The following is a 288,358-nucleotide window of genomic DNA, read 5'->3' as shown; positions in this document are numbered from 1 at the left end:
CTTCGGTATTAGTGACGAACTGACTATACCCAGGCCAGTCGAATAATTAAATAGTTTATTTAGTATTACTTGTGTAGTAATGTTGGAAGTACACATAAAGGCTGAGAGGAGAGAATACATGAATATGTTGGAATGTAACATGAGGACCTGGCTGGTACACAATATAATTATGCATAAATGTATCAGTATGTGTCATGATAAGTGATATGTAGCGTAATGAAACACACATGAACGCTTGTCCTGTGAATAGGAACATAATGTAAGAAATGAACATTTCACAGAAGTTTAACATATGTAACTACCAGTAGATTGTGAAATGTTTAACCAAAATTACATTTTTTGCATTTTTACAATGCAGGTTTTAAGTTTCATGTATTAGAAATCGTGATATAAAGAAGAAGAACCAGAAAGATGAATAATCGTTGTTACAAGAATAATTGATAAAGAATAAATAAATGTAGCCATGTATGTCTCTATCCAAAAGATAGAATGAACCTTACAGTGAGAATCATACGGTCACATGTGTTGAAAATATTTATATTGAAAGTTGCAAACGATACCAGGAGTGGAAATTTTTTTTTTTTTTTTGACACAACGATGTGATTATATGAATGTGTTGTGTCTGTTTTTTCGGACATGTCCTAAGGAACAGAAACCACTGTGATACATATTATGTAAATTGAAGGTGGGGGGGGGATGGAAAGGCTAGGGTAGGGACTGATGATATCAGCTGCCTCAACACTTTATGCGGAATCATCGCTGATGACTGAAAATGTGTGGCAGACTGGGACTCAAACCAAGGATCTCCTGCTTACTAGGCAGCTGCATTAACCACTGCACCACCCAGTGTTAACTGTAAATATGTGGACTACCTCAAGATGCCCCTTGGCCAATCTACATTCCCACCTAGCGCCAACGTCCGAGGGCTTCTCCGCGCTAGGTACATACAGTCTGCGCCCGCGAGCCCGGCTCCAGTTCACCACCGGCAATAGAGGGTGAAGCTTTGACAATGCCAGCCACTCGTGCTGGCGAAACGTCAGAAAAATCATTAGATGAACGTCGGCCGAAGAACCCGAGACAGAAGCCAATAGGCACTTTCAAATGCTGTTTGAATTTCGACTGACCACTGGAAATTTACGTCATTCCTTAGCAATCAGTTCAGAAGTTCTGCAATCTATCCATAATTCTTTATCAATTTGTGATAATTATTGCATAAATCCAGCAACGACTGTAGTTGTTTCTTGGTCTGTGCTCTTACAAGGTTCCAGGTTGCCTCTGTTAGGCAAGGATCACTTTAAACACCCTTCCTACGAATCACTTTCTCAAGGCAGTTTACCCACATTTGTGCAAAATGGCATTTGTCTATGCTAGGCATCAGATGTCTAGATTGTTGCCTCCAAAATACGTATTACACGCATTTCACGCGCTCTGGCATATCGTTCGAATATGATGATGTCACCCAAATTACCATGCAAGTTGTTGGCTTGAAACCATGTAGGACCCCATCCATTTTTTTTTTTTTTTTTTTTTTTTGGTCATCAGTCTACTGACTTGATTGATGCGGCCCGCCACAAATTCCTTTCCTGTGGTGCTAACCTCTTCATCTCAGAGTAGCACTTGCAACCTACGTCCTCAATTACTTGCTTGACGTATTCCAGTCTCTGTCTTCCTCTACAGTTCTTGCCCTCTACAGCTCCCTCTAGTACCATGGAAGTCATTCCCTCATGTCTTAGCAGATGTCCTATCATCCTGTCCCTTCTCCTTATCAGTGTTTTCCACATATTCCTTTCCTCTCCGATTCTGCGTAGAACCTCCTCATTCCTTACCTCATCAGTCCACCTAATTTTCAACATTCGTCTATAGCACCACATCTCAAATGCTTCGATTCTCTTCTGTTCCGGTTTTCCCACAGTCCATGTTTCACTACCATACAATGCTGTACTCCAGACGTACATCCTCAGAAATTTCTTCCTCAAATTAAGGCCGGTATTTTATATTAGTAGGCTTCTCTTGGCCAGAAATGCCTTTTTTTGCCACAGCGAGTCTGCTTTTGATGTCCTCCTTGCTCCGTCCGTCATTGGTTATTTTACCGCCCAGGTAGCAGAATTCCTTAACTTCATTGACTTCGTGACCATCAGTCCTGATCTTAAGTTTCTCGCTGTTCTCATTTCTACTACTTCTCATTACCTTCGTCCTTCTCCGATTTACTCTCAAACCATACTGTGTACTCATTAGACTGTTCATTCCGTTCAGCAGATCGTTTAATTCTTCTTCACTTTCACTCAGGATAGCAATGTCATCAGCGAATCGTATCATTGATATCCTTTCACCTTGTATTTTAATTCCACTCCTGAACCTTTCTTTTATTTCCATCATTGCTTCCTCGATGTACAGATTGAAGAGTAGGGGCGAAAGGCTACAGCCCTGTCTTACACCCTTCTTAATACGAGCACTTCGTTCTTGATCGTCCACTCTTATTATTCCCTCTTGGTTGTTGTACATATTGTATATGACCCGTCTCTCCCTATAGCTTACTCCTACTTTTTTCAGAATCTCGAACAGTTTGTACCATTTTACATTGTCGAACGCTTTTTCCAGGTCGACAAATCCTATGAAAGTGTCTTGATTTTTCTTTAGCCTTGCTTCCATTATTAGCCGTAACGTCAGAATTGCCTCTCTCGTCCCTTTACTTTTCCTAAAGCCAAACTGATCGTCACCTAGCGCATTCTCAATTTTCTTTTCCATTCTTTTGTATATTATTCTTGTAAGCAGCTTCGATGCATGAGCTGTTAAGCTGATTGTGCGATAATTCTCGCACTTGTCAGCTCTTGCCGTCTTCGGAATTGTGTGGATGATGCTTTTCCGAAAGTCAGATGGTATATCGCCAGACTCATATATTCTACACACCAACGTGAATAGTCGTTTTGTTGCCACTTCCTCCAATGATTTTAGAAATTCTGATGGAATGTTATCTATCCCTTCTGCCTTATTTGACCGTAAGTCCTCCAAAGCTCATTTAAATTCCTATTCTAATACTGAATCCCCTATCTCTTCTAAATCGACTCCTGTTTCTTCTTCTATCACATCAGACAAATCTTCACCCTCATAGAGGCTTTCAATGTATTCTTTCCACCTATCTGCTCTCTCCATAGGTTACCATCCAATAACCTATGGAATGTGGCTGGCACGTTCTGCAGCTGGAATCGCATCCTTCGGCAATAGATGTGTCTGTACTTCTACATTATCCACAAAATTTACGACACGACTATCATCATCACTAGCTTTCTGTGCTTCCTTCATTGTATCAATCATAAAATCACAGTCTGCAGTTGCACTCTACACGACATGAAAATCAGTGGAGTATGTACTTCCCTACCCCCTGTCCCAGGCTCCACAACCTCAAAACAACAACCATTATCAGCAATTGTATACATATAACTGCACCTAAATCAATATCACCCACGCTGCTAATCGTACACTCATGTTCTTCCGAAAAGCACACACTTACTTCGTTTGGCACTTAAGATACTTCAGACGTCACATTTTCACTAGAGCTGCCACCTTTAATTACTCTCTGCTACTTCCCCAACGCTAATACTGTATCAAGAAAGTTATAAGAGTTTACACATACATTATTCCTGACACCTATTCAAAAATGGCTCTGAGCACTATGGGACTCAACTGCTGAGGTCATTAGTCCCCTAGAACTTAGAACTACTTAAATCTAACTAACCTAAGGACATCACACACATCCATGCCCGAGGCAGGATTCGATCCTGCGACCGTAGCGGTCACGCGGCTCCAAACTGACGCGCTTAGAACCGTACGGCCACACCGGCCGGCGTGGAATTTACAGCGACATATTCAACCTGCTAACAATTATACTAAACCTAATAAGAGAGAAAACCCAAAACATTGTTGCAGACATCTAAATACACTACCATCATGCACTTGTTACAATCTTTCAGAGAGAATGGCTGCTCATGAATATCACTACTCCACGCTTAAATACAACAAGCGAGCTAGGCTCTCAACAAAATACAGTACCCCTTGATAACCACAATCTTTGAGCATTCACTGCTCTCAACTTACACATAGCAAAATCACTAGACATAAGCGGCGCGGGGTAGCCGTGCGCTCTAAGGCGCATTGTCACGGTTTGCGTGGCTCCCCCCGTCGAAGGTTCGAGTCCTCCCTCGGACATGGGTGTGTGTGTTGTCTTTAGTGTAATTTAGCTTAAGTTAGATTAAATAGTGTGTAAGCTTATGGACCAATGACCTCAGCAGTTTGGTCCCATAGGATTTCACACACATTTAAAAATTTGAACTAGACAAAAAAAAAAACTCGTCGACTCCTTATGGAACTTGTAGTCAAACAAATACACAAAAGAAAATACTGCACTCAATATTCATCATGTTGACAAAACTGCAACCCTGCAGTACTCGAGCCATAATCCCAGGAATGGCGGCAGGCATGGTTCTACTGTCACTGAAGTTGAGGTGACAGCCAATTCTGACAGCAATGTTGCGACCCAGGAAGCTGGGTAGCGCTGTGTGCAGGAGACCAGGCACAGAGTGTAGGAGACTGGCCTAGCTTACACCCAGAGGCGTTAGCGAGAAAGAGATGTCTGTAATAACATTTCTCTTCCAAGATGAGTTTACAGAGTTAAAAAGTGTGTCAGTGCGTCAGTTGGTGGCCAGACATAAGCAACAGCCGTGAAGGTGCTCTGACATGCCCTGTCAGTGGGTCATGACACTGGAGCCGCAGATCAATGAGCTGCAACCGTCTACTGTAGCGGCGCCAGTGTGGTGACAGGCAGGCACAGTACGGCTCACATCTCAGTGCTCTCGTAGGTGAGGATAGCCGACTGTGTGGTCCAGGATCTCGGTTTTCATGAAGACTAGGCGCTTGTTGTCCACCATGGGTCGGACACTGCAGCAGATGTTCATGAGTCAGTCAGAGGGTTGCAAGTATGTGCCACACCTGGAAGGTGTGGAGTTGGCAGCTTGCATATCATGTATTACTCATCCTCACTGGAGAAGGACTGGCTGTATATCAGTCTTCTCCTCACCAACGATTTCCCAGAAGGCAGCAGTGGCAGAAAATGACTGTGATTTTCTGCGTCTCACTGTTGAAGTTAGCAAGGAGGTAGCAGGCTGACCATCACCGATCAGCTTGTCATGGTTTCACTGACGCTAAACAGACCGTCATTATGCCTGGCATGTACAACAAAAGTATTCTGCAGCATACAGTGCAGTATCCAGTCACCCTTATGCAATGCGGAAATATAGTTTGGATGACGTGAGAGGCGCAACTACCAGTATAAAAGGAGATGGGAAGTATTTTGTTGTTAGCAGAGAAGCAGTGACAGAAGAATGGGTCTGTCAGGAGAGCTCCATAGCTTTGAAAGTGGAAGTTATCGGAAAATTGGAAATTTGTGGGAAGGACTATGGAACCAAACTGCTGAGGTCATCCGTCCCTAGGCTTAAACACTACTTAATGTAACTTAACCTAACTTACGCTAAGGACAACATACACACCCATGCTCGAGGGAGGACTCGAACTTCCGACGGGGGAGCCGCGCGAAAAGTGACAAAGCACCTTAGACCGCACGGCTACCCCGCGCGGCTGAAGTTATTGGATGTCACCTGAGTAACAGATACATGAGGGACATTTCAACCTTTCTAATGTTGCTCAGGTCAACTGTTGGTGACTGAAGTGGAACCGTGAAGAGGCAACCATAGCTAAACCAAGGCACACTTAATGTACTGACAGACAGAGATTGTCGAGCACTGCATAAAGTGATTGTAATAAAAAATCTCATGCAATCAGCTGAATGTATTACTCGCAAGTTTTAAAAATCTGCCAGAAGTCCAGCTAGCACATTTACTGTGAGTACTGAGTTAAAAATGGTGGGTACAGCTTCTCATAAGTGAGTGCTAAGTGAGGCTTGAGGTGACGCAAACAGCGACGACACTGGACAGTGAATGACTCGAAATAAGTGATTTGGAGCGATAAATCACGGTATGCTCTGTGGAAGTCCGATGGAAGGGTCTGTGCTTTGCGAATGCCTTAAGAACATTTCCTGGCATCAGGTGTAGGGCCAGCAGTGAAGTAGGGAGAAGATGGTGTTATAGTATGGAGATGTTGGCCGGGCGCGGTGGCCGTGCGGTTCTAGGCGCTCCAGTCCGGAGCCGCGCTACTGCTACGGTCGCAGGTTCTAATCCTGCCTCGGGCATGGGTGTGTGTGATGTCCATAGGTTAGTTAGGTTGAAGTAGTTCTAAGTTCTAGGGGACTGATGACCGCAGCAGTTGAGTCCCATAGTGCTCAGAGCCATTTGAACCATTTTATGGAGATGTTATTCATTGTTAGGGTACAGTCCCTTATAAAGAAAACCATAATTGCAGAAGCAGATATGCGTATTTTACGGCAATGCGTGCTCCCTACAGTAGAGGAACAGTTCAGAGACCAAGGCTGTTTCTATCACCATGACAATGCATCCTGTCATGATGTAGCATCTGTGAGGCCAATGGTTTGTCGATAATACACTACTGGCCATTAAAATGCTACAGCAAGAAGAAATGCATGTGATAAACGGGTATTCATTGGACAAATATATTATACTAGAACTGACATGTGATTACATTTTCTCGAAATTTGGGTGCATAGATCCTGAGAAATTAGTACCGAGAACAACCACCTCTGGCTGTAATAACGGCCTTGATATGCCTGGGCATTTAGTCAAACAGAGCTTGGATGGCGTGTACAGGTACAGCTGCCCTTGCAACCTCAACACGATACCACAGTTCATCAGGAGTAGTGACTGGCGTATTGTGACGAGCCAGTTGCGCGGCCACCACTCACCAGACGTTTTCAATTGGTGAGAGATCTGGAAAATGTGCTGGCCAGGGCAGCAGTCGAATATTTTCTGTATCCAGAAAGGTCCGTACAGGAACTGCAACATGCGGTCGTGCATTATCCTGCTGAAATGTAGGGTTTCGCAGGGATCGAATCAAAGGTAGAGCCACGGGTCGTAACACATCTGAAATGTAACGTCCACTGTTCTCCAAAGTGCCGTCAATGCCAACAAGAGGTGACCGAGACGTGTAACCAGTGGCACCCCATACCATCACGCCGGGCGATGACAAATACACGCTTCCAATGTGCGTTCACCGCGATATCGCCAAACACGGATGCGACCATCATGATGCTGTAAACAGAACCTCGATTCATCCGAAAAAATGACGTTTTGCCATTCGTGCACCCAGGTTCGTCTTTGAGTACACCATCGCAGGCGCTCCTGTCTGTGATGCAGCGTCGAGGGTAACCGCAGCCATGGTCTCCGAGCTGATAGTCCATGCTGCTACAAACGTTGTCGAACTGTTCGTGCAGATGGTTGTTGTCTTGCAAACGTCCCCAACTGTTGACTCAGGGATCGAGACGTGGCTCCACGATCCGTTACAACCATGCGGATAAGATGCCTGCCATCGCGACTGCTAGTGATACGAGGCCGTTGGGATCCAGCACGGCGTTCCGTATTACCCTCCTGAATCCACCGATTCCATATTCTGCTAACAGTCATTGGATCTCGACCAACGCGAGCAGCAATGTCGCGATACGATAAGCCGCAATCGCGATAGGCTACAATCCGACCTTTAGCAGAGTCGAAAACTTGATGGTACGCATTTCTCCTCCTTACACGAGGCATCACAACAACGTTTCACCAGGCAATGCCGGTCAACTGCTGTTTGTGTATGAGAAATTGGTTGCAAACTTTCCTCATGCCCGCACGTTGTAGGTGCCGCCACCGGCGCCAAACTTGTGTGAATGCTCTGAAAAGCTAATCATTTGCATATCACAGCATCGTCTTCCTGTCGGTTAAATTTAGCGTCTGTAGCTCGTCATCTTCGTGGTGTAGCAATTTTAATGGCCAGTAGTGTAAGATCACTGGAATGGCTGCTCTGCCCATTGGAACAGCTTTCGAATGAGTTACAGCGTCGTCCGAGGTTCGAGTCCTCCTTTGGGCATGGGTGTGTGTGTTATCCTTAGGTATATTAAGTTGTGTGTAAGCCTAGTGACCGATGACCTCAGCAGTTTGATCTCAGAGAACTTACCACAGAGTTCCAATCTGAGTTACAGCGTCGACTTTGCTCCAGACCACAGGGTCCATGTTGTGTACATAGTTCCGCGTAGTCAGCGCGTACACAACTTTCCCACTAGAGCGCGACCCGCTAAGCACAACAGCGCAGGCGCAGCGCTCGTCCGTCTCCGCACTACGAGATGCCGCTGTCTTAGAGACAGACCAAATTCTGCTTCCGCCGATCCGCGTATTAATATGTAACGCAGCCAATGAGATTGCTGCTAACGTAGAACCTTTTCTAGTCGCGGATCACACTCGCGCAGTGATACCTGAACGCGCGAGGTATTATAACGAGTGTACAGACCTCCAATTACTTAGTCTGCACTAGTCTGCATTAGTCTGCACCTAATAAGATTACCATATTCCAGTACATAGCCATGAAGATAAATGAATAGACACACAGAGATATGTGAGAATAAGATTAACGTACCAAGACCAAAGGAATTTCAGATTGTCAATTGTAAATAGCATCCAGAGCCAAGTTAAGTTATTTTTATGCTTATTATTATTTTAATAAATGTGTGTGAAAATTAATCAAGTTCTGTTTAAAGTCGGTCACCGTCAATCTGCTACTCTAAGCGTGCAAGTGGTATTTCTATCGTCTGACCTAACGGCAGAAGATAAACACGCCACGATAAGACCACGAGACATATTGCTGACACTCGCCTACTTCGCTAGAGCGACAAGTCTAATAATCTGATGGTGTGTGTACCGAAGGTCTTACAGTACGCACACCACAGTCCATCATCACTTCCTTGTCTGTTTTCGGTTCTTGAGGAAGAATGGACTGTCATTGCTCGACATACATTCAGACACCCCACAGAAAGTATTTGCAGCTGGTTTCAAGCCGCCAAAAAGAAGGGTGCACACACCTCATATTATTGCCCACTCATGTATGTCCAGATACTATCGATCAGACAGTGTAGCTCAATTGTACCTGAAAACTTGGCATTAGCACTGATGATCAGTACGATAACTGGTTCTAGATTCGACCAGCACTAAGTGTACGAGTACTTGTTGTCGATCTTACTGGTACCATTACTTCCCCCCCTCCCCCCCCCCCTGAGATACGTTACTCCTACTTGCACGAGGTCTCCCTTCCTTGCAGCACATTTGTGGAGTCTCAGCTACGTTCACGTTCACGATCTGCTGTCGTATCAGTCTTCATTCCGCTGCTCCGCTAGGTGACTCCCTGGAGAAGCATTCCGCCCCACAGCCGCAGCGTGTTTACTCCGCTAGCAATGAGTTCTTACTCGCCCAGTTCAAGAAACCTACTTTTGTAGTACCAGGAGTCCACAACTTACACTAAGATGTCCCCGTTGCTATAACATCGAAGCCAAGCAGAGCATTTCATCTAAAGCAATGCTGTATGGCTGAACTGTCATGCCATAAGATATTGATAACGGTAATTACATAAAATATTTTACCACACTACTTTGTTTGTCTAGAAATCTATCAACGATGCGAAGTTTGAAATGTGGTGAATTTAGTTGTTTGCGGTTAATGTCGTGTTTGTTCTAATTGAAATCTGGTCTGTACAAACGTATCATGAAATGGAACATTGTGCCCTCTTCACTTATGTTCGTACACCACGTCCATCACTGATATTATTTTACTCTGTCTTCTCCGTGATTAAATGTGAGTTCATTTACACTAATCGAGTTAGTAATTCATTAAAAAAGATTATTGGCTGTTTCTTTGTTTGGAGCTGCCTGACAGTCTTAATCATAATCATAAGATCTACTATAGGTACTAACTCGTCCTATGACAAACTGAAGGTCATCCACTTTTGAAGGGATCGTAGTGAACCCAAGTTTGACCTCTGTGAAGTTCCATTTGTCATTTCGTACCAGTACCGAAACCTCTCCATCAAATCTGCATGTGGAGAATTATTTATTATTTTGCATTTTTCTTACTAAAATATTTTAAACGGTTGTTGTGGGGCCATTAAATCCATAACATTTAAGTTTTTCTAAACTAATTTCTTGATGTACCAAATCGAAACATTTTCTCATTCACATCAATATTTTTGGGTAATAAATGAAATTTTTAGGCAAGTGTACCTATTTCAACGCAAATTGTATTTACCAAATTCTAATTGACTAAAACGAATATATTTCTGCCTCAGAGACCCAAACGAAGACACGTTAATAAGACAACTGTGTACGAATTACTTACATCACTCATGTTGTCTTCCTTATAAAGAGATTTACGAACAGGAAATTTTAATACGTCTGGGAACACTGCCTTCATTAATGACGCATTTGCAACTACCCAAGGCACAATTTGTTTTCTGCATTATGTAGAATTCAATTACATTTTTGCCTTCAATTTATGTAATATAATCGTTGTAAAACGTCCTAGTAAAATTTTAACCATTACTCACGGCAAATGTTATCTTTGTTTATACAGGGATTTAATTGAAACTATAACAAAACTGAGATTGTACTAATACCTGTTTTTGGCTCGTTGTCGAATTTAGTCTGCTACTACTCTTTCAGGCACTAAAATCAGTATACTGTGACAAAAATTAGCTACAGTCCAATTAAAATTACTTCATAGCTGTTTTCTCCCAATCAGAGCACTCAGTCACGCCTGAACCGTCCACCATTGCCAACTGCCACAAGAATTAGTTACTGCCAGTTTCTTGACCGGCTTTCTTTCTTGATGTGTTTGTATCCCGAATTATGGGTCGGGTCCTTTTATTTCAAATTTCTTCACACATTATAACTACACCAGAAACAAAACACACACACACACAACGACCCAGAGAAATACGCACGTTTCTTACACAGTAGTAACCAAAGATTACTGGATACTTCCGCACAAGACGCAGTTCAGTATCATTTATGCAGTTATTATAATCACAGATATCGGCTTACATTAGATAATATTCGCAATGCACTGCGTGAAACCGAATTTTTAAAGACTGTCAGTTAATCGTTGTGACTGGACACAAGAGTCATAAATACAGGAATTTTTTGCAGGGTTCCGGCTTAGTGTATTGGTTGGCGCGTACACCTTACATGTATAAGACCGAAGGTTCAAATGCAATTATTTTTTATTTATTTAGATCTAATCAAAAGAGTTTGACTATCATTTTTTTCAGTTAGAAATTTAAAAGCTTTTTCCCAATTCCTTGCCATGACATTTCCGTCATTGTACTGTTCTGTTTTTTTCCTGTCATTCTTTTTTCGTTGGGAATGTACTTGTGTCGCCTATAATCTGCAATCAAGTTCCAGGCAGGACTTATTATCGGTTGATATCGCAGCATCCGGTGTAGTCAAATGAGGATAGTTTCAGGTAACCAATAATAGCGAGAAATTACAGCTCGCTTTTACCACTAGAACTGAACTTTTGCTGCTGAAGATGGCTATGCAAACAAACATATTATGAAAAATCTTTGTCTTGAGTTTGCTAGTAGCTTGCCTGAAATGCCGTGAATGAAGCGATCGTGATTTTAGTTCGGCAGCAGATTGCTGATCGCTGTTTTCTCCAATACACTGCACATCACAAGTTTGCGGTTAGGTTAACACACGAGTTTGAATTCAGTGCTACAAAACCCGTCGCCTCCCATAGTTCAGTCATTGTTCATTTGAAATTAGTTTTCGACAGAGCATCTCGTGTTCCCGTTATACCTTGTCCTGGGTGCTCTAAACATTCCTCCGCGTTGTATAGTGATTCGTCATGTATGTGTGTCACTTACAACCGAGAGGTAGCCGGCAACTCATGTGGCAACAGTGTAGCGGCAAGTGACAGACGCCAAGTGTCAAGTAACTTTGATCGGACTACAGAAGAAATGGACTCACTGATATGCGACTGTACTAAATAAATGTCGTGTGACGAGGGCCTCCCGTCGGGAAGACCGTGCGCCAGGTGCAAGTCTTTCGATTTGACGCCACTTTGGCGACTTGCGCGTCGATGGGGATGAAATGATGATGATTAGGACAACACCCAGTCCCTGAGCGGAGAAAATCTCCCACCCAGCCGGGAATCAAACCCGGGCCCTTAGGATCGACATTCTGTCGCGCTGACCACTCAGCTACAGGGGGCGGACACGACAGTACTGGTACTCTGTTAAAAAGTAGCTGCAATAATCCCAAAGATGAGGTTCACTCCAACGCTGAACGTGGCGCAGCTCATGCACTGACCCAAGAACTACGAGCAGCTAATATTTCTTGCGTGAATCCGTCGAGAGATTACTTACTTCTTGTTAATAATGTGAGTGCAGTGGTTCTGCATCTCTAAAAACGTAGTCCGTAAACCACCGTAGGGTGCGTGGCGGAGTGTACCCTGCACTAATACTAGTCATTTCCGATCCCGCTCCACTACCAAATAGGGCGAAGAAAAAACAACTGCTTACACGCTTTCGTCTCAGTCCTAATTTCTCGTACATTACCTTCGTTGGCCTTCGCGAAATATATGTTGGTGGCAACGGAATCGTTCTGCAATCAGCCTCCAACGCCGGTTCTCTAAATTTTCTGAATAGAGTTTCTCGAAAAGAACGTGACCTCCAGGAACTCCCATTTGAGATCACGAAGAGCTCCGTAACACTTGCGTGTTTTTCTGAAGTACCAGTAACAAATCTAGCAACCTGCCTATGAATGGCTTCGATGTCTTCCTTTTATCCGACCAAGCGCAGATCCCAAACACTCGAGCGGTACTCAAGAATATGTCTCACTAACGTCCTACAAGCAGACTCCTTTACAAATGAACACTACTTTCCCACAATTCTCCCAGTAAACTGAAATCGACTATGGGCCTTCCAACCCACAATCCTCACATGCTCGTTCTACACTCCTGCAAATGGAAAAAAGAACACATTGACACCGGTGTGTGAGACCCACCATACTTGCTCCGGACACTGCGAGAGGGCTGTACAAGCAATGATCACACGCACGGCACAGCGGACACACCAGGAACCGCGGTGTTGACCGTCGAATGGCGCTAGCTGCGCAGCATTTGTGCACCGCCGCCGTCAGTGTCAGCCAGTTTGCCGTGGCATACGGAGCTCCATCGCAGTCTTTAACACTGGTAGCATGCCGCGACAGCGTGGACGTGAACCGTATGTGCAGTTGACGGACTTTGAGCGAGGGCGTATAGTGGGCATGCGGGAGGCCGGGTGGACGTACCGCCGAATTGCTCAACACGTGGGGGGTGAGGTCTCCACAGTACATCGATGTTGTCGCCAGTGGTCGGCGGAAGGTGCACGTGCCCGTCGACCTGGGACCGGACCGCACGGACCGCAGCGACGCACGGATGCACGCCAAGACCGTAGGATCCTACGCAGTGCCGTAGGGGACCGCACCGCCACGTCCCAGCAAATTAGGGACACTGTTGCTCCTGGGGTATCGGCGAGGACCATTCGCAACCGTCTCCATGAAGCTGGGCTACGGTCCCGCACACCGTTAGGCCGTCTTCCGCTCACGCCCCAACATCGTGCAGCCCGCCTCCAGTGGTGTCGCGACAGGCGTGAATGGAGGGACGAATGGAGACGTGTCGTCTTCAGCGATGAGAGTCGCTTCTGCCTTGGTGCCAATGATGGTCGTATGCGTGTTTGGCGCCGTGAAGGTGAGCGCCACAATCAGGACTGCATACGACCGAGGCACACAGGGCCAACACTCGGCATCATGGTGTGGGGAGCGATCTCCTACACTGGCCGTACACCACTGGTGATCGTCGAGGGGACACTGAATAGTGCACGGTACATCCAAACCGTCATCGAACCCATCGTTCTACCATTCCTAGACCGGCAAGGGAACTTGCTGTTCCAACAGGACAATGCACGTCCGCATGTATCCCGTGCCACCCAACGTGCTCTAGAAGGTGTAAGTCAACTACCCTGGCCAGCAAGATCTCCGGATCTGTCCCCCATTGAGCATGTTTGGGACTGGATGAAGCGTCCTCTCACGCGGTCTGCACGTCCAGCACGAACGCTGGTCCAACTGAGGCGCCAGGTGGAAATGGCAAGGCAAGCCGTTCCACAGGACTACATCCAGCATCTCTACGATCGTCTCCATGGGAGAATAGCAGCCTGCATTGCTGCTTAAGGTGGATATACACTGTACTAGTGCCGACATTGTGCATGCTCTGTTGCCTGTGTCTATGTGCCTGTGATTCTGTCAGTGTGATCATGTGATGTATCTGACCCCAGGAATGTGTCAATAAAGTTTCCCCTTCCTGGGACAATGAATTCACGGTGTTCTTATTTCAATTTCCAGGAGTGTATTTCATATCGCTTTGCAACGCTACGCCTAGATACTTAAACGACGGGACCGTGTCAAGTAGTACACTACTAATGCTGTATTCGAACATTCCCTACTCACCTGCATTACCTTACATTATTCTATATTCAAAGCTAGCTGTCATTCATCACTCCATCTATGAATTTTGCCTAGTCATCTTGTATCCTCCTACAAGCACACAATGACGACACCTTCCCGTACACCACCGCATCATCAGCAAACAACCGCAGATGGCTGCCTATCCTGTCCGCCAGATTGTTTATGTATATAGAGAGTAGTAGTGGTTCTATCTCACTTCCCTGGGGCTTTTCTGAACATACGCTTCTCTCTGATGAACACTCGCCGTCGAGGACAGCGTACTGGATTCTATTACTTAAGAAGTATTCGAATCACTAACATCAGCTTATAAGATCTTCACAAGTATAGTAAACGAAAGGATACAGAAGTGTGCAGAAGGCATACTAGGGGAATATCAGTGTGGCTTTCGACCAGGCAGAGGAACAACTGATCAAATATTTGTGATAAGGCAAATGATGGAAAAGTTCTATGAATACGATATAGATCTGCATTTCTTATTCATCGATTTCAAACAAGCCTTTGACAGCATAAATCGGCAAGAACTATATAGAGTATTGAAAGAAGTTGGTATATGTGCTAAATTAATAAGACTAATCAGAATGACAATGACAGAGACAAGAGCAAAAGTAAAGGTCCTTAGCAGAACAAGTGATAGCTTTGACTTTAATAAAGGTGTGAAGCAAGGGGATAGTCTCTCCACTGTCCTATTCAACATAGCCTTGCATAGTGCAGTAAATAAAATCAACAAAAGAGGCACCATATTTATGAAAACTAGCCAGATATGTGCATACGCTGATGACATTGCTATAGTAGGAAGAAATACCAATACACTCCTAGAAACATACCGGGCAATGGAAACAGAAGCCTTAAAAATTGGCCTCATAGTAAATGAAAACAAAACAAAATATATGGTAATGTCATAATCTGAGGCCAGAAGAACCCCTAAAAACCTAAACATCAATGGGAAATGTTTCAATGGAGTGTCCTCTTTTAACTACTTGGGAGCCCTAATAACAAATGATAACACTATTGGAAAGGCTATAAAGGAAAGAATACAAGCAGGAAACAGAGCTTACTTTGCAAATATGCAGCTCTTCAAAAATAGCCTTGTTACAAGAAAAACTGAACTGCTAATATATAATTCCCTAGTCCGCCCAGTTATCACATACGGCTCAGAGGTATGGACGTTGACAGAACACGATAAAAATGCTCTAAGAAGCATTGAGCGGAAAATACTACGCAAAATCTATGGGCCAATAAGGGAGGAAGAAGGCTGGAGAATACGCTACAATGCCGAATTACAAGAGTTAATACAAGGCAGGGACATAGTAAAATTTGTGAAATCACAGCGAATACGATGGCTAGGACACTTGGAGAGAATGGCAGAGGATAGAATTCCAAAGAAAATGATGAAAGGTATGATCCATTCAGTTAGGCGAAAAGGGAGACCTAGAAGAAGATGGATCGATGAGGTAATAATGGATATCAGCAATATGGGAGTCCGGGGGTGGAAAAGAGCAGCAAATAACCGAGAAGTGTGGAGGAAGATTGTTGAAGAAGCCAAGGCTCACCAAGGGCTGTAGAGCTACTGAAGAAGAAGAAGAAGAATCACTAACATATCTGGGAACATATACCAGATGCTCGTACCTTCATTAACAGTCTGCAATTGGCCACCGTGTTAAATGCTTTTTGGCAATACCGAAATATGGAATCTGCCTAATACCCTTCCAAGATGCGACTCCAGGCAGGTGTATAAGAATGTGCGCAACGGAAAATAATAAAAGCTAAAATGATGATTTGGCCCTGTCTGACTACCCCCTGAAGCAGATCTTAGGCTCACTTAATTCTATAAATTACAATATAAACATAAATGGATGATTAAGGCAACTAATACTACTAAATGATAAACGTTCTTCCTGCTTATATATTTACTGTAGATTTTAAAAAATCTTTATATCACAATATTTACAGTTCCTAAGTAAAATTACTAATCGATTGCCCAATTGTGCCCCTTGCTATGACTGTGCGGTCTAATATCAATAACGCGAAATGACTGACATCATCTACGTACCAAACACTAGAAGACACTACTTTCAAAGAATATCTACGGTGGTTTGGAACCTCAGTGGAAATAAACTAACGTGATCACAGCTGTTTAGCTTTGATAGCCCTAATAAGCCGAAGCAATTTGCGGTATCGCCATATGTATTGCGTCTGATGCGTCGAAGTGATGGTTCTCGTCTGCGACGACGGAAGAACTCCAGCCACAAATAAACTCAAACACTAGGACGGCAGAATTCGGTCCTCTCACTAATATACTCTAATGCTGTTTTATCCTCTCTGTGTTCTACAGACGAGAAACGCGAACTCCCAGCAACAAGGACGGAGTTCAGGTAGCGTCTCAACATAAGTATAGGCAGAGGATGTGCTCTCAATTACTGACTGCTGTGTACTCAGTGATGACTTCCAACCTGGAGGTTATAACACTCCTAACTGCTACTACTATACCATAACCTCGAAACTGGAGGCAGTTTGCAAAACAGAATTATTTTGTTATAGCAATTATAGTATAAAGCAACAGAGCAGTGTTACCCTCTGAGAGGAATTTTGTTATGTTGACCGTGTTGTTCCTAACGGAGGTGGCTTATCGGAAATGAAAGTCAGAATTACGTAAATATTTGAACAGTAACAAACGGAATTTTGCTTATCTGCACTGTTTAATGGATAAAGAAAATGGTCGCCAGCCTAACTAGGCAAGAGAATGATTAACATTCTCGTTCAAGAAAATATTTATTAGTAATTTTAGTGGATAAACACAACCTAGACTTAGCCACACGCGAGTGCAATGAACTCTAACACACATATGTTTTAAGATTGAAGCTAACAACTGGAGCAGCACAAACTATTTGCAAAATTATAAGAGATACCGAAACACACTATTACTTTCAGGGCTTACACAAAGTGAATGGTCTTTATAACATTACTATTAATATACACACGAGAGACAAACACCTAGCAATCATGAACATATAGTTTTCTACTATTGCAGTTTCCCACTTTTACCACAGTGAAACACAATGTTGGCAAAATTGCAAGAAACTGACTCACCTTTTAGAATTTACCACAGACAACAATGTGATCATTTACTTTATAAGCCTCAGTCTTAAGAACTTTTAATTTTGAAGTTGGCGACAGCACTTTAATAAGCAGTTTTAATAGGAATATTTTCAGCAAACAGCATTTACTTTAACTCACTCTATTGCCACATTAACTTTAACTTTCTTTTTACTAAGTTCAAGAGGCATTAATTAGCAAAACTCTAGGCTTTAATTTCTTTTAGTAAGGACACTCGGATATCACTTTAGCTCAAACGGAGAGGAACCTGAGAGGTGTTATGATGAGGAGAAAAATCAAGGTAGGTACATGAATTCAGAAACAAATTACCTTATATTTCAGCACATTAGCACGTCCATTAAGCTGATCCTTCACTGTACATCATTATAGTATTATGTTACATTGATTGCGCAGTGTGGTGGCAACTGCATGTTGGTAGGTGGAATTGTAGGCAGAATTGCTGGACTCTGTCATTTCTTGGTGGCGATGATAGATACAAATACCAGAACAGTTCCAGCTATTTATCCATCCATCCGAGGCCTTGGAAAGAAGCAGGAAAAGCCTCTCTCGGAATCAGCACAATAGGCATCTTTTACGTGGCAGTGCACGGACTCCTAGCTCGTCCCTGACCGCTGGCTCGTTCCCGACTGACTATCAGTTCCACCTTTTCTACCTAGGCCAACCACAATTTGCGCGCGCTACACAGTTCCGTTCCCGAGGGGAACCACTACACCTTTTACATACAAATTAACTAAGAACCCTAAGTGAAGGTCAGCAGTTTACATAACAGAAAACAAATACATTAAATAAAACAGAACATTTTCACATATTGACACTTCTACAAAGAATTATTCACACAAAATTACAATTATATACAGTAAGTTTTGTTCCCTCCAAATGGGACAAAGAATTTTAAATTACAGATACACTGCTTTGCATAGAATCAAATCACGACATCAAAGGTTTGATAAAGAAAAGAGTACACAATTTTATGTTATCGATTCAAACACATTTACAGACGATCAATAATGTAACATTAAATAAAGCAAACAACAAAATAAATCCATACAGCATAAGAGTTGTGGTGTTACAAGGTGAAGTCCAGAATAGTATAGGTTCCCAACAGCACAGTGCCTAACTGTTCTAAATATAAACTCTCCTCAGAGCAAAGACAGTAAGTCCGTCTGTACCAACAAAGCTGATATCAGGCGGCCGTCACACACGGGCGCTCACAATGGAAGACCTCGTCTCTCCGCCACTGGCTTTTCAGCAAGGCTCGGCTCTTCAGCGTCGTAATTCCGAAAACGAATCATATTCGCGAAACTACAGAATATTCTCCCTCTCTACAGATTGTTCCGAACGCCGACCAACCATATTTTAGTCTTTTGTCGTCCAGCGCGGAAAGTTTTCGAGGAAAAACCTATACTCGTACAATGGTACGCTTCAGAGTAAAAATCCTTGCAAATAACCCAGCCTGCATAGTTTCCGAGGTGCCGCTTCCAGGTTCCTCTCACCTGCGTCCAAGATTTTCGTAGTTTCCGTAGTATAATCCCTCCAGTTCGGCTACAACACTGGCCGGTCGCAACTATATTGTGCTCCAGCACTTAGGTGCGACGACGTCCGTCTTGCTATTTCCTGTGTTTAAGCAGCGCAAACACACCTGTGTAGGCCTTCCACCCAGGGCTTGAGTTCTGTCTGCCATTTCATTTCCATTGTCGTTCCAACTTCTACTAGTATGATAACAAAGACACTCCACCACCTTCCATGCAATAAGCATTAACTATTATTTACAAGGCGTGTGTGGCAATGTCAGTCTCCTTTAAATATTCATATATGCGATGTACTACCTATCAAATAAAACCTAATGTGGTTGTAGATCACGGCAAAGTGCGTCGATGAGTGCTTGTAAGGTGCGAAATTATAGGCACCTTACACCCTACATCCATAGTTCGCAGAATATCGTATGAGAAAAGGGCAAGCTGAGTTTTGCACTAGCGATGCTTTCTAAAACCGTGATAATTCGTGAACCAAAGTTTTTCAGTCTCAAGAAAATTTATCATATTTGAACTGAGAATATGTTCGGAGTTCTGCAGCAAACAGATGTTAAGGATATTGGTCTGTAAGTTTTCGGGCCGGTTCTCTTACCTTCTGATATACAGGAGTCACTTGCGCTTTTGTCCAATCGCTTGGCACTTTGGGCTGGCAGAGAGATTCGCGATAAATGCAAGCTAAATAAGGGCCAATACCGTAGAGTACTCTTTGTAACACTGAACTGGGATTCCATCTGGATCTGACGACATTTGTTTTCAATTCTTTCAGCTGTCACTATAGACGACATAATCGTCAAGAGAGATTCAGCAACTGTTTAGGTAATTAAGATAATTCTTATTTACTGTTCCTTCTCAGTTCCACTTTTTAAAATTAGATTTCATGTTTTGATCACACTGGATCATCTTGAGCTTGAAATAGTTGCAACAGCTACCCGTTTCGTCTACTCAGAATCTACTCAGAACCACATATCAGATTATGTGGTTCTGAGTAGACAAGATGGGTTGCTGACACAACTACTTGGATCTCAAGATGATCCAAAATGATCGAAACATGTAATCTAATTCTTTTAAATGTGCAACTGAGTTGGAACAATAAATGAGAATTATCTTAATCTCTCAGCTGTTTCCCTACGCCAGGAAAGCGTAATTACTATGTTGTCCATTCGGGAGTCTATACGATAATCAAGCGGAGGTATGTTTGTTTGATTCTCTTGCGTGAACGATTTCTTATACGCGAACTATAAAACCTTGGCTTTCCTTTTCGTTTCGAAAGGTCTTACAACAATAAAGAAATTATTGGATGTTCGTTTGTTTTTCAATTAGTTTGAGTTTCTTAACGTTTTGTGATGAATTATGGGTGCCATTTTTAAAGCTTTCGTGTGGTTTTTGCTTGTTTATCAAGGTCTGTTAAACTCAGGCGAAATTTCATTCTTCCTATGTCCAGTTCTCGTTGCAAAAACTGCACATTACAGCTGTGTATTTAATTGGCACGAGTGCAGGATGGAGAACAAAAGTAATTTAAAGCACAAATTTTACAAATCATTTTATATGAGGAGACCGATTTTGCAGTACAGTTCCAGGCCAGACAGAAGCCGAAGACACTGTAATGCAAGACCATGGCTGTGCAAGACCTCGCGTAATCTCTGTTTGAGAATACTGAGGATCTACCCCTGACCTCTAATTCTACAGCCAAGTAATTCAAGCTTTGTAGGTACGAATTAGTGACATATTTCCAAGCTACTATCTGGCAATCACACTTTTATAGGTCGGTAAGAATGAATATTTTTATACCTGAATATAAAAGTACTAGGCTTTAATGACGTCATATTATGTACTAAAACTGCACAGTTAAGACATCATTATCTGCTGTCGGGAATCTGCAAATAATTCTTAAGAGGATTTACATAGCTAGCTGTCAAATAATTTGGTCAGACTCGCCTCGTGGAAGGCTTTTTGTCATTTCAGACTTAAACTCAATGTTCTACAGGCGGGTATCTTAGATTCAGTGTGGAATTTAGCACTTCCATGCGACTCATACTAAACAGTTAGCATCGTGCTTTAATCTATCGTTACAGCGCCGAGACGTACAGGAAGTAAAAAAAGATTTTTTTTCTAGAAGCAGGCTGGTTTTATTCAGGATTCCAATACATCCCATTACTCCCCATTGTTTCGGCTGTAAAACCTTACTTTTCAACATAATTTCCGTTCAGTGTGAAGGCCCTGTGCTGCCTTTTCTAGGAGAACCCGTATGCCCGCATGGTACCACTCTACTGGTCTTCCTCAGAGACAACGTTTCGCTGCATCAACAACCTCCCCATCATCTACATCTACATCTACATGGATACTCTGCAAATCACATTTAAGTGCCTGGCAGAGGGTTCATCGAACCACCTCAACAATTCTCTATTATTCCAATCTCGTACAGCGCGCGGAAAGAATGAACACGTATATCTTTCCGTACGAGCTCTGATTTCCCTTATTTTGTTGTGGTGATCGTTCCGTCCTACGTAGGTCGGTGTCAACAAAATATTTTCGCATTCGGAGGAGAAAGCTGGTGATTGTAATTGCGTGAGAAGGCTCCGTCGCAACGAAAAACGCCTTTCTTTTAATGATTTCCAGTCCAAATCCTGTATCATTTCTGTGACACTCTCTCCCATATTTCGCTATAATACAAAACGTGCTGCCTTTCTTTGAACTTTTCCGATGTACTCCGTCAGTCCTACCTGGTAAGGATCCCACACCGCGCAGCAGTATTCTAAAAGAGGACGGACAAGCGTAGTGTAGGTAGTCTCCTTAGTAGGTCTGTTACATTAGTTAAGTGTCCTGCCAATAAAACGTCGCCTTCCCCACAACATTTTCTATGTGTTCTTTCCAATTTAAGTTGTTCGTAATTGTAATACCTAGGTATTTAATTGAATGTACGGCTTTTAGATTAGACTGATTTATCGTGGAACCGAAGTTTAACGCGTTCTTTTTATCACTCATGTGGATGACCTCACACTTTTCTTTATTTAGGGTGAATTGCCACTTTTCGCACCATTCAGATATTTTTTTCTAAATCGCTTTGCAGTTTTTTTATCTTCTGATGACTTTATTAGTCGATAAACGACAGAGTCATCTGCAAACAACCGAAGACGGCTGCTCAGATTGTCTCCCAAATCGTTTATATAGATAAGGAACAGCAAAGGGCCTATAATACTACCTTGGGGAACGCCAGAAATCACTTCTGTTTCACTCGATGACTTTCCGTCAGTTACTACGAACTGTGACCTCTCTGACAGGAAATTGCAAATCCAGTCACATAACTGAGACGATATTCCATAAGCACGCAATTTTATTACGAGCCGCTTGTGTGGTATAGTGTCAAAAGCCTTCCGGAAATCATACATGTACTGCTTGCCGCGGAGTGCGTCCTTCATTGGGCCAAACGGGTGGAAGTCGGGAGGGGAGAGATCCGGGCTGTAGGGTGTATGACGAAGGACAGTCGAACGAAGTTTTGTGAGTTCCTGTCGGGTTCGCTGACTTGTGTGGGGCCTTGTGTCGTCGTAGAGAAGGAGAAGTTGGTTTGAATTTTTGTGGCGACGAACACGCTGAAGTAGTTACTTCCCATTGCCTGAGGGTAGCGCAGTACAGTTCAGAGTTGATCGTTGCATCGCGAGGGGGGACATCAAACAGAATAACCCCTTCAAAGTACTGAAGACCGTCACCACGACTACCGCCTGAGGGTGCTGCTTTGAACTTTTTCTTCGGCGGAGAGGTCGTGCGGCACCAGTCTATTGATTGCCGTTTTGTTTCCAGTTCGAAGTGGTGAAGCTACGTTCTATCGCGTGTGACGATGTTCGACAAAAAGTTGTCATAATTTTCCTCGTAACGCGCAAGCAATTCCGCACAGATGGCCGTTCGTTGTTCTGTAACGCCTTCTGTTGGGGCGGCGAGGAAGCCAGCAGGCACACGCCTTTGATAACTGGTGGACGAGTTGAGCAGCGAGGTGTCTCATTAGAGATCCGTTGATCACCGAGAGTCTCAACTCTCGCCAGGTCCTGATGGGATTCCAATTCGGTTTTACAGAGAGTACTCTACTGCATTGGCTCCTTACTTAGCTTGCATTTATCGCGAATCTCTTACCCAACGTAAAGTCCCGAGCGACTGGAAAAAAGCGCGGGTGATGCCTGTATATAAGAAGGGTAGAAGGACGGATCCTCAAAATTTCAGGCCAATATCCTTAACATCGGTTTGTCGCAGGATTCTCGAACATATTCTCAGTTCGAATATAATGAATTTCCTTGAGACAGAGAGGTTGCTGTCCATGCATCAGCACGGCTTTAGAAAGCATCGCTCCTGCGAAACGCAACTCGCCATTTTTTCACATGATATCTTGCGAACCATGGATGAAGGGCATCAGACGGATGCCATGACTTCCGGAAAGCGTTTGACTCGGTGCCCCACTGCAGACTCCTAACTAAGGTACGAGCATATGTGATTGGATCCCAAGTATGTGAGTCGCTCGTTCTTAAGTAATAGAACCCAGTACGTTGTCCTCGATGGTGAGTGTTCATCGGACGTGAGGGTATCATCTGGAGTGCCCCAGGGAAGTGTGGTAGGCCGCTGTTGTTTTCTATCTACATAAATGATCTTTTGGATAGGGTGGATAGCAATGTGCGGCTGTTTGCTGATGATGCTGTGGTGTACGGGAAGGTGTCGTCGTTGAGTGACTGTAGGAGGATACAAGATGACTTGGACAGGGTTTGTGATTGGTGTAAAGAATGGCAGCTAACTCTAAATATAGATAAATGTAAATTAATGCTGATGAATAGGAAAAAGAATCCCGTAATGTTTGAATGCTCCATTAGAAGTGTAGCGCTTGACACAGTCACGTCGATTAAATATTTGGGCGTAACGTTGCAGAGCGATATGAAGTGGGACAAGCATGTAATGGCAGTTGTTGGGAAGGCGGATAGTCGTCTTCGGTTCATTGGTAGAATTTTGGGAATATGTGGTTCATCTGTAAAGGAGACCACTTATAAAACGCTAATACGACCTATTCTTGAGTACTGCTCTAGCGTTTGGGATCCCTATCAGGTCGGATTGAGGGAAGACATAGAAGCAATTCAGAGGCGGGCTGCTAGATTTGTTACTGGTAGGTTTGATCATAACGCGAGTGTTACGGAAATGCTTCAGTAACTCGGGTGGAAGTCTCTTGAGGAAAGGAGGCGTCCTTTCGTGAATCGCTACTGCGGAAATTTAGAGAACCAGCATTTGAGGCTGACTGCAGTACAATTTTACTGCCACCAACTTATATTTCGCGGAAAGACCACAAAGATAAGATAAGAGAGATTAGGGCTCGTACAGAGGCATATAGGCAGTCATTTTTCCCTCGTTCTGTTTGGGAGTGGAACAGGGAGAGAAGATGCTAGTTGTGGTACAAGGTACCCTCCGCCACCACCGTATGGTGGATTGCGGAGTATGTATGTAGATGTAGATGTCTGCACGTTCCAACATTGCGGGAGTGACAGCTGTGTGCGGCCGGCAGGCAGGCGGGAGACTGAACAGATCTGCGCGAGTTTGTTGCGAAGATGATAGACGCCCCGCCCAACGACTCACCGTGCTTTTACGCACTTCCAGCTCTCCGTAGACATTCTGCAAGCGCCTATGAATATCTGTGAAGATCTGGTTTTCTTGCAAAAGAAACTCAATGACAGCTCTCTCTTCGGATCGCATCTGTGTTACAGATGCCATTTTGAAGACTACCTATAGCAATGCCACCTATCTGAACTTCATGGAAGTATAGGGTTTGAAGTGACAGTATTCCACGATGTCCCACGACAAATTCCGCATTTTTTCAACCGAAGCTGGCAGAGAAAAACATGTGTTACATTACTTACTGAAGCCCTGTCGTACGTATGAAAAGAGGAGGGGGATGGAGTGGGGTCTTGATGCTCGGTTCCTATTCGAGCTAGGGACATGGAGACATAAGTTTTTGGTTTACCCCGGACCCTCTACCATTTGTATAGCCTTTAGAATATCCGTATAACTGTAGTTATGTCACAGGTTGAACGACGAACGGCGTCCAGATACATAGTGCGAACTAATTAATTGCTTTTGAAATAAATTTTAATTCGGCTGAAATTAATGACCATAGCCTTTGTAGTGCACCGATCGGATTTTACGTCCAAAAGCAGCCACCCTCTTTGGGATTTTACGTGCGAAAACAGTCATCCTTAAATAACTCCAGACTGGAGCAAGACTGATGATTCACATCTGGTCCTATAGTGTATCGGACCTTGGTCTAAGATAAGTTTTAGCCATTGGAAAAAAAATCTTGCTTCGTTTGGATTTTACGTGCGAAAACACACTTTTGTGGGACGCTTTCGCCACCTCTATACTTTAAACTTGTACGAATCTGTTCAAACTTTGCACGAATATAGATAAATCGATAAAATCAAAATGAATTTTTTATCCAATAATCTTTATCCGTTGTCGAGATACGATAGTCTGAAGTCGAGTTAAATGTAACACGCAACATTCGTTCTTACGTGACTCGTATGCGCGGAAACGGTTTAAAGCGAATCAAATTAAGAAAAAAATGCATTCTTACGATAAATTGAAAACTTGCTTTCAGAAATCTAACTTCATTCGTATTTTACGTGCTAACAATACGTTTTTGTGAGCTTTTATACGCGCGTCGCTTCTGTATTTCACACTTATGCAAATATGTTTAAATTTTGTAAGAAGGTAGACAAATACAGGTAATTAATGGTCGACCTGTTATTTTGTGAAAGCTTCGTCCGTTGCCATGATATAACGGTCTAAAGTTATAATAAAATCCACATAAAAATACGGTTTCACGCGTATCGAACGTGCTGAGACGGTATAAACGGATATACATGATAATAAAAATATATATTCTTACGGTAATTATGAGAAGTGTTTGCAAAAATCTTTCAGCTTTTTTTGACACCGTACTGCTTTAGTGGATATGCCGTCTTCCAACCTTAGAACTGATTTGCCAGATAATTATAGGGAAGGCCACAGACTAACTCCGAGTATACAGTGGTTTGCTGAGCGCAGATGTAGATGTTATGTTTCGACGCTGGCTGGTAGCCCTGTACTGTAACTTTCTGGTGGCTATCTCGTCGGCGCAGTAGACTGTTCACACTTGTCCAGAATAAATTAGTCTTTGCTGTTCGGCACTCGGCCATCATGCCTGCGGCTGTTAGTATTCATTAACATCTCTGACAAATTGGAGTAGAAATACATTAACATTGCAGATTGTTTCCCTTTTGAAATTCAAAGTAGCAACCTGATAAGATCGTCGCCTACATGTAACGACAATGGCTTCACTTGCATTTATTTCAAAGGTGACTAGTTGATGCAGCGTATAAACTTTTATTGATGAAACACTGATAATAAAGTGATTGTGTCAACACATACGAGAGCTCGCAATCATCCTGCGTAATTGGTCTTGGAATTGTACGAGAGAAGGTACTACATATGTAATGCCTGACGTGTAAGAAGAACGTAAATCAGCCCTTTGTTACAGGACTCCTTACGAGAAAAACATAATCAGTTCGTCCGTCCAGCAAGTTACAAAATAGTAAACAAGACGGCAGATCAAGGGAAACCGTTTACGGATGGCAACTTCATCAAAGAGTATATCATGGAAGCAGATAATGACTTGTGTACGAAGAAAGCCGATTTATTTGGAAGTATCAGCCTTTCGCCAAGTTCAGTTGTGCATAGAACAGAAGAAATTGGAGAGGACATAGTGATACTGATAAGCGAGAGAGCTAAGAATTTCTTGTGGTTTTCTGTGGCATCTCTTGTTCACGCATGGTGTCAGTTTTTAGCTTCAGATAAAGAAAGAGTTGGTATCCGTTTGCAGCAGGCATGGAACAACAACTGAAAAACATATTTTCATGGAAATGAAAAAAAAATTGCAAGACTGCAGGCTTCATTCGAATTAGCCTCGAAGTGATACAATTGATGGAGGAAAAAACATGTCAGGAAATTGGAGAGAAAAGTCACTCAGTCTGTTCTGAACTGTTGGTGTGGAAAAACATAAGGTAGTTTATCTTATTTACTTTGGGTATTCTCATGTTGGAACATTTTCTTTATGTCACCACATTTGGGTCTATAATTTGTGTTAAATTCAAAATTTTGGACGCAAACGGAAATAGCAATTACTCTACAGGCTAGCTGTGTACCCAATTCGCAATATCACTTGAAATTCAAATTTTTGGCGGGAAAGACTCGTCTGTACCATAATTACAGGTCATATGATTCGATACACAGTACCACAACTGGATTTATCCCAACAGAAAATTCTTATTTTTTTTTCTTTGTGGATTTAGATTCCTCCCTCCCCCCCCCCCCCCCCCCCCCCCACACAGCGGCGGGCGGGCTTGCAGCACCACAATACGTCGCTCTGCAGCCTACAGAATAGTTAAAAAACAGAATTAGGAAATATAGCAATACAAGCAGGCGATAAAAATGGTGGCTGTTAAAAACTGAAACAAGGCGAAAAAATTGCGAAGAAAATACAGGGTGTTTCAAATATGACCGGTATATTTGAAACGGCAATAAAAACTAAACGAGCAGCGATAGAAATACACCGTTTGTTGCAATATGCTTGGGACAACAGTACATTTTCAGGCGGACAAACTTTCGAAATTACAGTAGTTACAATTTTCAACAACAGATGGCGCTGCAAGTGATGTGAAAGATGTAGAAGACAACGCAGTCTGTGGGTGCGCCATTCTGTACGTCGCCTTTCTGCTGTAAGCGTGTGCTGCTCACAACGTGCAAGTGTGCTGTAGACAACATGATTTATTCCTTAGAACAGAGGATTTTTCTGGTGTTGGAATTCCACCGCCTAGAACACAGTGTTGTTGCAACAAGACGAAGTTTTCAACGGAGGTTTAATGTAACCAAAGGACCGAAAAGCGATACAGTAAAGGATCTGTTTGAAAAATTTCAACGGACTGGGAACGTGACGGATGAACGTGCTGGAAAGGTAGGGCGACCGCGTACCGCAACCACAGAGGGCAACGCGCAGCTAGTGCAGCAGGTGATCCAACAGCGGCCTCGGGTTTCCGTTCGCCGTGTTGCAGCTGCGGTCCCAATGACGCCAACGTCCACGTATCGTCTCATGCGCCAGAGTTTACACCTCTATCCATACAAAATTCAAACGCGGCAACCCCTCAGCGCCGCTACCATTGCTGCACGAGAGACATTCGCTAACGATATAGTGCACAGGATTGATGACGGCGATATGCATGTGGGCAGCATTTGGTTTACTGATGAAGCTTATTTGTACCTGGACGGCTTCGTCAATAAACAGAACTGGCGCATATGGGGAACCGAAAAGCCCCATGTTGCAATCCCATCGTCCCTGCATCCTCAAAAAGTACTGGGCTGGGCCGCCATTTCTTCCAAAGGAATCATTGGCCCATTTTTCAGATCCGAAACGATTACTGCATCACGCTATCTGGACATTCTTCGTGAATTTGTGGCGGTACAAACTGCCTTAGACGACACTGCGAACACCTCGTGGTTTATGCAAGATGGTGGCCGGCCACATCGCACGGCCGACGTCTTTAATTTCCTGAATGAATATTTCGATGATCGTGTGATTGCTTTGGGCTATCCGAAACATACAGGAGGCGGCGTGGATTGGCCTCCCTATTCGCCAGACATGAACCCCTGTGACTTCTTTCTGTGGGGACACTTGAAAGACCAGGTGTACCGCCAGAATCCAGAAACAATTGAACAGCTGAAGCAGTACATCTCATCTGCATGTGAAACCATTCCGCCAGACACGTTGTCAAAGGTTTCGGGTAATTTCATTCAGAGACTACGCCATATTATTGCTACGCATGGTGGATATGTGGAAAATATCGTACTATAGAGTTTCCCAGTCCGCAGCGCCATCTATTGTTGAAAATTGTAACTACTGTAATTTCGAAAGTTCGTCTGCCTGAAAATGTACTGTTGTCCCAAGCATATTGCAACAAACGGTGTATTTCTATCGCTGCTCGTTTAGTTTTTATTGCCGTTTCAAATATACCGGTCATTTTTGAAACACCCTGTATAAAAACAAAAGGTGGGTCATGCTGATTAAAACACACAGTAAGTGGACAGGCACAATTAAAAATTTCCAGCCCGCATCTCGTGGGCGTGCGGTAGCGTTCTCGCTTCCCACGCCCGGGTTCCCGGGTTCGAATCCCGGCGGGGTCAGGGATTTTCTCTGCCTCGTGATGGCTTGGTGTTGTGTGCTGTCCTTAGGTTAGTTAGGTTTAAGTAGTTCTAAGTTCTAGGGGACTGATGACCATAGATGTTAAGTCCCATAGTGCTCAGAGCCATTTGAACCATTTGAAAAATTTCCAGATGATGTGTTCAACTCCACGAACTTTAGAGGTTCTAATGACGTTTCTTCGATGTTTCCCTTCATTTCTCCTCCTCTTGTTAGGAGCTGTTTCATGGTCACTTTCACTGTTTGTGGTACTCACAGACATATTGCACATAGAACAGGAAATGTTAAGCACGGACTTGGAACACGTTGAAAACAATCAACAAAACAAAGACTTCGATAAGAGCAGCTGCTTAGGCTGGTAAGCACATGGCACATGCTCGGTAAAAGGGGCATGCGATCTAGCGTTGCGAGCGGAAACAACGTCAGTCACTGACTCCTGTTATTTCTGCGCTCAGCGTTCGAAAAAACACCCTGTATCTACGGATCTACTCAACAGACTAACTTTTTTCTTGCACTCAATACGCGTCTTGCCTTTCTAAGCATCTTTTCATCGAAAATCATTTTTCGCGTTTTTGTGAGTGAAGCGGTTTCTGCACTCACCGATTCAATTGTTACATGGATTTTTTTTATGTTTAGCAGCTTTTTGCGACATGAGGTCTAGGTGTAGAAAGCTGGCAAATATGTTCCTTCTTTCTTGTCTGGCACTTTGTTGCCTTCTTCTTGTGTATCTGAGTGTCGCTTTTGTTCCGTTAAGAGCGACGTAGTGAGTTCTGTCGGCAAGGAAGTCTTCAGTCAGGTTGCAAATCTAGTCCGATACTCGGTAGGATAACTGGGGTGCCTTCAGGAGATGCAAGTAGCCGAAGTGACGTTTACCTGAATGATGTGCAATACACCATTTAGCCAAACGTAATTATTATTAGTACTGGATCGAGCAGAAGTTTGACAGTACACGCTGTTGTTACGAGAACTTACAAGGGAACCTCCCCATCGCACCCCCTTCAGATTTAGTTACAAGTTGGCACAGTGGATAGGCCTTGAAAAACTGAACACAGATCAATCGAGAAAACAGGAAGAAGTTGTGTGGAACTATGAAAAAAATAAGCAAAATATACAAGCTGAGTAGTCCATGCGCAAGATAGGCAACATTAAGGATAGTGAGAGCTCAGAAGCGCCGTGGTCCCGTGGTTAGCGTGAGCAGCTACGGGACGAGAGGTCCTTGCTTCAAGTCTCCCCTCGAGTGAAAAGTTTTCTTTCTTTATTTTCGCCAAGTTATGATGTGTCCGTTCGTTGATTGACGTCTCTGTTCACTGTAATAAGTTTAGTGTCTGCGTTTTGCGACCGCACCGCAAAACCGTGCGATTAGTAGACGTGCCTCTCCAATGGGAACCGAAAACATTTGATGGCAAGGTCATAGGTCAACCGATTCCCCCACAGGAAAACACGTCTGATATATTCTATACGACACTGGTGACGGCATGTGCGTCACATGACAGGAATATGTTGTCGACCCACCTAACTTCTACACTTGGCGAATGGGTGAAAAGATTATCCTGCCTTGCCCGATTTAGGTTTTCTTGTGGATGTGACAATCACTCCCAAAAAAGTGATGAAAACATAAGAGTTTGTCACATAAACTGCAACAAATGAATGCAACAGTTTCACAGTCGCACAGTGTTCCCTGTGCTCTGTCAAAACATATGTTTTTAACGTTTTCAAATTTTTCCGTGTGTTGTTGTTGTTGTTGTTGTGGTCTTCAGTCCTGAGACTGGTTTGATGCAGCTCTCCATGCTACTCTATCCTCTGCAAGCTTCTTTATCTCCCAGTACCTACTGCAGCTTACATCCTTCTGAATCTGCTTAGTGTATTCATTTCTTGGTCTCCCTCTACGATTTTTATCCTCCACGCTGCCCTCCAGTACCAAATTGGTGATCCCTTGATGCCTCAGAACATGTCCTACCAACCGATCCCTTCTTCTAGTCAAGTTGTCCCACAAACTCCTCTTCTCCCCAATTCTATTCAGTACCTCCTCATTAGTTATGTGATCTACCCATCTAATCTTCAGCATTCTTCTGTAGCACCACATTTCGAAAGCTTCTATTCTCTTCTTGTCTAAACTATTTATCGTCCATGTTTCACTTCAATACATGGCTACACTCCATACAAATACTTTGACAAACGACTTCCTGACACGTAAATCAATACTCGATGTTAACAAATTCCTCTTCTTCAGTGTGTAGACTATCAAATCCTGCATATGTCCAAGCATATCTGAACATGTCCTGGAATTTTGGAGAGCGAAGTTGATTATGTGTGAGTGCCTGAACTCTGATAATTGTCTGAAAATAAAAAATTAAACTTTACACTCGAGGGAAGACTTGAACCAAGGACCGCTCGTTCCGCAGCTGCTAACGCTAACCACGGGACCACGGCGCTCCTGAGTTTGCTTTGTCCTTGATGTTGCCTATCTTGCACATGGACTACTCAATTTGTATATTTTGTTTATTTTTTTCATAGTTCCACACATCTTCTTCCTGTTTTCTCGATTGATCTGTGTTCAGTTTATCAAGGCCACTGTGCCAACTTATAACTAAATCTGAGGGGGGTGCGATGGGGAGGTTCTTTTGTTAGTAGGGGAGTTGTGATAGACCAGCGGTCGATCCACAACCCTGCCGGCGCGGGGTCTGTCCGTCGAAGACGTGTCTACCGGGGCAGGGGTTGGAGGTGCCCATTGTGTCCGCCGCATCTCTATAATGCGGCTAATACAACTGACAGAACGCGCGCGGCCGTGATGTATGGCGACCGAAACACGCCTGCGCAGTAGAGCCGAATCCGCTGCGGGCATTGTCCTCACAGCATCTAGCACACAGCACTGGGCGCTGTCAACCTTCGTGTCCGGGTGCTCTCTGTCCGTTATATGGGTGTCGCAATAGAGACCCGTCGCAGGCAGCAAGCGGCACACACACACAGCTGCCGCTCCTCCACCAATAAATACGTCCCTCCTTCCCATGAGCTGCACGCTTACAGTCTCCTACTCTACTGGCCACGAAGATGACGTGATACACACACGAAATTTAACCGACAGGAAGAAGATGCTGTGATATGCAAATGATTAGCTTTTCACAGCATACACACAAGGTTGGCGCCGGTAGCGACACCTACAATGTGCTGACATGAGGAAAGTTTCCAACCGATTTCTCATACACAAACAGCAGTTGACCGGCGTTGCTTGGTGAAACGTTGTTGTGATGCCTCGCGGAAGGAGGAGAAATGCGTACCATCACGTTTCCGACTTTGATAAAGGTCGGATTGTAGCCTATCGCGATTGCGTTTTATCGTATCGCGACATTGCTGCTCGCGTTGGTCGAGATCCAATGACTGTTAGCAGAATATGGAATCGGTGAGTTCAGGAGGGTAATACGGAACGCCACACTGGATCCCAACGGCTTCGTATCACTAGCAATCGAGATGACAGGCATCTTATCCACATGGCTGTAACGTGCACCCACATCTGAGTCAAGAGATAGGAACGTTTGCAAGACAACAACCATCCGCACGAACAGTTCGGCGACGTTTGAAGCAGCGTGGACTATCAGCTCGGACACCACGGCTGCTGTTACCCTTGTCGTTGCATCACAGACAGGAGCGCCTGCGATGCTGTACTCAACGACGAACCTGGGTGCACGAATGGCAAAACGTCATTTTTTCGGATGAATCCAGATTCTGTTTACAGCTTCATGATGGTCGCATCCGTGTTTGGCGACATCGCGGTGATCGCACATTGGAAGCGCGTATTCGTCATCGCCATACTGGCGTATCACCCGGCGTGATGGTATGGGCTGCCATTGGTTACACGTCTCGGTCACAGTTTGTTCGCATTGACGGCACTTTGAACAGTGCACGTTACATTTCAAATGTGTTACGACCCGCGGCTCTACCCTTCATTCGATCCCTGCGAATCCCTACATTTCAGCAGGATAATGCACGACCGCATGTTGCAGGTCCTGTACGGGCCTTTCTGGATACAGAAAATGTTCGGCCGCTGCCCTGGCCAGCACATTTTCCACATCTCTCACCAACTGAAAACATCTGGTCAATGGTCGCCGAACAACTGGCTCGTCACAATACGCCAGTCACTACTCTTGATGAACTGTGGTATCGTGTTGAAGCTGCATGGGCAGTTGTGTCTGTACACGCCATCCAAGCTCTGTTTGACTCAATGCCCAGGCGTATCAAGGCCGCTATTACGGCCAGAGGTGGTACTGATTTCTCAGGATCTATGCACCCAAATTGCGTGAAAATGTAATCACATGTCAGTTCTACTATAATATATTTGTCTAATAAATACCCGTTTATCATCTGCATTTCTTCTTGGTGTAGCAATTTTAATGGCCAGTAGTGTACTTCTAGAAGATCTTACAATGGCACCACAAAGTACTGGCAGACATACAATTATACACTGAAGTGTCAAAGAAACTGGTACAGGCATCCATATTGAAATACAGAGATATGTAAACAGGCAGAAAAAGGCGCTGCGAGCGGCAACAACTATATAAGACAACAAGTGGTTAACTCAGTGTCAGTGTCATGGTATTTGTCTGGGAAAACTACTTCATTCGGAGGTAGCTGTGATGGGTAATTTGGAGTTCTATTTAATGTTGTTGTTGTGGTGTGTAAGTGTTATTGCAAAACATATGAAAATGTAGCAGCAAGGATAACAGTATTACTTGAAAGAACTAAACAAACCCTGATAATTCTTCTTTATGTGCTGCTGAGCCGGACTATAATGAGTTTTAATAATTCCATACTTGACATTAAACTGTATGCACCAAATAACTAATATATCACACCACCACCTCTACCCATAACAACACTGGTGTCGTAAATATTTCTATTTAAAGTCACTGATGAATTAGTTTTGGAAACAATGATCTTACGCACCAGCCATTATATTATTTCATTACGTTAAGTCTAAGATTGTTCTACTGAATGTTATCTTCACTTTTACAATAGAAAAATAATAAATTCCTGTGGGTTCTTGTCCATGGAGTTCAAATATTGTAATATCGATAGAAAGAATTACTGTCTGATTATTTCTGCAATTTAAAATTACCAGTCCATATGCTCACGTAATGGCGGTAGCAGTCTGAACTGCTGCGGACACAAAACTTGAAACATTCATAGTTGGTTATTTAGTTACAAATAAAAGTACATACACTAGAACTCCATTTAGTAAATTTTACTTATAATTTTCCTTTGACCACTGGTGAGAACCTTTTACAATACTTAAAAGAACAGATCTCAGCTTATCTTCGATCTCATCCGCTTCATATAACATAGAGAAGAAGAACACAAGAAGGAAGAATTTCACAGACAATACAAAGCCAATACACTCTTTAGTGGTATTACCTTTTGTTATGTGGTTATTCTTTGTAGGAAACTGGTTATAAAACAATAAAACATATTTTTGTTATTTCACAATATAATAATAATTCGCAATATAATAATAAGTCTTTTCTCAGCTAAAAGTCATTTCTGCAAAAACACTCGTTAATTTTCAAGTCCCGAGCACTGTTCCACACAATGGCGACGCAAGATATTCGCGTTGACATTACATAATGCCATACCTCGATTTATAAAGCCGGTATAGCTTTTAATATGGATACTTGTGTATACCTGCAGAACCAAGACCACTTGTGAAACATACAGTAGTTGTTGCGAATGTGTTTTTTAACATCTGGCAGTTTGTAAGACGTTTACGCTTCTCTTTCTAAGACGCAGTGCTATCGCTCGCAGGAAAAACCTATGAGACAAGTCCACCCATTGCCGAATTTCGGTCAGTATTATTTCTTAACTCAGGCAATCAGTTATTGGTGAAGTATTAGTAGTAGAGGGTGCGTGATAGGTTCGGCTCGAGCATCAGCCTTATAAAGTATGTGTGTGTGTGTGTGTGTGTGTGTGTGTGTGTGTGTGTGTGTGTGTGTGTGTGTGTGTGTTCCGACAAGTGCAAAGGAAATGACTATGTCCAGTTGTAAGGAAGGTATGGATCTGATGTGGAACACTGTTTCTAGGCGCTACAGTCTGGAAACGCGCGACAGCTACAGTCGCAGGTTCGAATCCTGCCTCGGGCATGGATGTGTGTGATGCCCTTAGGTTAGTTAGGTTTAAGCAGTTCTAAGTTCTAGGGGACTGATGACCTCAGAAGTTAAGTCCCATCGTGCAAACAGCCATTTGAACCCATTTTTTGAACTGTGGCAGCAAAGGGAAAAGTATGTCATGGATTAAGAATGGTTCAGATATTTCTATTTCCAAAGTCACTGCCATCAGCAGGGTGTATTTCCGATACTTCGCTTATTGTCGAATGACGTCCAACTGAGATCGCGATCGTAATATTTAATTGTAAGTACAGTGATAAAATATGTATATGGCCGGTTTACTAGGACGATTCTGTCTAGGAGTGCATGGTGGTGACCTGGGCATGGAATGAGTCACGTTTCCCGCTAACGGCAGTAGACGTCCGAATGGAGAGTCCTGTTGGGATGCAGGAATGTAGATGACTTAACCATGTCGTCCCCTAGACGGCCGATTAGCGAACTAATACTTAGTGTGTGTTCGATAGCTCTCGTGATCGTGTGGAAATTTGGGAAGATTCAATATGGATGTGTATTTGCGCTGGACCATTATTCCCTCCCATGTAAATTGTCTGTTGACTGCTTCTGCACATTTTACGCCCTTATTTAATTGAGGGAATATCGATTGTGGTGTCCGCATCAAGCAGGTGAAAAACGGGTGGAAAACACATCTGCTGGTTCTCTAGACATGAGAAACACCTTAGTTGGCTTTGTTAATTATAAGGATGATTCCGAATCTGTTACATCACCGACACCGTTATTCGAAAGTGGAGATATCAGTTTCCTCTATTTTTTTTCGAGGTTTTACGTAAAATTCTTCGCAGACGAGATCAGTTTCTAGGTACTCAGTGGTTTATAGCAAGCTCCACCTCGCTGAAGTTTAGAGTTTCCAGGAAAATAATTTCGAGTCTATATCTTCGGGATTATACTGTGCAAGCGATACTGCTACGCAAGTGATATCGCTTTGTGCTTGATATCGAGAAGTATCGTGTAAATCGTATAATATTCCGGCAAACCATGTGAAAATATATGTGTTTTTGTAATCGTAGAGTCTGGAGATGGATGCAAAAAGCAAGCAAGCAAGCAGGTCGAGGCCAGAAACAGTAATGTCTTTATACCATGGGAAATGAGCCAGAGTTTGTAAAACAGTTTGGATAGTGACTTCAGTCCACTGATGGCACTGTGGTCATGCGTCAGGAGTGGATGACTTGTGACCGTCGGCTGCGGTGGATGACCGTCCATCATCGCAGGAAACGTCTAGTGCTATGAGGCTTATATATGGTGCATCTACTTATGCTGTCTGTCCAGTATATGTACGAGTGTCTGGCGGTGGATAGCTATATGCATGGTGCAAAAGGAGCGATTTTGTTTGGCGCAGGATACGAACTGTGTTTACTACATCGACACAGTAGGCAGTGATATATTGCAAGGTTGAAGATCGGTTTCACGCTGTAATATTCAAGCTTCTGTCCTCAGTGGCAGAGCAGTGTAATTGGACAAGTGTCTTTCCATATCTAATGATATACAGGAAACTTCTGCAGGGCTTAACTGTCAGTGCAATATGGCAACCTTTACAAAATAGTTTGTCACTAAGTGCTTCCACACGGGGACCGTGAGTAATTTGGTGGGTAAATTCAGTAAGAGCCGATCAGAATGCTCTATTCATTCGCCAGACATCCTTTGTGCTGGGACATAGGGACCTCTACATAGTGGTGAGAGCGTTGGCGTTTCAGAGATGTTTGTTGAAAGCAGGACTTAACGATTTCCAGGAAGGGTAACACATTATGGACGGGGTGCTACGTTAGGACCATCAGGAGGAATGCATTGGGTGTTATTTTGGGCTATTTTCATAAACAGGTTCTGCGAGGACAAGAATCCATCCAGACAAGTTGGGACTTCACAAGAGCTCCTGTAAAAGCGACGGTTAACTATTTATGCAGCACTTTACTATTTCTGAGAGGTAGACTTGGCTCTTATTTACATAGACACTTACTATTTCTGAGAGGTAGACTTGGCTCTTATTTACATAGACATGTGATGTCAGTATAACATTGAGAGGCTTTTAGCTGCACCTGCGCAGGTGAGCCACTATGCAAACATCTCATGCTTGGCAATTAGGCCTGTGCTGGACCAGCAGGTCCGCATGGTGGCTGAGTAAAAATGTCTGTGGTCGGAGGCATCTCGCATGTCCCATTAGGATCGCTAGAGAGAATGCACTCTGTGCTATTCTGGGAAGCATTGCAACACATTTCTATAGCTCGTTCAGAGGGGAGACTTAGTTCTCATTTACATAGACCTGTGGCATCAGTATATCATTGAGAATCCTTTAGCTGTGTCTGAGAAGGTGAGCCACTAAGCAAACATCTCTCTCAGCACTGGACCAGCAGATATGCCTCAGCCACGGTGGTTATGTGAACACATGCAAGTCCAAAGGGTGACCTGGCTCTTATTTACATAGGCATGTGACATCAGTGTAACACTAGAAAAACTCTAACTGTATACCCGAAAATAGATGCGACTTCCACCTGCTGGCTGCAGGCTGTAGTGGTATGAGTGCGATGGCTCGCACCCCGGTGTTCGTCTCTCCAGGGCTGGCTTGCGTGCAGCTGGCCCAGCAAAGCACCTGTGAAGTATTGGCGGCAGGTGTGCGCATGGGAACAGTTTGCTGGTACATCGCGGTTGACGATAGTTTCAAAGCGTTTGTTATGTGCACTGAGTGTTTGTGTACTGCTTTATTTTCGGCTGTTCAAGCGTTGCAAGCGTGCTTGCAGAGCCTTTTACATGCATTATTTTGATAATTTATGAGTGGTTTGCAACTCTGTCTGCTGTGTACTACATTATTTCGACAGTTTATAATTAGTGAGCGTGTCTGCAGAGCGTATTACATGCATTATTTCGGTGATTTACGAGTAGTTTGCAGATCTGTAGGCTATGCAATGTGACTCCAAGCATGTTAGAGCGAGTGTTTTGTATTAGTGTAATAAATGAACTACGTGGTATCCGTCCCTGAATAAATTGTTCTAAAATAAATAAAGTACACTCCATCCTCTCTCCAGCAGCCCATAACAGCCAGAGTCCTTTACCCGCCATTTTTCCCATACCGCCATCTTGGATTAACTCACGAGATGGATGACAGCACTCTCTGGTGCCAGTACTATGTACTAGGTCAGTTGGACCTCGTAGTGAATGCACTGGATGGAGCTACTGCCTGTGACAACTCAAATGTTTAAGTAAATACTTTCTGCAAAATAAAGACTAACATCCATCCCATACAGCACAGGCTGAGTCCTTTTCCCGCCAATTCCAAGGAAGAGGCGGCGGTTGCACAACTTAGGTTAGTGCAGGTTGCCCAAGTGAGCTATTTTCCCACCATTTTCTTAGTTTAGTGGAGGTAGCCCAGGTGACCTTTATCCACAAAAAATTGAACTTCCCGCCACTTTCTGGGGGGCCGGCCGCGGCAGTCTTGCGGTTAAGGCGCTCAGTCTGGAACCGCACGACTGCTACGGTCGCAGGTTCGAATCCTGCCTCGGGCATGAATGTGTGTGATGTTCTTAGGTTAGTTAGGTTTAAGTAGTTCTAAGTTCTAGGGGACTGATGACCACAGATGTTAAGTCCCATAGTGCTCAGAGCCATTTGAACCATTTGAATCTTTCTGGGGGAGGGGGAAGGGAGGAGAGGGGAAGAGTTAGTTCTGTGAAGGTAGCCCAACTAAAGTTTTTTTCTGCCAAAATTTGACCTTCACTCCATGACATCATTGTAATGTTGCCACATCTATCGTCACCATCTTTGATCCGCCATCTCGAATACATTTGGCAACAATGCAGAGTGGGGCAGAACTAACTTTGTCCAACTACTATCAGTTACTGCAACTGCAATGGCAGGGTATCGAGGCTTAAGTGAGTTTGAACGTGTTGTTACAGTTGCTGCACAAGCTATGAGACACAGTATATCTGAGGCAATGATGAAATGGGGATTTGCCATATGAACATTTCACGAGTGTACCATGAATATCAGGAATCCGATTAAACATCAAATCTCGACATTGCTGCAGCCGGAGAAAGATCCTGCTAGAACGAGACCAACGACGACGGATGAGAATCATGCAAAGTGACAGAAGTGGAACAGTTCTGCATATTACAATGCTGGATCATCAGCAAGTGTCAGCATGTGAACCATTCAATGAAACATCATCAATATGGGCATTTGGAGGCGAAGACCCACTAGCGTACCCTTGATGACTGCATGACACAAAGATTTACACATTGGCTGGGAACGTCAATACTGACATTCGACTGTTTATGACTGGAAACTTGTTGCATGGTCGGCCGAGTCTCGTTTCTGATAGTATCAAGCAGATAGACGTGTATGAGAATGTAGACAACCTCATGAATCCATGGACCCTGCATGTCAGCAGGGGACTGTTCAAACTGGTGGAGGCGCTGTAATGGTGTGGGGCGTGTGCAGATGGAGTGATACGGGACTCCTGATACGTCTATATACGGCTCTGACAGGTGACTCGTACGTAAGCATCCTGTCTGATCACCTGCATCCATTCATGTCCATTGTGCGCTTGGACAATTCCGGCAGGACAATGCGACACCCCACACGTCCAGAGTTGCTATAGAGCGGCTCCAGGAACACTCTTCTGAGTTTAAATACTTCAGCTCGCCACCAACTCCCTAGACATGAACGTTATTCAGCATATTTTGGATGCCTTGCAACGTACTATTCAGAAGAGACCTCCACCCTTTCGTACTCTTACGGATTTATGGACAGCCCTGGAGGATTCATGTTGTCAATTCCCTCCAGCACTACTTCGGACATTAGTCGAGTCCATGGCACGTCGTGCTGCGGCACTTCTGTGTGCTCCCGTGGACCCTACATAGTACTAGGCAGGTGAAGCACTTTCTTTGGCTGTTCAGTGTATATACAAGGTCTACTCAAAAAATTCCGGAACTTTGTCCACAAAATTTTTCTATGATTACCTTTTACTTATTGTGTATCGTCTCCTTCGAAATACTCTCCTCCACAATCGATACATCGTTCGCAACGCCACTTTCGGAAGCGTCTCTTGCTGGATAGCGCGAATCGCCGCCTGCGAATTTTCTTTTATCTCGCCTATCCTTGCAAATCTTCGTCCTTTCAACATTTTCAACTTTTGAAATAAAAAGAAGTCCACACTGGCCAGGTCTGGAGAACATGGAGGATGAAGTAGCACTGTGATTTCGACTTTTGTGCAATGATCACACAACTCAGGGATGATGTGTAGCTGCACATAGTGATGCAAAAGCCATGAATTGTCTCGCCACATTTCAGGCCGTTTCCTTCCCGCATTTTCTCACAGGCGCCTCAACACGTCCCGGTTGTACAGTGGATTGTCCCTAGGCCACGAATTCATGATGAACTAATCCTTCAAAGTCAAAGAAAAGTATGAGCATGGCTGACATTTGACCTGACCTGACGAGCTTTTTTTGTCTTCGAGAACCTTTCCCGAGCCATTGTAAAGACGGAACCTTGGTCTCAGCATCGTAACTGTAGACCCATGTCTCATCATCAGTCACGAGTATCTTAAGGAACATCTCGTTCTCATATCCCCAATCCAAAAGCTCTGCACAAATTGCGAGGCGAAGGTCCTTCTAGTCTTGATCCACGAGCTGGGGACAAACTTGCGGGCAACACGTTTCATTCCAAATGCAGTGTCAGGATTTCATAACATGATCCAACTGCAATGTTGCATTCTTCGCAATCTCTTGGAGAGTCAGTCTTCGACTGGCACGAACAAATTCGTTGACTTGCTGACGTGAGCGTCGTCGGTAGACGTCGAAGGGCGTCATCTTTTAACATCCGCCTGGCCATTTTTAAACCGTGTGAACCATTCGTAACACCGAGTACGGCTTAAGCACTCATCGCCGTAGACTTCCTCCTTTATTTGGTGTGTCTCCCTAAAGGTTTTCTTGAGTTTCACGCAAAATTTAACGCAAATGCATTGCTCTTCTAACTCTGCCACCTCGAAATTCGCAAACTTCGTGGCACAACCCCAGTACTGAACAATAACTAACAGACGTACAACGATGAAACTTCCGTCACTTACACATTAAACACAGATGAGTGCAAGGGATGTCAACCGAATTTCGCTCCAACACACAACTGACGCGAAATTACGGATGTTCCGGGATTTTTTGAACAGATCTTGTACATAGAAGACATAGCGATAAGCACATGCACAGATGGCGATAGTATCACACACACAAGGTATAAAAGGGCAGTGCACTGGCGGAGCTGTCATTGTCCTCACGTGGTATGTGTGATCAATTTTTTTTTATTTTTTTATTTTTTTTATTTATTTAACCTGATCAGATTAGGGCCATCAGGCCCTCTCTTACATCGGACCAGTGTTTCACACATGCAGCATTTCACACATCAGAGTTACATACTGACAATAGTTTAAATAAGAAAATTAGATTACTCTAGTGACAATATGAATAAAGAGTAATGACTAAGGCCTAATAATGTAAGTGCTGGCAGTATTTTTACAACAAGTGCTATACATACAAATTATGATAAAAGCAAGAGTAGTACAGCAAAAAAAATCAAATAATAATGATAAACATGAGAAAAATTGGCAATAGTAATGAAGATTTGTGCAGATGTACATTAATATCTTGGTGTGTAAAGTAGATGTTTACTAGTATAGCAAGTTTTGGGGAAGGGAGATTTAAGGATGGGGAAAGAGGGAAGTAATGAGGTGAAGTGCATTCATGTACAGAGGAAGGCATTGCTGTTGCTTTAGTATATACGTCAATAACTGTGTTTTGAAGCGGGACATGTTTTTAAGTTCTCTAACATAACGAGGGATGTTATTCCAGAGTCGGGTTCCCGCTACTGTAAAGGACTTGAAGAAGGTGACTGAGCGATGCAGTGGAACAGAGAGGATTTTATTATGATGGGAACGTGTGTTTCTGTAATGTTGTTCCGACATAAGCGTTAAGGACGAGGAGAGATATGAGGGACAGTGTACATTTATAAGGCAGTAGATGAGACAGAGTGTATGGAAATCTCTGCGTTTGTCTGCACGCAGCCAGGACAATTTTGCATATGCTGGTGAAATGTGATCAAAAAGTCGAACGTCACAGATATATCGGACGCAGGCATTCATGACCAGTTCCAGACGTCGCGAATTTTCCTGAGAGAGGCCTTGCAGGATAATATCGCTGTAGTCAATGATTGGGAGTATAAGCGTTTGTAATAATTTCTTTTTCAGATCGAAAGGGAAGAGTTTTTTATATTTTTGTAGGACACGAAAGCATGCTGATGCTTTTTTGCGCACTGCAGTTACGTGCTCTGTCCAATTTAGATTTTCATCTATTATTACTCCCAAACTCTTTGCTGAGGGAGAGAAGTTAATATTTGTTCCATTTAGGATAAGAGATGTTAGGGATTCCCGATGTTTTGAGCTAATGAGCTTAGAGTGACAAATAAGTACCACTTGGGTTTTAGATGGGTTTAGTTTTAGTCCTATGCCCTGTGCCCTGTGCCCATTTTGATAGTGCATCGAGATCAGTATTGAAATTTTCAATAGCTTTCTTAAGATTGCTTAGTTTCGCACTTAGATACAACTGAAGATTATCGGCATACATATGATATTTGCAATAGGTCAGAACCGATGACACATCATTGACATACAGAGAGAAGAGTATGGGACCTAGTACTGAGCCTTGGGGAACGCCTGACACTACGTGCCGCCATTGTGATTTTATATTTCCGGACGGGACGCGTTGCTGACGCGACGTCATGTATGAGCGAAACCTTTGCACTGCACTTGGTGAGAAATTTAGACCGCTAAGTTTGGCTAATAAGATGTCGAAGTCGACAGTATCAAATGCTTTGCTGAAATCTAAGAAGCAAATGATAGTCGTTTCTTGTCTGTCCATGGCAAGTTTCAGGTCATCTGTCACCTTTATCAGTGAGGATGTTGTGCTTCGATGTTTACGGAAACCTGATTGGTATTCGTCTAGTAGGTTGTTAGTAGTTTGGTAGTTGGTCATGGACTATATATTCTAAGGCCTTTGATAGTGCAGGAAGAAGGCAGATGGGGCAGAGGATGCAGTGGCGATGTCCTTTTTAGGCAGTGGCTTAATTTGTCACAGTTTCCAGGCCTCAGGGAAAACACTTGTGATTAATGAATCGTTGAAATTGTCTGTTATAGAGGGCAGTAGTTGATGAATAATAAGTTTTATCATCTGGATAGTGACGCCATCATGTCCAGTACATGCTGATCTAATCCGCATTATGGCTTTCTTAACAGTATTGCAAGTGACGTGCTGTAGATAAAATTTTTCTTTGCTACAGTCGTTCATCCCCATGAAGTAATCAATGATTCTCGAGACTACGGAGATTTTTCCACAGGATAGCTGGTCTACATCTATTGTCAGCTAATGTATGGGCATACCTGAGCTTAGCGTTTCTCACCGCTTGACTGACTTTGTTTCGCTTCTGCTTGTATACAGTTGAATTTCAGGTGTAGGGTGTATCTTGTATGCTCGATGTGCAGCTTCTCTGAGATTCATGAGTTGTTTTAGTTCATCAGTCAGCCAAGGTGCACGTTTCCTTTTTTACTTTCCTGGTCTTTATTGGAGGCTATTTGTCATATAGTTGAGTAATTTTGTTAGTGAAATCTTGGAGTTTGTCGTTTATGTCCATGAGGGGAGTAGAGGTCATCCTCCAGACTATTTTTTGTGCCTCAGTTTCGAGTTCAGGCAAATTTATGCGTTTGAAGTCTCGGTATGTAGACAGTTTTTGTTTCTTTCTAGGACATTCTAGTGAATACGTCATGAAAATGATGTCATGGGCAGACATGCCAGGCGCAGATATTAAGAGGTGCGGGTTATTCTGTTTGGAGATTTCGTTGCGAATATATCTATGAAAGTGTGACTGGTAGTCGTGTGATGAGTAGGTGCCAGCTGAAGTAACGTCATATCTGAGGAAGAAAGCATCCTCTTAAATTTCCCAGTGGAAGGGCTATTGCGCAGAAAATTAATGTTAGTGTCACCTGCTATAATTATATGTTCATATGACGATTCGAGACTAGAGAGGGCAGTTTCGAAGCAGGCGAACCCACCTACTTTAGGAGGTTTGTAAAGGCCACATATTAAGCACTTTCTGTTAAGGGATTTGATCTCTATGAACATATATTCCTCTTGTTTATCTACATTGTTGTCGGATGTATATAGTGTAGTGTTGGCAGAAGAGCCAACACTGTGTTGCAAGAGGAGGCCGAAATGCACGCGTCAACTCACGCAGATGGCGCTAGGTCTGAAACAGGATACGTAATGAATGCTATAAAGAAAAGTACGTAGCTGCTGGAATACTTAACTTTAATCCATCATTTGTATACAGCATTCTTGATGATACAAGTGAGACTCTCTAGAAATGGTTAATAGCGCCTTGCTAGGTCGTAGCCATGGACTTAGCTGAAGGCTATTCTAACTATCTCTCGGCAAATGAGAGAAAGGCTTCGTCAGTGTAGTCGCTAGCAAAGTCGTCGTACAACTGGGCGAGTGCTAGTCAGCCTTTCAAGACCTGCCGTGTGGTGGCGCTCGGTCTGCAATTACTGACAGTGGCGACACGCGGGTCCGACATGTACTAATGGACCGCGGCCGATTTAAAGCTACCACCTAGCAAGTGTGGTGTCTGGCGGTGACACCACATATAGTACAGTAGGTGACAAATCAGAGCGTACTCCGCCCCCTCGTCTGTTGCATCTGTCTTGCCTGAGAAAGATATAGCCATCTAGGTTTACGGAAGTTGCAGGAATACTTGGTTTCAGCCAAGTCTCTGACAAAAGTATTACGTTTATATCAGTAGTCTGAAATATATATTTGAACTCGTCGAAGTGAGCTGGCAGAGATTGGACATTTGCATGTGCAATATGCAGCTTGGTGCGTTCGGGTGTCGATTGCCCGAGGAGACTGCCAATAGCGAGTTATCGGTGACAAGAGGGTCTGGCATGAGGGATGCGGAAGGCGTGTGAAGGAGAGGGGGTGAGGGAGTGTCCTCCCAGTTCTGAGCAGTGAGAGCGGCCGTGAGGGGGAGGGGGCGGGTCCCCGGGAAGGCAACGGGATCTGCGGCTAAGGCCAACGAGGTCAGCAACGGTTCTGGAAGTAGCCGTGGGCTGACAGGGGAAGGAATTTCGCTAAACACAACGGGAGTAATCTGCACGTAACGGTAGAATGTGATATTATTTGCACTTAAGAGGATAACAACCAAAGTATGATGGTGGGTTGCTAATTAAAGATGGAAGTGAGACTACCTTATGTAATAATTAACAAAATTACATGAGAAAACAATTAGAGACGAAAATAGTTATGTGGAGAAACAAAAAGTTGATAATACAAATAATAACAAAATTACATGAGAAAACAATTAGAGATAAAAAATAGTTGTGTGGAGAAACGAAAAATTTGATAATACATTAGTTAAGTTATGGTTGACAGTGTAAACAATATAAACACACAGGTTAGTGGCAGCAAGATTAGACATGATTTAGCTTCTAAAGCACAGGCTTTCGAGTTCATTAACACTGCAAATTGTTCTCTTTCCGTTCTCGGTGTTAACCATTATCCTGCCGTCATTTGTCCATACGTTCTGTAGCCCAAATTTCGAAATCGCGCTCTTCAAAATGTTTAGTCTTTCCGATGTCAGATCCTCGCGTACTGTCAGACCCGACTGCACGAGACTCTTCTTTGCTCTGAAGATTTCAGATCTTTTCCTATAGGACACAAATTTCACTATTATAGGTCTTGGTTTTGTAGAACCTGGCGACCTACGCCCCACTCTGACTTATGTCAATGTCACTCAGAGTCACCTGCACGCCTAGCTTTTCTTGGACAAGGTTTACCACTAGTTCATCTGTGTTCTCTCTGCAGCTCTCTGGAATGCCGAACAGTCTGAGATTATTGCGTCTCTGATATTGTTCGAGCTCGTCCGTTTTCTCGATCAATTTCTGTTCGAACAGTCGTGCTTTCTCCTCACTTGCTTTTAACGATGTGTCCAGTGCACGGATCTCGCTCGCATTCGCCTCCTTCGGTGATTTTCCATTGTAAGTGCGATTACGTGTAATTGGTGCTCAGTATGTGATGTAAAAGACGACACTTGGCAGTAGACATATGGCTTTAGTATATGTAGACTAGCCTAACTGCTTAAAACACCTCCAGATTTCACGTAAACTTGTGAGTCAAGCTAACGCATGTCACGCACTCGCCGCCATGTTTAGGAGTTATGGCCGCCGTAGGAATTAACCATGGAGGTAAGAATAAGGGGAGATGGTGCTACGTATCCCAGCCGTACTACGTTTTGAAGCCATGGGGGCGTGGCTCGCTGCCATGACACTCTGACCAAAACATTATCAGTGTGCTATAGCGCTGCGTGTATTACAGTCGCTAATTGCACCATATACGCATGTAACGTCATCAGATTGGTTGTTTCAAAGTTTTTGTTTAAAATAAAATCTCGTAAAGGCGAAATTCCGCGTTTCTTCTAATTAAAAATAGTTTTTAATGTAATATTACGAATAGCTAGTCTTCAATGTAAGCGATACAATTTTGTTAATTCAGTAATAAACGTGTATCACAAACTAAATAATAGAAACTGAAAACTAAGTTAGCTATACCCTCCCTGCAAAGCCCCATAAATACATCTTGTTTGTAATACGTACTGGGACATTTCAGTTACGTTACACTACTGGGAAACACTGTTCATTACCACCAATATTTACTGAAATACGGTACATAGAATGGCAAATCTACACAGTGTCCTGTTTAGGCCTATACTTTACGCCAGTTAATGTAGTGTTAGCTTTTAATTTGGTACATGATGAAGACAAACTGAGTTACTCAACACTTCGATTATCGACGATACGTACGTATTATACTGAAACGTGAACTTGAAAACTAAGAATTTAATTCTTTGAATTAACATACATTTTGCAAATGTTTTGGGTGTGTAGGGAAAACTGATGGTACAGCATTTTCTCGGAGCCTTACTGTTGAAAGGGAAGTTCGGTCTATGTCCTCTTCTCGGAAATGCTGAGAACATAAAGTGCTCCATTTAGACGCACGCCAATTCTTCCTCCTCACGGCATTCTCCCACAGAGCTTTCCGACTTTCATTTTTAGGAAATCTAAAATCATACAGGAGAAAAACACGCTATAGTACAAGTACCGATGCAGCACACGTTCATTCACAATGAAGTTGTAAAATCACACTTAACGAGACAACTTGCACATGAAATGTTATTCCCTTCGATTTTGCATCACACTCAGAACGATTCGTACATCCGAACACCACACAAGTCACCATAATAGCGCAAAATCCTTCCAAAAGCGAGCGACAAGCCTATGCACACAAGCTTACAGCAGCAATGTTTTGGTCGGATTGAGATGGCTACCCTCGGCTTCACATAGCTTCGCAGCTGTGACGTCACGGCGTCTCCCTCTATTCTTACCTCCATGGAATTAACAGACTTTGAATGAGGAATGGCAGTTGGAGCTGGACGCATGGGACATTCCATTTCGGAAATCGTTACGGAATTCAGTATTCCGAGATTCACAGTGTCAACTGTGTGCCGAGAATACCAAACTTCACCCACTACCTCTTACCACGGATAACGCAGTGGCCGACGGCATTCGCTTAACAACCGAGAGCAGCGGCGTTTGCGTAGAGTTATCAGTTCTAACAGACAAGAAACACTGCGTAAAATAACAGCAGAAATCAATGTGGGACGTACGACGAACGTATCCGCTAGGCCAGTGCGGCGAAATTTGGCGTTAACGAGCTATGGCAGCAGACTACCAAGTGCGTTTGCTAACAGCACGACATCGACTGTAGAGCCTCTGCTTGGCTCGTGACCATAACGGTTGGACCATAGGCGACTGGAAAACCGTGACGTGGTCAGAATGAGCTCAGATTTCAGCTGGTAAGAGATGATGGTAGGGTTCTAGTGTGGCGCAGGCCCCCGAAGGCATGGACCCAAGTTGTCTACAAGGCATTGTGCAAGCTGATGGTGGCTCCATAATGGTGTGGGCTGTGTTACATGTAGTAGACTGGGTCTTCTGGTCCAACTGAACCGACCATGGTTGTGTTCGGTTATTTGGAGAACTATTTTCAGCCATTCATGGATATCGTGTACCCAAGCAACGTTGGAATTTTTATAGACGATGATGCGTCGTGTTCCCGGAATACAATTGTTGGCGATTGGTTTTGTCGTGGTTCTAGGCGCGCAGTTCGGAACCACGGGACTTCTACGGTCGCAGGTTCGAATCCTGCCTCGGGCATGGATGTGTGTGATGTCCTTAGGTTAGTTAGGTTTAATTAGTTCTAAGTCCTAGGCGACTGATGACCTCAGAAGTTAAGTCGCATAGTGCTCAGAGCCATTTGAACCATTTGATTGGTTTTGTCCTAGTTCATGAACCACGGGCAACGTATGAGTGGCCAGGTAAGTGGTCCTGACAGTCGGGATACCAGTTACTTTGGGATAAGGCTGGGCATCTCGGGCATATTCTGAGTCATGGTCACCTTTGTGCTCATACGGCAAAGACTACCAAATCCACCGGTTAGTCCCTCAGCCGTTAGGGGTAAAACCCAATGGGACTCGGGGCAAGTAAGGCTAGCAACCTGCTTCCCTGGTACTTTAAGTATGATGCTGGCAACAATCAGAGCAAAATGCCTCGGACCTTTGGAGGTGACGGAGTCCCACCTCTAGCTGACAAACCAGGGATTCCTAAGATACGACTTGGCAAACAAATGGTAATGAGATGGGGAGCTATTAATATCAATGGGGGCTACTCTAGGAAGAAGGTAGAGCAGGCAAAGGCTGCAAGTAAGATGGGGCTGGACGTTTTAGCTGTTAGTGACATTCGGGTAAGGGGTGAGAAAGAAGAGGAAGTGGCAGAATACAAGGTCTACCTGTCAGGAGTCAAAGCAGGAATAGCACAATGGGGTGTAGGGCTTTACATCAGGAAAGAAATGGAACCCAGCGTAGTTGCAATAAGGTATGTAAACGAACGACTGATGTGGATAGATTTGACAGTGTCTAGCAAGAAAATTAGGATTGTGTCAGTATATTCGCATTGTGAAGGGACAGGTCAAGATAAGATGGATAGTTTTTATGAGACACTCAGTGATGTAGTTGTTAGAGTAAAGGACAAGGACAGTGTTCTGCTCAGGGATGATTTTAACGCCAGGATTGGAAATCGAACAGAAGGGTATGAAAAGGTTATGGGTAAATTTAGAGAGGATATGGAGGCCAACAGGAACGGGAAACAACTCTTGGATTTCTGTGCCAGTATGGGCTTAGTAATCACAAACTCCATTTTTAAATATAAGAACATTCTCCGGTATACTTGGGAAGGCAGGGGAACCAGATCTGTCATTGACTATATAATAACAGATCAGGAATTCAGGAAGGCTGTGAGGGACACACGTGTATTCAGGGGATTCTTTGATGACACTGATCATTATTTAATCTGCAGTGAAATTGGGATTGTGAGGCTGAAAGTGCAGGAGGTCAGGTCCATATGTAGGAGGATAAGAGTGGAGAAACTTCAGGATAAGGAAATCAGGCACAAGTACATATCAGCGATCTCAGAAAGGTACCAGTTAGTTGAATGTAGTCAATTACAGTCATTGGAAAAGGAATGGACAAGGTACAGGGACACAGTACTAGAAGTGGCTAAAGAATGTCTTGGAACAGTAGTGTGTAAAAGTAGGATGAAGCAAACAGCTTGGTGGAATGATACAGTCAAGGCAGCCTGTAAAAGGAAAAAGAAGGCGTATCAAAAATGGCTACATACCAGAACCCAGGTAGACAGAGAAAGTTATGTTGAAGAAAGAAACAAAGCCAAACAGATAATTGCAGCATCCAAGAAGAAATCGTGGGAAGACTTTGGAAACAGGTTGGAGACTATGGGTCAAGCTGCTGGAAAACCATTCTGGAGTGTAATTAGCAGTCTTCGAAAGGGAGGTAAGAAGTAAATGACAAGTATTTTGGACAGGTCAGGAAAACAGCTGGTGAGTCCTGTGGATGCCTTGGGCAGATGGAGGGAATATTTTGAAGAGTTGCTCAATGTAGGTGAAAATGCGATCAGTAATGTTTCAGATTTCGAGGTAGAATGGGATAGGTATGATGAGGGAAATAGGATCACATTTGAGGAAGTGGAAAAAATGGTCAATAGATTGAAGTGCAATAAAGCGGCTGGGGTGGATGAAATTAAGTCGGAACTCATCAAATACAGTGGAATGTCAGGTCTTAAATGGCTACACAGGATAATTGAAATGGCGTGGGAGTCGGGACAGGTTCCATCAGACTGGACAAAAGCAGTAATCACACCAATCTTTAAACATGGAAACAGAAAAGATTGTAACAACTACAGAGGTATCTCTTTAATCAGCGTTGTGGGTAAAATCTTCTCAGGTATTGTTGAAAGGAAAGTGCGAGTATTAGTTGAGGACCAATTGGATGAAAATCAGTGTGGGTTTAGGCCTCTTAGAGGTTGCCAGGACCAGATCTTTAGCTTACGGCAAATAATGGAGAAGTGTTATGAGTGGAACAGGGAATTGTATCTATGCTTTATAGATCTAGAAAAGGCATATGACCGGTTTCCTAGGAGGAAGTTATTGTCTGTTCTACAATATTATGGAATAGGAGGCAAACTTTTGCAAGCAATTAAAGGTCTTTACATAGACAGTCAGGCAGCAGTTAGAGTTGACGGTAAATTGAGTTCATGGTTCAGAGTAGTTTCAGGGGTAAGACAAGGCTGCAACCTGTCTCCACTGTTGTTCATATTATTCATGGATCATATGTTGAAAACAATAGACTGGCTGGGTGAGATTAAGATATGTGAACACAAAATAAGCAGTCTTGCATATGCGGATGACTTAGTTGTGATGGCAGATTCGATTGAAAGTTTGCAAAGTAATATTTCAGAGCTAGATCAGAAATGTAAGGACTATGGTATGAAGATTAGCATCTCCAAAACGAAAGTAATGTCAGTGGGAAAGAAATATAAACGGATTGAGTGCCAAATAGGAGGAACAAAGTTAGAACAGGTGGACGGTTTCAAGTACTTAGGATGCATATTCTCACAGGATGGCAACATAGTGAAAGAACTGGAAGCGAGGTGCAGCAAAGCTAATGCAGTGAGCGCTCAGCTACGATCTACTCTCTTCTGCAAGAAGGAAGTCAGTACCAAGACTAAGTTATCTGTGCACCGTTCAATCTTTCGACCAACTTTGTTGTATGGGAGCGAAAGCTGGGTGGATTCAGGTTACCTTATCAACAAGGTTGAGGTTACAGATATGAAAGTAGCTAGGATGATTGCAGGTACTAGTAGATGGGAACAATGGCAGGAGGGTGTGCACAATGAGGAAATCAAAGAAAAACTGGGAATGAACTCTATACATGTAGCAGTCAGGGCGAACAGGCTTAGATGGTGGGGTCATGTTACACGCATGGGAGAAGCAAGATTACCCAAGAGACTCATGGATTCAGCAGTAGAGGGTAGGAGGAGTCGGGGCAGACCGAGGAGAAGGTACCTGGATTAGGTTAAGAATGATTTTGAAGTAATAGGTTTAACATCAGAAGAGGCACCAATGTTAGCACTGAATAGGGGATCATGGAGGAACTGTATAAGGGGGGCTATGCTCCAGACTGAACGCTGAAAGGCATAATCAGTCTTAAATGATGATGATGATGATGATGGTTTGAAGAACATTCTGTACAATTATAGCGAGTGTTTTGGCCACCCACACCAACCGACACGAATCCTATCGAACATTTATGGAACATGATCGAGAGGTGATTTCGCGGACAAAATCCTGCAGCAGCAACACATTCTCAGTTGTAGATGTCTATAGAGGCACCGTTCCTCACAAGCGTCTTCTAACCAAACTGCGTGCCTACGGAGTGTCGCCTCAGCTGTGCGACTGGATTCGTGATTTCCTGTCAGACGGAGTAACAGACGGAAAGTCATCGAGTAAAACAGAAGAAATATCCGGTGTTCCCGAAGGAAGTGTTACAAAAAATGGTTCAAATGGCTCTGAGCACTATGGGACTTAACATCTGTGGTCATCAGTCCCCTAGAACTTAGAACTACTTAAACCTAACTAACCTAAGGACATCACACACGTCCATGCCCGAGGCAGGATTTGAACCATTTTTTTGAAAACTGAATAAATCACGGAATAATGTAGATAGAGACGTACAAATTGACACACATGCTTGGAATGACATGGGGATTTATTAGAACAAAAAAAAATACAAAACTTCAAAAAATGTCCGACAGATGGCGTTTCATCTGATCAGAATAGCAATAATTAGCATAGCAAAGAAGGACAAAGCAAAGATGATGTTCTTTACAGGAAATGCTCAATATGTCCACCATCATTCCTCAACAATAGCTGTAGTCGAAGAATGACGTTGTGAACAGCACTGTAAAGCATGTCCGGAATTATGATGAGGCATTGGCGTCGGATGTTGTCTTTCAGCATCCCAAGAGATGTCGGTCGATCACGATACACTTGTGACTTCAGGTAACCCCAAAGCCAATAATCGCACGGACTGAGGTCTGGGAACCTGGGAGACTAAGCATGACGAAAGTGGCGGCTGAGCACACGATCATCACCAAACGACGCGCGCAAGAGATCTTTCACGCTCCATCTGTCGGACATTTTGTGAACTTTTTTTGGTTCTAATAAAACCCCTTGTCATTCCAAGCACGTGTGTCAATTTTTACCTCTCTATCTACATTACTCCGTGGATTACTAAGTTTTCAAATTTATACTGACTTTTTGTTCACCCTGTATACTAACGACATAGGAGACAATTTGAGTAGCCGTCTTAGATTGTTTGAAGATGGTTTACCGTTCTGTAAAGTCATCAGATGGTCAAAACGACTTGCAAAATGATTTATATAAGATATCCGTATGGTGCAAAAAGTGGCAATTGACCCTGAATGAAGAAAAGTGTGAAATTATTCACTTGAGTTCTAAAAAAAAATCAGCTAAATTTCGATTACCCGATAAGTCACACAAATCTGAAGGCTGCAAATTCGGCTAAATACTTAGGGATTACAATTACAAATAACCTAAATTGGAACGATCACATAGATAATATTGTGGGTAGAGCAAACCAAAGACTGCGATTCATTGGCAGAACACTTAGAAGGTGCAACGGGTCTACTAAAGACACTGCTTACACCACGCTTGTCCGCCCTATTCTGGAGTATCGCTGTGCGGTGTGGGATCTGCATCAGGTGAGACTGACGGATGACATCGAAAAAGTACAAAGAAGGGCAGCTCGTTTTGTATTATCTCGAAATAGGGGAGATAGTGTCACAGACATGATACGTGAATTGGAGTGGCAATCATTAAAACAAAGGCGTTTTTCGTTGCGACGGGATCTTTTCATGAAATTTCAATCACCAGTTTCTCCTCCGATTGCGAAACATTCTGTTGCCACTCACTTACATAGGGAGAAATCATCATCGCGTTTTTCCCGCGTGCCGTTCTAGAGTGAACCCTCTGCCAGGCACTTTATTGTGAGTAGCAGAGTAATCACGTAGATGTAGATAAAGATGGCTCAGTATTTTTGCAGGGGACTTCCGATGACTTTTTGAGTCTATGCCACGTCGAGTGGCCGTTCTACGCCCGGTAAAAGGAGCACTGGCACCCTAGGAGGTATCGCATGCCTTTTGTCACCACAGTGTAGGTCCACACTACATGGAGACATAGACAAACGTATGAGCTGAAATGCTCAAGTCAAATAAGTAAAAGCTATCTTGTAAAGCCAACATTAAAAACACGAGTATAGCAAGGAACTAGGACTACATCACACTGAAATATTTGTCAGCTGATTTTGCCTCTAAGTGGAAGCAAGCAGTGTGTGCCATCAGTGGGGCGGGAATTGCATAGAGCGGCACAAATTAAGAAAACAGTTATATTACAAATGAAAATACACTACTGGCCATTAAAATTGTTACACCACGAAGACGACGGGCTACAGACGCGAAACTTAACAGACAGGAAGAAGATGCTGTGATATGCAAATGATTAGCTTTCCAGAGCATTCACACAAGGTTGGCGCCGGTGGCGACACCTACAACTTGATGACATGAGGAAAGTTTTCAACCGATTTCTCATACACAAACAGCAGTTGACCGGCGTTGCTTGGTGAAACGTTATTGTGATACCTCGTGTAAGGAGGAGAAATGCGTACCATCAAGTTTCCGACTTTGATAAAGGGCGGATTGTAGCCTATCGCGATCGCGGTTTATCGTATCGCGACATTGCTGCTCGCGTTGCTCGAGATCCAATTACTGTTAGCAGAATATGGAATCGGTGGGTTCAGGAGGGTAAGACGGAACACCGTGCGGGATCCCAACGGCCTCGTATCACTAGCAGTCGAGATGACAGGCATCCTATCCGCATGGCTGTAACGGATCGTGCAGTCACGTCTCGATCCCTGAGTCCACAGATGGGGACGTTTGAAAGACAACAACCATCTGCACAAACAGTTCGACGACATTTGCAGCAGCATGGACTATCAGCTCGGAGACCATGGCTGCGGTTACACTTGACGCTGCATCACATACAGGAGCGCCCGTGATGGTGTACTCAACGCCGAATCTGGGTGCACGAATGGCAAAACGTCATTTTTTCGGATGAATCCAGATTCTATTTACAGCGTCATGATGGTCGCATCCGTGTTTGGCGACATCGCGGTGAACGCACATTGGAAGCGTGTATTCCTCATCGCCATACTGGCGTATCACCCGGCGTGATGGTATGGGGTGCCACTGGTTACACGTCTCGGTCACCTCTTGTTCGGATTGACGGCACTTTGAACAGTGGACGTTACATTTCAGATGTGTTACGACACGTGGCTCTGCCGTCCATTAATCCCTGCGAAACCCTACATTTCAGCAGGATAATGCGCGACCGCATATTGCAGGTCCTATACGGGCCCTTCTGGACTCAGAAAATGTTCGACTGCTGCCCTGACCAGCACATTCTCCAGATCTCTCACCAATTGAAAACGTCTGGTCAATGGTGGCCGAGCAACTGGCTCTTCACAATACATAGTCACTACCCTTGATGAACTGTGGTATCGTGTTGAAGCTGCATGGGCAGCTGTACCTGTACATGCCATCCAAGCTCTGTTTCACTCAATGCCCAGGCGTATCAAGGCCGTTATTACGGCCAGAGGTGGTTGTTCTGGGTACTGATTTCTCAGGATCTATGCACCAAATTCCGCGAAAATGTAATCAGATGTCAGTTCTAGTATAACATATTTGTCCAATGAAAACCCGTTTATCATCTGCATCTCTTCTTGGGGTAGCAACTTTAATGGCCAGTAGTGTAGTTATCCGAGAGAGACACCTTAACAAAAGAAGTAAAAAAACAGGTAATAAATGAGATGTACATGAAATACTGCAAAATGAGACAGCAGTTGATACACGTCAAGTGTAACCTCCCCCTCACTTATCGACCTTAAATACAGTGAAAAATTAAACCGCGTGAACCTAATGGAAATTTGGGGAAAGCAATCGTCACCGAAGTTAATCTGTCGGTAAAGAGGGAGGAAAGGGTTACATCTAAATGAAAGGAAAAATGCTAATGAAACAGGTGGAAATTAATTTTGAAAAGGGGTAAAGTTAATAAAGAAAGTAAATGTACGGCCGTTACGTTAACAATTAACTAGCGGTAATTAGATATTTGAGATTTGGGGGAAATTACGGTCGCCAGTCCTAAGGACAATTACTATAGTAACTGAAAAAGAAAGGTTATTACACATATAATTTGCACTAGAAGCGTGGCAACTGAAGGTTGACACATGCAGTGTGAAAACTGAAAGTTTGTCAGAAGTAATAAATTTCACTACACTGTGACTTAATTTAGCAAACGAATTAATAAAACAGGAAAATCGAAAGTTAATTTAGTGACTGAAGTTAATAGTGAGCTTTCTTTCTGAAGCACATCGAAATTCAGTAAAATACGGTTAGTCTTGGACTACCTCAACAATCATTTCAAAAGCTACTTGAAGCTACGCAATTTAGAAATAAGGGATTTAACTTTGAACTTGAATTAAATGATTCTGAACAATTAACAATAGTAAAATTTAGTACGTACCAAGCTGAGTTGGAGTCACAGGTAAGCTAAAATATGCAAACAAAACTCGCACTCTTCATTTGTGCTTGTGTAATCTAAATATTGTAGCCAGCTATGAATACCTTAACTGAACTTTGAAATTAAAGCAGTCAAATCGAATGATGCTGGCGTTTGAATTTCAACGACACTCGGGTTCATTCCGGAAAAGGAAGGGACCCTGCTTGGTAATGCAATTGGGACAATGAGCAACAAACGTTTATGCTAAGTTGCTGTAATTTTGTGATGCAACAATTTTAAAAGTTTGAAAAGCTGAGGTCTGCCATACAGTTCTAAAACTTTACGTGCTTCCAGTCTTCCTTGTTGGCTGATTGAAGGTTTGAAGCCGTCGATCGAGGAGGTGGCGACAGTCACTCATTGTCGGCCGTCGCTGTTGCTGAAGCTGGATGTTGGCGCGCCTTCTTCTCGACACGGTCACCAGACGAAACGGGCTCTTGATGTGCGCCAGCTAATGCTTCCCATCCGCGACACCATGTCAGAAACTATCCTCGCAAGTCGAGCGCAATTACATTCTGCCAAACCCCAAAAGCGCGGCAACTCGCGGGAGCTTCACACAACACACTTGCTCCACTGCACCACCCCAGCCAGACTCCCTCTGCTCTGCCCGCGCTCCACGAGGCAGAGTTAACACTACCAAAGATCCTAAACACTTTCGTTCTCCACACGACCTATCGATGTATTCGTTCGATAGTATAGTTTTCCCTAGGCCAGACCCATCGTATAAATACAAATAATATTCACAAAACAAACCAATTATACATCGACATAAATGCATATATATACAAATAGTAAAACAATTACAATATACAAAGACACAGAAATGTTATATCTTCAGGTAACAAAATAAGGAAAAAAATTTGCAGTGCAATAGATGGAAATAGGAGGATATGCATTTCCGGCGTTACAAGATGTCAGTTCTAGTATAATATATTTGTCCAATGAAAACCCGTTTATCATCTGCATCTCTTCGTGGGGTAGCAACTTTAATGGTCAGTAGTGTAGTTATCCGAGAGAGACACCTTAACAACAGAAGTAAAAAAACAGGTAATAAATGAGATGTACATGAAATGCTGCAAAATGAGACAGCAGTTGATACACGTCAACTGTCCAGTGCACACAGAATTAAAGTGCTCCAAATGAACAGAGTTGACATAGTAGGAGTAACAGCCATGGAATACATTAAAAACAATTAATAGAGGAGGAAAACGATTACTGAGAAGCTTCAGCAAAGGACGACAGTATGTCAAAAAAGTTGCGAACAGCGGTTTGGTGCCGTTACAGGAATGTTTATCTCGCAGTTGTAGCTGTTCATTAAGTATGAGACCATCTTTAACGGACATTCCTTAAACATTTCCTACTTTTCATGAATATCAAGTCTATATCCTTTGTTTTCTTTGTGGAGGATGATAACTTCATTGACTCCGTTCAGTTTGCGGCCTGTAATAAGTAAATGATCCGCAGAGGACGAAATACGCAGGTTACTAAACTTTCTTCCTAATAAAAGCTCTTTACATCTCATAGTGATGGCTCTTCCGGTCTGTCCTATCTAATAAGCAGGACGAGTGTCAAAGGTTATTTTATATATCCCGGAATTAGGCAAAGGAGTAATCGAAGATTTCAAATGTGAATTACATTTTTCTGGAAACTGTTGTTACTGGAAAAAGCGACTTTGAATCCATATCTTTTTCAACCAGACGGCGTATTCTGTGGGAAATTGTCCCTAAGTGCGTGTACTGAGAAAATATTTTCGCTCTCGTCGCTATCATTATTAGCTATATTGCCTGAAGTAGTGATTGCGCTGTTAGGTTTTCCTTTGAAAATATTATTGACTGTAGAAGGTTCGTAACCATTATTAAATTAAATGTTTTAATTTTTATTAAATTCATTTCAGCTTCAAGTTTTTGAGGAGGTAAAGCTGTTGAAACAGCGCGATGAGTGGCTGAATGGAAAAGGTTTTATTTTTTTTTTTTTTAAGAGATGTGCTGAAGGGTAAAATTTGGTCTAAACTTGTTTCTTTTCGAAAAATGTCGAACGAGATCTTTAATGATAAGATCTAACTAATTAAGTTGACGACTCTCAGAGGTGAAGTTGATTTTTTTCATGAATATCATTAAAAAATCTTAAAAAATCTTTATTAAACGATTCATTCCGCTATTAGATCAGCTGTAGACGTTCAGAAACTCATCTGCATACCTAGAAAACAAATGAATACCTGTAGTAGCAGCTGAATAACTTTTCCTCCAGTCAATTAATGAAGGTGTTGGCAAGAGTCTGTGGCAATGGGTCGCCATTGCAAGGGGATCAGGCTGTTGGTACGCATTGCCTCTAAATTCAAAGTAACTGCACTTTGCTACTATCTCAAGCAGACGAATGAGACCAGTGGTTTTTTGTCATCTAACAGGGGGAACTCAAAAAAAAAGAAAAAAAAAACAGGATAACAATGCCGTGGGCGGAGCTTGTGTAGTATGCATCTCTGCCGCTAGGCGTGTATAAGATAGCGCAACTCGTTCCCAGTTCAGAGGCCCCTGTATTGTCGACCTGACTTGTTCAAAGATCAAATGAGTGTGAATTTCTAAGGGACCAAACTGCTGAGGTCATCGATCCCAAGACTTACACACTACTTAAACTAACTTGTGGTTTCTGGAAACCCTGAATCTACTCTGTAGGAATCAACATGGATTCCGGAAACAGCGATCGTGTGAGACCCAACTCGCTTTATTTGTTCATGAGACCCAGAAAATATTATATACAGGCTCACAGGTAGATGCCATTTTCCTTGACTTCCGCAAGGCGTTCGATACAGTTCCGCACTGTCGCCTGATAAACAAAGTAAGAGCCTACGGAATATCAGACCAGCTGTGTGGCTGGATTGAAGAGTTTTTAGGAAACAGAACACAGCATGTTGTTCCCAATGGAGAGACGTCTACAGACGTTTGGCATGCCACAGGGTAGTGTTATGGGACCATTACTTTTCACAATATATGTAAATGACCTAGTTGATAGCGTCGGATGTTCCATGCGGCTTTTCGCGGATGATGCTGTAGTATACAGAGAAGTTGCAGCATTAGAAAATTGCAGCGAAATGCAGGAAGATCTGCAGCGGATAGGCACTTGGTGCAGGGAGTGGGAACTGACCCTTAACATAGACAAATGTAATATATTGCGAATACATAGAAAGAAGGATCCTTTATTGTATGATTATATGATAGCGGAACAAACACTGGTAGCAGTTACTTCTGTAAAATATCTGGGAGTATGCGTGCGGAACGATTTGAAGTGGAATGATCATATAAAATTAATTGTTGTTAAGGCGGGTACCAGGTTGAGAAAATGTAGTCCATCAAGAAAGGAGGTGGTTTACAAAACACTCGTTCGACCTATACCTGAGTATTGCTCATCAGTGTGTGATCCGTACCAGGTCGGGTTGACGGAGGAGATAGACAAGATCCAAAGAAGAGCGGCGCGTTTCGTCACAGGGTTATTTGGTAAGCGTGATAGCGTTACGGAGATGTTAAGCAAACTCAAGTGGCAGACTCTGCAAGAGAGGTGCTCTGCATAGCGGTGTAGCTTGCTGGCCATGTTTGGAGAGGGTGCGTTTCTGCATGAGGTATCGAATATATTGCTTCCCCCTACTTATACCTACCGAGGAGATCACGAACGTAAAATTAGAGAGATTCGAGCGCGCACGGAGGCTTTCCGGCAGTCGTTCTTCCCGTGAACCACACGCGACTGGAACAGGAAAGGGAGGTAATGACAGTGGCACGTAAAGTGCCCTCCGCCACACACCGTTGGATGGCTTGCGGAGTATAAATGTAGATGTAGATGTAGACGCTAAGGACAACACACACACACACACGCCCGAGGGAGGACTCGAAACACGGGCGGGAGCGCCCAGGCAATCCGTCACATGGCGCCTGCAGGCGCGGCCACTCCGCGCGGCCTGGCTTGTTCTATTCATCTGCAGTGATTGTTTTCGCAAGCGCTGTTTTGTTCTTGTTTCGATTGTAATGGTTGTTAAGTTTAAGTGAATAACGTGCAGCTGTGAAATTTCTGCTCGGCAGAAATGCTGCTGAAACTGTTTTAATGTTGAAGACGTCTTACCAAGGTGAAGCTATGGAAGAAAATCAAGCATATGAGTGGTTTGCTCGATTTAAAAATGCCGACATGTTGACTGATGACAAAACTCATTCTGGACGTCCATCAACTGGCCGCATCGAATTCAGTGTTTGTTCCCCCAGGTCAAACCGTCAATCAAACCTTTTATTTGGAAGTTTTAAGAAGTTTGCACAACAGCATTCGCAAAGAAAAGACTCGATTTGTGGCAGACAGGAGATGGTTCTTGCACCACGACAACGCACTTGCACACATAGCTATCTCTTTTGGACAGTTTTTGGCTAAAAATGTAATGGTTCCACTGTTCAAAAAATGGTTCAAATGGCTCTGAGCACTATGGGACTTAACAGCTGAGGTCATCAGTCCCCTAGAACTACTTAAACCTAACTAACCTAAGGACATCACACACATCCATGCCTGAGGCAGTATTCGAACCTGCGACCTTCCAGACTGTAGCGCCTAGAACCGCTCGGCCACCACGGCCGGCAGGTTCCGCTGTCAAATGGTTCAAATGGCTCTGAGCACTATGGGACTTAACAGCTGTGGTCATCAGTCCCCTAGAACTTAGAACTATTTAAACCTAACTAACCTAAGGACATCACACACATCCATGCTCGAGGCAGGATTCGAACCTGCGACCGTAGTGGTCGCTCGGTTCCAGACTGATGGGCCTAGAACCCCTCGGACACTCCGGCCGGCGTTCCGCTGTCCCACGCACCTCACTCGCCTGACGTGGCTCGGTGCGACTTTTTCTTATTTCCACACACAAAAAGGGGCATGAAAGAACGTCGGCTTTATTGAAGAAGTTAAGAAAAAAAGAGGTAGGACCTGTCAGCCATTTTTTAAAGATGACTACAAAAAGTATTTCGAACAGTGGAAGCAACTGATGGACAAATGTATTAGTTGTAATGGAGAGTATTTTCAAGGGGATAAGGACGTTTTGCAAACAATTTGAAAATATATTGCTTTTAAAGAACAAGTCCGGCTTCTTTGGGTACCCCCTCGTAACTTCCAGTCAACCACGTCTGACCACAAGGGAGGATCGTTATATTCTGCACCAAGCAAATTATAGCCTCACCACACTGCGCATGACAACCGAGAACAAGTAATGGGCTCCCAGAGACATTCTACACCAGGGCTTCACAACATACGTGCTCGCGGAGCAGGCTGTGAGCAGCAAGGCGCGAGCACGGAGCAGCGCGAGCATGCAACCCCCACTACCCGACCAGAGCGGAGAGTGGGGAGAGTCACGTGGGGCACACAACAGCTGCCGCCAGTCAATGTAAATCCGCGGCCACCTGCAGGGATATCACTCACGAATTATTACTGTGACAAATGAAACAAATAAAGGAGAATGTACACATAATTTTATTAGCTTAGTGTATGCCTCTACATTCGTATTAATTTGTGAACTGTTACACAATAAAAGGTGTCACTGAAGTGTGGGATTCTCTGTTATCTTGTACTTTTGGCCCTTTACAATTGCGTCTATGTTCGGAGTAATTGTTCTTGTGCATCGTAGGCGCAGTGTGCAGTTTAAATTTCGATCAGACAATGCGTTTCTCAGGCGCGTCTTGTTACATTTCATTGCAGAGAACAGTTATTCACAAACATACGTGGAACCGAACATTGATATTATTGTAGCCGCCAGTTTGTGCAAATGAGGAAATCTATCCTGAGGGAAGTGTCTGTAAAATTTCAAAATGTTTTTCTTGTTCTGAAATTTGTCTCTGTATTCTCTGTCACACTGCAGGTCAATAATTTCTAGTTGCAGCTCAGGACGAATCTCTTCAATATTCGCTGAATATGGAGAGGAGAACAGATCAGAATCACTGTCTAGTGCTGTCAGATCTTGAAAGCGTTGATCAAATTCTTCCTTAAGGGCAACTAAACTATGTGAATAACGTTCACAGTCTTTGTGAACATCTTGCATGGATGATAATTTAGGAAAATGAGCTAGATTTCCTGTTTCCAGCTGGCCCACCCAAAGTGTCAATTTCATTTTAAAAGCTCGTATTCGGTCTATGAAATGAGTAATTAGCAGATCTTTACCTTGTAGTGAAATGTTCAAAGCATTCAGATGGCTAGTTAAATCTGCTAAGAACGCGAGATCACATTCAAACGTGTGCGCGCATTTCCCCTCCCTCCCCCCCTCCCTACTACGCGACCTTGCACCTGCTCGCGAGCACGTGCCTCAGCAGACGCGAGTACTCGCGCTCAAAACCGGCCAGTTGTTAAGCCCTGTTCTACACTAAGGCGACTTGTCATGGGATGCCTCCCAATTTCGTGCCGGACCTCTTTCTGCCCGGCATAACGCCGCAGCTCCACGTGGCGTGGGCTTACCAAGTCGCTGGAAGTCTACCGCAGAAATGCTGCCTCTATAGCTATCCATAATTGCCGGTGCAGGATTTTGTGCATGAACTGACCCCCAGATTATGTCCCATAAATATTCGATGGGATTCATTTCGGGTGCTCGAACTGTTCAGACTGTCCTTCAAACCAACTGCAAACAACTGAGGCCTGGTGACATGGTGCATTGTCATCCATAAAAAAATCCATATTTGGTTGTGAGACCCGCAGGACAGTACAAGTAGTAGGAATTGTGGAAGGGGGCCAGACTGAGCGGGTGTCAGTTACACTCCAAACATAACACTTTATTTAGCTGTCCAAACATTACAGCGCAACCTCTAAGCTTGACTATCGACGGAATTCTTTAATTCTAAAACTACCGAAGGCCCATGAATTAAATACAACTGCTATAATTTTTTTTTTTTTTTTTTTTTTTTTTTTGTAGACAGAGGGCTCTAGTCTTTAACCTTAAGTAGTATTTAAGGCCAAGCGATGTAAGATTGGCTAATCAGGCTGAAGTCCGATAAATTTAAAACAACATAACTGCAATAACCTTTCAACATGCAGAAGGCCCAAGCCCTTATGACCAATAAGAAACCTTGTCCCAAAATGGCTGAAGGCCTTTATTAAAAAAAAAAAAACTGTAACCAGTTTTCCAAGGCAGAAGGCCCAAAGCTTTTAACCTTAAATAGTATTAAGTGATGTAAGACTTGAAAAGTAAGAATCCAAAATTTTGAAGCGGCTGAAGGCCCATCATTTTAAGAACAACACAACTACGATAAATTTTCAACAGGCAGAAGGCCCACAGCTTTATCTTGAAAGAATGAAATACTTGATAAGTAAGAACCTTATAACCTAAAGCAGCTGAAGGCCAATGCTTTTAAAAAACAATACAACTACAATAAATTTTCAAGAGGCAGAAAGCCCATAGCTTTATCTTCCAAAAGGTAATACTTGATAAATAGGATCCCTAAAACTTAAAGCGGCTGAGGGCCGATGCTTTAAAACACTACAATAAATTTTCAAAAGGCAGAAGGCCCAAAATTTATCTTCAGACAATATAAGGCTTGCCCAATTTAGAAAAACTTACTTTTAAAATGGCTGAAGGCCTTTGATTTAAAATCAAAATTACAAGCATACAAATTCCAACTATCGGCTACGAGCCATTAAAAATACACAATTAAAAGCCAACAAGAAAGGCAGTATTGGTAACTGTGCTCTGAAGTTTCCAGGGGTCTCGGTCTGCCCTTGCAATCTTAACGTTCACTTAGGTGAGACAAGAAGTCGGCCCAACTATACTCGATCCGCCGGCAACTCAACCAAGAGACTTTCAGGGACCCGCTGACAAGACGACTTGCTAACCACCGATCAGTATACGAGAATTCCAAAGCCAAAACGTTACAGACATAGCCGCCCACAACCAAAAATACAGTAAGCTGTCAAAAACTACACACCATATTGGACAGCGACAACAGGTGATGAAAGGACACTGCCTTAATTTACGTCAGCGACCAGGGCAGGTAACCGGAGCACTATCGGCCACAAGGCAGAAAATTTCGCTGGTCCACTTCAGTTTCAAACCGACAAATATAGTTAATTTCACCACACGGCGGCTAAATCTTCAGCAACTCGAATACTCACTGTTGCTCCCAGGAATACCGCCAACGGCGAACCACTAACCAAAGGGTCAACGTCAACAGACGTGGTTTCGGTAATAAAATTACCACTCAACTTTCATGTCCTGGGTCGGTGAACAACGAACCTCGTAGCACTCGGAACAGCCCCCACACACTCCGACACTGCGCAGAGTCCACCAGCGGGCCCGGCCGACTGCGCCGCGCGGAGACTTCCTTGCTGATCCGCTCCAACGGACCGACTGGCGCACACCGCCAAGCCGGAACTATAAACACCAGACCAAAGATGATATACGGTGCAAATATCGATACACACCGCTGCTGTCACGTGTAGAAAGATGAAGAACCACAGCGTAATCGCAATAACCGTGGGAAACCAAATGCAGAGTAACAGCCAAGTTTTAAAGCAACGCCTAAGCCAGGGTCAGCACGGCTCAGGTTGGGAACATGAAGTTCATGAATGGCTGTAAACGGTCTTCAGGTAGCCCATCATAACCATTTACAACATTGGTTCAACTGGACCAGAGTACCCACTCGATTCCACATAAACACAGCCCACATCATTACGAAGGCTCCACCAGCTTGCACGGTGCCTTGTTGACAACTGGGGTCCATAGCTTCGTGGGGTCTGTGCCACACTCGAACCTTACCATCAGCTCTTACCAGCCGAAATTTGAACTCATTCTGACCAGGCCACGGTTTTCCAGTCGGCTAGGGCCAACCGTTATGGCCACGAGTCTAGGAGAGGCGCTACAGCACTCGCGTCGGTGGTCTGGTGTCGTACGCCCTACGTTCATGTCTGCGCTGATTTCAAGCAGTATTGCTTGCCTATTGGCACTGAAAACTCTACGCAGACTCCGCTGCTCTCGGTCGTTAAGTGAAGGCCATCGGTGACAGGTTATATCTGAAATTTGGTATTCTCGGCAGACTCTTCACACTGTGGACCTCTAAATACTGAAATCCCTAACGATTTCCGAGATGGAATGTCCCACATGTCTAGCTCCAACTACCATTCCGCGTTCAAAGTCTCTTAATTCCAATCGTACGGCCATAATCAATTGGTTAAACTTTTCTTATGAATCACCTGGGTACAAATGACAGCTCACCAATGCACTATCTTTTTATAGCTTACGTATACGATTCTGCCGCCATGCGTAATGTGTATATGTGCATATCACTATCCCGTGACTTCCCTTTTTTTTTTCTCACCTCGGTGTATGGTTTGTACTCATGCAGTGGTACTGTCAATCGAACACATTATTTTGAATATGCCGACTTCATAATACATGTTAATGTGTTTCTTTATTGTATGATTTGGGGAGCTTTATTGGAACAGTTTGGTTGTTTACGAAATGTTATCCTATGAATAGCACAATGGTACTGAAAGTATGCCTATGCAGGAGTAACAAGCCAAATATTTCTGTGGCAAATTCAGTAAATGTTTCACTCTGCACCATTTTTACTGGTAACGGATATTCATGGATAAACCACTCTTTGTTTTAGTAATCTGGTTTCAGGTCACAGAAGGTAACTTTAGTCTCGAGAGTTTCATGGCAGCGGCTGTTTCGTCGTCTTTTTGTTGTGGTCTGTGACAACGTTACATTACTATGAGCAATCAATAGAAGGTCGTTTTAGATGCCTAAAGAATAGCGTCTCTGTGACGAATCATTCCTGACGCAGTCAGATCGACTAATAATATTATTTTTTTGGGCTTCATTCACTTTGTTAGAAGGCATATTTAATTAGGGCAGTGTGAAGTGGATATGTCATGTATAGTACTATATGCAAAGTCACGTCCCATTTAACTTTATAGATTAAAAACTGCAATGATTAATATGTTTTGAAAACGAAAATTTGTAGAGATGTTTAATTAAACTGAGCTTAATTAATTATATCCTGAGAGATAATACTTCTAAATTACAAACAGATGTAGGATATCACATCAACGCATTTGTGAAGAATATGTGTCTGTTTGCTGGAATAAAATAGAGCGTTAAGGCCGCCATATTGAGATCATAATAATGTAGTGCCGTCTTAACATTCAGGATTTGCTACCGTTCAGTTACTAAAAACATTCAAGGTATCCTACCGTTCAGTAAAGAAGTTACTAAACACATAGGGAACATACTGAAGATACAGAATATCGCCTAGTTTACGAATCCACCCAAACTGTTCAGGAATGCATAACATCTGCCAAGCATGTTCGCTGGAAAAAGCACGAAATTGCATCATTCTGTGTAGTTGTGGAAGCATGCACATGGGTACAACAAAAAGGACTGAGCAAAAACGACTATAGTTCAATTCTTTTATCTTGGCGGTTCGCGCATGCCCGCCCTGACGCGGGAGATTGCTGCGTTGCCAGTTGTACGCCGCAAGAGAAGCAGCGCCATAGTATAGTTCGCAAACTTATGTTTAGGAGGGAGCGCGTAGTTTATGAAGTAAAGCCACCAAGGCCACATTAACCCTTTCGCTGCTACAGAGACGTGCTCCCCGCATTCCGCGATGTGCGTGATTTTATCATCATTGCACTGTTAGCCTGTACAGACACATGGTGTTTCGACTGCTTTGACACACGTATCATTCGATTTCACGAAAACTATTTGGCCCAAAAATTTTATTTTTACGCATCTTCTTGATTGATACCTTCCCCCCATAAATGACTTAATTTTGTTTCGAAGTTGAACGCAGTTATTGTGTAGCATTAGATGTAGTAAATCATTGCAGAGTTTGCAGAGGTAAAAGTCCATAGCGTAACTTTCCATATGGTCGATTTTAGTTGGAAATTTCAAAAAATTACATTCAAACGAATAAAATTCATGAAGTAAGACACTTCGATATTGTTTTTAAATAAACAAAATATTAAGTAGTGAACAAGGCTTGAACCCAGAACCTTTCGTTCAGTAGCTCTGCACTATGACCATTACGCTAACGCAGCCCACCATTTAACTAGTTTGCCGAAGGATCTGAAATATCACGCAAAATACCGACAAATACTGTTGATATGACTATGAATTACTCTCGTTTCGTCGAAGTACAATAGGAGATCAACAATTACCGCTGTTCTTTATTGCGAAAAAGCGGTTAGTGAGAATGGTACAAACACCTTTCCTTGCTATCGCCTGAATTAGGAGGCTTATTGCTTGTTTGGTTTAATTAATTAATAGAATATGAAGCAATTGGTATAAAGAATGCTTTTTCCAAACGTTCTATAAAAGAAAGTCTGCTATCAAGACACTGCTTTTGTTCAATCACTTTATTTATGACTGAAAGTTTCTAAAACTGAAAGCACTCGTCCGTGCTCTGCACTGCAGTCGAGCTCTGGCAACGTCGTTCTCTGTTCATTGGCTGACTGTGTTTCGTGACGTCAGACGCGCACTTTAGGAGGATGCAAGGAAAACTATAACAGAGAATAAACAGGCAGATCAGCTGTTGCCAAACACGATTTGCAGCTGGGAGACCATGAGATTCGATTTGATTCAGGTCCTGACTACTATGGGCAGATGCTACGATAGGCTGTAAGAGAGGCGATACAGATTGTTATAAATGACAGTACTTACAGATGGAGTGTATGTAACTGAATGCTATCTGGATTCTGGAGCACACAGATACGTGTGCCAGTCTTCAACCGAGTAGTGATAGCAGTAACGAACGATGGCAAACGACACCGAACAGCTGGGCGCGAATTTTGAAAACATGTGACTTCACAACTCTGCTTGTGAGCATGCGGAAACGAAATTTTAACTTCACTTAGCAGTGAGTCAGGGAGTGCGTGTGGCCTTCATCGAAGCTACAACGTCCGTTGAAAATGTCCTCCGCAGATGGTGACGAAATTTTGGCTCTGTTCAAGAAATTCATTCGACCACAGCAATGGAACAGTTTTATAAACGAGACAACTTCGGCCCTAAAAGGTTCCATTTTCCAAGAATGATGTAAACGAAAAATTTTAGCAGTTCAGTCGTCTGGCTTTAATGCGAGCTTTATTGTTGGTTTTGAATCGTCGTGATAATTATATCTGATAATATTTACGGAATATTCCGTCGATTCTTGGAGGAACATAGACATATTGAAAATATAAATTCACAGCATTGATGTTCCACATTAATATTTATTTAATAGTTAGTTATGTACCGGCTTTCAGCTTTCTAGTCCGTTTGGGCTATGTGCCAACCGATGATGTAAATACTGCAGCTGTAGTTTTCTAGTTACAGTCGATAGTGATTCTGTCTGACATAAAGAGTCCTTTGGACAACGAATTATTACATACCATGATATTCATGAGTATTGTGTAACGAGAGAAATTTGTTGGAAGTGAGAAGACACACACGTGAGAGGAGACAAACCAATCTATGAAATGTAGGCGCCGAACAAGTTATAATAAGCCTATTAGCTAATGGTGAGAGAATTATTACTTCTTGATACTTCAGTAAGAATGAATAATGGAACTGTGTTCGGTCGTTAAGGATCAGATCAGGATTTTTTGATTGGTTTCTATTAATGCCCAGGATTTCGCGTAATGTCAGTTTTTTGGCGTTGATTCTCTATGGAGAACATCGCACTTAATATCGTCTAAATGACATTCATACAGAGCACGTTCAGCAAAGGCGGAATCTTTCTTTTTTGCTCTCCAAGCCCTTTCATGCTCAGTCACTCTGATAGTTGTAGCTCTTCATGAGTGACCTAAGTATAGTTTGTCATACACTGCAGCAAGTCGTATAAATTTCATTCTATTCTGAAGGTGCAATTTTATATTTGTTCTTGGAAAGAATGTGGGCAACTGTATTCCTAGTGTAAAAAGCTGGAGTGTATTTTGTGTGTTTTAGTTTCTTGGCTAGTATCTGTGAAGTCCTACCTACATATAGTAAGGGGGCCCATTTGTTATTAGTGTGGTTTTGTGATATCTGAGGAGGATAAAGAAGTCTGTTACCCTCTGTCTCTTCTTTTTAGTGAGTATGTTGTCAATTAGGGTAGGACCATAGTCATTGCTGTTTGCTGTTTCTTTAATTATTTTCAATTAATTTCCAAAATCTGGTTTGGTCTGTGGTATGTACAGTAGACGGCGCACCATCTGGTGGAAGGCTGAACGTTTGTGTGTTATGGGATACTGGTAATTGGCCGGTATTACTGTGTCTGTTGGCATTGCTTTCCTTTATATCTTAAACAAATGTTGTTGGTTACTAATGTCAATGGTGAGGTCTAAAATGTTGACAGTCTCCTTCCAACGCCATTATAGAATTAATTAGTCCATGCGCATCATAGGCAAAACAAGGAGAGTGTGAGCTCAGGAGCGTCGTGGTCCCGTGGTTAGCGTGAGCAGCTGCGGAATGGGAGGTCATTGGTTCAATTCTTCCCTTGAGTGAAAAGTTAAATTTTTTATTTTCAGACAATTATTATCTGTCCGTCCGTCCGTCTGATGCGATCACTTTTTTGGGAGTGATTATCACATCCACAAGAAAACCTAAATCGGGCAAGGTAGAAGAATCTTTTCACGCATTCGCCAAGTGTACAAGTTAGGTGGGTCGACAACATATTCCTGTCATGTGACGCACGTGCCGTCACCAGTGTCGTATAGAATATATCAGACGTGTTTTCCTGTGGAGGAATCGTTTGACCTATGACCTTGCGGTCAAATCTTTTCGGTTCCCATTGGAGACGCACGTCCTTTCGTCTACTAATCGCACGGTTTTGCGGTGCGGTCGCAAAACACAGACACTAAACTTATTACAGTGAACAGAGACGTCAATGAACGAACGGACAGATTTGCGAAAGTAAAAAATTAAACTTTTTCATCGATGGAAGACTTGAACCAAGGACCTCTCGTTCCGCAGCTGCTCACGCGAACCACGGGGCCACAGCGCTCCTGCGCTCATACTCTCCATGATTTGGTTATCTTGCGCATGGACTACACTGTTTGTATATTTTGCTTATTTTTTTCATAGTTCTACACAACTTCTTCCTATTTTCTCGATTGATTTGTGTTCAGTTTTTCAAGGCCTATCCACTGTGCCAACTTATAACTAAATCTGAGGGGGGGTGCGATGTGGAGGTTCCCTTGTTAGCTGCTAAAATTTCTCGCTCATTCAATCATTCATTACTTTTGTAATTAGTAATGATGTTTGGGAATACTTTGTTGATAAGTTCGTCTTTCGATGAGACAAAGTTACGGAAATTATGAGGAAATGAAATCAATCCGCTCGATTCTTCGACAGGTACTCGATTATTACCGATAGTCAGGAATTGTTCAGAGAAATCTTCAGCAGATGTATCATTAAACAATGCAACTCTCATGTTTGTTGCCAGCTGAAGTTTCTTCACATAGCGCCATAGATTCGATGATTTGAGGCAAGCATTTATTGCGTCTGGAGCCGTTGATCTTCGATGTTCTGGCAGTGTTTGGCGGAAATCGCCAGACAGTAAAATCATTGCTCCTCCAAAACATCTCGAGGTACTGCGTAGATCTTTCAATGTTCGGTTAAGTGCCTCTAATGCACGTTTATGCGCCATTGTGCATTCGTCCCAGATGATGATGTTGGATGCTGATAAAACTTTGGCCATTGCTGAGTTTTTGTAATATTACATGTTGGTTCTTCAATAGCTTCAAGATTTAACTGTAATTTTAATGCTGAATGAGCCATACGGCATCCTTCTAAGAATGTGGCTGCTATTCCACGTTTTATAGTGACATTTAGCTGACATTTGCGTTTTATTTTTCCATGCCAGATGCGTTTTTGTTATAGCACATTTTATAGCGGTCGAACGGGATAGAAAGTATCCATGTCCGTCTCCTGTTTCTAAGCTACCTCTCCACCAATTTTCAGCCAAATCGGTCCAGCCGTTCTTATAATATATTATAAATAGTGTAACTAACACGACTTTCTTTTATATATATGCAGGGTGTTTCAAAAATGACCGGTATATTTGAAACGGCAATAAAAACTAAACGAGCAGCGATAGAAATACACCGTTTGTTGCAATATGCTTGGGACAACAGTACATTTTCAGGCAGACAAACTTTCGAAATTACAGTAGTTACAATTTTCGACAACAGATGGCGCTGCGGTCTGGGAAACTCTATAGTACGATATTTTCCACATATCCACCATGCGTAGCAATAATATGGCGTAGTCTCTGAATGAAATTACCCGAAACCTTTGACAACGTGTCTGGCGGAATGGCTTCACATGCAGATGAGATGTACTGCTTCAGCTGTTCAATTGTTTCTGGATTCTGGCGGTACACCTGATCTTTCAAGTGTCCCCACAGAAAGAAGTCACAGGGGTTCATGTCTGGCGAATAGGGAGGCCAATCCACGCCGCCTCCTGTATGTTTCGGATAGCCCAAAGCAATCACACGATCATCGAAATATTCATTCAGGAAATTAAGACGTCGGCCGTGCGATGTGGCCGGGCACCATCTTGCATAAACTACGAGGTGTTCGCAGTGTCGTCTAAGGCAGTTTGTACCGCCACAAATTCACGAAGAATGTCCAGATAGCATGCTGCAGTAATCGTTTCGGATCTGAAAAATGGGCCAGTGATTCCTTTGGAAGAAGTGGCGGCCCAGACCAGTACTTTTGGAGGATGCAGGGACGATGGGACTGCAACATGGGGCTTTTCGGTTCCCCATATGCGCCAGTTCTGTTTATTGACGAAGCCGTCCAGGTAAAAATAAGCTTCGTCAGTAAACCAAATGCTGCCCACAAGCATATCGCCGTCATCAATCCTGTGCACTATATCGTTAGCGAATGTCTCTCGTGCAGCAATGGTAGCGGCGCTGAGGGGTTGCCGCGTTTGAATTTTGTATGGATAGAGGTGTAAACTCTGGCGCATGAGACGATACGTGGACGTTGGCGTCATTTGGACTGCAGCTGCAACACGGCGAACGGAAACCCAAGGCCGCTGTCGGATCACCTGCTGCACTAGCTGCGCGTTGCCCTCTGTGGTTGCCGTACACGGTCGCCCTACCTTTCCAGCACGTTCATCCGTCACGTTCCCAGTCCGTTGAAATTTTTCAAACAGATCCTTTATTGTATCGCTTTTCGGTCCTTTGGTTACATTAAACCTCCGTTGAAAACTTCGTCTTGTTGCAACAACACTGTGTTCTAGGCGGTGGAATTCCAACACCAGAAAAATCCTCTGTTCTAAGGAATAAACCATGTTGTCTAAAGCACACTTGCACGTTGTGAACAGCACACGCTTACAGCAGAAAGACGACGTACAGAATGGCGCACCCACAGACTGCGTTGTCTTCTACATCTTTCACATCACTTGTAGCGCCATCTGTTGTTGAAAATTGTAATTACTGTAATTTCGAAAGTTTGTCCGCCTGAAAATGTACTGTTGTCCCAAGCATATTGCAACAAACGGTGTATTTCTATCGCTGCTCGTTTAGTTTTTATTGCCGTTTCAAATATACCGGTCATTTTTGAAACACCCTGTACATAGCTTATGTTAACGTTTTCATTTCTACAGCTATGAACTCTGGCTGAAGCTGTGTGGACTATCTGTTTAGCATTAAGTTATCTGACGATAGCCTAGAAAGCCGAAAGACGGTTCATACCGAACTATTAAACAGATATTATCGTGGAACGTCAACACTGTGTATCGAAGTTTATAACTTGTGTTTGACCATACCACGTCAAGCTGAATGATATTCTCGTAACAATGGTAACACTGTCAGTCAGCTAAAATCTGCACCTGGAAATATGGAATATTGACAACTGAAGTGAACTGACATAAACGAATTTTTGCACCTCCAGACAAAAGAAGACGTGTGGGTTCAAAAAAACGCGGGAAGAGATGTGCTCTGAGGTCAGCGTGGCAGAGAGTTCGCTGCTGTGGAGTGCACGAGACTCTTTGTTTCGAATTCCTAGAAGCGAATGACAAAATCTGGAAACAAATGCGCTCCAGGAAAGCAGTTAGCCCCTTCTTGCAGAGGAAACTGCGCCCGCCCGACATTGCCCTAACGCCCAGGCGGCACGAAAAAGTGAGGCGGTGGGCGGAAAGGAACAAAAGGGGGAAAATGGAAGTACACAAAGCCGAAGGCAGCTGCACGCAAACACTTGCCCTCGTTTTAGTCATGCATGAACTCTCCCTACCTCCCCCCCCCCCCCCGCGAGGCCGGGCGCTTCCACCCCTCCCCCCGCCGCTAGGGGTAACGCGTCGTGCCTTTTGTAGCGAATGCAGAAGCCGGGGGAGGACGTTGGGCGAGGAGGAAAGGCGCGTGCCGTGCAGGAAATGCGGAGGAGGTGGCCCTAAGACAAAACCGGGACGTCGGAGGAGGAGGCGCAAAGGAGTACGCAGAAGAGGCGTGGGGGAGAGGGAAGTCGCCTCGGGCATAAAACGTCACCACCAGTAACGAGCAACGGCGCCGGGTTTATGGATCGTCGCCGTCGTGAGGAGGCAAGAGGTTCATTAGGCGAAAGAACTGCGCGCTCGAGTATACATAAGCCAAAACAACACCGCCACCGCCGGTCGTGCCCGTGTAGTTCACCGCGGGAGGAAGACCGCGCAGTAACGTGGGGTGAAACAGGAAAGAGGGGTGGGGAGGGGGGAGAGGTTGGAGACAGGTGCCAGCAGCGAGTGTGGCGGGCGGCATGAATGTTTCAATCGGCCACCGCGGACTTTACTCCTGCAGGTGCGCCGTGTCACTCCCAAGGTTGCCGCCGTGCATAATGAATGGAGTAGCGACGCGGAGTGGCGAACGTCAGCGCGATCTGGCGGCGAGAAGCGGCAACTCGGCCGGCGTCTAGCTATACTGTGGCGCGCTCCGGTGTCGGAAAACAGCGTTCACGGATTACTGGGTTGTCAAGCCAGCTTTAAGGTAGTTGCTTGTACTTTCGCTGGAGTGGTCGCGAAATGTCAGTAGAGGCCTAGCAAGGTACGCAGACGACATTGTGTACTGGTGACGCCATTCTGCTATACAGTGGCTGAGCTGATTCACACAAATAATAACTTTCTCCTGAAACTAAGACTCTCTATTTATCACGAACAAACCCAGATAATAACATCGTTAATATCTGAAGCAGCCAGCCGTTCTTTCTCATCTATTAGTTCAATCTTATCATGCAGATATGAATAAACGAATTTTACGTGCATTGTAATTCTATCAGAAACAGCAAAGGACTTGGAAGAGCAGTTGAACGGAATGGACAGTGTCTGGAAAGGAGGGTATAAGATGAACATCAACAAAAGCAAAACAAGGATAATTGAATGTAGTCGAATTAAGTCGGATGATGCTGAGGGAATTAGATTAGGAAATGAGACACTTAAAGTAGTAAAGGAGTTTTGCTATTTGGGGAGCAAAATAACTGATGATGGTCGAAGTAGAGAGGATATAAAATGTAGACTGGCAATGGCAAGGAAAGCGTTTCTGAAGAAGAAAAATTTGTTAACATCGAGTATTGATTTAAGTGTTAGGACGTCGTTTCTGAAAGTATTTGTATGTAGTGTAGCCATGTTTGGAAGTGAAACATGGATGATAAATAGTTTAGACAAGAAGAGAATAGAAGCTTTCGAAATGTGGTGCTACAGAAGAATGTTGAAGATCAGATAGGTAGATCACATAACTAATGAGAAGGTATTGAATAGAATTGGGGAGAAGAGGAGTTTGTGGCACAACTTGACTAGAAGAAGGGATCGGTTGGTAGGACATGTTCTGAGACATCAAGGGATCACCAATTTAGTACCGGAGGGCAGCATGGAGGGTAAAAATCGTAGAGGGAGACCAAGAGATGAGTACACTAAGCAGATTCAGAAGGATGTAGGCTGCTGTTGGTACTGGGAGATGAAGAAGCTTACACAGGATAGAGTAGCATGGAGAGCTGCATCAAACCAGTCTGTGGACTGAAGACCACAACAACAACAACAACAACATTTCACGTTGTGGCTCTGGTGGGTCACACAATGTACAACAAGCAGCACCTTCAGTTTTTCGTTTTAGCTTTCCTTGGTGCCCATATTACTTTCACTCTCTCAGAATGGGCTCTTTCACGCTCCTCAGATCTTCTTGATCCGCTCTGCTTACGTTTTTCTGCCACGCCGCCTGCCGAGTCGTGAATTTTCTATCCAAATATTTTCATGTCTGGTATGCCATATTGTGCTATTTCTGCTTCTTTCAAATCTGCTTTTACTGCACCGATCGATTTTATCCTTTCAGCTATCCTTTTCAGATCTCCTGTTAATCCATCTCCTCCCTCCTCCCCTCTCTGTGCATCTCTTCCACTCCTCTCTTATTTTCCTTCCCCACTCTCTGTCCATCTGGTCCGGCACTCTCCTTTTCTCTCTCTCTCTCTCTCTCTCTCTCACTCCCTCACTCACTCACTGTCCATCTGCTCCGCCCCTCTTTCTTTGTTCATCTTCTCTTCCCCCTCTCAATGTTCACCCCATCCCATCTCCTCTGCCCGTCTTCTCCTCTTTCCTCTCTCCGTCCACTTCCTCCTCTCCCCTCTGTCTGTCCATCTCCTTCTCTCTCCTTCTCTCCAAGTCATCATCGCCCCTCCAGTAGGAGGCTGCTGGTTCTTATCCCCAAAGTATTTCTTTCCAGATAGTAAGTGATATATGTACCAAATTCGCTTGAAGTCTTTCCTGGGGTTTAGGAGGCGTTTCTTATTCGTGGCTTTGCCCACATACACATGCCACTTATATTTCACATACATTTAACATATTTCATACGTATTCGTACACATATTTCACTAGTATCTGTAAAGAATTTCGCCCTGCTCTTTCGCTTTTACACAGCTCAATGATTATGACGTCATGTCTCCTGAACGATGAGCATCTTGATCTACATCTACATCGATACCGTAAAAGCCACCGTACGGCGCGTGGCGGAGGGTACCCTGTAGCGCCGCTAGTGGTTTCCTTTCCTGTTCCACTCGCAAAAAGAGCGAGGGAAAAGGACAATCTACATGACTCCGTATGAGCCGTAATTTCTCGTATTTTATCTTCGTGGTCCTGACGTGCAATGCATGGTGGCGGCAGTTGAATCGTTCTGCAGTTAGCTTCAAATGTTGGTTTTCTAAATTTTCTCAATAGTGATCCTCGAAAAGAACGTTGTCCTCCGGCCAGGAATTCACATTTGAGTTCCTGAAGAATCTCCGTAACACTTGCGTGTTGTTTGAACCTACCGGTTCAAATATAGCAGCCTGCCTCTCAGTTGCTTGGAGGTCTTCCTTTAATCCGACTTGGTACTGATCTCAAACACTCGAGCAGTACTTAAGAATAGGTCGCACTAGCTTTCTATATGCCGGCTCCTTTACAGATGAATTACACTTTCCTAAAATTCTTCCAGTAAACCTAAGTCAATCATTCGTCTTCCTTACCACAGTCCTCATATACTCGTTCCACTCCAGTTTCTTTCAGTGGTATTTGTATAGTTCGAACAAGAAGAGAATAGAAGCTTTCGAAATGTGGTGCTACAGAAGAATGCTGAAGATTAGACGGATAGATCACATAACTAATGAGGAGGTATTGAATAGAATTGGGGAGAAGAGGAGTTCGTGGCACAACTTGACTAGAAGAAGGAATCGGTTGGTAGGACATGTTCTGAGGCATCAAGGGATCAGCAATTTAGTATTGGAGGGCAGTGTGGAGGGTAAAAATCGTAGAGGGAGACCAAGAGATGAATACACTAAGCAGATTCAGAAGGATGTAGGCTGCAGTACGTACTGGGAGATGAAGCAGCTTGCACACGATAGAGTAGCATGGAGAGCTGCATCAAACCAGTCTATGGACTGAAGACCACAGCAACAACAACAACTTGAGGATACTGTATGCGAAATGTGTTGCGAATAGTTAGCAGTAAAGAAGTAATAAACTGAAACATATTACATGATGCAGCTATTTTCCACGCACCTTAGTATTTATGATGTTTTATCTCCAGGACTATGTGTCGTACAATGATGTATTTTTGTAACTAATTCAGCGGCATATTTGGATACCGTCTGCGAAATGTGGTGCAAAGAGAATTAGTAGCAAAGAAGTAATAAATTTAAACGCCATGCATTATGCGGCAGTTTTTCACGCATCTCAGTGTTTATGACGTCATATCTCCCGCCCTATATGTTGTACAGTGGCACAATTTTGCTGGTAGATCTGAGGTATGTGTGACTGCTCCCAGCAAACTGTGTCGCGAATCCTGCGATATGTAAGCTATAAGAGAATTGCAGACCAGAGAGCAGTACCGGCAGCAGTAGTAGTTGTAGCTCCGGCAGTCAGTAGTAGTGGTAGTAGCGAGCAGTCTGGTGTATGGAGTAGGCGGAGCCGGTCGTGGGGAGCGATGGCGGTGCCTGAGCGATGTAATATAAGATAAAAGCAGCCGCGCGCATATGTAGTTTGTTACAACAAAATATGTACTATTGTTATATCAAGTCCCATGTAGATGTTTCAAAAAATCTTTTAATAATAATCCGTTATATAAAATTAACTTTTTTGACAATCATTCATCTGAATTTAAAGAATTTACTAATTTCTGGAAGAGGATGTAGATGAAGATGAAATGGGAGATACGATACTGCGTGAAGAGTTTGACAGAGCACTGAAAGCCCTGAGTCGAAACAAGGCCCTCGGAGTAGACAACATTCCATTGGAACTACTGACGGCCTTGGGAGAGCCAGTCCTGACAAAACTCTACCATCTGGTGAGCAAGATGTATGAAACAGGCGAAATACCCTCAGACTTCAAGAAGAATATAATAATTCCAATCCCAATGAAAGCAGGTGTTGACAGATGTGAAAATTACCCAACTATCAGTTTAATAAGCCACAGCTGCAAAATACTAACACGAATTCTTTACAGACGAATGGAAAAACTAGTAGAAGCGGACCTCGGGGAAGATCAGTTTGGATTCCGTAGAAATACTGGAACACGTGAGGCAATACTGACCTTACGACTTATCTTAGAAGAAAGAATTAGGAAAGGCAAACCTACGTTTCTAGCATTTGTAGACTTAGAGAAAGCCTTTGACAATGTTGACTGGAATACTCTCTTTCAAATTCTAAAGGTGGCAGGGGTAAAATACAGGGAGCGAAAGGCTATTTACAATTTGTACAGAAACCAGATGGCAGTTATAAGAGTCGAGGGACATGAAAGGGAAGCAGTGGTTGGGAAGGGAGTGAGACAGGGTTGTAGCCTCTCCCCGATGTTATTCAATCTGTATATTGAGCAAGCAGTAAAGTAAACAAAAGAAAAATTCGGGGTAGGTATTAAAATCCATGGAGAAGAAATAAAAACTTTGAGGTTCGCCGATGACATTGTAATTCTTTCAGAGACAGCAAAGGACTTGGAAGAGCAGTTGAACGGAATGGATGGTGTCTTGAAGGGAGGATATAAGATGAACATCAACAAAAACAAAACGAGAATAATGGAATGTAGTCGAATTAAGTCGGGTGATGTTGAGGGTATTAGATTAGGAAATGAGACACTTAAAGTAGTAAAGGAGTTTTGCTATTTGGGGAGCAAAATAACTGATGATGGTCGAAGTAGAGAGGATATAAAATGTAGACTGGCAATGGCAAGGAAAGCGTTTCTGAAGAAGAGAAATTTGTTAACATCGAGTATAGATTTAAGTGTCAGGAAGTCATTTCTGAAAGTATTTGTATGGAAGTGAAACATGGACGATAAATAGTTTGGACAAGAAGAGAATAGAAGCTTTCGAAATGTGGTGCTACAGAAGAATGCTGAAGATTAGATGGGTAGATCACATAACTAATAAGGAAGTATTGAATAGAATTGGGGAGAAGAGAAGTTTGTGGCACAACTTGACCAGAAGAAGGGATCGGTTGGTAGGACATGTTCTGAGGCATCAAGGGATCACCAATTTAGCATTGGAGGGCAGCGTGGAGGGTAAAAATCGTAGGGGGAGACCAAGAGATGAATACACTAAGCAGATTCAGAAGGATGTAGGTTGCAGTAGGTACTGGGAGATGAAGAAGCTTGCACAGGATAGAGTAGCATGGAGAGCTGCATCAGACCAGTCTCAGGACTGAAGACCACAACAACAACAACTAATTTCTGCAATCCATGGTCATCCCGATTATCGTAAAGAAAAATCAGTCTTTTCCTTTTATACAGCCGGCCGGAGTGGCCGAGCGGTTCTAGGCGCTTCAGTCTGGAACCACGCGACCGCTACGGTCGCAGATTCGAATCCTTCCTCGTGCATGGGTGTGTGCGATGTCCTTAGGTTAGTTAGGTTTAAGTAGTTCTAAGTTCTAGAGGACTGATGACCTCAGATGTTAAGTCCCACAGTGCTCAGAGCCATTTGAACCATTTGAACCTTTTATACATGACAGATCTAGCGGCCAGCATTGCACAGGGCTGTACCAGAAAAATTTCTTATAGGAGCAGATATACACGCGTTATCCGGCGACTTCATTGAGGTAAGAATTTTCAATTTATTCAGAATGATCTTTCAGGGCCATGACGCAGCACTGCTGACGTCCAAATTTACCAGTTTAAATTCACAGTCAGTTAATTATTGAAAGGTTATATATGAGTCACATTTTTTACTAGGAGGTTAGTCACATTTTTATTATTGGTAGGTTACGGAATAATAAACTGTTGGGAGGTGACACTGAATGTGAATGTAATACTTACATTTTTTAAACTGTTGGGAGGTTACAAGGTAGAAAATTAAAACTTCGTGCCTGATGCGGCAGTTTTACTGCACGAGCAGCCAAAATGTAGCAAGCGATAAATTTTCTTCCTTTCATCGTTTTGTGAGGGTTGTCAGCGAAAAAAGTTTCGTAAATGTTTGATATTACGTGTAAAGTTTGTTGGAAGTCATTAAGTGCTCTCATTCTGAAACACTGGATGAATAAAACCTGCGTATTAGCGCTTCGTGGACTACATTTCGTTTTAATCCCCACCCCCAACCCTTCGTTAGATAGGTGGTTCTTGCCACCCATCAATTCTTTCCATATAGTAGTGATGTGTGTACGAAGTTTCCTTGGAATCAGTCCAGTGGTTTAGGAGGAGATGTGAAATATTCGTACATACATACGTCAATTTTTATAATTTGTATCGATTTTTTCGATTTACCGAGAATTTCGAAGAATTCCAAAAATGTCCAATTACTCTTATTTGTTTCATTCATTTAATATGCTTGTAGAATTTCAGTCTTCGTATTTTTCACTTCTAAATTCAGTATGTTGGTATACTTTTCGTTTTATATATTTATCCTTATTCTGTAATTCCTACTTCAGAATAATTTAGACCTAAAATTTTCCTGATTACTTCGAGTTCTCTCTTCTTGACATATAGCTAAATTATGCTCATCTAGTTTATACAAAAGAGCCAATGCGCACTTGAAAAGAAACGCAAACATAAAAGTAAGTCATAAATCACGATGTTATGATTGTAACTAGTGAGATAACGTGTGAATGAAGAAAGATTAGGGTTTAATATGCCGTCGACATCGAGATTATTAGAGACGGAGCACAAACAGAATGATTCATGGAGAGGGAATGAAATCGACCGTTCGAAGGAACCATCCTAGAATTTACCTGGAGCTGTTTAGGGAAATCACGGGAAACCTAAATCTGGTTTGTCGGACGCGAATTCGAACTCTCGTCCTCCCTTATGTGCCTCCAGTGTGCAGACCACTGCACCATCTCGCTCGGTGAGAAACTATGTGTGCTGCCAGCAAACACAGTATATCTCATAACAAAATATGTACAGTTAAACAATTGCCTCTTATTTTAAAGTCCACTGACGATGCCTATAACAAACAGGTGAAACACCTTTGATGGGAAACGAAATAAACACTCAGCTGCAAAAGATGCAAATCTTTTTTGTTCTTGTCTACATGATAAATACAATTCCAGGGAATAATTGTAGGAAGATTCAAATGGTTCAAATGGTTCTGAGCACTATGGGTATCTGAGGTCATCAATGCCCTACACTTAAACCTAACTGACCTAAGGACAGCACACACATCCATGCCAAAGGCAGGGTTCGAACCTGCGACGGTAGCAGCAGCGCGGCTCCAGACTGAAGCGCCTAGAACCGCTCTGCCACAATGGCCGACAATTGTAGAAAGAAAAATTACATGAACGAGAGAAATTCAATAAGTAAAAGCAATTTTTTTCTGCTCTTTAGGATGACGGCGGTGGCTCAAGAATGTTCTTGCGTGTAAACTCAGCTGGTTCAGTGAGTAGCTCTGTTTGTGAGAGCATATTATTACAATTGCACTATTGTCTGTATGCAACAAGGAAGAAATGAGGGCAGTGACCCCTTTGAAGGGACTAGGGATGAGAAGATCATTCGCAGTGTGCAGTCGCACTCTTTGTCCCATGGAGGAGAATCTGTGTGAATCAGAGACTTCGTCGGGTAACAGGGTTGTGGTAGGGGGGCAACAACGGGTTAACGATGCCACAAAGCTTTTTCCAGGACGGGATTAGAAGGTGTTTCGAGAGGTGAAGTACGTGGATGCAGATTGAAGGAGATTGTGTAAAGAATTATGATGCTTGCAATGTTAGTTTCCCAATACAAAGGTTCTTTTTAAAGGTTTGCCCTTCGTTTTTGACGCGCTCTCATTCATTTTTAAATTGTTAGGACTATGACCATATAAGCGACTATCAAAAAGCTTCCGTTTGAGGGAGTTAACACTCTGACGTGGGTGTATAAGGAACGACATGCAGGCAAGGGATCAGTGTGGCGTTAATGTCTTTCTCGCAAGCGTGCGATATATGCAGAAACGTGAGCTATGGCGATGTTGTTACCAAATGCGTCTAAACACGTTCAACATGCTGTTATTGTTTTCCTGGCTGCTGAAGGATGAACACCGGTAGGCATCTATCGGAGAATGGAGAAAGTGTACAGGACAGTATGCCTGTTGAAAACCACCGTTGCGGAATGGTGCACCTAGTTCCGTGCTGCTGCTTTATGATAACACACGTCCCCATATCGCAAATGTCGTAACGCAGAAGTTACGCCAACTCAAATGGGAGACACTCGAGCATCCGTCATATAGTCGTCCCCGTGCGATTGTCACGCCTTCATTCCCTTTAAAAAGCCCTTGGATGGTCGACGATTCCTGTCGGACGAGAATTTCCAGCAGTCACTTACGGACGTGAAACTTCCTAGCAGATTAAAACTGTGTGCCGGACCGAGACTCGAACTCGGGACCTTTGCCTTTCGCGGACAAGTGCTCTACCATCTGAGCTACCCAAGCACGACTCACGCGCCGTCCTCACAGCTTCACTTCTGCAAGTATCTCGTCTCCTACCTTCCAAACTTCACGGAAGCTCTCCTGCGATCCTTGCAGAACTAGCGCTCCTGGAAGAAAGGATATTGCGGAGACATGGCTTAGCCACAGCCAAGGGGATGTTTCCAGAATGAGATTATCACTCTGTAGTGGAGCGTGCACTGATATGAAACTGTAAGAGCATGCCGCAGTGTTGAAATTCGCGGTAAAAATGTCTAACGGCCATGCTGTAATATACTCACCATATGCATGTACAAATCTCAAATGCGGTGACCAGTGCACCTCTGTCTCCATCTCCTTCTCTCGTTCGGCTATGAGAGTGTTTCTGCTAGTTAGAGCAGATAATCAGACGCTTAGACAGTGAATTGTCGTCGTTTAGTTCTAGTAACATGGCTGTAGAGCAATTATGGGCAAAGTTTAAGCAGGTTGTAAATCGTGGTCTGGAGAGCTATGCGCCTAGTAAGTGGATAAAGGGTGGAAAAGATCCACCATGGTTTAATACCGAAATTGGGCGGATGCTGAGAAAGCAGAGGCTGTTGCACTATCGGTTCAAAAGTTAATGCATAAATGACGAAAAGCGAGGGTTAGTAGAGATTCGCGCCTCTGTGGAAAGATCTATGAGCGAAGCATACAATTACCACCGTCACACCTTAGCAAAAGAGCTGGCAGAGACCCTGTACGCAAAATCGCTAAACGGGTCTAAGGCTTCCATTCAGTCCCTTGTTGACCAGCCTGGTGTGGCAGTTGAAGATAGCAAAACGGAAGGTGAAGTTTTAAATTCAACGTTTAAGAAATCTATCGCACAGGAGAATCGTAGAAACATACCGTCGTTTGACCAGCGGACAGACGCCAGTATGGACGACGTCGTAATAGGCATACCCGCCATAGAGACACAACTGAAGGATTTGAAAGCAAATAAATCACGAGGTCCGAATGGAATTCCTGTTCCATTTCAGAAATAGTTCTCTACGGCACTGGCCCCTTACCTAGCTTGCAATTTATCGTGACTCTGTCGCCCACCGCGAAATCCCAAGCACTGGAAAAAAGCGCAGGTGACTCCAATATATCTGAAAGGTAAAAGAACGGACCTACAAAATTGCAGACCAATGCCCTAACTTCTGTTTACTGCAGAGGCCTTGAACATATTCTCAGTTCGAATATAATAAACTTCATTGTGACTGAGAAGCTTATGTCCACGAAATCAGCGCGATTTTAGAAAGCATCGCTCGTGCGCAACTCAGCTTGCCCTTTTCTCAGATGATACCCTGAGACCTATTGATGAAGAACAACAGGTAGATTCCATATTACTATATTTCCGGAAATCTAGTGCCCCATTGCAGGCTACTAACGAAGATACGAGCACTTAGAATAAGTTCACAGATATGTTAGTGGTTCGAAGACTTCTTAAATAATAGAACCCAGTATGTTGTCGTCGACGCGAGTGTTCATCAGAGACTGCCCCAGGGAATTGTGATAGGAGTTGTTCTCCCTCTACATAAGTAATTTGGCTGACAGGGTGGGCTGATGACGCCGTGGCCTATGGCAAGGTGTCGAAGATGAGTGATTGTAGAAAGATACAAGACGACTTATAGAAAATTTCCAGTTGCGGAGATGAATGGCAGCTAGCCCTAAATGTGGAAAAACGTAAGTTAATGCGGATGAGTAGGAAGATCAGACCCGTATTATTCGGATACAGTATTACTAGAGCCCTGTCTAGTCGTTTAAATATCTGCACTTAACACCAGTGGCTGAAAATACCGCTTCAGTTGTAAATTTCTTTTATTATCACACGACCGGGTTCGGGCTCTCATAAGCCCATCCTCAGGTGTCGCACTAGAAATAGCAAGAGACGGGAGATAATTTTCACATGCCGCAATACACATAAAAAACACGAAATTCATAAAAGAGTTTACTAGGGGACTGATGAACTCAGTTAAGTCCCATAGTGCTCAGAGCCATTTGAACCATATACAATGACACGTCAGAAAAGAAGAAGAGAGAACGCGGCGCCTGAGCGCGTTCGCGGATTCTGTTGTTGATCGACTCGTTATCAACGTAGCAGATGACAGTCCCAGAACTGAAATGTATTTCTTGGATTCGGATAAGGATGGGGTTTAGAGATTACCAGACGACTGATTGTAATTAATACCTTCAGTGGATTCAGTATTCAACAATAGGTGAAATCCCAACGGTATGCTTTTGTATCACATATAGCTCGCTCAGAATAATTACCCTGTGTTTCAGACAGGAATTTTCATAACTCTTGTTTGTCATTAGAGTACTACAGGGCTATTACAAATGATTGAAGCGATTTCATAAATTCACTGTAGCTCCATTCATTGAAATATGGTCACGACACACTACAGATACGTAGAAAAACTCATAAAGTTTTGTTCGGCTGAAGCCGCACTTCAGGTTTCTGCCGCCAGAGCGCTCGAGAGCGCAGTGAGACAAAATGGCGACAGGAGCCGAGAAAGCGTATGTCGTGCTTGAAATGCACTCACATCAGTCAGTCATAACAGTGCAACGACACTTCAGGACGAAGTTCAACAAAGATCCACCAACTGCTAACTCCATTCGCCGATGGTATGCGCAGCTTAAAGCTTCTGGATGCCTCTTTAAGGGGAAATCAACGGGTCGGCCTGCAGTGAGCGAAGAAACGGTTGAACGCGTGCGGGCAAGTTTCACGCGTAGCCCGCGGAAGTCGACGAATAAAGCAAGCAGGGAGCTAAACGTACCACAGCCGACGGTTTGGAAAATCTTACGGAAAAGGCTAAAGCCTTACCGTTTACAATTGCTACAAGCCCTGACACCCGATGACAAAGTCAAACGCTTTGAATTTTCGGCGCGGTTGCAACAGCTCATGGAAGAGGATGCGTTCAGTGCGAAACTTGTTTTCAGTGATGAAGCAACATTTTTTCTTAATGGTGAAGTGAACAGACACGATGTGCGAATCTGGGCGGTAGAGAATCCTCACGCATTCGTGCAGCAAATTCGCAATTCACCAAAAGTTAACGTGTTTTGTGCAATCTCACGGTTTAAAGCTTACGGCCCCTTTTTTTTCTGCGAAAAAAACGTTACAGGACACGTGTATCTGGACATGCTGGAAAATTGGCTCATGCCACAACTGGAGACCGACAGCGCCGACTTCATCTTTCAACAGGATGGTGCTCCACCGCACTTCCATCATGAAGTTCGGCATTTCTTAAACAGGAGATTGGAAAACCGATGGATCGGTCGTGGTGGAGATCTTGATCAGCAATTCATGTCAGGGCCTCCAAGCTCTCCCGACTTAGCCCCATGCGATTTCTTTCTGTGGGGTTATGTGAAAGATTCAGTGTTTAAACCTCCTCTACCAAGAAACGTGCCAGAACTGCGAGCTCGCATCAACGATGCTTTCGAACTCATTGATGGGGACATGCTGCGCCGAATGTGGGAGGAACTTGATTATCGGCTTGATGTCTGCCGAATCACTAAAGGGGCACATATCGAACATTTGTGAATGCGTAAAAAAACTTTTTGAGTTTTTGTATGTGTGTGCAAAGCATTGTGAAAATATCTCATATAATGAAGTTATTGTAGAGCTGTGAAATCGCTTCAATCATTTGTAATAACCTTGTACTTAGGTGTGAACGAGAGCATTTTATGATTTCCGTCTGGTCACCTAAGAAGCGTACGGTAGGACCGGAATTTTGCAGAATATTATTTCATTCTCTTTAAAAACTAAATGACAATCGAAGCTATACTGAACGTCTGAACTGCAACGGCTCACATCATTGTAGGTTAGTTTGACCAGCTGGCTGGCCAGTGCAGTTATAGTTAAATGCGCGGGTAAGGTTATTGTCCCGCATTATCTCTCAGTCTCTGTGTATGTAACACAGCAGGAAACGTATCCTTATTATCGTACTTGACTGTGCTGGACACAGCTTGGCTTCCGCTCCACGTGAAACGAAATACAATGAGATTCAAGCAAACGGCGAAGAATAAATGGTTTAATAGAATGAGAAGTACAGCTGTGAGTACCGGACGTGTGTCGTGCTTCGGTAGCTCAGATGGTAGAGCACTTGCTCGCGAAAGGCAAAGGTCCCGAGTTCGAGTCTCGGTCGGGCACACAGTTTTAATCTGCCAGGAAGTTTCATATCACCGCACACTCCTCTGCAGAGTGAAAATCTCATTCTGGAAACATCCCCCAGGCAGTGGCTAAGCCATGTCTCCGCAATATCCTTTCTTCCAGGAGCTCTAGTTCTGCAAGGTTCGCAGGAGAGCTTCTGTAAAGTTTGGAAGGTAAGAGACGAGGTACTGGCAGAAGTAAAGCTGTGAGTACCAGACGTGAGTCGTGCTTCGGTAGCTCAGATGGTTGAGCACTTGCCCGCGAAAGGCAAAGGTCCCGAGTTCGAGTCTCGGTCGGGCACACAGTTTTAAGCTGCCAGGAGGTTTTAAGTTGTTTAATGTTTACATCAGTTTTGTTCTTATAATGAACAGAGCATAGCGCGGCACAACCAGAACTGGCGTGAGGCATGTCACACAACAAGCGCATTGCTGGCACCAACTCAGCAGCCAGAGGGTTAATGGAGGAGATAGATGAGGTCTAAGTTCCCGTTTACACGTTCCTTAAGGTGCGCAACAAAGCAAATTGGAAATATCGCGTGTGGTTAGTGTTGTACCTTGCCTGCTCGTCGAATATGGGAGGCCTAGGAAACCTGCTTTCTCGGATTGCTAGGCAACAGTTACAGCAAATCGTATTAACCAAGTTTATTACAAAAGGAAATGATTACAGTACTTTGTGAGATACAGATGTGTCGTGAACAAAGGGCGACAGGCAAACAAGAAATCTCTTCAGCATGTACAGTTCATAATACAAGAGAAGTTCCTACGTCGCTGCTTCTTTTTTTTTCACCAAAAACAGTAACAAAAATGGCTACAATGAAATGACATAAATAAGTTGACAGATAATTTCAGTCATAAATTACAGCATTCAAAAAATGAGTCTTTAGCAGTAGCACAATTTAGCACCTTCACTGTCACCTTCAACTGGTGGCAGATCAGCATGCACATTTTCTTCGTCTGCAGCCGGTTCCTCATCATCATTTCCCAGACCCAAGTTAATCATTCAGTAAATCCTTGATGTGTGTTCCTTCCAGGGTAAATTACATGGACAGAAGAGTAGTCTCGAACAGCGACATCGCAAAATATTTCACTGCCTTGTTGTTTTTGTCAGTTCCAGCCTTCTAAAAGCATCTATAGGGAGTTCAAGATCTTCCTTTATATCAGGCACCAGATGTTTCTCGCCATATTTACTGATTTATTTTTCATGTGTGACTTGCAGGTGAGGTTAGGGTCTGGAACGTGCCCCAATCCATTTCCTCTCTACTAGGAATCCAGTTCCTAACCTATACCCATTCGGTTGAAGACAATTCGGAGTATGTTACCATATTTCTTATTGTGATTCTGATATTTGAGTATTTTCTCGAATTCATTTTCCATATACATCTTGTATTCAATATGTTCATTGAGGCCGCTGTGGAAGTTGCAGAACTGATAGTCTTCAATTGGGCAGCGGCCAGGCGGCGCGCGGCTTGTGTTCGGGTCGAGGGCGCCGCCGTTGGCTTGCCGTGCTAGAGAGAGGTCGATCCGCGTGCAATTGGCTGACGTGTTCTTCACAGCTCTCTCTGCTCTAAACGCTGGAACAGTTAGAGACACCTCAAAATGCACATCATTATCTCACGTACGGGCAGCAAGCTATGATGACCTTGAGTGCTGAAAGGATATCAACAATTCTTGCTTTCATTGCGGCCGCTGAGTTTTATACTGTGACACTGAACAACACGGAAAGAAGGAGGTGGTTCTCATGGGTGAAAAAATAGAAGCGCGGAGGCAAACAGAGAGGGATGGTCGATATTTCTTTGAAAAAATTTATTTTAGAGACGAATATTCACTTCGAAATTAATTCAGAATAACCGAGAGTAATCATTGATTCCCGCTAGATATTGGGCCGGCCGGTGTGGCCGTGCGGTTCTAAGCGCTTCAGTTTGGAACCGCGTGACCGCTACGGTCGCAGGTTCGAATCCTGCCTCGGGCATGGATGTGTGTGATGTCCTTAGGTTAGTTATGTTTAAGTAGTTCTAAGTTCTAGGGGACTGATGACCTCAGTAGTTAAGTCCCATAGTGCTCACAGCCATTTGAACCATTTTGCTAGATATTGAGCAACAGAAGTTAATGAAGCAGGACACTGGGAAGAGAACGGGAAAAGCAATTACTTCTTCTGAGAATTTCTGATTATTCTAAAATTCTATACCACTGTTGAATCGAAGTCTATCAAAAGACTATATTTATCGTATGTAAACGGTATTACTGCCAGCACCATTTCTCTTCGAGATCTCTACGAAGTGTCTTTTCCTATAGTACTATGAACGCAGTGTTTTTAATTTATTTTAATTTTCTTTCGCTTATTTTCTTTGCCGGCCGCAGTGGCCGTGCGGTTCTAGGCGCTACAGTCTGGAACCGAGCGACCGCTACAGTCGCAGGTTCGAATCCTGCCTCGGGCATGGATGTGTGTGATGTCCTTAGGTTAGTTAGGTTTAATGAGTTCTAAGTTCTAGGCGACTGATGACCTCAGAGGTTAAGTCGCATAGTGCTCAGAGCCATTTGAACCAATTTATTTTCTTTCTGATTTCCTCCACTGTAGTCTGCGGCTTACGTTCTTTTAAGATACAGAGTATTTCGTTTAATACTTAATCATTTTCGTTGCTGTTATGATGATATTTACTTCTGATGTGGAAACGATGTGGCTTCAGTTCATTGTGCAATTAAAACACTCGCGTGTTCTTTGCATGATGTTACTTCCTTTCTTCTCGAAAATCACTTCCTCAGGACATAGGATTCACAAACATTCTAAACTACCCACCATTAACTCACACATGAAAACAGCTAAAGAAACAGTAGGAATAAATTAAGTCGCTGGTCCTTCTGCCAATGCAATGTCGGGATTCCAAATCCGTACTGACAATAAATCTGTAAAATCGTCGTATTTTTACACTGCAAATATTTCCCAAAAACTAATTTAGGGTGATGCAGGGTGTGTAACAGACTACAATTAGACTATTTTTGAAAACTTTGACTGTCTGTCTGAATACGCTAATCTCCAAAACTATGAATTTTCATGGCGTTTTCACAAGTAACTTGAACGTGGCTTGGAGCAACATATAGCCTTTATTCAATCAAAATCGGATGACAGAAAAAAAGATAACGTTAATCTACGCTTTTAGGAGTCTGCTCGGCTTATTATGAGGTTGTGCTGAAAATCAATGCCTCCAAACTTTTTATTTGAAAACTCTTGCAGCTTTTATAATAAGAAAAACGTTATTAACCCTCTACATCTTCATTCTTCATGTTTACATTTCTCAACATTTCGCCCTGTCGACGAACACATGTCTGCCAAGGAGAGGACAGTTCGTAGTTACTGTCACTGTAGTTGTACAGAATGTTTGACTTCGATGATGGAGCCACGACCCACCTCTCCTTCCACTGCTTCATCACTATAAAAAAAATCTCGAAGGTATACTTTTAAGTTTTGGAAATAGATGAAAATCGGATGTGATCAGCTCGGGACCTCCATGTTCGACGATACTATTTGGAGCCTTCTAACGGCAAATACAGAGACATGTCGAATAAAGATGTGGAATGTTAATAACGTTTGTTTTGTTTAAAGAGCTTTAAGAGTTTTTACATTAAAAAATCGGAGGCATTACATTTCAGTATGCCCTCAAAGTTCAGATGTGTACCTCAGTGACATGATCAACATCACATAACACACCAAAAAACAATAGCTGGCACTAATAGTTTACACCAAGGAATAAACAGTCCATGCTCTTCGTTTTTTTTTACCCCATGACAGGAATATTTTCGGAAGTTTATGTCAGTGACAGACTTAGACGCTGCACTCTTATCTTTATGAACACTAACACTGAATTTACTTAGCCAGGATATGTGGATTTGCTAATTTCGCAATTCATATTAAAAGAGTAACGGAATTGATTTGCTTCTTTCAATACCGTTTATTTATATTTCTCTTCTTCGCTACGAAAAACGACTCTATTCAGTTTACTTTGTGATTTAGGTGCCTGCTTATTACATTTCGATATCGTTTTGTTTGCGAATACAAACGCCTACAAAGCCGTTGAGTCTTAATCAGAACACTAGAATGGCTAGAAGAATGAGGACCATGCTGTCTCAAGAATCCAATGAAGAACGTATGGTCAGATTTGCTGCGCCTCGAGAACATCAGGCTTTAACTCGTCCCTCGAAACTCCTTTTACAAGCGAGTGCGAAGTAACTCTGTTCGAGACTGCCATGAATTTTCTCGATTCAAATGGTTCAAATGGTTCTGAGCACTATGGGACTTAACATCTTAGGTCATCAGTCCTCTAGAACTTAGAACTACTTAAACCTAACTAACCTAAGGACATCACACACATCCATGCCCGAGGCAGGATTCGAACCTGCGACCGTAGCAGTCCCGCGGCTCTGGACTGCAGCGCCCAGAACCGCATGGCCACCGCGGCCGGCTGAATTTCTCGTTCCTCACTGATTTTTATAAACAAATCGTCCTTTCATAGATACTTAAAGCTAATCATGATGATAGAAAAATTAATAACTTACACTATGCTCTACACACGTTCTGTGGTACAAAGGATGGGGCTGGCGTGAAATTCCCTGCCTCGAAATGACTGGGTGTTGTTGTGTTGTCTTCGTCATCATCATTCATCCCCATTACGGTCGGAGGAAGGCAATGGCTAACCACCTCCGCTACGACCCTGCCTAGTCGGTGGAGCGGATGTCCCACATCGTTTTTGTTTTTTTTTTTTTTACCCTCCTCGGAATATGGGACCTCATCATCATCACTATCACATTCCAATCGCGCTCTGTGGGTAAAAAATCAGAGGGCCAGGCAAGCCAGTCAAGGATCAGTACACTCCTCAAGTCGTTTACGGCATGAACTGCAGAATGAGGGCCTTGTATAGTCCTGCTGGAGTATATCTTTTAGCACCCTGGTTATGAAATGTGACAACAGGGTTTACCATTGTTGCCACTTTCTGGTGAACATTGAACTCCAAAAATTATTTGATGAGTCTCGTTGTCACATTCAGTAGCTCTCCACGCCATGGTTCCAGAACGTATGAGTCGCGAGAATCACTGCTTTCTGTGACATTTCACAAAATTGTGTATCGACACGTTGTTGTCGATTTGACAGCCAAAACAGAAGTGTGACTTTACTTCGAGCCAGTACCACATTTCAAACTGGCCAGTAGTGGGTAGTAAACGACAATAACAGCGGATGATGAAAATATTGTCATTTCAGAAAAGTGAGACTCATCACAGAACAATTTATTCCGCAGTTATCACATTACAGCCCTTGTCTGTGCGATCTGCATACACATCTAATTACATCTACGTGTGTGAAGTGTCTGACAGAGGATACCTCCCATTGTACTAGTTGTTAGAGCATTTTCCTGTTCCCTTCAGATATGGAGAGCGGAAAGAATGATTGCTTAAATTGCTGTGTACATACAGTAATTAGGCTAATCTTGTCTTCGCGATCACTAAGGGAGCAATACGTAAAGGCCTGTAATGTATTCCTAGATCCATCGCATATGTTGATTCTAGCCGGCCGGTGTGGCAGTGCGGTTAAAGGCGTTTCAGTCTGGAACCGCGTGACCGCTACGGTCGCAGGTTCGAATCCTGCCTCGGGCATGGATGTGTGTGATGTCCTTAGGTTAGTTAGGTTTAATTAGTTCTAAGTTCTAGGCGACTGATGACCTCAGAAGTTAAGTCGCATAGTGCTCAGAGCCATTTGAGCCATTTGTTGATTCTAGGAACTTTCGAAGGAGGTTTACATAGGAATGTTTTGAGACTATCTTCAAGCGTCTACCAGTTAAGTTCTTTCAGCAGCTTCGTGATTCCAACGGGTCAAACGGACCTGTGGCCATTATGCTGCCTTTCTCCATGTCCATCCAATATCCGCTGACAGTGCTATTTGGTAAGGGCCCCATACATTAGAACAGTTTTGTGTGCAGTTTCCTTTGCAGACCACTTCCCCACCATTCTACCAATAAACCGAAGTCTACCACCTGCTTTACCTATGTCTGAGCCTATGCGGTCGTTCCATTTCATATCCCTAAAAATTGCCCACCCAGGTATGTGTATGAGCTGACCGATTCTAACTGTGACTCATTAATATTGTAGTCATAGGATATTATGCTTTCTCGTTTTGTAAAGTGCACAGGTTTACATTTCTAAGTATTTGAAGCAAGCTATCAGTCTCTGCCCCACCTCCAAAACTTATCAAAATCCAACTGAACGGTTATGCAGCTTTTTTCAGGCAGTACGAGGTGCATTCAAGTTCTAAGGCCTCCGATTTTTTTTCTAATTAACTACTCACCCGAAATCGATGAAACTGGCGTTACTTCTCGACGTAATCGCCCTGCAGACGTACACATTTTTCACAACGCTGACGCCATGATTCCATGACAGCGGCGAAGGCTTCTTTAGAAGTCTGTTTTGACCACTGGAAAATCGCTGAGGCAATAGCAGCACGGCTGGTGAATGTGCGGCCACGGAGAGTGTTTTTCATTGTTGGAAAAAGCCAAAAGTCACTAGGAGCCAGGTCATGTGAGTAGGGAGCATGAGGAATCACTTCAAAGTTGTTATCACGAAGAAACTGTTGCGTAACGTTAGCTCGATGTGCGGGTGTATTGTCTTGGTGAAACAGCACACGCGCAGCCTTTCCCGGACGTTTTTGTAGTAGTGCAGGAAGGAATTTGTTCTTCAAAACATTTTCGTAGGATGCACCTGTTACCGTAGTGCCCTTTGGCACGCAATGGGTAAGGATTACGCCCTCGCTGTCCCAGAACATGGACACCATCATTTTTTCAGCACTGGCGGTTACCCGAAATTTTTTTGGTGGCGGTGAATCTGTGTGCTTCCATTGAGCTGACTGGCGCTTTGTTTCCGGATTGAAAAATGGCATCCACGTCTCATCCATTGTCACAACCGACGAAAAGAAAGTCCCTTTCATGCTGTCGTTGCACGTCAACATTGTTGGCAACATGCCACACGGGCAGCCATGTGGTCGTCCGTGAGCATTCGTGACACCCACCTGGATGACACTTTTCGCATTTTCAGGTCGTCATGCAGGATTGTGTGCACAGAACCCACAGAAATGCCAACTCTGGAGCGATCTCTTCAACAGTCATTCGGCGATCCCCCAAAACAATTCTCTCCACTTTCTCAATCATGTCGTCAGACCGGCTTGTGCGAGCCCGAGGTTGTTTCGGTTTGTTGTCACACGATGTTCTGCCTTCATTAAACTGTCGCACCCACGGACGCACTTTCGACACATCCATAACTCCATCACCACATGTCTCCTTCAACTGTCGATGAATTTCAATTGGTTTCACACCACGCAAATTCAGAAAACGAATGATTGCACGCTCTTCAAGTAAGGAAAACGTCGCCATTTTAAGTATTTAAACAGTTCTCATTCTCGCCGCTGGCGGTAAAATTCCATCTGCCGTACGGTGCTGCCATCTCTGGGATGTATTGACAATGAACGCGGCCTCATTTTAAAACAATGCGCATGTTTCTATCTCTTTCCAGTCCGGAGAAAAAAAAATCGGAGGCCTTAGAACTTGAATGCACCTCGTATTTTGTTACAGGTAACAGCACTGTCTGCGAAAAGTCTGAGGTTACTATTAATATTGCCCGCAAGGTCATTAACATAGTGTGAATAGTAAGGATTCCAACACAGTTCGCTGGAGCAAGATATGATGCTTCCTTCTGCCAATGATTCGACCTTTCTCAAAGCCTGACAGATAGCGATAAGTTGGACATGCTGTGTTGCGATCTCCACTTGAAAATTTTCAGTAACCTTAGCCACAATTAACATGCGTCATGTACTCACACCATTCTTCATCTAAAGGAATGACTTTTCGCTCTGGTGAAAATAGTCTCGCGTTGACGATGATATCTTAATCACTATACCTTACAATCATGGAAGTACATGAGGATCAGTTTGGTAGCTATCCGTCAACGTGTTCATGGTGGAACACTTCCCATTTCCGACAGCGTCTTTGAATGTCAACTAAATATTATTTTTTCTTTCGTCATTTTATACATAAGGTTTCCAGTTTTTATCAGTATAAACTTTATTTAAATACAGCACTCTTTTAGTGGCTGACATCTACATCGTTTTCCCTCGTGCTGAATATCCACCTAGAAAAACGGTGTTTTTTCAAATGCTTGTATAAATATGTGCCTTCTTAGAAGCGTAGGTGTGGTTCTCCAAATTTTGACTAGGTCACAAATTTATAGGTCTATTGAACGTCTCAGTTTACTGATCAACTTCTTCATCAGCTCTACATCTACATTCATTCATCATGTTGTGCATATTCCATCAAGAAGATAAAACATCGGGAACGTGGAACGAGTCAAATTATACATTAACAATAGGAAATCAAGTCTTAGAAACTTAATCTGTATTCTGCCATTAATAATGAAGACTCACTTTATTGTCTAATACTATTTGTGCCCATACCAGTTAATTAAAATCTAGGAAATCTACTGCTCCGCAAAAGAAAGCTGCTATTTCTGACTTATAGTACATAGCTGCTGTTTTTCTTCTACTCGTTGTTTAATATTTACATAAATACATTGATAATTTTCAAAGGTTAATGTTATTTACATCTGTATCAAAAGCAAGTTTACAATAAACATTAACACTTTCCATGCAGCTGAGGTAATTTTCAGATATTGAATGCAGGTGTTATCATAAGTTGTAGACAGAGTAGCTAATAAAGTACGGTTTTAGTTTTCTTTTGAACTGATAATAGTTTCCAGTTTCTTGGTTTACGTTAGATAAGAGTTTGCTGTAAAGCTTAGCACAAAAGTACATTACTCCATTTTGAACCTTAGATAGGAAGGCACAGTCTACATGAAATTTATATCTTGCATTGTGATTACTCAGATTGAAGTTCGACTGGAACTGATTTTTTTTTATAATCAGCAACAAAATTCATAAAGGAGTAAATGAACCGAGAAGCGAATGCAAGAATTCCAAAATCTTTAAGAGGTGATTGCAGAATATCAGTTAATTTACTTTAGCTACTGCTCGCGCCTGCTGAACACATACTTCGTAAGACAGCAGAAATTCGAAATATACCAACACACCTTTCGCAATGTCAACTAAATGAAGTGCAAAATACATCCAAGAGAGCTACTGATTATTTTCTCTATGTGTTGTCTCCATTGTAACTTGTTGTCCAGTATACACTAAGAAATTTTACACATAGAATTTCATTTAAAGTGTGGCCATCAATCTCACATCTAGTCTAACAGGTCCCTTTCGTTTGTTTGAAATTGTGTAATATCAGTCTTCGTGAAGAAGAGACATACTGTTCCCAGTCGTAGTACACTCTTAGCTATTCAACTAAACTTAAAGCATATTACAAATCCTCTGGACGTATATATTTACTCTTTAAGGCAAATAATAAAATCCAATTTGGTACATACTGTGTCCAGGACACTTTAATATTATCCATTGTTACTTGCAGCTCAGGATGGAACACAAGAGTAATTTTCACCTGTAATACAAAACAGTAATGTAGCCACGTGTTTACTAAACAGAGACCATGTTTTAATTATTAAACAGCAACAGAACAGTAAAACTTCAAGAGTAAGACTTTCTTTAATTAGCAGAAAAATTGCCTTAAGCCTACAATTGCAGTAATTTTAATTTTAAATGGAGTTTTTCCTTTGGTTAAAAACGTATATTTATAGTAGGATCAGTTATAGTATGGCAGCGCTCAGAAGTGGTGGATGACAGCAGTTTCTTTCTACTGACGTATTAATCCATATTCAAATTATTACGTACTAGGAGCTAAAAAAAAGTATGACTCTATAATTAGGCTGTCCGCACCCGGTAGCTGAGTGGTCAGCGCAGCAGAATGTCAATCCTCAGGGTCCTGCTTCGATTCCCGGCTGGGTCAGAGATTTTCTCCGCTCAGGGACTGAGTGTTGTGCTGTCCTAATCATCATTATTTCATCCCCATCGACGCACAAGTCGCCGAAATGGCGTCAAATCGAAAGACTTGCACCCGGCGAACGGTCTATCCGATGGGAGGCGCTAGTCACACGACATTTAGATTTAGATTAGGCTACAACTTGGAGCATAAAGAAGAAAACAATAATACGGTACTATATCATGTGGCGGTGTTGCTATCACTTTTCATATATCACACGAATAGATATTTATGTGTTTAATAGCAATAAATAACAAATGTTGTAATGTGACTCCTCTAACGAATGAAATGCCCTCTGTGTCACGACTTCACCCTAGATGTAGCTTGAATGCACGGCCAGCAGGAATGGCAGATGGCTGTTGCATAATTACTGAGCACCGACAGTCCATTCAGACAACAAACAAAACACATCTGCGGCAGAGTGCTCCATCAAAGGAAGCTAAGGGAATTCAGAAACATAACAGACATCCCATTGGGAGTTCTGAAAGCAATGAAAACAAATGCAATTATTGGCGATAGTCTATGATCGATATCGACGGTTTTTTTTCAGTACGGAACACGAATTTCCCATGACAATCTGAGAGTTTCGAAATATATTATGCTGAGCTTTTGCTAATTATACAAGAACTGTGTAAACCATAAGTGCAGTTAACATACTATCAGTAACCTACTCATCAAATGCATAAGCCCGTTTCGTTGTTAGGGAATCGTGCATACACTGAGGTTATGAAACTTCGTGGCAGATTAAAGCTGTGTGCCCAACCGAGACTCGAACTCGGGACCTTTTCTTTTCGCGGGCAAGTTCTCAAGCAATTGATCTACCCAAGCACGACTCACGGACTGCCCTCACTGCTTTACTTCCGCCAGTAACTCGTCTCCTACCTTCAAAACTTCACAGAAGCTCTCCTGCGAAACTTGCAGAACTAGCGCTCTTGGAAGAAAGGATATTGCGGAGACATGGCTTTGCCACAGCCTGGAGGATGTTTCCAGAATGAAATTTTCACTCTGCAGCGGAGTGTGTGCTGATATGAAACTTCCTGGCAGATTAAAACTGTGTGCTGGACCGATACTTGAACTCGGGACGCTTGCCTTTCTCTGACAAGTGCTTCACAAGGTTAAGCCTAAGATCGTACCTCAAGGAGACCATTTGTGAAAAGTGAGTCATCTAGAGTGGTGAAAACTATTCATTGTTGATGATTATGTACCATACTAAACAACATGTCATAGTTCTCTTATAAAAAGAAAAATATTTCTATTGGGGCAAGTCAATCTCTTACACAAACACAATTATTCGAAACGAGTTAGTAGAGAAGATTTTGAAAGTATTCTATTTTCCAATAGTGATTTCGTACCAGGACATGATTCAACACTAAACACAGAAGAAACACGATGAGAGACATAATGATGAAACAGATTGTACGTGGAGGATTGTTGAAACACAGATCCCAGAAATTAAATAAAAGACAGGTTTGTATCTAAAATGGAAATACAGGGCGTATCAAAAAGAATCATCCGATTTGGCATGTTTATATTTCTGAAACTAATATACATATACAATGAATTTTGTTTTTTGATGAACGGGAAACTCGAAAAGTCTTTTTTTTTCATGCCTTTTCATAGGTGCACGCCATATGTCAATGGTATTCAAATCGTTCCCACACTGCAGCGAGTATGTCTTGAGTTACAGCTTCCACAGCTGCTGTTATGCGATTTCTCAGTTCACTCACTGTTGTTGGTAATGGAGGTACATAAAAAGAGTCTTTATAACCCTACACATGAAATAATCACATTGTCCGGTCCGGTGACCTTGGAGGCGAGTAATGTACGGTTGAATCTTTTGGTCCAGTGCAATCGATCCATGGTTTAGTAATCCCTTGGTTTAAAAATTCCCGCATTACCAGATGCCAGTTTGGCGGTGCCCCATCCTGTTGTAAATGATGTCGTTCGAATCGATCTACAGCTGTGGGAAAAGAAAGTTCTCAAGCATATCGAGATATGTGCTTCCTGTAACAGTGTTCTCTGTAAAGAAAAATGGACCATGCACCTTTTCCCATGGAACTGCACAAAACATATTAAATTCTGGAGAGTCCCTCTCATGTTGTACAACTTCGTGTGGTTGTTACGTATCCCATATTCTCACGTTATGACGGTTCACCTGTCCGTTTAAATGGAATGTTGCCTCGTCACTACATCTACATCTACGTGATTACCCTTCTATTTACAATAAAGTGCTTGGAAGAGGGTTCAGTGAACTACCTTCAAGCTATCTCTCTACCGTTCCACTCTCGAACGGCATGCGGGAAAAACGAGCACTTAAATATTTCTGGGCGAGCCCCGATGTCTCTTATTTTATCCTGATGATCATTTCTCCCTGTGTAGGTGGGTGCCAACAGAATGTTTTCGCAATCGGAGGAGAAACTGGTGATTGAAATGTCATGAGAAGATCCCGTCACAACGAAAAACGCCTTTGTTTTAGTGATTGCCACTCCAATTCACGTATCATGTCTGTGACACTATCTCCCCTATTTCACGATAATACAAAACGAGCTGCCCTTCTTTGTACTGTTTCGATGTCATCCGTCAGTCCCACCTAATGCGGATCCCACGCCGCACAGCAATACTCCAGAATAGGGCGGACAAGCGTGGTGTAAGCAGTCTCTTTAGTAGACCTGTTGCCACTTCTGTGTTCTGCCAATGAATTGCAGTCTTTGGTTGGCTCTACCCCAGGGGCGGGCAGGAATCCTACACATGTGCGGTGCACTTGCACGCGTGCAGTTAACAGGTGTTCCGCGTGCACACAGGGGCAAGCCGGCCACCCGCTTATCTCCCATCCCCACCATACCTTCTGCCGCTCCTTCCTCTGTAATGCGTTTTGTTTCCTAGCTTGCTTTATTGAGTGAATGAATAACGTTAGTAGGAGTGCTTGAAAGAAATCATGGTTTGAAAGAGTACCTATTACCTACGATACGTTTTATTTAATTATCACAGGTGGAGTTTACAATACATTTAATATCTGGAACAAAATTTCTACATACAGACAAACACGAACAGTTACGTAAATTTTCATCACTGATGTTTGCGCTGGGCTATTATTGTTGTCGTCCTGAAAACTTGAAAACAGTGCTCCATAAAATGTTAAATCAGTTAGATGAGAGACAGGACGAGAGAAAGTCGCAGATCTCTAGTGACAACAGCAACTACGACAAATTCAGATGGCTCTGAGCACTATGGGACTTAACTGCTGTGGTCATCAGTCTCCTAGAACTTAGAACTACTTAAACAATAACTAACCTAAGGACATCACACACATCCATGCCCGAGGCAGGATTCGAACCTGTGACCATAGCGGTCGCGCGGTTCCAGACTGTAGTGCCTAGAACCGCTCGGCCACTCCGGCCGGCCAACTACGGCAGATTCATCTTGTATCGTCAGATCGCTCTTCTTAAGCTCAGTCAATTCCCCATCCGTTCAGAATCCGACAATAAATTGTACTCGTCCTTGTGAAATTTATTATAATGGCCTTCAATACTAAACTTCCGTTGACCAGCGAGAATACTGCCACATATTAAAAAATGGTTCAAATGGCTCTGAGCACTATGGGACTCAACTGCTGAGGTCATTAGTCCCCTAGAACTTAGAACTAGTTAAACCTAACTAACCTAAGGACATCACAAACATCCATGCCCGAGGCAGGATTCGAACCTGCGACCGTAGCGGTCTTGCGGTTCGAGACTGCAGCGCCTTTAACCGCACGGCCACTTCGGCCGGCTGCCACATATTAAACATTTCGAATTTTCACGTTTTTGCACAAAGAAAAAATGATTCTCCCATTACTTTTTAAAAGATAGCAAATCTCCACTTCTCCGTTTCTTGAAATACAACGTTCACTACATAGTGCTCGCTTCGCATCAACGTCCGCAGCTTAGCCTGGCACTACACAGCTGCAACCTGCCGGCTGTCGCCACAGCCCCGGTCGACGCCTGCACGCGAGCAGCACACGTGCAGCGCTGTGCGCTCATGAGCCGCGTGCAACGTTTGCCCGCCCCTGCTCTACCCACAATATTATCTATGTGATCGTTCCAATTTATGATATCTTTAATTGTAATCCCTAAGTACTTAGCTGAATTTACAGCCTTCAGAATTGTTTGTCACTAAATACTAAGCGTGGAAGAAAACTGTCATCCTCCATCTTGCCAAGAACGAAATTACAGAACCCAACATGTTGTTGTCACCTTCACACGAAGGGCTTGCAGAAGTTGATTTTTGTATGGTTTCATGTGTAAACGTCGACACAACACACGCCAGACGAACATCGGGGCATGTTCAGCTGTCAAGCTTCACGGCGAACGGATTTCTATGGATTCCTTGTGAAACTATGGAGGATGCGTTTGACGTCTGTGTCACACACTCGGGGACGGCCTGGCGATTTACCTAAACACAAAAAACCTGTTTCTCGGAATTGTTCATGCCATTGTCTAACGATCTCTGCTGTAGGAGGATCCACACCTTACCTAGTAAGAAAGTCGTTCTGAACAGTTATTACTGATCAGCACTGCACAAAACGTACAACAAACAACGCTTTCCGTTGTCCCGACACCATTTCTACTAGAAGTGAGGTGGGTTCACACTGCTGCTACCTAGTGGGAGCCATGTAAAACTCGAGAATTTGCTCTTTCCATACACATATCTTAAATAACACAATAGTTATGATTTTTTTAATCGGATATTCTTTTTGACACATTATCTGGTCAAAAGTTTCCGGACATATATTAGTGGACATCCGTATGGGGTGCTTCCATCCTTCACCTTTTTGATGGCTTGAACTTTTCTGGGAACACTTTCAATGACGTGTCTAAATGTCTTTGGGAGATGGCAGCTAATTCCACTTCAAGAGCCGAAAACATGTGAGGTAGTAACGTTGGTGCCGAGGTCCTGAGCTAAGTCAACATCCTAACTCATTCATAAGGTGTTTCACTAGGTTCAGGTCGGAACTCTGGGCAAGACAGTGCATTTCAGGAACGTTACTTTCCGAAAATCATTGCCTCACAGATACTGCTTAATGACACGGTACGTTGTCATGCTGATACAGACGGCCACCATCTCCGCAGTGTTTCCTCTACTGTACGAAGTACACAATTATGTAAAATGTGTTTATATACATCAGCATTTAGCGTTTTCTTAAGCGCAATTAGGGGACCACATCCTAATCACAAAAGCATTCCCATACCGTAACACTACCTCCTCTTTACTTCAGCGTTGGCACTACTCTAATCAGAGTTGCCAGGTCTAGAGATACAAAGGCAGTACTCGACGTTATGTTTAGCCGGCCCCCGTCGGAGGTTCGAGTCTTCCCCCAGGTTCAAATGGCTCTGAGCACTATGGGACTTAACATCATCATAGGTCATCAGTCCCCTAGAACTTAGAACTACTTAAACCTAACTAACCTAAGGACATCACACACATCCATGCTCGAGGCAGGATTCGAACCTGCGACCGTAGCAGTCTCGCGGTTCCGGACTGCAGCGCCTAGAACCGCACGACCACCGCGGCCAGCTTCCCCCAGGCGTGGGTGTGTGTTATGCTTAGCGTAAGTTAGCTTAAGTTAGATTAAGTAGTGTGTAAGCCTAGGGACCGATGACCACAGCAGTTTGGTCCCACAGGAACTTGCCACAAATTTCCAAAAATTTAGACAGAGATTTTGCCCTAAAAGCTGGACAGTCTATTTTGAATAAAAATTAGCAGTTGGGTATTTTCAATCAATTATTAATAATCAGTTACAGTCCGTTTTCTTGCGAGATAACCTCACACATGCTAAACTAAAAAGAAAATGAATCAGTAAACAGCCTTATAACTTGGCAATTATGCCAGCAACCAAGTGCTCAGTCTTCTAAATTTCTGTCTTCTTCCTAAAAATCTTGTGTCAAAATAGACTAAACGTTCTTCAATAAACAAACTAAACAATTATCTAGATATTCAGTAACTTTGGCGATTTCAATTAAACTTATGAAGAAAGAACAATAATCTGTAGCTGAATAGCAATCTTTCTCATCTGAACCCACTTTATCAGGAACGTTATTTTTCTTGGAAATCATTTAGGGATTTCCTGGCGATATAATTTTCAAATTAAGCAACATCATCTGCGTGATTGTGTCGGTTTGCAATTTACTGCATTTCTTTGTCCATGGCGGCGTTAAACCCTTATAGAAGTTGGTGTTGTTTCCTACAACGACAAAGTAATAGTCTACCAGTTTCAATAATTACAAATAAAATTCTTCATTACGTACTTGCACGTCTCAACACGGATAAGAGAGACGCGCGAACGTGGAGGGTCGGGTCACGATGGCATCGACTGATGAGCACATTCTACTTTGCATCGCTCAGCGTCCTAGTGTCAGTGTGTGAGTCTCGTTCGGCCTACGAAGAGAACCATAGGATACAGATATAGCATTGCTTGGTATGTTTACGTATCCTTATGGTTGGGGTGATCCAAAACTTTCCGTTTGAGGGCACTGCTGTAGCGTATATGCACCTAATGCAATTCCGATGCTTGTCTGTAAGCACCGACTTGTAGGCAAGGAATTAGTGCGACATTCGTGCCTTTCCGACGTCCGTGCCATAAATGTGATCAATGGCGAAGTTATTACCAAGGAGTCCAAACAGGACTAACGGGCTGTTATCCTTTTCTTGGTTGCGGAAGGACAAACACCGGTGGACATCCATCAGGTGCTGGAGAACATGTATGGAACAGCATGTCTGTCGAAAACCATCGTTCTGGAATAATGCGCAACAAAGGGTGCTGCTGCTTCATGGTCGCACATGTCCCCATATCGTAAATGAGAAGCACCGGAACAAAACCGTTAAATTCACATTTACTGTTAATACAGAAAGTAACAAACAGTGATCTCTGAGTGTTGCACAAGCTATGAAAAGAAGAAACACGCCATGATGCAGTAACAGGAAATACTATTCAGAGTGTCCAATCGATTACCAGATTTCTCTTTCTATTACCCAGAAATTAAACGCAACAAAAGGGAGATATCTGGTTGTGATCCGACCGCTCGGAGTTATCGGATCTTGCTCTGACCGCATTGGATATATCGAGTTTTGTGTAGGCAGCTTAGTTCGATACTATCGTACTGCGACTATAGGAGTGTTTCGGCACTGTCAGTCAAGTGAGGCAAACATCGAGACAGTAATACGGATCCGTCATACCTACACATAACACGTTGGGGTTGTGGTATTGTGGGGTGTAAAATGCATGAAGGACGCATAGTGAAAGATATTAACATAGGCGTGCGGCGAACCAGGAGACGAGAAAGGAAAACAGCAGCGGAACGAGCAAACCGGTATGTTTGGTAAACGTATTGTCGTACTACATTACTGGGGCATGTGGCCTTCGTGAGTTATAAGAGTTGCTTGCTTTTTGTAGGTATCGTGATGCTGATCCTCTAGGATTAGACCTTGTAAGCATAATTCAGCAAAGTTACAATGTTCAAGAATATCGATGAAATATCTTCTTCGAAACAGGCAAAGGTTTTATAAGAATCATTCAAAAGTGGCACAGGACGTGTTCCTTACTCATTTAATTGCAGCACAAGCACCACGACGGCAGTGAGAAAGTAGAGTATCACCAGGAAAGGAAAGGAGGGAGGTGCATTTAGTACCACGTAGTACCTAACGGATGTAAGACAAAATAGATCTGTATGTAGCGAATTGTTTGTGAAGCTGTTTTCTGTCAAAAATGATAGCCGGCCGCTGTGGACGAGGCGCTTCCGTCTGGAACCACGCGGCTGCTGCTGTCACAGGTTCGACTCCTGCCTCGGGCTTGGATGTGTGTGATGTCCTTATGTTAGTTAGGTTTACGTAGTTCTAAGTCTAGGGGACTGATGACCTCAGATGTTAAGTCCCATAGTGCTTAGAACCATTTGAATCAAAAAGGATAGGGTGCATGCAATAGCTAAGACAGCGTTTGGGGGACTGGTTCCTAAAGAAAGACGAGGTGGGGACCGGAAGTCCGTAAAATCAGCTGAGAAGAAGGCAAAATTGAGAAATTTTTAGGTAAACTTCCGGCAGCTGAGAGCCACTATAACATGCGTAAATCCCAACGTATTTATTTGCCCCGCGAGTTTAAGTCAAAGGAAACTACAGAAACTATACAACGATTCGGTTCCTCCCCATTTGCAGGTCAAGAAGTCTTTGTTTCACGAGGTATTTACGCGCTCCTTTAATATTGGTTTTCGGTCACCTTGATCTGATGCTTGCAGTACATGCATGTCCGCCCCCGGTAGCTGAGTATAGGGTTTAGCTACCCTCTGTAATAAAAAAAACTGAGTGAACGTATCAACGAACAACCTGAACGAGTGTCAGCGGACGTCCGCCACGAACAAATTCAACGAATAATATAGAACAAAATGAGATCAACAAAATAAAGAAAAAAAGTGGTGAGCGCCACAGAATGTCAACCCTAAGGGCCCAGGTTTGATTCTCGGCTGGGCTGGAGATTTTCTCCGCTCAGGGACTGGGTGTTGTGTTGTCCTAACCATCATAATTTCATCCCCATCGACGCAAATCGAAAGACTCGCACCCAGCTTACGGTCTACCCGACGGGAGGCCCTAGCCATTCGACATTTTAAAAAATGGTTCAAATGGCTCTGAGCACTATGGGACTCAACATCTTAGGTCGTAAGTCCCCTATAACTTAGAACTACTTAAACCTAACCAACCTAAGGACATCACACACACCCATGCCCGAGGCAGGATTCGAACCTGCGACCGTAGCAGTCCCGCGGTTCCGGACTGCAGCGCCAGAACCGCGAGACCACCGCGGCCGCCATTCGACATTTTATTTTAGTACCTGCATTGTATTAGCACAAAACATAAAGGACGCAACCTATCCTCATAGGAAGAGAGTCTTAATGAAAGAGAAACGAGTACATACCTTACGTGCAAAGGCATTTTATAACTTGTGTAAAACCAATTATCCTGATTCAGTGTCATTCTGTTTTGACTTACAACAAGTCTAGCCCCTGACACGAACACCCTCAAGAATCATTTTATGCACGGCAAACCAGTTTCTATACTCTTTGTTTCGTCGGAATGAACTCGAGGAACCCATCGCTTTATCAATGGAGCGAGGACATAGGCGGCAGACGGGCTACGGAGGTTGGTTCATCACTCCTGCATTACTTGGATTCGTTGGCACTGAACGGAACAAGAATGTTGAGATTATTCTGTGATGGGTGTGGGGCTCAAAACAAAAATTCCCACATCATATGCATCATCATGTTCTGGCTTGTCAACAAATCACCTGCACATTTAGAGGAAATAAATGTGCAGCCCGTGTGTTCGGTCGAGTTGAGAAGCACCTTACGACAACGCCGGTTATTACACAAATTGACGAATATCAAACAATATACAAGGAGCATGGTACTGTACGAACCTTAGGACAGGACTATGTCTTACAAGATATTAAATCCCTTGGAGAATCCTACAAAAAGTTCCTAGATTAAGGGACATAAAACGATGTAACTTCAAGAAATACATCGTCATTCAGGGATAAAGACAGAACAGACAGGCAAAAACATTGTTGTTGTTGTTATAGTCTTGGTCCAGAGACTGATTTGATGCAGCTCTCCATGCTACTCTATCCCGTTAAAGCTTCTTCGAGTAACTACTGCAACCTACATCCTCCTTAATCTGCTTATTGTAGTCATCTCTTGGTCTCCCTCTACGATTTTTACCCTCCACGCTTCCCTCCATCACTAAATTGGCGATCCCTTGATGCCGCAGAACGTGTCCTACTAACCGATCCCTTCTTCTAGTCAAGCTGTGCCACAAATTACTCTTCTCCCCGATTCTATTCAGTACTTCCTCATTAGTTACGTGATCTACCCATCTAATCTTCAGCATTCGTCTGTAGCACCACATTTCGAAAGCTTCTGTTCTCTTCTTGTCCCTGTTTCACATCCATACATGGCTACAATCCATACAAATACTTTTAGAAAAGGCTTCCTGACATTCAAATCTATACTCGATGTTAACAAATTTCTCTTCTTCAGAAACGCTTCTCTTGCCATTGCTAGTCTACATTTTATATCTACTTCGATAGTCATAAGTTATTTTGCTCCCCAAATAGTAGAATTCATCTACTACTTTAAGTGTCTCATTTCCTAATCTAATTCTCTTAGCATCACTTGATTTAATTAGACTACATTCCATTATTCTCGTTTTGCTTTTGTTGATGTTCATCTTATATCCGCCTTTCAAGACACTGTCCACTCCGTTCAACTGCTCTTCCATGTACTTTGCTGTCTCTGACAGAATTACAATGTCATCAGCAAACCTCAAAGTTTTTATTTCGTCTCCATAGATTTTACTTCCTACACCATATGTTTCTTTTGTTTCCTTTACTGCTTGCTCAATATACATATTGAATAACAATTGGGATAGGCTACAACCTTGTCTCACTCCCTTCCCAACCGCTGCTTCCCTTTCACGCCCCCTGATTCTTATAACTGCCATCTGGTTCTTGTACAAATTGTAAATAGCCTTTCGCTCCCTGTATTTGACCCCTGCCACCTTCGGAATTTGAAATTCCGAGTAAAATGCTACCGGAATTACAAGCATGAAACTGTTGCAGAAAGGAAGCGGTTCTGTATTTTAAAGGGCCACAGAAACCATCCACAGACATTGGAGACTCTACATGTACGGCATAGTCTGACAGCGGCCAAGTAACGTGATGTGCGAGGTTTGCTGGTCAAGCAATCTGGAAGGGACTGGGCAAATACGGGGTACAAGAGCCTGCTTAATGATCCACGAAGAAGATGCAGATGAATAAAGAGTACCCGCAGATGAGCAGTGTGATTGGAAGATGAATTGACGATAATATAATAACTATATTTAATCATGTAATTATAGAACATTTTTTCGCCGATAAAACCTGCCTTGTGGTCTCAATAGTGTCCTTGCTGGACTACTCCAGGGCGGTCAGATGAAAGTCCGATAATTCCGAGCAGTTGGATCAAAACCAGACATCTCTATTTGTTTTTACTGAATGCCCTGGGCGTTGCATAAACATCTATTGAAGGGACTATAATGTTCTACATCGTACTTTCTGCTCCTATATTTTGGTGTCATACTACATTCAGCACTTATGGAACCGCGTTGTTTTCGAGCGTCAAATAAGTGCTTCTCGGGAGTTATTGGATTTTGATTCAGTCGCGTTTTTCAGTTGACGATATAAACACTTGATACCGCGTTGTGCTGAAAATTATTTTGTGGCAGCATGTATGACCCCCGTATTTCCTCCTGCAGCTCAAACATGCGAATACAGCAAAAGTGGATTTATCGGGTTTTGTTCCGGCGCTCATGGCCCACATCTCTTCCCATCTACATCTACATCCATACTCCGCAAGCCACCTGACGGTGTGTGGCGGAGGGTACCTCGAGTACCTCTATCGGTTCTCCCTTCTATTCCAGTCTCGTATTGTTCGTGGAAAGAAGGATTGTCGGTATGCTTCTGTGTGGGCTCTAATCTCTCTGATTTTATCCTCATGGTCTCTTCGCGAGATATACGTAGGAGGGAGCAATATACTGCTTGACTCTTCGGTGAAGGTATGTTCTCGAAACTTCAACAAAAGCCCGTACCGAGCTACTAAGCGTCTCTCCTGCAGAGTCTTCCACTGGAGTTTATCTATCATCTCCGTAACGCTTTCGCGATTACTAAATGATCCTGTAACGAAGCGCGCTGCTCTCCGTTGGATCTTCTCTATCTCTTCTATCAACCCTATCTGGTACGGATCCCACACTGCTGAGCAGTATTCAAGCAGTAGACGAACAAGCGTACTGCAACCTACTTCCTTTGTTTTCGGATTGCATTTCCTTAGGATTCTTCCAATGAATCTCAGTCTAGCATCGCTTTATATGATCATTCCATTTTAAATCACTCCTAATGCGTACTCCCAGATAATTTATGGAATTAACTGCTTCCAGTTGCTGACCTGCTATTTTGTAGCTAAATGATACGGGATCTATCTTTCTATGTATTCGCAGCACATTACACTTGACTACATTGAGATTCAATTGCTATTCCTTGCACCATGTGTGAATTCGCTGCAGATCCTCCTGCATTTCAGTACAATTTTCCATTGTTACAACCTCTCGATATACCACAGCATCATCCGCAAAAAGTCTCAGTGAACTTCCGATGTCATCCACAAGGTCATTTATGTATATTGTGAATAACAACGGTCCTACGACACTCCCCTGCGGCATACCTGAAATCACTCTTACTTCGGAAGACTTCTCTCCATTGAGAATGACATGCTGCGTTCTGTTATCTAGGAACTCTTCAATCCAATCACACAATTGGTCATTAAACGACTGTGGGGAACTGTATCGAACGCCTTGCGGAAGTCAAGAAACACGGTATCTACCTGGGAACCCGTGTCTATGGCCCTCTGAGTCTCGTGGACTAATAGCGCGAGCTGGGTTTCACACGACCGTCTTTTTCGAAACCCATGCTGATTCCTACAGAGTAGATTTCTAGTCTCCAGAAAAGTCATTATACTCGAACATAATACGTGTTCCAAAATTCTACAACTGATCGACGTTAGAGATATAGGTCTATAGTTCTGCACATCTGTTCGACGTCCCTTCTTGAAAACGGGGATGACCTGTGCCCTTTTCCAATCTTTCGGAACGCTACGCTCTTCTAGAGACCTACGGTACACCGCTGCAAGAAGAGGGGCAAGTTCCTTCGCGTACTCTGTGTAAACTCGAACTGGTATCCCATCAGGTCCCTTAAAAAAGGCCTTGAAGGGTCGACTATTCCTCTCGGACAAGACTACGCAGCAACCAGTTACGCATGTCTTCACACAGCAGGACACCGTGTTTTACTAGGCCGGTATCTTCAAGCTGGTGCGTCGGTTGCGTGATTGCCTCAATGTTTACGGCAATTTTGCCTGATTCACATACCGATTCTGGACTGCACGGCCTCCGAACGGAAACTTTTTGATCTCCCCTTTACAGAGTGTTTGGAAATTTCCGTTGTGAACTTCTCTGGTATTTAGAGGGGAGTGAGTACATAATACTCTGAATAGAAACCCATGTCCAGAAACGTACCGTTTTCGTTCTACGACGGTTTCATTTCAGATGTTTAACATATCCACTTTTGATTAATTTAGAGAGATCAGCTTCAGTTGTACTAATATTTATCTAAACCACGACCGATTTAGAGATTTTAATACCCTATCTACAGGTGTCATCCACTTCTGCTTGAGGAATTGAATTAGGCGTGACGCATTACAATTATTAGGTAACAATTCGAAAGCGAACATCCATTTATCACTTAACCACATTTGTTTGTATTAACACTGAAACAATATGTGGTGTCACCGCCAGACACCACACTTGCTAGGTGGTAGCTTTAAATCGGCCGCGGTCCATTAGTACATGTCGGACCCGCGTGTCGCCACTGTCAGTAATTGCAGACCGAGCGCCACCACACGACAGGTCTAGAGAGACGTACTAGGACTCGTCCCAGTTGTACGGACGACTTTGCTAGCGACTACACTGACGAAGCCTTTCTCTCATTTGCCGAGAGATAGTTAGAATAGCCTTCAGCTAAGTCCATGGCTACGACCTAGCAAGGCGCCATTAACCATTTCTAGAGAGAGTCTCACTTGTATCATCAAGAATGCTGTATACAAATGATGGATTAAAGTTAAGTATTCCAGCAGCTACGTACTTTTCTTTATAGCATTCATTACGTATCCTGTTTCAGACCTAAGCAAGCCGGCGTGATTTGACGCGTGCATTTCGGCCTCCTTCTCTAAAAACAGTGTCGGCACGTCTGCCGACACTTCACAATACATGTTTACTCAGCCGTGCTGCGGCTCGCGTTGGTGCTGTTTCCGCCCTCTGTTGGAGGCCAGACGGTATCGTTTAGTTGGCATGGATGGGGTTGTTTGACTCCTCGTGTTGACCGGCGGCACTCGGTTTCGCAAGCGTTGCCTGTCCGCTAGCGGTAGCAGCGGCGGTTATCGATATGTAGTAACTGTTGTCCTATCTTTGGGGAAACGTCGTTGTTTTTACGGGTCGTCTGAGTGTGAAAGTTCGGTTGGGGACTCAGGAGGAGCCAGGTCTGTGCAGTGCGAAACACGCCGGGACTGCTGGCAACACGCATGGACTGCCGGGTGGAGGGCTGTGGTCACGAGGGTGCACAACCTCGTCGTAAACCGGATCCAGCAAGCTTTAAGATGAGTGTATTTCAATCCAATTAGAGAAACTTCCACCATTGTGATATCTCTCGATTCTCCAGTGACTTGTTTGTATTCGTGTTGCTGATCGTAGTGTCGCCGAGGCGAAGAGCAGCGAGTGGAGTGCCTGGGGAAGCGGATCTGATTAGCTTTCCTCGACTTCTTATTACTATTTACTGCGTTCAACTTGTTACAATTTATGAAGTTCAACCAGCGGTATTTTTCCTGCCTGGTGGCCGCTAACGCCCCAGTTACCTGCCCTGGGGGTTAAGCCGTCGGCACACGGACCGTGCTGTCGAATGTTAACGTTGAGCGTGCCAAGTTCAACGTGCTGCTGAACGCTCAGGAACGATGCGACTTGTGCATACGGTACGTGGGTCCCAACGTGGTAGACGCGATCGCAACGCACTTCAGCGGAAGTTGAGGGGTGTTTCTAGTTCGTAAACCACTCTGTTTACTCAACGGGCGCGTCTAAAATGCCCACGTCAGCTCAGTTAAAACGCACATTTCCTCCATCGTCCACGAAAAGGAAAGTACCATGTCCAATCAATAAGGACACAGGCTTATAAAAGTTCCATTACAAACATTGCGGTACACATTTGGAATACTTCTCCGCATAAGATAAACATTATTTCATCATTCCCACATTTTAGTAAAACCCCAAGGTCAGTCCTACTTTATCACTGTTCCTACCCATTAGCAGAATCATGGTAACATGTGAATTACGAAGCGTAAAACAAAAAGGAGCAAAATATATTTATACAAGTAGCGCAAGCTGTCCTGTAGATTAAGCCATTCGAACAAAGTCACCCCTCAAAAAAAGGTGAACTTATATTTACATAATATCAAATATTATAGTATATACTTATATTAAACTAATAATAAAGTATCAGAACCCAATAAAAACGCGAATGTTAGAGAAAAAATTTGGAAGTGGCAAGACACGAACCACCGCCCCTCCAAAACAATAAATAGGGAGGGGGGGGGGGGGCAGTGTGCTAGTCACTACGCTACAGCAATAACATACTACAGATGTCTAAAAATAGTATCTCAGGGCGTGCAGAAAACCTTAATCGTAGATATGTTGCTAATTGAAGTTTAATTATAACAAATTCTACCAAGAACAATGCGTTTTGGGTAAATCTTCAGTGTGTCGCTAGCTTCAAATAGCCTACTCTCACAATACGAAGGTTGCAATAATTCTTTTGCCACGAATATGATGTTTCTCATTATTTTATTGGAACGAATCACTCAGTTAACAACGGGTTTTCCAGTGATTCTCAATTTGATGGTGCTCAGAAACGGCATATATACATATAGGCTTGAAATGAATGCCAATATGGCGCCTCACAACTCCGTGATGAAGGGAGACGGCGTGCGTGTGACGTAGGTGGCGTTGTGCCATCTCATTGGTCAACGCTCAGACGCACGCTCAGAATATCTGACATGCCAGATATTGCTCTACACGTACGGCAAGACTTCCGAACGTGCTATTCCACGTTATGACGTCAGAAACTCGGCACGCTCAACGCTCAACGTTCGGATGCACGGTCCGTGTGCCGACGGCTTTAGTGTATGTAACGGCAGTGTACGTTTCCTCGCCTTGCCGCCGCTGTCCGGTGAGGCGTGTAGTTTTGACAGCTTTCTTGATTGTAGGCCGATTGGTGATTCTTCTACTCTGGTGGTAGTGATTCCTTTCTCGTTCTGGGCGCTCTAAACACAGTATTCTGGGGACTTAGTGCACACCGGCTTTGGCGTATTGTTCCATCGTTGCAATTGGTTTATCGGACGTCAGGTAGCTTCAGTAAGATTATCATTAGCCATTCGTTAGACTGCCACTAGTCTGAGTTACCATCTTGTGAAGTGAATGCAACTCTCAGCTGCCTGTCTCATCGCTCGCGAAAGTGTTTGTTGCCGGACCTTCTCAGTGGTCGATTCCTGGAGAACCGTCTGTGGCCCCTTGGTTCTTGTGTTCTAAAAGGAGGTCTGATGGCTAGTAGTTCAGTGTAACGCTCCTTCAGTCCACGCCTTCTGCGGGTATAATCCGCCCCAGTACATTTTAAGTAACTTTTGTACTGGTCCTTGTGTTTTATTATTTTATTATTTATTAAAATGCCTTGTAATGCCTACATTAAAGGTTACATATGTCTAGTTAATAGTTCTGGTCGCCTTCTGGAATAAATCTAGCAGTGTAATGTTCAGTGGATGTTAAGGGTTCTGTACAAAGTTAACCATCATCTTATTTCACCCGTTTGGTGGTCAGTTGCTTGTTTTTTTAAATTAACCTTTTCTACTGTATTTGCTGTTTGACAGCAAGGTTTTTAAATTTTTTATACTATTGCCGTTCCTGGCGTGCAAGGCCTTAAGCCGTGATTGTGGTCATTTGCCTTAAAATTCTAATTTGATATTTGTATCTTAGCAGTAAGCCTTAAAACCTTATTTACTGCCATTCCTGGCGTCTGGTGCCTTCTGCCGTGTTTGTGGCGACTTGCCTTTAATATTTCAGTGCCTGTAATTTGTAAGTTGCAGCGAGTTTTAAACAATTCTTAATTTATTGCCATTCCTGGTGTGCAAGACCTTCTGCCCACATCACAGTGGCTTGCTTTTAAAACATTATCTGTATTTAATGATGATTTGCTAAATTGTAACTCACTGAAAACACTATTATTTACACAGTTGTTTAGTCCTTCAATAATAACGTCTAATATTTTTATTTATTGTTGAGGCTGGAATTACTGGTTTAAAACAAATTGTGTGTAACTGTAAAAGGCAACCAGTAGTAACTGATTACGGCCCCGTCCACAATCGTAAGCGAATCCTGCCTTCCCTTGACTACAAGGTCTCATTTACGTTAGCCAAAACAAAAAATAACCCAAAATACTGTATGTACAAAACGGTTCTGATGCATTACAACAGCGGCTCGATGTGGCAATCCCCAACGTTGCTACCTACGAAGCATGTCGTGGTACACACTCTTCATCCCACCTGGTGTCACCTCAGTTCCTATTGTAGCGGCCAGAACATGTGCCAGCAGATCTTCCTCTGTCTCTACACGAGTCTCGTAAATTAAACTTTGCATGCGACCCCACAAGAAGGAGTCCGTATGAGTAACACGCGTAGCACACGTCATCCTGTTAACCCTATTGCATATCAGGAAAAGCAGCTCTGAAACTTTTCTCTTTTTCCCAGCAGACGTGGTGGCGTTACACATTTGAAATGAAACCGTCGGTACCTTTCCAGACATGAGTTTCTATTCAAAATCCCCTATACTAGACCTAGAAGTTTTAAAGGGATTTTCTGAAAACCCTGTATATCTCCTTATTTATCCTTTTACTTATTCATCTCACCTTCAGTAGTTTTGTGAGTTTGCAAGGGATACTGTAATAGTATAACTAATTTTCTGGATGTGGTACTGTGTACTGTTGAAGAACAGTTGGGGTGTAGCAAGCACAAGTCTATATACAGGGTTATTACAAATGATTGAAGTGACTTCACAGCTCGACAATAACTTTATTATTTGAGATATTCGCAATGCTTTGCACACACATACAAAACTCAAAAAGTTTTTTTAGGCATTCACAAATGTTCGATTTGTGCCCCTTTAGTGATTCGGCAGACATCAAGCCGATAATCAAGTTCCTCCCACACTCGGCGCAGCATGTCCCCATCAATGAGTTCGAAAGCATCGTTGATGCGAGCTCGCAGTTCTGGCACGTTTCTTGGTAGAGGAGGTTTAAACACTGAATCTTTCACATAACCCCACAGAAAGAAATCGCATGGGGTTAAGTCGGGAGAGCGTGGAGGCTGAATTGCTGATCATGATCTCCACCACGACCGATCCATCGGTTTTCCAGTCTCCTGTTTAAGAAATGCCGAACATCGTGATGGAAGTGCGGTGCAGCACCATCCTGTTGGAAGATGAAGTCGGCGCTGTCGGTCTCCAGTTGTGGTATGAGCCAGTTTTCCAGCATGTCCAGATACACGTGTCCTGTAACGTTTTTTTCGCAGAAGAAAAAGGGGCCATAAACTTTAAACCGTGAGATTGCACAAAACACGTTAACTTTTGGTGAATTGCGAATTTGCTGCACGAATGCGTGAGGATTCTCTACCGCCCAGATTCGCACTTTGTGTCTGTTCACTTCACCATTAAGAAAAAATGTTGCTTCATCACTGAAAACAAGTTTCGCACTGAACGCATCCTCTTCCATGAGCTGTTGCAACCACGCCGAAAATTCAAAGCGTTTGACTTTGTCATCGGGTGTCAGGGCTTCTAGCAACTGTAAACGGTAAGGCTTCTGCTTTAGCCTTTTCCGTAAGATTTTCCAAACCGTCGGCTGTGGTACGTTTAGCTCCCTGCTTGTTTATTCGTCGACTTCCGCGGGCTACGAGTGAAACTTTCCGGCATGCGCTCAACCGTTTCTTCGCTCACTGCAGGCCGACCCGTTGATTTCCCCTTACAGAGGCATCCAGAAGCTTTAAACTGTGCATACCATCGCCGAATGGAGTTAGCAGTTGGTAGATCTTTGTTGAACTTCGTCCTGAAGTGTCGTTGCACTGTTATGACTGACTGATGTGAGTGCATTTCAAGCACGACATACGCTTTCTCGGCTCCTGTCGCCATTTTGTCTCACTGCGCTCTCGAGCGCTCTGGCGGCAGAAAACTTAAGTGCGGCTTCAGCCGAACAAAACTTTATGAGCTTTTCTACGTATCTGTAGTGTGTAGTGACATATGTCAATGAATGGAGCTACAGTGAATTTATGAAATCACTTCAATGATTTGTAGCAGCCCTGTATTTATGGAGTCACCTTCTTGATAAAGAGAGTCGGCAGCATATAACAGTTTCACATTGAATTACTTAGTTACATAATTGCCTATGTCTCAGTCCATAACTCGGTACATATGTTAATAATGTAAGGTGTGCTTGTCTTGGTAATCTCGGGAGGACGACGATTCAATCCCGCGTCCGGCCATCCTGATTTAGGTTTTCCTTGATTTCCTTAAATCGCTCCAGGCGAATGCCGGGATGGTTCCTTTGAAAGGGCACGGCCGGCTTCCTTCCCCGTCCTTCCCTAATCCGAAGAGGCCGATGACCTCACTGTCTGGTCTCTTCCCCCAAACAATCCAATCCAATCCAATCTTGCTAATCATTGGATTTGCTGGGTATCTGATCACTGAAATAGGAGTACTCCATAAACATAAAAGCTCTTCAAAATAGTTCAGAACTCAAATTTAAAGCATAGTAGCAGGGATAATATTCTGGAAATTAAAGAACATGTTTTATATAAAAATTAAGTTGTACGGATGTTTGAGAACCTCTGCATATTAAGTAATTGTATTTTATTGTGAAGGTACTGTTCAGTTTTCGATCTATGTAGAGCAAAATGAGTATTTCGTATGCCACACATTTTAGGCAAAGACGTGATTAAACAAAAGAAGAGGGGTGAAACTGCCAAAAAGTGGAGTGCCCTTAAATATGTAAATAATCTGATGATTGTCTACAAAATAATAAAAGGTATTTAGTTTTACGTATTTTAATATTGTAATGCATGATGGCCATGTTTGGAAATAATATACACTTCTGGAAATGGAAAAAAGAACACATTGACACCGGTGTGTCAGACCCACCATACTTGCTCCGGACACTGCGAGAGGGCTGTACAAGCAATGATCACACGCACGGCACAGCGGACACACCAGGAACCGCGGTGTTGGCCGTCGAATGGCGCTAGCTGCGCAGCATTTGTGCACCGCCGCCGTCAGTGTCAGCCAGTTTGCCGTGGCATACGGAGCTCCATCGCAGTCTTTAACACTGGTAGCATGCCGCGACAGCGTGGACGTGAACCGTATGTGCAGTTGACGGACTTTGAGCGAGGGCGTATAGTGGGCATGCGGGAGGCCGGGTGGACGTACCGCCGAATTGCTCAACACGTGGGGCGTGAGGTCTCCACAGTACATCGATGTTGTCGCCAGTGGTCGGCGGAAGGTGCACGTGCCCGTCGACCTGGGACCGGACCGCAGCGACGCACGGATGCACGCCAAGACCGTAGGATCCTACGCAGTGCCGTAGGGGACCGCACCGCCACTTCCCAGCAAATTAGGGACACTGTTGCTCCTGGGGTATCGGCGAGGACCATTCGCAACCGTCTCCATGAAGCTGGGCTACGGTCCCGCACACCGTTAGGCCGTCTTCCGCTCACGCCCCAACATCGTGCAGCCCGCCTCCAGTGGTGTCGCGACAGGCGTGAATGGAGGGACGAATGGAGACGTGTCGTCTTCAGCGATGAGAGTCGCTTCTGCCTTGGTGCCAATGATGGTCGTATGCGTGTTTGGCGCCGTGCAGGTGAGCGCCACAATCAGGACTGCATACGACCGAGGCACACAGGGCCAACACCCGGCATCATGGTGTGGGGAGCGATCTCCTACACTGGCCGTACACCACTGGTGATCGTCGAGGGGACACTGAATAGTGCACGGTACATCCAAACCGTCATCGAACCCATCGTTCTACCATTCCTAGACCGGCAAGGGAACTTGCTGTTCCAACAGGACAATGCACGTCCGCATGTATCCCGTGCCACCCAACGTGCTCTAGAAGGTGTAAGTCAACTACCCTGGCCAGCAAGATCTCCGGATCTGTCCCCCATTGAGCATGTTTGGGACTGGATGAAGCATCGTCTCACGCGGTCTGCACGTCCAGCACGAACGCTGGTCCAACTGAGGCGCCAGGTGGAAATGGCATGGCAAGCCGTTCCACAGGACTACATCCAGCATCTCTACGATCGTCTCCATGGGAGAATAGCAGCCTGCATTGCTGCGAAAGGTGGATATACACTGTACTAGTGCCGACATTGTGCATGCTCTGTTGCCTGTGTCTATGTGCCTGTGGTTCTGTCAGTGTGATCATGTGATGTATCTGACCCCAGGAATGTGTCAATAAAGTTTCCCCTTCCTGGGACAATGAATTCACGGTGTTCTTATTTCAATTTCCAGGAGTGTATTTGACTACTGTAGTGTCACGTGACCGGACACAGGACAGAGGATAGGGGACAAAGGTCGGGGTCTTTTGATCGTGGTCCGTCGGTGCGGTAAGGTCGGTGCGGCTAAGAGCCGCCGACATAGTATCACGTAGCCATCAGTTTGTTTTGTGGATGTGATTAAGTAAAATAAAAACGTTTTCATTCTAAACTGTTGTCGGTGTAAATCATTTGTGAACGATCGTGATTTAGACAAATACTTGTATTCATTCACTGCTGTAATTAGGCTGGCTATTTAGTCAATATAGGGCGCGAATGCAACTGTGCACAGCCGAACCCCTTTTGCGGACGATACATGATAAAGGGTTGTGTACAAGCCCGAGTGAAGTTGCAGTTTGGAATGTGCGTTTGCTGTGTAAAAACCCTAGCAAAAGTCTGATAGGCCGGATTTTGTATGTATTTGCCCAACCACGACCATAAAAAGCCACACATATCCGGTAACAGCAGGACACTTGGCAACGCGATACCCAAACCCTTCCAACGAATTGCCACTGGGTACAGCGTGAGATTCGTCACTGCAAATTACTCGTTTCCATCGTTGTCACAAGACAGCCAGAGAAGAAACTTCCTGGCAGATTAAAACTGTGTGCCCGACCGAGACTCGAACTCGGGACCTTTGCCTTTCGCGGGCAAGTGCTCTACCATCTGAGCTACCGAAGCACGACTCACGCCCGGTACTCACAGCTTTACTTCTGCCAGTACCTCTTCTCCTACCTTCCAAACTTTACAGAAGCTCTCCTGCGAACCTTGCAGAACTAGCACTCCTGAAAGAAAGGATATTGCGGAGACATGGCTTAGCCACAGCCTGGGGGATGTTTACAGAATGAGATTTTCACTCTGCAGCGGAGTGTGCGCTGATATGAACATATCATAAGTTTCATATCAGCGCACACTCCGCTGCAGAGTGAAAATCTCATTCTGGCAGCCAGAGAAGAATTATTAATTGCAGAAATGCAGGAGAGAGAAAGCCGTTTGACGTCAAGCACGTGGCGCGGCCTTGAGGATACAAACGCAGTCAGTAATGGATGCGGGTGCCGTCGCGAGCTAACGCCGACAGCAGCTGTCTCTGACCGATGGCAGAGGAAGCGGTGGCAGCTGGTAGGGTAGCCAGGTGTACGATAGGGAACTGCGCCAGTGAACAAGGGAACAGCGTAGACTACGGAACAGGGGCCGCGCGCAGCGTGGGTGTTCTTTTCTGCCTTACCAGGCTAGCCGCGTCTACAAGGTACGTCTGCAGTGTATTTCCGTCAGTCGTTACATAAAACAATAAAACAGAATATACAAACGGAGTACGTTTGTTTGTCTTCAAAGCAGTCTCCAACGCCTACAGTTACAGTTTTGACAACATTCATAGAGTTACAGGAGAAATCTAGGACTCATTTAGGAATCGACTCAGTCGTTGGACTCACACGTCTTTTGACGCTGGTGGAACATGTGGCAGATGGATGTGTTCTATGGCTAAGTTAGTTGCCTACCTAGAGGCGCGTATCCAAGGGGCGTAGTGGGGAAGGGGGGGGGGCTGTTCGAACAGTTGTGCGGAATGAAACTTCTGTGAAGAGACGTTTCTGCAGAGCCTGGGACTCTTGCTGGTATAAGAGACTTTTCACAGGTAGTATACAGGCATCAGGTTGTGATAACTGACCTATCTGATCGAGAAGTCTAGGTTAGGTTGGACGTGGCTGCCATTTATGTGGCGGAGCCAACGAATGTGAAAGAAAAAACGACCTGGTTTTAGTGACAGAGCGATCCGTAGCTTAGCCTGAAATCTAGGTTAGGTTCAAATTAAATGGCTCCAAGCACTATCGGACTTACCATCTGAGATCACCAGCCCCAAGACTTAGAACTACTTAAACCTAACTATTCTAAGGACATCACTCACATCCTTGACTGAGGCAGGATTCGAACCTGCGACCGTAGCAACAGCGCGGTTCCGCACTGAAGCGCCTAGAACCGCTCGGCCACAGCGGCCGGCGATCTAGGTTAGGCTAGAATGCGACAGTTTGGTTGTGAGTTGGAGTCAACGAATATGAAAGCAAAAAGGTACCTAAAGTGTATTCAGTACCGCAGAAATGTCAGCACATTCCATCTCTACATATGTGTCACTCCGCACAATTGTCACTCGATCCATGATTTTAATGCTGAGGAGCCGGGGAGGGGGATCGTGGGGGTGGGGAGGGGGGGGGGAGATCTATGACCCTCCATAAATCCTTTGTTGTTGATATAAACTAATTTCATTGAATATTCTCCATGTCCATAGCAACTGTGGTGTCTCCCTCCCCCCTCCATCCCCCACCCCTTATACACACACGTCATCAATAAGAACTGCGTCGCCCATAGTTTTAAGGTGTACAAATCCCTAGGGTTTGAATATTAACAACAGTGACAGTGAAATATGTAAAATTTATCATTTATTTAAATTGTACTTATACATCGTCTTAGCACAACTCCCTAGAAATCTCAATTCAGAAAAATCAGACAAATCATTTTACTTTGAAAATTTTAGAAGTACATGTGTCATGCAACGATTTAACTATAATAGCCGCAAACTCTCACAACTTTTCACCTTCATAATTTACGCAATATAAAATGTTAACCACCGTCATCAGCCTTTCGCTTAGCAGTACAGTCGGCGAAAAGTAACTTCATAATCCAAATCGTGAGCAGTTATTTCACGCTTAAACAACAGCGTCATTATCCAAGATACTGGGTGCCACAATTTTTGTGGTATTAAAGTCGCAGAAACCTGCTCAGCTATGTAACGGTGGCCTCTCAGAACTGACATACTGTACGTATTTCGAGAACCAGTCTCGTTGCATCTCCTGACAGTGTCGTTGCATTGCACTGTAAACAAAACTTCAGCTAGTGTTTAGCCATGTTGTTGTTGTGGTCTTCAGTCCTGAGACTGGTTTGATGCAGCTCTCCATGCTACTGTATCCTGTGCAAGCTCCTTCATCTCCCAGCACTTACTGCAACCTACATCCTTCTGAATCTGCTTGGTGTATTCATCTCTTGGTCTCCCTCTACGATTTTTACACTCCACGCTGCCCTCCGATACTAAATTGATGATCCCTTGATGCCTCAGAACATGTTTCACTTTTTCCTGCCTTGCTTCTTAATCACATGATTTTATAATATTCCTTGCTTCCTTATTCACTACCCTCTGTCCCTTCTTGAGATCTGAAAACATCGCGGAGGCATGTGATACAATTCCAGCGGCCAATGGCTCATCAGTTACTGAAGTATGCATTTTTCTTGACAGAAGAAAATCAAAACAAAACTATACAGATATAAATAACATAAAAGTATAATGTACTAACGAAGAAAGCTCGAGCGTTTAAATGGGGAAAAACGAAACACCTACCCAAAGGTAATAAAATTAAGTACACAGTAAGGCAAAATTTATCGTATGGGCAATACTACAACTGCTCATATGCGCCGTTCCGATGTGAGCATATGGCCGGGCTACTTTTCCGCTCCCCACCTCAAATTTCCCACGATGCTAGCGAGGAACGCGCGGCGCGAGAAACTGTGCCTCAACCACAACGCCGCGCGACCTGGCGCAGGCGCGTGTCGCGTCCCAGTCGCGTCGCATCGCAATTTGCGCGGTCCCATTTGAACCTGTGATGTTACAAAAACGCGCCACACGCGCTATACGCGTCTCAATTTGCGCCTAGCCTTAGGCTGGAATTGTATCATATGCCTCCGCGATGTTCTCAGATCGTAAGAAGGGACGGAGGGTAGTGAATAAGGAAGCAAAGAATATTATAAAATCATGTGATTAAGAATCAAGGTAGGAAAGTAAAACGAGGTTATCTTCTCGCTGCCTACTATGCTGGCGTATCTGTACGATCTGTTACAAAAGTTTAGAAAGGGATAATCTCCACAGGTGTGATCTCTTTGTGCTCCTGGGAAAAAGCGTCCAAGATTGAAGTATAGAAGTATCACTGTGATTACTTGGATACGGATGTAATAATGTAATACGACACACTGCACTACATGTATGTGAACATCACATTTCCACTGCAAGCTACAAACAGTCGAAAAGCAGTCACAAATAACGATGTTTTAATTGGTTCGCCGTGATGAGAAAATGCATTTCAATTGTTGCATGCACATTATCAGCATTAATAAACTAATTATACAACAGGATACACAAATGAAGAAAGTGGTCGGTATTATTGCGAAAGTGGGAATATCCTAAAAGAGTGTTATGATTAGATATATTTAATTTGTTGAAATGTACTGCTGACAAAGGCAGATCTACTTTCATGACAATGTTTTTCGAACTCCAACTCACAAGGCACACATGGTTAGCTTGTGCATTCCTGTCGCGCGCAATATCCTTCGCTGCTGACAATACACTGACCATCGTCTTGTGCGACAGATCAGTTTATTTTTCTCAGTAACAACTATTTTATTCGCGATCACACATTGTCATAGGTGAGTAACCAGTATCTGGCATGTGCCTATCATTCCGCCTGAAGGAACGCTCGTCATTATTTTAATACTGCTCAGATCAAGAGGAGGAATAAAATCCTTGGGTAAGTTTCCATTCCAGTCGCTCAGTGTTAAAAATACGATGGGTTACGTGGATTCCACCAAAATTCCAACGGAATTGGCAATCTATTTTTTTGTGAGTTGTTAATCTTTTTTCATTCGAAGAAGCATCACAGTTTGCGAATAACGGCCACATTTCTCTTGGTGAATGGTTTAATTGTACTTCCTTTGTCACAGTGTAATTTGCCAAACTCATCTCACAGCAGCTATTGAGACAGAATTCCGAAACGGAGTGCCTCATTAAACAAGTAATTGGCAACCACAGAGCTCAATAGCTTACGAAAAAGCACATAGTGTCAGTTTGCAGTAACATTAAAGAAGAAATTTCATGTTTTAGGAAGCTCTTGTTTCGCTAGTTGTCGATAACTCCAAAAAAATTAGTCACTGGAGTGAAATAAATAAAAAGGGAAGTATAAGTACTGATATATCGCCATAGGTAAGAAAATTCCGTGTGTTTAAGAATTGACAAAACACTCTTCTCCTTGTGTGCTATCATTACCCAAACTTTCGTTTGGATGTCTCGAGCGGTTTAGGAGATATGAGAGATGTTGCGAGTATTTCATTCTCTCGGGCGTGAGATCGGAAGTGAGCGCGCTACATGGGATCCATTTTCTCGAGATGGGAGGCAGATAGAGACCTCCTCCCAAATCTAAACAAAAATTCAGCATGTTAGCTAAATTTCATACGCAGCAACATATGGTGTAATACGCACCAAACGCAAAATCATAGCGACCTCTAATTTTCGTTGCAAACTTTTTGAGTTTTGCGTAGTGTTTTACTAAAATGTGTACATCACAATAAGCACGGTCATTAGCGAGTTGATGGGCACTTCGTCACGAAGCTGACATATAACGCTACAAGTAAGACAAAAATAATATATTTTCAGTGAATAGTTTCTGTAAAATTGTTTGAGAAAGATAACAGGCCAGGCGTCAATGGAGACGCGTATAGCGCGTATGGCGCGACGCAGCGCAGCGCGCGTTTTTGTTACTTCACAGGTTCAAATGGGACCGCGCAAATTTGGACGCGACGCGACTGGGACGTGACACGCGCCTGCGCCAGGTCGCGCGGCGTTGCGGTTGCGCCATAGTTTCTCGCGCAGCGCGCCACACGAGCACTGAGGGATGGCTGAGGCTGGGAGCGCGAAGGTAGTCCTGCCATATGCTCACCTTGGCACGGCGCATATGGACAGCGGAAGTATTGCCCATCCGAAAAATCAGCTTTACGGTATACTGAGTTTTATTGTCACTGAGTGGTGTTTCGTTTTTCGCCGTTTAAGCGCTCTATATCTTTTCGTTAGTTCATAATAGTTTTCAGTTACATATATCTGTATACTTATTTGTTTTGTTTTTTCTTTTGTCAAGAACAGTGCACAGTTCAATAACTGGTGGGCCGTTAGCCACTGGAAGTATATCTTCTGCCTCCACAATGTTTCCAAATCGTAAGAAGGGACAGACGATTCACGGTGAGGGTAGTGAATAAGAAAGTAAGGAATATCATAAAATCATGTGATCTAGAAGCAAGGAGGGAAAGTAAAACTAGGTTATCTCACTGCTGCCTGTTATGCTGACGTATCTCTACGATCTATTACAAAAAGTCGAAAAGGCGTAATTTCCACGACACTCAGCGTCACTTGAAAGATATGATGAGCACTATTTGTTTGGGCTGACTCCAGCTACACAATGCAAAAACTGAATTGCCAAGTCTGTGCTGAAAAACCCGAAAAATGCACCTAACGACTTATAGGAGAGACCACAGGGTGGTCAGAAACAGTCTGAAAAGCTTATAGGGTGTTGCAGGGTAGTTTGTACTGAGAAATAAATGTTAAGAAAAAAGTTCGATAAATTGTGCCGTTTCCGAGATAATTAGCATTTAGGCAATCAGGCCGTTGCGCTCAAATTCAAGCGATATTCCAGAGATGCTGTCGCCAAACGTTTGCTTCGTTTAGTTAAGGATACGCCAAAGTAGAGCAATTTCCAGTAACGTAACAATTGTTGGACCATCAACACGCAGTAAGTTCTAGTCATCGTCCGACATTCCGAACGACAGTATTATTGCGCAATATTATTGACAATACAATTGACAGTATTACTGAGCATTGTAGGGAGAACATCAGTAATACTGCAATTTATTCTTATGCAATATTATTGACCGTCTAGGGGGCGCTATATGGTATCACACACGAGCTACGGATCGCTGACTATATCGCGTGCAATCGATCGCTCCATTCGACCCGCCACACATTAGCGATCTACTAAGCAATTTCATTCAATATTTCGAACATCACGCTCCTTAAGGTTTATTACTCTACCGTAGAAAATGAGCGGCTTTGTTTAGCAGCTGTGGCAGTTGTTCACTAACACTTGCAAAAATATATTTAAAGACACTGGAATTGTCATTTATTAAAGTTGTTTTGAAACGCTTATCTTGGGAACTGTAGGCTAGGTTACACAATACATGTTTCGTTGGCGCCAAGTGTGTTGTGCTACACCTTTCTGGTCTGTATTTCGCAAAAACTTCTTAAAGTCGTCAATTCCTTTTTCGTTTATTGGTCTTTTGGTGTAACTTCAAGTATTCACGCAGTGGTTTGAAATCTCGATGTGTTTATAGAAATGTTATTAAATACAGCACTGCTGGTTTACAACTCTTGTAAGTTCTGCGAAGGGCCAGGTTATATGAAATGACAAGGGAATTAAGTACTGGAACAGCTGTAGAATAGGTATGCCACTTAATATTACTTCATTCTGTTTAGAAGTTAAAAACCGTAATAATGCGTCTAGTTTATTCATAAATAACTCAAAATCGCCAGATGGAGCCGTGTATATTGTGACTGTAGCTTTGGATTTCCCGGGAATTTTCACTTGTACCATACAGCTTCGGATTGCTAATTACTGCAAAATGTGTGGTTATTGCATTTGTATTTCTTCTTAACATAAGTGTTGGCTTCGGCTTCAAGAGTGAATTGTGATTATTGAATAACTGTAAATTCTAACATAAAAGTTCTTACTTTCCACGGGCATAGCGAAATAAAAAAAAGATAACCATGCATTTTGCATTTAAACAAACGAATCGTAGCCATCCAGCCATATTGTCACACGTCGCATGCGATTCATGAAATTGTATATGAATATCAAGGGGTCAGCGATCGATCGCTGCAATTTGCCCACATACATGTGATCTGTGGACACATCGCACGACCTGCTAGGATTTGTCGCTCGTGTGAGGTAATAGCACACTTGGTGTCAATAAAAAATGCAATGTATTGTGTAATGTAGCCTACAGAATATCAGCATTGCAACTTGGAAGTTTCGCGGGAAACAATGATTCAAAAATTTATGAGTTGTCAAAAATTACTCGAGTGCTACCAGCTGCATCCTTGGTACAAGTAATTATGGGCTATAGGTATTACAAATTTTAGGCAGCGTTTAAATGCTTAGGAAGCTCATATAGTCTTAACTTTCCGCCGCTCTTGCGACATGAATGCAAACGGTGAGACTCGTGCCCTGCTTTTGTGCTATTGGTCGGTCCCTTGTCACGTTACAATGCTGTGGCGCGCAACTGGCAGTCAGTTTCTTGCTGTGCGAAAGACAGCGCAGCGGAGAAAGTGTGGTGGTTGTAATGTAATGTCAAGACGAGTGTTGTATCGCAATTAGATGATAGCAAAGTCAGTATCTGTACATTATTTTAGTTTTTATTCTGCTTCTCATGAGTAGAAATCCATTAGAGGCACCAGGCTACTTCATAATTCCTCCTTGGTCTGTTTGATCAATAAACAGCGCTCTTCGTTTGTTTCAGCATATTTCCACTCAAAAGTGTCGCACATGGTGCTTGTTCAGAAGCAGTATTGGAGGGTGAACATAATCGCGAAGAATGCCTCCAGATAGGGTAAGAAACAGAAAATCAAGACTATATGAGCGTACAGCAATTATCTAATCCGTTTTCTATGTTTGTGTGGAATATACTGTCTTCTTTTTATCTTTAGGGGTCCACAAGAAAACCGGCACCCCCAGACAAAGTATGTGATACACCAGAACTTAACATGAGTATGATTTCTTGTTGCATTTATCGCCATAGGCGCGTAACTTTGTTAAGTGTGAAACATGTGTGAAAAATGTTCCTTTTGATTTTCTAGGATGGCACAAAGAAAACGACAGCAGTTAAAAGTCACAACTCTAAACAAGAAGGTACTAAAGGTAAAAGAACAGCAGATGATAAAGACAAGCGTAAAGAAGATCAAAAAGCGACTGTCGAACGTACACCGAAAAGTAGAGACTCATCGTCACTGCGCGCGAATGACAGCCGATCACAGCAGAAGACGTTACGAAGGGGAGATGATGTGCCAGTAAAAAAGCGAGAGATTGATAAATCTGATAGAATATCGTTAGATAAACGAGATAGTAGGAATACAACAGATGCGTTGAAACAGAAGTCTTCAAGAAATGTAAGTAATGATGTAAACAAACTGAAGGAAACATTAATGAAGAGAAGAAACGCTGCTGAAAAATCTACAACACCACGCCGCCCACCAGACGTATCATCTCGAGAGCTACGTACGTCTACTCACAGTCTCTCAAGAAAAACGACCAATTCTCTAAAACGTGAGTGTCAAATTTCAATCAGAGATCGCACTGGCGAAGTGACACTTGCTATAATTTTATGAGCCGGTAATATATAAGTATGTACTGATTCTGACAATTCACATAGATCCTAATGTAAACCAGTAGCTATCATTGTTACAAACCGTTTACATTTTTACTGAAAATAAGCAAAGCCTGTTTACGACCGTACAGAAAGTTCTTAGTTATGACAGCTGCCAAATAACCCATAGATTTTTCCGCTTTATGTCGTATTATTTAGTATATGTCAGTTGTTTCGTTTCTTTTCTTTCCTTTAATTATTAATCCTGCTGTGAAACTACTTTTCAAAATTATGCACAAGAATTTTGCTTATAAACAGCAAATAGAGTTTGATGGTGAAAATGAACACACATTACATTAGTCAGTTATTAGAAGAGTACTGCATAGTGAAATCACCCATCTAATGTCACGCACAGAACATTTGTCCTTCATTTTTCCTGAGTTTGCTCATTACACTATTCATCACAATTATTAACAATTTAATTCATAATTACCTATTTTATGGAATAAGAATGTTTGCACATACCACTAGTATAAAACTGAGGCTTAATATGCTTTTTATTGCCTCAGTATGTGCATGCACCTAAGAACTGATTGAGAGACAGGGCTTATTAATCCTGCTGTGAAACTACTTTTCAAAATTATGCACAAGAATTTTGCTAATAAACAGCAAATAGAGTTTGATGGTGAAAATGAACACACATTACATTAGTCAGTTATTAGAAGAGTTCTGCAAAGTGAAATCACCCATCTAATGTTGGGCACAGAACATTTGTCCTTCATTTTCCCTGAGTTTGCTCATTACACTATTCATCACAATTATTAACAATTTAATTCATAATTACCTATTTTATGGAATAAGAATGTTTGCACATACCAGTAGTATAAAACTGAGGCTTAATATACTTTTTATTGCCTCTGTATTTGCATGCACCTAAGAACTGATTGAGGGACAGGGCTTATTGTCACACTGGACTTGTATTTGATGGTAGTACTGAGGTTGAAATCCCGATCTAGTTACCCAGATTTAGATTTCCCGTGGCTTCCCTAAATCCCTTCAGGCAAATCCTGGGATGGTTCCTTCAGAATAGGCACTGCAGATCTGAACTTATGCTCTGTATCTAATGACTCTTCATCAAAGGGATGTTACATTCTAAAGTTTCTTCCTTCCTTCTTAATAGCATTTAAATTAAGTTACAATATTCCCATTGTCATGGACATTTCAAAGGCAAAGAAATTCTTTTATGTTGAGTGTTGAAATACAAGGTTGTTCCATTCATTTTGCACTAATGATATTGAGCAGAAATTAAATTGGTTTATTCTCTGCCTAATAATATAATACTTTTCTCACAAATTATAATTAAATCTTGTACCCAAATACAACCATTATAAATATGAAATCTCATGAGGAAGACAGTTTGGGTTGTAACCTGTCAAGCAGAAATGTCTTATGAACTTTTGAAAAAAATGCTCAAAACTATATGTTTATGTGTTGGTATTAATTTTCATGATATAGAACTCGTTCATATATATTAAAAGTATTCATTTTCTAAATTGAGCTGTGTGTATTAGCAATTTTTCTGGTTATAACTAGTCAACAGGAATTATAATTGTATTGATATTATTTCCAGCCTCTTCTACTAGTTCTCCAAGATATGATTCAAAAAGTCAACAAAAATTGTCAACAACCACATATAGACAGGTAGATCAGAATAAGCTGCAAAGAAATGAAAGCAAATCAAGAACACACGGGAAGGAATCCAGTTCTGGAATCAAACAATCATTAGTCACCAACACCACTGATTCAAATGAATTGTCTGCTGCAGTCAATGCAGAGCCTGCTGCATCACATAAAAAGAATTCTGAAAGGCACTCACGCAAGAGCATTGAGGAAAATATGGCTCATCAGAGAAGTCAACCACAGAAACTCAGTAGGGACCGAACAAGAACCAGGACTCTTAGCCCAAGGGAAGTGAAAGTTGTAAAAGATGTTGGTACATTTGACAAGCAGAAAATGAAAGATGAAATTGAAAAGTTTTTGAATACACCTTCTACATCTTCAGCTGTACCTCTTATGCCCCCAACTATGGTAGCATCAAAAGAAGAACCAAATATTGAGAATGATGAAGACTATGAGTATGAGGATGATTTTGAAGTAAGTTGCTCATCCTCCATTAATCACTTCAGTGTTTTGGTTTCTTACAGTTAAATTGTGGTATTGGACCCACCTACTTCCCCCAGAAATCTTGGTTGCGGTGATCTGTAATGTACCCTGAGGTCTAGGTTATGTTGAAAGGTGACAGTTTGGTCATGAGTTGGCAAAGCCAACAAATGTGAGAAACAAATAATGGTTGTGGTATTGAACAGATCAGTAGCACAGCCTAATGTTTGCATCAATGCCATATTGAAAAATGCTTTTACTGTTCAGCAAGGTGTGTGTGTGTGTGTGTGTGTGTGTGTGTGTGGCTTAAAAAATATTTGTCTGAAACTATCGTAGTTTCTTTATGCTTGCCTGTCAATAACTCGACACTGCTACTATTCTGTGAGTTGTTTCTTTTAGTCCTACATTGTCATCATTATAATGTATGAGGGCTCCATAATTTACTAGAAGAATTCAAAGATTTGAGTTTTGATCCCTGCACATTTCTGCTGTGTTGTCTGGCATTTATGGTAACAAGACATTAAAAATGAGGTTTCCTTCCTTCTTCATTTCATGGGAAGGATACACCAGCTGCAAAGGTGATCATGTATATTAAAGAACTGTGTTTAAACCAATTATGAGTTGACAGCTATTTTTTATGATCTGTTAATACTGTAAACAACACTAAAGTCAGTGTGAAATCTTTTTTTATGTAATAACTTGCATCTTGTTTACTTTAATCGTCATGCTTTGTTTTGCAGTATTCACTGGACTGGTTTACTATCCATTTCGAGTTTTTAACAACTGGTCTCCAAGCACTGTGCACATCTAAAATATTTGCTTCTTTCTGCTGATGGCCATATACTTTGGTCAGCTGTACCCATGTCCATGTTGCCAAACTGCTGTTTCTCATTTGCACTTTGCCGTAGTTTACAAGTATAAAACAGCACTAATCAGAGTTTTTTCATCACTGTTTGTCTGCATGTCAATGGTACACTTGTAAAAGTTCTTTATTTGAACAGTGTGAATTAGACTCAAAATTTTGTTGAAACATGTTTATTATAAGGGAAAAAACATGTAATTTGTGTATCAAGATAAGATTTAATTCATTCATTGTTCTTCTATGGTATGTGTGGTAGAAGTGTAGATTTCAAACTGTTATTTCTTAATGCAAATTCACCTACATTAACATATTGTAGGCACAAATCAATGATATTTATACTCTACAATTTTGCATGTAAGAGGAAGATATGCACTCTGATGATGATTACTTTTTATTAGCACTTGCCTCATGATTACAAGTATGATAGGAGGAAATTTTCAGTTGTGCTTCACATTTTTCCTCTGCACAAAACGTCAACTGAGATGCCCCAGTCAGAAAGGAATCAATATTCTTTCAACAAGCTTGTGGCAAGTGTTAGGCTGGTGAATAATTTACATTAGAACAAAACTGTAGTGATGCTTGTTTAGTTCAGGATTGGTTCCCATTCACAATCTGTGTAAAAAGCTTATTGCAGAAGCAGTAAGTAGTAATTGTTGCTGAAACACTGGTTTTTAAATATGTTGACAGTAAGACCTGGAATTCATGAATCACATGAATCATAATCTTGCTATTCACTATGATTTACTTGTACTGAAGCTGACAAAATATGGCTTACTGAATGGTTAGTGAAATATGTCTGTAATATTGTAGTCAAGATTTTTTTTTAAAAGAAAGCTGTAAATGTTTACACTGTTGTTACTATCTGTGTTCAGCTAACCGATGCAGGTTTGTGATAGACAATCTGACAGCAGACTATGACCATACTGTTGCTTTGTGTGAGCTGTAGAGAATTACATAAACTGTTTTAGAATAAAATTGTATGTACAGTGCTCATTTTTTTGTTTACAGAAACAAGATATGAGTTTTGTGGCTGTCACGGAACTGCATAATAACAACATTGTTTTACAGTATTTTCTAATTCTTTTGTTTGTTTCAGTCTTTGTTTCTCATTGCCAGATCACCAATGCACTCTTATTCTTCATAGATATCTTGACAATTAACCATTGTGAGTCAAAAGTTATGAAAGAATTGGAAAATATTCTAGAGATGAACAAAATGAAGAAAACAAGCATAGTAGGAATAACCCATTACACATACCTTGTGAAGTTTGCGATAGGAAAATCACTTCACGTGGCGAGACAACAGTTATCTTTTGACTTGTAGCAATAAACATTGGGAATATTTTAACTGAGCCAAAGACAAACATAAACAGTTTAAAGTCACTGCTTGATGAACATTTCTCTTTTGACTTGCAGCAGTATGGATTGGAAATATTTCAACTGAGCCAATGACAAACATGTAAGTTTTTCACTGTTTAGTGAAATTGTGCAAAGAGATGAAAGTCCTTGTGGAGATCCATTTGATGCTTCTCCTGGAGCAACAATGGTCTCATGACTGTTATAAGTACAAAGCACCAAATATTTATATTTTGATGTGCTTCTGTTCAGTGGACCTCATAGATTTCCTGCTGAATTTTCATTTTCAGCTGCTTGGTCAAGCTCTGTGATTCCTATTCTGAACTGCTGTTTCAGGATTTGAATGTGAGAGCTGATGCATCAGTATGTAGAGCCAAAATGGTGTAGACACCCTCAGAATGTTTAAATTGCTTAAAATATTCTGGTGGTGAGATCACCTGTTAAGCAACCTGTAAGCATTTCTTGAACCAGTTGAAGTCTGAGACGTCTTCTACAGTAAAATTCTTTACATGAAACTCTACAAAATAATGGTGACCCATGAAATAAGTGTGAGAACTGGGAAACCTACCAAATACTTAGCACTATTGCCCAACATGTTCACTATGCACACTTTGCACCTTTTTTTGATGTTAGGGAACTCAGACCCTCGAGTATTTAACTTTCTTGTGCACGTAACTGATTCTGATATGAAAACCCAAAATTGGATGAATTTGGAGAGTATGTGGCCTTCAACGGGAAAGGACAACAGCCCTTAGTCTCAACCCTCTCTCTTGATTTTGAGAGAAGTATTTTCTGGGCATTTTATAGTGTAGCATCATCTTAGCATTACCTATCAAAATTTTCTGATCTGTACAATCACCCGGTGATGATCACAAATATATGTTTGGTTTAGATCAACCAAATATTCATCAATGAGGCCAATTTTTGGATAGAAATGTCTTTACACCAGCCAAACTAAGATATCGGTGATAGTTTAAGTCATTGTCCAGAAAAGTTCTGCATTTTATTAAACTGTACTGTTGTAGTCTCATGAAATAGGCAGATGGACTACAATATGTATAATTTATGCAAATCAAAGACAGCATTGCATCTGTAAAAATGTGTGGTTTCATGGCAATATGTACTGATAAAATTTTCTCAGGCTTCCAGACATGTCAAGTGGCTAAAAACCCACAAGATTTCAGCCAAGTGGTGACTGTTATGCGATTTTATCTGTTTATATCATTTTGAAACCACACATTCGTACATAATGTATTTCTAAGTGGAAGAAAGCTGTGCACAAGAAGGCTAATTTGTTAAGTTTTCTCAGCTTCCTACTATGCTGCCATGATGAGAAGACAGTTCCACAACTTGCCCTTGTGAGTCACCATATCAACATTACTGTGACCAAGAGAATATTTTGTCATGCCATCTTTGCCCTGCTGTGGGATAGGATACATCCCATTAGAAAGCAGTTGATAATTTTTTCATAGTGTGGGGCCACAGTCATAATATATTTCTTTAAAGTCAGTACCATCATGAGATTGTTTTTTTATTTGCAGTGTTACATTTACACTATCAAGATTTCGGCTTAAAATGCCATTATCGATTGTTTTAATGTTACACAGTGCCTAAGATGGCATACTGTCATATTTAAAATACACTATTAGACACATTGTCTAAGGTTCAATATTTCTGGTAAAAGCCTACTGCTGAGTATACTCAGTGATAAAATAAAGCAGAAGGCTTTTACCAGAAATATTGAACCTTAGACAATGTGTCTAATAGTGTATCTTAAATATCACATTATGCCATCTTAGGCACTGTATTACATTAAAACACTTGATAATGGCATTTTAAGCTGAAATCGTGATCATGCAAATGTAACACTGCAAATAAAAAACAGTCTAATGGCAGTACTGACTTCAAAGAAAGAAAACAGTTGGATACAAATGGCTGTGAGCTAATGGCCATCTGCCTTTGACTAACCAAGTCACTTTCAATTTTGGATTGGGACTTGATTGACACAGCCACAGTCACACAGCTGATATCATCACAGAGGATATGGGAAAGGATACATCAGATTAGAAAACAGTTGGATACAAATGGCTGTGAGCAAATGGCCATCCATCTGTGGCTGACTATATCACTTCCAGTTTTGAATTGGGACTGGATTTACGCAGCCACAGTAACACAGCTGATGTCATCACAGAGGAAAACTGCGGAAATACAAAACTTTCGAAACAACATGGGGCAGGACATAAAACAACTGAATGTGCAGTTATCGATACAACAGCTGTGAGTGTCAGACAGTTACAAGGGGTTGAATTATCACCATTGCCACAGTCTTATCTGGTCTGTTGTCATAATAAATGGAGTGTAACAAGCAGATCACAAGATTCTAAGTGAAACTGCAGGTGAAATATCTCAAGAAATTTTTAAAGGCTTGCAAAAGTTGTGGCCAGTCTCGTTACTCCCATCAGGAGTAAAATTCATTTCATCATCCAAATCAAACATTTGCACCTTTCAGAAGAAAATGTGGTGGTCAACTTTGATGTGGTCTCGTTATTCACGCACATTCCCATCAAAGACACTGTGGATCTGCTCCCAGTTGTTTCATTACACAATGTAGATTTATTTCAGCAAACTCTGACCTTATTGTGTTTTTTGTGTGGTTGAGAATATTTTAACCAGATGGACGGTATTGTGATGGGAGGCCAATAGCTTCAGTTGTAGACAACCTGTTTATGAAATACTTCTAAGACATTGCCCTGCCCATGGTTACTGTAAAGCCTAGATGCTTTTATCATTATATCAGTGACACATTTGTTCTCTGTATTTCTCTGCCACATTGTTTACTAAAAACCCACCAACATGTACTGACATCTGCCTGCTACCACTTACCACTACCCAGCACAGAAATGTTCTGCTCTGAGGACATTCGCACATCAGGCAGAAGCTATTTCAGATGCCAAAAGTCTGTTGCAGTGAACTACCATGGAAAAGCTGGCATTTTTCCATTCTGCGGATCAGTAGCAGGAAAGTTCTGCTTGCATCTAAAGAGGTATGAAATCGATTCAGTCTTCTGGCCTCCAGCAAAAATTGACAACTCATGTAGCCTTTGAAAGATAATATAGGGCTCAGAATGCCAGGGATATACAAAATGCCATGTGGGTTGGATGGTTTTATGTTGGAGTGGCTATTCTGACTATTGAACAGCACACAAGAGGTGTTTCTGCCTGTGGTATCCTGAGAAATCAGAGGCAGCAGAACTTGCTCTGGAAAATGGACACCAATTTGCATTCAGCAAGAAATCTATTACCAAGTGGACAAATGATTTCTGGGATAACAATATAAATTAAGCAATCAAGGAAAAATAATTGTGAAAACACACTCAGTGGAACTGACCACGACCTGGAACCCAGCCATCAGATGGTTGAAGAGGAAGTGGTGGTCTTGCAACCAAAATGTTATCTTATGTGGTGCTGGACTTGGGTCTGTAGTGATGTCAAAGGAGGTAGATGATTACTTAACAATGAAAATTATCAATTTTTGACAGTATAATGTTTATGGATAGATAAAAAAATCTAGTCACCAAGCAGTGGCAAGAGGACATGTATGTAAACAATGTTTTATGTGTGCAACTTTCAGAGCCAGTGGCTCCATGTTCTGGTGGAAGAATAGAAGAGGGGTGAAGGAAAAGGACTGGAGAGATTTAGGGAAAGGGGTAGAGTTTATAAAAGTCACCCAAAACACCAGGTCAGGGAGACTTACCGGATGGGGTGAAAGGGAAGACTGATTGTCATGGTTTTACATATGCAAGCTTTCGGAATCAAAGGCCTCTTCTTCTGGCAGAAAGGGTGAAGGGGAAAGAAGAGGGGTGAAAGAAAAGAAATGGAAAGATTTAGGAAAAGGGGTAGAGTTTGGAAAAATTGGTTAGGTTAGGTTAACAGTTGGAACAGTGAAGTCAGTAACAGGTCATAGCAAGAATCTGATGTGAAACGATACATTCTCACATGAAAATGAATGGTTCACTGTTGCCATAGTGAGAGGTGGTAGTGGAGTGTCTAGTGTTCCTGGACTTGAAAGAATCTGATGTCTCCAGCATTGGCAGCAACACACAAGTGGTAAAATGTGTTCGAGTATTGTGTTGGCTGGTTGGCTAATATGACTGCTCCTGGTGGTCGTGTAACTGTTTGTACAAGTGGGAACCAAAAATAACTAAAATCCCCTCCTGCAAGTAGAGAGGTTTTCAATAGTTTTTGTTTCACCTCTGTTGTCTCCTGAATACACTTCCCACTTAGGTCTTTTTCATTTTAGAGAACGGGGCAAAGTCACAGGGGACTAGATCCATAGAAGACGGATGTAAACCATTGTTATTTTGCTTTTGTCCTAAAACAGGCTGCACTTTTGATGTGTGAATGGGAATGTTTCGGTGGAGGATCTAATACTTTGATTGGCATAATGCATGTCAGTTTTCCCACACTGCATCATGCACTCATTTTAGACCTTGAAGGTTCTAATGCAGCTCAACTGTGGTACCTGTGAATAAAAAAGTCATTATGGACTATCTGCTTCAGTTGAAGAAATAAACAAAGAAACATTATTTTCATATTGATTATTGTGTGTTTTGCATGCTTTGGTAGTGCTGATGAAACAATTTTTCACTGACTCAGCTAGGATTTGGTTTCTTGGTCACAGCCATAATACCTCATCTTGTCACCTGTTACAATTTTTAATAATACCTTGGTAATAGCAAATTGCTCTGTCAGGTCCATAACTATAAAATTGCCAATCAAATGTAACAATGTTTTAAAAAATAAGTGCTCAATCCTAACTGACACTTCCTCCTAGATGACAGTTGATCATCATATTCAAAACACTATTTGGATGAAGTTCATAGCATCCAATCCATCACTAGCCTTCCTGCATGAAAGGAATTCGTTTTATTTCTTGGTTCCACCTCCTCCTCAAATACCCACTGATGAAAAAGCAATGCATGCAATGTGAATCACGTGATGTGTTCAGTCTTTGTTGTAATCAATGTCTTGCATTCCAAAGTGAGCATGAGTATGACATGCACTCCCTTTGCCAAAAAAAAGTTCTAGAACAGCTTTAAAAAAAATAGAAAAATGCCCTTACCAAGTAATGATACTAGCCTCTATTGAAGTAGTCCCCTTGGCTGTCTATACACAGTTGCCAACTTTTCTAGAGGTTTTGGAAGCAAGCAGGGAAATTTTCAGCTGTGATGCTTGTAAGCACTTTTGTCACAACCCTTTGGATGTCTGAGACATCTTGATGAACCTTTCCTTTCAGTCACATTTTCACTCGCAGTAATTAGAAAAAATTGCAAGATGAGAGGTCAGGCTAATATGGCGATATTAGATGGCAATAACAGAATGTCTGGTGAGATACTCGGTAACAGATGAAGCAGTTTGGGGTCTTGCATTGTCATTCAGAAAGAACCTTTCCTTAGAATGTCACAATTCAGGACAGTGACGTTGAATTGCTTGTTGCAAACATTTCAAGACTTCTATGTAAAGTGTTTGGCTCACTGTTTGACTGGGAGGAACATATCAATGGTAAACTAATCCTTTACTATCAAAGAATGCAATCAACATTGTCTTTGTTCTCAAAGGTTGTTGTTTTCATGGCTGGTGATCCAAGACTCTAGCATTCAGCACTCTGAAGCTTTGTGTGAGGGTCCTACCGGTAGCACCAACTTTCATTCCCAGCAGTAATCTTCAACAGAAATGTGGGATCACATTTGGCTCTATCCAATAGTTCAACAGAAATTCTTCGTCCTTCCTCTTTCTGTTCATTTGTTAGTGTTTGAGGGATGAGCTTTGTAGTAAGTTCCGTTTCTCTAAATTTTCACATAAAATCTTATGACACACAGTATGATTCACAGTTACAGGATCGTGTTCTCGAAATAACTGCCTTACACACTCCATGTTTGCATCAGTATGTGCTGTGGACAGGCAACCAGCTCTACGATTATCTTGCACTGAATCTCTGCCCTCACAAAACCTTTTGTCCCACTTGAAAACAAAATTTCTTGAATGTGCCTCACCTGCATATGCTTGCTTAATCATCATGCACATTTCACTAAGGGTTTTCCTGAGCTTAACACAGAAGTTAATGTTCACTCTTTGCTCACAGTCAGCACCCATTGTGTCACTGTAACTAATGCGCCAAGAAAACAACCAATGTGTTGCTAAGTACAGCCCTACCACTAGTGAGATTGCATGGGAACATGGCCAAGTCATTTCAAGGTCACACACATACCAGGTAACAGCATTCGTCTCTTTTTAATATTGCAAACTCAGAAATAAAAATACCTGTCCTCGAACTTTTCTGACAAAGGAAGTATTTTTCCAAAACTTTTGAAACCACTGTACTAGCAAGTCAAGTGTATAATTGTTTACCTACCTGCTACTTTAGAATTGTTGTTTCTACTGAATAATTCATTATTTCAACCTTGGGCATGAACAGTTGCAAATTTTCTGCAAGGGCTCTCCTATCAGACAAGCACAAAATAATTTGCTAAACAAATCTTTGTAGTCAAAATATGTAATTTTGTTAATTATGTGTCTAGTTTTTTGTAATCATGAAGTATTTGCCCCGAGTAAACATAATGCATTTATATTTAACTTTATATTTTTAGTCACTTGTCAGAACAACTCAGCAAATTTTGTCTTCATTGGTCTCACAGCTACTGTCAAGATTAAAGAAGATTACTGTCTTTGTTTGGTATTTCATAATTTTGACATTTAGCTTGCCTTTACATCATGTGCATGGTGGACAGTGTCTGATGCTTGCTGAACTCCTATATTAACTCCTCTTAATACAGTAACTCATTACTTTAATTCACAATAACTTTCATAGTCTTGAAAACGTATTGTTATGACTGACTGAGCCTTACAACACCTTAATTCAGACAAGTTTCAACTGACAGTTCATTAGATTTTTACTTGTCACCCCATTTACACTGTTGTCATGACAGTCCTTTTCTATCTGACAGCAAAACACTTCCAAGCCATGATGTCAAGAAATAAGAGACCCCACAGCAGATGGAGACACTAACTCACCACCATGTAGATGTGATGCACCCATGTCTTTCATCACACCTCACAAACTGCTATCCACACACTGGGGAGGGGGAGAAAAAAAAAACTTTCAACTTACTAAAACAACTTGCTATTCATTGAATACAAAGTAACATAACTAATGCTTATCCATGTAATTCTCAGCAATGCCATGCGTATAACTTCAATCCACATCAACAAACTTAGACAAGAGCATGGCTCTCCCACTTATTAACAATACTGGAACATTCATGTGCCACTTTTGGTTCTAGGTGCCTTCTCTACAGGACCTTTGTTTAAATATTTTTCATTTAAACCTTTGTTTTACAAGATATCCCACAGTCTCTTAATTTCAGCTAAATCTATGAATTCATCTTTTCTTCATAAAGATAATGGCTTCCTTTAACTTGCATATGCTGTAGTGCATAACCACTGCTCTTTAAAAAAAAAAAAAAAAAAAATGCTGTAATTCTTTTAGCGATACATATCTTTTATTGTCTTGTTCCTATAGCTTATACATTTTTATTACATAGGTATCTTATCTGTGTAGTCTACATTAGTTTTAAGCTCTCTGTTCCTTGAATTTGTTTCATTTTATATCATACTTAATGCATAAGCTTTTTTGGGAAATTTGTGGAGAGCCTCCACTTAGCTTACGTTATTTTTGTTCTGTTCTTAAACGGTTAATGGGTACTGTTTCCCCTTTTATTAATCTATAAGTTACTTTACTATTGTTGCAATATACTTGATTTTGTCACTCTTGCGGTGCTATAAGATGCCAGATAATCATTTTTAAATTTCTCTTGTAAATCATCCCACGATTTGACGTCCTCAGAATGAGCTACTCTCCATACTGCTGGTCTGCCTACTAGGTAACTGAGTGCAAAAACTATCTTCCTTGAGTCTTACCACTTACTGGCTAAGGATATGAACACCCTCAAAAAGTAAGCTGTATGCACTTCCCCAGCTGGTTTAAATTTTGAAAATTGTTTAGGCAAATTAACTGCATTTCCTAATTGTAGTCCATCTAACAAATCTCCCAGAATACCAGCATTACCAGTAGTCTGCCTTTTGCTACATTTTCTTTTATTTTTTTCTAATTGATCCTACTGATTTTGAAAATCCCCTTGATTTTCTATAGTATCCCCACAGAAGTAGTATAGTATTAGGAGAGTCAATCCTTTATGGTCCTTTTGTTCCATTAATTCTTGTAACCCTGCCTCCAAACTAGTCAATATATTCTGTGTACTTATTCTTCCATTAGATCTATTAATGTGCTCTAATACCTCTATTCTTCCTTTCATGTCTGAGATTTTTCTCGTTAATGCTGTCAAATTTATGTGTAGTGAAATCTTTCATTTGTTTCATTTTGTTGATTACCTCTTTAAACTGCTCTTGAACCTCACTCCTGAATAAGTCACATTGTTTAATTATCTCCATTTGTAACTGCTTCGTTAGAGATGGTGTGGTTGTTTGTAAACTTTTTAACTCTTCCCCTTGGATTTTAATGTCATTGGACAACTCTTCCCCTTGATACTAAATAAATCTGTCTTTAATAAAAGATTTGTTTTAGTCAGTTATTCTTTTGTGGTTTTAATACTGATAGATAACCCTTCGATACTGTATGTAATTACCAGCATATAGTATAGACAACAATATATAAAGACACTGAGGTGATGAAAATCATGGGATACCTCCTAATATCATGTCAGACCTCCTTTTGCCCAGGGTACTGCAGCAGCTCGACATGGCATGTACTTAACAAGTCAATGGAAGTCCTCTGCAGAAAGATTGAGCCATGCTGCCTTAATAGCCATCCATAACTGTGAAAGAGCTGCCAGTACAGGATTTTGAGCACAAACTGACATCTCGATTATGTCCCATAAATGTTCTAAGGGATTCATGTCGAGTGATCTTGCTGGCCAAATCATTTGCTCAAATTGTGCAGAATGTTCTTCATACCAATCCTGAACAATTGTGGCATGGTGACATGGTGCATTGTTATCCATAAAAATTCTATCATTGTTTGGGAGCATGAAGTCCATGAATGGCTGCATATGATCTCCAAATAGCTGAACATACCAGAAGACCCAGTCCCTTCCATGTAAACACAGATGACACCGTTATGGAACCACCACCAACTTGCACAGTGCCTTGTTGACAGCTTGGGTCCATGGCTTCATAGGATCTGCACCACACTCAGTCTCTACAATCAGTTCTTACCAACTGAAATTTGGATTCATGTGACCAGGCCATGGTTTCCAAGTTGTCTAGTGTCCAGTTGATATAATCATGAGCCCAGAAGAGGTGCTACAGGCAATGTCATGCTGTTAGCAAAGGCAGTCACATTGGTTGTCTGCTGCCGTAGCCCATTAACGCCAAATTTTGCCACACTGTCCTAGCACATATATTTGTTATACACTGAAGCACGAAAGAAACTGGTATAGGCATGCGTATTCTAATACAGAGATATGTAAACAGGCAGAATATGGTGCTGCAGTTGGCAACACCTATATAAGACAACATGTGTATTGTGCAGATGTTAGATTGTTACTGTTGCTACAATGACAGGTTATCAAGATTTAAGTGAGTTTGAACATGGTGTTATAGTCAGTGCACAACCGATGGGACACAGCATCTCTGAGGTAGTGATGAAGTGGGGATTTTCCCATACGACCATTTCAAGAGTGTGCCATGAATATCAGGAACCTAGTAAAACATCAGCTCTCCAACATCCCTGTGGCTGGAAGAAAGATCCTACAAGAACGGGACCAACGGCGACAGAAGAGAATCGTTCAGTGCGACAGAATACCAACCATTTCACAAATTGATGCAGATTTCAATGCTGGGCCATGAACAAGTGTCAGCTTGTGAACCATTCAATGAAACATCATTGATATAGAGATCTCCACCCCCTCATACTCTTTACGGAGTTATGGACAGCTCTGCAGGATTCATTATGTCAGTTGCCTCCAGCACTACTTCAGACATTAACTTAGTCCATGCCACATCATGTTCTGGCACTTTTGCATGCTCACGGGGCCTTACATGATGTCAGGCAGGTGCACCAGTTTCCTTGGCTCTTCAGTGTATGTCCCACATCTATTTCTGTGGTTATTTTATGCAGTGTTACTTGTCTGTTAACACTGACAACTCTATGGAAATATCACTGCTATCAGTTATTAAGTGAAAGCTGTTGACCATTGCATTGTTTGTGGTGAGAGGTAATGTCTGAAATTTAGTATCCTCAGCACGCACTTGAAGTTGAGTATCTTCGAGTATTGAATTCTGTAACGATTTCTGAAATGGAATGTCCCTTGTGTCTAGCTCCAATACCATTCTGCATTCAAAGTCTGTTAATTCCCATCATGTGGCCATAACCACATCAGAAACCTTTTCACATGAATTACCTGAGTACAAACGGCATCTCCACCAATGCACTGCCCTTTTACACATTGTGTATGCAATACTACTACGATCCGTGTAAATACATTTTGCTCTCCCATGACTTTTGTCACCTAAGTGTGTACTTGATAGCACTTAAAGAATGTCACTGTTTTGACACCACTACACAAAGCCAGTTAACTTTGTTTGCCCAATCTTTGTTCAACCACACACTGAACAAAGGAAACACAGCTTTGGTCTGAGTACAGCTCACTGGATAATTCAAGTAGCTCGTTGCATTGCAATTCCAATATGTTGTCATGATCTGGTTGACATGATGATGAGCTGGGGCATCGACAATGGTCTGTATGTAGCTGGATCTCCCAATACCATTGGATGGTGAACCACCTTCATCATGAAATGCAACTGCTGTAGCACTGTCAAGAACTGATGACCCAATTGCAGTACTTTGATCCCAAACAAGAAATCTTCCAGGGTGTCAAACAAATTTTCTTCTATTGCTGTGCCCAGTCTTGCTACAGTTCCCACTTATTATTTCCACAGGAACCAGTAAGACAAGTTTAGACTACTTAGAACTAGTACAGAACATTTAAACAGTCATTCATGCTGCCCTCCATATGCAATTTGATAGGCAAGAAACCCCAATACGTAGTGAAGTACCCTCTGCCATCCACTTCAATGTGATTTCCAAAGTATCAGAGTAGATATGAATACCTATCATTTATTTAATGTTAGATTAGTTCCATACTCAGGGAATGATTGTAGGAGAGCAGATGCAGGACTCTGGCATTTTCATTCTTAGCAAGATCCTAGTTAAGAAATGTCAAGTATGTGTTTGTGTTATGTAGATTGTGTGGTGAGTGCTTCTACACTGTAGTTTTGGGTTTGTGTTGTTACGGATGAATGTTAGAGAGAGGGTGAAATTCAGTGCTGGCACATAGCTTAATTCTACTGCCGAATAGCATCATGGTGGTTGCTGAGCTTAATGTCCCCATCCACTGGGCAGATCACCATCAACAGTGTAACATGCCCTCACTTCATGAGACACTATGGAGAGGTATCAAATTTAATCCATGGCATTTTCGCAAGGACTGTTGACTGGGAACTTTATGCCACCACCTCTCATCCTGTTGCCATCCAAATGCTGGCAGTAAATCTTTTGCATCGCCAAGATTTAAATTCCCTTACCTCTTGAGGTTTGCATTGGCATTCTCAGCTACAGAGGCTGGTCATAGGTCATTAACAACTAAGTAAAGTGAACACAGTTGCATGGCAATTGTTTTCATGTATTTGAGGTACTGTTTGTTTTAGGCTATTACTTACTCTTTGAAATTGTGAATGAATAGCTTTTAAAGTACATTTTTGAATTTTTGCTGTTAGCCACTCATTACCTGCTCTGTTAATTTATGATGATATTTCTGATAATTTGAAATGAGACTCCTGATCTGAATGCTTATTTTTTGAGCAGACAAAAGTTAATACTAGCTTCTAAACACTATTTTGAATTTGTAGGACTATGAATCTGACTTTGAAGAGTGCACGGATTCTGATGAAGATAGTGAATCAAGTACTTCTGACAGTAGTAACAGTGAAATTGTTGCTCAGGATAATGATCCGAAGAATTCTTCACAACAGCAGAAACCTTCAGTTGAAGAAGAAAAGAAAATGGATTCTGGTAACTATGACTTGGCTGAAAATCAGCGCAAAGAAAAAAGGATTCAAGAATTAAAACTGGCTGTTGAAAAGGAAAATGCCACAGTTGCTCAAAAACGGTGAGTATGTATTGTTTTATTACTCAAAATTACAAGAGAAAACTGCCATTTAGTGTGTAGAGGAAGTAATAACAGTAGATAAACACAGAAATGAGAAACAGACATTTGGTGGAGAGGGAGGAGGTGGGAAGGACATATCCATTTGGCCCAGGTCATGAAATCCATTATAGTGTGCTGAGTAATATGTTCTTCTGCCATTGAATAATCAAAATTTATAAGGTGTAGAAAAGCTGATGGATTTCCTGGGGCACCCCAACGGGAAGTACAGATACATCAAGTGCATTACATTGTTGGAGGACAATGGATGCCTATCATTCTCAGACAATCTGACAAAGACTTGCCTGGATGCTATGCAGCTCAGCTAACACAAACCTGTAACTTAATTGCATGAGATGACATCATCTGATGCAATACATACTGTACTTGTGAACCCAATTCATGAATCTTGATCCATCTATGAGGACAAACACGTGGTGGCCAAGCCACATAACATGTGCAAAATGACTGAAAGAGTTAGTATTTGAAGATGATTTCCAAATAAATACCAAGAATAAATATGAAGTTTTTAATTTTGGACTCCACAGGCAGCAATACTTTTAAAAAACATATTCATTTTCTGCCTGAGTTGTATATGCGGATGCACATGCATTTATTTGCCCCTTGTCATGTGTTCTTGGCTGTGAGCTGTTTTCAAGTGGATACAAAGTACATAAAGTACTATAGTGATGGTATGTTCCCATGGCTCATGTGCATACAACTTGTAATGACCATCTCAGTGTGAAAGTAATACCTGGCATCTTTATGAAATGAGAAAAACGTTTTGTGTTTCTTAATAATTAAAGTAAATAATACTAAATGATGGATATTAGTCATGAAATGTATACTCTCACAATTCTATATTTATGTCTCATTCAGATGTGCAGTACCTTACATTTTCAGAAACAAACCACCGCTAGAAAGATCTGAGCAAGTTTTTGAAGATGAAGGTTTTGAGGATGACAGATCTGAGGAAATAAAGAATGTCAGCATAAAAATGAAACAGAGTTCCATAAATTTTGAAAGTGCAAGGAAGACAAGATTACAACAACAGGTAAGTGGTATTGTTCTTTGCTTTCTTAATATAGCAACAACAGAGCTAGTGCTCCTTTGGGGAAATGGTTGGAGAACTGGCTGAGGAGGACCATAATTTACAAGCTAATGATTATAGCACATTTTGTTGTTTTGTATAAAATGCTGATTCATCAGTTTCTTGATGCAGTTAGCATGTCTATGAAGCATTTGCTCCCAAAAACAAGACTTTGAAACGAATTTCCATTTCAGTGAATGCCATAATGTGTTGCCTGACAAGTGGTCGATTTAGAGATAAAATATTCACTACAAAACACGGAAATAAGAATTGCTGTAGTAGTACTTCTTGACACCCAAAAACAAAATTTTCACAATTTTTAATACTTTATTTAATTGAGGGAAAGGGACAAGTAGTGAAGATAAGGGTTAGGGTTGCTGATGATGTCATATGGGACAGATAGCAGATTGCTGCTAAGACATAGCTGTTGGAAATTAATAGAGACAATCTTGAAAGGAATAAGTGGGGAATGGAAATGGAAGCCAAATGTAGCCAGAAAAATGTGGAACAAAGAAGAGGACTGCTATGAAAGAGAGTGGACAAATCAAGGCGATACAAAGCAAGTGTATCTGGACTTCAAAAATTGCTGGAGTTAAGAGGAAGGATCCATGTCACTTAAATGGTAAAACAGTTTCAGAGGATTTTTGTGCTATGTTTCATAAGAACAACACATGGTGACAGGATATTAGGTGTAACTGGTGTGAATTTTCTGTAGTCATCCACTCTCATGGATCAATAAAATTCATATAATCTGTCACCAGATCCATTGCTATGTTCCTCTGTGTTGGTTTTCATACATTTAATGGCTATTTCCACACCTGTGCTCCTATCAATACCACTAGCTAGTACTAGTGACTCTACATTGACAGTTGGTATGGTATTCCTTGTTTGTTAATAACTGTGTCTCATTTGATGGGACTTCATGAGAAATGGATCTGCTACCACACAGACTCCCTAAATAAATATAGGAGCCATTTTGGGACTGCTTTCCCATTCTCATGCTGCATTAAGGGGACTGGCACACAATGAGCTCTGTTGCTTCATTGTTACTCAATCCAAGCCCATTGAAAATTAACCAAAATAAAGCTATAATCGTCCACTTGTCACATATTACCAGTCTCCAAAGGAAATTAAGAAAATCACAATTTAATACCTCATCACTGCTAACCTCATTAGGAATAGAGAACCACTTCAGTGGAAAGAGGAAGAAATAGGCTATGTATTTTAAAACATTTCATCAAATAATGAAAAATCCAAGATGGAATGTAATAATATAATGAAAAGGATAGGAGCTACTTACCATACAGTGGAGGTGCTGAGTCACAGAAAGGCACAACAAAAAGACTGTCGGAAAGTTAGCTTTTGGCCAACAAGGCCTTTGTCAAAAGTAGACAGTGTACACACATGCACTTCTTCTTTCAAATGTTCACACTTTGTGTATATGTCCTACAGTTATTCAATAAAAGTGTTCTTCAACATACATTGTGTTACTGATTATCATTGCTACACCATACAGACTGTCAGTGAACACAGTGAACTATACAGCAAGACCTTCAGAGGTGGTGGTCCAGATTGCTGTGCATTCCAGTATCTCTAATACCCAGTAGCATGTCCTCTTGCATTGATGCATGCCTGTATTTGTCATGGCATACTATCCACAAGTTCATCAAGGCAATGTTGGACCAGATTGTTCCACTCCTCAACAGCGATTCGGCATAGATCCCTCAGAGTGATTGGTGGGTCACATCGTTTATAAACATCCCTTTTCAATCCATCCCAGGCATGTTTGATAGGGTTCATGTCTGGAGAACATGCTGGCCACATTAGTCGAGTGATGTTGTTACCCAGAAGGAACTCATTCACAAGATGTGCATGATATGGGGCCGCGAATTGTTGTCAATGAAGACAATATATGCTGCTGATATGGTTGCACTATTGGTCGGAGGATGGCATTCACGTATCATACAGCTGTTACAGCACCTTCTATGACCACCATCAAGTTACATCGGCCCCACATATTGCCACCTCCAAACAGCAGGGAACTCCACCTTGCTGCACTTGCTAGACAGTGTGTCTATAGCATTCAGCCTGACTGAGTTGCCTTGGAACACGTCTCTGACGATTGTCTGGTTGAAGGCATATGTGACACTCATCAGTGAAGAGAGCGTGATGCCAATCCTGAGCGGTCCACTTGGCACGTTGTTGGGACCATCTATACCAAGCGGCACTGCATAGTGTCGTGGTTGCAAAGATAGACCGCCATAGACATTGGGAGTGAATTTCCACATCATGCAGCCTATGGCACACAGTTTGAGTCATAACACGACATCCTGTGGCTGCACGAAAAGCATTATTCAACATGAGGCATTGAAGTCAGGGTTCTTCTGAGCCATAATCCATAGGTAGTGGTCATCCACTGCAGTAGTAGCCCTTGGGCAGCCTGAGAGAGGCATGTCATTGACAGTTCCTGTCTTTCTGTATCTCCTCCATGTCCGAACAGCATCGCTTTGGTTCACTCAGAGATGCCAAGACACTTCCCTTGTTGAGAGCCTTTCCTGGCCCAAAGTAACAATGAGGACATGATCTAACTGCGGTATTGACTGTCTAGGCATGGTTGAACTACAGACAACACGAGCCATGTCCTTTCTGGTGGAATGACTGGAACTCTTCAGCTGTCAGACCCCATCTGCCTAATAGGTGATGTTCATGCATTGTTGTTTACATCTTTGGGCAGGTTTAGTGACATCTCTGAACAGTCAAAGGGACTGTCTCTGTGATACAAAAACCACAGTCTTCAGGAGTTCTGGGAACTGGGGTGATGCAAAACTTTTTTTGATGTGTGTAGAAACCTGGAGGCTGGGGTGGCACTCTTACGTATTGGGGCACCTTGTTCATTGTTAACATAATGTTGCTTGTGTTCTCTTTACTTGTCTGTCTTTTAATTCTTCATCTAACTCTTGTGATGCAGATAAAATCTTTCTAGACTTTCTTAGAGATACACGCTTTAAAAAGCAACTAATTTCTTGCCGACAGGCATAATGAAAAAACTGCTAAATATTTAAGCTTTCAGACAAAAGATTCCTGGTTCAGAATAGAAAACACACACACATTCACACAAGCACAAAACTCTCTCTCTCTCTCTCTCTCTCTCTCTCTCTCTCTCTCTCTCTCTCTCTCTCTCTCTCTCTCTCACACACACACACACACACACACACACGCACATGCGCGCGCGTGCGCACACACACACACAGACGGCCTCTGTCTCCATCTGCTGTGGCCTCACAGCAGCCAGAAACAATGGCCATGTGTGTGTGATTTGTGCTTGTCAGAATATTTCCAAAGAAGGACTTATTTGTCCAAAAGCTTAAATGTTTAGAAGCCTTTACATTGTGCCCCTGTTTGCGATTCAATTCCTGCTCTATGTGTTGAGTATGTCTGTGCTTTTCACAATATTTTTGTTATTCCTTCCTAGACTTTACACTGTTTGACACTACTTCCTTGCTTATCTCTCAACTGCCTTTTTTGCCAAGTCAATTCTTCCAAGAGGGATGCTCCTTCACATTTTCAACATAGTGCCCTCATCTTTGCCGTACTATTCCTCTGCAATAGCATTCTAGAAGCTACAGTAGCTGCCCTTTGTGATTACATTGAATGGAGTACAATTATCAATTAATGATCCATTGCTTACAGAGGAGTACATTTTGAGTTTAGATAAACCTACATAGCCATGTGACAACCTTTTCACCATGTTCCAGAATTAGCTTCTGCCATCTATCCAACTTTCATAATTAACCTGATGCACCCTATGACACCTTTAATAATACTTCCTTATTCTAAGGCTCAAATGTGGGTGAGGGATCCAACTGTTAGCTTACTCTGTGCACGCACTGTACTGAATAATGTAGCCAAATCACAGATGAAACATAAATAACCAAGGAAGCACACATGTGATCTATCAGCTGAAGTTTACATTTGTCAAGATTGCCGGTAAAATATCTACTGTTCCTGAATAAATTGTGGACCAAAACGGCAGCAACTACATAATCTGTTTCATCATTTGGACCAGTTAGATATCTTTGCTCAACAGTAGAATGGTGTGCAATGCTGAAGATTGGTGAGGAATGTACAATGCGACACATCAACCAATAATACCACTCTGTCAGTTGTGTCTGTCATGAACTCTGTTTTGTGTACATTGAACATTTTGTGTCAACCTTATTGTTAGTGCATGAATGGTGACATATATTTTTCCATTAGTCTTTTTTATGAGTGAGTCAGTTTGTTTATGACAGAAGTGGAAACAAGAAAAGAACAGCTGCTGCATGTGGTGTGAACTGGAGACAAGAAGCAAACAGGTGTCTCTGTAAAGTATTTTTTCCTCTCTCTGTGCAGAACGCATCATTCATGCACCTTCTTAACTGCTCATGACCCTTTGACTTCTGGAAACAGAAATAGCATTCCAACATCTACTTAGCCCTTGCCATCCATTACTTCTTAATTTACTTTAGTAACAGCTCCCTTGGTGTCTCCATTGTCTCGTACAGCCTTCCTACTACTCTTTGTCATTTACATGGTGGATTATCATTCTTATTATGTTTCCTGTAAGCCTCATTTTTATTGTTTTTTGCTTGTTCTGCCTGTCTCTTTGGGAATGGACTGGTTAAAAAAAATTTTAAACTAGAGTTTAAATTGCAGTTGTAAATAAATATTCTTCTTGTATCACAAATATTGTCAAAATAATTATTGATCAGGTTTGGCTACCAAACTCAGTTTTCACATCTTTAGTGACAAATATTTTCAATATTTAATTAGATATTTAAATACAATTAACTTCAAAACTTTTAACAGTTTTGAAGTACTTGCTGTTTTCTTCTGTATGAAGTAAATGTAATAAACATTGTACAGCATGTTGCAGGAAGCTGCTGTTGTATGTCTTGTACACATTATTTAATTTCCTACTTCAGATCTTTCAAGAAGACATAATGTTTTATGCTATAATTGTTCATTATACTTTTATATAAATGACACACTCCACTTTTTAATTGTGTATAACTTTATTTTTGTGTTAAACAACACAGATTTGCTCAAAGAGTTTATGAATTTACAGCCATCTTTGGCAGCTGCTGATATTTTGACAGGTAACCACCCTGTCAGTTTCAGGGCACAAATGTAATGAGAAAACACTGTGCAAGGAAATCTAAACCCTTAGTAGAGGTAGGGCTATGCCAGCTAAGTCCCACCTGCCAAGGGCTTAACTTTCCTTGCACAGCATTCTCCCATCAAACTTGTGCCCTAAAAATAATGAGATAGTCATCTGAAATATGACAAATTTTTAATGATGGCAGTAAACCCATAAATTGCTTGAAAATTTTATACACTGGGAGAAACTGAAGTTTGAATTATGTTTAATTTGCATGCCCAGATGTTGAGAAGAGTCAAGAAACGTGGTGAGCAGCTTATGAAAATGATCCATTTTGATGTTGTTAGCTTTGGTCTTCTTGATTTACCACCAATTCCATATGATATTTACATGAGATGTTATGGGAAATGTAATTCTGTTCAGGTAAGTAACTTTCTTTCTTTTTTGATACTTTTTCAAATAATTTTCAAATTATTTTTGTGTATTAATGTTATTCTGTCAGACTGGTGTTATGTATGTTGTCATATTTGCAATTTATAGTACAGTAAAATAATTAGCAGATAGAGGATGATGAAACTTTTCAAAGTGTGTGGACAACCGCTGTACTGAAAGAAAAAAAAATCACAATAAGTGAATATAAAAATAATTTTAAATGATGATTCTCTTAAGAACCCCCAATTTTATTTTTTCACAAGCTGTTATTGTGATATAATCCATAAATATTGTTGCACATCAATAGTCAGATTCCAAAACATTAGAATTCCACATGACATGAAAGTCAGGGAGGGATAAAATGAAGGACAGGTCACTCTAACCCCCCTTGGAGGATATGGGTATGACACTGAAACCAAGGCCCAGTCATTCCAATGGAAACTTCCTGAAGAGCGAAGACCTAAAGAAATTCGACAGGTTCAATCACATATGAAGGATCTTCTCACTGTTTTCTTCAATAACAATAAGATGGTGCATCATGAGCTTCTACCTTATGGTCATATGGTCTGTAAGGAATACTACCTGTAACCTATGCACCATTTATGTGAAGAAATCAAGAAAACGACTGGAATTGTGCAAAATCACTCATGGAAATTGCATGATGATAATGCTCTCACTCACACCTCAATGCTTGTTCATGGTTTTTTTGCAAAAACATAATCACTATGTTGCCTCAGCGACCATATATGCTGGACATGGCCCCCTGCAACTTCTTTTTATTGCCGTAACTGAAGAGAACCATGAAAGGGCATCATTTTGCCACAATTGATCAGATAAAAACAGAATCACTGAAGGAGCTGAACATTGTAATGAAAAGTGAGTTCCAGAAGTGCTTCCAAGACTGGAAAAAGCGCTGGAACAATTGTATTACTACTGAGGGAGATTACTTTGAAGGGGGAAAAGCTGGCGATGAATAAATAAAGATTCTTTAAGAAAAACAAAAATTCCCATTACTTTTTAATCACACCTTGTATGTGTAAAGCGAAGGAATGATTAGAAATTTTAATTTTTTTTTAACTGTGGCCAACAGGATATCTGTTGTTTGACAATATGCATATTTTAACCATTTTATTTTGTAATTAGGAGCCTTGTAAATTTGCTAAATTTCCTCAGAAGATTATGCCATAATGAATTACTGACTCAAAGTAGCAAAGACAGACTTATCTTTCTGATGTCCATATTTGTGGCATCTGAAAAAAACAATTGCACATTGCAAAAACTAAGCAATTCAGTTTGTTTTTTAAGTAGTGTGTGGGTATTTCCAATTTAAATTTTTAAGAGTTAGACCACCTAATAACTTTACATGGTTTGCTTATGTGATATCATGATCACTACAAGTTCTTCATCACACACACATACACTACTGGCCATTAAAATTACTACACCACGAAGGTGATGTGCAACAGATGCAAAATTTAACTGACAGGAAGAAGATGCTGTGATATGCAAATGATTAGCTTTTCAGAGCATTCACACAAGGCTGGCGCTGGTGGTGACACCTACAGCGTGCTGACATGAGGAAAGTTTCCAACCGGTTTCTCATACACAAACAGCAGTTGACCGGCATTGCTTGGTGAAATGTTGTTGTGATGCCTCATGTAAGGAGGAGAAATGCGTACCATCACGTTTCCGGCTTTGATAAAGGTTGGATTGTACTCTATTGCGATTGCGGTTTATCGTATCGCGACATTGCTGCTTGCATTGGTCGAGATCCAATGACTGTTAGGAGAATATGGAATTAGTGGGTTCAGGAGGTTAATACAGAACGCCATGCTGGATCACAACGGCCTTGTATCACTAGCAGTCAAGATCACAGGCATCTTATCTGCATGGGTGTAATGGATTGTGCAGCCACATCTTGATCCCTGAATCAACAGATGGGGACATTTGCAAGACAACAACCATCTGCATGAACAGTTCGACGACGTTTGCAGCAGCATGGACTATCAGCTCGGAGATCATGGCTGCAGTTACCCTTGACAGGAGCGCCTGCGATGGTGTACTCAACAATGAACCTGGGTGCACAAATGACAAAACGTAATTTTTTTTCAGATGAACCCAGGTTCTGTTTACAGCATTATGATGGTCATATCCATGTTTGGCAACATCGCGGTGAACGCTCATTGGAAACGATCCCTGTAAAACCCTACATTTCAGCAGGATAATGCACGACTGCATGTTGCAGGTCCTGTATGGGCCTTTCTGGATACAGAAAATGTTCAACTGCTGCCCTGGCCAGCACATTCTCCAGATCTCTCACCAATTGAAAACGTCTGGTCAATGGAGGCCAAGCAATTGGTTCGTCACAATACGCCAGTCACTACTCTTGACGAACTGTGGTATCCTGTTGAAGCTACATGGGCAGCTATACCTGTACACACCATCCAAGCTCTGTTTGACTCAAATGCTCAGGCGTATCAAGGCCGTTATTATGGCCAGAGGTGGTTGTTCTGGGTACTGATTTCTCAGGATCTATGCACCCAAATTGCGTGAAAATGTAATCACATATCAGTTCCAGTATAGTATATTTGTCCAATGAATACCCATTTATCATCTGCATTTCTTCTTGGTGTAGCAATTTTAATGGCCAAGTGTGTGTATATATATATAATAGAGGGAAACATTCCACGTGGGAAAAATATATCTAAAAACAAAGATGATGTAACTTACCAAACAAAAGCGTTGGTATGTTGATAGAGACACTAACAAACACAAACACAAACACACACACAAAATTCAAGCTTTCGCAACCCACGGTTGCTTCATCAGGAAAGAGGGAAGGAGAGGGAAAGACGAAAGAATGTGGGTTTTAAGGGAGAGGGTAAGGAGTCATTCGAATCCCGGGAGCGGAAAGACTTACCTTAGGAGGAAAAAGTAACAGGTATACACTCGCACACACACACATATCCATCCGCACAGATAGATATAGCTGTTTCTTTTTCCCCCTAAGGTAAGTCTTTCCGCTCCCAGGGTTGGAATGACTCCTTACCCTCTCCCTTAAAACCCACATCCTTTCGTCTTTCCCTCTCCTCCCCACTTCCTCAACTGTGGGTTGCGAAAGCTTGAATTTTATGTTTGTGTTTGTCAGTGTCTCTATCAACATAGCAACACTTTCGTTTGGTAAGTTACATCATCTTTGTTTTTAGATATATTTTTCCCACATGCAATGTTTCCCTCTATTATATTTATATATATGTATTAGGGAACCATTATTGAACCTAGAGGTGTCCTTGAGAAATTATTTTCCAGTTTGAGGAGTAATTGCAAGAATTATAAGTTACAATTACTTCAATTTCCCTGTCATAAGGAAGGTCAGGCTGCTCTAAATCAGTGTCCCTGATTCTATACACCTTTAATTTGTGAAGAAGTGAGGTGTGGTTCATGGAATTCAATGCTTTTCTCATATCAAAAATAGTCCTGTTGCCTTTTTACCATTATCTAATGGAATACGCCTTTTGAGTAAACTCATTGCCAACATTTATAGTCCTTTTTCCGTGCTAGAATCTAAACAGATTTTTGAAAATTTTCGAACTTGTGTTCTACACCTACATCTATACTCAGCATACCACCATGAAATGCATAGTGGGGGTTACATCCCATTGTACCAATTACATGAGTTTCTTCCCATTCCACTCATGTATGGAGCACAGGAAGGATAATTGTGTGAATGCCTCTGTGCACGCTATAATTATTCTAATCTTATCCTCATGACCCCTGTGTGTGTGATAAACAGGGAGATTGTAGTATATTCCTAGAGTCGTAATTTAAAGGCACTTCTTGAATTTTGCTAGTAGATATTCTCTGGATAGTTTACGTCTATCTTCAAGAGTCAGCCAGTTGTTTCTTCAGTATCTCTATGACATATTCCCACATATCAAACATACCTGTAACCTTTTGTGCTGCTCTTCTCCATATATATTGAATATCCCCTGTTAGTCCTATTTGGTACAGGTCCCACACACTTGAGCAGTATTCTATAACCAGTTGCACAACTGATTGTTAAGGAATTCCTTTGTAAATCGAAGTCTACTACCTGCTTTATCCATGACTGAGCCTGTGTGATCACTCCATTTCATATCCCTATGAAGTGTTACATCCAGGTATTTGTATGAGTTGAATGATTCCAGCAGTGACTAATTGATATTATAGGATACAATGTTTTTTCGTTTTGTGAAGTGCACAATTTTACATTTTCGAACATCTAAAGCAAGTTTCCAATTTCTGCACCACTTTTAAATCTTATCAAAATCTGACTAAATGTTTATGTTGCTTCTTTCAGACAGTACATTATTATAGATAAGTGTATCATCTGCAAATGTCTGAGGTTACTATTAATATTGTCTGCAATGAGCATGAACAGCAAGGGCCCCAACACACTTCCCTGGGGCTCTTCTATATTTGACGATGACTGTCCATCCAAGATAACATGCTGTGCCCTCCCTACAGTGTGCGATTTGCAGGGGGGGATGGGGGGGATTTCCCCCCCCCCCCCCCCCCCCCCTCTGCATCAGACCATCCCCTCCTCTGGTTTTAGTTTATGCATCCCAACCTGGGATGTTTATTTCCCACACACTGGATTAAAACTTTACACATAATTTAAATTTGTGGAGCCGAACACTGAAAGTTTTTAATAAGTCTTACTATTAATACTATTAATATGTGTGGTTTTCTATCATCAGAATAAGTACAACTTTCCACAAATGTGCCTCTACTTTTTGAATTCCTCTTGTATATCTGTACCCGTATGTAGATGATTTTGTAAATAAGCTTTACCTATAATGTACTTTTAAAGATATAACAAGGGATGGCTTTTTTGATAGTGCATACGCGTCAATAGTGAGTTTCGGCATTAACATCTATTTATAAATAGCTGTTTAACCATGTGTAACGCCACGGTCCAAGCTAGTAACATATATAATTCTATTAACCCCCTTAGACATCCCCCCCCCCCCCCCCCCCCACTGGTAAAAGCACAAATCGCATCCTGCCTCCCTACCAAAAGGTCCTCAATCCAGTCAAAAATTTCACTTGATACCCCAAATGATTGTACTTTTGGCAATATGCTTAGGTGTGATACTGAGTCAAATGATTCTCTGAAATCAGGAAATACTACATCTACCTGACTGACTTGATTCAAATCTTACAGTATGTCATGTGAGAAAAGTGCAAGTTTTTTTTTTTTTTTTTTTAATCCATGCTGGTTGGCATGAAGGAGGTCATTCTGTTCAAGATATCTCATTATGTTTGAGCTCAGATGATGTTCTAAGATTCTACAACAAACTTATGGCAAGTATATTGGACATTAGTTTTGTGAATCACTTTTACTACCCTTCTAGTAGACAGGTGTGACCTGTGCTTTTTTCCAAGAACTGGGCATGGCTTTTTGTTTGAGGGATGTACAATAGATGACCGTTAGAGGAGGGGCTAACTCAGACACAAATTCAGTATAGAACCTCCTATGGATTCCATCAAGCCTTGGTGCACTGTTCAGTTTTAATAATTTCAGCTGTTTCTCAACACCACTGACACTAACACCTAACAATATATTTTGGATAAATGGCAGCATCAATCATAAATATTGAAATTCTTTATTTTACAGATTGATTTCTGTCACTATGTGATTTAAAGTTACTAACTAGTTGTTAAAAATAATATTGGGGTTTTATTTTTTTATTCATCGTGACCTGTCACTGCCATGATCCTGGATTCTTAGACAGCTACTATAAAATTTAACTATAAAGTTAAATGAATATTTAATCAAGTATAATCTTTTAACAGAGTATTTATTGTGATCTCAAAAAATCAAAGCATCTTTACAAAACTCAAAAAAGTATTAACATACTTACAATAATGAAATGAATCTTACTCCACAAGCTACATGCTTCCTGTCCAACTTCACACAAAGTACTGACCGACTCTGCCAACATGGCTGACATCTTATATACCTTTTAAACAATTCCAAACAATCCTCGGCATTGTTTAAAATGGTTTTTGATTAAATAACAATTAAAATATGTATTTAAAATAAATATATAAATGTATGTCTGCTCCTGTACAGCAAGCACATTACTGTATTAGTCTGTGTCTATGATTTGTTTTGAATATAACTTCTTGGATATGTAATTGCAATAATGGATTTACATATTTTATTAATTACTAGAGGCTCCCTTCACAGAAAATATTTCTATAATTTACAGTGCTTTTGTTCTTCAACATAATTGCAATGTAGTAGTTAGTTTTATTGCTATAATTTTTTCCGGCATATTACAACTTTTCGCTTACATGTCTCATCCCGAATTAGACTGGAGAATGTACGTTGTAAGTGGGTTTTTTATGGTCTGTTACATTTTAAAGTTCAGGGATATAAGGGCATTATATTAATTGTAAAATTGCAACTAGGTTCCACAATAAGTTTCATATACTTATTATATAAAACAATGAAAAATCCATGATGGAATAATAACTATATTATGAAAAGGCTGCACTGCTACTCACCATATAGTGCAGATGCTGAGTCATAAAAAGGCACAACAAAAAAAGCTAAACAAGTAAGCTTTCAACCAGAAGGCCTTCTTCTGAAGTATATAGCAAACATACACACTTTCATGCAAACACAACTCACATGATCACTCTCTTTGGCTGCCAAGGCCAGATTGTGAGCTACAGTGCATGATGAGAGAAGCAACCTGGGTGGTGGGAGTTAGGAGGATGGGGCAGGGAGGGGGAGGTATAGCAGTATAATGTTGCTAGTGTGAGCATGCAGGGTCGAGGTGTGAGAGGGTAGGGCATCTCCATGCAATTAGGAGGTTAGACAGATGGGGGAGGGGGGGGGGGGGGAGAAGAGAGGTAAAAAGACTGTGGTGCATTGTTGGAATAGAAGGCTGTGAAGCAGTCATTGACATGAAGAACATTGTGGTGAGCAACATGCTCAGCAACTGGGTGGTCCAGCTGTTTCTTGCCCACAGTTTGTCAGTGGCCATTCATATGGATAGACAGCTTGTTGGATGTCATTCCCTTGTAGAACACAGCACAGTGGTTGCAACATAGTTTGTAGATCACATGATTGGTTTCACAGGTAGCCCTGCCTTTGATGGGATAGTTGAAGCATGTAATCGGACTGGAGTAGGTGGTGTTGGGAAAATGTGTGAGACTGCCATTGCATCTATACCTATTATGGAGATACGAGGTGAGGCATTGGGAGCAGGGATTGAGAAGGGATGGACGAGGATACTGTGTAGGTTTGATGGGCTGCGGAATAACACTGCGGGAGGGGTCGGAAGGTTAGTGGGGAGAACATTCATCATTTCTGGGCACTATGAGAGAATTTGAGAAACCGATGAAAATTCCAAAATAGGATTCAATAAAAAAGAAAATTATGAAATAATAGTAAATTGTTTTGACAGGTTTTTAAACTGTCCAGTTCTAACAGTTAAACTGGTGTTTCCAACAATATCACAAAATCTGGAAGAAGATTTCTTACCGGCAGAGTAAGAATTCATGAAGCCATCAAATCACTCATAGACAACAAAGCAAGTGCTGAAGGCTCCATTCCAGTGGAATTGTTGAAATGGTCAAAACCAAAAATTATAAATGGTCCACAGCAGTTTTTTGTGGACATGATTCCAGAAGAGTATAAAACAGCACTAATTCAGCTGCTACATAAAAAGGGAGACAAAGAAAATGTCAGCAATTACAAAGGAGTTTAATTTCTTCCAGTGCCACACAAAATACTATCGAAAATTCTCTTGGACAGAGTTGTAGACACTTTAGACAAACAATATCATGGTGTTTTTCAAAAGGGAAGATCCTGTACAGAACAGATATTTAAATTAAAATCAGTAATTTTTCACAGAGTGTTAAGCAGCAAACTTTCAATAGTATCATTTATTGATTTCAAGAAAGCATTTGATTTGGTAGGCTTGGAAATGATATATAAAATCATTAGAAAATTTGATGTTGAAGCAAAATTAGCAAACATAGTTTGTGAAAATCTAACATACAATATGTGAAGTTAAAATTATGAGAGAAATATCTTAGCCATTTGAAATAAAAATGTGTTGGACAAGGGAGTGGTTTATCATCTTTACTGTGTAACTATTTCTGGGAAAAATAATACATATCTGAAATCTGGAGCTAAAAAAAAATCACAAAATTGAACCAATGATTTTAGCAAGGAAAACAAATGGAATGAACATAAACTGACCGGCTTTTGCAGAAGATTTTGTGATACTTTCAAAACATCTGACACACACAGTTATTCAAATAAATTTGTGATTTTACTTTTGTATGGAGACACAGTCATATAAAACTTTCTGAAGGATATAACAACCATTTGGCTGTACAACAGGTTTTATTTCACAATTTAGATTTTGGCCTTAGGCCATTATCAAGTGTTGCAACTGCAACAGATTAAAGCACAATAAAAGTACAAGTATCAGAGAAAGCATCGAAAAATATCAGAGCAAACAGTTAAATCAATGCATGAGCCAATTGATTTGTTCTCTTACTTACATACAAATCGTTAGACGTGAGTAGAATTCAAGTCATTGTCAAAATATAACCTTTGGTTATATAAGCCAATTTTGTCAAAATAAATGCTATAGTGTTTGTGTAATACGCTAATGTACTGGCAGTTGACATGACCCAGTTGATATGGTTGTGGAAAATAGATGATCAAACCACAGGTTTAAAACTTTGCTACGTTATGTCTAAGCAGCCACTGACATAAACATAAGTGGAATGCTCATCTAAGATCATCATAAAGGCATCCCAGTTTGCACAATGTGATCTGTGGTGTGTCATGGGAGCTGGTAGTGGGTCTCTTTATTATGCAAGCTGCTTACATTATCTTTGAAGTGGCCGGAGGATGCCGGTGGTTATATAATATGGTGTGAAGAACCAGTTTTCCAGTGTGCATGTAAAAACATGACTTATACCATCACAATTAAAGATACATAAAAGTACAATCTTGCAAGAGTGAAATATTGATACATGGTGAATTATAAAATAAGCAGCTATACTTTGATATGTTCCCAATTGTTAAATAAATCTTCTGGAAGAAACAGCAAGTAGAACTGTGGTAGCCACCAGAAAGATCGCGGGAGGCGCACATTGGCACGGCGCGTCATGGACGGTAGTTGCCGCAAGTAGAGTCCCATCCACCAGAGGGCACGCGAGAATTCGGACGCACCCTCTGCCGGCGTAACAACAAGAACAACAACAACAACTCCGGCAGGACAGGCGGAGCGCAGTCAGTCAACATCGGGCATGCCTAGGACACAGTCCCGGTCTACGCTAAGTGAAGTGCGACGTAACGTGAACAGTGTTACTACAAGAACTGCTATCAAAATTTCAGCTGAAAAAAACAAAATTAATGACAAATACAGAAAATTCACCGAAATTCTTAGAAACACAAATAGGTAAAATAGAATGAGTAAGTAAAGAAACTATACAACAGAATGAACTGGAAAAATGCAGTAGATGTCAATGTTAACAAAATGGAGAGAGAATATGGTTTAACAAACAATATTTACAACAAGAAATGCACAGCTAGAAAAAAAACCTAAGACACACCACAGTGATACAACCAGAAAGGTTGTATGGATGTAAATGCCTAACACTGGGCTAAAAGTTGAACAAAACAGAGGTATTTAAATGATGGATTACTAGAAAAATAGTGTGTGCAATAAACTAAAGATGGCTGGAAAATGAAATGTAACTAGAAGACCTACAAAAATGTAAGGAAGATTAATCTTTTTGGTCACCTCTACTGAATTAATGAGAAACGGCTAATGAAAAAAATATTCCTGTATTTCTGGAAGAAGAAATTGACAGTAGCATGGTTTACACAAATAAGGAAAGAACTAGAAAGAAATAACATCAAAGAACAATAAATAACAGACAGAAAACTTTTTAAGAAAAAAATACTAAATTTAGAAGCTTTTCAGTGCAGAAGAAATAAGAAATTGGGAAAAACATGGGCAAAAGAAAAGAGAAGATAACATGAGGAGAAGATGAAGGAGCGCTGGAAAAATAAGAAACAACATGAAGCTTTGAACATGAAACTTAAAAGTGTGGAGACGTGACAATAGCCACTGTGCCACTTTTTGGTTGAGCTACTTATTTGCTGAAAGACACATAAAGCACCTTGAAAACTTTATCCGCCATTTTCTCAGAAACTATCAAATGTCTACAGGTAAGCCAAGACACATGTTCACTAGTTTTGACCTCTCTTCCACTAAGCAATGGTTTGCAGAAACTAGGTTATAGCACTTGCCATGTTCTCCTCGTAAGTTGGAAGGTATACCTAACCTCTGGATTTACAAGTGCAAACAGGCCCAAATCACTTATTTTCCTGAAAGACTGCCCTAAGCAGCAAAGAAGACAAATTTGACTGAAGATGCAGTAAAAATTGCATAGAAAGGGACAAGCTGCTGTTGTACGCCATATGACTCTCAAAATTGCTTCAGCAAAATTTCTTACCACACTGTTGTTTTCTAATTTGTGAGATGAAAAACAGAAATAAACATTTCTCAGTAAAATGTGTTACTCATAAATGAAGTTAGTTCGTGACAAATAATTTTGTTTTCTTTCAAATGATGAAAGTTTTGTCAATATCAGGAAAAGAGTAAAAATGTTTTAAAAAAATGGTATTCTTAGACTTCCAACTGATTTATGATACATGTATACTTCTTAAAAGACAGATATTGAAATTATAACTTATTAACTTTGTAAACTGGTAAGTGCATAGGTGTGTGTGTGTGTGTGTGTGTGTGTGTGTGTGTGTGTGTGTGTGTGTGTGTGTTATAATGCAATTTTCCTTAGGAGATTAGTTTTAATTCAATTTCTAATCTGTGAAACTCCATTCATTTAAAAGTTTATGAACATAAAGTAACAAATTACATTACATTTGAATCACACTGGCAAAAAAAAAAAAAAAAATAAATAAATAAATAAAAAAAAAAATAAAAAAAAAAATACTGCATGTGCAATCGCAAAACAGGAAAACATGAATATTTTGTAAAATCTCTGTCTTCCAAGATTAAAAGTTCTTTTACGCAAATTCTTTTATATTGCTGTTTACTGTACCTTCATGTGTAGTTCAGTGACTACACATGTTTAATGAGTCTTTACATGACTTAACTCTTACCTGAAGTTTTTGTTTTATGATTTTTTGCAAAAACTTGAACTACTGATTATGTGCTATTTTCACAGGCATATGTTCAAACTAATGAAGACAATTTAACTGAAGAAACTCAGACAGAAGAGATAACAATGAAAAATAAATGGACACAGAACCCAGTGTCTTTCCATACTCTCAAAAAAGAAGATGATAAGAATAATGAAATACAATTGTTTTCACAGGCAAGTCAGGCAGATGCTTTAAATGTTAGGTTGTTAATAATCCACAGAACATATGCATGATATGTCAGAAACATCTTTTGTATTATTTTTCACTCATTTTATCAGTATCAGCACACATTTTATATTTCAAATTTCATGTTTTTAATGTCTTAAATATGTCTATTAAATACTGCATTTACTGAATGGGAAATAGTAATATGGAAAGGACAGATTGCCACTCACCACATTGAGGAGGCACTGAGTCACAGACTGGCACAATGAAGAGAACACCAGAAATACATAAGCTTTTTGTGTCCAAAATTGTATATAAATCAAAGACAGTAGCCAGGTATGTAAGAGCTGTTGTTGCATGGATATGTGTAGATTCTACTTCTGTGGAAGTGATTTGTCTGAAAACTTATTTCTAGTATTCTTTTCATTGTTCATGTCTGCAACTCAGTGCATCATCTATGTGGTTAGTGGCAATCTATGCTTTACATGTTGTTGTTATTCCATCCTGGACTTTCCATTGTTTAAGAGTGCAATAATCTTTTTTGCTTCAGAAAGTGAGATGAAAATAAAAATAAATTTACATTACTGCACTTATTTTTACATTTTTATCAGTTAACAGAATTATCATTGCAATTACAGAGGAGACAGTTAAAGCACACGCTACTAAAATTTTTTCACTTGTGCCATCTGTCTGCACAAAAGATCTTCATTCTGTGTGTAGATTTCTCAAAAATATCATTTTGATTACTGTACAGATGTTCTAGAAATAATAAGTAACACTAAATAATGTTAATGTTATCAGTGTCCACCCTAATTAATGTGTTCCATTAAGAAAAAGACACCAAAAATGAAGGGAGATCAAAGTATCTTTACAGCAGAGATGAAATGAAACTACATGTTTATGTAACTGGTTTTTGGATAAATAGTTGAATCGCTTGAGTGACTGGCTAATGATTGTGATGTTTGGTTGTTCATGGAAATGTGTCAATGAAGAATTGAACTGCTCATTTATTGTATTCTGACCCATCTACTTGCTTTTACAATCCACAGTTGTTGAAGTGACTGCTGTGGTCTATTTGTTGCCCATGACAGCAAACCTTTGTGTTGGCAGTGTTACGCTCTTTACATGGTGATTTCCAAAGAGCCCAATGCCTGCACACTCTTGAAAATAAAGAGGGCATTGCAATGGGCATCCATAAAAAGACTGTGGTCATATCCATTAATTCATGTGCCTTTCCTATCCTGCACTCTACTACCACACTAACATCCAGTACAAGGGCAGTCACCTGACACTGTCAACTTTTCAGTCCTTAACTGCTTCATATCTTAATGAAGTTACAATTGCATTATGAAAAGGATGGATTGCTGCTCACCACATAGAGGAAGCATTGAGTTGCAGACATGCACAATGAAAAGACTGCCCAACGTTAGGCTGGCTGCAGACCTACAACCTCCTTTCTGGTCACCATGACTAACTACATTCTCATTTAACAATAACTTCTCTTTTGTGGATATCACCTGCAAACAGGTCCATGGCACACACATGGCACCATCCTTTGCCAAATCAAATCAAATCAAAACCTTTGGACAAATAAGTTCTTCTTCAGAAATAGAGAAACACACACATACATTCATACAAGCACAACCCACACATATGTGGCCACTGTCTCTGGCTGCTGTGCTCCAACTGTGGACTGTGACTGTATCTGACCAGAGCAACAGTCTGGGGTAAATGGTGGGGGTAAGGAGGAGGCATGGGGCAGGGAGGGGGAGGGATAGCAGGGTAGAAATCCAGTATTATTTCCTGTCCTCCTCAAACCCTTTGTCCCATCCCAGAATATCTTCCCTGAGTCTGTCTCTCTCCTCACCCGAACCACTCACCCACACTTACCTTCCATGAAGTTCATTAACCCAACTACCCAGGGAGCTCCATTGTGACCAGTTACTGTGCCACCATAGAGAGAATCTCTATTCTTGTGGACTAACATCTTCAACCTATTACCCATAACTTACCCTGCTATATCAAAGACACCAAACATTTCCTCTGCAGACTCTCCATAGTTCTTTTTTCTTTATCACCTGGCATCTTGGTCACCACTGTCAATGCCACTGCCTCGTACACTACCATCCCAATGCCCGTGGCCTTGCTGCTATTGAACAGTACACTTCCCAATGCCAGACTGGCTCCAAAGCTACAACCTCCTCTCTGGTCACCATGACCAACTACATCCTCTCTTAACAATAACTTCTCCTTTGTAGATATCGCCTACAAACAGATCCATAGCACAGAAATGGCACACACATGGCACCATCCTTTGCCAAACTATTCATGGACCATTTAGAGGAATTCTTCCTACCACCCAGAATCCCAAACCCCTTACTTGGTACAGATTCATTGATCTGGACTGAGTGTCAGATCACACTATCCAAATTCCTCCAAAACCTAAACATCTTCTCCCCCATTCACTTCACCTGGTCCTCCTCAACCCAACAAGCCACCTTCGTGGGTGTTGACCGCCATCTTAAGGATGGTTGCATCAGTACTTCTGTTCACATCAAAGCTACCAACCACCAACAGTACCTCCAACAGCTGCCACCCATTCCATATCAAGAAGTCCCTTCCATATAGCCTAGCCAACTGTGGTCACTTCATCTGTAGTGATGAGCAGTCCCTCTCTAAATGTGCCAAGGGTCTCACTAAGGCCTAAACAGGCTGAAATTACCTTTCCAACCTTGTTCTGAAACAGATCTCTCATGCCTTGTCTCTCCATTCACCAACCACCTCCCACATGTCCACTGTCTGACCACAGAGGAGCACTCCTCTTGTGACTCACTACCCCTCATATCTGGACCAACTGAATCACATTCTCTGCTGGGTTTTCGACTACTTCTTTTCATATCTTGAAATGAAGAATCTCCTACCCACTATCCTCCCCACTGCTCCCACAGTGCACCTACACCACCCACCAAACCTACGCACCATCCTTGTCCATCCCTACTCCACCCCTGCTCCCAACCCCTTGCCCCATGGCCTATATCCCTGCTGTAGATCTAGATACAAGACCTGACTCATCTTCCCACTACCACCTATTCCAGTCCTGTCTCAAGCATGTCCTATCCCTATCACATGCAGGGCTACCTGTGAAAGCTGTAATGTGATCTACAAAATAAGATGCAATCACTATGGCACTTTCTATATGGGCATGACAACTGATAAGCTGTTTATCCACACGAATAGCTACTGCCAAACTGTGACCAAGAGACATCTGGAACATCCAGCTGCTGAACATGCTGCCCAACACAGTATGCTTCACTTGAGTGACTGCTTCACAGTCAGTGCCATGTGAATCCTTCCTAGTAACATCAGCTTTTATAAACCACAGAGGTAGAAACTCTCCCTATAATATTCATTTCTACAAACCCCCTAGCCTCAGCCTTTGCTGGTCCCTGTCCTTCGCCAACCTTCCCCTTCCCTGCACACTCTCCAGCACCATATATGCATTCTATTCCTCCAGCACATGTACAGTCTTTTTCCCTTCTCTATCCACCTCCTCTACCCCTGTATTTTTTGTTCCACCACTTCTCCCTGCCCAGTACACCTTTCCAACTCGGCACCTAGCAGCCCTATCCTGTACTCAACACATCCATGCATGCTCTCACAGCCAGCACAACATCTCCCCCACATCTCCTTACCTCACTGACTACCCAGGATTGCTGCTCACATCAAAAGCAGTCACATTCCGACCAAAGTGGTCGTGTGTACATGTGTGTTTTCTATTTCTGAAGAAAGACATTTTTGTCTGAAAGCTTAAATGTTAGGAGTCTTTTCATTGTGCCTGTTTGTGACTCAGTGCCTCCTGTGGTGAGCACCAGTCTATCCTTTACATAATATTGTTATTATTCCATCCTCAACTTACTGTTTCTTAATGAATTTGCTATTTATAATTCAATACTTATGAGTGTGCCCAGAGTAAAATTTTCACTCTGCAGCAGAGTGTGCACTGATACAAAACTTCCTGGTAGATGAAAACTGTGTGCCGGACCAAGAATCGAACTTAGGACCTTTGCTTTCGCAGGTAACTCCTCTACCACTTGCCTGCAAAAGGCAAAGTTCCTGAGTTCGAGTCCCAGTGTGGCACACAGTTTTACTCTGCTAGGAAGTTTCTTATGAGTGTAATTAGTCAAACGTCATAACAAGGTGCTCAGGGTTTCCAGCCTCCCAGAAAATTTATTAATCATATGATTTTTCAGTGTTGTAAATTTATTTAGTTGGTATTTGTTATATGGCAGACAGAATGGCGAAAACTAAGCTTGTTTAGGTAAGCATGATTATTCCTTGCATTGTACATCATTGTGTTACATTATACTAATGGACGACAAACCCCCCCCCCCCCCCAACCCATTTCATTTTGCTTAATACTATATTGTAAAATGAAATTATGAATCCATTTTGTTGTGAGCTGTATTGCTGTTGACAAAGAGTTAATAACATTTTTTCCACTGTCATCAATATAATAACTTGTATGTTGTGTACGTAATTGTCTGTGTTCATATTCACAAACATTAAACAGGGCTATAAACCAGCACCACAGCTCCACATAAAATCATTGCACTTATGCTTTGGACTGCATGTAGCTATTCATTGTAAATGGATTTTCTATGGACTATCTACAACATAAATTTGTTTTGTACAGTCTAGAATAGTCTGATTGTTGGGTTTTGTACAGAAATATGTCAGTTGAAATTTGTCTTGTTCTTGCTGAACTTATGTAATGTTCATTCATCAAACCATAGGGCCTACTGCAGCTACTCATGAAGGAGACTACACTGTAACAGCAACCACTGGGAGGTACTTCAATATTGTTTTGTTTGAAATGAAGATTGAGACCAATTATTTTATCAAAAGCCTTGTCAATTTTCATATGTTCCTTTGATCTGCAATGATTGCATGTCTGATATTTAACAAAAACAAAAAACAAAAAAAAATACTGCAGTTCCTGTTATTTTGCATGTTATTGCTGATTGTGTGCTTCACAGTAACATAAAGTTAGTACGTGTAACTAACAGCATGCAGCAGGGTAATGTAATTTTTTCAATCATGTGTATTGAATCCTTGTTTTGTTGCAAAGATGCTTACAACTGAAACTCATAGGTTTGATTAAGACATGTGGTGCGGATCATTATGCAAGATGTTCTCTTTCAGTTTCAACTATTAAATTCAAATAATTTGTAAAATTTCTACTTTTAATCATTTGTTCATAACTGAATTGTTAAAAATATATCACATGGAAGTTAAAGACACCTACTAATAGCACACTGATGCCACTGCAGCTTCGCTTACTTATTACAAAATATATTGGTAACCAATATGCTATTTATAATAGTGACTACTCAAAATCCTTGTGTAAAAATGAAATAAACAGTCTGTGATGCTAATGTTGCTTTATGTCTCCACAACAGATATTCCAGAATACTCTCTGAACTATGACATGTACTAAAGCAAGAAGAGGCACTTGGCACCCCTCCCCTCCCTCATAATCTGGAATACAAGGTTTTTGTTCATACAATGAGCAAATAACAATAATTCTCAGTAATATAATAAGAATCCAGTGTCAGCTATAAAATTTAGTTCTTATGGCATATGGCATGACATGTCTTGAAACTGAAAGCTCATTTATATCCAAAATGGCAATTAAAGAGCCTAGCTGCCCCCCCCCCCCCCCCCCCCACACACACACACACTTGCAAAAATTTTCATGGATATCCACAAACGGATAACAAATGAATTTCAATCAAAGTAATGGAAAACCGGTATTTGGTAAAGGGAGCTGTTACCAAACAATCACAGAACAAATAAACTACAGTTTATGAACCTAAGTAGAGGCATTATCAATTCCATAATGGGTCATGGACCATTCACTCTGTAGCTGCATATATGTTGCAAAAGACAATCAGATAGTGTGAGTGTGGAGAGATGGTACACCTCATCATGTTGCATTACAGTGTCTTCTAAATTATGATTTGGTAGGCATTATGAAATACTGATTCCAGGGCAATTATGAGTAAATTGCTACTCAAATACTCCTCATGGAATGGTTAAGGTTCAGACACAGAGAAATGTAACTAGCTGAATTGAAACTTTCTGGCAGTTTAAAACTGTGTGCTGGACTGCAGCTCGAACTCAGGACTTTTGCATTTTGCGTGCATGTGCTGTATCAACTGAGCTGCCCCAAGCATGACTCATGACCTGTCCTCACAGCTTTACTTCTGACAACCTACTTTTCAAACTTCCCAGAAGTTCTCCTGTGAAACTTGCAGGACTAGCATTCCTGTAAGAAAGGATATTGCGGAGACATGGCTTAACCACAGTCTGAAGGATTTTTCCAGAATGAATCTTCACTTTGCAGTGGAGTGTGTGCTGGTATGAAGTAAAGCTGTGAAATGGGTCCATAAGTCATGGTTGGGTAGCTTAGTTGGTAGAGCACTTGTCTCTGAAAGACAAAGGTCCCAACTTAAAGTCTCATTCCAGCATACAGTTTTAATCTGCCATGAAGCTTCATATCAGCGCACACTCCACTGCAGAGTGAAAGTTCATTCAGGAAACAATCCCCCATGTTGTGGCTAAGCCATGTCTCTGCAATATCATTTCTTTCAGGAGTGCTAGCCCCGCAAGTTCTCAGAAATTTGGAAGCTAGGTGATGAGGTACTGACAGAAGTAAAGCTGTGATGACGGGTCATGAGCTGTGCTTGAGAAGCTCTGTTGGTAGAGCACTTTCCCATGAAAGGCAAAGGTCCCAGGCTTGTTTGTCAGTCCAGCATGTAGTTTTGATCTGCCAGGAAGTTACATATCACCACACACTCTGGTGTAGGGTAAAAATTCATTTTGGAAACAGCTGAGTTGTTCAGCACTTCTCCAGTTTCCTCAGTTAAATTTTCAGACATCATTAAATACAACTGTTGTAACCTGATATATTGAATATAAGTGTATAAGAGTTGTATCGATTCCCACTGTTTATTATTGTCATTATTGTTATTCACATATGGGCCCAATAGAACCACGCAAGGTACAATCCATGAACATCACTTTTGATGGTTGGCCTTTCTATGTGTCCATATTTGTTTCATCCTTCCAGAATGAAGTCCCTTTCTTTCATTAGACCACGGTGCTCGAGCCCGTTTTCTAATTTCCCTCTGACCAACTTTACAAGCAAATATCCTTTGTCTGAATGTTTTTCTATTTGTAACGTTTGTCCAGGTTATACTGGCTACTTTAAGATCCTCCTTAATCACAGTGATCCATTTAATTGGCCCAGTTTTGGCCTTACTTCTGTTCTCGTAGAATTCTGCTGTTTGTTTTGTCAACCTAGTGGATGCCATTCTTTTAATGTGCCCATAAAATTTAAGTCTTCATTTTCTCAAATCACCATGTATGTCTGAGTAAGTCTTATATTTCCTTATTACTTCTCGGCTTATAAGTTCCTCCATCAATTTTGGGGCCTAATATTTTCCTAATAATCTTTCTTTCTTTTTTTGAATTTCTTCAGTTTTCCTCTTTCTATTTAAGATTAAAGTTTCTGCTTCACAGAGACATTCACATTCGATTACAGTGCTGTAATGCCTAAGTTTACTGAATTTAGAAAGTGATTTTTTATTATAAATATTTTGTGTTAATCTGAATGCAGTTGCTATTTTTTGACAGCGATCTTTGTTTGCAGCTTTTTCAGACTGTTTTCTTGTATGATTTCCCCAAAGTATTTAAATTGAGAAAACCTTTTTATTTTCCCATATTTTGTGTTCAAAAACTTTGGTGCTTGTTTGTTGCAAGTCATACATTCCATTTTTTAATGATATTTGTAGCCCTACTTTCTCCGCAACTTCTTTAAGAATTCCAGTTTGTTTTTGAGCAGCGGTAATATCTCTATTTAAAACTGCCAGATCATCTGCAAAGGTGAGGCAATCTTCTCTAATATTACTTCTACCTAATTTGATTGATTGATCTATATTTTGACTCAGCTATTGCCCTCTCCACTCTGTACTGTTTATTTTGTATTACTGTTTCGTAATCAGAATCGCTGTACTATTTATTGTTAGTATGGGAAGACACAGTTCATTTGCAGCAAGTTGTGTATACTTTATAATTTTCATTCATACTGCATATCATAAAACTAAACAACTGGCAACTCCACACATGGGCCACACATGGGCCTTGAGGCAGAAGCCTAGATACCCACTCTAAAAGTCAGGCAGTGTGAGGAATCATAATGGCGTCTGGTATGAGATGTCTGTTGATGGGGCCGCAACCTGTAGGAGCTATGGGAACAGTGGCGGCCATCTTGACATGTGCTATCTTGGATTATGTGTTTCAAATGGGAAGAGGGTCATGTGGCACGTCAGTTTGAATTACCTCTTTCTCAGGAATACATATGTGAAATCTGTTTTAAGATATCTGTACTTTTGTAAGAATTATGACTTGTTAAAGTTTAGGACACTTGTCAGAATTGGCATTACAACGTATGCTCAATATGACCTCCATTGTGCTAGACACATAGAGTATTTTTTGCCAGTCCTGTTGCACACATCACAGCATCTGTGGGTCAGCAAAGGCATACATCTCCTCAGTATGCTGACAAAAATGAGCTACATTGTTGATTTTTACCTCATACACAATTGATTTCAAATGTCCTCCAGATAAAAGTCAGGAAGTGTAAGATCATGGGACCATGATGGCCATTCAATAGGACCTCTCTACCAATCCAGTGACCTCCAGACTGTTCATCCAGAAACTGTCTGACTTCAGTAGCATAGTGGGAAGGTGCACCATCTTGGAAGAAGGTTGGGAAATCACCCTGCAGATTCAATAGCGTTGGGAGCACATAATCAAAGAGCATGTTAAGATATCTTTCCCAACTCAAAGTTCCATCAATCAACAATGGGCCCATGGTTCTTGTGTCCAAAATCCCACACCAAATCATCACTTTTTCACCATCAGCACCTTGACAGGGATCCACCCACGAGGGGTTTGTGTCTGACCAGTAATGATGATTCTATTTGTTTAGTTCTCCCTGCACATAAAAATTAGCTTTGTCACTGAACAACACCTATCATATGAAGTCTGGTCTCTTCCTACACTGATTCAGAGCCCATTCTGCAAACTGCACCCGCCCATCAGGGCCATCCTCCGAGAGCCGATGTTGCAAATGTAACTTGTTTGGATGCTATTGGTGTGTGTGCAATATGCAGGATTGAATGCTGACTGATACCAGAACCAGCACATACTGCAATGTGGACTTTTCATAAATTGCCATTGCAGTCTCCTCATCAGTGGCTGTTGTTGAATGTCGACTGTTGGCTGGTCCACCACAGAACCTGTTGCATGAAATTTGTTCAATAACTTGGATACTGTAATGTGTGAAATGTTGTTTCTCTCAGGATATCGGACACTGAAATCATAAAAAAATCACTCTGGTACTTTTTCCACCACTTATTAATACAATTTCATGTGTTGCTGCTGTGTAAGTGCCATTGTGTATCACCCACAACAGTAAACAGAAGTGATCACCTCCTAACAGGACATCACTCCTACACAAATAAAGATGTCTTAAAACAGGTTTCACCTGTGTATTCATGAGACAGAGGCAGTTGAAAATGATGTGCCACATGATCCCCTTCCCATTTGAAACACATAACCCAAATCCACGATGGCAGATTTCAAGATGCCCACCACTGTCGCTGTAGCTCCTATAAGCTGCACTCCCATCTACAGACACCCCATGCAAGATGCCATTATGATGTTCATATTGTTCAACTTTTGTAAGTGTATTAGGCTTCATCCATGAAATAAAAATTTCAAAAAGATAATGATGAAGGTTTTGTGACTCTTCAGTAACAGATGCATCCCAGAACCAGAGAGTAAGAATCAAGAAATAATTTGAGAGCTACTAAAGGTTCATAAACTTTATCATATACCACCTTTGTCATGTTATGTAAACAAAAAGAAATATTGATAAAAGCTGTTGTTGGCCACTAGGACACAGACAATAAAAATTTATAGCCATAGTAAATATTACAGACTCCTCATATCTTCTCCTTTATCTAAGTTCCATACCTCTCTTCTTACAAGTTTTTTGATCATGTGTTTCTATAAAAAATCCCAAATTAAATTATTTGTCATTTTGGTTGTGAGTTATTAATTTGTAAAGCTTTCGAAATTGTGAAATTTTTGAAAATTTAAAATAACAATATCGCAAAACCTATTTGTCTTACAGCCCTAAAATTTGCAGCGTTTTATTGCTTATTATAAGTATTAAAAATATGGACTACTTGACTATACTGCTCAATTTTCACAAGACAATTTCTTTCTTTTTTTAATTTTTAAACTTCTTAAGAAAATATATGTTGGCAATAAATTGTGTGTTCAGGTGAGTGCCACATTTCATGATGGTAGTCCAGCAGGAACAAATTAAAATAAATTTCATTTTCCTGTAAAATGCAGCATTTGACATTTAGTCTGTAGCACTTTGGGCTTACTATGGTGTAATAGAAACCTTAAATCAGAACCAAATAAGACTGTCAAATCATTGTTATTTTTTATTACATTATTAGAATAATACATTTAACTGTAAATTCAGAGTTGATCTTCCTATAGTAATTGAGAAAATATTTTACCATATATCTGAATAACACATCCTCAGCTTAATTGTACCTTTAATTTACATTAATATTAATACTATTAATTAATGTTGGTGTAGTTGTTTACTATTTGACATGTTATGTGGGTACCTTACAGCGAGAAACTTGAGAAACTTTCTACTAATCTTCAACAGGAAAACACTATGGTGATCTAGTTGCAGAACTATTAGAGTCTAAGATTATGCCAGGTGTCTCTCCTAAGAGTCCCCAGGCATCTTTTCTCTAGTTTCTCAGCAGATATTTGCAATTTCGTTTTTGCACTATGTAGCTGGAGCCAGCCTAAACAGTTACTGCTCATGTCTTTCATGTGACACATAATGGCAACATAAACAAATTTATTTTCAAACAGGAGTTTTACTTGCCTATTCAATAGCATGCTCCCAAATTAGTCTAGTCCAATATTCATTTCATTGGTCTGTATTAAAGGGGATAGTAAAACATGAAGAATTAACATCCATCCAGCAGTGACTTTGTAGCACTGGATGCTAGGTGGTAGCTGTCAGTGCGGGCCAGGGCAGTGCTGTTGCTGCTGGAGTACTGTTTGTTCTTCATGTTTCACTGTCCCTGTTAATACATCAATACAACGAATATTGAACTACACTAATCTGGAACTGCTCTATTGAATGGTATTGTAAAATTCTGCTTTAAAAATATTCTTCTTCTTCTTTTAATGAGAAACAAACCAATGCTTTCTGTTGACACTGGGAACCGCATTGAAGAAATGATGCATACTATTTGTTTGGGATGATCCCAGCTGCACAGTGCAAAAACAAGATATCTGCAGAAACATGAGAAAAAATGCACCTGATGACTCGTTGGCACTCTCTGTATATTGCAATCTTTTTTAAGTCATACAAATAGATCCTAGCGCACTCAAGTGGTAATAAGAGATTATTGATATAACAACACATAATTTTCCAATATAATCTGTGATACTTTTTGCATCTCTTTCTCTGATGGTATCTATTTTCTTCCAGTAGCAGTTGTGCAATTTAATTTACAAAGGATGAATTTTCTGGAAGTCAATTTATCTGATATTGTTGGGTTGGGAAAAGAAAGAGCTGATCCACAAGGATGCATAAATAAAGAGCTCTCCTTCTCCTTCTTTGTCTCTTCATAGCACGCAGGACATCAACCATTTGTTGCCATATATGCAAGCAACAAATTCTGTAATCTGTTTAAAAGGCATGCCACTTGCATCTGGACCCATTTGAAGTTAATGAACATCAGAATCCTTAAAATCAGAAACAAATGTTGCTTTAATTTTGGCTTTGTTCGTAGGAAGTAATATGTGATACTTCTGAGTCCAAGTGATTGACATGGCTTTATAAAATCTTTTTGAAAAATTCTTTCTTCTGCTGATCATTTGCCACATATAAAAAAAGTGACTGATGGGATATTTGTTATATCCTACTCAGTTGGGAGGGAGATAATATTTAATTACTCATAGGATTTCTCAGACTAGATTTTACTGTTCTGCCAACACCATCACACTCTCCATTTCTGTGTGAAGTAACATAAAAATGCCTAACTTCTTCAAAATGAAGAAATAAATTAGAATTTTTTTTCCAACTCTTATATTGTGCTCCTGAGTCATAAGTGAAGTAATGATGGTTTACTCCCATGTTGTGATGAAAATAAAGTTTCATAAAGTCTGTAAACTTTTTTACAACATGTATACAAGAACTTCATTGTCCATTTAACTGTCTGAGATAATTATTTTATTGATGGATGTAACTTTCAGCAACTGTAGTGTATATTTCAGAATAAAATTCAATTGTCAGTTATATTTTTATTACACTTTACTGGTTTCAACTAATTAATTTGTCACCTTCAGAAGTGTACAAAATTAGGGATATTATACATCCTTAGACCTTGGCTATACATTTATATGAATTATAAGAAGTTTATTACAGAGACTTACTTACTGTTGGTTTAGCAGTTGTCAATCTCTTCCTCATAGAAGTACAGAGCCATGATATGTCCAAAAAATGTACATATTTTTTGTGATTATTGTAGACACATACTGAAATTTACAGTAACTGAATCACACCTATGTAAATATCAAGTTTTCGTGCTAGCGCATAAGCATATAAAAAGTACAACTAAGGTATATGAAGAAATGCATCTTAAAAGAATGTGGCACATAGTTCCAATATATAAAAGAAAGTGGCTGGTTTTCACATTCAACAAGTGGTGCTACGTTTTAAAAATACTGTCTGTTTTTTAATGCAAGTTGATCATTCAATAAATCTTTTGAATTTAAGTGGGAATATTTATACAGTTCAGATTTTTATAAAATGTTTATTTTGTAGCCCTTGTCAGCTACATCCAAAGGGTGGTGGATGTTTGAGATGTTCCACAAGAGGTGGCTGATATGAATTGTCACTATCTTTGCTGAGCAATTGCTATTGCTCATGCAAGTGGCTCTTAAATACCCTCCCTCTCTGTTATATATAAAAACTTGGATGTATATTACATTGTATTTTATATAATCCAAATTTGAGATATTTGTCAGTTGGAGGTTTCATTATTGGTGGTAAAGAACATGAAGATGTCATATTTTTTAAACAAATTAACTATGTAATAAGCAAAGTCATGTAGAAATGGGATTTTAGTGTATTTCTTAACAGTAAGGCCATTTTTATTGAGCCTAGAGGGTTTTAAATTCTTGTTGCTTTTGTTCTTATAAAGTTTCTGAACAAGGCTGCTATATACTATAAATTGTTGAGTTCTGTAGCAATAGAAGTAGGGGTTAAGGGCACCTCAACAATACAGTCTATCATGGCATGAAAGAATGCCAACTTGTGCTTAAAGGGGTAAGAAGAAGAGGCATTAATGATGTTGCAGGTTTCCTGTAAATTAGATGATTTTCTATTTCATCTGTTGAATTATCAATTTGCATAGAATCTCTTTTAAAAAATGAAAAATCAGCCCATTCCTTTTATATATTGGAACTATGTGCCATGCTTTTTAAGAGGTATTACACGTAACTTCTTTATATACATTTGTTATATTTTATATGCATTTATATATGCTCTTTGCTGCTAGCACAACAGCATGACACACACAGATGTAATTCAGTCACCGAAAATTGTCAATCTGTGTTTACAGTACTCACACACAGTATGTTCATTCTTGGACATATCATGGCAGTATGCTTCTGTGAAGAAGATATTGACATCTCCTAAACTGATATTAATTAAGTTTCTGTAATATACTTATTTTGCTTCTCATAAATGTACAGCCAAGGTCTAAAGATGTATAATATCACTATTGTATAGGCTTCTGAAGATGACAAATTAATTTCTCAAAACTGGTAAAGCATAATAAAAATATATTTTATGTAAACTGAAGGTGGAGGGGGCGGTGGTGGGGAGGGGGGGAGTTGGAGAAAGGAAAGGAAAGGGAAGGGATTGCTGATGTCAGCTGCATCGGGCATGTCCAAAGGGACAGACACCATGCTTTCATATAGAAACTTACGATTGAATTTTATTTTTAAACTGTCTGAAATAAAAACAAAACTTTAATTAGTAAGAATATTTTTTCATAATTTTGGTGAATGCACATACTGTGGCCAGGAAATTATTCCAAATGAATCCTTGGGCTTTATTCTGAAGCACAAAGGAATAATAATAGGCAAAATCACATACAGTAATACCCTCATTTTGCAGTAGTGAAGTTTTCGTGTCAAAAGAAAAAGCAGGTTGTTGTTTTATAACAGAGTCATATAATTTTAGATGTGTTATGAGAGCATGCTGAAAAGTAATGTCTTCCAATTTCTTACATATATTACATTGTATTTTATATACCCATTATATACTGGTCTCTCATTGAGAGACATATGTTCATTGTGGGATTGATTATGTTGAGAAATACGTATGTAGACAAGAAGGATAAAGTTTGGTGTTGTGTAATGCAATTAAGGTCTGTGTGTGAGAAACAACATGCTGTAATTGAGTTTCAGATTTAAAGTGTTTGTCATGGAGCACTCTTTCCTTCAGCATGACAATGCCAGACCACACACGAGTCTGCAACATGCGTAACAATTCAGTGCCTTGGGTTCCCTGTCATTGATCATCCTCCATGCTGTCCCGACCTGGCCCATCCAATTTTCATCTGTTTCAGAAACTCAAATAAGACCTTCCAGGACTTCACTTTAATAGTGATGAAGCCGGACAAGCAGAGGTGAGATTTTGGGTCTGTCAACAAAGTCAGACATTCTGAAGTGATGGTGTCAAAAAACTGGTCTGTTGTTGGGAGAGATGTATTCATCGTCAGGTTGACTATGTTGAGAAATAAATTTGAAGACATGAAGAATAAAGATGTAGAATGTTAATAATGTTTTTTATGTAAAAAGCCTTAAGAGTATTCATATAAAAAATTCAGAGGCATTGTTTTTCAGCATGCCTTCGTAGTTGTGTACAAAATCTTGCTCAAATTCCTCTATTGATTTGAGTACAGTTTAAAACATGCAGTGGTCAATGGTAATCCACTCTTGTAAGTTACATTTTCTGTCACTTCCTCCTCAATTGTGGAAATTGAGCCATCTATGAAACACCATGCATTAGGACAATAATCACATTCGTTTGTGACACATGGAGTATTTGTTGGGTGGCACATAATTTTCAACATATTTGGTTGCAGTACAGTTGGCAAAGCGAATTACAGTAAAATAAAGAATATGAGTTCCCATTGAAATACCATAATGATGTTTGGAACACTCATTAACAAATAGTGTATGACTGACATAGATATTTTCAACAAAAATATTTCCAATTTTGAACTCCAAGAATTTTAAAATTCTTGTTTTGGGAAAATTTAGCATTTTTACAAGTGTGGTGAAATAGCACATATTTTGAAAGCTTATAAAAAACTGAATAAATTTTTAAAATTCAGGTCCCTAAGTCAAATAGTTTTTGAAATATGATCATTTTAAGATTTCAGAACATGACACAAAACACACAATTTTGTAAACTTGAAAATTTTTTACAGACAGACTAAAATGATGAAAAATTACATAATTCTCAATCATCAAGGAATTTATTTACTTTTGTTTGTTTATTTCACCTGGAATGACCAGTTTTCTTTAATTCTGTTTATCCAGCAAAACTATTCTGATTACAAAAGCTTAACACCAAGAACTTATTTCTAGTAATATCTTTCTGTTGTGTTGTAATTGGGATTTCTTTCAGTTGAGAGCAGAAGTTTCTCTCTCTTGGTGCAATATCTGAAAATACACACTTCATACTTGTATCATCTTTATTGTTGCATAACTTTTAACAGTGCTGCAGAAGACATAAAATAACGAAATTTGAAACAAAGTGTCAACTTGATGATCCACAGCAAACTGTGGAATCAGCCTGAAAATTTGTAGACAAAATAAACACACTTATCCCATCATTTGTTTTCATCTCCGACCAATCATGATTTGAAGAGGAAATGCATGTGAAAGAACCCTGGAAGTTTAGACCTACCAAGAGTTGTATCGAGATCAACTGACATCAGTGCCTTAACAAATTTGACTTTAATGTGGATAGTAAATGGTCTGGAAATTTATTTATTGTGCTATGAGAAGTTGGAGGTGCTCTGCCCCTTACGATTCTTTCTTGTGTGCATGATCTTGTAAGATTAGTAGGGAATATTTACGTCACAGCAAGCAAGAGTAGTAAAATGGGCATTAGAGAACTACAACTATGGTATGAGCACAGCTTTTATCCAATGGCTGGTCAAAATAACTTACTTTTGCTCAATTCCTGGTCTGCATGTAAATATCATACTCATTTAGAGCAAACTATCCCTCCTGGAAAGTGTGTGATATTGTAATTCATACCACTTGAACACCTGGACAGATTCAGTCTCTGGATGTTTGTTTTATCTGTGCCTATAACATATATTGCACTATCAGCAGCTGCACCTTGAGGATAGCCAGTTTCATGATAAACTCCATGAAAGACTGTTTCGAATTTGGTTGCATGCTGTCACATACTATCAGTTCTCATTACCCAGTTACATCAATGTGATTCCATATGCATTCTTTTAGAATGGAAACCTAGCTGAATGTCCTGCATGGTTTGTAACTCCCAAGAAGTTCACCTTCAATCTTGATGGTGCAAACCGTCGTGATCACTGTGGCATTTCATTTCTCATTCAGTGTTCATGGTTAAAGTAAATGGTTTGCGTTGAACATTCCTTGATTGTCGACAATGTCCATTTTGCGAAGTGTAATACTGGCATCCCATGAAAGGATCATCTCTGCACCTTTCAGACACTTATTTTCTGTCGCCCTCCTTAGGCACATAGTGACTCATTAACAGTAATATTTTTTGTCATAATTGTTAATACTACACTTTCAAATGAGTCTTACTAAAGACTGAACTTATGTCTTTGCACTCAAGGGGTTCCTCGTAAGCTGTGTTAACCCCCTCCTGAGAACTCAGTTTAATTAGTCTAAAAATGAGGATAAATACTGCTTTCTAATTTAAGTGGAGTTGGAAAATTGCTGGAACATTTGATATCTGAAGAACAAGGGTATTAGGAAACAAGCACAATTGAAACATTGCTAAAATAATGTTGCTAAAATGAAAGTCTAAGCTGTGGATTTCTTATCTAAAATTTCATTTTTAATCTAATTTTGAAAGTTCAGAGAAATTGTTATTTTAATGAACATATTCTTTTGTGGTTGGGTGTTATAAAACTTGCATATATAGTACTTTTCTAAATTGAATTGTTTGCATTTTCTTAAAAGTTTCTTTGTAATGAACAAATCTATTAAGACTATAATGTATTGGTGGTAAACATATTGCTGCAGCAGATACTGATGTATTTGTAGCTCCAATCAGAATAAATTTATATCCTCAAATTAAAAATAAAAGAAAGACATTCATATTGTATGTTTGAAATGTTTGAAATCAATGCCATAAGAGCTATTTTATTTTTCTACTGGAAATTTAGGCTGTCATCTACTACAAATTTGAAACAAAATATCTCTTTGTTATGCATTTTGAAAGCTACTTTTTAAGTTATGCCTACAAAGTAATACATAATTAGGTAAGGTACTTATATATTTTTATTTATAATGGTTGTTACAGGAAAGCAGAGGTGTTGGTGGTGATGAAGTAGAAGAGAATGCTGATGTGTGGAAGTCATTCATAAAGGTTGATACTGTGAGATTATCTCATTTCTTGCAGTCAGCTGGGAAGGTTAGTAAACTTCATTAGATTTAAAAAAAAAAAAAAAAAAAAAAAAAAAAAAAAAAAAAAGAGTATCATCTGATAGTATGCGGCACATGTTTGTTCAAGTTTTCAGGAGCATTAATAGAACTGTAAACACATAGTGACACTGCATTTTGTTTATTTTTTGATAACTGGGGCATAATAATCAGATAATAGCTTCTTACATTTTTGAGTAAAGCTTATGTTCTCTATAGCGGATACCGCTATTGCATTATTAGTCAGAAAGAAGAAACTATCTTTTTATTTTTTTATTTTTTCTTTGAAATAACTGTGCAAAAGACAGACATACGTCTTGTGTCTTATCAGTTAAAAGTGGGTCGAGTCTGAACGATTACTGAACAAGGATTTTTGCCTCTGAATTCTTGTTGAAATTCTTCTTTGAATAATCCTCATGCAATTATGGTTTTTGTTACAACCTGTTAAATAATGAACACAACACTGCAGAAATTAAGTTTTGATCTCCTCATGTTTATAAACACATTTAACATTGTGATGAACAGCTTGTATTCAGGAATTTAGATAGTTAATATATCACAAGTCAACACTTCACCTAAACTGAGATTGTTTTGACAGAGAATTTTTAAAGTGGCAATGTAGTAATTTTACACTTTATCTCAGAGTTCTACCTGACAAACAACATGATGTATGCATCTGTTACTTAGTAATTCCACACATTTACGGTTCAACCTAGACCTCAGCTGACCAAATGCACATTTCGTGAAACATAGCTTGTTTGCAAGTTCATTGCCATGTCCTGATTCACAAAGAAGTTTAGATTTTTGTTAGGTAACAAATGACTAACTGAGTCTCTGTGTGACACACTTAAGCATCTGACTCCGTACTTTACTGTTGGATTAAATTAGTGCATCAGGTTGTCGTGGGCCATTATGGGCCATAGCATTGGTACAATGGAAGAGAAAACATAGCATTTTAAATTCTGTTTACCTATGTAGTGTTATTAAAAAGGTTTTTATAGGTACATAGTCTATTAGGTTTGCTTCTGGGTAAGTGTTTCACATGTGTAACATAATTCAAAATGTGGTGATGCGTTTTCAATGTCATACTTCCACATTATTTGTGGTTCACAATGAATGATGTTTGCAACAGTTTCCATATGCTGTAAGTGGTGTTTCTGTTGTTTTCTGTTCACTACTTTTAAATTTCGTGCTGGTTTTGAAAAAAATTGATAGAGTTTTAAATGTCCTGTTGTTTCTGGAAAATTTTAAAAAGCTTAAATGGGGTGTTGACTTGTACTTTTAGTGTGTTAATTGCTTTATCCTCCATGACTGAGAATTGTAATAAAGAAATTCCCTGCTATCTGATCGAGTGACCAATACAGGAGGTTTCCTTGTGGCAGCGTATGTTTGTCCTGCCAACATTCATAGAAAAACTTGACTGTGATATACACTCCTGGAAATTGAAATAAGAACACCGTGAATTCATTGTCCCAGGAAGGGGAAACTTTATTGACACATTCCTGGGGTCAGATACATCACATGATCACACTGACAGAACCACAGGCACATAGACACAGGCAACAGAGCATGCACAATGTCGGCACTAGTACAGTGTATATCCACCTTTCGCAGCAATGCAGGCTGCTATTCTCCCATGGAGACGATCGTAGATGTGCTGGATGTAGTCCTGTGGAACGGCTTGCCATGCCATTTCCACCTGGCGCCTCAGTTGGACCAGCGTTCGTGCTGGACGTGCAGACCGCGTGAGACGACGCTTCATCCAGTCCCAAACATGCTCAATGGGGGACAGATCTGGAGATCTTGCTGGCCAGGGTAGTTGACTTACACCTTCTAGAGCATGTTGGGTGGCACGGGATACATGCGGACGTGCATTGTCCTGTTGGAACAGCAAGTTCCCTTGCCAGTCTAGGAATGGTAGAACGATGGGTTCGATGACGGTTTGGATGTACCGTGCACTATTCAGTGTCCCCTCGACGATCACCAGTGGTGTACGGCCAGTGTAGGAGATCGCTCCCCACACCATGATGCCGGGTGTTGGCCCTGTGTGCCTCGGTCGTATGCAGTCCTGATTGTGGCGCTCACCTGCACGGCGCCAAACACGCATACGACCATCATTGGCACCAAGGCAGAAACGACTCTCATCGCTGAAGATGACACGTCTCCATTTGTCCTTCCATTCACGCCTGTCGCGACACCAGTGGAGGCGGGCTGCACGATGTTGGGGCGTGAGCGGAAGACGGCCTAACGGTGTGCGGGACCGTAGCCCAGCTTCATGGAGATGGTTGCGAATGGTCCTCGCCGATACCCCAGGAGCAACAGTGTCCCTAATTTGCTGGGAAGTGGCGGTGTGGTCCCCTACGGCACTGCGTAGGATCCTACGGTCTTGGCGTGCATCCGTGCGTCGCTGCGGTCCGGTCCCAGGTCGACGGGCACGTGCACCTTCCGCCGACAACTGGTGACAACATCGATGTACTGTGGAGACCTCACGCCCCACGTGTTGAGCAATTCGGCGGTACATCCACCCGGCCTCCCGCATGCCCACTATACGCCCTCGCTCAAAGTCCATCAACTGCACATACGGTTCACGTCCACGCTGTCGCGGCATGCTACCAGTGTTAAAGACTGCGATGGAGCTCCGTGTGCCACGGCAAACTGGCTGACACTGACGGCGGCGGTGCACAAATGCTGCGCAGCTAGCGCCATTCGACGGCCAACACCGCGGTTCCTGGTGTGTCCGCTGCGCCATGCGTGTGATCATTGCTTGTACAGCCCTCTCGCAGTGTCCGGAGCAAGTATGATGGGTCTGACACACCGGTGTCAATGTGTTCTTTTTTCCATTTCCAGGAGTGTATGTGTATGTTCAGTCTTAACACGGTTTGCATGCTATTACTAAATATACTATTCTGTTTGTTTGGTATGTATATCATTATATGATATGCTCTTTAGCCTGTAATATGCACTCAATTTTTCTATCTCACAGAACAACTTGAAAATGGGATCAGTTTACCCAAAACTAGTCATCGACTAGCTAAAAAACTGAATCTGGCATTTTGGCTGTTTTCTACGTCAAACACTTACTTAGAGACATACAAATTCTAGAATCACATAATGGTAAAATAAACACTTGTGACATATTAACAAATAACAGAAAAATAAGGAAATCAAAAGAAACAAAGACACAATAGACAGTGATATAATTTTGTTTAAGTAATAGCTGTATAATTAAGAAAGTGTCACTGTATTGGTACCATTTTTAACAAAAAAAAGGGGGAGATTTAAAAAGTATGCCAGTAAAATCTCAAGGAAGTGAATTTTTTTAAATTTGAATAATGAACAAACCAACAAGTTATTCAAATGAAAGTAGGAAGTTTTGCAATCTTAAAAATTAGTACTACAAAACCATGATACTGAATTCTCGAAACAATCACAATTTAAGATAAAAATATTCTAGAACAGAAAATTTTGAAATATGAAGTTTTTGGGGAAAGTAAAACTTAAGTTAAAAAGATTATTTAATTGTATGAATATAATAGAGGGAAACATTCCACATGGGAAAAATATATCTAAAAACAAAGATGATGTGACTTACCAAACGAAAGTGCTGGTAGGTCGATAGACACACAAACAAACACAAACATACACACAAAATTCAAGTCAAGACAAAAGTCAGGAAAGAGGGAAGGAGAGAGAAAGACGAAAGGATGTGGGTTTTAAGGGAGAGGGTAAGGAGTCATTCCAATCCCGGAAGCTTGAAGATGATGGGTACGAAACCCTTCGAAACTTTGCGAGAAGACGACGCCTTTACTCGGCTGATCACCCGAGAAGATTTCACGAATGGAAAGTCTTTCCGCTCACGGGATTGGAATGACTCCTTACCCTCTCCCTTAAAACCCACATCCTTTCGTCTTTCCCTCTCCTTCCCTCTTTCCTGACGAAGCAACCGTTGGTTGTGAAAGCTTGAATTTTGTGTGTGTGTTTGTGTGTCTATCGACCTGCCAGCACTTTCGTTTGGTAAGTCACATCATTTTTGTTTTTAGATAGATTATTTATTGGATAGATAAAAAATCTACTCACCAAGCGGTGACAAAACACACACATAAAAGACTGTTGTGATTGGCAAGCTTTCGGAGCCAGTGGCTCTTTCTTCAGGCAGAAGGGTTCAAGGGGGAGAAAGAAAGGTGAAGTAAAAGGACAGGAGAGGTCTAGGAAAAGGGGTAGAAAGTCACACTGAACTTACCGTACGGGATGAGAAGAAAAAAAGGGGAAAGAAAAGAGTCTGCCCTGACCTGTGGTTCTGGGTGACTTTCCCAAAATCTACCCCTTTCCATAGACCTTTCCAGTATTTTTCCTTCACCTTTCTTCCTTCCCCTTCAACCCTTCTGCCTTAAGATGGAGCCACTCACTTGCCAATCACAACAGTCTTTTATGTGTGTGTTCTTCCGCCACTTAGTAAGTAGATTTTTTATTTATCTTAAATAATTTTATCAATAATTGATTGTTTTCAATGAAAGGAGGAGAATAAGGGCCCTCAAAAGAGTTCCACCAGTCTAGAAATAAATAATTTTTTGCTCATTGAAAATTTCACCTTCACATTGTTTGCATGTATATTAAATCAATAATATTTCTTTAAATAATGTATTCCAAGGTGAGCTAACTACATTATTTCCATTAATAATTGAGAAATTACATCACAAATATTTAAGAATTGGAAATCCCAGCTTGAATAAGAAATTGTATATTTCAAGTAACTGTTGTATATTTACTGTATGTAAACTGTAAAGAGAAGAAAAAAAAACAATTGTGTATTTAAGGACTAAAGTGGAGCTATCCCTCCTTCCTACATCTCATTACCTCCCATTGGATTATACAAATAGATGTTACCAGTAGCTATATGGATAATCCAATGTAAAAAAAAATATTCATTACGGTTAAAGCATGTTAGCTGTTATCAGCAGTTGCAAGGAATGTGCTGTTTTGAAAATTGTATCCATGAGAATTAAATGATGTATATTCCTACATAACTTATAAGTTTCTTAGAGAAGATATTAAATTTTTTACCATAAAGCAATTTAGAATTATAGCCAGTGCTCATTACATATATTACACTTTAACATATTGAATGAGGCCAAGCAGTTTATTGTCATATAAAATAGACAATACAGAATATAAAAACATGAATTATAAATTTCTTAAATATAATGTAATCAAACAGATAAAAATCTATTTACCAAGTAGCGGCAGCAGAATGCACATATAAAAGGTATTACAGTTCGCAAACTTTTGGAGCCAATGGCTCCTTCATCCGGCACAAGAGTTTAGGGGAAGAAAGAGAGGTCAAGGAAAAGGACTGGTGAAGTTTAGGAGGACAGGTAGAGTTTGGATTGGGGAGATTTACCAGATGCAGTAAGTTACACAAGCAGAAATCCTGTCTCACTCTCAGGAAACGGAAAATAATCATACCATAAATATCCAGAACAGTTTACGGTGTTGAAGAGTTACCAGCATCTACACAGAGTCACCATCATGTAGATTGCAACTTAACTGAGGAACACTGCTGATTTTGTTCTAAGAATGCTTTTACTATAACCCTGCACATAATTTTTGGGTACGTACCACAGCACCAGGCCACCAGCACACTACACTTCGAATATTCTGCCAGTGACATCGGCACAGGTCAGCCAATAGAGGCCACCTGTGGTCAGCCACATTATTTGGGCACATGGTACAGCATCCAATGTGCTGTCTACCAGAGCCTTCCTATTTGTAGGCACAATGCAGAAGGTACTCGCTCTCGAATTGTGTTCATACTTACTTTCAGCAACTGCTTGTATGAGTACCTGGATTGTTTCTGTGTTTGTGTCTACATTCTCAAATGTTTTTCCCTTGTATGTAGAACAATAATAAACTTTGGTTCATTTGGCTGTGCTGTTGTTTGTATAATACAGCATTCTCATATTTCTAAGAAGGGGGTCATTAAGGCAGCTTATTTCACTTATATTTTTTTGCAATTATTTTCTGAGAGAACTTTTCTCTTGCTTTCTTCATTGCCCTGTAGAAAGAGTGATTAGAATTGTTTTGTAGAGCATATATAAGAACTTGACATTGCAAATTATTTAAGCACTTGGGAATATTTAATACTGCTTTGCAATAATTTTTTTCTCTAAGATACTTTGTTCATCTCTGCGGGCTACAAAATTAACTGACCACAAATAACAGTGATCTCCACTTTGAATTAAAAGCTCTGGCTTTGGTGCAAATGTGAGTATAGTACTCTTGGACCAAAGTTTTAACTAACTTCCCAAATTTGAAAATAATTAGAAATAATTAGAAAATTTTAAATGTGAATTTACATCAGTGTGTTGGATTAATCTTTCAGCGCTGCTGATAAGTTTGCAAAAGTGACTTTACTGTATCAGTGAATATCTCAAACAATTTCGACAAACAAGTTCACCAGTCTTTACATAAGCATTATGTATGTAAGACTATTATCATTTAGTCATTGTGGAATGGCCTCGGCATCCAGAGACTGTGGTCATGTGTGTGTGAGTTGTGTTTACATGTGTGTGTTTTTTGTCCAATTTCTATGAAGGCCTTGTTAGGCAAAAGGCAACTTGTTTGACAGTCTTTTTGTTGTGCCTATTTGCAACTCAGCATCTCCGCTATATGGTGAGAGCAATCTATCCTTTTCTTAATATTGTCAATATGTATTGTTGTACTGACAGGAACCAGCACAACATACTTCCCTAGAAAAAAATTTTGAAGACCAAACTCACATTCTGTGCCAAAAAACATACAAGCTTATCAATACAATTACAGGTTGAATAAAGCTGCAGGTCCTGGGTATGCACTTGGGTATCAGACTAATATGACAATATCTGTACCTGTTAACATTTTATCTCTTGTCATAAGATAGTAATCATTTATTGTTATGCTTATATCACAACAGTATTTCAAACACAAGTCTGATTGAGAATTTAATGGGTATCTGAGGTACAGCTACATATTTGAAACAAAAAATATTGACTTCCAGGATTAGCTCACTATTGTATGCATGTATGAAACACAGATCAGTAGGGTGCACTAGTTTGTTTTGGCTCCTCTAGTGATATGCTACCATACTGTGACCTGATTTTTTCAGTGTTTACCATATTTGCAAACATGTACCAATAAATAAACAAAAAATTAATCATGTAACTTTATTTTTTTGTAGGTGGTGATTAAAATTTTATGACTACCCCTCATATTACAGTCTATCCTTCATGTATCTCTTATCTCCACATACATTTTGATTCATTTGTACTATTATGTGGTGGGTTATTTGAAGTGGTGAGTTAGTAATTGTTAATGTAGTGCCATAGTTTTTAACTTACCTCAAGAGAAAAAATGTTGAGTAGTAAGTGCTGCTGAGTCAGCTAGTAGGAAATGTGCGTGTGCCTTGTACATTATGCTTAAAAAATGAATATTTAACATTCAGCTCATATTAGTTATCGAGGCAGAGCAGCCATTTATTAAGATGAAAAACTGAAAAATAAAACCTTCTCCCTGTTACTTCTAACTTCTCAGGTTCATTTTTGGGTATTATCTGGTAGGTCTTCTTCCCTCCACCCCCTCCCTCACCACCACCAAATACGCCATTCATGTCCTGCCCTGCTCTGTTATCTTTTATGTTTTTAGCCAAAGTCCTGAATCACTTGCTTCATAATCGCTAAATACCTTTCCTTTCTTATTTCCCAGTGAAGGGATATTTGCTCATGAAAGCTATTATTACTGTTATTATTTGGTTTTATGTATGTCTGCTGTTATATTGCAAATAAAAGTTCTTATGGAGAATATTCGTGGAATTCTGTATCTACTGCATTGTTTTTAGAAGTGGAATTTTACTCATACAAAATGTTATTTTTAACTTATCATTTACAGGCTGTTTTAATATTACTGGAAGAATCATTACTGCAGAAAAATGAAAAGTGGAAAAATAAAACAAAGTTACCTTTCAGTGATGGATTTGTGTCACTGAATGTAGAATCAGTGGACTGTTTGAAAAATATACCTGTCACACTTATTCGATTTCCGCCAGGACAGGCCACCATATTATTGACTGCTCACCAAGGGAAAGATCAGGTTAGGTAATGTAGATTTGTTTTCATTGTATGTGTAATTTTATCTATCTACATTGTTCCTAGTCTATGTCTTAATTGACATATGCAGCTCCACACTAAGTGTAAGACTGCCTTTTTAATGCAGATAACCTATTTCAGTAAAGAAAGCTGTTAAGCTATTTTGACAAAAAGATAATGTAGAAATCTCTCTTCTTCCTTTTTGTGTGTGTGTGTGTGTGTGTGTGTGTGTGTGTGTGTGTGCGTCTGTGTCTGTGTCTGTGTCTGTGTGTGTGTGTGTGTGTGTGTGTGTGTGTGAATCACAAGTACACTATGAACTAGAGTTTGAGAGTCTAGATTCTGAGCTAGCATATACATTAATTCTGTTGCACAAGGTAAGAAAGCAGCTGCGCGATGATATTTCTCCCCCCCCCCCCTCCCCCCACCTCTCTCTCTCTCTCTCTCTCTCTCTCTCTCTCTCTCTCTCTCTCTCATCATATATTCTGTTTGCTCCCATATAGTAAATTACACTTATCTGTTAGTGGTGATAAGTCATAAGGCCTTATGTTCCTCTACTATCTAATCCAGAAGCTTTGTTCAATGTGTGTTGATCAGAGGTATACATAAGCCACTGTTCTTTATTTCTTCGCCACACATAAAGTGTCAAAGCAGTTCTGCATAAAGTATAATAGTCCCTTTTCTACTTCCATTTCTGCATAAAGTATAATAGTCTCTCTTCTACTTTCCCTTTAAATAAAATCAACAGTTGATGAGTAAACAGGAAATTTTCAAATGGAAACAAATCAAAAGGAGGACAAGAATATTCTCAAAAACCTTTCCTCCCTTTATGGGTATGGAAAATGAGTTAGAAGAGGAAGAGGAAGATAACAAGACAGTAGATGAGCTTTTAAATTTATAAGTGCCGAGCAAGGTGTCTCTTGAGGCGGAAGTTCCCTAGTAGGGGTGTACGAGCTTTTGAGATGATGAAGTTGAAAAATAAGGCTAAAAGGAACAGCATGAGAAGTGGCTGGAAGCATGGTATTACTTACTTTGAGAACGTAATCAAGAAGAAAGGTGCCCAACTTGAAAGCAGTTTAGGGTACAAGTGGACACTTTTCAGTTTTTACTGAAAAAAGTATAAAAGAAGTATGAAAGTATGGCAATAAAATATGGTTGATATTAGCAGTTCATTTGTTAGGATTAAAAATACCTATTTATGGCCAGATAGAACAAATTTTCAGAAAACGCTTTTACATTACTGCCTTCTTGATATTCAGTGCAACATATCTGCCTCTCATCCTGCTGTTGTTGAGGTCTTCAGTCCAAAGACTGGTTTGATGCAGCTCTCCTTGCTAGTCTATCCTGTGCAAGCCTCTTCATCTCTGAATAACTACTGCAACCTACATCCATCTGAACCTGCTTACTGTATTGAAAACTTGGTCTTCCTCTACAGTTTTTACCCCCTCATCCCCCAACACGCAAGCTTTCCTCCACCACCAAAGTTACAATTCTTTTATGCCTGTCCTACTATTTTTTAAATATCATAATGCTGTGTGAAATTTTGAATATATTTCTTTCTTGAGAATCTCTTTCAGGCCAAAATTCAGCAGTAGATTTCAAAGAGAGGGAAAAATAAATCCATCATTAAAGACAGAAGAGAAATAGGGAAAAAAGGTGCAACAAAATTATGATTAGGAGTGATTATTTCATGTTTTTCTTATATAAAAAATTATTAACAATATTGAAATAGCAAAAAATTCAAAGCATAGCAAGTACCTAATTATACTAAGACTGCGTAACTGTCAGTATTATTGTACAGTTCAGGAAATCCAGTCAACTCTTTAGGCAGCCACTCACTATCAAGGGAAAAGTTAAGAGTGCCCATAACCACTTCAAAATAGTCATTCATCATTAACCCTGGTGACATATAAAAACTTTCGCTGTTCTGATTGCCACCAATTGTAGGACAGTAGGCTGACAGAGTTCGCAGAGATGCCCCATCTGTTGCGGTTGTAAACATTGCACCAGAAGTACTAGTAATAATATATGTTGTAACATATAATAGTGGTATGTTAATGCATTGTAATTCCATACAAATATTTTGTGCTCTTTAATAAATAGAACTACTGCATCAGTTATCTTCCCTTATTTTTATTATTCATCTAACTTTTTGAGAAAAGAACACTTTCACTCTTTTGCAGCAGTACAACCCATCACACATTGTCAGGAAACATGAGAACAGAACAGTGTTTATCTTTCGCTGACTTTGGCATGGTAGCCAGTAAACTTAAAATTATATATTTCCATAAGCAGGGTATCAAATCTAATCACTCCCTCACCATGAGGGCTTCCATGATGGCCCTGTCATCTATTTGCTAGAGCTATTCCTCTCCGCATAAGCAAAAGGATGCTCTTCCAATAGGATACTGCTCTGCTGTCTTCTATTCAGCAACACATGAATGAAGTGTTTGGTTGCAGGTAGATGGAGTGCACAGGTTCCTGATAGTAGCTTCCCAGACTGCCAAATTTAAAACCATTAGACTTCTTTGTGTGAAAAGACCGCATCTACCAGATATCAATAAATATCTGTAAAGAATTGCTCCCAAAAATTTTTGAGGCTATGAAATCATTTGCAATACACCAGGATTTTTGATAGGGTATACGTACCAGTCATTTTTTCAGTGATGTCAGCTGTGTAGTGACAGAGGAAGGAATTTCATGCATTTGCTACAAAAATAGTTAATTGAGAAAAAAACGTTTAAAATTTAATTTCTTTTTGCATTTCATCAGTGTTGTAGTTCACATTTCCTGGTCTTCTGTACTTGTGAGAATAGATGTTCATCATGTGCCCTGTACATTAGCAAAAATTAAAACGAACAGCCTCTAGATTTCTTTATTAGTAACTCTGTGACTTACTGTATCATATGTTGACTACCTTACAGACGTACTGTTTGTGCAGTTCAGCTACTTACCTTAGCAAATTAATGGAATTATGGTACTTTTAGCATAATTGATTTAATAGTCAAGCTGTAGCCATTAAACACCACAGAAAATTTTTGTCTAACATAACCAACCATGAATAGGAATTTAAAGTTTGTCATCTTTGACTGTTCAGCTGAAATTCAGCTGATTTAACTAACAGCTATGCTCCTTAGCATAAAAGGTATTAGTTGGTGCAAGTTAATTTAAATACACACTTCCACACATTCATCATTGATTGGTTCTTTTAAGGCTGTAGATCCACAATGGCACATTTCCAACCTGTGGTTATTTGATGTCTCCTACCCTGCTGCAACCTCATAATGAGGTTTGTTTTCCCAACTTTGTATATAGAACTAGAATGACATAACACCAATTAATCACCTTCATGAAACTTGCCAGTAATATTATCTGACACATTGAATTTTATTTCATATCATAACATAGTCACAAATCCTGATTAATTGAAATGGAATTGGCTCCAGCTTGTGCTTAAACGTTTGGATTTTTTTTTCTGTAAGCTAGCTGTTTCCTACTGTGTATTGCTGCAGTTTATAATAAAACTTCTTCAATTTTTATATTTAGTATCATCAAAAAGAGCACCCTATTCACAAAATATCATATAGCACAGAAAAGTACCTTCATTGTTATAGTTTCACAGACTGTACAATTTAAACCAATGGTCTCATAGGTTTGAACATGTTACATTGTTAAGATCCTGGTCACTAACCTAGAGTATTTGATGTACTGTCACTGTAGAAATTTTTGCAGGAGCTATAACTCTTTGTATACCATAAAGGCGTCCATTCCATGTGTGCAGTGGAGGAAACCAGTTGGAAATATTGGAGATTTCCTTTCTCATAGTCAGGATTGACAAACTCCAGGTGAATGAATTCCATTTAAAGAAGGAGCCCCATGAAATACTTATGTTGTGACTCGCTGATCATTCAAAGTGCCGCCGCGCAATTACACGCGTCCTCTATATGCGGCGCTGTCTGCCAGCCATGCAGCAGCCGCGCCCCCTAAGCGGCCAGCCAGCCAGCGGCCGCTAGACTTGGACTCAGTGCTAATTTGAATGTTACCGTGTTCACATGTTTTGCTTGGTCAACTTGCTCTGTGACTTACATGTGTTGTGTCATTTTGAAATATATGTGTTTAACTTGACGTTATAACAATTGGCGACAAGGTAGTGATTTTTCCTTTTCATCGTTGACCCACAGGTTTCCATGGCTACTTTAGAGCAACTATTGCAAGGTCTCATTGAACAGCAAACGCTTCTCACATCGGCGATTCGTGATTTCGTCGTGGCATCAAATGCGGGCCGTTTCTCGTCGTTGTCTGTACCTCCTTTTCCTCCTTACAACAAGGCAATGGAAGACTGGTCTGATTACGAAAAACGTCTTCGACAGCACTTCTTGGCATTTCATGTCACGGATGAACAAACATGTAAGTCTCTGTTCCTTTCATGGATTTCACCTCAAATGTATCAGTTGTTGTCGCAATTGGCTCCCTTGAAAATCCTGCGTCTTTGTCCTTTGCTGAAATGTGCTCACTTCTGTCCGTATATTTTCATAAGCAAACACATGTGGTAGCCTCTCGTGTTGCCTTTTATCATTGTCAAAAACAACCAAATCAATCCTATCGCGCTTGGGCTGCTGAGCTTCACGGCCTCAGTTGAAAGTGTCAATTTGTTACTGACGTTCACAAAGAATCCTACGCAGATTCCATGGTACAGGATGCTAGTATCCGGTTGGCGCCCGACAAAGAAGTGAGGCAACGTGCCCTTCAGTTGGCAAATCCGGCTCTAGATTAAGTCCTATCCATCGTTCAGTCTTTTGAAATTTCTCGCGCCGCTGGAGCACAAATAGAGGCGTGGGGTGACGTTGGGCACATACAACTACTGTGCGCTGTTGACGATGCATGCGGCGTGTCCCCACTGGCCAACGTGGCTGCAGTATGCTCCCACACGCAGTGTCAGCCTAACCATAAACAACCCTCTCAGAAACTGCAGCAAAACCCCCGGCAACTTCCTTCATGTCCGCGGAATTTAATGAAACATTCACGCGAGGATTGTCCCCAACGTTGGGCCGTGTGTCACAATTGCAAAAAGAAGGGTCAATGTGTCTTCTGTTTGCAAATCTGACTGAATACATGATGTTCATGACCGTGATGCTGATTCTGCTTCCGTGTTGTCTGTCAATTGCACTTCTTCCCTTTCAGGGAAGTTATTCCTCACAGTCCAAATCCTTGGTCGGGATGTTCGCATGCAGGTGGATATTGGTTCAGCTGCCACTATCATTAATTCTCAGACATATCTTCAGTTGGGTTCTTCTCTCCTATCACCTGTCACTCGGCAATTACAGACGTACAATAAACAGAAGATTTCTCTCTTGGGACAATTTAATGCTGAGGTATCTTACAAATCCGTCATTCGTACTGTTCCCATATTTGTGGTCGACCAGAGTAACACAGACAATCTTTTTGATTTCGATGCCTTTCGCATTTTTGAGTTCTCCATAGATGACTCTGTCAATATCGTCTCTGATGCTATTCCGTATGCTCAGTTGGATTCCTTGTCGACGACATTTTCGGCCCTTTTTTCTCCTGGGTTAGGCCGTGCAAACAACTTTGAAGCTCATATCGTGCTCAAACCCACTGCTTGGCCTAAGTTTTTTCGGGCTCGGCCCATTCCTGTGGCCCTTCGTGATCAGGCAAAACAGGAGCTGGATGGTCTCACTACTTCAGGAGTGTTGCTTCCTGTCACTTCCAGGAGTGGTCCTCTCCTGTCGTTGTCATTGCTAAGCCCAATGGTGATATTCATCTCTGTGGCGATTTTAAACCCACTGTAAATGCGCAATGCCTCATCGACACTTACCCTATTCCCCAACCTGAAGAATTGTTCCCTAAACTTGCGGGAGGCCAGTATTTTTCTGAAATTAACCTGTCAGAAGCTTATCATCAACTTCCTCTCGATGCTGCTTCCCGGCAGTTTCTGGTCCTTAACACACCTTTCGGCCTCTATCAATACTACTGATTGCCATTCGGGATTGCCAGCACCCCTGCTCTCTTTCAGCGATTCTTGGAACAATTATTGCTCCGTGTCCCTGGATGTATCACTTACATGGACGACATTGTTGTCACTGGCTCCACCACTGAAGGACATATTCAGAATCTCCGCACACTTTTTCATGTCTTACAGACTGCCGGTCTTAAGTGTAATCTTCAGAAATCACAATTTTTTCAGGCATCTATCACGTACTTGGGGTTCTGACTCTCTCGGGATGGTATTTGTCCACTTCAGCAAACTGTCACTGCGATCAATGCCCTTCCTCGCCCTACATCTGTTAAGGAACTGCAGGCCTTCTTGGGGAAAATAGCATACTATCACAGGTTTTTACCATCTGCTGCTTCTGTGGCTCAGCCGTTGCATCGCCTGTTGCATAAAAACATGCCTTTTCACTGTCCACGTCATGCGATGTGGCTTTCCAGAAATTGAAGACTATGCTGAAACAGGCTACTTATTGACCTGGCCAACATCTCATTCTTGCCATGGACGCCTTTCAATATGGGGTTGGTGCAGTCCTTGCACACCGTTTTTCTGACAGTTCTGAACAACCCATTGCTTATGCCTCCAAAACACTCATGGATGCCCAACAAAAGTATTCTCAAATTGAAAAAGAAGCTTTGGCCATTATTTATGTTCTTCATAAGTTTGGTGTTTTTCTCTGTGGATCCAAATTTCATCTTGTTACGGATCACAAACCACTTGTTTCCTTGTTTCATCCATCAACGTCACTTCCCGACAAGGCTGCACACTGCCTCCAGCGTTGGGCTCTTTACTTGTCTCATTTCAATTATGAGATTCATTTCTGGCTGAAGGCTCAACATGTGAATGCTGATGCACTGTCTCGCATTCCCATGGGTCCTGATCTGGCATTCGATACGGCCGAACTTGCCGAGCAGCGGGTTGTGGACGGGTTCCCCAAAACCGAGGACCGGCTGGCGGCTGCTACGGGTTCTGATCCTACCCCCTCCCAGGTTTTACACTGTATTCAGAAGGGTTGGCCAGATCGTCCGTCCGCTAAGACTTCTGATCCGTTGTGGAACTAATACGCTTTGCGCTACCGCCTCATGGCTAGGGATGGTGTTATCCTCCTTTCCAACGAAAATGCTTCACCACGTGTTGTGGTAACTGCGTCTTTGCGTGCGTCAGTCTTGCACCTCCTTCACCAAGGGCACTGGGGTGTCTTTCACACAAAATCTCTGGTGCGCCGTCATGTGTACTGGCCCAGCATCGACTCTGAAATGACACACATGGTCGCTGCCTGCGGCCCTTGTGCATCACAGGCCGCCGCCCCGAAGTCGTCTTTGTCACCGTGGCCTTCGCCTGAGAAGCCCTGGGAGCGTATTCATGCTGACTTCGCAGGACCTTTTTTAGGTACTTATTGGCTACTCGAAATTGATGACTACTCTAACTTTCCTTTCATTGTCCGTTGCACGTCACGTACCTCCGCGGCAACCACAATTGCTCTATCTCGCATTTTCTCTTTGGAAGGCCTTCCCTCTACTCTTGTCAGTGATAATGGTCTGCAATTTGCCTCTTCTGAATTTATGGATTTTTGTGCCCGTCACGGCGTCATGCATGTCACGGCCCCTCCGTTCCATCCACAGTCCATCGGTGAGGCTGAACGACTGGTCCGCACATTTAAGGTTCAGATGAGGAAACTCCTGACTTCTTCTGCTGCTGATGATGATGCGCATCTCCAATTTCTGGCTTCTTACCGTTTCAACCCCATGCACGACCACTGCCCGGCTGAGCTCTTACATGGCCAACAGCCCCGCACGTTACTTCATCTTCTGTGGCCTTCCACCTCACAGCCACGGGTGCCTTCGCTTGGCTGCTTTACCACCGGCGACCTTGTATGGGTACAGGGATATGGCAGGTGGCCAAAATGGAGTCCTGGCCGCATCTTATGACACCGTGGCCAATACCTGTATGAAATCCAGACGGAAATGGGTGTTGCAGTGCGTCATTCGGACCAGCTTCAGCCTCGTGTGCCAGCATCGCCTGTTCCGAATGCCGCTACACCACCATCGGCTCTACCTGACGCTCAGGATCTTGGCATCTCTCATTACTCACAACGCAGCCCTCTCACCATCATCTCGGTGCTAGCACAAGATGCCACCAGGAGACATGCCCATGCAGGAACCAGATGACCATCACTTGTCGGAGCAACTCCACTCGCCTCCTTCTCCTACGGATGCCGACACGTCGCCCATGTCTCCTGTTATAACAACCGGACTTGCCGCAATGGGCAGATTGGTGCACAGGGCCCCAGCAGACTCGACCCCTATGTCTCCTGTCATCTCGATCCGTTATCATCGGGGACACTTCCGTCCATACGGGAAGCCTCCTCCTCGAGCCTTTACGGCCAAACAACACCTGTGGACGTTAGCAATCTACAGGCCACCTCCATCAAGACCAGTGCAAAAATTTCAAAGGGGGGAAAAGTGTTGTGACTCGCCGATCATTCAAAGTGCCGCCGCGCAATTACGCACATCTTCTACATGCAGGACTCTCTGCCAGCCATGCAGCAGCCTTACCACCTAAGCGGCCAGCCAGCCAGCGGCCACTAGACTTGGACTCAGTGCTAATTTAAATGTTACCGTGTTCACATGATTTGCTTGGTCAACTTGCTCTGTGACTTACATGTGTTGTGTCATTTTGAAATATATGTGTTTAACTTGACGTTATAACAACTTAGCATTTAGTAGCTTTGGTGAGCAAAATGCAACTAAATTTCTATCAGTTTCAGTTGCACAAGATTACCTGATACACATGTTCACCATCTTAGATGACAAAGAATGCAGTAAAAGTGCTTAATAGTTATCGCTCCATGAGAGTCTTTCTAAATTGCCTTCTGGATAACTCATATGAATTTCTTGCATGTTGGTCTCATCTGAATCCTTTTCTTCTGTGATCAGCCAGTCATGTACAGCATCTGGAGATGCACATTGTTTTCAGGCAAACCTTTCTCATTGGAAATTATTTTGTTACTAAGCAAATGTAATAGGTGTTAAAGGAAACTGTAGGAAATCAGGCATTTCTATTTCAGGCTGTAGTTATGTTATTATTGTAGTTACTAATTATTCAGATGACATTACCGTATTTCATGAAATTTAATATAGGTCAGCAACTTATGTGTATGGAGTCTCTTGGAACCATCAAAACCATTCATGGTGCTTTCATGCCCTGGCGCTGTGTCAGCCGCCTGCTTTGACAGTCGTGCACATGTGGTTGTGGCTGGTTTATCTGATGGGACCATCTGTCTTTGGGATCTTAAAGAAGATTCTGCGCACCATATAACTGGGATGAGATCACCAACATATAATACAGGTATGTGAATACAATGTAATTACATACAAATGTTGTCTACATTTTAATGAATAAAATTACTGCAACAGTTATCTTTCCTCATTTTTATTAGATATTGAGCCTCTACTTCATATTTTTCAGCAAATTTTTTGAGAAAAGATGGGCACTTTCAGTCTGTTGTGGCAATAGAGCCCATCACACACAAAGTTGAAAATACTGGTACTGTACTTAGCAGTGAAGTTTCTCCAGCACAGGTATGTTCAACAAGAAAGGTAAAAATTCTGTATTTGAGTGTTTTGTACTAATAGAAAGAAACTGTGTTGTAGTTAAATATTACATCAACCTGGAAGTCATTACAGATGTTCTGAAATGCATTTCATACCTTTCATGAAGTATAAATGCAGGATTTTATTTTCCTATTATAATGTGATGAAATATGTAAACAATGGAAAGTCCAGGATGGAATAACAACTATATGAAAAGAATAGATTGCTACTCAGAGCATAGAGAAGATGTTGAGTTGTGTACAGGTGCTGATGCTGGGGCCCAACTGTGGACTGGGCCTGCATCTGACTATGTGATATGTGCAGCAATATGGGGCGAGTGGTGGGGGTAAGGAGGATGATACATGAGGCGGGTGCGGGAGGAATAGCAGGTCAGGGATGGGCCAAGATGTTGTGCTACTTGTAGGAGTATTCTAGGATGTAATGCGACAGAATGGGCTGCGAGGTGCAGGGTCATGATTCTTGGGGAGGGGTAAGGAATGGAAAAACACTATAGGTGAACTGGTGTGATAAAAGCCGTGTTTTGAGCTGGAGTCTGAGTAGCAAAGAGATGGGTAGGGAGAGGATGGGGACTAGCAGAGGTTGAGGCTGGGGGGCTGTGGAAATGAAGGATATGTTGTAAGGAGAGTTTCCATCTGCATAGTTCAGAAAACAGATTTCCCGTGCCTTGTCTCTCCAGTCACATACCACAAAAGACCACAAAGAAGCACTATTCTGATAACTCAGTACCACCCAGGACTGAAGCAGCTGAATCACATTCTTTACTAGAGTTTCAAATAACTCTTGCTGTGCCCTGAAAATAAGAATATCCTATCCAATGTCCTCCTCATCCCACCCACAAAGGCATTCTGCACCCATGAGCTTACACAATATCCTTGGCCATCCCTACTCCATCCATGCTCCAAACCCTTTGCTTCATGGCTCATATCCCTGCAACAGACCTAGATGCAAGACTTGTTCCATACATTCACCCCCTCCCAACTACTCCAGTTCTGTCACAGGTGTCCCCTTTCCCATCAAAGGCTGGGCTACCTGTAAGAGCAACCATGTGATTTACAACAATGTGATTTACAAACTAACTTCAAACCCTGTTCTATTTTCTACATGGGTGTGACAACTAACAAGCTTCTGTCCTCATGAATGGCCACCACCAAACTGTGGCCAAGAGACAGCTGAACCACACAGTTGCTGAAGTTTCTGTCCAGCACAATGTGCCTCTCTTCAATGATTGCTTCACAGCCTGGGCCATTTGGATCCTTCCTGACAACACCAGTTTTCTTCAGTTGCCCAGGTGAGAACTGTCCCTGCAATATATCCTGCACTCCTGTAACCTCCTCTGGCACAGAGGTATCAGATCGTCTTCTGACCTCCTGAGAACACTACATGCTACACCTGTTAAGGACAGTCTCAGCATCGGGATTCCTGGAATTCACAACATCCCATGTGAATGCAGAAGCAATTACATCAGTCAGTCCATCCACACTGTTTCTGATCACTGTGCAGAATGTCAATGTGATATTAAAAATCATGAGTTGGAGAAATCCGCAGCTGCTGAGTACAGTCACACAAACAAACATAAAGTACTGTTTGACAAAACAAAAGGTTTGTCCCAGGCTCGTACATATTGGGTTGGTTGGTTTGGGGGTTTAAAGGGACCAGACTGCTATGGTCATCGGTCCCGTACATACTGGGGCTCTATAATTAAAGAGGCTGTAAAAATAAGACTGTATGAGAAAACATTCAACTCTGATGATGGACATAACCTTAGCAGTTCATGGAAGCAAGCTCTCTATGCAGAGAAGAGCCATAGATATTTGTCATGATGTTTATGCTATGGAGGGAGAGGTGGAACCACCAGAACACATGTTGACACAATCTGTGGCAGCATGATGTACTACCAACCAATCAGAAGCCGTCTTTAGGCTATATAAGGCTACCACAGCAGTGATTTTAACAGTCAGTTGCACCTGACTATGACAATGGTGGAAATCATTGAAAGCTCGAGGTTTTACTCTGGACTGATGTGGCAAGAAGTCCGAGAATATTTTATACAACATGACATTGTGAAAGACCGGGTTCTCATACAAAGTTTTGCCAACCAATCTGAGTAAAAACCGTAAGATGTTTTGGTCTTACGTAAAATCAGTAACCTGTTTGAAATCACCTATTCATCCACTCAATGACCATGCTGGCATCTAAACAGAAGATAACATAGAGAAGGCCAAAATATCGAATTTGGTATTCCAAAATTGTTTTATTGCAGAAGATCGTTATGCATTCCCTCTTTTCAATCACCACGCAAATGTGAAAATGGCAGATATTGAGATAATTGCTCATGGAACAGAAAAGCAACTATAGTCACTTAGTATTGGAAAGGCACCAGGGCTAGATGAGATACCTGTAGGACTCTACAAAGATTATGCAAAAGAACTTGCTCCTTTTCTAACAGCAGTTTATCGTAAATTGCTGGAGCAATGAAGAGTACCAAGTGATTGGAAAAAAGTGCAGGTCGTTTCCATTTTCAAGAAGGGCCATAGGACAGATGCACACAGTTATTGACCTATATTTGTGACATTAATCTGTTGTTGAATTATGGAGCATGTTTCATGCTCAAGAATTATGATGTTTTTGGAGAATGAAAATCTCCTCTATAAAAATCACTGTGGATACCACAAACAGAGATCTTTCAAAACTCAGCTCACTCTGTTGTCCATGAGACCCATAGTGCTGTAGAGAGCAGTGCTCAGTTTGGCACTGTGTTGCTTGACTGGGGAAGGCATTTAACACTGTTCTGCACTGCCATTTAATGAAAAAAATGCAAGCTTATTGAGTATCGGACCAGATTCATGACTGGATTCAAGACTTTCTGGCAGATAAAACTCAACGTGTCACTCTTAATGGGAAAAAGTTGTCAAAAGTAAAGGTAATTTCTGGAGTGTGCTGTGACAATTACTGTTTATAATATGTATAAATTATTTAGTAGAAGATGTTGGGTGCTCTTCAAGACTGTTTGCAGATGATGTGGTTGCCTATAACAAAGTAGCAGTACTACACCTGTGCTTATTGTCAAAAGTACAATCATATGCGGTATCAAGTGAAATTTGTGAATGGATTGAGGACTTTTTGGTAGGGGGCAATGCATGCATACCACATCTGGGATGGAGATTCATTATCAGATGCAGAAGTAACTTGAGGTGTGCCCCAGGGAAGTGTGTTGGGGCCCTCGCTATTCATACTGTATATTAATGGCGTTCAAGACAATGTCAATAGTAACCTCAGATTTTTGCAGGTGAAACAGTTATCTATTATTAAGTACTGTATGAAAAAATCTACATAACTCTTCAGTGAGATTGTGGTACAATTTCAAAGTGGTGCAAGGATGGCCAACTTGCTTTAAACTGGTACAGTGGGACATTATCCACTTCACGGTGGTTTGCAGAGTGTAGATGTAGATGTAGTGATGGCAGCAGACAGAATCGATTTGTAGAAAGACCTGCATAGGATTGATGAATGGTGCAGGCTTTTACAGTTGACCCTGAATTTATATAAATGTAACATACTGCACATGCATACCAAAAGAAATCCACTACTGCGCAACTACACTGTCAATGACAAACTGCTGGAAACAGTATGTACTGTAACTATCCAGAGCGACCTTAAGTGGAATGACCACATAAAGAAAGTAGTAGGAAAAGCAGATGCCAGACAGAAATTCTTAGGAAGAATCTTAAAGAATTGTAACTTGTCCATGAAGGAAGTGGCTTATTAGGCACTTGTTTGGTCAATTATTAAGTATTGTTCATCAATATTGGATCCTTACCAGGTAGGATTGATAGAAGAGATAGAGAAGATCCAATGAACAGCAGTGCATTTCATCATAGGATCCTTTAGTCAATGTGAGAGCATTACAGATATGCTCAACAAATTTCATTGCATGCGTTACAAGAGAGGTGTTTTGCATCACGGAAAACTTTACTATTAAAATTTAGATAGAGCACTTTCTGGGAAGAGTTGGACAATATATTACTTCCTTGCACATACATCTTGCATAATGACCAAGAGTAGAAAATTAAAGAAAAAAAAGAGGCTTACAGACAGTCATTCTTCCAACACACCATTCGCAAGTGAAACAGGAAGGGGGAGGGTTCAGCTAGTGGTGCCAGAAGTACCCTCCATCACACACCATTCGGTGGCTTGCAGAGCATAATGTACATGTAGATGTAGTTTGATGTTGCACAGTAAGAGGATAAAAAAGAAAGCAGCGCAGAATCGATAAGCCTGGATGTCAAGAACTTTTCCATCTACATTTTAAATGTTCGCATAAAATATTCACCCATGCTATTAGAGGCAGGGTGAAATAGATGTACAATAATATACTTGAGTCCATTCCATGAGCAAAACATTTAAAAACCAGCGGATGCAAACTATGGTCCATTATCCTTAATGATCACTTGTGAAGCTCCTTCAATACAAAAAGCAGTGGCCAGGGCTGTAGCTGTATTCTTCATCATGCTCTACCATTTTGATGACATAATGGAAAATGGGAATACTCATCTGTTAAAATTAACCACATGGTCCCATAGTATGGACTACAAAATCCACATGCACGTGATCCCAAAGCTGGGTAGGCATAGGCCACAGTTGGTAGGCTCATGACATTGCTGGTTGCTGCATCAGAGAAACATGGCAGTGTTGAGCTACATACACAATATCCTTATCGAACCATGAACAATATGGATGTTGCACAGACCAGATTATTCATTCAGAAATGTCCCATCAGGGACTGGTGCAAAAGTCTCGATATAGATGAGTGCAGAATCTCCAGATTCACCATTCAATATTGACCGTCATCTTGATTCAACCTTTCAAGGGATGACACGCCTTGTGTCATGAAAGGAAACAAGGAAGTTCCACAGAGGCTGCCAAAGGAAGGACCTGCTGCCATCTAGTTTGTATGGACTGGTAAACTTGTCTTGAGTGTTGATCCTTTGGTGTGACTGCAGCAACATTACTGGAAGTGATGGAACTCTTCCATTGAGTGTTCTTATTGTGAATCAATGAGAAAGCAGTCTCTTGTCTGTCAGATTCCTCATAGAGAACCGTGGCAACACATCTGCATTCATGTTCTGGGCCAGCGTACAATAATGAGTGGAATACTGCTAATCTGATAAGAAAAGATATTTTCATTGTAACATCTGAGATGTCTGTTCAGACAGCTTTGGCTTTGAAAGATTGAAAGGAGGAGCACTTCAACAAGTTACTCTTTAATCCAACTTGCAACAGGATATAAAAATTGCCAGAGATTGAATATAGGCCCCTCCTGAGTCATTCATGTGATAACTATTGTCATCTACATAACTGACACATTGTGGAATATTGGCCATAACTGGTTATTAAAATTTCTGAAAGATTGCTGGTGCACAAGCAACACTGAAAGGTACTGTGTTATATTGATAGAGACTCTAAGGAGAATGGATTTGGAAGCAGCATCCAAAGGCAGTTGAAAAGAAGCTTTTGAAAAATCCCTCTTAAGAAAGACACTGACTTCCTATCAAGCCTGAAAATACATAGTCATGATGCAGAAGAGGATCTAAGTTCACAGTCAACTGAGCACATAACATATTTTTGAAGTCTCCATAAAAGCATAATTCACCGCCTGTTTTGCAAACAACAACTGATGTTGATGCCTATCTGCTGTAGGGTATTGTGCACAATACTTGTAACTCTTCTATCTGATGTGGCTCTACTTTAGCCTCATCTGCAAGCTTAAAAGTGTCAGGTGGAATTCGAAAGATTTCACTCATGGAAGAAGGAAGTGAGATTAGGGTTTAACATTGCATTGACTATGAGGCCACTAGAGATTGAGCACAATCTCGAAGTGTTCAATGATGAGGAAGGAAACTGTCCTTTAAAATAATCCATCTCTGCATATTTCAGGAGTGATTTAGGGAACACATAGAAAACCTAAATCTGTGGATTTGAACCATCTTATTTCCAAATGTTCAATACTGCTGATACTTTTAGTGTTACATGTGCAAAAAATTATAAGCCCTTCCTAGGGAGAAAAAAGGGAGTGTACTGAAGACACAGAGAATCCATTTCAGCACATGGAATAGCACTCTGAATCGCTTGGACTGAGTGTTTGTTAGAAAACCCAAAGGCTTTATAAGCACTCAAGCCAAAAATATTTTCCATCCATTCTGATACAGCAAAGAAATTAAGGATTCTGGTTACTTGCTTGTTCCTAAAGTACCTGTCCTAGTATTGGAACTTATAATGAGTGTAAGCCCACAGTTTAGCTGCTATTGATTTTAAGGGTGGAGACTGTAATTGGTGATATGTAAGCTGATTTATAATTGATATCAAGACCACTGTATCAGAAAGGAATAAAATGGGAATACCATGAATTGCTGACAGTGTAAGACTGCATGGTGCACTCTACTGCTGACAGGCACAGCTGGCTCTAACTGATATCTGCAATATAACTCTGGTAAAAACTCTGTTGACAGAAATCATTATAATGAGGGTAACTAAATGTAAGATGCATAGAAAAACAATTAGGACAGCTGGGCAGTCTGCAAAAATTGTGCCAAGGCCTGACAGAAAAAAATGTTATGGCACTCTTTTTGTATCCTGTCAAGCCAAGTGGGAGCCACTCCGCTGCCAACTGCACTGCTGGACGTTTTTTGCAGTTCCATCATCAGTTGGACTAGGCCACACTGCATTTGCCAGTTGAGATGACAGTTCTGGTTCTGTATGCCGATGAGAAACACAAAAAAGATTTCCATCAAAAAGACATTAGAAATGCTTAATGAAGGTAAGGTCATTTTTGGGGATACTTATGAACTGTTCTCCCTTATTCTGTATATCTCTTCTTCTGCAGCATCTGTGGAAAGAAGCTTTTTTTACTTGAAGTGTATAAAAACATACCTGAGGAACGCAATGTCAGGAGAGGAGCTTTCTTTTTTAGTGAATATTTCAATTAAGATAGGACCTTTTTTTTCCCCATCAGTCTACTGACTGGTTTGATGCAGCCCACCACGAATTCCTTTCCTGTGCTAACCTCTTTATCTCAAAGTAGCACTTGCGACCTACGTCCTCAATTATTTGCTTGACGTATTCCAATCTCTGTCTTCCTCTACAGTTTTTGCCCTCTACAGCTCCCTCTAGTACCATGGAAGTCATTCCCTCATGTCTTAGCAGATGTCCTATCATCCTGTCCCTTCTCCTTCTTATCAGTGTTTTCCACATATTCCTTTCCTCTCCAATTCTGCGTAGAACCTCCTCATTCCTTACCTTAACAGTCCACCTAATTTTCAACATTCATCTATAGCACCACATCTCAAATGCTTCGATTCTCTTCTGTTCCGGTTTTCCCACAGTCCATGTTTCACTACCATACAATGCTGTACTCCAGACGTACATCCTCAGAAATTTCTTCCTCAAATTAAGGCCGGTATTTGATATTAGTAGACTTCTCTTGGCCAGAAATGCCTTTTTTGCCATAGTGAGTCTGCTTTTGATGTCCTCCTTGCTCCGTGCGTAATTGGTTATTTTACTGCCTGGGTAGCAGAATTCCTTAACTTCATTGACTTCGTGACCATCAATCCTGATGTTAAGTTTCTCGCTGTTCTCATTTCTGCTACTTCTCATTACCTTCGTCTTTCTCCGATTTACTCTCAAACCATACTGTGTACTCATTAGACTGGTCATTCCGTTCAGCAGATCATTTAATTCTTCTTCACTTTCACTCAGGATAGCAATGTCATCAGCGAATCGTATCATTGATATCCTTTCACCTTGTATTTTAATTCCACTCCTGAACCTTTCTTTTATTTCCATCATTGCTTCCTCGATGTACAGATTGAAGAGTAGGGGCGAAAGGCTACAGCCTTGTCTTACACCCTTCTTAATACGAGCACTTCGTTCTTGATCGTCCACTCTTCTTATTCCCTCTTGGTTGTTGTACATATTGTATATGACCTGTCTCTCCCTATAGCTTACCCCTACTTTTTTCAGAATCTCGAACAGCTTGCGCCATTTTATATTGTCGAACACTTTTTCCAGGTCGACAAATCCTATGAAAGTGTCTTGATTTTTCTTTAGCCTTGCTTCCATTATTAGCCGTAACGTCAGAATTGCCTCTCTTGTCCCTTTACTTTTCCTAAAGCCAAACTGATCGTCATCTAGCGCATTCTCAATTTTCTTTTCCATTCTTCTGTATATTATTCTTGTAAGCAGCTTCGATGCATGAGCTGTTAAGCCGATTGTGCGATAATTCTCGCACTTGTCAGCTCTTGCCGTCTTCGGAATTGTGTGGATGATGCTTTTCCGAAAGTCAGATGGTATATCGCCAGACCCATATATTCTACACACCAACGTGAATAGTCGTTTTGCTGTCACTTCCCCTAGTGATTTTAGAAATTCTGATGGAATGTTATCTATCCCTTCTGCCTTATTTGACCGTAAGTCCTCCAAAGCTCTTTTAAATTCCGATTCTAATACTGGATCCCCTATCTCTTCTAAATCGACTCCTGTTTCTTCTTCTATCACATCAGACAAATCTTCACCCTCATAGAGGCTTTCAATGTATTCTTTCCACCTATCTGCTCTCTCCTCTGCATTTAACAGTGGAATTCCCGTTGCACTCTTAATGTTACCACCGTTGCTTTTAATGTCACCAAAGGTTGTTTTGACTTTCCTGTATGCTGAGTCTGTCCTTCCGACAATCATATCTTTTTCGATGTCTTCACATTTTTCCTGCAGCCATTTCGTCTTAGCTTCCCTGCACTTCTTATTTATTTCATTCCTCAGCGACTTGTATTTCTGTATTCCTGATTTTCCCGGAACATGTTTGTACTTCCTCCTTTCTTCAATCAACTGAAGTATTTCTTATGTTACCCATGGTTTCTTCGCAGCTACTTTCTTTGTACCTATGTTTTTCTTCCCAACTTTTGTGATGGCCCTTTTTAGAGATGTCCATTCCTCTTCAACTGTACTGCCTACTGCGCTATTCCTTATTGCTGTATCTATAGCGTTAGAGAACTTCAAACGTATCTCGTCATTCCTTAGTACTTCCGTATCCCACTTCTTTGCGTATTGATTCTTCCTGACTAATGTCTTGAACTTCAGCCTACTCTTCATCACTACTATATTGTGATCTGAGTCTATATCTGCTCCTGGGTAAGCCTTACAATCCAGTATCTGATTTTGGAATCTCTGTCTGACCATGATGTAATCTAATTGAAATCTTCCCGTATCTCCCGGCCTTTTCCAAGTATACCTCCTCTTCTTGTGATTCTTGAACAGGGTATTCACTATTACTAGCTGAAACTTGTTACAGAACTCAGTTAGTCTTTCTCCTCTTTTATTCCTTGTCCCAAGCCCATATTCTCCTGTAACCTTTTCTTCTACTCTTTCCCCTACAACTGCATTCCAGTCGCCCATGACTATTAGATTTTCATCCCCCTTTACATACTGCATTACCCTTTCAATATCCTCATACACTTTCTTTATCTTTTCATCTCCAGCTTGTGACGTCGGCATGTATACCGAACTATCGTTGTTGGTGTTGGTCTGCTGTCGATTCTGATTAGAACAACCCGGTCACTGAACTGTTCACAGTAACACACCCTCTGCCCTACCTTCCTATTCATAACGAATCCTACACCTGTTATACCATTTTCTGCTGCTGTTGATATTACCTGATACTCATCTGACCAGAAATCCTTGTCTTCCTTCCACTTCACTTCACTGTCCCCTACTATATCTAGATTGAGCCTTTGCATTTCCCTTTTCAGATTTTCTAGTTTCCCTACCACGTTCAAGCTTCTGACATTCCACGCCCTGACTCGTAGAACGTTATCCTTTCATAGATTATTCAATCCTTTTCTCATGGTAACCTTCCCCTTGGCAGTCCCCTCCCGGAGATCCGAATGGGGGGACTATTCCGGAATCTTTTGCCAATGGAGAGATCATCATGACACTTCTTCAATTACAGGCCGCATGTCCTTGGGTGCACGTTACGTGTCTTTAATGCAGTGGTTTCCATTGCCTTCTGCATCCTCATGTCGTTGATCATTGCTGATTCTTCCGCCTTTAGGGGCAATTTCCCACCCCTAGGACAAGAGAGTGCCCTGAACCTCTATCCGCTCCTCCGCCCTCTTTGACAAGGCCGTTGGCAGAATGAGGCTGAATTCTTATGCCGGAAGTCTTCGGCCACCAATGCTGATTATTTATCAAAATTTAGGCAGTGGCGGGGATCGAAGCCGGGACCGAAGACGTTTTGATTATGAATCAAAGACGCTACCCCTAGACCACGGGTACACGTACACGAAAAGTTCTAGCAATACAAAAAACTTCAGCTAAAAAAGGATCTGACTGTCGTAACACTTCAGCATGCACTGTCCAGTGCTAATGTAATCACTATGTCACATATTAATGATTCTGCATATGATAGTCAATAGGGACTCATAAATTTGCATTTTTTATTCATGTTATCCATGATTCATAACTGTCTGATGTTGCCTTATGATGTTGAAGGAACTCTAACAAATGGTCACCACATGTATTTTTGTTGGAAAATCTTCACATAAAAGTGAGGGAATAGTGGTGAGGGGCAGCGTAGCTGGCTGAGCCTGAGGAGACAAGTTTTTGCACAAGATAATAGAACAGTGAGTTTGTAGATGCTTTCATGCAGGGAACTTACTGTCACTTTCCTAAAAATGAAGTGCTAAGTGATTATGATACACCCCTGAGTCATCATGAGCTTCATTGAACAGCTGGAAAACTGGGTTGTTGAGAAGAATTTGTAGACGTGCCTCATTCATCAGCATCTGTATGAGATTGTGCTGCTTTATCCAGCGATTGAAAACTGCTTATCTATTGTGTTTGGAACACCCAGGAAAATAGCCTGACAGGTCCTATTCCAGCACAAAGTGGACAGCAGTTTCAAAAAACTCTCCATTGCCACGTTTATAAGTTTTTTCTCCAACAAAACAGATTCTATTAAATACAGATTCTGTACAAATAAATCACAAAAATGGGGTAGTTCTTCTGGATACACACAACAGTGAACTTATGGGGGTGGATATCTCTTTACTAATACAACACTCTGGAAGTTTATTATGCCCATATGCTATTGCTTTATTCACTGTCGGTTGAATGGTGAGCATTAGGCAGACAAGAAAGTCTTGTGCCAAACAATTCACAATAGTATATAACAATGAAGTCCAAATCACAGCCCAGGAGAAAACCACGTATTGCAGGATCATCGTCAATAGGTACCCCGAAGAACTTGCTCTAAACTTTGGCTGGTTATGACAAGTGAGATTGTGGCAGTCCATGCCAGCCCTTAAATCTGTCACTGCTGGCGCCAGCAGATGAATCCTTCCATGCTACAGCTTTCAACCTTACCAGACATATGCATAATTATATTAGTTGATCCATTGATACAGCTGGTGGGATTAAAATTGAGAATGACAGTGATTCTGCTGGAAATGAAAGAAAAACTGTAATCAGAAAGTGAGCTGTCGGTCTCTCCTGTTAATTATTTTATCTTCATCTTCAAAAGATCATTGGGTTTGTCTATGTTACATAGTGATGTGCACTTGACATATACAAATCTGCCCTAAACCTCACTTTTTGTCTACTGGGACTCTGACTATGCATTTTCAAGTGACAGAAGATGATGATTCACAGTTCTTCAGGCTCTTTCTGGATGACAAATTAATGACTATTTTATTTGAAAGAACTAATAGATATTGAGATAATGGCAGTTTAGAACAGCAGCAATTGGGAATAAGTGAAGAAATATATATTTTTTTTTATCTCACTTATAATTTTGCAAAGCGTAATGTAGCTACCTGACCTGCAGTTACATTGTTCACACAACCAAAATATGTCTCCTCCCTCCTTGGCAACAGCAATTCCATTTTAAGGCTGCAGCACCTAGAATGATTATTACAGTTCTGCAACAATGAAATATGTGATCCAGTCATCTCAATTCTAAATTAAACAATATCTGGAACTTAGTTTATAATCTGCAGGAAAAAAGTATGCTGTTATAGCCTCTTGTTTTACCGAAAATTAATCTCTGTTACCAAACAAAAGCAAAGCAGCCAAATAGAGGATTTACAAACTGAGGGTGGAACAGATGTACTATGCCTGTCTGAACACCATATAGTCACAGATATGGAAACGGTAAATGTATGTGAATATAAGTTTTCAACACATGTAAGTAGAGACTCTATGGAGAGAGGAGGAGGTGCAATATATGTTAAAATTTATCATAATGTGAAAAATTTAGAAACTAAACAAATTTGTGTAGAGCAACATATAGAAACATGTGCCTGTGAGCTTATAACCGTAGCTGTGTATGGGTCCCCATTGGGAAATTTTCAGCTATTTCTGTAAAACTTGGATTCTATGTTGTGCTGTCTCTCAGACAGAGAGAGGCAAATTATTGTTTGTGGGAATTTCAATGTAGATTTTCTGGAATATTCTCATAGAAAGCATTGATTATCCTACTCAGGTGTACAGGAAAGCAGGGCATGATAGATTATGTTTTTATAGGCCAAAATTAATTTAATCAAATAAAAAGTCTTCCTGTTAAGAATTGTCTTTCTGATCATGAGGCATAGCTAGTTGCAGCATATGACATAGCTCCATACAGTAATGCAAAACAGTCCTCCAAAATAGTTCATACAATTAATGATTTAACAAGTGCAAATTTTAGAGAAAGCTTGCAACAATTAGACTGGGATGAAGCGTACAGGGCACCTGATGCTAATTTAAAATTTAACCTATTTTATGATATCTTTGTGAGTGTATTTGATTACAGTTTCCCTAATACAACAGTGAAATGTAATTGTAAGAATCCATTTGAAAAGCCAGGCTTACCCAAGTGATAAAAATATCTTATAAACAGAAAAGGGAAATGTATCTTATAGCTAGAAGGAGTAATGATCCAGAAACAGTCAAATATTATAAAAACTACTGCACTGTGTTAAGAAAAGTTATTAAAAAGTCCAGAAATATGTACTTTAGGTCTGAGATTAACACCTCTGATAATAAAATTAAAACAATTTGGAATATTGTTAAAAGGGAAACAGGGCAACCGAGAGTACAGGAAGACTGTGTTTCTATCAATCTCAAAGAAAAGTTTGTTGACAAAAAGTCAGAAGTAGCAAATATTTTTAATAATCATTTTTTAATGTCGTAGAGAAAATAGGATGCAGCTATTCATTAGAAAGTGCAAAATAGAAGTGGTGATACCTAAGCAATTTGATAAAATTCAGATTCAACCCATCTGTCCTACCGAAATTAGGAAAGTAATAAATTCACACAAATATAAAAGCTTGCATGGAATTGATGGCATTTCCAACAGAGTACTAAAAGCTTGTTCCCAACATATAAGTAGGATTCTCAGCCACATGTTTTAGCACACTGAAACAGGGCATTTTTCCAGATAGACTAAAATATGCTATCAGTAAACCATTGCATAGAAAAGGGGACAAGTCTGATGCTAACAACTACTACCCAGTCTCACTTCTGACAGCTTTATCTAAAATTCTTCAGAAATTAATGCATTCCAGAGTAACTTCACATATTTGTAAAAATGAAGTACTAACAAAATGTCAGTTTAATTTTCAGAAAGGCTTTTCAACAGAAAATGCTATATATGTTTTCACTTATCAAATATTAAATTCTCTGAATAACCAAACATCACCCTTTGAGATTTTTCTGGTCTCTCAGAGGCTGTTGACTGTGTGAATCAAGAAATTCTTCTAGATAAACTTAAGTATTGTGGTATGAGTGGGACAGTCCGCAAATGGTTTGATTCACATATAACTGGAAGAATGCAGAAATTTGAAATTAACAGTACAGATAGTCTGCAAAAATCAGCAGAGTTCTCTAATTGGGGAGGTATCAAGAATGGTGTCCCACATGATTCAGTCTTGGGTCCCTTGTTGTTCTTAATATATGTTAATTACTTGCCACTCTGTATTGACAAAGATGCAACACTAGTTCTTTTTGCTGATGATACAAGTACAATAATCACACCCAACAAACAAGAAGTAGCTGAGGAAATTGGAAATAACATCTTTCAGAAAATTATTAGGTGGCTATCTTCAAATGGACACTCACTAAATTTTGGGAAAACACAGTATATACAGTTCTGTGCAGTAAATGGCTCAACACCATTGATAAATATAGACTTTGAACAGAAGTCTGTTGCTAAGGCAGAATATTCAAAATTTCTAGTGTGTGCATTGACAAGAAATTGAATTGGAAGAGACACATTGATGATCTGTTGAAACGTTTTGGTTCAGCTTCTTATGCTGTTACAGTTACTGCAAATTTTGGTGTTAAACATATCAGTAAATTAGCCTATTGTGCCTATTTTCATTCACTGCTTTCATATGGCATCATATTTTGGGGTAATTCATCATAAGAGAAAAAGTATCAGTGCACAAAATCATGTAATCAGAATAATAGCTGGAGTCTACCCAAGATCACCTCAGAGACATTTATTTAAGGAACTTGGAATATTCACAGTACCTTTGCAATATATGTATTCATTTATTCATTCCAATGCAAAAATAATAGCAAATTGCATTGCTAAAACACTAGTAAAAAGGATGATCTTCACTACTTTGGATTAAATCTGACTTGGCCACAGAGAGAGGTGAATTATGCTGCCACAAAAATCTTTGGTCATTTACCAAACAGCATTAAAAGCCTGATAGGTAGCCAACCAACATTTAAAAACAAATTAAAAGAATTTCTTAATGGCAACTCCTACTCAGTATTGAAGTTTTAGATGTGAAGTAGTATCTGAGGAAAATAAGAAGAAAAAGATTATATCGTGTAAAAAAACTTATGTTAAACTGAAACATTCCACATTATTACAAAATGTTGTATTCATGATCTGTGGAACAAGTATTAAAGTAATGTAATACAATAAGTACCATAAAAGATATCTTGATTTGGTATGATGTCTTTCACACTATGTGAATTCAAAAGTGGGTTTGTAATGTCAGCAATAATGTACACTGAGAGGGCCATACAGTTTAATGAATAGTTGTAATGATGTTCATAATATCAGTTTCAAATAAGGAGTATTGTAAGGCAATTGATTACTTTAAAATATCATGCTGTCAGAAATAAAGAGCAAAAATTTGAGTAGGTATCTTCCCAGGGAGGTAAATTAATGGCTCTGAACTGAAAGGATAAAAGAAACATACCTTATCATATCTGTGTTTTTTTCTTTTTAAAGATATTTTATTCCTATCTTTTGCACTTTCAAGCACATTTTACATTACTGCTAATACTCTTAGCATATTAGTTTGTTTTTATTTGTAACAAAATTCACAATGTGTTATATTCAGAATTTAATCTTCACACTACATTGTCTTACATAATTTTACTATAATCATTATAACATGTAGTTGACAGATCTATGGACCTCACGTTTCTCTGCACTTTTTGACGTTTAATTACTCTTAGTAAACATTTGTTTATTAAAGATCTGTCACTGTTCTTTTCACCAGCACCAGTAATTCCAAGATTTTTAACTTATATCCTTTAGTTACATATTAAATATATTGTTAATTCATTCAGTTAATGATTATGCATCCTTTGTGCCACTGCCTTTATAAGATAATCAGCATACTTGTTATTCATGTGTGCTGTAGGTCAACAATAATATTTCACAAATTCTGAAATACTTTTATTTTAATTTCCTTTTATAGTTGTGATAGTTTTTTAAATAAACTAAAATATGACTAAGACCATGAGCTGTTCAGTACATTTAAATATCAAGAACACTGGCCTCCATAATGGCCAAGTGATCTCATTCCAAATCTCTTTAATGAGAATGTTACATCTGTCACTGATAACATGGGCTTTTCAGGTTCAGTAAGTAATAACTTAGAATATCTGAGACCCAAATTTACAAATAACTTCATTTTCATGGATATGAAGCTCCTTCAGCAGATGAAGTAATATCTACCATACAAACTAGAAATTCAAAAACAGTTGAATGTTGATGGTAAAATAACAAAGTTAATTGACAAGGACTTTTGAAAGTGTCTTAAAATCAAAAAATTGTTTATGCAAATGGTCATTTACTGACTGGCTGAAATATGCTGCTAGTATGCTGATATTAAGATTCTATAAGGAAGTGTATAAAGAAGTATCATTAAATTTTCTCCGAACCACACTACTATAATTCTACAAACTTTTTGGAAGGCTTATGCATATGCGACTTCTTAACCACCTGATAACAATTAGTATATTGACCAAGACAAGTTAGAATTTCTGAAGAATTACAATATTAAGATGTCTGCTTATACATACAGGAAGAATATGCTAAATACAGTGATCAGCCAGAACATTATGGCCACCTGCCTAATAGCCGGAATGTCCACCTTTGGCACAGATAACAGTGGTGACACATCATGGCATGGAAGCAGTGAGGGAGCTGACACCACATCTGCATACACAAGTCACCTAATTCCCATAAACGGCGGGCAGCGAGGTGATGAACTCTTGACACCATGTTCAATTACATCCCATATGTGTTCGATTGCATTCAGATCTGGTGAGCTGGGGGACCAGGACATCAACTGGAACTTGCCGCTGTGTTCCTCAAACTACTCCATCACATTCCTGGCCTTGTGACATGGTGCATTGTCTTGTTGAAAAATGTCACTGCCGTCGGGAAACATGATCCTCATGAAGGGATGTAGATGGTCTGCAACCAGTGTACAATACTTCTTGGCCATCATGGTGCCTTGCATGAGTTCCACTGGACCCATGGGTGCCCATGTCATTGTTGCCCAGAGCATCATGCAGTTGCTGCCAGCTTGCCTCCATCCCGCCACACAGGTGTCAAGGAGCTCTTCCCATGGGTGACAACGGATCCATACCCTCCCATCGGCATAATGAAGATCTCTTGATTCATCAGAGCATGCAATGCTGTGCCCCGGCACTAATGTCCAGTGCCGAAAGTCGTTTGCCCATTTCAGTCACAGTTACCGATGTCATGTTGTTAATTGGCACATGAATGGGTCATCGGCTGCAGAGGCCCTTGATAGGAGCGCTTGGTGCACTGTGTGTTCAGACACACTTGTACACTATCCAGCATTAAAGTCTGGTGTTATTTCCACCACAGTTCACCATCTGTCCTGTTTTACGTCTACCCTGCCTACAATGTCCAACATCTGTAATGAGGGGTGGTCGCCCATGACGTCTGTACATGGTTTCACCTTGGTTTCTCTGCATGTTGAAGATACTCACCCTAGCACTCCTTGAAAACCTGACAAGTCACGCAGTTCCCAGAGTGCTTGAGCTGAGCCTCCAGGCCATCAGTCTGCCTTCAGTCAAATTCAGATTCTACACATGGACAGCACACTCATTGATACTACATGCACCATGGATGTGTATGACTAGCAGTCATTCCTCGCCAGGTGACATTGCTGTCACCTCGGTGGGTTTATATCGATAGTAGGTCGGTGGTGATAATGTTCTGGCTGATCAGTATATGTTACATGATAATTATATCCTTTTAACCAAATATGGATATTATGCTTTATTGTACAAATGGTTTTAATATGAAAGACCCTTGAATTAAGATATTATTCATCATCTGATTGGGAATTAATCTCTTGAAGTGCTTCCGAAGTTTCTATGTTAGTGCTACTGCCTTTTCCTGTGTGTATTGATGACATTTTATCAGTTACATCACCATATGCCAAGTTTTTTTGTTTGCAAATGATAACAGAAAGTCAAGTAATTTTTATAAAAGACTTCAAATGAAATTTAAGTGGACTTTATTAAATAGTTTGCATCCAATTGCAATCGCCATTAATTTTTCAATATCACAGTCTGGGGTAATGTCTTTACTGAAACAAATGTTTTAATAATGTGATGAGTAAATGTAATCACAAACCATACAGTTTAGGTGTTGGGCAGTTGAGGAAGAGGGACACAATGAAGAGGAAAGTGTGAGTGTAGATTAACATGGTGAGATATATGTGGGTCGTGGACTAGTGGAGATTGAGGTCAAGAGGATTGTCGGATCAAAGGATGCATCGTAAAGAAGCTCCCTTCCATGTAATTTGGAGAAGCTGGTATTGTGGGAGAGGATCTAGATGGCACCAATTGTGAAGCAGTCATTACAGTTGATCATGTTCTCAGCAGTATTTTCTGGCACCCAATGGATGAAGTACTCAGCTTTGAAAGTTGGACAATATATGACACTGTAGCTGATGCATTACTCTGACCAAGACACTGAAAATGAACCAACTAATCTATATATGTTCAGTTTGAACTGCTATAGCAAACTGTTTGACTTTGGCTCTGATTTATAGAACAATTAAGACACCTGATACTCAGTGTTTATTGTCCAACAATTGCTTGTTTGAAGTGGCTAGCTATAACGGTGACAACTGATGATAAACAGATAAACATTGATTAGAACTGTTGCTGGATGGACTGCAGCTGTGGAACCATGACAGCAACTAGATGAGTGTATGAGGTGGCCCTCCATTTAGCCACGATCAGCAGAATGATGGTCATCTGCACTCTATTTTATGGAAGAGGAAAATAGTTCCAAATATCAATGGACTCTGCAGCAGCTGACACAACTATAGGCAGTGGACCTGAATATTTGAAGGCCTCCTGGAGAAGTGTAAATAGGTTCCAGTTCATGAGCGTCATCTAAGCAACAATAGTTCAGAAATCAGTGGCACCTAGCGTGAAGAGTTCCTGCTTGGTGACGTCCTATGGTGCTGTCACTGGGTATGACTTGATCACATACCCAGCAGGTAGATGGGACAGGGTTTATACTTGAGTCTTCCATGGGGTATGACCGATGTGGCAAGGGATTGCAAGTAGATATGACATAAAGGTGGACTAGGATAATTTGTAGATTGGGTGGGCAGCCGAATACCAATTTAGGAGAGGTAATAAGGATATTCCCCATTGCAGGGCCCAAATGATAGATAGTCAAAGTCCTGGTGAAGAATGTGATTACGTTGTACAGGTGTGGGGTGATCTTTGGTAATGGAGAGATGCTCCCTTACAGCTGGTTTTTGTGAGTGATTGGAGGATTAGTTAGCATTGTGATTATGGCATGGTTGACTTGTTTGCAGATTTGCATGTCTGTGTAGGCCTTAGTAAAACCTTGAGCCTGTTGGTTAATGATTGCTCATTGCTCGTCACTGCTGATACTGTCCAGGCCTGACCAGACTGCAAGGAAGAAACTTTGTAGTGTCGAGGAAATGGCAGCTATAAGAATGGAGATACTGTTGGTGGTTAGCGAGCATGATATAGGCAGACATTTTTAGAAAGCCCATTGAGGTGGTGGCAGTCAATGTCCAGAAAGGTGGCACTCTGAGTTAAGGAGGACCAGGTGAGACAGATGTAAGAGAAGGTATGGAGGAATGAGGGTAGAGTGTCTTGATCCTGGGTCATGGGCCATAACCAGGTTGGCATTTGAGGGTGACATGTGGATGCTCATGGCCATGCTGCAGATTTTTTGGTGTATATTCCCCTCAAAAAAGAAAGAGTTACAGGTAAGGATGCTGTTGGTAAGGTGAATAAGAAATAAGGTGATAGGTTTGGAGTTAATAGTATGTTGAAAGAGGTCCTATTCACTGGTGGGAAAGTAACAGACATGAAGAATATTCATGTAAATGTAACTGCAATCAGTAGTGAAAAGCAAGAATCAATATGTTTACAGAGTGGGGTGTGGTTCACAGTCAATGAATGAAGCAGTTTGTGCCCTCAGTATAGGAAGATAGACTGCAGACTATAGGTTGGAGGTATTAGATTGTAGACTAGTTCCATGCTCTGACAGAGAGAATATGGGATCATGTTGAACAGCACTTGCTACACATCTTAAATGTAGGAATGTGATCAACATGAGTATCAAAGTGTGCTGTGTCTCAAACAATAAGTGATATAATGTATACTGTTTAGTCTTCAAAGTGTCATTTCAGCCTAGATTCTGTGAGCATTGTCACTTTATGGCAAGAAGGTATGTTAGCATGGGAAGTTGTCCATGGAGTTCATATATTAGGTGTGTAAGAAAAGTAATGAGATGATTTTTTTATCAACCAGTGGTGCAGCTCCAGTTTTTAATAGTAGTCTAGATCTAATTATTATTGATGGGATTAATTCTCTTCCCCATATTATTATATTTTTTTTTTCAAACAACAATATTGTTCCTTCAGAGTAGTTCCCATCACCAGCTAGATGCTGACAGAGTTGTTGTTCCCTGTCTTGGTATCAATGCTAAAAGACTTCAACTGGTAGGGTCTTTAACATGTTGGTCACATTATTTTGAACATTCTTGGGAGTCCCAAAGTGACATCCTTTTAAGACATTTTTCAATTTTGGGAAAAGAAACAAGTCAAATGTTGGCCACATTCTTTTGAATGTTCTCCAGAGTCCCAAAATGACATCCTTTTAAGACATTTTTCAATTCCAGGAAAAGAGAAAAGTCACAAATACTCAGATCAGGTGACTAGGGTGGCTGTAGAACAACAGCAATGCCTGTTCAGTCCAAAAATTCACGAGGGAAGTGGCAGTGTGACATGGGGTGTTATCATGACGCAGTGTCCACTTGTTTCTGCAGTATCTGGTCTCACTGGATTCACTCTTTTCCTGAACCTTTCAAGGATATCTTTGTAAAACACTCTGTTGGCAGTTTGTCCTGAAGAAACAAATTCTTTATGCATGATACCGCTACCATCAAAAAAGCAAATCACCATTGTTTTGTTCTTTGATTTGCTCATTCAAGCTTTTTACAGCCTCCGTATGCCACTCCTCTCTTTGTTGCTTTGTCTCAGGATCACACACAAACATCCAGGATTCATCACCTGCTTTACATAGCTCAGCCATCCATAGGCATTGATAGTTCTCTGAAGAAGATCAGTGCACATTTCTTTGATTGTCATACTCAGTTGTGAGGTTTGTCAGTATGATTTTGGCACAAACTTTTTGCATGTGCAAAGTCAGGTCTTCCTGAGTAAGGTTCATCTTCAACATGTTCTCGGCCTTCCAAAAATGATTTGTGCCAGGGAAAAACTTGTGCTCTTGATAAGTAATGTTCCCCATAGACCTGTTTCAACTTTTCAGAGGACACGTTTGCTGGTTCCCCAAGTTTACCACAAGACTTGATAGTATAACTTTGCTCTAAATTCTGCTGTTCCATTTTCATAACACACAACTTCACTGACGGCACACTCAAAACTCATGTGATGTCTGCATGAAGCTAAAACTTGGACTGAGCATCAGGGTTGAGCACAGTGTTGCCAGTGTTGTCATTCTCATTACTTTTCTCACACACCTTGTACATCACAGCAATGTGATTCACATTTAACCCCTACCATGTGACACCAAACATTGAAAAATCTGCCTCTTTCTGGTGACCTGCAATCAGCAACAGTAGCTGATGAGTGCTACTTGTAAATTAAGGTTCTTAGATGCTGTGAAGAAAATTCAACAGAACTGCACCTGGATATTTTTGAGGCAGCTGGAAGAGCTGTGTCAATCTAGGCAGCTGTCAACTGTCACCACACACTAATTTGACCTCTAGGCATCCATAATGAAAAACCCAGCACCATGGGGCATGTGAAAAGTGGGCAAGGGAGAACCTGGAACAGAACCTAGATCAATGGTTCTTCACTGACATGTGCAAGATTTGTTGATGTTTGATGGTTATTGTAGAAAAGTCTAAAGGTGACTAGGTACAAGTGCACATCTTAGAGCTGCAGGTTCAGCAGGAAAGGGGGTCCATTATGTATTAGGCTGGTATCGCATGTAGATGTCAGATTGAGGGTAATTTGATGGTTGTGCAGTATCAAGAAAGGATACTCCAAGTTATTGTCATGTTTGACAGTCAATATCTAGGATATCTATAGTTTGGCCATCTTGTCTCAATGTCAAACACATCGTGGTAAAATATCATGGGACATAATCTTCATTTCACCCTACACAGATATTCCATCATGACAAACACTAAATTTAGAATGTTGATTCTTTGTGCTTGACATTCTAGTATGAAGATGATTTTAACATGATTTGACATTCTCAATGTGCTCCGTCCATGTAAGCTGGATGGCAACTTCCAGGCAGGCTTCCCCTCTTTTACAAGGCATCATCTTCTGGCTGATCATTTCACCATCCTTGCTGCTGGATAATTTTTAACTGTTGTCATTTGCAACAAATTTTATCTAGATTTCAGTTCTTCATTAATGACTCACAGCCACACAGTCTCATGCATCCCAAACTGTTCTTTAACATCCATTTCATCTAGAACATACCTTTATATAGATTGTGAAACAGATGGTAGTTGTTTTCAAGCATCAGATGGTGATTCAATTTGTCTCACTATAATGTCATCTTGTTTTGCACACTAGGAAGCTTGTTATGTGGCAGAAAAGAAAAGCATGTGAGTATGTGTATGAAATGGGGATATGTGGTTTCTACTTTGAGTTAGTTATCCTGTGATTGAGATTCTCACAAGCTGTGACTTTGTGTGGAATTTTATCTTTATTGCTTGAAATAAGATGTTCAATCCAGAGGTATATCAATGCATGCATTTATAGAATGTCATTCTGCCTTCTTGAAGCATCAGTGTTTTGGAGATGGAATCACATATTTTCAATCTCCTTATTTAAGCATTCATTTGAAAATGATGAACACTTCATCTTTTTGTCTGTGTTAAACATCTGTGGTACATTCCCAATTTAAAAAAAAACCTGTTGGAATAATTGTATACTTTTTTGCCCCATTTACAGTAGCCTTAGAATAACTGAATTGTGAGGTAGCCTTTATTAAATTGGATATCTTCCATTCCACAGTCACAAAGCATATTTTCAGTCTCTCCTAAGAAATCATTGGATTTCAAAATGTCAGGTCACAGACTGTACTCTTTGGCATGTATAAAGGATGCTGTGATTTGAATGTTGCATAAAATAAGTACTGTTTAACATGTGTCACTTATACTATGTTTAAAATTACAGATGTTTTGCTCTTTCAGTACAAAAATATTACATTATATGTTAATAGAGCTAAATAAAACTCTAGTGCATACTATGTACCTTTAACAAGACCACAAATGTTTATTAGTATCATTAAAATATCACTTCTAATGATGTGTTGCAGATATGCAGTCTAGATGCTGGTGGTCTGATTGTCATATGGACAGTGATACAGAATTCACAGACTGAATTCTTGCCTGCCAGGGCATCCCAAATGGACCTAGGTCTAGCATACTGGGGTAGAACCAGTCTTATACTGAGCTCAGTTATCAACATACCTGTCAGGATGGCCTCTTTGTGAGTACAGAATCATCTATTCTGTCATGAGTTAAAAGTCAGTTGTGTGATAGAGCAGATCCTTAATAACACTCTGTAGTTTCTTCAGCCAAACATATTTTCATAAATAATTTGTGCATTGTTGAACAGTTGCTAGCTTTTATTAAATTTTTATTTATATAATACCTCTTGTTGCTTGTCCGCCTCCATAGCATAGCAGTAGCGTTTCTGCCTACCAAGCATGGGGCCCGGGTTTGATTCCCAGCGGGGGCTGGGTGTTGTGTGTCTGTGTGTCCTTCATCATCATTTTCATCATCATCAACCCACAAGTCGCCGAAGTGGCGTCTACTAAAAAGGACTTGCAATACGGTGGCCAAACTCCCCCGCATAGGGCCTCCCGGCCAACAATTCCATATGATCAGTTCCATTTTCTTGTTGCTTGTGTCACCAGTGTAATATATGTCAGATATAAATATTTTAAATATATACAGATTGAATCACTGTTCATGTTTCTTAAGAACTTTTTTAAGAACTGTAAATATCAGCACATGATCAGATTCCAAAATTGTGCATTTCTGTATGTTCAAGTATAAGAACTTACTATGGATAAATGTATTCAAAGGGTAAAAGTGCTAATATGATATTCTTTGGAAAAATAAAGAAACATTCATTGACACCTGGTGATGGAGGTGTAAATACTTCAAAATACACAAAAAATCATAAAAAATTAAAGTGATTCATTACAAGTTCCATGTTTTCTTTTCACAGAGATCTCTTCACCTATGACCATTCAGCCATCATTAGTATTGTATATCAAGCACAATAATGACTTTTGAGTTCCTAATATTAAATAGTAGTACTGTAAATTACCCATGGAAGAAACTGTCAAGTGAGTGTTAAAAGTACATAGCACTGGACATTCCAACAATCTTCCATATGTGTCACATTAAACAAATGAAGAAAAATGGCAAATAAACTAACAAAGTATTAATATTTTATTGACAACTTGTTAACTTCATTGCTATGAGGAATGACTGAAATTTAAAACACTTCACATATTAACATCTTTGATAATGCTACTTATTGCTACATATTATGTATCATTTCTGAAAGGCAATATTAAATTAATAAAATATTTCTTAAAAGCAGTATTAAATTAAAAATTCATAATTTATTATGTCAGAATGGCTTGAAGACTAGTGAATTTTTTTAACATCTGATGTCACTATCACTTTGTATTATGACCGGCATTAAAAAATAAAGACTAAGAAATCATTCCACCTTCACTATCACCCACATCTGTATGTGATTACTTAGTCTGGTTATCACTACTGGCAGGTTTATCTTTAGTAATTAATGACAATTTGATGTCATTGTTGAGCAACTATTATTTATCTTTCAGCTGTTGTGTCTTCTAGCTGAACACTTTCTACTTTTCTGCAATGGCTGACTAAAAAGAATAGACTGAAAGCTTCCTTACATTTTCAGCTTATATGTTACCTGTGATACTGGGATCCCTAACATGCCTTTCAGTTTTAACATATCCATTACTTTACATTCTGGTCATGGTTGTATGGCATCAAGTAGACTAACCCAACTTTGAATTCCCAGCAGATTTGCTCACTCAGATTAAGGAGTGCAGAACCTCTTTCCTTATACTGTCATCACAGGAACACTTCCAATTTGTAAGCAATTATCCTTATTTGAGTGTCACATGAGGATGTTTTGTAAACCTACATGCTGTAGTATATAACAAAAATGACACAATCTCTTGAACTATAGAGAACTTTTTGATTGTATTCGTTATACATTCATTCTTTCAGTGACACTCTTTTCAATGTAATTGTTTTATTCAATTTTAACTCATAACTAATAACACAGAAATCATAATATTTTTTAAAAATAATTAGTATTGTCAAAAGGTCAGAAAAAATGTTATTAACAGTTTTTATGGAGCACTAAGCACATACTGTGGGATACCAGTTTTCTGCAGAACACAGTTTGGGAAGTCCTGGAATAGAGGATAACTATGATAACATTTCTAGCAATATGCAGCTTTGGTTATATAGTAAGTAATTAGCCAGTAATAGAATAAATATTGTAAAGGAAATAATTTAAGGAGTGAAGGTAACAAATCACCAAATAGTTGAGGTGCTGAGCTGTAGACAGGCACGTAAACAAGACTGAGAACACTGCTAGCTGTGGACCAATCTGTTTTCTGACCTATAAAGTACGCATACACACACATTCATACACACACATGTGCCTGTATGGCAACATTGTCCCAGCTAATTACATTGACACGACATAGCAGCTTGACTGGGGTGAGGGGTTGTGTCGGATGGAGTGGGTGAGGACAAAAGGATGTAGGGAGTGGGAGGGAGGGTTGAGTAAGGGTAACTGTTAGTTGAGAGGGAGAGAAAGTTTGTGCACAGGATAGGAATACGGCACTGAAAAGTCTATTCTGAGCACAGGCAGAGAAGATTGTGTGCAGTGCTCAGTGATGTGGGCAGAGTGTATTTAGAAGGATAGATAGAACAGCCCCCCCCCCCCCCCCCAATGAACCATGGACCTTGCCGTTGGTGGGGAGGCTTGCGTGCCTCAGCGATACAGATAGCCATACCGTAGGTACAACCACAACGGAGGGGTATCTGTTGAGAGGCCAGAGAAACGTGTGGTTCCTGAAGAGGGGCAGCAGCCTTTTCAGTAGTTGCAAGGGCAACAGTCTGGATGATTGACTGATCTGGCCTTGTAACAATAACCAAAATGGCCTTGTTGTGCTGGTACTGCGAACGGCTGAAAGCAAGGGGAAACTACGGCCGTAATTTTTCCCGAGGGCATGCAGCTTTACTGTATGATCAAATGATGATGGCGTCCTCTTGGGTAAGATATTCCAGAGGTAAAATAGTCCCCCATTCGGATCTCCAGGCGGGGACAACTCAAGAGGATGTCATTATCAGGAGAAAGAAAACTGGTGTTCTACGGATCGGAGCGTGGAATGTCAGATCCCTTAATCAGGCAGGTAGGTTAGAAAATTTAAAAAGGGAAATGGATAGGTTAAAGTTAGATATAGTGGGAATTAGTGAAGTTCGGTGGCAGGAGGAACAAGACTTCTGGTCAGGTGACTACAGGGTTATAAACACAAAGTCAAATAGGGGTAATGCAGGAGTAGGTTTAATAATGAATAGGAATGCGGGTAAGCTACTACAAACAGCATAGTGAACACATTATTGTGGCTAAGATAGATATGAAGCCCACACCTACTACAGTAGTACAAGTTTATATGCCAACTAGCTCTGCAGATGACGAAGAAATTGAAGAAATCTATGATAAAATAAAAGAAATTATTCAGATAGTGAAGGGAGACGAAAATTTAACAGTCAAGGGTGACTGGAATTAGAGTGTAGGAAAAGGGAGAGAAGGAAACGTAGTAGGTGAATATGGATTGGGGCTAAGAAATGAAAGAGGAAGCCACCTGGTAGAATTTTGCACAGAGAACAACTTAATCGTAGTTAACACTTGGTTTAAGAATCATGATAGAAGGTTGTATACATGGAAGAACCCTGGAGACACTAAAAGGTATCAGATAGATTATATAATGGCAAGACAGAGATTTAGGAACCAGGTTTTAAATTGTAAGACATTTCCAGGGGCAGATGTGGACTCTGACCATAATCTATTGGCTATGAACTGTAGATTAAAACTGAAGAAACTGCAAAAAGGTGGGAATTTAAGGAGATGGGACCTGGATAAACTGAAAGAACCAGAGGTTGTACAGAGTTTCAGGGAGAGCATAAGGGAACAATTGACAGGAATAGGGGAAAGAAATACAGTAGAAGAAGAATGGGTAGCTTTGAGGGATGAAGTAGTGAAGGCAGCAGAGGATCAAGTAGGTAAAAAGACGAGGGCTAGTAGAAATCCTTATGTAATAGAAGAAATATTGAATTTAATTGAAGAAAGGAGAAAATATAAAAATGCAGTAAATGAAGCAGGCAAAAAGGAATACAAACGTCTCAAAAATGAGATCGACAGGAAGTGCAAAATGGCTAAGCAGGGATGGCTGGAGGACAAATGTAAGGATGTAGAGGCGTATCTCCCTAGGGGTAAGATAGATACTGCCTACAGGAAAATTAAAGAGACCTTTGGAGATAAGAGAACCACTTGTATGAACATCAAGAACTCAGATGGAAACCCAGTTCTAAGCAAAGAAGGGAAAGCAGAAAGGTGGAAGGAGTATATAGAGGGTCTATACAAGGGCGATGTACTTGAGGACAATATTATGGAAATGGAAGAGGATGTAGATGAAGATGAAATGGGAGATACGATACTGCGTGAAGAGTTTGACAGACCACTGAAAGACCTGAGTTGAAACAAGGCCCCAGGAGTAGACAACATTCCATTGGAACTACTGATGGCCTTGGGAGAGCCAGTCCTGACAAAACTCTACCATCTGGTGAGCAAGATGTATGAAACAGGCGAAATACCCTCAGACTTCAAGAAGAATATAATAATTCCAATCCCAAGGAAAGCAGGTGTTGACAGATGTGAAAATTACTGAACTATCAGTTTAATAAGCCACAGCTCCAAAATACTAACACGAATTCTTTACAGACAAATGGAAAAACTAGTAGAAGCTGACCTCGGGGAAGATCAGTGTGGATTCCGTAGAAATACTGGAACATGCGAGGCAATACTGACCTTACGACTTATCTTAGAAGAAAAATTAAGGAAAGGCAAACCTACCTTTCTAGCATTTGTAGACTTAGAGAAAGCTTTTGACAATGTTGACTGGAATACTCTCTTTCAAATTCTAAAGGTGGCAGGGGTAAAATACAGGGAGCGAAAGGCTATTTACAATTTGTACAGAAACCAGACGGCAGTTATAAGAGTCGAGGGACATGAAAGTGAAGCAGTGGTTGAGAAGGGAGTAAGACAGGGTTGTAGCCTCTCCCCGATGTTATTCAATCTGTATATTGAGCAAGCAGTAAAGGAAACAAAAGAAAAGTTCGGAGTAGATATTAAAATCCATGGAGAAGAAATAAAAGCTTTGAGGTTCGCCGATGACATTGTAATTCTGTCAGAGACAGCAAAGGAGAATAGCAGTTGAACGGAATGGATGGTGTCTTAAAGGGAGGATATAAGATGAACATCAACAAAAACAAAACGAGGATAATGGAATGTAGTCGAATTAAGTTGGGTGATGTTGAGGGTATTAGATTAGGAAATGAGACACTTAAAGTAGTAAAGGAGTTTTGCTATTTGGGGAGCAAAATGACTGATGATGGTTGAAGTATAGAGGATATAAAATGTAGACTGGCAATGGCAAGGAAAGCATTTCTGAAATTTGTTAACATCGAGTATAGATTTAAGTGTCAGGAAGTCATTTCTGAAAGTATTTGTATGGAGTGTAGCCATGTATGGAAGTGAAACATGGACAATAAACAGTCTAGACAATAAGAGAATAGAAGCTTTCGAAATGTGGTGCTACAGAAAAATGCTGAAGATTAGATGGGTAGATCACATAACTAATGAGGAAGTATTGAATAGGATTGGGGAGAAGAGAAGTTTGTGGTACAACTTGACCAGAAGAATGGATTGGTTGGTAGGACATGTTCTGAGGCATCAAGGGATCACCGGTTTAGTATTGGAGGGCAGCGTTGAGGGTAAAAATCGTAGGGGGAGACCAAGAGATGAATACACTAAGCAGATTCAGAAGGATGTAGGTTGCAGTAGGTACTGGGAGATGAAGAAGCTTGCACAGGATAGAGTAGCATGGAGAGCTGCATCAAACCAGTCTCAGGACTGAAGACCACAACAACAACAGATAGAACAGAGGGAGACAGTGGACATAAGGATTTGAGTGTGTTGTAAGTGAAGTTAGAATCATAGGGTAGGGGCAGAGGTGATGTAGCTACCAGATTGAAGGTTCTGTTGCACAACACAAATCCACATCCCAGTTGAGCTGCCTGCTGCCACAATGTTCAGTTGACTCTTGCTTATATGAGCCTCAATAAATCAAGGTTCTTGATAAAATGAAATAGTTTTCACTTAAAAAGACCTTGATAGATCAAAGAAGTTTTATGCCTTTTGGCACACTCAATAAATCAAGGTGATTGTCCTGACAGGCCGCCTGTGAACACTCAGTAATTCGAAGTTAGCAGCTATCCGAAACATAGTATTTTGAATTTTTCCATACTTGTATCACCATTCACTTAATACTTTGGTTATTCAACAACATTGAATGTACTACAGTTCATAAATTAGTTGTAAACATGACGTAAGAGAGATACAAATGTTTGACTCTTGCAGAAAAGAAGCAGAGTATGGAGGCCATGGAATGAGGTATGAAAAAGTCAGGTGTAGTGAAAACTATCGGGATTTTGCACCATCCACACTGTCAACTATCCTGAAGCAGAAGGATCAGATTGCGCAAAACATATCATAAGATGGGAGAAAGCATCCTGAAGAAAGGTTTTTGAAATTACTTAGTCAATGTAAAGGACAAACATAACTTTCTGAGGTTCTTCACTTAAAGGAAAGACTAAATCATTAGCTGTTACCCTCAACATTGAAGGATTTACCTATATTGAGGGGTGGCTCATTAACTTAAAAAAAAAAGATACAGCATTGTTTTTAAAATTTGTGGGTCCACACAACATGTCAAGCTGATGAAATGGCAGTTTCATTCAAATGTCTTCACAGCTGCACATTCACTTTTAAAGACAAAAAGCCATGGGGAAAAAAATAGCAACGAAAGTGTAACACTGTTGTTTGCAATGAACTTTTACAGACCACAGACACTAAAACCTATTTTGACACCAAATGCTGCCAGTCCTAGATGTTTCAAGGGAATCAGGTCTTTTACTGTGTCTTCTGTCCCAACAGAGAGGTGTGGATGACATCAGAACTGTTTGATGAGTGGTTGTTGAGCCTGGACAAAGAGATGAAAAAATGGAAGAATAAATTTCTTCTTTTTCTGGACAACTGTGCAGTTACAACTCACTACTTCTGGATAATTTTTCCCTTGTGGCCACCACTCGGAAAATACAACTGCCTGACTAGGGAATAATTCAGTGTTCTAAATCACAAAGAAGTAGTGGTGACAATGGTGTTTTGCAGCTTTTGAAGATGGTTACAAGCCCAACATACATTGTGGCAATGACAACCACAGCTGATAAAGCATGGAAGAATGTTACCCCAACTATTATTTCAAACTGTTTCAAGAAATGCAGATTCATCAAGGAGCCATAAAATTAATTGCAAACAGGAGAGCAGAAGAATGGATGCACATTTGAACTATACCTGGGGCCTTCTTCAATATGCAGGAGAAAATGTAACATCTGATGATTTCGTACAGTTTGAGTATCATTTGAAAGCCTGCAGTATACCCAGCCTGACATTGTATTTTGGCTATTCCAGATGACAAGAATGAAGACAACAATGCAGAAGAAGATGGAGAAGCAAAACTGACTTCATCTGTGACTGTAAAAGAGGCAAAGTCATCATCTTAAACATTGCACATGTACGTTTTTAAAATGGAAGTAGACAATGATATATTTTCTGCTTTGATCACTACAGGAAATGCACTTGATCATGAGTGAATCTGATAAATATCACTGATTTTTTTACAAAATAAAACCAAAATTTTATTATGTATTTTCATAAATTTGTATGTGCCTTTCATCTGAATTGTTAAAATAAATAAAACTGGTAAAAAATTGACATATCTTTTGAGTTCTAGTTGTTGTTCTGCAAAGGTATTGAAACTCCAGTAATATTTTAACATTGTTTTTGGAGGGGATACTTTTCATTTGATTTTTTCTTAATTGCTCCTTAATCAGTCAATCCTTTGTTAAGCCAAACTCTCAGTTATTTAAACTTTTTGTGAGCTCTTTTGAACTATGAATTATTGATAGTTGACTGCAGTTAACCAAGACAATGTTGCTGTGTAGATGTGTGTGTGTGTGTGTGTGTGTGTGTGTGTGTGTGTGTGTGTGTGTGTGTGCTCTATAGCTCTGAGGAAAAATTCGTTAGAAAAGTAACAGTATTCGTAGTCTTCTTTTATGTCCCTACCGACAACTCAGTGGCTCAACTGTTCAGAGTGTTCTTATTTTTATTCCTTGAATTATTTATATTGCACCAAGAACCTTGCCATATACCATATTTTCAAATAATTCAGGCCAAATAAGCTGTTATTTTGAGGGATTATTGAACTGAAGAATTGAAGCTAACTCTTCATGCTAAAAATGGAAACTAATCTCTTCACACTAAGAATTCAAGTGGAATTGCCAGGATAATTTATCCTCCTTGTGTTTCTTAAATTTATCCCAGTATAAATGGCAGCATGTTACAGCAACTGAGCTATGGGTGAAACAGTCCCTTTGTCTATCTTTTTTTGTCACAGTAGCCTGCAATGTTTTTTAACAGTTTTTCTGGTTTCACTGGTGATAGGAAACATTTGTTGCTAAGGAGTTGTAAGTAGTTTACATAATGGACCATAATGTGATTTATCACTTACTTTTATCAAAAAGGTCAGTACAAGAAATTTTCCTGTAGTTACTAGAATGTTAGTGCACACAAAATTAGTTGATCACTAAAGTTGGCAGCAGCTGGAGACAGAATGCTAGGAGTCCTAGTCTTCTGACTCCTATTGCATCAGAACAAGGTGCAGGGTGCACAAGAAAAAGTGTATGCACTACACTTCATTTTTCTCAACTGCAGCTTGCTCAATTAATTGCTTAATTTTTATTGAAATGCACAATTTTTATGATGGTACAAATTAAAATGTTACAGCACTCTGCTCAAGGACGCAGAATACCTTTCTTTAGGAATTGATGACAAGGACCATTTATATGTTGGAACAACAGCTGGACGTATTATTCACTGCCTGAGATCTGGTATGAAACCGCGGCCAAAGATGTATCTCACTTCAGATGGTATGTATTGGTGATTTTCTGAGTTCTTTTCTTGTAGCATATCATTCAAAAATAAGGTTTCATTTATCACTACTTATTAACAGAATGTAGGAAGGCTGTTTGAAATGGCTACTATTTAAATGGATTTAATGTTTCTATTTACTGTCTGCTGAGACATGAGGTGAATGGAACTTCAGTGTACAGAGAGAGAATAAACTCAGTTCTGCTGTTGTTTGAGTTGGATTTTAATGTGTACTTTCTCCCTACTTCGGTAGGTGAAAAAAGAATCCACACACGTCGTTCATTCAGGGTTTTCTTACCTGAAACACAAAAGAATAAAGACAAAGAGAATGAATTCTGACTTTTCATAAATTGAGGTTCTCTTTTCAGAAGTTACAGATGTAAAAGAAAAGTCATAAAAATACAGTCTATATTGCACAAAGGAATGTAAGACACCCAGTCTTGTATCCCCACTCAATGTATTGATTGAAGCCGTGGAACTATCGACAATAGTCATTACATCTGCATCTAACGAGGGCACTACCAACAAGGAAAACACAGCATCTTCAGCTGACCGATCAGGTGATACTAGCTAGCCAGCTGATTTAAGCCTGTGTAACCACAGGCTCTTTCTCATTCTCTATGAGGCAACAAATGTTGTGTTCTGATCCAACTGATGTTTCCATAGGTGGGCCGCTATATTTATGGAATCTGCTCAATATCAAAGCAGACTTCTCTTACTATTATGCAAGTGTATGTTTGAGATTGCTGAAGAGAAGTTACTCTTCAGCACCTTCAGACTGGTATCCTTATTCAGTCAAGTGAACTAACCAGTGTTGTGGTTTTCAGTATGATTATCAGTATCACCTCACTTGTGTTATGATACACCAACTGGCCTGTATTCAATTTAACCTATTATACATGCATAGTAAATTAGTTGTGCAAATTACTGAAATTCTTATGGCTAAGGATAATTATTTTATTTTATTGTGGACTTATTGGTTGGTTGGTTGGTTTTGGGGAAGGAGACCAGACAGCGTGGTCATCGGTCTCATCGGATTAGGGAAGGATGGAGAAGGAAGTCGGCCGTGCCCTTTCAGAGGAACCATCCCGGCATTTGCCTGGAGTGATTTAGGGAAATCACGGAAAACCTAAATCAGGATGGCCGGACGCAGGATTGAACCGTCGTCCTCCTGAATGCGAGTCCAGTGTCTAACCACTGTGCCACCTCGCTCGGTGTGTGGACTTATTGATTTGGGTTTCATGCTGCAGGAAACTTATTGCAGTGTAATAAATAACTTTTGCCTTAGAATAGTGAGATGTAAAACCCAGAGATCTTTTTCAGAACAGAGGTAAGCAGTTGCAATGTTGAAGTTAAAATTATTGTACACAAGCAAGTAATTGTCATTTTCTTTGAATTCTTTGAAATTGTTTTTCATATTTGTAAAACTTTTCCTATTCTTTTCCTTCTTAAATGGAAATCTAATATCTTTCCAATTAATTGGAGAATCAGTATTATTTTCTTTGTTAAACTCTTAGATGCTCTTATGATTTCCCAGTCTTTCAGTAAGCGTAATGTACTTGTCTTGACAGGCAAAATATCTTATGTTTTCAGCAATATTAACCAGCCAGAATCCCATGAAATAATCAAAGAATCTATGTGCTGGGAAAATCTTAGAGTTGTACATTGAATTAATTTGCCTTCCAAATATAATTTTCAATATTTACTTTGTTATTTAACATGTTTATTTAGTGGTTCATGAAAAGTTCTTACAACTATTTTTAAGTTCATATGTATCGTCAGTCAAGAAGTTTGTTATTGGAGAACTACAAGTATGATACACTGTAGCCAAGACCAGTTAAGAAGATTTAATATGCAACATTCCAAACATTGGTGTGATTAAATTTCTCACATGACCCATCCTGAAATTAAGAAAATCTTCAATAAACAGCAGACTTTTGCATATGCAGCTTGTTTTCTCCCTGCGTTCTTCAGTTCCCTTAAAGTAGTGATGAAGCAGGAGCCTTTCATAATCTTCTAAATGTTTCGTCTTCACTTCTTTCCCTCAACTGCAATTTGAAGAACACCAAGGATACATGTGGATGAAGTAAAGGTGACACACCATTGACATGCAGATACAACATGGAGGTCAGTCGGACCAAGATCATGACAAACTGTTAATTTCCAAAACTATGTCCTCAGATGACATACAGTCTTGTATCTTAGTAAAACAAATGTATTTTTAAGAATTATTATACAGTTTACTGTAATGAGTTATAATTTTTTCTTTGTTTTCCCAGATGTTTGCAGTCTTGCCACATGCATTGATGTTTGCCCTTTTGGAGAACCATTCTTTTTGGTATGTATTTTATGTGTTAGCATGTTGATACATCATTCATTGTCGCCAATACTTTGTGTCAGTGGCAAATGAAAACTAAACTTTTTTCCACTGTTATGCATTGAAATGATCAGATTTATTTATTTCAAGAAATTGGTGGATAAAATTGCATGTAAGAGTTCCTTTAGTAGTCCCTCAAGAATTTCAGCAGCAATTATGACTCTTTCCACATCTCTAAATGATAATATACTTTCACTGGGCACTTGTTTCCTTTTTGGTACATTACTAGTTTTGTCTCTACATCACTGCTATACCTGGTGTACAATACAATGTGTTTTGCTTATTATACTCCCTGTTTGTCCCTATCCCTACAATTTTTCCCTTCTAGTGCTTTTCAGCCCTAATTTAATATTCCAGGATGTCACATCATGTTCCTCATAAGTATCCTTGTTTCTCGTAAGTGTATTTCATGGTCTTTGATTGTCTAGCTTATCTTATCACATCTTTTACCCATTCTTCCTTAATAAAACCACACATCTTATTTTCTTCAGCTGCCTTGAGGAGTCTTAGTGACTAGATAATAGAATTCAGTTACTTTGTAATGTGAAACTTCGTGGCAGATTAAAACTGTGTGCCAGACCGAGACTTGTACTCAGGACCTTTGCCTTTCGCAGGCAAGTGCTCTACCAACTGAGCTACCCAAGCACAGCTCACAATCCGTCCTCACAGCTTCAATTCTGCCAGTACCTCATCTCCTACCTCCCAAAATTCACAGAAGCTCTTCTGCGAACCTTGCAGAACCAGCACTCCTGGAAGAAAGGATATTGCGAAGACATGGCTTAGCCACTGCCTGGGGAGATGTTTCTAGAATGAGATTTTCACTCTACAGCAGAGTGTTTGCTGATATGAAACTTCCTGGCAGATTAAAACTGTGTGCCAGACTGAAACTCGAACTCAGGACCTTTACCTTTTGTGGGCAAGTGCTCTACTCTTCCAGGAGTGCTAGTTCTGCAAGGTTCGCAGAAGAGCTTCTGTGAAGTTTGGAAGGTAGGAGATGAGGTACTGGCAGAATTGAAGTTGTGAGGAGGGATCGTGAGTCATGCTTGGGTAGCTCAGTTGGTAGAACACTTGCCCGTGAAAGGCGAAGGTCCGGAGTTCGAATCTTGGTCTGACACAGTTTTAATCTGCCAGGAAGTTTCATATCAGTGTACACTCCACTGCAGAGTGATAATCTCATTCTGGAGACTTCTTAAAGTACCAATTTTGATGCTAAGTCACTGTTCTCTGTCTACTTCATAATATCACATCCATTTTATCGTTGTCTATTGTTAACCCATGTTTGATCCATAGTATTATGTTCTCCCATTCAGAAGGTCTGAATCTAACTTACTTCATGCTGGAAGAGCTCTGACATTGATATCTGTTGCCTTTGACTTAAATTATTCTTCCAAAATGTTCTTTGATGTACTTCAGTGCTTCTTCAAAATACACCTTAAACAACAATGGTGACAAACTATAACTGTTCCTTAAATCTTTATTAATATGATTTTTTGTTTATCTTCCTATTTTGTTACTCCCACATCAATTTCCTCCTCCTCTTCCACTTGTACAGGCATTTGATGTAACTATTACTGGGTGGAGATAGAGGGCACATTTCTGGAGCCAGTTCTAATGCTGTGATGCTGTCTCAAGTATGGCTTAGAGTGGGCTAGAGTTCTGTGCTGAGGAAGGGTGTGTTGTGCATTTGAAGAAGGACCAGTGATGGTTACAGTGGATTCTATGTTGAGGCTTATTTACCATAATTGGTTGGCGGGTTAGAGAATATCAGCGTTTCTGCAGCTCAGCAGCCAATTCCCAAGAGCACTTGCCTTTGGCTGCTGACTGCACGTTCTTCTGCTACGGTTACTGCTGCATCACCATGTTCTCATATTTCCTGTCCATAATAAGTGTGGTGTACAGTGGCAGCTACAAGTTTGGCAGGCTGCCTCACACGACAGGTCCTGGAGCATAGTGATCTCCTGTTGACATTCCCGTCAAGGGCCAAGAGCATTGGACCGTCGTGTCATACTCTTCGAATGGTGTCAAAGTGTTGTACTGCCCCTGGTGTCCAGATGCTTATGTGGCAGGCAATGGTTTGTATCCTGGTGAAGGTATAGGTGTATGCATCATAGGCACTGTGCTGAACAGCACAGGTCTGATGTCGCATAACTGTCCAGCTGTTCGACAATGATGACTTCATTTGTTCATACTTAAATACTGATGCCCCCTGCTCATTTCACATCAGTGAATGTCCCCCGTACGATGTTGAACTGTTTTTTCCCACTGCTCTCTGCTTCCAATTATTATATTGTAAGGCTTGTTTAAGCAGTTAGGAGTTATTATATAGTTGGCCAGCATTTCCCCAGCCATTCCTATATTTACCTCACCCACTGTTTTAGTGTGTGATTCTGGATATCCCAGTGAGATCCAGTTTTTACCAGTTTTGAGTCTATATGCACCAGTTACTACCTCCATCTTGACCCAAAGGTGTAGTGGAGACATGTCCAGCATGGCTTCCATTCCAGCAGTTGGTGTGCTGCTAATTCCACCTGTTATGACTAAGCAGGCCAGTCTCTGCACCTTAGCAAGCTTCTTAGCTGCTGTTCTACCTTCTTCCACCACACTTCAGCCCCATAGGAGATCTTAGGTCTATCACCATGGTGTATATCCAGTGCATACCTCTGGGGCTTAGGCCCCAGTTCTTGTCACAAGCCCTTCTGGTACTCACTAGAGTACCTTTCGCCTTGGAGCAGAATGCTCTTAATGTGAGGGGTCCGTGTTAGTTTCTCATCTAAGGTTACCCCTAGATATTTCACTATCCCCTTCACAGGTGGGGTTTCATCGAAGAGCTTTAGATTCCAACTTGACTGTTGGATATGCCTCTTGTGAATGGCACCACAACAGTCTTCGTAGGATTAACCCTTAGATCCTGTTTAATGCACCAGTCTTGCACAATGTCCATTGCATCTTATTCCATATATTTTAACTGTGTCAGTAAAGTTGCCAAGTATTACTATGTCAACATCGTCTTCATATCCTTGGCAAAAGCATTGTCTGGAATTTAGTTCCTCATTGAGTTCATTCACCACTAGATTCCACAATAAAGGGGACAAAACTCTTCCTTGTGGACAACCTCTAGTGGTGTTAATTACCATCTTTTCATTCATCATGGTAACCTCTACTTTCCCTCCACTAAGTATGGCCCTAGTACGCATACATATAGTGGTCCCTAGGTCATGCACCTCTGCTGCCCTAACCATGGAATCAAAGGTTGTGTTACTGAAGGCCCCCTCAATGTCCAGGAAGATGCAGAAGGCTATTTCTTAAGTGAAGTGCTTTCTCCATCCTCCCAACGAGTTGATGGAGAGCTGTTTCACATGATTTTTAAAGCACTAGTCTGAAGTTTGTATTCCTTTTTGCCTGCTTCATTTACTGCATTTTTATATTTTCTCCTTTCATCAATTAAATTCAATATTTCTTCTGTTACCCAAGGATTTCTACTAGCCCTCGTGTTTTTACGTACTTGATCCTCTGCTGCCTTCACTACTTCCTCCCTCAAAGCTACCCATTCTTCTTCTACTGTATTTCTTTCCCCTATTCCTGTCAATTGTTCCCTTATGCTCTCCCTGAAACTCTGTACAACCTCTGGTTCTTTCAGTTTATCCAGGTCCCATCTCCTTAAATTCCCACCTTTTTGCAGTTTCTTCAGTTTTAATCTACAGGTCATAACCAATAGATTGTGGTCAGAGTCCACATCTGCCCCTGGAAATGTCTTACAATTTAAAACCTGGTTCCTAAATCTCTGTCTTACCATTATATAATCTATCTGATACCTTTTAGTATCAGTATGCAGTAAATGAAGCAGGCAAAAAGGAATACAAACGTCTCAAAAATGAGATTGACAGGAAGTGCAAAATGGCTAAGCAGGGATGGCTAGAGGACAAATGTAAGGATGTAGGGGCTTATCTCACTAGGGGTAAGATAGATACTGCCTACAGGAAAATTAAAGAGACCTTTGGAGATAAGAGAACCACTTGTATGAACATCAAGAGCTCAGATGGAAAACCAGTTCTAAGCAAAGAAGGGAAAGCAGAAAGGTGGAAGGAGTATATAGAGGGTCTATACAAGGGCGATGTACTTGAGGACAATATTATGGAAATGGAAGAGGATGTAGATGAAGATGAAATGGGAGATATGATACTGCGTGAAGAGTTTGACAGAGCACTGAAAGACCTGAGTCGAAACAAGGCCCCGGGAGTAGACAACATTCCATTGGAACTACTGACAGCCTTGGGAGAGCCAGTCCTGACAAAACTCTACCATCTGGTGAGCAAGATGTATGAAACAGGCGAAATACCCTCAGACTTCAAGAAGAATATAATAATTCCAATCCCAAAGAAAGCAGGTGTTGACAGATGTGAAAATTACCGAACAATCAGTTTAATAAGCCACAGCTGCAAAATACTAACACATATTCTTTACAGACGAATGGAAAAACTAGTAGAAGCCGACCTCGAGGAAGATCAGTTGGATTCCGTAGAAATACTGGAACACGTGAGGCAATACTGACCTTACGACTTATCGTAGAAGAAAAATTAAGGAAAGGCAAACCTACGTTTCTAGCATTTGTAGACTTAGAGAAAGCTTTTGACAATGTTGACTGGAATACTCTCTTTCAGATTCTAAAGGTAGCAGGGGTAAAATACAGGGAGCGCAAGGCTATTTACAATTTGTACAGAAACCAGATGGCAGTTATAAGAGTCGAGGGACATGAAAGGGAAGCAGTGGTTGGGAAGGGAGTAAGACAGGGTTGTAGCCTCTTCCCAATGTTATTCAATCTGTATATTGAGCAAGCAGTAAAGGAAACAAAAGAAAAGTTCAGAGTAGGCATTAAAATCCATGGAGAAGAAATAAAAACTTTGAGGTTCACCGATGACATTGTAATTCTGTGAGAGACAGCAAAGGACTTGGAAGAGCAGTTGAATGGAATGGATGGTGTCTTGAAGGGAGGATATAAGATGAACATCAACAAAAGCAAAACGAGGATAATGAAATGTAGTCGAATGAAGTCGGGTGATGTTGAGGGTATTAGATTAGGAAATGAGACACTTAAAGTAGTAAAGGAGTTTTGCTATTTGGGGAGCAAAATAACTGATGATGGTCGAAGTAGAGAGGATATAAAATGTAGACTGGCAATGGCAAGGAAAGCGTTTCTGAAGAAGAGAAATTCGTTAACATCGAGTATAGATTTAAGTGTCAGGAAGTCATTTCTGAAAGTATTTGTATGGAGTGTAGCCATGTATGGAAGTGAAACATGGACGGTAAATAGTTTGGACAAGAAGAGAATAGAAGCTTTCAAAATGTGGTGCTACAGAAGAATGCTGAAGATTAGATGGGTAGATCACATAACTAATGAGGAAGTATTGAATAGGATTGGGGAGAAGAGAAGTTTGTGGCACAACTTGACCAGAAGAAGGGATCGGTTGGTAGGACATGTTCTGAGGCATCAAGGGATTACCAATTTAGTATTGGAGTGCAGCGTGGAGGGTAAAAATCGTAGGGGGAGACCAAGAGATGAATACACTAAGCAGATTCAGAAAGATGTAGGTTGCAGTAGGTACTGGGAGATGAAGAAGCTTGCACAGGATAGAGTAGCATGGAGAGCTGCATCAAACCAGTCTCAGGACTGAAGACCACAACAACAACAGTCTGAAGTTTCTTAATATGTGATAACCAGCATGACTGCTTCATTAAATTGGATACAAAATTTGTTCCTTGATCAGTTATTATTGTTTCAGGCATTCCAAATTTTAATAACCACTGGTCCACCATTGAATGTGCAACTGTTTTCAGCCTGCCAGTTCAATATGGATATTGTAGGAATAAAACATGAAAACTATGTAAGCACACTCACAAATAACAGACCCCTCTAGCCAACAACACAGAAACTTTGCTTCATAATTTGTCTGGTACTACTATGTATAGATCGTGTCTCATATTCCTGTAAAACTTTCCATCCTCCATGTTGAATTGTGACTGACTGGCCAACCACAGACAGTCTTGGGCGTTGCCCTTTGTGTCCTTCTTTTCACCCTTATTTATATCAGTGCATTCCACAGTGCGTACGTTGTGACTCAGACTGTTTGCATTTGTTTGTGACCTTCCGGGGCAGTGTATTTGTTACTTTGAAGTCAAACTCCATGAGGCACAATGCCCATCTAGTTAACTTACTAGATGGGTCTTAATAACCATTTGAGTGCCATGTGATTGGTTATTATTTTAAAATGCTGTCCACATAAAGAATATTGAAAATTAATTTTTTCTGCATATTAATGTCAACTGTCTGTATACATATACTGTGGGGTGCTCCTGTCCCTCTATTTCCTTAATCAAAAGACAGGCTAATGCGAAATTTCTGGAGTCACACTATAGCGTTAACTGTTTCTGATAATCTCAACAGGTAAGAAATGTACTAGACATTAATAAATCTTTTAGTTTTATAAAAATTGCTTCACATTCTGGTGCCAGTGAAATTTTATCCCTCTCCTTAATAACTGTGGAAGGGGTCTTGGAATAATGGAACAAATTTTTGATAAAAGTTTATGAGGCCTAAACATGACTGTAATTCCTTTGTTGTAGTGAGTGTTGGAAAATTTTTGACAGCATCAATATGACACAGACTGGACCCCATTTTGGCTGTAGTAAAACATAATGGCACTTTTCCAGGCTAAGGGTAAACCATGCTGCATGCAGATGACTGAAAACTTTGCTTCTGGGTGTCTTCGGAAAACACAGTTATATCATCCAAACAGACCATGCATTGCTTCACTTTCAGTACTTGCAATGCACAATCGAATAATCACTGGAAAGTAGCTCGTGCCTTTTGAGCCCAAAAGGCATGCAACGATAGTGATAATGACCAGATGGTGCTAAGAATGCTGCCTTCAAATGACCTTCAGGCACTACCTCTAATTGAAAGTATGCACTTTCAGTAGATGTGAAACACTGACGAGATTATCTAAGGTTTCTGATATATTTGGTATTGTGTAGGTGTCTGATACTGTTTTAAGTAGTGATTGTCATAAAAGAACTGTTGTGCTTTGCTGCTACCTGGCATTGTGTGTTGTTTTGCAGTGACAACAGGTGCTGACCAGGAGCTATTACTTGTTTTTATGATCCTATCTTGAAGCTGTTGACTTATAAAGTCCTCCATTACAGGCTGTAGGGCTTCAGGAACTCAATAAGGTTTCTCATAAGCAGGAGCTTCATTTCCAGTGGGAATATAATGTTGAGCTAATGGCGTGGCAGGCAATAGGCCAGGAGGATCAAACAACACTGTGTATTGGATCAAATAACACTGTGTATTTCTCAAAAGTTGTTCCATGCCCTCCTTGTCCTGTCCCTCTTGATATGCTACTTTATTTTCTTGTGCAGTCAAGCTAACAGACTGTCCCGGTGTTCTGTAATTTAACATGACATCCCTGTCTATCTCGTCTTCACATAGTATATCATTATTAGCTATCAGCATACCACTGACAGCTGTACTTCCTCAGTGCTAAAGTTATCAATACTGACTGGCACTACTTTGCTTCCTTCAATTTTGTGTACGTAGGATAAACTGCACCATGCAAAACATTTTGCCTTATCCAATTTTTCATTTTAAAACAAACTTTCAACAATACACAAAGAATTCATCAGAAGATCAGCTTCTACATCAACCCAAATTATCTTTATAGTATCTTCCTGTATGATATCCTGCGAGTTGAATTTAAGGCAGTTTAGGCAGCTGCCCTTGCTTAAGGGTGAACATTGTGACTTTAATGGTATTCTGGCAGCAGAGCCAAGATGACACAGTGCCCTATCCATTTCTATTATATGCTATTCCAAGTCAGCTTTTTCATGATGTGCAATCAGGAAATCTAACACAAGAACGATTTTTCATAGCCATTGCTGACCATGGGAAGAACTTCTACATCAACGCAGAAGGTACCTTCCCCACTCAGAAGCTTATTACTGTTGAACTTAGTGTATCTACACAACCCCCATCTCTGCTGTTTAGTGCCCAGCGTGGTGAATTTAATTTTACTTTATCAAGTATACCCTTACTAGCCATAGATACCTGAGATGCAGTACCTAATAAAAATTTACACAAATTTCCTTTTGCATAACAAGTTAGAAAAAAGTGTGCCACTGATTTTGCACTTGTGCTAACTCCTACTGGGAGTGCTGTACAGTGCACATAGTGCCCCCTGTCCCATTTAATTGCATAGTGCGAAGTCTGCCCTATGATTGTCTTCTATGCCTCTACAGGTTCCTGTCATTACAACTCTACTCAGAATGTCCAAAGCTTTTGCATATATGACACTGACATTCTCTGCATTTATGCTTCATAAGCTCTCTAACCACATCTAAAACATTTAACATCCATATTAAATATTGCTTTTTTCCTGTGGTTTGGTGACCACATCAATTTCAGCTAGTGCTACCACAGTTTCTATTGCTTTATTCAGAGCCTTTGGGAATTCCATCCAAACTCTTCATGACAACCCCCATAAAAATGTGTCATCAGTTCTTGGCTAAGCTTCTTGTATCATGGCTTTGTCAGCTTTATCATACTCTGTCAGCTCATGTGTGTTCCCATTAATTTTGCAAATAATGCCTATGAAACTCTATTGATTCCCCATGCTTTTAAAACACTCTGTTAAGTTGCTTATGATAGTATCTTGACTCACTCTCTCTCTCCTATATCTGTCCACCAACCCCTCCCTAAGTCATCGAATGACTGTACTTCTCTCAACTTATCATTGCTCATAATATGTGCCCTAGTGGTCTCTGCTAGTTTTAGCTTGCTTACAGGCAACAGTTACTTATTATTCCAATTTCCCAAACTAACAGCTGCATCTACATTATCAAAGACCTCCTCCCCTGATTTCCCTCAAGACTGGGTAACCAGTGCAGCAGTGTTGGTGTCCAAGATTGCTAGACTAGGAAGTTACTGTTCCCTCATTTCCTCAATTAGTTGCCCTAACTCTGCCTGCAACTGAGCTTCTTAATTTATTAGTCGGTGAATAGCTTCCTCAGCCAAAACTTGCTTCTCTGTATTGCCTACTTATTACATGGTGTTCATAATTAAAGGGCAGCTACTGAAGGAGGTCCAGTGTGGACTGTAATTGTCGCATGGCAGCAAAACTTGGTAGATATGCTGATACATTAATGCAGAACCAATGTACTCCAGGGGAAAAAAATAAGTTCCAATTTTGGCCACCAGGTGCAAATATGGTGCTGCACAGCATCTCATTGATGTCTCTGGTACTCATATTGAACAAATTGTGCCAGCAATAATAAGTAATAAAATCAACATTATGTCTGTCTGACTTGTTTGGACTTTTCTGCCATCATCCTAATTCATTACACACGGAAGCCTTTCCAGCATTGACAGCTCCATATTTTCACCTGGTGGTCTAAATTGGAACCAATTTTTTTCCATCATAAATAGGTTCTGCATTGATGGATTATAATGTCTACTGAGTTTTGTTGCCATACAACAATTACAGTCGACAACAGACTTCTTTGAGTGACTGCTCTTTAATTATAACCACGCAGTACCAACCTAAGTATATAATACACCCAAAGTAAAAATAAAAAAAGGAAGAAGAAAAGAAACAGCCATATAGGCCCAAACAAAACTTTGAATTCAGCATTTACTCATATAAGTTGAGTAGGATGTTCCTCATGCAGAAGGCCCATCGTTCTGGCTGCTGTCTTCTGGCTGTCCATCTTCGTCTACATCCTCATCATCTTCCTGACACCAGTTGCAACAGGATTGAGGTAGATGGTATACTTCTAGAGGCAGTTCAACTGGTGTGTCAAAGATTGCCTAGAACTGGCTAGGATTCTCTGCTAAAGGATGTGTTTTGTGGCTAAAAAAAGGATGAATCATGGTTACAATGGCTTCTTTATTGAGGTTTGTTTATAATCATTGGTTTGCAGCCCATAGAATATCACGGTGTTTCCTAATCATGGCAGTCTCTGACTGCTGACTAAGCATTCTGCTGATGCTGTTGTGATTGCTGCCGTAGCAAGTGTGGCCAGTGGCAACACCTGCAAGGATCTCAGGCTGCATCACACTCCAGGGCCCAGAGCATAGTGGTCTTCTGTTGATGCCCTGGTGATGGCAGAGATGGATAGACACTTCAATCATATTCTCAAGATAGTGGCAAAGTGTGGGACTTCCCCTGTAGTAATCACACTGCAGTACTTCCTGCAGGCTGGCCCAGCATCAGCATTTCTGACTTGTTGCAGAGGCACTGTGAAGTGCTGACCATTCATTTCACTCGCAATCACTGACCAACTGGTGGTGGCCTGATTTCATCCTGGTGCTGCACTGCTGGTTCTAAGTCCAGTTTATTTACATTACCTGCTACCTGTCTGCTCTTATTTCTGCACTTAACAGAGTCTCCTATATACAAGGGTTGGAACTTTAATAGTGGCAACTATTTATTCACAGCTCATGCAAATCAGATACATGTTTCAAAGTTTTACTGACGTTCAAAGTAGTCACCAACATTGTCTATAACCCATTGCCAGCGACGTGGAAGTCGTAGGATACTCTTAGCATTGCCAGTTGTGTTGACAGTTTGAATTGCATGGTCTGTTGCCGATGAATTTGTAGCAGTTCTGAAGCAAATGCTGTGAAGTGGTTCCTTCAGTTTAGAAAATGAGTTGAACTTATAAGGGCTTAAGTCAGGGGAGTGTATTAGGTGATATAGCACTTAGCAGCCCCATCAGTCAAACAAATCAGTAACAGCTTGCACTGTATGTGCTTGAGCATTGCCCTGCAAAATGATGATCAGGTCCTGCAGAAAGTGACTTCACTTCTGTCTCTAAGCTGGTCGTAGGTCGTGTTCCAAAAATGACACTTTCTGCGGGACCTGACCATCATTTTGCAGGACAATGCTCAAGCACGTACAGTGCAAGCTGTTACTGATTTATTTGACTGATGGGGCTGCTAAATGCTATACCACTTACTGCTCTCCTCTGACTTAAGCCCTCATAAGTTCAACTCTATTTCTAAACTGAAGGAAACACTTCAACGTTATTCACTTCAGAACTGCTACAAATTCGTCGAGCAATAGACTGAGCCACTCGATCTGTTAATGAAACTGGCACTGCTAAGAGTATCCTACGACTTCCACATTGCTGGCAACAGTTTATATACAATGCTGGTGACTACTTTGAAGGTCAGTAAAACTTGGAAACATGTATCTATTTTGTATGAGCTGTAAATAAATAGTTACCATTTTAAAGTTTCAACCCTCGTACATTTCCCAAGTTGACACCTTTATTTCTTATTCCCATATCTGCATTTAATCACTTGCAGAACACATTGATTTTTTTTTTCACGAGTATCTGTTCCTTGTTTCCTTTAAGTTTTTCTCCCTCATCACTTTTGCTGTATTCTGTTTGCCCAAAATGTTAATTTAATGCTGGTTCCTTGTCTTAATTAGCATTTTCATATTTTCTTCTGTCATTATTTTTTAATATTTCCTGAGCTAGTCATTATCTGCCTTCTGGCTGGTTTTGCTGTGTCATCCAAACGAGACACAGCCAGGACAAAAGCACCACAGGTGCAAAGAAGCGAGCTGGTGCCAGTGCCATAGAGACTCGCCACTTACACAAGTTCCACCAGCACCATGGGCAACACTGAGAATGAAGATATTGACTTTGCCTCGCCCAATTACTGTCTGAGTACAATCCGTCAATGATTGGATGACAGTGGACAGAAGCCTACTTGGAAGATAGAGGACAGGTCTCCCCCACTTGGTTATAAATCATCGGAATGTCGTTAGTGAACTCTTACAAGTGAACAGACAGTTGTTGTAAATTGCATTTGCTATGTACTGTGAAGTTTACCTACAATTATTTGCACTTACCCATTGAGGGCCTTTTTGTGCTATATTGCAAGCAGTGTTCATTATTCAACTAGTCACAAAGATAAGCAAACCCTTTTAACTCAGTTGTGCAACTTTGTTGCTAGTTTGTTGGAGTGTTGTAGAACCTTCATTCTCCTATTCTGTTATCTGATTCTGGGGCATAGCTGTGTAATAATGGCTGGAAGAAATTGTCTTAGTGGTGTACAGTACGAGAAGCCATTTCACAAACTCACAAACTTGGCCTGCTGTAACAACAGTGGAAATTCAGCCTCCACAGCAGTGGTGACGAGGCCTTTACAAAACTGGCAACAAGGGCTTACAAATGGTTTGATGCAGTCTGCCATGAATCCCTTTCTGGTGCCAGCCTCTTCATCTCAGAGTAGCACTTGCGTCCAACGTCCACAAGTACCTGCTTGGATATATTGCAATCTCTGACTTCCCCTACAGTTTTTATTCTCTATGGCTCCCTGTAGTACTGTTGAAGCTATTCCTTTCTGTCTTAACATATGTCCTATCATGCTGTCCCTTCTTCTTGTCTGTGTTTTCCTAATGCCCCTCTCCTTGCCAATTCGGAGAAGAACCTCCTCATTTCATATTTTATTAGTCCACTTAATTTTCATCATCCTTCTATAGCACTGCACCTCAAAAACTTTGACTGTCTTTTCTTCTGGTTTTCCCACACTCCGTGATTCCCTTCCATAAAATACTTCACTCAGACATACATTCTCAGAAATTTCTTCCTCATATTAAATCCTGTGTTTGATGCTAGTAGACTTCTCTTGGCCATAAATTCCCTCTTTGCCTGTGCTAGACTGTGTCTTATAATCTGCTTGCCTTGTCCATCATGTGTAATTTTCTGCTTCCGAGGTAGCAGAATTCCTTCACTTTGTCTACTTCATGTTTCCCAATTTTGATATTAAGCTTATCGCTAACCAGTTTGGCTGCTCCTCATTACTTTCATCTTTCTTCAGTTTGTTCACAATCCACAGCGTGTGCTCATTAGACTGTTCACTCCATTCAACAGGTGCTTAAATTCTTCCACACTTTCATAGGGGATACAATATCATCAGCAAAACTTATCATTTATATTCTTTCACTACGAATTTTAATACACCCCTGAATCTTTTATTTCTGTCATTGCTTCTTCAATGTGCAATTAAGGAGCAGGGGCAAAAGACTACATCCTTGTCTTTTTTTTTTAACTGAGTACTTCTTTCTTTCTAGATTGACAAATCCTATGAATGTGTCTAGAGTTTTCTCAAGTCTTTCTTCCATTATCAAGTGCAGTGACAGAACTGCCTTTGGTGCAATATTTCCTGACCGTCATCTGACAGATCTTCAGTTTTGTTTTCCATTCTTCTGTACATTATTTTTGTCACCAACTTTGATGCATGAGCTGTTAAACTGATTGTGCCCTCTTTGGGAATGTGTGGGTGATATTTTTCCAAAGGTTTGGTGTTATTGTCTTCAAACTCATGGTTCTACAAACCAACTTCAATAGCCTTTTGTTGCCACTTACCCCAGTTATTTTATAAATACCAAAGGAATGTAATCTAGGCTTTCCATCTTATGGCTGAGCAGTTCTAGGCACGACCGTCTGGAACCGCGCGACCACTACAGTCACAGGTTCGAATCCTGCCTCGGGCATGGATGTGTGTGATGTCATTAGGTTAGTTAGCTTTAAGTAGTTCTAAATTCTAGGGGACTGATGACCTCAGAAATTAAGTCCCATAGTGCTCAGAGCCACTTGAACCATTTTTCCATCTTATTTGATTACAAGTCTTCAAAGCTATGTTAAATTCTGTAATTCTGGATCGCCTATGTCTTCTATATTGGCACCCATTTCTTCTATTACATCATCAGACAATTCACCCCATCCCACCACACACCTCATAGAGGCCTTCAGTGCTGTCTTTCCACATATGCACTTTCTCCTCAATTGAATTCCCTCATGCATTCTTAATGCAAACATCTTCACTTTTAAATTCATTGAATGCTGTTTTGACTTTTTACTGAACTGTGCATGACACTTTTAATCTGCCCATTGGGCACTACCTTTGAAGAATTTCTACTTTATTTCATTTTGTCATAAAATCTCAACAACATATCATCTCATGAGTAGTATGGCAAATGATGTAAAAATATTTGCATTTTACAATGTTGTGTATTTTCTGTGACATCCACTTATATTTTATGTAATTGATAATAAAGTTTTAGTCGTATCTCTTCAGTTATAACTTAATTTTATTTCTTTTTATTGTTTAAGGTTGGCTGCAGTGATGGCAGTATGAAACTCTTCTGGCGGAATTCAGAAAAAGGGATTGCACAGACACCTGGTGGCACATCACCGTTGGTCTCTGTCCAGTGGTTGCACCATTCACCATGTTCAATTTTCAGCCTTGACCACTCATCCAGGTATGCAAAGATTTATAAATATTTTTGTTTTACAGCTCAATATAATAGATAAGCAGCTATGGACTGTAACCAAACAAGGAATATTGTTCTGAAAAGTCAGTTTATAATGATCTTTTCCTTTCTCTGTGAATTTCAGCAGTTGTTCAATATATCCTACTAAATTAATATTTTCAATCTTTGCATGTGTTAGCATGCTCCTCCCAGAAAAAAACAGAAAAGAAAAAAGAAGAAGAAACACATGGTCAAAAACAATTCCTGTCAGTCCATTTACAGTCACCTTATTCAGATGTTGCACTGACAAAACTTAAAGGCACAATTTTGAAATAACCTATACATGAAGTATAGAAATGGAAGTTTTATTCTAACTGAAGTGTGCTCTCAGATCCATACCAACTGATGATTATTTCCTGTGTATTTTGAAAATGTAATATTTATGATGAAAGAAAAAATATAAAAATGCAGTAAATGAAGCAGGTGAAAAGGAATACAAACATCTCAAAAATGAGACTGACAGGATTTGCAAAATGGCTAAGCAGAAATGGCTATAGGACAAATGTAAGAATGTAGAAGCATATATCACTAGAGGTAAAATAGATAGTGCCTACAGGAAAATTGAAGAGGCCTTTGGGGAAAAGGAACCTGTATGAATAACAAAAGCTCAGATAGAAAACCACTTCTAAGCAAAGAAGGGGAAGCAGAAAATGGAAGGAGTATATAGAGGGTCTGTACATGGGCAATGTACTTGAGGGCAATATTATGGAAACGGAGGAGGATGTAGATGAAGATGAAATGGAAGATATGATACTGCATGAAGAATTTGACAGAGCACTGAAAGACGTAAATCGAAACAAAGCCCCAGGAGTAGACAAAATTCCATTAGAACTACTGATAGCCTTGGGAGAGCCAGCCATGACAAAACTCCTCCATCTTATAATGTAAGGGAAAATAAGTAGAAGATATGGATTGAAGTTTGTATTAGGGAGGGCATTCAACTTGGGTAGTTCGTGCAGCAATATTGACCATTGTACTGTGGTGGCGTAATGGTTATCATTTCTGCCTAGCAAGCAAGATGACCCACGTTTGAGTCCTGGCCACAGCACAAATTATAATTCATTTCTTCTGCTTCGATCACTCTTACATCTGGTGAGCAAGATGTATGAGACAGGCAAAATGCCTTCAGACTTTAAGAAGAATATACTAATTCCAATCCCAAAGAAAGCAGGTGTCGACAGGTGCAAAAATTACTCAACTAGCAGTTTAATGCATCATGGTTGCAAAATACTAACATGAATTCTTTACAAATGAATAGAAAAACTGGTAGAAGCTGACCTCAGGGAAGATCAGTTTGGATTCCATAGAAATGTTAGAACGTGCGAGGCAATACTGTCCCTATGACTTATCTTAGAAGATTGGTTAAGGAAAAGCAAACCTAAGTCTCTATCATTTGTAGACTTAGAAAAAGCTCTTGAAAATGTTGACTGAAATACTTTCTTTCAAATTCTGAAAGCGGTAGGGGTAAAATACAGGGAACAAAAGGCTATTTACAATTTGTACAGAAACCAGATGGTAGTTATAAGAGTTGAGGGGCATGAAAGGGAAGCAGTGATTGAGAAGGGAATGAGCCAGCCTATCCCCAATGTTATTCAATCTGTATATTGAGTGAGCAGTTAAGGAAACAAAAAGAAGTTTGGAGCAGGAATTAAAATCCAAGGAGAAGAAATAAAAATTTTGATGTTTGTCAACAACGTTGTAATTCTGTCAGAAAGAGCAAAGGACCTGTAAGAGCAGCTGAATGGAATGGACAGTGTCTTGAAAGGAGGATATAAGATGAGCATCAACAAAAGCAAAATGAGGATAATCGAATGTAATCAAATTAAATCAGGTGTTGCTGAAGGAATTAGATTAGGAAATGAGACATGTAAAGTAGTAAATGAGTTATGTTATTTAGGGAGCAAAATAACTAATGATGGCCGAAGTAGAGAAGATATAAAATGTAGACTGGCTATGGCAATGAAAGGGTTTCTGAAGAAGAGAACTTCGTTAACATCAACTACAGATTTAAGTGCCAGGAAGTCTTCTCTGAAAGAATTGGTATGGAATTTAGCCATGTACACAAGTGAAACATGAACGATAAACAGTGGAGACAAGAAGAGAAAAGAAGCTTTCAAGATGTGATGCTACAGATGAATGCAGAAGATTAGGTGGGTAGATCACGTAACTAAGGAGAGGTACTGAATAGAATTGTGAATTGTGTTTTATTCATCTCATAACATACATTTGCAATCCATTTGGTTTGCATACAAGAAACATGTCAAAAATTTATAATATAGTTACAATGGTTATTACACTAATAAATAATCGCACCACAATAAATAATAACATTATAAGAATATTTCTTGGAATATGTAGCACATTGTATCCAGCTCAAATTTCCAGTTTGCCCTGCATGAATTCATCCACTAAGTAATAACCTTCCAGTGACAGTACCTCTTATAACTTTCTTTTAAGTGAACCTAAATTCATCTGCATCAACTTGTTCCCTTTTAATTTATTAAAAATTTTTATTCCCTTGTCTCTGGGCCCACAGTCTGAGGCAGCGGGTGGGGAGCATAAAATTTTCCTTGTTTCTAGTATCATGTGAATGGACAAAATGATTTCCTTCAAATAATTCATGTCTGGCGTACAAAAATATAGTGATCTCATATACGTTAAGTATGGCAGAGTTAACATTCTTAGTTTTCTAAATAATGATTTGCAGTTTTTCATGTTTCAATGCAATATTTCCGTGCTTTTGCAGCATCAGTTCTGCTTTCAGAGCATCAATGTCACTTTGAAGAATACGAGTAATTTCATCTTTAGAATTTAGTATGCATGTTAATCGCGCATTTTCATCACTTATTCAGTCGAAGCATGTCCACTGAATATCGTCATTTATAAATTTCAGATACACATTTGTGCACTTCTCGTGTAACCAAAAGTTGCACTTAATGCACCGAATTCCTGTGACTACACGTTTTTTTTTTTACACTTCGTGCATGAAGAACCATTTAATGTCATGATTTTGAAGCATCCTATCACCTCACAATCCTACCAGTGCCTCTTGACACAGGAGAGGGGGAATTTGTGGCACAACTTGATTAGAAGAAGGGATCAGATTGTAGGACATATTCTGAGGCATCAGGGGATCACCAATTTAGCACTGGAAGGAAATGTGGAGGGTAAAAATCGTAAAGGGGACTAAGAGATGAGTACACTAACCAGGTTCAGAAGGATGTGGGTTGCAGTAGTCACTCAAAGATGAAGAGGCTCGCTCAGGATAGAGTATCATGGAGAGCTGTCATGTCACTAAACATGCATGATGCAGCAGCAAAACAATAAAAATGTATGGCATCAAAATTCAGTTATATAGTTATTGCTATTTCCTTTTAAAACAGTATTCAACAACCAGTTTCTCCATATTTTCTTCAATTAGGCTCATGTGTTCCCATTTTTGTACACAGAAAATGATTCTACATCACAAGAAGTGACAGGTGAAGAAATTTTGGGCAAAATTAGACGAAGTTGAAAGTCCTTCGCAGTTTTGCCACAAATTTTTTTGGTGTCTTAAGAAAGTCAAAATCAGGAAATCATCTGATAATTTCGTTCAGCTTAACTTTTGCTACAACTTGCTCTTCTCCACAGGATGATTGCAAAGATTTTCAATCTCTTCAGTAACTGCCAAAGATTCCACCAGTTTTATATCTGTGGCTTCCAGTTTAATTACTGCTGCAGGCAAATTCAGAAGATTTGATTTGATGTAAATCAGGTCTTGCTTCAAATCTGTTTTCTTGAATACCACTTGCACATCTTTAATGAAGCTGCAAAAGTGGCTTCAAAAGTGTCTACAACCCTAAACAAACAAAAAAATCCATAAGATTTTACATAGAATGAAGCAAACAGGTGTTAACTTCAATAAATTTGCAGGAATTTATGATCCCTTACTTATGTAACTCCATCAAACGTATCACAGTAGAAGATACCAGCATATATCCAGGTACTCCATTTGTTTACAATATTCATAGGGTGCAGTGGCAAAGCTAAAACTGACCATATATCTCTAAATGCAACAACGTGGGCAGGTGCTTACAAGAATACCTTCAATACGAAAAAAGGCATGTGATTAATTAATGATGTCCAAACTATCAGACATTTGAATTTTGTCCATGTACTTACTTCCTTTGTGGAGCATATCAATGTAGTCACATTTTCATATTTTAGACATACTGTTTCAGTTATGTGGTGTGGCACATGAGCCAAAAATGGTATGTGCTTTGTGTTGGAATGAAATATTTTAATTACTTTCCTGCCATTTACCATATATGGGACAGCAGTGCTTAACAACAGGACCTTTTTTATTTAAATCTGTTGGCTACAGTATTCCTAAAAACTAATAAAAATATCAGATCATTGGTATTAATTGCGCAAACAAACTTGACAACCAGCGAGCTGACTTATGGGAGGTGGTTGATTCGATACAAATTGAATGCATTCGCTCATCAATGACAGCTTTCTCTCACTGCCAACCTAACCTGAGCACACTAGCAGAAAGCACTGCAGTGTTAGTGCGTTGTCTGTTTGTTTACGGTAGCAGATGTGAGAGAGTTAGCGATAGTATCAGTGTTATACGTATTCCTTCAGTGATTATGGATGAAGAAGTCTTAACTTATTGAACATCGTGCTTATTAACATATCCGCTGCTACAATTTGCATAATTCAGTAGCTACAAAATCTTTGTATGAAGCTATTTAGGCAGATGTGATAAATGGAGTAGTAGTTCACTACTTATATTCTTATATACGCAATACGGTATACAGTATGAAAATGAAACAATGAAGAAGAAACAATATAAACTATGTGCAATGTCATTCAAGTTCAGACACCCCACTAACATCTTCAGCTCTGTCTGAACTGGATTCTGACGATTCAGTAGAGTCACCTGTGCCAACAATAAAATTCCTTAATACAAGGTGCATTCAAGTTCTAAGGCCTCCGATTTTTTTTCTCCGGACTGGAAAGAGATAGAAACATGCGCATTGTTTTAAAATGAGGCCGCGTTCATTGTCAATACGTCCCAGAGATAGCAGCACCGTATGGCAGATGGAATTTTACCGCCAGCGGCGTGAATGAGAACTGTTTTAAATACTTAAAATTGCGACGTTTTCCTTACTTGAACAGCGTGCAATCATTCATTTTCTGAATTTGCGTGGTGTGAAACCAATTGAAATTCATCGACAGTTGAAGGAGACATGTGGTGATGGAGTTATGGATGTGTCGAAAGTGCGTTCATGGGTATGACAGTTTAATGAAGGCAGAACATCGTGTGACAACAAACCGAAACAACCTCGGGCTCGCACAAGCCGGTCTGACGACATGATCGAGAAAGTGGAGAGAATTGTTTTGGGGGATCGCCAAATGACTGTTGAACAGATGTTGGCATTTCTGTGGGTTCTGTGCACACAATCCTGCATGACGACCTGAAAATGCGAAAAGTGTCATCCAGGTGGGTGCCATGAATGCTGACGGACGACCACACGGCTGCCCGTGTGGCATGTTGCCGAGCAATGTTGACGCGCAAGGACAGCATGAATGGGACTTTCTTTTCGTCAGTTGTGACAATGGATGAGACGTGGATGCCATTTTTCAGTCCAGAATCAAAGCGCCAGTCAGCTCAATGGAAGCACACAGATTCACCGCCACCAAAAAAATTTCTGGTAACCGTCAGTGCTGAAAAAATGATGGTGTCCATGTTCTGGGACAGCGAGGGCGTAATCCTTACCCATTGCGTTCCAAAGGGCACTACAGTAACAGGTGCATCCTACGAAAATGTTTTGAAGAACAAATTCCTTCCTGCACTGCAACAAAAACGTCCGGGAAGGGCTGCGCGTGTGCTGTTTCACCAAGACAACGCACCCGCACATCGAGCTAACGTTACGCAACAGTTTCTTTGTGATAACAACTTTGAAGTGATTCCTCATGCTCCCTACTCACCTGACCTGGCTCCTAGTGACTTTTGGCTTTTTCCAACAATGAAAGACACTCTCCGTGGCCGCATATTCACCAGCCATGCTGCTATTGCCTCAGCGATTTTCCAGTGGTCAAAACAGACTCCAAAAGAAGCCTTTGCCGCTGCCATGGAATCATGGCATCAGCGTTGTGAAAAATGTGTACGTCTGCAGGGCGATTACGTCGAGAAGTAACACCAGTTTCATCGATTTCGGGTGAGTAGTTAATTAGAAAAAAAATCGGAGGCCTTAGAACTTGAATGCACCTCGTACCATCGTTTGTCCAGTACTCCCTCTCCAAATGCTCTACCTTACAACAGTAGCCTGCCCAGTCTCCTCAGTGACTGTCTCCAGTGACATTTTGTTCCCCTTAACACTCTCTTTACTTTCATCCACACAAGTTCGATTGCTTTTAGGTCACAGTTATAGGGTGGCAAGCATATCACTCTGTGACCTTTACTTGTGGCCAATGTGTCGACAGCATAGCATTTATCTACAGGCTTATGTAGCCGAATTAACGAGCAGAGAACCTCCTCACATCACATTCGATATTATTTTTCCTCAGCCAGTCAAGCATTTCCACCTTGGAATCGTAGTATGTGGGAGGTTTGTCCAGCTGCCTACTTTATCTAACACAATAACTGAGTTAGGGGGAAGATTGGGTAAAACCATTTCTTCAAACCACTTTTCAAAGTTATTAGAGTTCATCTGCCCACGGTAATCTCCTTAGCTGGGTCTGGCAAAGAACTTGAGCTCAACTGCCCTCACAAAACAGTTCTTAGAACCAACAAATGCTACTATTCATCTCTTAGAAGCTCTTCCCCAAGCTGTCACACCAACCACATCTTCACTTTGCCAACATTTGCCGCAAGTAAGATTGTTATTGAGCCAAGATTAATCTATGTAGAAAATTTCGCTATCCGCCTCACTAATGGCTTTCATCTCTGTGAGAAAATGAGATCTCCATTCCACAATGTCCTCACGTTCGAGTAACAATGTCCTCTTGGTTCTGTCCTATCTTGGCTCTCAGAACTGGCAACAATTTCATTATGCTGGGAACAACTTTCTGCTTAGTATAAAAGTCTCTTATCATGTCACGAATGACACACTTGTCAAATTCATCCAGGTCCTCTTGAATGTTACTACACTTCCTATTAAGGAAAGAAGGGAACACCTCTTCAAAAGTTTGATCACATTGTACATTGACTATATCGAAATACAATACAGTACTTATCTTATACACAAAGTCATTGAAGTGTAATCAACGACACATGAAAAGAAAAATTAATATCCAATAGAGGGTTCTACTGAGGGACAGTGGAACTGCAGACTACTAAATTAAACTAACCTTTTCCTTTTTTGGCTTTCTTGGAGGCTCACCAGGATTAGTTTTCATAAATTTTACCATTCTCTTCATACTCAACACACTTTGTCCTGTGTACTTAGCAGCTCTCTTTCCAGCCTGTGAAAGCAGGTAGAACAATTCCTTCTGCTTTTTTTCTTCTTTGCGGCACTTTACGACATTAAGCACTATTTTACGTGCTTGGCTACGCAACATTTTACTCCCTTTGCATTTAGGAGAAGAAGAAGTTAATAACTCCTCAGAAGGACAAGCATCACCCATAATGAAACAATTTGAAAAACAATATTTACCCACAACATAAAACTCAACACACAGAACGCAACACAGATTGACAACAACAATGCCACTATTGCTCAGCACCTATATCAGACAAAGTTTGGCAGACATCCAAAACAAGTGAATATAGGATCAAAGTCGTACACTGTCTTTCGACTTTGGTCAATTCTGCTCCCCCCACCACCTACAGTGCCAGGGCTCAACTTTGGTTGTGCAATTAATACATTTTAAAATAAGACATACAATGTGCAAATATTTTAGCAAACTCACCTCCCTTAATTTGCAGGTAGAGGGGATAGAGCATACAAACTTTAAATAGGTGAGGGATAGTGCAGAGAGATTTAGTTACCTCCAAGTCACCCAGTGCTGAAAACATACATTTCATGCCAATTAATCTGCTATAGTAAAAATGTCACATAGAACTCAGAAGTAGCAAAATAATGTGAAAGGACATAATAAAGAAGCCCATGTTCAAGTATTACATACTTTTAAGAAATGAATATGGAATTAAGTTAAACTTTTGGGAACACTTACAAATAGCTAACTAGCATGGAAATACCTTGATGATATAACATTAGTTACAGGCAACTTTAACCTACTCAGTACGGACTGGAATGTCTATGGATTCACTGCACGTCCTACGGACAGACAGTACTGTGAAGTGCTTCAGTACACATTTTCTGAAAACTTTCTTGAGCAGCTTCTTCAGCAGCCCAAATGCAGTGGAAATATATTTGATCTTGTAGCTGCAAACAGACATTATTTTATCAACAATGACAGTATAGTGATTATGGTGATGTCTTCATAGTGACAGTGGTTAGTAAAGTTGATAAATCCATCAAGAAAGCTAAGTGAGTTTATATACCAGAAACAGCAGATATGCAGTTGTTAGTATCCTACTTGAACAATGAATGGACATCATTGAGTTCAAATATGATGGATGTAGAGGAGTTATGGGCAATGTTTCAACTGATTGTAAATAATTCTCTGGAGAAGTATGCTTCGAGTTTACGGACTAAGGACAGAAAAGACCCACTGTGGTTTGATAACAAAATTCAGCAAATGCTGAGGAAACAGAGATTTTAACATTCTCAGTTCAAAAAATAATGTGGAAATGTCAACAGGCAAAATCATACCCTGGCAAAGACCTTGCCGAGAATCCAAGAATATTCTAGTCTTACATAAAATCACTAAGCAGGTCAAAGGCATCTGTCCAGTCTCTCATCAACCAGTTTGGTGTGACAAAAGAAAACAGTTAAAGGAAAGCTGAAATTTTAAATTAAGCTTTTAAAAAAAATCATTCATGCAGGAGAATCTTACAGATGTACCATCATTTGACCATCACACAGACTCCCCAAATGGAGGACACAGAAGTTGGCATGCTTGGCATCCAGAAGCAAGTGAAAGAGTTGAAAACACATTAGTTGCCAGGTCCAGATGAAATCCCAGTTCAGTTTTACAGTGAGTACTCTTTGAGTTTGGCCCCTTACATTTAATGAAAAGCTCTCACTCGGTGTAAAAGTGCAAGCAACTGGAAATAGCGCATATGCCCTGGAATTTAAGGAGGATAAAGGAACGGACCCATAAAATTACAGATCAATATCCTTAAAATCTTCTTGCTGCAGAATTCTTGATCATATTCTAAATCTGAGTATAATAAATTTACCCAAGACAAGAAAAGCTTCTGTCTACAGATCAGCATGGATTTAGGAAGGATCAGTTGTGAGAAACTCAGTTTGCCCGTTTCTCACACAATATCCTGTGAACTATGGGTAAAGAGCAACAGACAGATTCCAAATTCCTAGATTTTCAGAAAGCATTTGACACTGTGGCCCACTACAGACTATTAATGAAGTCTAAGCATATGGAACAGGTTCTGGGATATGGGAGTGGCATGAAGACTTCTTAAGTAATTGAACCCAGTACACTGTCTGCTGCTGTTTGGTGAGATGAATGGCAGCTTACTCTAAATGTAGAAGTATGTAACATGAGCAGGAAAAATAAATCAGTAGTGTTCAAAAACAATATTACTAGTGTGCTGCTTTACATACTCACTTCAATTAAATATCTGGCAATAGTGGTGCAAAGTGGTAAGAAATGGAAGATACAAAATGGTATTAGCACATAAAGTTGTCTGTAGGGAAGGAGAATGGTTGACTTCAGTTTATTGGCAGCATTCTAAGAAAGTGTATTTTCTATAAGGGGGATGGCATATAGAACACTAGTGTGGTAGCCCATTCCTGAGTACTGCTCGAGTGCTTAGAATCCTCATCAGGTAGGATAAATGGAAGACATCGAACCAATCACAGGCATGCTGCTGGGATTTGTTACCAGTACATTCGATCAGTGTGGAAGTATTGTGGAAATGCTTTTTGAACTCAAATGGGAATCCCTGGATGGATAATGGCATGTTTTTTGTGAAACACTATTGAAGAAATTTAGACAACCACCATTTGCAGCTGACTGCAGGACAATTCCACTCCTGTCAACGTACATTTTGCATAAGGGCCTTGCAGACAAGAAATGAGAAATTGGGGCTTGTACGGAGGTGTATAGACAGTCATTTTTGCCACATTCTATTTGTGAGCAGAACAGGAAGGTGAATAGCTTGTAGTGGTACAAGATACACTCTGCCAAGCATTGTCCGGTGGCTTGTGGCATACACTTATAGTAGTAGATGAAAAACTGTTAGATAATGAAGACAGGTAGTAGCCACAAACTCTGCAACTTCTACTGGTTGAAAAAGTGGCATGTGGATGTACTAAAATGTTAAGACTATAGAATGTTTTTCTGTTTACAATTACTTGTGCAGTCCTTCATCAAAGAAATTTGTAATTGTAGACTGATTTGGTTTTTGCAAAAACTTTGCAGAAAACTAGATGAGGCTGTCCTTATCTGTCCAACTATTAATATGCAATATACTGATGCATACAGTCAGTAATTTTGTTTACAAATGCCCAAGTTTAACGTTTCTGAGGCCTTTCAAATTACGCGCCCACATGTTTAACATTTCCAAGTCCTTTCAAATTTCATCCAACTCCTAACTGACAAAATAAGAATTAATACGAAGGTTGAAGCAAGTTTAAGTTCATAAAATTAATTTTTTCATTCTTGGAAGGAAATCAATCGTCATAGATATTCTTGCAAGTATTTTACAAGATAAAATCTCTGCAGTTCCTTGATGCAATGTCACAAATAAATTACTTTTAGATATTTTTAAATGTATGCACATGGAAACTTACTTTAATGCCTGTGCATATGGTGTTATTGTCATTGTGGTCTTCAATCCAAAGACTGATTTGATGCAGTTCTCCATGTTACTCTATCCTGTGCAAGCCTCTCCATCTCTGCGTATCTACTGCAAGCTTCTGAATCTGCTTACTTCATTCATCTCATTGTCTCACTCTATGATTTTTGCCCTCCACACTTTCCTCCAGTACTATTCTTCTTGAAGTCTGAGGGTATTTCACTTGTCTCATACATTTTGCTCATCAGATGGAAGAGTTTCGACGTGGCTGGCTCTCCCAAGGCTATCAGTAGTTCTAACAGAACATTGTCTAATCTCAGTGCCTTTTTTTGACTTAGGTCTTTCAGTGCTCTGTCAAATTCTTCACGTAGTATCATATCTCCCATTGCATCTTCATCTACCTCCTCTTCCATTTCGATAATACTGTCTGCAAGTATATCTCCCTTGTATAAACTATCTATATACTCCTTCCCTTGTATAAACTATCTATATACTCCTTCCACCTTTTTGCTTTCCCTTCATTGCTTTGGGCCAACGGCCTTGCTACAGTGGTAATACCAGTTCCTGTCAGATCACTGAATTTAAGCACTGTCGGGCTGGGCTAGCACTTTGATGGGTGACCATCCAGTCTGCCAAGCACTTGTAATGTCCCCACAGAAAATACCCTCTACCACGCGCCAATTAATAATTGTCAATCAAACCATCCACATTCATTCACACTGGAAAAGTATCTGATCCGATTTTCTCGTAACATATGCGGCGACAGCTCGACGACGCCAAAGTATTTTCTAGCGCGTTTATTCGTTGAAATAACAGAGATGCATATATGCATTCTCCATGGTTGTTGGAGTGCTAACTAGGACAGCTTGTGGAGTATCTGTTGAGAGATTGACGAGTTTCTGAGGGATACATATTCTGCTTTTCTTCTCGCTAAAGCGAGCCAATTAACATTTGTGCCGCTAGCGGTTTGTTTTAAGAGAAAGAGACTGTAAACGGAAAATAATTAAGATGTGGAATCACCGGAGATCTGGACATGTAATGGAGATGGATTGAATACACAATTTCCTTCATAAATAAGGTTTGTGACATTTTTGTTCTGGAGTGAATGAACGAATGAGTTTTTTCTGAATCGTTTGATGATCACGTTGGCCCTGTAATTAGTGGGGAAGTTTCAGCTGTGTCGAAGAGAGCCTGCAATCACTGAGTCTGTGTTAAATCGTCCAACAAGGCTTCGTACACATCTGGAATTTGCAATCTTTCATAAAAGGAACAAATTGTCCACACAATTGATTCTCCCGACTGAATGCAGTGTTTAACAGTAGTAATAATAAATGTTAAACACTGTTGGCAAGCAGGTTGCACTCAGCCCTTGTGAGCCAAACTGAGGAGCTACTTGATTGAGAAGCAGTGGCTCTGGTCTCATAAACTGACATACGGCTGGGAGAGAGGTGTGCTTACCATGTGCCCCTCCATATCTTCATCCAGTGATGCCTGTGGGCTGAGGATGATACGGCGACTAGTCAGTCCCATTGGGCCTTCCTAGGCCTGTCCGGATGGAGTTCTTGATACTCGCACAAGTGGTCCTCTTTTTCCCCAAAGGTCTCTTTAATTTTTCTGTAGACGGCATCTATCTTGCCTGTAGTGATATATCCTTCTAAATCCTTACACTTGTTCTCTAGTCATTCCTGCTTAGCCATTTTGCACATGCTGTCAACCTCATTTTATAGAAATTTGTCTTCCCTTTCGCCTGCTTCGTTGTTTTTATTTTCTCCTTTCATCAGTTAAATTCAGTATTTCCTGTGTTACACAAGGATCTCTACTAGCCATCGTCTTTTTACCTAGTTGATCCTCTGCTGCATTCACTATTTGATCTCTCAAAGCTACCGTATTTACTCGAATCTAAGCCGCACTTTTTTTCCGGTTTTCGTAATCCAAAAAACCGCCTACGGCTTAGAATTGAGTGCAAAGCTAGCGGAAGTTATGAAAAATGTTCGTACGTGCCGCCACAACTAACTTCTGCCGGCGAATACATGTAGCGCTATGCAAGCATACTTTGTAGGCACAAAGATAAATACTGGCGCCAAAACCTCTGCGTCAGTAAATAATTTTTTTTAAAAAAAGTGGAAGACGAGATTTTTTTTCTCCGCCGCGAGTTTCGACCACTGGATTTTCATACATTATCCAACGAAGTAAATACAAATTCCGTATTGTTCATCTTCGAATGTAGCACGATTTCAGTGTACTACGAAAATCTGACTGGCAAGACTGTTTGGGATGTTTGTCAATATGGCCAACTCTACGTTCTGAATTTTTTCCTATCTGTGAGAAGAGATGGTTGCTAATAGGAACCTGATGAAATTTGAATCACATACAGTATTCTCTTCACCATAAGAATAATACGAATATAAACATTTTGCCATGTATTCTTTCGTGTTTGCTGCTATCTCATTTAAATCCTGTCTGCCTAATAAACTATGAAACTATAGAGTGAGACAACAGCAAACGTGGAAGAATATACATATCATGTCATGTTTATATTCGTATTATTCTTATGTCTAATAGTGATACAGTCAGAAATGAAGCACGGCAAGTGACTAGATTTTTAAATCTAAGATGACTGTAATTTCTGTGCAGAATTTGATGTAATAAAGAACCGGCCACAAAGATTTTCAAACGGAGAAAAATTTTCACAAACTCTCGTTCAGAACATGTTCTATCATACGCAGTTTATTATTTGATTCTTGTTGATCATTATCAAAGAAAGCAGCAGTGTAAGTAACAACAAATAGCAGTCTCTTGCCATTGTTTCGCTAATGAGACGATTCCTCTCTCTCTCTTTTTTTTTTTAATTTTACGCGGCGGTAGCGCGCACAAAAGCAAGCCATGCCGCGAGCCGCGACTGGCCGTAAACACGCACTATCAGAATGCGACAAACAATGCATGACACAGTGCAGTAATGCATTTTCAGCTTAAGAGTGACGCAAACACCTATAACAAAGAAAACGGCATTTATCAGATCAAAGCAAAATAAGCAATCGATTCAAACCAGATGAAGCACGTGAAAAGGAAGGGTATCCGTATAAATACGGATGGAGCACCTGACGCATAGCAATGGCTACGTGGTAAAGCTTAACTGCTAAGCTTACAACTCGAACCAAACTACTGTAGCTGTATCGTCATTCATTCGACCTAAATTGTCTACCATATTACAATGGACCAACTTTGTTTCGATTTGGAGATGCGGCCTAAAACTTGTCTCTCCCCTTGAATTTCGAGTCTCAAATTTCAGGTGCGGCTTAGATTCGGGAAATTTTTTTTTCCTTTATTTCGAGTCTCATTTTTCAGGTGCGGCTTAGATTCGAGTGCGGCTTAGATTCGAGTAAATACGGTACCCAATTTCCTTCTACTGCATTCCTTTCCCCTGTTCTTGTCAACTGTTCCTTAATACTCCCTCTGATACTCTCTGCAACCTCTAGTTCTTTCAGTTTATGCACGTCCCATTTCCTTAAATTCCTATCTTTTTGCCATATATTCAGTTTTAATCTACAGTTCATAACCAATAAATTGTGGTCAGAGTCCACATCTGCCCCTGGAAATGTCTTATAATTTAAAATCTGATTCTAAAATCTCTCTCTTATCATCATGTAATCAATCTGAAACCTTTAGGTGTCTTCAGGTCTGTTCCATGTATAAAAACTTCTCTCATGATTCTTAAACCAAGTATTAGCTGTGATTAAATTATACTCTGTGCAGAATTCTACCAGGCAGCTTCCTCTTTCATTCCTTTCCACCAGTCCATATTCACCTACTATTTTTCCTTCTCTTCCTTTTCCTACTATCAAATTCCAGTCCCCAATGATAATAAAAGTTTCGTCTCCCATAACTATTTGAATAATTCCTTTTATCTCATCATATGGCTCTTCAGTCTCTTCATCATCTGTGGCATATAAACTTGTACTACCTTGGTGGGTGTGGGCTTCGCGTTTCTCTTGGCTAGAATAATGCGTTCACTGTGCTGTTCATAGTAACTTATGCATGTGCCTATTTTTTAAATTCATTATTAAACCTACTCCTGCATTATCCCTGTTTGGTTTTGTATTTATAACTGTGTATTCACATGACCAGAAGTTCTGTTCCTCCTCTGACAATTTCAATAACTCCCACTATATCTAACTTTAACCTACCCATTTTTCTTTTTAAATTTTCTAACCTACCTGCCTGATGTCAAGTTATTTTTGTGTGAAGTAGTTGGGTCTGGGGTATCATCTTTCGTGTATTTTTCTAAAAGTCGTTTGAATGCAATATTTGCCAGTTTTTCAGATGGTATGTTTACTCCTTCCAAAGCCTCACATAGATCCACAAAAATGGAGTTTGCATTTGCTTAGTTGGTATTATACTAATAAATGATTGCACATTTAGAACTTTTGTGCCCTTTCATAGCTTCATCTTTGCAGTATGACATGCAGAAGCTACTTGCTGATCTACTTAAAACTTTTTTGATCATGTCATCTGCAAACAAAATATAGCTTATATCAGTATTATATTTTTATGCATACATGTTCTAGGCTTAATAAAGTTTAAACAAAATAACATGATATTGTGTACAAGTGGTTTGGAAAAATTTTCTTTAAAATACACTACTGTCTGGTAATAATCAGGTAAATACGCAGTTATTTACATCCTTAATGCAACAATCTCAGTAAATGACAACACTGTCCATTCTTAGAAATTCCTTTTCCTCAATCCATTTTGACACAAGGTCTCTTGTTACAGTCCTCATAACAGCTATAACTAAACTTTTTAATTTGTCACAAATATATCAGGTACCTGTGTTCATTACATCCTTGGCAGCACAGAATTCAGGTTCTTTTCTTTGTCAGCAACAATGAAAAGTGTTTCATTGTTGACTGGCTTTCTAAAATGAATGGGGGAAGAAAATGGTTTAGTGACAAGTTGTTGCCATATTTACACACTTTTCTCTGAAGCCACTTCTTGCTCATAATTGCTTGAATTTTTTCACTTCTAAAGTCTGTAAATATCATGTTGAGCTCACCTCAGAGGCAATTTCAGATAGAGGGTAAGGAGCAAGGAAGAGTAGTGGTTTGGAAGTATTTCACACAGTGAAATTTACATTTTTTTAATTGCTGTGTTAATTCTAGTTGAACTGGCATGCTATACCTTGTCATTGATTTGATGTATGTGTAGAATATATCTTACTTTTCCATAACCACTATTGCTACCCATACATTTTGTGACTGTTTGTGAGCTTGCTTACTTATCTGTTGTAGATGTGTTTTGTTATCACTCTTTAACACTTTTTATATACCTCTTCAATATTATAAAAGTATGAATAGCTTGCTTCAACTCATGGTCTGTACAATGCGTCTGTGCATTCATTCATTCATTGTATTGTGTGGATTGCATTGTGTAGGCTAACTGTCAAGGATCTGGAACAAGTAAGTTATTCATTAACAAAAGTTAAGCAGCTGTTGGAAACTGCATTAATAATAAACCATTATAAAATCATTACAAACTACATGTGATAAAATGGACTAAATTTAATATAGTGTGCTACCATTTTGAGAAAGTAAGAAGAAAAAAATTGACAAGGTAAAGTTAGTAGAGGAAAACAAGGTGAATAAATTTAAAATAACAAGCATAAGAAATAAAAACATACTAACCAAAGAAACATTCATTTACAGCATATCTCATTACTGTGGCTTCTGTGGCCTTAAGGTTGACCTACACTGAATTGGGTGTTGTATGTGCGTGGTGTAATAAGAAATTATTTTGAAAGATACTGCATGTGTTCATGATTATTCAATGAAACCACTCCCCAGGAATTATAATATCACCAAAAAAGCTACCAGAGACCTCAAAAGCATAAATTAATATTGAGTAACAGGTGCTGTAACCGGCAGGTGAAGGTAGTTATAAACAATTCCAATGCTATGGCCGTAAGCTATCAGACAGTTATCAGCTCATTTGATCAATCGTGTCTTCAAATAATTTTGTACTGATAAAACTGTCAAATGCTAATTGTGAAGCAAGTTGGAGGAAGAAAATGGAGGTCTATTTTCCCATGAATTTGCTACAAAAGTTACATTGGAATCAGGGTGGTTCACTATAAAAATCTCTTTAATATCTTCACTCAAGCATGCAGAGCCCTTGCTAGAAAAAATTCCGCAAAAGACCAAGATGGGCCACATAAGAAGTGTCTGTAATGGGTGCCTTTGGTCAATTTGAGCATATACACAATGAAGTCCAGTGAGATTATTACAATTGTGTACATATTTTTAAAAATCTTACAAAGTTTTCTGTGTTTGTAATTATTAGTAGGTTACCCATCCTATCCTAATTATGCTGACCATCATTCAAGTTCAACATTAATCTTGAGGTCTGTAGGTAAGATTGTTCCATCACACACACAATAGATTTTTAAGCAGCACATATTCACTCTTCTGAGTCACAATATAATGTTAACATCATGCGAAATTAGTTCATACATAGTTTACAAAAATAACAGTTTTAACAAAAATAGCAAATTGCCAATTTATTTTACAATAGGCACTGGGAACAGTTATGTTAAAGATATGCCTTTATTGTTACATCTGGACTTTTTTTTTTTTTCAGTGACCGTTTAAAAATTAAAACTGAAATAAAATGAGGCCTCGGTCGCAATTTTTTAATCTTATTATCCAGGTTTCAACACTTCTAAGAGTGCCTTCATCAGAATTTAGGCACTCTTAGAAGTGTTGAAACCTGGTTAATAACATTAAAAAATAGTGACCGAGGGCTCATTTGTTTCAGTTTTATTCTGATTTATTCTCTTCGACAGTAACTAAGACCTCCAGGCATGAAATTTTTTATTTTTTATTTTCAGAATTGTGAATTCAGAACTGTGAATTTATTCTCTTATTACATTACAATAAAATATTAATTCTAATACAATTGATTCTGGTATCATATTACTGCAATAGAAGAATGTACAAAGGTGTACATTTTTTGAACACTACATCTGTAGCTCATTACTGTACTCTTTTTAAGTATTTTGTTGGCCATATCCTGTGATTAGTGTTCCATATTACTACACAATCCTTAAATTTATAACTGCACTGTTTATATTGTTTTTGTTTATTAGGATACAAGTTTGGGATCTGAATGTAAGTGATGTGTCACCAGTTCATTCTGTCTGCTGTGAAAAAACAGCAACATCCATGAGGCTTTCACCAAGACATATTAATGGAAGAGAAATTCCAATACTAGTAAGTATGTAACTGTAGTCACAACTGGTATATTACTATTTTTTTGCTTCATAAATGTCAGATTCTGATGTTAAGGCACTAGATTTTCTCACCAATGTGAAATTCCACATGCTCCTCTTATGTTAGGGAGTACCTACCTATTAAAAAAGTATAAGTTTGTTGCATGGACATGTACATGCACACGCACATGCACCCCGCCCCCACCCCACACAGACACACACACACACACACACACACACACACACACACACACACACACACACACACACACAGAGAGAGAGAGAGAGGGGGGGGGATGGTGGGGGGGACCTTTCACTCTCAGGTGTTGTCATCTAAATATGGGTGACTTAAAAACTACTAGTAAACTTGATCTGAATGTGGTCTATTATCTGGCCAAGAACCTGAAAATTTAATGTCACACACAAAGAAGTGTTACGAAGAACAACATCATAATGTCCACTGTCTAGTCCACAGCAGCAGTCCACTGAGATTGTCCAAAGAGTAAACCACAAATAACCAAATGAGAACACAAAGTCCATCAACCATAAGAGTGTAAATGCCATCCATAACTGCCCAAAGTCAGAGTACAGTGATAGTAGCAGTGCACAACCCAGTGAGTGATGATGACTTGGCATAGGTAAGGACCAAGTGATGAGAAGTGACTGTGGGTCACATTTGTGCACGGGAGGAGGACCCAAATCACCCATGTCAAGTGGTACTACCATGGTCATTCCCCCAGTTCCTGTGGGTATTTATTGCTTGTGTGGCATCCTCATTTTGTGTATCGACTGCCTTCAGTACAGTTTTCATTTTTTGTTGAAATCCTCTTCCTGCTGTGGTCCTAAATCCTTCCCCTTATCACTGGCACTTTGGCCACCCTTGTATTAACTTATTGAGGGGTAGACATAAGTGTTCTGGTAATGTCTTGGCTTGTAAAGCTTCTCTTTGAAGTGCTGCTGTTAGATGTGGCATTGTAGTTTGACCAGAGCTGTGGGTCATATCATTGCTTTGGTCCTGACAATTGGGTGAGGACCTGCTCTAAGATGACCTTAATATGTCATGACAGTTGGGAGGCGCACATGGTGCCCCTGGCTATTGACTCCCATATGCTGAAGTTGGACCACATACCCTTCAGTCAGATAGTACTCAGTGAGGTGTGTGTGCCCATGCTGCAGCAGCTATGATAGTGACATCACGTGGCCACAGCATTGGGTGCATGGCTTGTGATTGTGGAGGATATCTGTTGACTGTTGATTGGCATTGTGCAGTACATAGTGAAAAATAGTGTGTTCCATATCTCAGTTGAGAACTCTTGCAAGGTCCTTGTTACCTGCTGCTTAAAACAAAATATCATTTTCGATGCTTTGCCATTTGAAGATGGCTGGAGGCCATCACTATGAGGTGTGTAGTGCCATTTCAGGTGCAGAAATCTGGAAACACCCTAGACAAAAACCGGGGTCATTGTTTACCAGTATACTATAGAGAAGGTCTTCAAAAGTTAAAGTTGTTATCATAGACCATAGTTTCACTTCTATAGTGATGGATTGCATGCTTACTACATAAACTCATCTGAACAGGCCTTTGAAGGCCCAAAGCTACCGACCAACCATTGTTTACCTTCAACCATCTGGCATCATTGGATGTGGATGCAGAGGAGAATGTGGTCAGTGTACCGCTCTCCAGGCTGTTGTCAGTTTTCATGACTGGAGCTGCTACTCCTCAATGTACTCACTCCTTGGTTGGCCTCACAAGGGCTGGGTGTACCCCAATTGTGTTCAACAGCACTTGGTGAGCCCAATGGGTCATCCATCCAAGTGGTAGCCAAGGCCAACACTGCTTAACTTCGGTGATCTGACAGGAACCGGTGTTACCACTACGGGATTGCTTCTACCCTAAGAAGAGTTTTAAAGGGCTTCCAGTTTAATTAAACATATGTACTTCAAAAAGTGTCCGACAAAGTCTACAAGGATTCTTCCAATGGATGGTAGGTGTTAGCCAGATTTTGAGTTGGTGTTTTGTGTGCTTTGTGCATTCACGAACCTGTTTCTTTACTTTTTTATCCATCTCAGGCCAGGTGAATGAAAATGGTCTGATTTTTTCAAGGGCATCATCCAGCAGCGATCTTGATTTAGGGCATGTAAAATGTGTCCCCTGTGTGATTGGGAAATTATTATATAATTTTGTTGTTATTATCATCAGTCCAAAGGCTATTTTAATGCAGTTCTTCATGCTAATCTATTCTGTGCAAGCCTCTTCATCTCTGCATAACTACTGCAAACTATATCCATTCGAACTTGCTTATTGTATTCAAATCATGATCTTCCTTTACAATTCACCTTCCCCCTTCGTCTCCCCAAAGCTTTCCTGCATTAGCAAATGGACAGTTCTGTGATGACCTTTTGTTATGAGTACTACCAACCAATCCCTCTTATTTTTTCCCAATTTAGATTCAGTACCTCCTCATTAGCTATTTTCTGTACCAACCTAATCTTCCACATTCTTTTTCAGCGCCACATTTCAAAAGTTTTTATTCTCTTCATATTTGAATTGTTTAACTTCCATTCAGGGTCACCCTCCAAAAAAATACTTTCACAAAAGACTCCCCAACACTTAAATTGATATTGCATGGTAACAGATTCCTCTTTTTCAGTTGTGCTTTTCTTACTGTTGCCATTCTCCATTTTATTTATGTCTTCTCTTGTTCAGACATCATCAGTTATTTTGCTGCCCAGATAGCAATATTCATGTACTACTTTTAGTGTTTATTTTCTAATCTGATTCCCTCAGCATCACCTGATTTAATTCACTTACATTCCATTACCCTTGTTTTGAATTTGTTGATGTTCATCTTATTAACTTTTTTTCAAAAAACCATCCATTCCATTCAGCTGCTCTTCAAAGTTCTTTACCATCTCTGTCATTGTAAAAGCTCAAAGTTTTAATTTCTTCTCCCTGAACTTTAATTACCTTTCTAAATTTTCTGTAGGTTTCCTTTACTGCTTGCTCCAAGTAGAGATTCAATAATGTCTGGAATAGGCTTAAATGCTCTTTCATTTTCTTCTCAACTACTGCTTTGCTTTCATATCCTACAAATGTATCACTGCAGTCTGCTTTCTTGCAAATTGTAGATAGCCTTTCAAAAATGGCTCTGAACACTATGGGACTGAACATCTGAGGTCATTAGCCCACTAGAACTTAGAACTACTTAAATGTAACTAACCTAAGGACATCACACACATCCATGCCCAAGGCAGGATTCGAACCTGCGACCATAGCAGTCGCGCGGTTCCAGAGTGAAGTTCCTAGAACCGCTCGGCCACTGTGGGCGGTGTAGGTAGCCTTTCAATCCCTGTATTTTATTCTAGGTGCTTACACAGACTCATAGGGTGTATTACAGTCTATGTTGTCAAAAACTCTCTCTGTATCTATAAATACTGTAAATGTGTGTTTGCTTTTACTCAGCTATCTTCTAAGATAAGTCATACAGTCAGTATTGAGTTGCAAATTGCTATATTGCTCTGAAATCTGAAATGATAATTCTTGAGCTTGGCTTCTACCAGTTTTTTCATTCTTCTGTAAATGATGTGTGTCATTATTTTGCAACCTGCCTTCTTTGCAATTGGAATTATTACACAGTTCTTGAAAGTTGGAGGATATTTCACCTTTATTGTATATCTTGCACACCAGGTAGAGTAGTTCTGTCATGGTGGACTAACTCAACAATCTCAATAGTTCTGGGGGATATTATCTATACCAAGGGCCACAGGGGCAGTTTAGTGAAGAGAAAGAATGCATTCTTACTCAGAAATAATTCAGGAAAAATTCCCTTTGAGTTTATTTACTTGACTGTTCACATCAAAAGATGTTCTTTTAGCCACCTGCTAAAGTGTGTCTGATATTATCTCCGCTACATTCAGAACTACTTATGATAACTCAAATGGCTTACCATGTATTCCCAACTTCATATGGTGAAAAGGATAAAAGTAACACAGGGCAGTACCTATCGAGGTACTATATGCATTTAGTTGTTAGTTTTCATAAATACTGGGTAAGAACACTGCTGGCAGTCTGAGGGCACAATGGTGGTGATAATGTAGTGTTTGTGACTGAGGAGAACAACACACTGTCATTGATGTACCCACATAGCCAATAACAATGGAATTTTTCTGAGTCTAATAACAAAACACAATACCAATTTCTTGGAACATGAATCTGTGCTAATCGGTTAAGTCTGATAGTTACTCACTGAAGCACTGGAAAGTCCCAGCAGGTAATCAGATATTCATATGTGGACAATGTTCATGGTATTAGTGTACTGTGAGGCAATGAGCTTGGAGATGAAGTCTTGCAAAGACTGAACTGCTGTGGACTCAAATGGTGGGCTGGTAGGTGCAGCCAGCAGAGAGGACAGAGAGTAGAGTGTGCTTGAGGAACGAACTCCAAGTGATAGATCAGTAGACACGGCCAGCATAGAGCATAGAGCCCAGAGCGTACAGTATGCTCATCAAAAGTGGTCTCATTGAGGGACCACTAAGTGTGGTCAGCATGAAGTCTGCAATATGAAGTGAATTCAGAGTGAGCAGGTGACTACCTAAATACTGATCCAGTGGAAGGATATCGCGAAAGCAGGTAACTTGCAGAAGCCTCTGGCAGTGAAGCTGACACCCCACACTATTGTGACAGGTGCTGGAGATTGGGTTGTAAACAGCTGGTGTATTTGAGAGGTGCTGCAGATTGTTTTTGTCTGAACTCCAGAGGAAGTGTCATTAGCAAGCTAGAGCTCCAGATGTCTGCAGTACAAAGCTGTGTGGTTGGCGTCTGTGTCGCCAGAGGATACAGTAGATAATGATTACATTTTTTGCTGTAGCAGTAATATCTTAATTGGCCCATTTTAAATCTGAAACATTGCCCTCCATCACAATGCAAATGTTAATTGAAGAATGTCTTTGCAACACATTCCGGTTGTGATGCTACAAGGGATAAATTAAAATTTATTAATAAAATTTGGCTCTGCTTCTGTTCATCTTGGCGCAGGTTTATTTACCTAAAATGTGTCACTAATTTACAATAAACTGTTGAATGGTTACTGACAACTGGTCAGAATTCCACTGACTGCTAGACTGAAACATAGGTGCAGGTTTTAAATCACTAACACAACTACAGTTGATTAAAGTTTTCACAAACCAGATGTATTGTGGAAACAACACATGTTACTGTCTCTGGTGATCAACATAAGCTATTGTGGAGCAATAAATGATATGACTCAAGCCCCCCAATGGTGGATATCAATGCACCATAAATTTAATAGACTAATAAACTAGCCCCATAAACAGAGGATCGTGCCATTGGTGGGGTGATTTGCATGCCTCAGCAGTACGTATAGCTGTACTGTATGCCAGACAAGTGTGTGATTCCTGAAGAGGGGGGAGAGCCTTTTCAGTAGCTGCAGGGGCAACAGTCTGTGTGACCGACTGATCTGTCCTTGTAACATAAACCAAAACAGCCTATCTGTGCTGGTGCTGCGAACAACTGAAAGCAAGGGGAAACTACAGCCGTGATTTTTCCCAAGGGCATACAGCTCTACTGTATGGTTAAATGATTATGGCATAGTCTACGGTAAAATATTCTGAAGGTGAGATAGTTCCCTATTCGGATCTCCATGCAGGGACTATTCAGGAGGATGTCATCATCAGGAGAAACAAACCTGGCATTTTCCAACTCAGAGTGTGGGATATTAGATCCCTTAATCAGGCAGATAATGGATAGGTTGAACTTCAATATAGTGGGAATTAATGAAGTTCCATGGCAGGAGGAACAGGACTTCTGGTTAGGAGAATAGGGGTTGTTGTTGTTGTTGTTGTTGTTGTTGTTGTCTTCAGTCCAGAGACTGGTTTGATGCAGCTGTTGGTGCTACTCTATCCTGAGCAAGCCTCTTCAATGCCAAATAACCACTGCAACCTACATCCTTCTGAATCTGCTTAGTGTATTCATTTCTTGGTCTCCCTCTATGATTTTTATCCTCCACACTTTCCTCCAGTACTAAATTGGTGATTACTTGATGCCTCAGAATGTGTCCTACCAACTGATCCCTTCTTCTAGTCAAGTTGTGCCAGTACCTTCTCATTAGTTATGTGTTCTACCCATCTAATCTTCAATATTCTTCCGTAGCACCACATTTCGAAAGATTCTTTTCTCTTCTTGTCTCCACTCACTATCGTTCATGTTTCACTTGTGTACATCGCTACAATCCTTACAAATACTTTCAGAAAAGACTTCCTGGCACTTAAATCTATAGTTGACGTGAACAAGTTTTCTTCTTCAGAAACCCTTTCCTTGCCATAGCCAGTCTACATTTTATATCCTCTCTACTTTGACCATCATCAGTTATTTTGCTCCTCAAATAACAAAACTCATTTACTACTTGAAGTGTCTCATTTCGTAATCTAATTCCCTCAGCAACACCTGATATAATTTGGCTACATTCTATTATCCTCGTTTCACTGTTGTTGATGTTCATCTTAAATCCTCCTTTTAAGACACTGTCCATCCTATTCAGCTGCTCTTCCAGGTCCTTTGCTGTTTCTGACAGAATTACAATGTTGTTGGCAAACCTCATAGTTTTTATTTCTTCTCCATGAATTTTAATTCCTACTCGAAATTTTTCTTTTGTTTTCTGTACTGCTGGCTCAATATAGAGATTGAATAACATGGGGAATAGGCTGTCTCACTGCCTTATCAAATGCCCCTCGACTCTTATAACTATCATCTAGTTTCTGTACAAATTGTAAATAGCCGTTCGCACCTGTATTTTACACCTTCAGATTTGAAAGAGAGTATTCCAGTCAACATTGTCAAAAGCTTTTTCTAAGTCTATAAATGCTAGAAATGTAGGTTTGCCTATTCTTAACCTATCTTCTGAGATAAGTCTTAGGGTCAGTATTGCCTAGCATGTTCCAACATCTCTACAGAATTCAAACTGATCTTTCCCTAGGTCAGCTTCTACCAGTTTTTCCATTCATGTCAGTATTTAACAACCATGACTTATTAAACTGATAGGTAATTAATTTTCACAACACCTGCTTTTTGGGATCGGAATTATAACATTCTTCTTGAAGTCTGCAGGTGTTTCGCCTGCCTCATACATCTTGCTCACCAGATGGAAGAGTTTTGTCATGGCTGGCTCTCCCAAGGCTGTCAGTAGTTCTAATGGAATGTTGTCTACTCACGGGGCCTTGTTTTAATTTGACTACATTCTATTATCCTCGTTTCACTTTTGTTGATGTTCATCTTCTATCCTCCTTTCAAGACACTGTCCATCCTATTCAGCTGCTCTTTCAGGTCCTTTGCTGTTTCTGACAGAATTACAATGTCGTTGGCTCCTGTATTTTGTCGTTACTGGGACTCTGTGATCCAGGAAGCAGTTGAAATTAGACTTAGCGATAATAACTTTAACAGAGACAACAGCTATGCACTTAGCAACACCTGGAAGAGTGCATTGGATAAAGAAAAATTGCAGAGGAAAACTTTCCACACCTTACCTCCTGATTCAAGGGATGGTGCTGCAAGCAACGTGGGATAGAAACTATATCTATGGTAGTAGAGGGCACCACTTCACTACATGCCATATCGCTGTTGCTATGATGTATTCCAGCCAATCAGAACCCGTCCTTTGCATATAAAAGTGGGAGCCTTGCTAGTTTACGACAATCAGTTTTAGCCCTGACGACGACCATGGAGGTAGTGGTCGAAAGCTTGGAGTTTTATCCTGAATTGACGCGGCATGTACAGTGAGAGATTTTTATTCAAGACAAAAATGTATTTGTGATGGGGGAGTGGCATTCGTTAGCAGGAAAAGGAATAGAAGGAAAAATACAGGGCATCCCACAGAAAAGCGGTACACCTCATACCTGAGATTGAAGGGATAATGAAATAACTAAAAAAAGAATAGATGATAGTAACATTAAAAAAACATGTAGTTGCCTGTTTATGGTAAATGCTGGAAGTGGTGGCCATGGGTATTCAGGTATTGCCAGTTTTGTGTGATGACAGTAACAGCTACAGGCTGTAATTCAGTGGGTGTGGTGTTGTTAATTTCTCTAGTAATGTTCTGTTTAAGTTCATCTGTTGTGCGAGGACATCTTGTTGGGATAATGTATATGGCTTCTTTGCATATGTTAATTGTTCATAGAAAGAGTCAAAGATCTCTAGATATCTGGCACTGTTTAAGGTGTAATTGAAAAATATGGGGCCAATAATGTGATTCCGGGCAACACACACCAAACAAGTATCTTCTCCTAGTGGAGAGGTTCTTCATGCAAAATATGTGGGTTGTCCTGCAACCAGTATCTGCAATTCTGTGGCTTTACATAACCTGAAAAGTGAAACCAGGCCTCATCTGAAATGAAGTAAAGCAAGGGGTCTAAGTAACTGTTAGCCATTAACGTTAACAGCTAGTTAAAATAATGAACTCTTTTTTTTTTTTTTTTTTTCCTGATCCTCCAATTTTAACTTGCACCAGACTCAAATGATGGGCTTTTAGTTTTATATGTTTTAGTACATTATGACATGATGTACCAGATACACCAGCTTGCTCCGATAACGTCTTTACCGTGCGAATTCTGTCTGTAGTTTAGGGTTCCTCACTGTCGGTCACCTATTCCTCCTCTCATTCTGAATGAATTTTACAGCCCTCCATTTCTTGTACAGATCTTGTATAGTGCTGGTCATGGGGAGTTTCCTACCAGGATACTTCACTTCAAATATTTCCTTACATTTCCTGTTGAGGCTTGTCTCTATGCAACACTTCACAATATCAAATCACCGTTCTAATGCAAACTGCCCCATTTCTGCAACAGTGATATGATCTTCTAACAACTGACACACAAACAAACAGCTGTGCTTGAGTCTCCAATGAAACACAGTATAGCCAACTTTTGACGCACTGTTGTCACTTCACAAGCAGTTCAGCTAGAGATGATTAACCACTATGTGAGGCCTACCTGTTTTATGTGGGACACCCTGTAGTGGGTGAATATGGACTGGGAATTGGGCAAAAGGAATGAAAAAGGAAACTGCCTAGTAGAATTTTGCACAGAGCAAAATTTAATTGTTGCTAACACTTGGTTTAAGAAACATGAAAGAAGGTTGTATATGTGGAAGAGACCTGAAGATACTGGAAGGTTCAGATTGATTATATAATGGTAAGACAGAGATTTTGGGATCAGATTTTAAATTGTAAGACATTTCCAGGGGCAGATGTGGACTCTGACCGCAATTTATTGGTTATGAATTGTATATCAAATGGAAGATACGGCAAAAAGGTACGAATTTAAGGAGATGGGACCTGAATAAACTCAAAGAACCAGAAGTTGTAGAGAGTTTCAGAGGAACAGTTGACAAGAGCAAAGGAAAGGAATACAGTAAAAGGAGATTGGTTAGCTTTGAGAGATGAAATAGTGAATGCAGCAGAGGATAAGCTAGGTAAAAAGATGAGGGCTAGTAGAACTCCTTTTGTAACACAGGAGATACTGAATTGAACTGATGAAAGGATGATATATAAAAATGCAGTAAATGAAGCAGGCAAAAGGGAATGCAAACATTAAAAATAAGAAATTTACAGGAAGTGCAAAACAGCTGAACAGGAATGGCTAGAGGACAAACATAAGAATTCAAAAGGATATATCACTATTCAGATAGTGAAGGGACACGAAAATTTAATAGTCATGGTTGAGTGGAATTCGAGTGTAGGAAAAGGGAGAGAAGGAAACATAGTAGGTGAATATGGATTGGGGGTAAGAAATGAAAGAGAAAGCCGTCTGGTAGAATTTTGCACAAAGCATAACTTAATCATAGCTAACACTTGGTTCAAGAATCATAAAAGGAGGTTGTATACATGGAAGAATCCTGGAGATACTAAAAGGTATCAGATAGATTATATAATGGTAAGACAGAGATTTAGGTACCAGGTTTTAAATTGCAAGACATTTCCAGGGGCAGATGTGGACTCTGACCACATTCTATTGGTTATGAACTGCAGATTAAAATTCAAGAAACTGCAAAAAGGTGGGAATTTAAGGAGATGGGACCTGGATAAACTGACTAAACCAGAGGTTGTACAGAGTTTCAGGGAGAGCATAAGGGAACAATTGATAGCAGTGGGGGAAAGAAGTACAGTAGAAGAAGAATGGGTAGCTCTGAGGGATGAAGCAGTGAAGGCAGCAGAGGATCAAGTAGGTAAAAAGACGAGGGCTAGTAGAAATCCTTGGGTAACAGAAGAAATATTGAATTTAATTGATGAAAGAAAAAAATATAAAAATGCAGTAAATGAAGCAGGCAAAAAGGAATACAAACGTCTCAAAAATGAGATCGACAGGAAGTGCAAAACGGCTAAGCAGGGATGGCTAGAGGACAAATGTAAGGATGTAGAGGCTTATCTCACTAGGGATAAGATAGATACTGCCTACAGGAAAATTAAAGAGACCTTTGGAGAAAAGAGAACCACTTGTTTGAATATCAAGAGCTCAGATGGAAACCCAGTTCTAACCAAAGAAGGGAAAGCAGAAAGATGGAAGGAGTATATAAAGGGTCTATACAAGGGTGATGTACTTGAGGACAATATTATAGAAATGGAAGAGAATGTAGATGAAGATGAAATGGGAGATACGATACTGCGTGAAGAGTTTGACAGAGCACTGAAAGACCTGAGCCAAAACAAGGCCCCGAGAGTAGACAACATTCCATTAGAACTACTGACGGCCTTGGGAGAGCCAGTCCTCACAAAACTCTACCATCTGGTGAGGAAGACAGGCGAAGTACCCTCAGACTTCAAGAAGAATATAATAATTCCAATCCAAAAGAAAGCAGCTGTTGACAGATGTGAAAATTACCGAACTATCAGTTTAATAAGTCACAGCTGCAAAATACTAACACGAATTCTTTTCAGATGAATGGAAAAACTGGTAGAAGCCGACATCGGGGAAGATCAGTTTGGATTCTGTAGAAATATTGGAACACGTAAGGCAATACTGACCTTACGACTTATCTTAGAAGAAAGATTAAGGAAAGGCAAATCTATGTTCTAGCATTTGTCGACTTAGAGAAAGCATTTGACAATGTTGACTGGAATACTCTCTTTCAAATTCTAAAGGTGGCAGGGATAAAATACAGGGAGTGAAAGGCTTTTTACAATTTGTACAGAAACCAGATGGCAGTTATAAGAGTCGAGGGGCATGAAAGGGAAGCAGTGGTTTGGAAGGGAGTGAGACAGGGTTGTAGCCTCTCCCCAATGTTATTCAATCTGTATATTGACCAAGCAGTAAAGGAAACAAAAGAAAAATTCGCAGTAGGTATTAAAATCCATGGAGAAGAAATAAAAACTTTAAGGTTCGCCGACGACATATCAACAAAAGCAAAACGAGGATAATGGAATGTAGTCTAAATAAGTCAGGTGATGCTAAGGGAATTAGATTAGGAAATGGGACACTTAAAGTAGTAAAGGAGTTTTGCTATTTGGGAAGCAAAATAACTGATGATGGTCGAAGTAAAGAAGATATAAAATGTAGACTGGCAATGGCAAGGAAAGTGTTTCTGAAGAAGAGAAATTTGTTAACATCGAGTATAGATTTAAGTGTCAGGAAGTCGTTTCTGAAAGTATTCGCATGGAGTGTAGCTATGTATGGAAGTGAAAGATGGACGGTAAATAGTTTGGACAGGAAGAGAATAGAAGCTTTTAAAATGTGGTGTTACAGAAGAATGCTGAAGATTAGATGGGTAGATCACATAACTAATGAGGAGGTATTGAATAGAATTGGGGAGAAGAGGAGTTTGTGGCACAACTTGACGAGAAGAAGGGAACGGTTGGTAGGACATGTTCTGAGGTACCAAGGGATCACAAATTTAGCATTGGAGGGCAGCGTGGAGGGTAAAAATCGTAGAGGGAGACCAAGAGATGAATACACTAAGCAGATTCAGAAGGATGTACGTTGCAGTAGGTACTGGGAGATGAAGAAACTTGCACAGGATAGAGTAGCATGGAGAGCTGCATCAAACCAGTCTTAGGACTGAAGACAACAACAACAACAACAACAACACTAGGGGCAAGATAGATGCCGGCAACAGAAAAATTAGAGAGTCCTTTGGAGAAAAGAGGACCACTTGTATCAATATCAAGAACTCAGATGGAAAACCAGTCCTAAGCAATGAAGGGGAAGCAGAAAGGTGGAAGGAGCATATAGAGGGTGTATACAAGGGAGATATACTAGCGAACAGTATTATGGAAATGGAAGAGGAGGTAGATGAAGATGCCATGGGAGAAATGATACTGTGTGAAGAACATGACTGAGCACTGAAAGACCTAAGTCAAAACAAGGCATCAGTAGTAAACAACATTCCATCAGAACTACTGATAGCTTGGGAGAGCCAGCCATACCAAAACTCTTCCATTTGGTGAGCAAGATGTATGAGACAGTCAACTTCAAGAAGAACATAGTAATTCCATTTCCAAAGAAAGCAGATGGTGACGGATGTGAATATTACTGAACTATTAGATTAAGAAAATACAAATCAAATTCTTTACAGAAGAATGGAAAAACTGGCAAAAGCTGACCTTGGGGAAGATCAGTTTGGATTCCAGAGAAATATAGGAACATCCAAGGCAATACTGACCCTGTAACTTCTCACTGATGATATGTTAAGGAAAGCCAAACCTACATTTACAGCATTTGTAGTCTTAGAGAAAGCTTTTGACAAAGTTGACTGGAATTCTCTTTTTCAAATTCTAAAGGTCTTGAGGGAAAAATACACAGAACAAAAGGCTGTGTACAGTTTGTACAGAAACCAGATGGCAGTTATGAGTCGAGGGGCATGAAAAAGAAGCAGTGGCTGAGAAGGGTGTGAGAGGGTTGTAGCCTATCCCTGATATTATTCAAAGTGTACATTGAGCAAGCAGTAAAGGAAATCAGAGAAAAATTTGAAGTAGGAATTAAAGTTCAGTGAGAAGAAATATAAACTTTGAGGTTTGCCAATGACATTGTAATTCTGTCACGGACCACAAAGAACATGGGAGAGCAGCTGAATGGAATAGACAGTCTCTTGAAAGGAGGATATAAGATGAACACCAACAACAGCAAAATGAAGCTAATGGAATGTAGTTGAAGTAAATAAGGTGATGACGAGGAAATTAAATGAGACACAAAGTAATAGATGAGTTTTGCTATTTGGGTAGCAAAATAACTGATGATGGCCAAAGGAGAGAGGATATAAAATTTATACTGCAATGGCTAGAAAAGATTTATGAAGAAGATAAATTTGTTAACATTGAATATAGTCTTTTCTGAAGGTATTTGTCTGGAGTGTAGCATTGTATGGAAGTGAAACAGGGATGATAAACAGTTCAGACAAGAAGAGAATATAAGCTTTTAAAATATGGTGCTGCAGAAGAATGGTGAAGATTAGATTGGTAGATCACACAACAAATGAGGAGGTAATGAATAGAATTGGGAATCAAGAAATTTGTGATACAATTTGACTAAAGGAACAGATCAGTTGATAGGACACATCCTGAGACATCAAGGGATCTCCAGCTTAGTATTAGGGGGGGGGGGGGGGGAGATCAAACAGGGAGACCAAGAGATGAATACAGTAAGCAGACCCAGAAGGATGTACATTGCAATAGTGATTTGGAGATAAAGAGGCTTGCACAGGATAGAGGTGCATAAAATCAGTCTTCAGACTGAAGACCATAACAATAAACAACAACAACATCTGGAGAAAGAGCAGATTGTGTTCACAGCTACAAATTATGATAAAATATCCTCATGCAAACTGATACAACAATTAATTATCCTGTAAGTCAGGTAGATGTGGAACTGTAATAATGTTTCATGGACTCCTGTGGCACACTGCGAAAGCATCAGAGTCCATACTGAGCATGAATAATTCTAAGTCCTGCGACTGTGCCAGAAACTAAGTTGAAAACTGCGTAAAATTTGCCTGAGTCCACATGGAATGTGAAATATTTTTGAACTCCAAAGTCACAGCTGTCATTATGACAGACAGACCTTTAACTTTTTATACCTACATTTAATTGAAATTCCAATTGTGCCTTTAGCAGTGCACTAAAACTTTACTTTGAAAACATGTATCATGATAATTTCTAAGTACCATAGTTTGCCTGTAAATTAGAATTTAATGACTCACATTTTAAACCTTCAGGAGTGAAAATTGTTTATGCTCTTGGTGTATTTAGTTTAAAATTACAAATTTTATACATTTGCATCAGATTTTATCTCCTCTTTTCATTGCTGTAATGAGAGTTAGTATATCTTTAATTAACTTCAAACTATGAACAAAAGTTATAAAGTAACTTTGTTTATATGAAATATTTTCAACGGCCACTGGCTGCTGCTGTCACAGGCTCATGAAGAAACCCACACATGGTCTGTGCTCTACTCAGCAAAAGTGAGGCATTGAACAGTGACAAATGCAACCTCTTGCAACAGGCGAGAGGTGCAAAGCCATCTTGTGCTAGCCACACACGCGAATCACACTAATACACCAATATGACTTGTTGTGTCACATGGTCGCTGTCCATAGAAATTACAAGCATGTTGTGACTTCCCTAACAGTCAGTGCTCGAAGTGTTACATCAGAATTCATAATTTCAAAGCAGTGGTGGAATAAAGCCAGTTGCTTGCTCTTGTAGTACTTCAGAGAGTCACTAGATGGATGTCCCTGCTTCCACCAAGTGCTATGTGACTTGAAAAATATATTGCATGTGTGATTAGTTCCCCTACATTCAATATTGGATTGTACTTCTGTAGTTGTCATGATTGCAAAAGTTTATCATGAAATGGACAGTTTGACTGATAATGAAATTCTCCAGCTGCTTGCTGAATCCCATTCCTAAATTGGGATGATGATGGTTTTGAAATTGGCCTCAGTATTTATGAAACAGACAGTAATCTGCTTTTGTACTTCATCTTATAAGCAGGCACCACACAAAATGTTGAAAAAGTTTATGCCTTCTGGGGGACTGCAGCAGTCACTGTAGCCTGATTGGAATGTGTTAAATGAGTAAAATTTCATCTGCCTCTTTAGTGGTTTCAGCTGATATAAGCAATGTTTCTGAGGATGTGAATGGTTTACAAAGAAACAACTCTTTTTCCATTGCTCATTGTTGGCCATAATGGCTTATACTGATATGTATGTACATGTGCATTTTGTTTTTATGTTGACAATCCTCTGTGGTTTGTTATCATCCACAGCAGATTGAAACTTTGAATTTGCATCTTAACGTACACTGAATTGTATTTTTTTGAAAGGTGAAACTGTGTGCCCAACCAGAACTTTAAATCAAATCTTCGATTTTTGTAGCTGATGGTGTATTCCAGCTCATGGACTGATATGTTTATAATCTACCAGCACATCCCCACTTGTTTCTCACAACTGCATAAGTGATAGGCAAAGAGAGTAACAATGGTATTAAGATTATTTTCATAATGAGACACTCTGTGTAAGAGTATGTATTAAAATTAAGTTAATACTAGATTAAAACTGTTTGTTACATTTATAAGTTACAGCTTTTAGTTAGTATCATATATGATGAGTGAGACAGTAGAATCTTGGTTTGGAAGGTCAATTTAACTGCAGAATGAAATGAGAAGAGAGAGCTACTCACCTGTGGATGATTTGTGTGTGTTGCATAGACACATGTACCAGCTCATAAAATTTCTGTAGGTTTTGGATGTTTGCTCATTTATAGTCTAAATATTTTGTGTCTCTCCCTGCCCCCCCCCCCCCCCCCGACTCTCTCTCTCTCTCTCTCTCTTTCTCACGCACACACACACACACACACACACACACACACACACACATAAATATAAATGCTCACCCTGTGACATCCCCTGTAGCATGGCACTATTGTACCATTGCATGTGCTTATCATAGCATATTAGGATGGCTGGATCTTGAGGGAGAAGGAGGGGGAGGGGGGGGGGAATTGAGCATTGTCATTTTAAATATTTTTAATTTTATTGGGGAACAAAATTATTATTATTATTATTATTATTATTATTACAGATTCAAATTGAGCACCATACAATTATTGTTAATTAAAATGGTTTTAACAAAGGAATTACAATTTCATTAGAAACAATATAAAACAGAACCTTTAAAACTTACAAGATAGATAACTAAATATGGATGCTCTTTCAAGATATGATTTTGTCCAAATATCGTAATAAGCAAGGTTACGCTTCTCTAAATAAGAGACACACACACACACACAATACTAACTTTTCAAACGATAAGAGACAAAAATACCAAACATAATGGGCAGATTACAGACAAAAGTGGTGCCTGTAAGACATGATCACACAGTGTGTCATAAAGCTGGTTGAGGCTCCCAGCAGAGATATCAACCAAAACTGGCATGCACCAGATCTGCCCATGAGGGACCAAATTGTAACTGACTTTTAGAACACATCAAAACTCTTAAGACAAGTGAGGAAATGCATATTACAACCACCCTTTTTAACATAATTCAGAAAATGGGGTGTCTCAAGAGAGGTTACATCTTTTAACAGATTCAAATGTGAAATACCAAAAGGTGGCCCAAATAGCCAAACATTATTTTAAAAAAATATATTGGGTACTAGCCTGAATGTGATAACATTTAAAATCCAGTCAACAAGTGAATACAATAAAACAGAATAGAAGCCAAAAGCAAAAACAAATTACATCCAGGAGAGGGGCTAGGCATTGCATTGCTAGATCGACATGAACATACCAAAGGTGCACTAAATAAGCAATGTGCGCAAGTGTCAAAATAAGTAAGAAAATGATGCACCACAACAGGGCAAATGGACAAGCTGCCAAATAATATTCCAAGAAATGTGCTAAACACTCCATTACTCAGATATGAGGAAAACCACCAATGCATGAGCATAATTGTGGCACTCACTCACTCTTAATAAGTGCAGGAGCAGGAAGGTTTCTTCCTCCAGATAAACCAGCACCAACAGTGAGATCTGGAAAACAGAAGTTGCCATAGGCCAACTGAGCGTGGCGTGTTTATGCTGTTTCTCCTTACTCACCCTGCGAGCTCCAGAGTTCTTCTGTACCGAGCACCTTGTAGCCAAAACAGAGTGCCAGCAACCACCAGAAATCTCTCCCCATGCACTGCCCCATCCTGCTCTTTCTAAACAAACCAAAGAGAGCCCCACATCACAGCACCACAGTCACATTCATGAGTCGGGCATGAGGTATCAATCTTGCAGCATGGCTCACCCGACTGTTCCTGAGGGTAGAGGGAAGTATAAGAGGAAACGAATGGTGGGGGAGTTAGGTGGTTAAGTTCGATTATTTAGTTTTGCTACAATTTGCTAAGTAATTAAATATTCACATTGTGTTCCAAGTAATATCAAGCAATCATGTTTTGCAGGTCCTGTCATTTGAGGATGGAACCATGGAAGTTCATCAGTTGAGAAAAGAATTTTGGAATCACTCTCAGAATGATTTTAGAGATAAAATTAACAACTTTTTGAGGTATTCTGGTATCTTCTAATATGAATTAGATCTGGTCCCAAACACAAATATTTTGTTGTTGGTATTGGTCATATGAAAATCATGTACTGTAGATATAATTTAATTTTGTAAATATGAATGCATTTATATGAATATTGTGTCAGAGTTTTCCTTTGGACCAGTAGACACTCACATGTTTCTCAGTTTTGTTATTGCATCTGAACGAGATTGTGACCTGAAATTTAATACATCAGAGTATGTATCCATGATATTTTTGTAGGATATCATACATGTGATTTATATGTATATAATCTGAATGTAATATCAGAACACATTATTTATATAAGTTGTTATTAACAATGAACTTTATAAAAAGAAAACTATAGTCCAGTTGTCTGATAAAGACTGATGTGTTCCATTAAAACTGCCTTACATGCATTCAGGTTCCCCATGCACTTATGAGTTGTAATGGAATCCACATATATTGAATACAGTTCTTTTTGTCTATTTGGCTTTATCCACCAACACAAAATATTGATACTATAACTGAATATATTTATTTTTGGAAAAAAAACTTTTACCTTTTTGTCTCCTGACAAATGTGTGTTGTAGAAATGAATGAACCAATGACTACCTTATTATATCCAAATCGAAAACTGATGCTGAGGCAGAAGCAAAAACTGTTTCTGCATCCAACTGCACATTACAATTTGTGGATACTATTATTATAAATAAAGATTTGTGAGTTTCATTACACAGATTCATCCATCTTCAAGGTACATTCTAACTTGGTAGATACACAGTTCATAGTCGCCAGGAAGACGTCTTAAAGAAGGTGATGTTGATAGTCTAGGCCTTCCTTCATGGGTCACTGTGCCTATGAAACACCAGTACTGTTGTTCAAAAAGGCTGGTGTCTGCCTGGTTGTGGCAGTAAAGCTTGAAAACCAGGCCAGCCAAAAGCTTACCCAAAACTGTAATTTTGGAGGGGGGGGGGCGTGTTTTTTAGTTTTGTGCCAGATGGCAATATAGTTTTCAAATTCCATGACAAATGGCTCTGCGTACATTTGCCATTAGTCAGTATCAAACATCATCACATTCTGGCTTTCGGTTCAAGCTTCAATTTGTGAAGTTCTTTCTGTCCATGAGGCAAATAGGAATTAACTACCACTGCACATTCACACCGTGAAAATGGATAGGAAGAGCCTGTGGAGCAAGTCCAATAGCTGGGGCATTAGATGAAGAAGTTCTTGACCTCCATGTGCAGTTGAAGTATGCTCAGCCGATCTTGACTCATAGCATCAGTCTTCAGGTGTCAACAATAGGGGCAAAGTATTGCCAAAATCATCTGATATGTTGTAAGGATGCTGACAAATAAGAAAGTCTCTGTTGGAAACCATAAAAGATGAATGACCAGTGTGCACTAACTCTGGTGGTTCACATTGCAAATTGAGATGGCTCTGGTGCCTTTTCAGGCTGCAGTTGTGATAATGACAATACACTGACCAAGACTGTTGACAAGATGAATTTAATTGCAGATAGCAGGCTTTCACAGCCAGTATTTGTGTTATTGCTGATCAGTGTTGGACTAAGTCCATCAGAGGCCCGAAGCAGTGAAGCTAGATGAGACCCATAGTCTGCTTAGAAATTGGTGTATTTGTAGTGTACATTTTGTAAAATATGTTGATGTAATGGCTGACGAAAAAGAAAATCAAGCATTTATAATGTGTGTGTACTCCATTTCAGTAATTGTACATTCTTATAATATGTACATACTTATAATATGAATCAGCATTTAGCACAGCAAACATCTGGTGGAGTACAAAGAAATAATAAACAATAGAATAACAAACTTATCTTATATACCTGGAAACAAAGAATGCACGGTTTTGTAACCTTAGTACAAGATGGTAGTTATTATTGATACCATATCTTGCTTTCAGTTATGGCTGTCACCAGCCCACAGTCACATCCAGTGTGCAGAGGCTGTGCACCACATGTGTAAGTTCTCTTATGTTGTATTTTGATATTCTCTTAGTTTTTCCCTTTGATCACCCATTTCTTTAAGTAGTTTCTGTTTCATTCTGACTAAGGTGACAGTATCGGCTTCATATTTACAGTTTGGAGTGAATTCCTGTTATTATAACTAAACAAGTGTTAAGTGGTTTATGATATTTTATTAGAGTTTCTCCATGTGTTTCTATTGCAGACTTGTTTCACCTAAAGGTGGCCTTATAAGTGCACAAAACCAGTTGTGATTTAAAAAATAAATCTTTTAAAACTGAAGCATTTTAAATCTGATTTCACGATGCTCAGTTCCGGATGTCCTGTCAACCAAATTTTATGATATTGTTATAACCTGATACAACAGTGCACCCTCTCAGTCCGTCAGTTATGATTTCACTGCATTATAGTATGGATATTACTGTACATCGTTGTTTAGTTCTGGATTCACTCTGTCTTATATTTTGATATTGGTTTACTTAGTGGACCTATTCTTCCAGCATATCGTCACTGCTGTTTGTCCTTCTCTGTTGTTATCTTTCTGTTTCACTGTTGATACTCAGCCGAACATCCAGGCCCTGCAGGTCTGTGAGTCATTCCCAGCCTTGTCAGACACCAGTGACTGTATAAAGTATGTTTCCATGCCTTCATTTTACTGACATCCTCAGTGGTGTCACTGAAATCTATTTCATTTGTAACTTTTCTTTCATTTGATAAAATGAACAGATTGGCTAGCCAGTCTTGATTGATCACAGAGCTATGGCAATTTTTGTTAGTTTCAGTTTAGAAAAGCTTCTCTTGCATGATGTGATTGAGACACAAATGGTCAAGAAGTATTGGATTATAAGTGATGTACAAAATAATGTTTCTGTGAAGTCCCATTTAATTATAAATTGAAGGATTTCATTTTTGGGGGCACCTTCTCCTTATCAGGGTCACTGTAAATTTCTACCAGAGTCTCCAGTGCTTTAGCCAGAGCATCCTCAGAAGCTTCAAGCATAAATTTTGTTTCAACAATTTGGAAATTTTGGTGATGTCTTTCATGGACCTGTGTCATTGTGAAAATTCTTGTATAAATCGGTCAGTGCATTCAAACACTGATAGGTGATCTTCTTCTTCAGTCAATAAATCGAGCGTTATGAGCTAGTTCAGCTGGCATTGTTTTTTTTTCCCCCGCAACAGTCAATGTTAATGACCATATGATTGCATTTTTGGTGCCAAAGGTAACACTGTGTATAGCTGTGGTTTAATCCATCACTAAAAACTCATTCACAGTTTTTAATTTGGTGAGCCCTTTATCCAAAGTAATTTTTGGAAATTTTAGATATGTTAATTGGAGGTGGACAGGGGAGAAAGGGAAGGAAATTGGAGGGAATAGTGATGTCAGCTGCATCAAGACTTGATGCAGAATCAGTAGTGGCAAGCAAAAATGTGTGCCAGACTGGGATTCAAACTCAGGATCCTCTGCTTACTAGGCAGTTGCATTAACCACTGTGGCACTTAGAACACAGTGTTGATCGCAACTGCGCAGACTGTCCCGACATGCATCTCAGCCGACCCACAGTCCCACCCAGCGTCACCTATCCGCTGTCCCTGTCCATGTCCTCCATGCTTGTTAATCAGATTCCTGCAGGAGGTCGGACGTAGTTGTGCATCTGCATTGAAGATCGTGGATGCACTGCCCGTGTAGGCAAATCAGTTATATGAATGCATGGTTTCTGTTGTTTCATTCATGTCTGATAGGGCAGACACTATGCTTTCATATAATTGATTCAGCCAGATGAACAATGCATCCACCTTCTTCAGTATGGGTGCACAGCTACATCCAATCTTCTGTGGAAAACTCAGAGTAGCAAGCACTGAGGACATGGAGAGGGACTGTGGATAGGTGGAACTGGGTGGGAATGTGTGTTGGCTAAGAGGTGTGCCAAGATAGTCCGCGCAGTTGTGATAAACACAGTGCGGTCGCAGGTTCGAATCCTGCCTCGGGAATGGATGTGTGTGATGTCCTTAGGTTAGTTAAGTTTAAGTAGTTCTAAGTTCTAGGGGACTTATGACCACAGCAGTTGAGTCCCATAGTGCTCAGAGCCATTTGAACCATTTGATAAACACAGTGTTCCGGGTGGCGCAGTGGTTAATGCAAGTGCCTAGTAAGCAGGAGGTCGCGCGTTTGAAACCCGGTCTGCTTGTCGCCGCTGATTCTGCATTGAGTCTCAATGCAGCTGACACCGCTAGTCCCTCCCCTTTCCTTTCCTTTCACCCCACTCCATCTTCAATTTACATATAATGTATAACAGATGCAGATGTTATGTGGTGTCTGTTCTTTCAGATATGTCTGAAAGAACAGACACCACAATTGGTCTAACTTTAGATATTGTTGGAATCTACTTCCATCAGTATCATGTGCCAAAATGTGAAGTAGTTCAAAAAGATAAAACCACATATAATAATAATAATATAATAATAATAATGGTTTATTTGTCCATAATAACTTTTACAGTCGTGGGCATAGTCAGTCATTACATACATGAACAATAATAATAGTTTAGTAGTAGAAATAAAGTACATACAACATTAAAAATCCTTGATGGAGTACAAACATTTAGTAATTAACAGCTGCTTTAATTTTATTTTAAATATGTTTCCTTTTAACATTTTTTTTGGTATTTGGCAGTCTGTTGTAAAAAAAATCTTCCAGCAGAAAATGGATTATGATCGGTTGCTTTTTTAATTCTGAATTTTATGTGGTAATCCTCTTTCTTCCTTGTATTATAACTATGGATATCACTATTTATTATACTGTGCTCCATATTTTCTTTTACAAACAGTATAGTCCTTAGAACATATAATGAATACACTGTTAGTAAATTATACTTAATGAAGTATTCTCTACAGGATTGACGTTTGCTAATATTCGCTATTATCCTAATTGTTCTCTTCTGGGCTCTAAAAGCCCTATCCATGTATACCGTTGATGCCCCACCCCAAATCTCAATACCGTATTGTAGGTGGGAATGTATAATACCAAAATAGATTTGTCTTAAGACTGGTGACGCTATTATGCTAGAAAGGCGTTTTAGCAGGTAGGTATTACACGAGATTTTTTTACACATGTAGCTGATGTGCTCCTTCCATGTAAGATGTTCGTCAACTATAATACCCAGGAAAATATGTTTATCAATTGTTTCAATTGATAACTCTGGCTCAGTATCCACTTGTCTCGATTTGTAATTTAGCATAAACTCCATTAGAATTGTTTTTTCCTTATTTAATGCCAATTTATTTTTAGTCATATATTCTGGGATGTGGCTAGTGTTCTTCATATTATTTTGCACTGCTAGCTGTTTTGTAGGGCCCCAGCTTATGAAGGAGGTGTCGTCGGCATAATTCACAAGGTCTGCATTTTTTGGAATTATTATATCATTGACGTACACAATGAACAGAAAAGGCCCAATAATACTTCCCTGAGGGACTCCACAGTTAAGAATTTTATAAGATGATTTTACTGTTTGTATAAGTCCCCCGGCTGTATGATACAACTTAGCACATTGTCTCCTGTCAGCAAGGTACGATCTTAACAAATCTAATGCCACTCCTCTGACCCCATAAGTTTCTAACTGATGTAGAAGAAAGCTGGAAGGACCAAGCTTTCTGTAGATCCAATATCAAAGTTTGCCTTGGATGGCTCTTGCATATCTTCCAAAGTGCTCAC

The 288,358-nt window shown here is 40.6% G+C and overlaps 1 protein-coding gene across 3 annotated transcripts; it reads left to right on the top strand.

Annotated features, from left to right (window-relative positions):
* The first annotated feature begins 119,530 nt into the window (after nucleotides 1–119,530).
* LOC126169153 (cytoplasmic dynein 2 intermediate chain 1) lies at nucleotides 119,531–284,353 on the top strand. 3 transcript variants are annotated; one of them, XM_049920618.1, is made up of 19 exons: nucleotides 119,531–119,616; nucleotides 126,744–126,833; nucleotides 126,931–126,963; nucleotides 127,081–127,546; nucleotides 129,217–129,740; nucleotides 143,948–144,207; nucleotides 145,147–145,297; nucleotides 150,756–150,896; nucleotides 162,180–162,329; nucleotides 180,101–180,211; nucleotides 188,140–188,340; nucleotides 197,484–197,691; nucleotides 197,812–197,924; nucleotides 221,136–221,308; nucleotides 230,081–230,223; nucleotides 232,504–232,562; nucleotides 246,780–246,928; nucleotides 264,997–265,120; nucleotides 282,561–284,353. In XM_049920618.1, exons 2-19 carry the CDS (start codon nucleotides 126,819–126,821, stop codon nucleotides 282,681–282,683), a joined length of 3,144 nt encoding a protein of 1,047 aa, XP_049776575.1. In that variant the 5' UTR covers nucleotides 119,531–119,616; nucleotides 126,744–126,818; the 3' UTR covers nucleotides 282,684–284,353. The 3 variants fall into 3 exon arrangements, with proteins under 3 accessions (XP_049776575.1, XP_049776577.1, XP_049776576.1); XM_049920619.1 differs by lacking the exon at nucleotides 119,531–119,616 and adding an exon at nucleotides 126,586–126,612; XM_049920620.1 differs by lacking the exon at nucleotides 126,931–126,963.
* Nucleotides 284,354–288,358: the final 4,005 nt, after the last annotated feature.

The sequence above is a fragment of the Schistocerca cancellata genome, chromosome 1, assembly GCF_023864275.1.
Source record: "Schistocerca cancellata isolate TAMUIC-IGC-003103 chromosome 1, iqSchCanc2.1, whole genome shotgun sequence".
NCBI lineage: Eukaryota > Metazoa > Arthropoda > Insecta > Orthoptera > Acrididae > Schistocerca > Schistocerca cancellata.
The sequence above is the reverse complement of the archived record's forward strand: the minus strand, read 5'-3'. Positions and strand labels throughout refer to the sequence as shown.

Coding starts and splice junctions, on each gene's coding strand:
- LOC126169153 (XM_049920618.1), top strand. Junction 129,741..143,947: donor AGTATGAGGATGATTTTGAA/GTAAGTTGCTCA, acceptor TTGAATTTGTAG/GACTATGAATCTGACTTTGA. Junction 145,298..150,755: donor AGACAAGATTACAACAACAG/GTAAGTGGTATT, acceptor TTGCATGCCCAG/ATGTTGAGAAGAGTCAAGAA.